Source organism: Lissotriton helveticus, chromosome 9, assembly GCF_964261635.1.
Source record: "Lissotriton helveticus chromosome 9, aLisHel1.1, whole genome shotgun sequence".
Lineage (NCBI taxonomy): Eukaryota > Metazoa > Chordata > Amphibia > Caudata > Salamandridae > Lissotriton > Lissotriton helveticus.
The window spans coordinates 766,221,199-766,509,556 of NC_136070.1; positions in this window are offsets into that span (position 1 = coordinate 766,221,199).

Sequence of the window (288,358 nt, forward strand, 5' to 3'; positions counted from 1 at the left end):
AAACGATGACCCTGGACCTGTCGAACTTTCTCCATATGGTCAGAAATGGTCATTTTTTAATGTTTTCTTTTATGACTATTAAATGTGAATTATCACTTTTGGACCTAAAATAAGTGTGTTTAGAGTCATTTTTCTGCTAGAAATTGGTCAAAATAGAAGCTTCTGAGTAGGCGGAAAAGTCTGTTAAAATGGCAATTTTGGTCACTGTGTGGCTTTAAAAATTGGTTATTTAACATGCGGCACAATCCATTTGACATTTTGCATCATTTTTTCAACATTTCAAAAAATATGTTTTTTTGATGAAAAACGATGACCCCGGACCTGTTGAACTTTCTCCACATAGTCAGAAATGGTCATTTTTTATTGTTTTCTTTTTTGACTGTAAACGACTATTAAATGTGAATTATCACTTTTGGAACTAAAATAAGTGGGTTTAGAGTCATTTTTCTGCCAGAAATTGGTTGAAATGGAAGCTTCTGAGTAGGAGGAAAAGTCTTTAAAAATGGCAATTTTGGTCACTGATGGGCGTTAAAAAGTAGTTATTCAACATCAGGCACAATCCTTTTGACATTTTGCACCATTTTTTCAACATTTGAAAAAACTATGTTTTTTGATGAAAAACGATGACCCCAGACCTGTCGAACTTTCTCCAGATGGTCAGAAATCGTTGTTTTTTTAATGTTTTCTCTTTTGACTGTAAATGACTATTAAATGTGAATTATCACTTTTGGAACTAAAATAAGTGGGTTTAGAGTCATTTTTCTGACAGAAATTGGTCGAAATAGAAGCTTCTGAGTAGGAGGAAAAGTGTGTAAAAATGGCAATTTTGGTCACTGCGGGGCTTTAAAAAGTGGTTATTCAACATCAGGCTCAATCCTTTTGACATTTTGCATCATTTTTTCAACATTTGAAAAAATAAGTTTTTTTGATGAAAAACGATGACCCCGGATCTGTCGAACTTTCTCCACATAGTCAGAAATGGTCATTTTTTATTGTTTTCTCTTTTGACTGTAAACGACTATTAAATGTGAATTATCACTTTTGGAACTAGAATAAGTGTGTTTAGAGTAATTTTTCTACGAGAAATTGGTCGAAATAGAAGCTTCTGAGTAGGAGGAAAAGTCTGTAAAAATGGCAATTTTGGTCACTTCGGGGCTTTAAAAAGCGGTTATTCAACATCAGGCACAATCCTTTTGACATTTTGCATCATTTTTTCAACATTTGAAAAAATAAGTTTTTTTGGTGAAAAACGATGACCCTGGACCTGTCGAACTTTCTCCACATAGTCAGAAATGGTCATTTTTTTTAATGTTTTCTCTTTTGACTGTAAATGACTATTAAATGTGAATTATCACTTTTGGAACTAAAATAAGTGGGTTTAGAGTCATTTTTCTTACAGAAATTTGTCGAAATAGAAGCTTCTGAGTAGGAGGAAAAGTCTGTTAAAATGGCAATTTTGGTCACTGTGTGGCTTTAAAAAGTGGTTATTCAACATCAGGCACAATCCTTTTGATATTTTACATCATTTTTTCAACATTTGAAAAAATACGTTTTTTAGATGAAAAACGATGACCCCGGACCTGTCGAACATTCTCCACATAGTCAGAAATGGTCATTTTTTATTGTTTTCTCTTTTGACTGTAAACGACTATTAAATGTGAATTATCACTTTTGGAACTAAAATAAGTAGGTTTAGAGTCATTTTTCTGACAGAAATTGGTCGAAATAGAAGTTTCTGAGTAGGAGGAAAAGCCTGTAAAAATGGCAATTTTGGGCACTGCGGGGCTTTAAAAAGTGGTTATTCAACATCAGGCACAATCCTTTTGACATTTTGCATCATTTTTTCAACATTTGAAAAAATAAGTTTTTTTGATGAAAAACGATGACCCCGTACCTGTCGAACATTCTCCACATAGTCAGAAATGGTCATTTTTTATTGTTTTCTCTTATGACTATTAACTATGAATTATCACTTTTGGAACTAAAATAAGAGTGTTTAGAGTCATTTTTCTGCCAGAAATTGGTTGAAATGGAAGCTTCTGAGTAGGAGGAAAAGTCTGTAAAAATGGCAATTTTGATCACTGCGGGGCGTTAAAAAGTAGTTATTCAACATCAGGCACAATCCTTTTGACATTTTGCACCATTTTTTCAACATTTGAAAAAACTACGTTTTTTGATGAAAAACGATTACCCCAGACCTGTCGAACTTTCTCCAGATGGTCAGAAATTGTTGTTTTTTTAATGTTTTCTCTTTTGACTGTAAATGACTATTAAATGTGAATTATCACTTTTGGAACTAAAATAAGTGGGTTTAGAGTCATTTTTCTGCCAGAAATTGGTTGAAATGGAAGCTTCTGAGTAGGAGGAAAAGTCTTTAAAAATGGCAATTTTGGTCACTGATGGGCGTTAAAAAGTAGTTATTCAACATCAGGCACAATCCTTTTGACATTTTGCACCATTTTTTCAACATTTGAAAAAACTATGTTTTTTGATGAAAAACGATGACCCCAGACCTGTCGAACTTTCTCCAGATGGTCAGAAATCGTTGTTTTTTTAATGTTTTCTCTTTTGACTGTAAATGACTATTAAATGTGAATTATCACTTTTGGAACTAAAATAAGTGGGTTTAGAGTCATTTTTCTGACAGAAATTGGTCGAAATAGAAGCTTCTGAGTAGGAGGAAAAGTGTGTAAAAATGGCAATTTTGGTCACTGCGGGGCTTTAAAAAGTGGTTATTCAACATCAGGCTCAATCCTTTTGACATTTTGCATCATTTTTTCAACATTTGAAAAAATAAGTTTTTTTGATGAAAAACGATGACCCCGGATCTGTCGAACTTTCTCCACATAGTCAGAAATGGTCATTTTTTATTGTTTTCTCTTTTGACTGTAAACGACTATTAAATGTGAATTATCACTTTTGGAACTAGAATAAGTGTGTTTAGAGTAATTTTTCTACGAGAAATTGGTCGAAATAGAAGCTTCTGAGTAGGAGGAAAAGTCTGTAAAAATGGCAATTTTGGTCACTTCGGGGCTTTAAAAAGCGGTTATTCAACATCAGGCACAATCCTTTTGACATTTTGCATCATTTTTTCAACATTTGAAAAAATAAGTTTTTTTGGTGAAAAACGATGACCCTGGACCTGTCGAACTTTCTCCATATGGTCAGAAATGGTAATTTTTTAATGTTTTCTCTTATGACTATTAAATGTGAATTATCACTTTTGGACCTAAAATAAGTGTGTTTAGAGTCATTTTTCTGCCAGAAATTGGTCGAAATAGAAGCTTCTGAGTAGGCGAAAAAGTCTGTTAAAATGGCAATTTTGGTCACTGTGTGGCTTTAAAAATTGGTTATTCAACATGAGGCACAATCCATTTGACAGTTTGCATCATTTTTTCAACATTTGAAAAAATAAGGTTTTTTGATGAAAAACGATGACCCCGGAACTGTCGAACTTTCTCCACATAGTCAGAAATGGTCATTTTTTATTGTTTTGTCTTTTGACTGTAAACGACTATTAAATGTGAATTATCACTTTTGGAACTAAAATAAGTGGGTTTAGAGTCATTTTTCTGACAGAAATCGGTCGAAATAGAAGCTTCTGAGTAGGAGGAAAAGTCTGTAAAAATGGCAATTTTGGTCACTGTGTGGCTTTAAAAAGTGGTTATTCAACATCAGGCACAATCCTTTTGATATTTTACATCATTTTTTCAACGTTTGAAAAAATAAGTTTTTTTGATGAAAAACGATGACCCCGGACCTGTCGAACATTCTCCACATAGTCAGAAATGGTCATTTTTTATTGTTTTCTCTTATGACTATTAACTATGAATTATCACTTTTGGACCTAAAATAAGTGTGTTTAGAGTCATTTTTCTGCCAGAAATTGGTCGAAATAGAAGCTTCTGAGTAGGCGGAAAAGTCTGTTAAAATGGCAATTTTGGTCACTGTGTGGCTTTAAAAATTGGTTATTCAACATGAGGCACAATCCATTTGACAGTTTGCATCATTTTTTCAACATTTGAAAAAATAAGGTTTTTTGATGAAAAACGATGACCCCGGAACTGTCGAACTTTCTCCACATAGTCAGAAATGGTCATTTTTTATTGTTTACTCTTTTGACTGTAAACGACTATTAAATGTGAATTATCACTTTTGGAACTAAAATAAGTGGGTTTAGAGTAATTTTTCTGACAGAAATCGGTCGAAATAGAAGCTTCTGAGTAGGAGGAAAAGTCTGTAAAAATGGCAATTTTGGTCACTGTGTGGCTTTAAAAAGTGGTTATTCAACATCAGGCACAATCCTTTTGATATTTTACATCATTTTTTCAACATTTGAAAAAATAAGTTTTTTTGATGAAAAACGATGACCCCGGACCTGTCGAACATTCTCCACATAGTCAGAAATGGTCATTTTTTATTGTTTTCTCTTTTGACTGTAAACGACTATTACATGTGAATTATCACTTTTGGAACTAAAATAAGTAGGTTTAGAGTCATTTTTCTGACAGAAATTGGTCGAAATAGAAGTTTCTGAGTAGGAGGAAAAGTCTGTAAAAATGGCAATTTTGGGCACTGCGGGGCTTTAAAAAGTGGTTATTCAACATCAGGCACAATCCTTTTGACATTTTGCATCATTTTTTCAACATTTGAAAAAATAAGTTTTTTTGATGAAAAACGATGACCCCGGACCTGTCAAACATTCTCCACATAGTCAGAAATGGTCATTTTTTATAGTTTTCACTTATGACTATTAACTATGAATTATCACTTTTGGACCTAAAATAAGTGTGTTTAGAGTCATTTTTCTGCCAGAAATTGGTCGAAATAGAAGCTTCTGAGTAGGAAGAAAAGTCTGTAAAAATGGCAATTTTGGTCACTGTGTGGCTTTAAAAATTGGTTATTCAACATGAGGCACAATCCTTTTGATATTTTACATCATTTTTTCAACATTTGAAAAAATAAGTTTTTTTGATGAAAAACGATGACCCCGGACCTGTCGAACATTCTCCACACAGTCAGAAATGGTCATTTTTTATTGTTTTCTCTTATGACTATTAACTATGAATTATCACTTTTGGAACTAAAATAAGAGTGTTTAGAGTCATTTTTCTGCCAGAAATTGGTTGAAATGGAAGCTTCTGAGTAGGAGGAAAAGTCTGTAAAAATGCAATTTTGATCACTGCGGGGCGTTAAAAAGTGGTTATTCAACATCAGGCACAATCCTTTTGACATTTTGCACCATTTTTTCAACATTTGAAAAAACTACGTTTTTTGATGAAAAACGATGACCCCAGACCTGTCGAACTTTCTCCAGATGGTCAGAAATCGTCGTTTTTTTAATGTTTTCTCCTTGACTGTAAATGACTATTAAATGTGAATTATCACTTTTGGAACTAAAATAAGTGGGTTTAGAGTCATTTTTCTGACAGAAATTGGTCGAAATAGAAGCTTCTGAGTAGGAGGAAAAGTGTGTAAAAATGGCAATTTTGGTCACTGCGGGGCTTTAAAAAGTGGTTATTCAACATCAGGCTCAATCCTTTTGACATTTTGCATCATATTTTCAACATTTGAAAAAATAAGTTTTTTGGGTGAAAAACGATGACCCTGGACCTGTCGAACTTTCTCCATATGGTCAGAAATGGTCATTTTTTAATGTTTTCTTTTATGACTATTAAATGTGAATTATCACTTTTGGACCTAAAATACGGGTGTTTAGAGTCATTTTTCTGCCAGAAATTAGTCAAAATAGAAGCTTCTGAGTAGGCGGAAAAGTCTGTTAAAATGGCAATTTTGGTCACTGTGTGGCTTTAAAAATTGGTTATTCAACATGCGGCACAATCCATTTGACATTTTGCATCATTTTTTCAACATTTGAAAAAATAAGTTTTTTTGATGAAAATCGATGACCCCGGACCTGTCGAACTTTCTCCACATAGTCAGAAATGGTCATTTTTTTTAATGTTTTCTCTTTTTACTGTAAATGACTATTAAATGTGAAATATCACTTTTGGAACTAAAATAAGTGGGTTTAGAGTCATTTTTCTTACAGAAATTTGTCGAAATAGAAGCTTCTGAGTAGGAGGAAAAGTCTGTTAAAATGGCAATTTTGGTCACTGTGTGGCTTTAAAAAGTGGTTATTCAACATCAGGCACAATCCTTTTGATATTTTACATCATTTTTTCAACATTTGAAAAAATACGTTTTTTGGGTGAAAAACGATGACCCTGGACCTGTCGAACTTTCTCCATATGGTCAGAAATGGTCATTTTTTAATGTTTTCTTTTATGACTATTAAATGTGAATTATCACTTTTGGGCCTAAAATAAGTGTGTTTAGAGTAATTTTTCTACGAGAAATTGGTCGAAATAGAAGCTTCTGAGTAGGAGGAAAAGTCTGTAAAAATGGCAATTTTGGTCACTTCGGGGCTTTAAAAAGCGGTTATTCAACATCAGGCACAATCCTTTTGACATTTTGCACCATTTTTTCAACATTTGAAAAAACTACGTTTTTTGATGAAAAACGATGACCCCAGACCTGTCGAACTTTCTCCAGATGGTCAGAAATCGTTGTTTTTTTAATGTTTTCTCTTTTGACTGTAAATGACTATTAAATGTGAATTATCACTTTTGGAACTAAAATAAGTGGGTTTAGAGTCATTTTTCTGACAGAAATTGGTCGAAATAGAAGCTTCTGAGTAGGAGGAAAAGTGTGTAAAAATGGCAATTTTGGTCACTGCGAGGCTTTAAAAAGTGGTTATTCAACATCAGGCTCAATCCTTTTGACATTTTGCATCATTTTTTCAACATTTGAAAAAATAAGTTTTTTGGGTGAAAAACGATGACCCTGGACCTGTCGAACTTTCTCCATATGGTCAGAAATGGTCATTTTTTAATGTTTTCTTTTATGACTATTAAATGTGAATTATCACTTTTGGACCTAAAATAAGGGTGTTTAGAGTCATTTTTCTGCCAGAAATTGGTCAAAATAGAAGCTTCTGAGTAGGCGGAAAAGTCTGTTAAAATGGCAATTTTGGTCACTGTGTGGCTTTAAAAATTGGTTATTCAACATGCGGCACAATCCATTTGACATTTTGCATCATTTTTTCAACATTTGAAAAAATAAGTTTTTTTGATGAAAATCGATGACCCCGGACCTGTCGAACTTTCTCCACATAGTCAGAAATGGTCATTTTTTTTAATGTTTTCTCTTTTTACTGTAAATGACTATTAAATGTGAAATATCACTTTTGGAACTAAAATAAGTGGGTTTAGAGTCATTTTTCTTACAGAAATTTGTCGAAATAGAAGTTTCTGAGTAGGAGGAAAAGTCTGTAAAAATGGCAATTTTGGGCACTGCGGGGCTTTAAAAAGTGGTTATTCAACATCAGGCACAATCCTTTTGACATTTTGCATCATTTTTTCAACATTTGAAAAAATACGTTTTTTTGATGAAAAACGATGACCCCGGACCTGTCGAACATTCTCCACATAGTCAGAAATGGTCATTTTTTATAGTTTTCACTTATGACTATTAACTATGAATTATCACTTTTGGACCTAAAATAAGTGTGTTTAGAGTCATTTTTCTGCCAGAAATTGGTCGAAATAGAAGCTTCTGAGTAGGAAGAAAAGTCTGTAAAAATGGCAATTTTGGTCACTGTGTGGCTTTAAAAATTGGTTATTCAACATCAGGCACAATCCTTTTGACATTTTGCATCATTTTTTCAACATTTGAAAAAATAAGTTTTTTTGGTGAAAAACGATGACCCTGGACCTGTCGAACTTTCTCCATATGGTCAGAAATGGTAATTTTTTAATGTTTTCTCTTATGACTATTAAATGTGAATTATCACTTTTGGACCTAAAATAAGGGTGTTTAGAGTCATTTTTCTGCCAGAAATTGGTCAAAATAGAAGCTTCTGAGTAGGCGGAAAAGTCTGTTAAAATGGCAATTTTGGTCACTGTGTGGCTTTAAAAATTGGTTATTCAACATGCGGCACAATCCATTTGACATTTTGCATCATTTTTTCAACATTTGAAAAAATAAGTTTTTTTGATGAAAATCGATGACCCCGGACCTGTCGAACTTTCTCCACATAGTCAGAAATGGTCATTTTTTTTAATGTTTTCTCTTTTTACTGTAAATGACTATTAAATGTGAAATATCACTTTTGGAACTAAAATAAGTGGGTTTAGAGTCATTTTTCTTACAGAAATTTGTCGAAATAGAAGTTTCTGAGTAGGAGGAAAAGTCTGTAAAAATGGCAATTTTGGGCACTGCGGGGCTTTAAAAAGTGGTTATTCAACATCAGGCACAATCCTTTTGACATTTTGCATCATTTTTTCAACATTTGAAAAAATACGTTTTTTTGATGAAAAACGATGACCCCGGACCTGTCGAACATTCTCCACATAGTCAGAAATGGTCATTTTTTATAGTTTTCACTTATGACTATTAACTATGAATTATCACTTTTGGACCTAAAATAAGTGTGTTTAGAGTCATTTTTCTGCCAGAAATTGGTCGAAATAGAAGCTTCTGAGTAGGAAGAAAAGTCTGTAAAAATGGCAATTTTGGTCACTGTGTGGCTTTAAAAATTGGTTATTCAACATGAGGCACAATCCTTTTGATATTTTACATCATTTTTTCAACGTTTGAAAAAATAAGTTTTTTTGATGAAAAACGATGACCCCGGACCTGTCGAACATTCTCCACACAGTCAGAAATGGTCATTTTTTATTGTTTTCTCTTATGACTATTAACTATGAATTATCACTTTTGGAACTAAAATAAGAGTGTTTAGAGTCATTTTTCTGCCAGAAATTGGTTGAAATGGAAGCTTCTGAGTAGGAGGAAAAGTCTGTAAAAATGCAATTTTGATCACTGCGGGGCGTTAAAAAGTGGTTATTCAACATCAGGCACAATCCTTTTGACATTTTGCACCATTTTTTCAACATTTGAAAAAACTACGTTTTTTGATGAAAAACGATGACCCCAGACCTGTCGAACTTTCTCCAGATGGTCAGAAATCGTCGTTTTTTTAATGTTTTCTCTTTGACTGTAAATGACTATTAAATGTGAATTATCACTTTTGGAACTAAAATAAGTGGGTTTAGAGTCATTTTTCTGACAGAAATTGGTCGAAATAGAAGCTTCTGAGTAGGAGGAAAAGTGTGTAAAAATGGCAATTTTGGTCACTGCGGGGCTTTAAAAAGTGGTTATTCAACATCAGGCTCAATCCTTTTGACATTTTGCATCATTTTTTCAACATTTGAAAAAATAAGTTTTTTGGGTGAAAAACGATGACCCTGGACCTGTCGAACTTTCTCCATATGGTCAGAAATGGTCATTTTTTAATGTTTTCTTTTATGACTATTAAATGTGAATTATCACTTTTGGACCTAAAATAAGGGTGTTTAGAGTCATTTTTCTGCCAGAAATTGGTCGAAATAGAAGCTTCTGAGTAGGAGGAAAAGTCTGTAAAAATGGCAATTTTGGTCACTTCGGGGCTTTAAAAAGCGGTTATTCAACATCAGGCACAATCCTTTTGACATTTTGCATCATTTTTTCAACATTTGAAAAAATAAGTTTTTTTGGTGAAAAACGATGACCCTGGACCTGTCGAACTTTCTCCATATGGTCAGAAATGGTAATTTTTTAATGTTTTCTCTTATGACTATTAAATGTGAATTATCACTTTTGGACCTAAAATAAGTGTGTTTAGAGTCATTTTTCTGCCAGAAATTGGTCGAAATAGAAGCTTCTGAGTAGGCGAAAAAGTCTGTTAAAATGGCAATTTTGGTCACTGTGTGGCTTTAAAAATTGGTTATTCAACATGAGGCACAATCCATTAGACATTTTGCATCATTTTTTCAACATTTGAAAAAATAAGGTTTTTTGATGAAAAACGATGACCCCGGAACTGTCGAACTTTCTCCACATAGTCAGAAATGGTCATTTTTTATTGTTTTGTCTTTTGACTGTAAACGACTATTAAATGTGAATTATCACTTTTGGAACTAAAATAAGTGGGTTTAGAGTCATTTTTCTGACAGAAATCGGTCGAAATAGAAGCTTCTGAGTAGGAGGAAAAGTCTGTAAAAATGGCAATTTTGGTCACTGTGTGGCTTTAAAAAGTGGTTATTCAACATCAGGCACAATCCTTTTGATATTTTACATCATTTTTTCAACGTTTGAAAAAATAAGTTTTTTTGATGAAAAACGATGACCCCGGACCTGTCGAACATTCTCCACATAGTCAGAAATGGTCATTTTTTATTGTTTTCTCTTATGACTATTAACTATGAATTATCACTTTTGGACCTAAAATAAGTGTGTTTAGAGTCATTTTTCTGCCAGAAATTGGTCGAAATAGAAGCTTCTGAGTAGGCGGAAAAGTCTGTTAAAATGGCAATTTTGGTCACTGTGTGGCTTTAAAAATTGGTTATTCAACATGAGGCACAATCCATTTGACAGTTTGCATCATTTTTTCAACATTTGAAAAAATAAGGTTTTTTGATGAAAAACGATGACCCCGGAAATGTCGAACTTTCTCCACATAGTCAGAAATGGTCATTTTTTATTGTTTACTCTTTTGACTGTAAACGACTATTAAATGTGAATTATCACTTTTGGAACTAAAATAAGTGGGTTTAGAGTAATTTTTCTGACAGAAATCGGTCGAAATAGAAGCTTCTGAGTAGGAGGAAAAGTCTGTAAAAATGGCAATTTTGGTCACTGTGTGGCTTTAAAAAGTGGTTATTCAACATCAGGCACAATCCTTTTGATATTTTACATCATTTTTTCAACGTTTTAAAAAATACGTTTTTTTGATGAAAAACGATGACCCCGGACCTGTCGAACATTCTCCACATAGTCAGAAATGGTCATTTTTTATTGTTTTCTCTTATGACTATTAACTATGAATTATCACTTTTGGAACTAAAATAAGAGTGTTTAGAGTCATTTTTCTGCCTGAAATTGGTTGAAATGGAAGCTTCTGAGTAGGAGGAAAAGTCTGTAAAAATGCAATTTTGATCACTGCGGGGCTTTAAAAAGTGGTTATTCAACATCAGGCACAATCCTTTTGACATTTTGCACCATTTCTTCAACATTTGAAAAAACTACGTTTTGTGATGAAAAACGATGACCCCAGACCTGTCGAACTTTCTCCAGATGGTCAGAAATCGACGTTTTTTTAATGTTTTCTCTTTTGACTGTAAATGACTATTAAATGTGAATTATCACTTTTGGAACTAGAATAAGTGTGTTTAGAGTCATTTTTCTACGAGAAATTGGTCGAAATAGAAGCTTCTGAGTAGGAGGAAAAGTCTGTTAAAATGGCAATTTTGGTCACTGTGTGGCTTTAAAAAGTGGTTATTCAACATCAGGCACAATCCTTTTGATATTTTACATCATTTTTTCAACATTTGAAAAAATAAGTTTTTTTGATGAAAAACGATGACCCCGGACCTGTCGAACATTCTCCACATAGTCAGAAATGGTCATTTTTTATTGTTTTCTCTTTTGACTGTAAACGACTATTACATGTGAATTATCACTTTTGGAACTAAAATAAGTAGGTTTAGAGTCATTTTTCTGACAGAAATTGGTCGAAATAGAAGTTTCTGAGTAGGAGGAAAAGTCTGTAAAAATGGCAATTTTGGTCACTTCGGGGCTTTAAAAAGCGGTTATTCAACATCAGGCACAATCCTTTTGACATTTTGCATCATTTTTTCAACATTTGAAAAAATACGTTTTTTGGGTGAAAAACGATGACCCCGGACCTGTCGAACATTCTCCACATAGTCAGAAATGGTCATTTTTTATTGTTTTCTCTTATGACTATTAACTATGAATTATCACTTTTGGACCTAAAATAAGTGTGTTTAGAGTCATTTTTCTGCCAGAAATTGGTCGAAATAGAAGCTTCTGAGTAGGCGGAAAAGTCTGTTAAAATGGCAATTTTGGTCACTGTGTGGCTTTAAAAATTGGTTATTCAACATGAGGCACAATCCATTTGACAGTTTGCATCATTTTTTCAACATTTGAAAAAATAAGGTTTTTTGATGAAAAACGATGACCCCGGAACTGTCGAACTTTCTCCACATAGTCAGAAATGGTCATTTTTTATTGTTTACTCTTTTGACTGTAAACGACTATTAAATGTGAATTATCACTTTTGGAACTAAAATAAGTGGGTTTAGAGTAATTTTTCTGACAGAAATCGGTCGAAATAGAAGCTTCTGAGTAGGAGGAAAAGTCTGTAAAAATGGCAATTTTGGTCACTGTGTGGCTTTAAAAAGTGGTTATTCAACATCAGGCACAATCCTTTTGATATTTTACATCATTTTTTCAACGTTTTAAAAAATACGTTTTTTTGATGAAAAACGATGACCCCGGACCTGTCGAACATTCTCCACATAGTCAGAAATTGTCATTTTTTATTGTTTTCTCTTATGACTATTAACTATGAATTATCACTTTTGGAACTAAAATAAGAGTGTTTAGAGTCATTTTTCTGCCTGAAATTGGTTGAAATGGAAGCTTCTGAGTAGGAGGAAAAGTCTGTAAAAATGCAATTTTGATCACTGCGGGGCTTTAAAAAGTGGTTATTCAACATCAGGCACAATCCTTTTGACATTTTGCACCATTTTTTCAACATTTGAAAAAACTACGTTTTGTGATGAAAAACGATGACCCCAGACCTGTCGAACTTTCTCCAGATGGTCAGAAATCGACGTTTTTTTAATGTTTTCTCTTTTGACTGTAAATGACTATTAAATGTGAATTATCACTTTTGGAACTAGAATAAGTGTGTTTAGAGTCATTTTTCTACGAGAAATTGGTCGAAATAGAAGCTTCTGAGTAGGAGGAAAAGTCTGTTAAAATGGCAATTTTGGTCACTGTGTGGCTTTAAAAAGTGGTTATTCAACATCAGGCACAATCCTTTTGATATTTTACATCATTTTTTCAACATTTGAAAAAATAAGTTTTTTTGATGAAAAACGATGACCCCGGACCTGTCGAACATTCTCCACATAGTCAGAAATGGTCATTTTTTATTGTTTTCTCTTTTGACTGTAAACGACTATTACATGTGAATTATCACTTTTGGAACTAAAATAAGTAGGTTTAGAGTCATTTTTCTGACAGAAATTGGTCGAAATAGAAGTTTCTGAGTAGGAGGAAAAGTCTGTAAAAATGGCAATTTTGGTCACTTCGGGGCTTTAAAAAGCGGTTATTCAACATCAGGCACAATCCTTTTGACATTTTGCATCATTTTTTCAACATTTGAAAAAATACGTTTTTTGGGTGAAAAACGATGACCCTGGACCTGTCGAACTTTCTCCATATGGTCAGAAATGGTCATTTTTTAATATTTTCTTTTATGACTATTAAATGTGAATTATCACTTTTGGACCTAAAATAAGTGTGTTTAGAGTAATTTTTCTACGAGAAATTGGTCGAAATAGAAGCTTCTGAGTAGGAGGAAAAGTCTGTAAAAATGGCAATTTTGGTCACTTCGGGGCTTTAAAAAGCGGTTATTCAACATCAGGCACAATCCTTTTGACATTTTGCACCATTTTTTCAACATTTGAAAAAACTACGTTTTTTGATGAAAAACGATGACCCCAGACCTGTCGAACTTTCTCCAGATGGTCAGAAATCGTTGTTTTTTTAATGTTTTCTCTTTTGACTGTAAATGACTATTAAATGTGAATTATCACTTTTGGAACTAAAATAAGTGGGTTTAGAGTCATTTTTCTGACAGAAATTGGTCGAAATAGAAGCTTCTGAGTAGGAGGAAAAGTGTGTAAAAATGGCAATTTTGGTCACTGCGAGGCTTTAAAAAGTGGTTATTCAACATCAGGCTCAATCCTTTTGACATTTTGCATCATTTTTTCAACATTTGAAAAAATAAGTTTTTTGGGTGAAAAACGATGACCCTGGACCTGTCGAACTTTCTCCATATGGTCAGAAATGGTCATTTTTTAATGTTTTCTTTTATGACTATTAAATGTGAATTATCACTTTTGGACCTAAAATAAGGGTGTTTAGAGTCATTTTTCTGCCAGAAATTGGTCAAAATAGAAGCTTCTGAGTAGGCGGAAAAGTCTGTTAAAATGGCAATTTTGGTCACTGTGTGGCTTTAAAAATTGGTTATTCAACATGCGGCACAATCCATTTGACATTTTGCATCATTTTTTCAACATTTGAAAAAATAAGTTTTTTTGATGAAAATCGATGACCCCGGACCTGTCGAACTTTCTCCACATAGTCAGAAATGGTCATTTTTTTTAATGTTTTCTCTTTTTACTGTAAATGACTATTAAATGTGAAATATCACTTTTGGAACTAAAATAAGTGGGTTTAGAGTCATTTTTCTTACAGAAATTTGTCGAAATAGAAGCTTCTGAGTAGGAGGAAAAGTCTGTTAAAATGGCAATTTTGGTCACTGTGTGGCTTTAAAAAGTGGTTATTCAACATCAGGCACAATCCTTTTGATATTTTACATCATTTTTTCAACATTTGAAAAAATAAGTTTTTTTGATGAAAAACGATGACCCCGGACCTGTCGAACATTCTCCACATAGTCAGAAATGGTCATTTTTTATTGTTTTCTCTTTTGACTGTAAACGACTATTACATGTGAATTATCCCTTTTGGAACTAAAATAAGTAGGTTTAGAGTCATTTTTCTGACAGAAATTGGTCGAAATAGAAGTTTCTGAGTAGGAGGAAAAGTCTGTAAAAATGGCAATTTTGGTCACTTCGGGGCTTTAAAAAGCGGTTATTCAACATCAGGCACAATCCTTTTGACATTTTGCATCATTTTTTCATCATTTGAAAAAATAAGTTTTTGGGGTGAAAAACGATGACCCTGGACCTGTCGAACTTTCTCCATATGGTCAGAAATGGTCATTTTTTAATGTTTTCTTTTATGACTATTAAATGTGAATTATCACTTTTGGACCTAAAATAAGGGTGTTTAGAGTCATTTTTCTGCCAGAAATTGGTTGAAATAGAAGTTTCTGAGTAGGCGGAAAAGTCTGTTACAATGGCAATTTTGGTCACTTCGGGGCTTTAAAAAGCGGTTATTCAACATCAGGCACAATCCTTTTGACATTTTGCATCATTTTTTCATCATTTGAAAAAATAAGTTTTTGGGGTGAAAAACGATGACCCTGGACCTGTCGAACTTTCTCCACATAGTCAGAAATGGTCATTTTTTTTAATGTTTTGTCTTTTGACTGTAAATGACTATTAAATGTGAATTATCACTTTTGGAACTAAAATAAATAGGTTTAGAGTCATTTTTCGGACAGAAATTGGTCGAAATAGAAGTTTCTGAGTAGGAGGAAAAGTCTGTAAAAATGGCAATTTTGGTCACTTCGGGGCTTTAAAAAGCGGTTATTCAACATCAGGCACAATCCTTTTGACATTTTGCATCATTTTTTCAACATTTGAAAAAATAAGTTTTTTGGGTGAAAAACGATGACCCTGGACCTGTCGAACTTTCTCCATATGGTCAGAAATGGTAATTTTTTTATGTTTTCTCTTATGACTATTGAATGTGAATTATCACTTTTGGACCTAAAATAAGTGTGTTTAGAGTCATTTTTCTGCCAGAAATTGGTTGAAATAGAAGTTTCTGAGTAGGCGGAAAAGTCTGTTACAATGGCAATTTTGGTCACTGTGTGGCTTTAAAAATTGGTTATTCAACATGAGGCACAATCCTTTTGATACTTTGCACCATTTTTTCAACATTTGAAAAAACTACGTTTTTTGATGAAAAACGATGACCCTAGTCCTGTCGAACATTCTCCACATAGTCAGAAATGGTCATTTTTTATTGTTTTCTCTTTTGACTGTAAACGACTATTACATGTGAATTATCACTTTTGGCACTAAAATAAGTCTGTTTAGAGTCATTTTTCTGCCAGAAATTGGTCAAAATAGAAGCTTCTGAGTAGGAGGAAAAGTCTGTTAAAATTGCAATTTTGGTCACTCTGTGGCTTTAAAAAGTGTTTATTCAACATGAGGCACAATCCTTTGATATTTTGCACCATTTTTTCAACATTTGAAAAAACTACGTTTTTTTATGAAAAACCGATGACCCCGGACCTGTCGAACTTTATCCAGATGGTCAGAAATGGTCATTTTTTTATGTTTTCTCTTTTGACTGTAAATGACTATTAAATGTGAATTATCACTTTTGGAACTAGAATTAGTGTGTTTAGAGTCATTTTTCTGACAGAAATTGGTCGAAATAGAAGCTTCTGAGTAGGAGGAAAAGTGTGTAAAAATGGCAATTTTGGTCACTGCGGGGCTTTAAAAAGTGGTTATTCAACATCAGGCTCAATCCTTTTGACATTTTGCATCATTTTTTCAACATTTGAAAAAATAAGTTTTTTTGATGAAAAACGATGACCCCGGACCTGTCGAACTTTCTCCACATATTCAGAAATGGTCATTTTTTATTGTTTTCTCTTTTGACTGTAAACGACTATTAAATGTGAATTATCACTTTTGGAACTAAAATAAGTGTGTTTAGAGTCATTTTTCTACCAGAAATTGGTCGAAATAGAAGCTTCTGAGTAGGCGGAAAAGTCTGTTAAAATGGCACTTTTGATCACTGTGTGGCTTTAAAAATTGGTTATTCAACATGAGGCACAATCCATTTGACATTTTGCATCATTTTTTCAACATTTGAAAAAATAAGTTTTTTGGTTGAAAAACGATGACCCCGGACCTGTCGAACATTCTCCACATAGTCAGAAATGGTCATTTTTTATTGTTTTCTCTTTTGACTGTAAACGACTATTAAATGTGAATTATTACTTTTGGAACTAGAATAAGTGTGTTTAAAGTCATTTTTCTACGAGAAATTGGTCGAAATAGAAGCTTCTGAGTAGGCGGAAAAGTCTGTTAAAATTGCAATTTTGGTCACTTCGGGGCTTTAAAAAGCGGTTATTCAACATCAGGCACAATCCTTTTGACATTTTGCATCATTTTTTCAACATTTGAAAAAATAAGTTTTTTTGATGAAAAACGATGACCCCGGACCTGTCGAACTTTCTCCACATAGTCAGAAATGGTCATTTTTTATTGTTTTCTCTTTTGACTGTAAACGACTATTAAATTTGAATTATCACTTTTGGAACTAAAATAAGTGTGTTTAGAGTCATTTTTCTGACAGAAATTGGTCGAAATATAAGTTTCTGAGTAGGAGGAAAAGTCTGTAAAAATGGCAATTTTGGTCACTGCGGGGCTTTAAAAAGTGGTTATTCAACATCAGGCACAATCCTTTTGACATTTTGCATCATTTTTTCAACATTTGAAAAAATAAGTTTTTTTGATGAAAAACGATGACCCCGGACCTGTCGAACTTTCTCCACATAGTCAGAAATGGTCATTTTTTATTGTTTTCTCTTTTGACTGTAAATGCCTATTAAATGTGAATTATCACTTTTGGAACTAGAATAAGTGTGTTTAGAGTCATTTTTCTGACAGAAATTGGTCGAAATATAAGTTTCTGAGTAGGAGGAAAAGTCTGTAAAAATGGCAATTTTGGTCACTGCGGGGCTTTAAAAAGTGGTTATTCAACATCAGGCACAATCCTTTTGACATTTTGCATCATTTTTTCAACATTTGAAAAAATAAGTTTTTGGGTTGAAAAACGATGACCCCGGACCTGTCGAACATTCTCCACATAGTCAGAAATGGTCATTTTTTATTGTTTTCTCTTTTGACTGTAAACGACTATTAAATGTGAATTATTACTTTTGGAACTAGAATAAGTGTGTTTAAAGTCATTTTTCTACGAGAAATTGGTCGAAATAGAAGCTTCTGAGTAGGAGGAAAAGTCTGTAAAAATTGCAATTTTGGTCACTTCGGGGCTTTAAAAAGCGGTTATTCAACATCAGGCACAATCCTTTTGACATTTTGCATCATTTTTTCATCATTTGAAAAAATAAGTTTTTGGGGTGAAAAACGATGACCCTGGACCTGTCGAACTTTCTCCATATGGTCAGAAATGGTCATTTTTTAATGTTTTCTTTTATGACTATTAAATGTGAATTATCACTTTTGGACCTAAAATAAGGGTGTTTAGAGTCATTTTTCTGCCAGAAATTGGTCAAAATAGAAGCTTCTGAGTAGGAGGAAAAGTCTGTAAAAATGGCAATTTTGGTCACTTCGGGGCTTTAAAAAGCGGTTATTCAACATCAGGCACAATCCTTTTGACATTTTGCATCATTTTTTCATCATTTGAAAAAATAAGTTTTTGGGGTGAAAAACGATGACCCTGGACCTGTCGAACTTTCTCCACATAGTCAGAAATGGTCATTTTTTTTAATGTTTTGTCTTTTGACTGTAAATGACTATTAAATGTGAATTATCACTTTTGGAACTAAAATAAATAGGTTTAGAGTCATTTTTCGGACAGAAATTGGTCGAAATAGAAGTTTCTGAGTAGGAGGAAAAGTCTGTAAAAATGGCAATTTTGGTCACTTCGGGGCTTTAAAAAGCGGTTATTCAACATCAGGCACAATCCTTTTGACATTTTGCATCATTTTTTCAACATTTGAAAAAATAAGTTTTTTGGGTGAAAAACGATGACCCTGGACCTGTCGAACTTTCTCCATATGGTCAGAAATGGTAATTTTTTTATGTTTTCTCTTATGACTATTGAATGTGAATTATCACTTTTGGACCTAAAATAAGTGTGTTTAGAGTCATTTTTCTGCCAGAAATTGGTTGAAATAGAAGTTTCTGAGTAGGCGGAAAAGTCTGTTAAAATGGCAATTTTGGTCACTGTGTGGCTTTAAAAATTGGTTATTCAACATGAGGCACAATCCTTTTGATACTTTGCACCATTTTTTCAACATTTGAAAAAACTACGTTTTTTGATGAAAAACGATGACCCTAGTCCTGTCGAACATTCTCCACATAGTCAGAAATGGTCATTTTTTATTGTTTTCTCTTTTGACTGTAAACGACTATTACATGTGAATTATCACTTTTGGCACTAAAATAAGTCTGTTTAGAGTAATTTTTCTGCCAGAAATTGGTCAAAATAGAAGCTTCTGAGTAGGAGGAAAAGTCTGTTAAAATTGCAATTTTGGTCACTCTGTGGCTTTAAAAAGTGTTTATTCAACATGAGGCACAATCCTTTGATATTTTGCACCATTTTTTCAACATTTGAAAAAACTACGTTTTTTTATGAAAAACCGATGACCCCGGACCTGTCGAACTTTATCCAGATGGTCAGAAATGGTCATTTTTTTATGTTTTCTCTTTTGACTGTAAATGACTATTAAATGTGAATTATCACTTTTGGAACTAGAATTAGTGTGTTTAGAGTCATTTTTCTGACAGAAATTGGTCGAAATAGAAGCTTCTGAGTAGGAGGAAAAGTGTGTAAAAATGGCAATTTTGGTCACTGCGGGGCTTTAAAAAGTGGTTATTCAACATCAGGCTCAATCCTTTTGACATTTTGCATCATTTTTTCAACATTTGAAAAAATAAGTTTTTTTGATGAAAAACGATGACCCCGGACCTGTCGAACTTTCTCCACATATTCAGAAATGGTCATTTTTTATTGTTTTCTCTTTTGACTGTAAACGACTATTAAATGTGAATTATTACTTTTGGAACTAGAATAAGTGTGTTTAAAGTCATTTTTCTACGAGAAATTGGTCGAAATAGAAGCTTCTGAGTAGGCGGAAAAGTCTGTTAAAATTGCAATTTTGGTCACTTCGGGGCTTTAAAAAGCGGTTATTCAACATCAGGCACAATCCTTTTGACATTTTGCATCATTTTTTCAACATTTGAAAAAATAAGTTTTTTTGATGAAAAACGATGACCCCGGACCTGTCGAACTTTCTCCACATAGTCAGAAATGGTCATTTTTTATTGTTTTCTCTTTTGACTGTAAACGACTATTAAATTTGAATTATCACTTTTGGAACTAAAATAAGTGTGTTTAGAGTCATTTTTCTGACAGAAATTGGTCGAAATATAAGTTTCTGAGTAGGAGGAAAAGTCTGTAAAAATGGCAATTTTGGTCACTGCGGGGCTTTAAAAAGTGGTTATTCAACATCAGGCACAATCCTTTTGACATTTTGCATCATTTTTTCAACATTTGAAAAAATAAGTTTTTTTGATGAAAAACGATGACCCCGGACCTGTCGAACTTTCTCCACATAGTCAGAAATGGTCATTTTTTATTGTTTTCTCTTTTGACTGTAAATGCCTACTAAATGTGAATTATCACTTTTGGAACTAGAATAAGTGTGTTTAGAGTCATTTTTCTGACAGAAATTGGTCGAAATATAAGTTTCTGAGTAGGAGGAAAAGTCTGTAAAAATGGCAATTTTGGTCACTGCGGGGCTTTAAAAAGTGGTTATTCAACATCAGGCACAATCCTTTTGACATTTTGCATCATTTTTTCAACATTTGAAAAAATAAGTTTTTGGGTTGAAAAACGATGACCCCGGACCTGTCGAACATTCTCCACATAGTCAGAAATGGTCATTTTTTATTGTTTTCTCTTTTGACTGTAAACGACTATTAAATGTGAATTATTACTTTTGGAACTAGAATAAGTGTGTTTAAAGTCATTTTTCTACGAGAAATTGGTCGAAATAGAAGCTTCTGAGTAGGAGGAAAAGTCTGTAAAAATTGCAATTTTGGTCACTTCGGGGCTTTAAAAAGCGGTTATTCAACATCAGGCACAATCCTTTTGACATTTTGCATCATTTTTTCATCATTTGAAAAAATAAGTTTTTGGGGTGAAAAACGATGACCCTGGACCTGTCGAACTTTCTCCATATGGTCAGAAATGGTCATTTTTTAATGTTTTCTTTTATGACTATTAAATGTGAATTATCACTTTTGGACCTAAAATAAGGGTGTTTAGAGTCATTTTTCTGCCAGAAATTGGTCAAAATAGAAGCTTCTGAGTAGGAGGAAAAGTCTGTAAAAATGGCAATTTTGGTCACTTCGGGGCTTTAAAAAGCGGTTATTCAACATCAGGCACAATCCTTTTGACATTTTGCATCATTTTTTCATCATTTGAAAAAATAAGTTTTTGGGGTGAAAAACGATGACCCTGGACCTGTCGAACTTTCTCCACATAGTCAGAAATGGTCATTTTTTTTAATGTTTTGTCTTTTGACTGTAAATGACTATTAAATGTGAATTATCACTTTTGGAACTAAAATAAATAGGTTTAGAGTCATTTTTCGGACAGAAATTGGTCGAAATAGAAGTTTCTGAGTAGGAGGAAAAGTCTGTAAAAATGGCAATTTTGGTCACTTCGGGGCTTTAAAAAGCGGTTATTCAACATCAGGCACAATCCTTTTGACATTTTGCATCATTTTTTCAACATTTGAAAAAATAAGTTTTTGGGGTGAAAAACGATGACCCTGGACCTGTCGAACTTTCTCCATATGGTCAGAAATGGTAATTTTTTTATGTTTTCTCTTATGACTATTGAATGTGAATTATCACTTTTGGACCTAAAATAAGTGTGTTTAGAGTCATTTTTCTGCCAGAAATTGGTTGAAATAGAAGTTTCTGAGTAGGCGGAAAAGTCTGTTAAAATGGCAATTTTGGTCACTGTGTGGCTTTAAAAATTGGTTATTCAACATGAGGCACAATCCTTTTGATACTTTGCACCATTTTTTCAACATTTGAAAAAACTACGTTTTTTGATGAAAAACGATGACCCTAGTCCTGTCGAACATTCTCCACATAGTCAGAAATGGTCATTTTTTATTGTTTTCTCTTTTGACTGTAAACGACTATTACATGTGAATTATCACTTTTGGCACTAAAATAAGTCTGTTTAGAGTCATTTTTCTGCCAGAAATTGGTCAAAATAGAAGCTTCTGAGTAGGAGGAAAAGTCTGTTAAAATTGCAATTTTGGTCACTCTGTGGCTTTAAAAAGTGTTTATTCAACATGAGGCACAATCCTTTGATATTTTGCACCATTTTTTCAACATTTGAAAAAACTACGTTTTTTTATGAAAAACCGATGACCCCGGACCTGTCGAACTTTATCCAGATGGTCAGAAATGGTCATTTTTTATTGTTTTCTCTTTTGACTGTAAATGACTATTAAATGTGAATTATCACTTTTGGAACTAGAATTAGTGTGTTTAGAGTCATTTTTCTGACAGAAATTGGTCGAAATAGAAGCTTCTGAGTAGGAGGAAAAGTGTGTAAAAATGGCAATTTTGGTCACTGCGGGGCTTTAAAAAGTGGTTATTCAACATCAGGCTCAATCTTTTTGACATTTTGCATCATTTTTTCAACATTTGAAAAAATAAGTTTTTTTGATGAAAAACGATGACCCCGGACCTGTCGAACTTTCTCCACATATTCAGAAATGGTCATTTTTTATTGTTTTCTCTTTTGACTGTAAACGACTATTAAATGTGAATTATCACTTTTGGAACTAAAATAAGTGTGTTTAGAGTCATTTTTCTACCAGAAATTGGTCGAAATAGAAGCTTCTGAGTAGGCGGAAAAGTCTGTTAAAATGGCACTTTTGATCACTGTGTGGCTTTAAAAATTGGTTATTCAACATGAGGCACAATCCATTTGACATTTTGCATCATTTTTTCAACATTTGAAAAAATAAGTTTTTTGGTTGAAAAACGATGACCCCGGACCTGTCGAACATTCTCCACATAGTCAGAAATGGTCATTTTTTATTGTTTTCTCTTTTGACTGTAAACGACTATTAAATGTGAATTATTACTTTTGGAACTAGAATAAGTGTGTTTAAAGTCATTTTTCTACGAGAAATTGGTCGAAATAGAAGCTTCTGAGTAGGCGGAAAAGTCTGTTAAAATTGCAATTTTGGTCACTTCGGGGCTTTAAAAAGCGGTTATTCAACATCAGGCACAATCCTTTTGACATTTTGCATCATTTTTTCAACATTTGAAAAAATAAGTTTTTTTGATGAAAAACGATGACCCCGGACCTGTCGAACTTTCTCCACATAGTCAGAAATGGTCATTTTTTATTGTTTTCTCTTTTGACTGTAAACGACTATTAAATTTGAATTATCACTTTTGGAACTAAAATAAGTGTGTTTAGAGTCATTTTTCTGACAGAAATTGGTCGAAATATAAGTTTCTGAGTAGGAGGAAAAGTCTGTAAAAATGGCAATTTTGGTCACTGCGGGGCTTTAAAAAGTGGTTATTCAACATCAGGCACAATCCTTTTGACATTTTGCATCATTTTTTCAACATTTGAAAAAATAAGTTTTTTTGATGAAAAACGATGACCCCGGACCTGTCGAACTTTCTCCACATAGTCAGAAATGGTCATTTTTTATTGTTTTCTCTTTTGACTGTAAATGCCTATTAAATGTGAATTATCACTTTTGGAACTAGAATAAGTGTGTTTAGAGTCATTTTTCTGACAGAAATTGGTCGAAATATAAGTTTCTGAGTAGGAGGAAAAGTCTGTAAAAATGGCAATTTTGGTCACTGCGGGGCTTTAAAAAGTGGTTATTCAACATCAGGCACAATCCTTTTGACATTTTGCATCATTTTTTCAACATTTGAAAAAATAAGTTTTTGGGTTGAAAAACGATGACCCCGGACCTGTCGAACATTCTCCACATAGTCAGAAATGGTCATTTTTTATTGTTTTCTCTTTTGACTGTAAACGACTATTAAATGTGAATTATTACTTTTGGAACTAGAATAAGTGTGTTTAAAGTCATTTTTCTACGAGAAATTGGTCGAAATAGAAGCTTCTGAGTAGGAGGAAAAGTCTGTAAAAATTGCAATTTTGGTCACTTCGGGGCTTTAAAAAGCGGTTATTCAACATCAGGCACAATCCTTTTGACATTTTGCATCATTTTTTCAACATTTGAAAAAAAACGTTTTTTGGGTGAAAAACGATGACCCCGGACATGTCGAACTTTCTCCACATAGTCAGAAATGGTCATTTTTTATTGTTTTCTCTTTTGACTGTAAACGACTATTAAATGTGAATTATCACTTTTGGAACTAAAATAAGTGTGTTTAGAGTCATTTTTCTGCCAGAAATTGGTCGAAATAGAAGCTTCTGAGTAGGCGGAAAAGTCTGTTAAAATGGCAATTTTGGTCACTGTGTGGCTTTAAAAATTGGTTATTCAACATGAGGCACAATCCATTTGACATTTTGCATAATTTTTTCAACATTTGAAAAAATAAGTTTTTTTGATGAAAAACGATGACCCTGGACCTGTCGAACTTTCTCCACATAGTCAGAAATGGTCATTTTTTATTGTTTTCTCTTTTGACTGTAAACGACTATTAAATTTGAATTATCACTTTTGGAACTAAAATAAGTGTGTTTAGAGTCATTTTTCTACCAGAAATTGGTCGAAATAGAAGCTTCTGAGTAGGCGGAAAAGTCTGTTAAAATGGCACTTTTGATCACTGTGTGGCTTTAAAAATTGGTTATTCAACATGAGGCACAATCCATTTGACATTTTGCATCATTTTTTCAACATTTGAAAAAATAAGTTTTTTTGATGAAAAACGATGACCCCGGACCTGTCGAACTTTCTCCACATAGTCAGAAATGGTCATTTTTTATTGTTTTCTCTTTTGACTGTAAACGACTATTAAATGTGAATTATCACTTTTGGAACTAAAATAAGTAGGTTTAGAGTCATTTTTCTGACAGAAATATAAGTTTCTGAGTAGGAGGAAAAGTCTGTAAAAATGGCAATTTTGGTCACTGCGGGGCTTTAAAAAGTGGTTATTCAACATCAGGCACAATCCTTTTGACATTTTTCATCATTTTTTCAACATTTGAAAAAATAAGTTTTTTTGATGAAAAACGATGACCCCGGACCTGTCGAACTTTCTCCACATAGTCAGAAATGGTCATTTTTTATTGTTTTCTCTTTTGACTGTAAATGACTATTAAATGTGAATTATCACTTTTGGAACTAGAATAAGTGTGTTTAGAGTCATTTTTCTGACAGAAATTGGTCGAAATATAAGTTTCTGAGTAGGAGGAAAAGTCTGTAAAAATGGCAATTTTGTTCACTGCGGGGCTTTAAAAAGTGGTTATTCAACATCAGGCTCAATCCTTTTGACATTTTGCATCATTTTTTCAACATTTGAAAAAATAAGTTTTTTTGATGAAAAACGATGACCCCGGACCTGTCGAACTTTCTCCACATATTCAGAAATGGTCATTTTTTATTGTTTTCTCTTTTGACTGTAAACGACTATTAAATGTGAATTATCACTTTTGGAACTAAAATAAGTGGGTTTAGAGTAATTTTTCTACGAGAAATTGGTCGAAATAGAAGCTTCTGAGTAGGCGGAAAAGTCTGTTAAAATGGCAATTTTGGTCACTGTGTGGCTTTAAAAATTGGTTATTCAACATGAGGCACAATCCATTTGACATTTTGCATCATTTTTTCAACATTTGAAAAAATAAGTTTTTTTGATGAAAAACGATGACCCCGAACCTGTCGAACTTTCTCCACATAGTCAGAAATGGTCATTTTTTATTGTTTTCTCTTTTGACTGTAAACGACTATTAAATTTGAATTATCACTTTTGGAACTAAAATAAGTGTGTTTAGAGTCATTTTTCTACCAGAAATTGGTCGAAATAGAAGCTTCTGAGTAGGCGGAAAAGTCTGTTAAAATGGCACTTTTGATCACTGTGTGGCTTTAAAAATTGGTTATTCAACATGAGGCACAATCCATTTGACATTTTGCATCATTTTTTCAACATTTGAAAAAATAAGTTTTTTGGTTGAAAAACGATGACCCCGGACCTGTCGAACATTCTCCACATAGTCAGAAATGGTCATTTTTTATTGTTTTCTCTTTTGACTGTAAACGACTATTAAATGTGAATTATTACTTTTGGAACTAGAATAAGTGTGTTTAAAGTCATTTTTCTACGAGAAATTGGTCGAAATAGAAGCTTCTGAGTAGGAGGAAAAGTCTGTAAAAATTGCAATTTTGGTCACTTCGGGGCTTTAAAAAGCGGTTATTCAACATCAGGCACAATCCTTTTGACATTTTGCATCATTTTTTCAACATTTGAAAAAAAACGTTTTTTGGTTGAAAAACGATGACCCCGGACATGTCGAACTTTCTCCACATAGTCAGAAATGGTCATTTTTTATTGTTTTCTCTTTTGACTGTAAACGACTATTAAATGTGAATTATCACTTTTGGAACTAAAATAAGTAGGTTTAGAGTCATTTTTCTGCCAGAAATTGGTCGAAATAGAAGCTTCTGAGTAGGCGGAAAAGTCTGTTAAAATGGCAATTTTGGTCACTGTGTGGCTTTAAAAATTGGTTATTCAACATGAGGCACAATCCATTTGACATTTTGCATCATTTTTTCAACATTTGAAAAAATACGTTTTTTTGATGAAAAACGATGACCCCGGACCTGTCGAACTTTCTCCACATAGTCAGAAATGGTCATTTTTTATTGTTTTCTCTTTTGACTGTAAACGACTATTAAATGTGAATTATCACTTTTGGAACTAAAATAAGTAGGTTTAGAGTCATTTTTCTGACAGAAATTGGTCGAAATATAAGTTTCTGAGTAGGAGGAAAAGTCTGTAAAAATGGCAATTTTGGTCACTGCGGGGCTTTAAAAAGTGGTTATTCAACATCAGGCACAATCCTTTTGACATTTTTCATCATTTTTTCAACATTTGAAAAAATAAGTTTTTTTGATGAAAAACGATGACCCCGGACCTGTCGAACTTTCTCCACATAGTCAGAAATGGTCATTTTTTATTGTTTTCTCTTTTGACTGTAAATGACTATTAAATGTGAATTATCACTTTTGGAACTAGAATAAGTGTGTTTAGAGTCATTTTTCTGACAGAAATTGGTCGAAATAGAAGCTTCTGAGTAGGCGGAAAAGTCTGTTAAAATGGCAATTTTGGTCACTGCGGGGCTTTAAAAAGTGGTTATTCAACATCAGGCTCAATCCTTTTGACATTTTGCATCATTTTTTCAACATTTGAAAAAATAAGTTTTTTTGATGAAAAACGATGACCCCGGACCTGTCGAACTTTCTCCACATATTCAGAAATGGTCATTTTTTATTGTTTTCTCTTTTGACTGTAAACGACTATTAAATGTGAATTATCACTTTTGGAACTAAAATAAGTGGGTTTAGAGTAATTTTTCTACGAGAAATTGGTCGAAATAGAAGCTTCTGAGTAGGCGGAAAAGTCTGTTAAAATGGCAATTTTGGTCACTGTGTGGCTTTAAAAATTGGTTATTCAACATGAGGCACAATCCATTTGACATTTTGCATCATTTTTTCAACATTTGAAAAAATAAGTTTTTTTGATGAAAAACGATGACCCCGAACCTGTCGAACTTTCTCCACATAGTCAGAAATGGTCATTTTTTATTGTTTTCTCTTTTGACTGTAAACGACTATTAAATTTGAATTATCACTTTTGGAACTAAAATAAGTGTGTTTAGAGTCATTTTTCTACCAGAAATTGGTCGAAATAGAAGCTTCTGAGTAGGCGGAAAAGTCTGTTAAAATGGCACTTTTGATCACTGTGTGGCTTTAAAAATTGGTTATTCAACATGAGGCACAATCCATTTGACATTTTGCATCATTTTTTCAACATTTGAAAAAATAAGTTTTTGGGTTGAAAAACGATGACCCCGGACCTGTCGAACATTCTCCACATAGTCAGAAATGGTCATTTTTTATTGTTTTCTCTTTTGACTGTAAACGACTATTAAATGTGAATTATTACTTTTGGAACTAGAATAAGTGTGTTTAAAGTCATTTTTCTACGAGAAATTGGTCGAAATAGAAGCTTCTGAGTAGGAGGAAAAGTCTGTAAAATTGCAATTTTGGTCACTTCGGGGCTTTAAAAAGCGGTTATTCAACATCAGGCACAATCCTTTTGACATTTTGCATCATTTTTTCAACATTTGAAAAAAAACGTTTTTTGGGTGAAAAACGATGACCCCGGACATGTCGAACTTTCTCCACATAGTCAGAAATGGTCATTTTTTATTGTTTTCTCTTTTGACTGTAAACGACTATTAAATGTGAATTATCACTTTTGGAACTAAAATAAGTAGGTTTAGAGTCATTTTTCTGCCAGAAATTGGCAGCTTCTGAGTAGGCGGAAAAGTCTGTTAAAATGGCAATTTTGGTCACTGTGTGGCTTTAAAAATTGGTTATTCAACATGAGGCACAATCCATTTGACATTTTGCATCATTTTTTCAACATTTGAAAAAATAAGTTTTTTTGATGAAAAACGATGACCCCGGACCTGTCGAACTTTCTCCACATAGTCAGAAATGGTCATTTTTTATTGTTTTCTCTTTTGACTGTAAACGACTATTAAATTTGAATTATCACTTTTGGAACTAAAATAAGTGTGTTTAGAGTCATTTTTCTGACAGAAATTGGTCGAAATATAAGTTTCTGAGTAGGAGGAAAAGTCTGTAAAAATGGCAATTTTGGTCACTGCGGGGCTTTAAAAAGTGGTTATTCAACATCAGGCACAATCCTTTTGACATTTTGCATCATTTTTTCAACATTTGAAAAAATAAGTTTTTTTGATGAAAAACGATGACCCCGGACCTGTCGAACTTTCTCCACATAGTCAGAAATGGTCATTTTTTATTGTTTTCTCTTTTGACTGTAAATGCCTATTAAATGTGAATTATCACTTTTGGAACTAGAATAAGTGTGTTTAGAGTCATTTTTCTGACAGAAATTTGTCGAAATATAAGTTTCTGAGTAGGAGGAAAAGTCTGTAAAAATGGCAATTTTGGTCACTGCGGGGCTTTAAAAAGTGGTTATTCAACATCAGGCACAATCCTTTTGACATTTTGCATCATTTTTTCAACATTTGAAAAAATAAGTTTTTTGGTTGAAAAACGATGACCCCGGACCTGTCGAACATTCTCCACATAGTCAGAAATGGTCATTTTTTATTGTTTTCTCTTTTGACTGTAAACGACTATTAAATGTGAATTATTACTTTTGGAACTAGAATAAGTGTGTTTAAAGTCATTTTTCTACGAGAAATTGGTCGAAATAGAAGCTTCTGAGTAGGAGGAAAAGTCTGTAAAAATTGCAATTTTGGTCACTTCGGGGCTTTAAAAAGCGGTTATTCAACATCAGGCACAATCCTTTTGACATTTTGCATCATTTTTTCAACATTTGAAAAAAAACGTTTTTTGGGTGAAAAACGATGACCCCGGACATGTCGAACTTTCTCCACATAGTCAGAAATGGTCATTTTTTATTGTTTTCTCTTTTGACTGTAAACGACTATTAAATGTGAATTATCACTTTTGGAACTAAAATAAGTAGGTTTAGAGTCATTTTTCTGCCAGAAATTGGTCGAAATAGAAGCTTCTGAGTAGGCGGAAAAGTCTGTTAAAATGGCAATTTTGGTCACTGTGTGGCTTTAAAAATTGGTTATTCAACATGAGGCACAATCCATTTGACATTTTGCATAATTTTTTCAACATTTGAAAAAATAAGTTTTTTTGATGAAAAACGATGACCCCGGACCTGTCGAACTTTCTCCACATAGTCAGAAATGGTCATTTTTTATTGTTTTCTCTTTTGACTGTAAACGACTATTAAATTTGAATTATCACTTTTGGAACTAAAATAAGTGTGTTTAGAGTCATTTTTCTACCAGAAATTGGTCGAAATAGAAGCTTCTGAGTAGGCGGAAAAGTCTGTTAAAATGGCACTTTTGATCACTGTGTGGCTTTAAAAATTGGTTATTCAACATGAGGCACAATCCATTTGACATTTTGCATCATTTTTTCAACATTTGAAAAAATATGTTTTTTTGATGAAAAACGATGACCCCGAACTTGTCGAACTTTCTCCACATAGTCAGAAATGGTCATTTTTTATTGTTTTCTCTTTTGACTGTAAACGACTATTAAATGTGAATTATTACTTTTGGAACTAGAATAAGTGTGTTTAGAGTCATTTTTCTGACAGAAATTGGTCGAAATAGAAGTTTCTGAGTAGGAGGAAAAGTCTGTAAAAATGGCAATTTTGGTCACTTCGGGGCTTTAAAAAGCGGTTATTCAACATCAGGCACAATCCTTTTGACATTTTGCATCATTTTTTCATCATTTGAAAAAATAAGTTTTTGGGGTGAAAAACGATGACCCTGGACCTGTCGAACTTTCTCCATATGGTCAGAAATGGTCATTTTTTAATGTTTTCTTTTATGACTATTAAATGTGAATTATCACTTTTGGACCTAAAATAAGGGTGTTTAGAGTCATTTTTCTGCCAGAAATTGGTCAAAATAGAAGCTTCTGAGTAGGAGGAAAAGTCTGTAAAAATGGCAATTTTGGTCACTTCGGGGCTTTAAAAAGCGGTTATTCAACATCAGGCACAATCCTTTTGACATTTTGCATCATTTTTTCATCATTTGAAAAAATAAGTTTTTGGGGTGAAAAACGATGACCCTGGACCTGTCGAACTTTCTCCACATAGTCAGAAATGGTCATTTTTTTTAATGTTTTGTCTTTTGACTGTAAATGACTATTAAATGTGAATTATCACTTTTGGAACTAAAATAAATAGGTTTAGAGTCATTTTTCGGACAGAAATTGGTCGAAATAGAAGTTTCTGAGTAGGAGGAAAAGTCTGTAAAAATGGCAATTTTGGTCACTTCGGGGCTTTAAAAAGCGGTTATTCAACATCAGGCACAATCCTTTTGACATTTTGCATCATTTTTTCAACATTTGAAAAAATAAGTTTTTTGGGTGAAAAACGATGACCCTGGACCTGTCGAACTTTCTCCATATGGTCAGAAATGGTAATTTTTTTATGTTTTCTCTTATGACTATTAAATGTGAATTATCACTTTTGGACCTAAAATAAGTGTGTTTAGAGTCATTTTTCTGCCAGAAATTGGTTGAAATAGAAGTTTCTGAGTAGGCGGAAAAGTCTGTTAAAATGGCAATTTTGGTCACTGTGTGGCTTTAAAAATTGGTTATTCAACATGAGGCACAATCCTTTTGATACTTTGCACCATTTTTTCAACATTTGAAAAAACTACGTTTTTTGATGAAAAACGATGACCCTAGTCCTGTCGAACATTCTCCACATAGTCAGAAATGGTCATTTTTTATTGTTTTCTCTTTTGACTGTAAACGACTATTACATGTGAATTATCACTTTTGGCACTAAAATAAGTCTGTTTAGAGTCATTTTTCTGCCAGAAATTGGTCAAAATAGAAGCTTCTGAGTAGGAGGAAAAGTCTGTTAAAATTGCAATTTTGGTCACTCTGTGGCTTTAAAAAGTGTTTATTCAACATGAGGCACAATCCTTTGATATTTTGCACCATTTTTTCAACATTTGAAAAAACTATGTTTTTTTATGAAAAACCGATGACCCCGGACCTGTCGAACTTTATCCAGATGGTCAGAAATGGTCATTTTTTTATGTTTTCTCTTTTGACTGTAAATGACTATTAAATGTGAATTATCACTTTTGGAACTAGAATTAGTGTGTTTAGAGTCATTTTTCTGACAGAAATTGGTCGAAATAGAAGCTTCTGAGTAGGAGGAAAAGTGTGTAAAAATGGCAATTTTGGTCACTGCGGGGCTTTAAAAAGTGGTTATTCAACATCAGGCTCAATCCTTTTGACATTTTGCATCATTTTTTCAACATTTGAAAAAATAAGTTTTTTTGATGAAAAACGATGACCCCGGACCTGTCGAACTTTCTCCACATATTCAGAAATGGTCATTTTTTATTGTTTTCTCTTTTGACTGTAAACGACTATTAAATGTGAATTATCACTTTTGGAACTAAAATAAGTGTGTTTAGAGTCATTTTTCTACCAGAAATTGGTCGAAATAGAAGCTTCTGAGTAGGCGGAAAAGTCTGTTAAAATGGCACTTTTGATCACTGTGTGGCTTTAAAAATTGGTTATTCAACATGAGGCACAATCCATTTGACATTTTGCATCATTTTTTCAACATTTGAAAAAATAAGTTTTTTGGTTGAAAAACGATGACCCCGGACCTGTCGAACATTCTCCACATAGTCAGAAATGGTCATTTTTTATTGTTTTCTCTTTTGACTGTAAACGACTATTAAATGTGAATTATTACTTTTGGAACTAGAATAAGTGTGTTTAAAGTCATTTTTCTACGAGAAATTGGTCGAAATAGAAGCTTCTGAGTAGGCGGAAAAGTCTGTTAAAATTGCAATTTTGGTCACTTCGGGGCTTTAAAAAGCGGTTATTCAACATCAGGCACAATCCTTTTGACATTTTGCATCATTTTTTCAACATTTGAAAAAATAAGTTTTTTTGATGAAAAACGATGACCCCGGACCTGTCGAACTTTCTCCACATAGTCAGAAATGGTCATTTTTTATTGTTTTCTCTTTTGACTGTAAATGCCTATTAAATGTGAATTATCACTTTTGGAACTAGAATAAGTGTGTTTAGAGTCATTTTTCTGACAGAAATTGGTCGAAATATAAGTTTCTGAGTAGGAGGAAAAGTCTGTAAAAATGGCAATTTTGGTCACTGCGGGGCTTTAAAAAGTGGTTATTCAACATGAGGCACAATCCATTTGACATTTTGCATCATTTTTTCAACATTTGAAAAAATAAGTTTTTTTGATGAAAAACGATGACCCCGGACCTGTCGAACTTTCTCCACATAGTCAGAAATGGTCATTTTTTATTGTTTTCTCTTTTGACTGTAAATGCCTATTAAATGTGAATTATCACTTTTGGAACTAGAATAAGTGTGTTTAGAGTCATTTTTCTGACAGAAATTGGTCGAAATATAAGCTTCTGAGTAGGCGGAAAAGTCTGTTAAAATGGCACTTTTGATCACTGTGTGGCTTTAAAAATTGGTTATTCAACATGAGGCACAATCCATTTGACATTTTGCATCATTTTTTCAACATTTGAAAAAATAAGTTTTTTGGTTGAAAAACGATGACCCCGGACCTGTCGAACATTCTCCACATAGTCAGAAATGGTCATTTTTTATTGTTTTCTCTTTTGACTGTAAACGACTATTAAATGTGAATTATTACTTTTGGAACTAGAATAAGTGTGTTTAAAGTCATTTTTCTACGAGAAATTGGTCGAAATAGAAGCTTCTGAGTAGGAGGAAAAGTCTGTAAAAATTGCAATTTTGGTCACTTCGGGGCTTTAAAAAGCGGTTATTCAACATCAGGCACAATCCTTTTGACATTTTGCATCATTTTTTCAACATTTGAAAAAAAACGTTTTTTGGGTGAAAAACGATGACCCCGGACATGTCGAACTTTCTCCACATAGTCAGAAATGGTCATTTTTTATTGTTTTCTCTTTTGACTGTAAACGACTATTAAATGTGAATTATCACTTTTGGAACTAAAATAAGTAGGTTTAGAGTCATTTTTCTGCCAGAAATTGGTCGAAATAGAAGCTTCTGAGTAGGCGGAAAAGTCTGTTAAAATGGCAATTTTGGTCACTGTGTGGCTTTAAAAATTGGTTATTCAACATGAGGCACAATCCATTTGACATTTTGCATAATTTTTTCAACATTTGAAAAAATAAGTTTTTTTGATGAAAAACGATGACCCCGGACCTGTCGAACTTTCTCCACATAGTCAGAAATGGTCATTTTTTATTGTTTTCTCTTTTGACTGTAAACGACTATTAAATTTGAATTATCACTTTTGGAACTAAAATAAGTGTGTTTAGAGTCATTTTTCTACCAGAAATTGGTCGAAATAGAAGCTTCTGAGTAGGCGGAAAAGTCTGTTAAAATGGCACTTTTGATCACTGTGTGGCTTTAAAAATTGGTTATTCAACATGAGGCACAATCCATTTGACATTTTGCATCATTTTTTCAACATTTGAAAAAATAAGTTTTTTTGATGAAAAACGATGACCCCGGACCTGTCGAACTTTCTCCACATAGTCAGAAATGGTCATTTTTTATTGTTTTCTCTTTTGACTGTAAACGACTATTAAATGTGAATTATCACTTTTGGAACTAAAATAAGTAGGTTTAGAGTCATTTTTCTGACAGAAATTGGTCGAAATATAAGTTTCTGAGTAGGAGGAAAAGTCTGTAAAAATGGCAATTTTGGTCACTGCGGGGCTTTAAAAAGTGGTTATTCAACATCAGGCACAATCCTTTTGACATTTTTCATCATTTTTTCAACATTTGAAAAAATAAGTTTTTTTGATGAAAAACGATGACCCCGGACCTGTCGAACTTTCTCCACATAGTCAGAAATGGTCATTTTTTATTGTTTTCTCTTTTGACTGTAAACGACTATTAAATGTGAATTATTACTTTTGGAACTAGAATAAGTGTGTTTAAAGTCATTTTTCTACGAGAAATTGGTCGAAATAGAAGCTTCTGAGTAGGAGGAAAAGTCTGTAAAAATTGCAATTTTGGTCACTTCGGGGCTTTAAAAAGCGGTTATTCAACATCAGGCACAATCCTTTTGACATTTTGCATCATTTTTTCAACATTTGAAAAAAAACGTTTTTTGGGTGAAAAACGATGACCCCGGACATGTCGAACTTTCTCCACATAGTCAGAAATAGTCATTTTTTATTGTTTTCTCTTTTGACTGTAAACGACTATTAAATGTGAATTATCACTTTTGGAACTAAAATAAGTAGGTTTAGAGTCATTTTTCTGCCAGAAATTGGTCGAAATAGAAGCTTCTGAGTAGGCGGAAAAGTCTGTTAAAATGGCAATTTTGGTCACTGTGTGGCTTTAAAAATTGGTTATTCAACATGAGGCACAATCCATTTGACATTTTGCATCATTTTTTCAACATTTGAAAAAATAAGTTTTTTTGATGAAAAACGATGACCCCGGACCTGTCGAACTTTCTCCACATAGTCAGAAATGGTCATTTTTTATTGTTTTCTCTTTTGACTGTAAACGACTATTAAATTTGAATTATCACTTTTGGAACTAAAATAAGTGTGTTTAGAGTCATTTTTCTGACAGAAATTGGTCGAAATATAAGTTTCTGAGTAGGAGGAAAAGTCTGTAAAAATGGCAATTTTGGTCACTGCGGGGCTTTAAAAAGTGGTTATTCAACATCAGACACAATCCTTTTGACATTTTGCATCATTTTTTCAACATTTGAAAAAATAAGTTTTTTTGATGAAAAACGATGACCCCGGACCTGTCGAACTTTCTCCACATAGTCAGAAATGGTCATTTTTTATTGTTTTCTCTTTTGACTGTAAACGACTATTAAATTTGAATTATCACTTTTGGAACTAAAATAAGTAGGTTTAGAGTCATTTTTCTGCCAGAAATTGGTCGAAATAGAAGCTTCTGAGTAGGCGGAAAAGTCTGTTAAAATGGCAATTTTGGTCACTGTGTGGCTTTAAAAATTGGTTATTCAACATGAGGCACAATCCATTTGACATTTTGCATAATTTTTTCAACATTTGAAAAAATAAGTTTTTTTGATGAAAAACGATGACCCCGGACCTGTCGAACTTTCTCCACATAGTCAGAAATGGTCATTTTTTATTGTTTTCTCTTTTGACTGTAAACGACTATTAAATTTGAATTATCACTTTTGGAACTAAAATAAGTGTGTTTAGAGTCATTTTTCTACCAGAAATTGGTCGAAATAGAAGCTTCTGAGTAGGCTGAAAAGTCTGTTAAAATGGCACTTTTGATCACTGTGTGGCTTTAAAAATTGGTTATTCAACATGAGGCACAATCCATTTGACATTTTGCATCATTTTTTCAACATTTGAAAAAAAACGTTTTTTGGGTGAAAAACGATGACCCCGGACATGTCGAACTTTCTCCACATAGTCAGAAATGGTCATTTTTTATTGTTTTCTCTTTTGACTGTAAACGACTATTAAATGTGAATTATCACTTTTGGAACTAAAATAAGTAGGTTTAGAGTCATTTTTCTGCCAGAAATTGGCAGCTTCTGAGTAGGCGGAAAAGTCTGTTAAAATGGCAATTTTGGTCACTGTGTGGCTTTAAAAATTGGTTATTCAACATGAGGCACAATCCATTTGACATTTTGCATCATTTTTTCAACATTTGAAAAAAAACGTTTTTTGGGTGAAAAACGATGACCCCGGACATGTCGAACTTTCTCCACATAGTCAGAAATGGTCATTTTTTATTGTTTTCTCTTTTGACTGTAAACGACTATTAAATGTGAATTATCACTTTTGGAACTAAAATAAGTAGGTTTAGAGTCATTTTTCTGCCAGAAATTGGTCGAAATAGAAGCTTCTGAGTAGGCGGAAAAGTCTGTTAAAATGGCAATTTTGGTCACTGTGTGGCTTTAAAAATTGGTTATTCAACATGAGGCACAATCCATTTGACATTTTGCATAATTTTTTCAACATTTGAAAAAATAAGTTTTTTTGATGAAAAACGATGACCCCGGACCTGTCGAACTTTCTCCACATAGTCAGAAATGGTCATTTTTTATTGTTTTCTCTTTTGACTGTAAACGACTATTAAATTTGAATTATCACTTTTGGAACTAAAATAAGTGTGTTTAGAGTCATTTTTCTACCAGAAATTGGTCGAAATAGAAGCTTCTGAGTAGGCGGAAAAGTCTGTTAAAATGGCACTTTTGATCACTGTGTGGCTTTAAAAATTGGTTATTCAACATGAGGCACAATCCATTTGACATTTTGCATCATTTTTTCAACATTTGAAAAAATAAGTTTTTTTGATGAAAAACGATGACCCCGGACCTGTCGAACTTTCTCCACATAGTCAGAAATGGTCATTTTTTATTGTTTTCTCTTTTGACTGTAAACGACTATTAAATGTGAATTATCACTTTTGGAACTAAAATACGTAGGTTTAGAGTCATTTTTCTGACAGAAATTGGTCGAAATATAAGTTTCTGAGTAGGAGGAAAAGTCTGTAAAAATGGCAATTTTGGTCACTGCGGGGCTTTAAAAAGTGGTTATTCAACATCAGGCACAATCCTTTTGACATTTTTCATCATTTTTTCAACATTTGAAAAAATAAGTTTTTTTGATGAAAAACGATGACCCCGGACCTGTCGAACTTTCTCCACATAGTCAGAAATGGTCATTTTTTATTGTTTTCTCTTTTGACTGTAAATGACTATTAAATTTGAATTATCACTTTTGGAACTAGAATAAGTGTGTTTAGAGTCATTTTTCTGACAGAAATTGGTCGAAATATAAGTTTCTGAGTAGGAGGAAAAGTCTGTAAAAATGGCAATTTTGGTCACTGCGGGGCTTTAAAAAGTGGTTATTCAACATCAGGCACAATCCTTTTGACATTTTGCATCATTTTTTCAACATTTGAAAAAATAAGTTTTTTGGGGAAAAAAACGATGACCCCGGACCTGTCGAACATTCTCCACATAGTCAGAAATGGTCATTTTTTATTGTTTTCTCTTATGACTATTAACTATGAATTATCACTTTTGGAACTAAAATAAGAGTGTTTAGAGTCATTTTTCTGCCAGAAATTGGTTGAAATGGAAGCTTCTGAGTAGGAGGAAAAGTCTGTAAAAATGGCAATTTTGATCACTGTGGGGCGTTAAAAAGTAGTTATTTAACATCAGGCACAATCCTTTTGACATTTTGCACCATTTTTTCAACATTTGAAAAAACTAGGTTTTTTGATGAAAAACGATGACCCCAGACCTGTCGAACTTTCTCCAGATGGTCAGAAATCGTTGTTTTTTTAATGTTTTCTCTTTTGACTGTAAATGACTATTAAATGTGAATTATCACGTTTGGAACTAAAATAAGTGGGTTTAGAGTCATTTTTCTGACAGAAATTGGTCGAAATAGATGCTTCTGAGTAGGAGGAAAAGTGTGTAAAAATGGCAATTTTGGTCACTGCGGCGCTTTAAAAAGTGGTTATTCAACATCAGGCTCAATCCTTTTGACATTTTGCATCATTTTTTCAACATTTGAAAAAATACGATTTTTGGGTGAAAAACGATGACCCTGGACCTTTCGAACTTTCTCCATATGGTAAGAAATGGTCATTTTTTAATATTTTCTTTTATGACTATTAAATGTGAATTATCACTTTTGGACCTAAAATAAGTGTGTTTAGAGTCATTTTTCTGCCAGAAATTGGTCAAAATAGAAGCTTCTGAGTAGGCGGAAAAGTCTGTTAAAATGGCAATTTTGGTCACTGTGTGGCTTTCAAAATTGGTTATTCAACATGCGGCACAATCCATTTGACATTTTGCATCATGTTTTCAACATTTCAAAAAATATGTTTTTTTGATGAAAAACGATGACCCCGGACCTGTCGAACTTTCTCCACATAGTCAGAAATGGTCATTTTTTATTGTTTTCTCTTTTGACTGTAAACGACTATTAAATGTGAATTATCACTTTTGGAACTAAAATAAGTGGGTTTAGAGTCATTTTTCTGACAGAAATTTGTCGAAATAGAAGCTTCTGAGTAGGAGGAAAAGTCTGTTAAAATGGCAATTTTGGTCACTGTGTGGCTTTAAAAAGTGGTTATTCAACATCAGGCACAATCCTTTTGACATTTTGCACCATTTTTTCAACATTTGAAAAAACTACGTTTTTTGATGAAAAACGATGACCCCAGACCTGTCGAACTTTCTCCAGATGGTCCGAAATCGTTGTTTTTTTTATGTTTTCTCTTTTGACTGTAAATGACTATTAAATGTGAATTATCACTTTTGGAACTAAAATAAGTGGGTTTAGAGTCATTTTTCTGACAGAAATTGGTCGAAATAGAAGCTTCTGAGTAGGAGGAAAAGTGTGTAAAAATGGCAATTTTGGTCACTGCGGGGCTTTAAAAAGTGGTTATTCAACATCAGGCTCAATCCTTTTGACATTTTGCATAATTTTTTCAACATTTGAAAAAATACGTTTTTTTGATGAAAAACGATGACCCCGGATGTGTCGAACCTCCTCCACATAGTCAGAAATGGTAATTTTTTATTGTTTTCTCTTTTGACTGTAAACGACTATTAAATGTGAATTATCACTTTTGGAACTAGAATAAGTGTGTTTAGAGTAATTTTTCTACGAGAAATTGGTCGAAATAGAAGCTTCTGAGTAGGAGGAAAAGTCTGTAAAAATAGCAATTTTGGTCACTTCGGGGCTTTAAAAAGCGGTTATTCAACATCAGGCACAATCCTTTTGACATTTTGCATCATTTTTTCAACATTTGAAAAAATAAGTTTTTTTGGTGAAAAACGATGACCCTGGACCTGTCGAACTTTCTCCATATGGTCAGAAATGGTAATTTTTTAATGTTTTCTCTTATGACTATTAAATGTGAATTATCACTTTTGGACCTAAAATAAGTGTGTTTAGAGTCATTTTTCTGCCAGAAATTGGTCGAAATAGAAGCTTCTGAGTAGGCGTAAAGTCTGTTAAAATGGCAATTTTGGTCACTGTGTGGCTTTAAAAATTGGTTATTCAACATGAGGCACAATCCATTTGACATTTTGCATCATTTTTTCAACATTTGAAGAAATAAGGTTTTTTGATGAAAAACGATGACCCCGGAACTGTCGAACTTTCTCCACATAGTCAGAAATGGTCATTTTTTATTGTTTTCTCTTTTGACTGTAAACGACTATTAAATGTGAATTATCACTTTTGGGACTAAAATAAGTGGGTTTAGAGTCATTTTTCTGACAGAAATCGGTCGAAATAGAAGCTTCTGAGTAGGAGGAAAAGTCTGTAAAAATTGCATTTTTGGTCACTGTGTGGCTTTAACCCCTTCAGTGCTAATGACAAGGGTAACTCGTCATGGAGTTTCCATTGATTTCAATGGAAATTCAATGGAAGCACAGAAATGTGCTTAGCATAATGTGGAAAAGTAAATTTTGCCATGTTGTATGTGCCTACGTGTTCCCCATGTTATGTTATATGTGCATGATCGATATGCATGTATTCCCCTATGATCGATTAAAGACGCAATTACAGTTGTGTCCATCTCTAGTATGCCAGTTTCCAGTCTTCGTGAATACAATGAATATCAGGCCTATGTAAAACTATGTTGCCACGTCTTACAGTGTGCACGTTAATTCATTGAAAAGTCCCCGTTTCTAGGCCTCAAAAGGGCCCGGACTCAGATTCAGCTCCTGTTTCCTGAACCCTCTCCGAGGAGCGATACAGCCCCCACCTCCATCCCTGACCCTTCGCTTACTTCTTGCCACGCAGTGCCCGGCTCGGCCTGGCTCTGCCTCCCAGTCTGCCAAGAGTATGTTATGATTCTAGTTATCAGTCCAGCCCTCCTTCTCAGCATTCCTAAGCTACTGAATCGCATCAATAGTTTCCGTCATGGTCTAGCCTTTATGTCTCCATGTAAGAGAAATACTGTATTATATTCATAGAATATTCCTCACACAAGCACTACATGTAGAATTATGCATGCACCAGTCTTAATGTCTGGTAGCCTTTACCCTGATAACTTTTGGATTCTATCAACATGTTCTCTAAACACCAGATACTAGATAGGCTTTAGGTACATGTCGCTCTGACACTCCAGACTTTCGTCTCCTCTTCTGGCACAGAAGTCATAGCCCCCAGTTCCTCCTGGTAACACGTCATTGCCAGTTTGCGCGCACCACTAGGTTAAAGGTCCCAGCTGCTCAGGTAGCCCCCTCCATGTTTCCGCCCCATTTATGACATATTCTGTTACGTTTGCATCACATGTCTATGTATACGCCCTGTACACGCCTTCTTGTTACATCATTTTGCCCTTATCTTTCGCGACTGCTACAAACTCCCCCTACTGCTATGCCTACTGTATTGAATACAATGTATTTTGTTTAACTATATATACTAATGTTCTGTTATTAAAAGTTGTGCGCACCATTCCCAGATCCTGCCCCGGCAGCTGCCGGGCCCTGCCATCCCATTCCCGTACAGGCTGTCCTGTTCCTGTCCTTTTATGCTTAATTAAAGCCTGTCAACTCCAGCTACCTCGAATCTTGACTCTTATTTATTGAGCTATCTGTTTATATTGTATCCAGTCAAAAATAGAACCGGTAATTAATTATTTATTTACCACATAATGGCGCCCGAATAGGGACTTGCCCTTTCCCCACGCGCCGGAGAAGCCACGCAGGCCCCCTGATCCTCTGCAGCCGTGACGGAACCATACCGTGCACGTGCAGATATTTCTGCTTCAAGTATCCCTCAGGCCCACGGAGGAGACGGAGGTTGCGGTCCAGCGTCCAGACGAGGCGGTGGAGGAACGCGGCGAGTCCCGACCAGAGCCCAAGCTGAGAGTCCAAGGTCCGAGGTATCCGGAGGCCCACCTGTAACTGAAGTCCGAAGTTCGTCCGTCCGTCGTCGTAGCAGTCCAGTCCAGTCCGAGGCCTTCCGTTCTTGCTGCCCGGTGAGTACCGTTGCTGGGGTAGTATCTAGACAGGGTCAATTAATTTGTCTCTGGTCCGTGGGTTTGGGTACACAGATCCAACACGAAGTGTCCACCTAGGTGGATGCGGGTCCTGACGTGTCTCTTTATGGGACCGGTAAGTTTCGTACTGTTTTAGCAGTGCATCTAGTCATTCTAGTAAGTTTCTGTTCCAGTAAGTTCTGTTCTCGAGTAATTCATGTGTTCTGTTCTCAGTATTCCAGGTAGTATTTTGTCCGAACTGTTATTTTAAATGTTATTTCATGTGTTTTCAATGTCGTGGTATGAGTGATTTGTTTCAGTTATTATTATTGTGTTTATCGTGTATTGTATTGTGTCTAGATTCCAGTCTAAGTCATGCCTCTGTTCTCAAAATTACGCCAGTTGAAAACTAGAAAAGGTCTGCTTGAGGAAGCAGTTCCTGTCCCGCCTAGGGACAGTCCAGGTCATTTTATGTATCATAAGCATGGCATAAGTGCCATATTATATCTAGATTTATGGGTGGAGTACACCAAGGAATTAGAAGAGAAATATAGATGGCCCGTATCAGGTACGTGGGATGCCGAGGGCATCATGCGAGTAGAAGAAGTATTATGGAAAAAGAAATCCAGACAGTCCCAGAAAGATGCCATCGAGTTATGGCGCAAAGAATCTCATAAAAGAACCGAAAAAGAAATCAGAAAGTCAGAATTAAGTAGGGAATCCTCAGAAAGAGCCCAAGAAAGGGAATTAATCGAAATAGGTGAACGAGTCAAAGCCGAACAGTCAGACAGACAGAGGAATGCCCTCATTAAGGGTATGTATCCTCTTCTTACCGAGGGCTTGCCGAAAGCAACCCCGGAACCACCATGTAATTTTCCGCCGCCATTAGTTCCGATTAAGCTACGTCACAAACCGACCGCAGCTGATATTTTTCTCTCGTCCTATTTGGACGACACAGTCCCAGAATATGCAAATCCTGTTCCGCCGGCTCCTGTAAATAATGTAATTTCTGTTCCTCCAGCCAACGGGGCACCTGTTATAGCACCTGTTACGGTACCCCCGGTCCAGCCTACAGTACAAGTACCCGCTATATCGGTCACTCTGCCAGCACGAAGAGTATCAGTCGATGATTCCAGTTTAGGGGCCGCGGGGGGAGGTCCTCCTCGTACCCCGCCGCCACACAAACGTGTAACGTTAGTCGAGTTACATGAACGTGCGTTACAGCGTACGCCCAAATATCAGTCCGTTGCAGATATCAGGCGAGCTCTTACCGAATGCCGTTATGATCCAGTCCCAGGCGATGATAATATGGTCATATATTCATTGCGTGTAAGACGGGTGACCGAGTATTTGGACACCCTACCGAATATGAAAGAAGATCTAGACAGAATATATCGTTTCATCCGTACAGGAGACGATCCAGAAAGTATTGGCGAAATCATGTCTCTAAGGAAAGCTGAGACTCAGCTCATGCTATTAAAGTTTCTAATTAATTGTTTAATAAGGGAACAAGATTATCAGACTAAAGATCCGACCGAAATGAAAGTCCTGACAAGGTGGAGTGATAATATAGCCCAGGGTAGACACAGATCACTAAGTTGTATAGAGAGTATGTACAAGAAAATTCGTAAAGAAATAATAAGGTTACACGTGCAACGCAAAACAGCACAAGTAAGCGAGAAGGAAAACGACTCTTCTACTGAAGAGGTAGACGACGAGAATCCTGCCAGAATAGCGTATGTAGGTAAAACTAGACTTCCAGACCGACATTCACGCCTAGAACACAAGAAAGTTTTTCATCCTCCAGCACCAGAACAAGATTCTCTAGAACAAGTATTTCAAGCTACCGATCACATTCTGAAATCACGAATCGGTTATAGTGAACTTAGTACCATGCATGAACAAGAACTAGGCCGATCAGCAGTCCGATGGATTACTGATTCTACCACTTTTCCAGACGAAATAGTGGCACAAATGTTTCTGAAACTGCCCCCAGCCGAGCAGCGACTGGTGGGTATGTATATGATCCAGCACCTCATTACACTGTATGAGGGTCAGCATTCTGATCCAGGTCCGTTACATGATGTTCTGAACGAGTTACTCCAGTATAAATGGAAAGGTTTAGGTACCGATTTAATTAGTGTCATTCTAGAACAGCGCCACAAATATAGAACATTTCTGAATCCGCATTTTGTTCACGTCTCACCTCCAGAAAGTAAACCATTCTACATGGATAGACAGAATCCGTTACGAGAAGTACATCCAGTTAGGACACCGGATGGTGAAATGCAACGAGTATTTGTTTACACCCCTATCACAAAGATGGAACTCTTAGAGATGAAGAAATTAATTCCCTGTCACGACAAAGATCCAGCAGGGTTCCATCGAGAATTAAAAGACATGCTCCGTATGGGAGAATACACGTATCCAGATATAATTAAAATGCTAAAGGTCCTGTTGCCCGCAGGGGTATATGAAAAACTCAAGGAAAAAGAATGGGAGGTGGGAGAGAAAAAGATTGATTGGACAGCTCTAGAAGCTGAAGATAAAATACGAGTACCAGGTACCGGTCTTGGGGACAAATGTAAAGAGTTGCCCGAGTTATTAATTCAGGTTTTGCCAAGGTTACTAGTCACGAAAAAGGAAGATTGGGATGCAATCTCAGCATGCAAACAGAAACAGGATGAAGATACTAGTGATTTTTATTCTAGATTCGAGAAATGTTTCATTATCAACAGTGGTTTGAAGACAGGTAGCGAGTCATACCCTCATCTTTTTGTTACTAAACTAGTCGAGAATTCAAGTCCACAAGTTAAAAATCGAGTTTTGAAAGTCGAAAGTACCTGGCAAGCTAGTACCCCGTCACAGATGTTACAGATGCTCCAGTATCACCAGAATAGAATCAGGGAAGAGCAAGAACACGAAAGGAGACGTATGAAAGACACGAAAGTGAAAGTACTAGTTGCACAATCCGTTCCACAAGACAGTCAGAAGAGGGGTCCGAATCAAGCCAGTCATCCTGCAGCTTCCGTTAAAGGGACCTGCAATTATTGTAAACAGCCAGGTCATTTTATAAACGAGTGTGCAGTTCTGAAACACAACATAGCCACTGGTAAGACTAAAGAAAGACCACGTCCGCCTAGACAAGAACAAGTTTCACAGACTTCTCAGTCACCACAGAATGCACAACAGACAGTTCCAGCACAGCAGCCTATAGCTGCAACACAGCATGTTACACAGCAGATGTACCAGTATGCCCAGTCCGAGTATCCAGAGTATCAACCGTATTCATGAAACAGCCTAGAGAGGGAGGTAGGCTTGCCTCTCATCGAGATACCTGTAGATCAAGAGGGTCCCTATGTGCATAGTCAAGTATTAGGGAAAGACAGAAAGTTTTTGATTGATACAGGGGCAAGTAGGACTACTATCAGTCATGACGAGGTTCCAGGGGCTCCGCTCTCAGGCTCTAGAAATGTTTCCCTTGGATTTTCAGGAAAGCCTATTGTAAACGAGATATCAAAGCCAGTTACTCTAGAAGTTGGTCCATTGTCCCGAACTACTGATTTGTTACTTACGAAATCATGTCCAGAAAATTTGTTAGGCATTAAAACATTGAAAGAATTAGGTGCAGTTATTTGCTGTTCCCCAGAAGGAATCCGTTTGTTTTTAAGAGACTTTAAAGGTCACTATGTATTACGTGATTTTGATCCAAGATTGTCCAACGTTCCGCAGCATTTATGGGCGCAAGGTCCAACTGATGTAGGTTTTATGCAAATCACACCCCATCGTGTGACTCTCAAGCAAGGTATAGTCTTGCCACGAATCAGACAGTACAGATTGCCACCTGAGGCTGTAGCAGCCTTATCCAAAATTATTGACGAGCTCATTGCTCAAGGAGTGGTTGTAGAAACTGACTCCAATGTATGTAATTCTCCTATCATTCCAGTCATGAAACGTACTGATCCAAATGCACCTCCAGTATATCGATTAGTGATTGACCTTCGAGAACTTAATAAATGTATTATACCCCAGTACCCAGTAGTCCCAGATATTTCATCCCTCTTGACAGCCATTGATTCTGAAGCTACGTTTTTTACTGTGATAGACCTCAAGAATGCATTTTTCAGTGTTCCCATTCATCCAGACAGCCAGTACCTTTTCGGTTTTTGTTTAAATGGAAGGAGCTATAAATTCACACGAGCTCCTCAAGGTTTCACAGAAAGTCCTAGCATTTATAGTCAAGCACTTAAAAGACAACTAGACAATATTCACATGCCAACAGACACTGCCCTGCTCCAGTATGTCGATGATCTACTGATCACAGCCCGTTCTGAACGTGACTGCGAACGTGCGTCACTTACAGTTCTGTATTTTCTGGCCGAGCAGGGGCATAAGGTGTCCCCTTCGAAGCTCCAGTTCTGTGTCCAGCAAGTGATCTACTTAGGCCACTTACTGTCCAAGTGGGGTAGGCAGTTGACACCAGACCGCATCCAGTTGATAGCGAGTCTTCCACAGCCCAAGACACAGAAGGAGGTACGTGCTTTTATTGGCCTCACTTCTTATTGCAGACAATGGATTCCTCAGTATGCATTTCTAGCTAAGCCACTGATACAGTTAACGACACAGGAGGCAGCCGTATCGACTGTCCTCCCTTGGACCCAGGAACATACACTTAGTTTTAATGAGTTAAAGAAAGCTTTATGCCAAGCACCTGTTCTAGCTACACCGAACTACAGTAAGCCTTTTACACTTTTCGTCACAGAACGTGATGGTACTGCATTATCTGTTCTCACACAAGATCAAGCAGGACAGTACAAGCCCTGTGCTTATTTTTCAAGCACGTTAGATCCAGTAGCCCAGGCTCTGCCTGCGTGCCTCAAGTCAGTTGCAGCCACAGCTCTAGCAATCAGACAAAGTGATTCCATAGTGTTAGGACACTCCCTGTCAGTACAAGTTCCACACTCCGTGGAAGTTCTTTTAAACCGAACACAGACTCAGCACTTGACAATCGCACATTTAACAGGTTATGAACTGACACTGTTCCAGCCACACATAGAAATCAGACGCTGCAACATTCTAAATCCTGCTACACTGTTACCGTCAGTTACCTCAAATCCTGCCACACATGACTGTGTGGAAGTTGTTAACACTATGACTAAGCCAAGACAAGACCTGACAGACATTGCATTACCTGATCCCGACCTGGGACAGAAGCATATCCAGTTCCAGATTACACAGCTGCGACCACTGCCAAGCAGTTGGTTCGTGAATTCTTCCCCCGTTATGGACTCCCTAGGGTCGTGTATTCTGATAACGGCCAGCCATTCTCATCTGAGTTAATGAAGCATGTTTCCCTTCTGTTAGGGTACCAGTGGAAGTTCCATTGTGTGCGCCATCCTGAAGCAGCCGGTCTCGTAGAGAGACATAATCAAACTCTGAAAATCCGTATTGCTAAGACATGTAAAGAGAAAGGTGTAGACTGGCTAGTTGCCCTGCCAGTTGCTTTATTCTTCATGAGGATGGTTGCACATTCCAGATCAGGTCTGTCCCCTTATGAGGTCGTATTCGGCCGCCCCCCAAATATGTGGGGTACACCTAGACCCCGCAGTATTACAGATGTTTCCAGTAATATGCTGACAGATTACCTAGCTTCCTTGATGTCTGCCCTACACTCTTGTCGTTCACAGGTTGCCGCTGCGTTTCCAGACAATACCGAAGTGAAACCACATGAGGTCATTCCAGGTGACCTAGTATTGGTCAGGAACTCTGATCGTTCAAGTCCGCTGGAGCCTCGCTGGAAGGAGCCGAGACTAGTCCTTCTGACCACCCGTACGGCCGTGAAGTTGGAAGGCCGCAAGGGTTGGGTCCATCTGTCGCATATCAAGAAATTTCATGGAGTCCGGAAAAAGACTTTTAATGACAATTCCAAAAACTGTTCCATTTCTAAAGACTGCCTGAAACCAGACTCTAAATCAGACATTAATCTCAATCCCGATTTGAAAGTTCCTCTGTTCGAGAAAACTCCGCAGCAGGAGTATAAGTTAAAACTCCGGTCTAGTAAAATAAGTCAGCCAGTTTAATTGTCTAAGTCCCCCTCGGGTGAAACGGTTAGACAGGTATCTGACATGTATGAGATAGTCCCCCATAGTGAGAGAGTTAGTCAAAACTCTATCCGATGTATCGTTTTTCTAAGTTTTATATTGTTTCTAAGTTTGATGGTTACCTGCACAAGTTATGCATTACATTTATGTTTTCCAAGTTCACATGTAAATAAGTTTCCTAATGCTACAGTAGAGCACACGTTTAGTGATCTGCCTCCTCACGAGTTATCTTATCGTCTTGCTATGCGCAACAATACATTCATTAGTATGTTACACTATTCACACCAGACCAGCAATGCTACTAATTGTTGGGTGTGTGGTCGACTCCCCCCTTTCCAGACACCGAAGGGAGTTCTGCCACTCTTTCCTTATCCTTTTTCACATAATGGTTCGTGTGGAGCATGGTCCATGTTAACGACATCTTCAAATGATATGTCCCTTCTAAATAGAACATGTTTTCCAGACAAGCAAGGTCTCTCCCATAGAACAGGGTTGGATCTAGAAAATGAAGTTTATAATTTGGGTAATTATTCTTCGAATTTTATGGTCCTGAATGTTCAGTCTGATACTACTCCAGACTTACCTGCTATTTCAGTACTACCAGTCAAAGGTGAATTATGTGTCAGAAATAATGGTTCCATACATGTATGACATAGTGATTGTACTACTACTGTCGAGTATAGTGACAGTGGGAAATCTATTTTCAAAGCCTCACGTCATTCTTATTTTGTTTGTGGTCAGACCGCATATGTTCGTCTGCCCCTCGATTGGGAGGGAACATGTTACATTGCCTTCCTACTGCCACCGGTTTTTCTAGCCCCACCAGATTATCACAGAAACACACATCTAGTACACGTCAGACCTAGAAGGGAGATCGAGTCCCCTATTGTTGATCAAACTGAAACTACGCGGGGATGCCCTTGGGTCACCAGGCGCTATACAAATCGCTAAAATAAAAAAAAAAATACTCTAGAACAATATCAAGACTTTAATAAAGGGTTCTTCTTCTTTATAGGCCCTGTCCAGAATAGTAAGTTAATCCGTAGGTTAACCAGAACCCTTGAAGCAGTAGTGAATGAGACTACTTCTGCTCTAGGTAACTTAACCGAAGAGCAATCTGCTATGAGATTTGTCGTGCTCCAAAATCGTCTCGTTCTTGACGTCATACTGGCCGATAGAGGAGGAGCATGTAGAGTCATCGGATCTAGTTGCTGCATTTTCATTCCTAATAACGCGCCGTCTGTTTATTCAGCTATAACCAGACTTCACAAAATTGCCCATCAGTTACACCAGAATCCAGGCACCTGGACATGGTCCGGTTGGCTCTGGAGTATTATATCTGCCTGGGGATGGAAAGTATTGTCATTTCTAGGTATTGCAGTAATGATCATATTCAGTTGCTGCCTCTGTATACAATGTGGCCCTGCGATTTGCGGCATTTGTGCTACCTCTTGTATTCCTAGTCCTAAGTCCCATTCCAAGACAATTCGAGACGAGCAAATGATGCTATATGAAATGATAGATGGTATCATGAATATTGATGTTTCCTGATGGAAACGTAGGGCACAAGGAGGGAATGTGGAAAAGTAAATTTTGCCATGTTGTATGTGCCTACGTGTTCCCCATGTTATGTTATATGTGCATGATCGATATGCATGTATTCCCCTATGATCGATTAAAGACGCAATTACAGTTGTGTCCATCTCTAGTATGCCAGTTTCCAGTCTTCGTGAATACAACGAATATCAGGCCTATGTAAAACTATGTTGCCACGTTTTACAGTGTGCACGTTAATTCATTGAAAAGTCCCCGTTTCTAGGCCTCAAAAGGGCCCGGACTCAGATTCAGCTCCTGTTTCCTGAACCCTCTCCGAGGAGCGATACAGCCCCCACCTCCATCCCTGACCCTTCGCTTACTTCTTGCCACGCAGTGCCCGGCTCGGCCTGGCTCTGCCTCCCAGTCTGCCAAGAGTATGTTATGATTCTAGTTATCAGTCCAGCCCTCCTTCTCAGCATTCCTAAGCTACTGAATCGCATCAATAGTTTCCGTCATGATCTAGCCTTTATGTCTCCATGTAAGAGAAATACTGTATTATATTCATAGAATATTCCTCACACAAGCACTACATGTAGAATTATGCATGCACCAGTCTTAATGTCTGGTAGCCTTTACCCTGATAACTTTTGGATTCTATCAACATGTTCTCTAAACACCAGATACTAGATAGGCTTTAGGTACATGTCGCTCTGACACTCCAGACTTTCGTCTCCTCTTCTGGCACAGAAGTCATAGCCCCCAGTTCCTCCTGGTAACACGTCATTGCCAGTTTGCGCGCACCACTAGGTTAAAGGTCCCAGCTGCTCAGGTAGCCCCCTCCATGTTTCCGCCCCATTTATGACATATTCTGTTACGTTTGCATCACATGTCTATGTATACGCCCTGTACACGCCTTCTTGTTACATCATTTTGCCCTTATCTTTCGCGACTGCTACAAACTCCGCCTACTGCTACGCCTACTGTATTGAATACAATGTATTTTGTTTAACTATATATACTAATGTTCTGTTATTAAAAGTTGTGCGCACCATTCCCAGATCCTGCCCCGGCAGCTGCCGGGCCCTGCCATCCCATTCCCGTACAGGCTGTCCTGTTCCTGTCCTTTTATGCTTAATTAAAGCCTGGCAACTCCAGCTACCTCGAATCTTGACTCTTATTTATTGAGCTATCTGTTTATATTGTATCCAGTCAAAAATAGAACCGGTAATTAATTATTTATTTACCACAATCCAAGTGGTTAAAAAGTGGTTATTCAACACCAGGCACAATCCTTTTGATATTTTACATCATTTTTTCAACGTTTGAAAAAATAAGTTTTTTTGATGAAAAACGATGACCCCGGACCTGTCGAACATTCTCCACATAGTCAGAAATGGTGATTTTTTATTGTTTTCTCTTATGACTATTAACTATGAATTATCACTTTTGGACCTAAAATAAGTGTGTTTAGAGTCATTTTTCTGCCAGAAATTGGTTGAAATAGAAGATTCTGAGTAGGCGGAAAAGTCTGTTAAAATGGCAATTTTGGTCACTGTGTGGCTTTAAAAATTGGTTATTCAACATGAGGCACAATCCATTTGACATTTTGCATCATTTTTTCAACATTTGAAAAAATAAGGTTTTTTGATGAAAAACGATGACCCCGGAACTGTCGAACTTTCTCCACATAGTCAGAAATAGTCATTTTTTATTGTTTTCTCTTTTGACTGTAAACGACTATTAAATGTGAATTATCACTTTTGGAACTAAAATAAGTGGGTTTAGAGTCATTTTTCTGACAGAAATCGGTCGAAATAGAAGCTTCTGAGTAGGAGGAAAAGTCTGTAAAAATGGCAATTTTGGTCACTGTGTGGCTTTAAAAAGTGGTTATTCAACATCAGGCACAATCCTTTTGATATTTTACATCATTTTTTCAACGTTTGAAAAAATAAGTTTTTTTGATGAAAAACGATGACCCTGGACCTGTCAAACTTTCTCCAGATGGTCAGAAATCGTTGTTTTTTTAATGTTTTCTCTTTTGACTGTAAATGACTATTAAATGTGAATTATCACTTTTGGAACTAGAATAAGTGTGTTTAGAGTAATTTTTCTGACAGAAATTGTCGAAATAGAAGCTTCTGAGTAGGAGGAAAAGTCTGTAAAAATGGCACTTTTGGTCACTTCGGGGCTTTAAAAAGCGGTTATTCAACATCAGGCACAATCCTTTTGACATTTTGCATCATTTTTTCAACATTTGAAAAGATAAGTTTTTTGGTGAAAAACGATGACCCTGGACCTGTCGAACTTTCTCCATATGGTCAGAAATGGTAATTTTGTAATGTTTTCTCTTATGACTATTAAATGTGAATTATCACTTTTGGACCTAAAATAAGTGTGTTTAGAGTCATTTTTCTGCCAGAAATTGGTCGAAATAGAAGCTTCTGAGTAGGCGAAAAGTCTGTTAAAATGGCAATTTGGTCACTGTGTGGCTTTAAAAATTGGTTATTCAACATGAGGCACAATCCATTTGACATTTTGCATCATTTTTTCAACATTTGAATAAATAAGGTTTTGTTGATGAAAAACGATGACCCCGGAACTGTCGAACTTTCTCCACATAGTCAGAAATGGTCATTTTTTATTGCTTTCTCTTTTGACTGTAAATGACTATTAAATGTGAATTATCACTTTTGGAACTAAAATAAGTGGGTTTAGAGTCATTTTTCTGACAGGAATCGGTCGAAATAGAAGCTTCTGAGTAGGAGGAAAAGTCTGTAAAAATGGCAATTTTGGTCACTGTGTGGCTTTAAAAAGTGGTTATTCAACATCAGGCACAATCCTTTTGATATTTTACATCAGTTTTTTCAACGTTTGAAAAAATACGTTTTTGATGAAAAACGATGACCCCGGACCTGTCGAACATTCTCCACATAGTCAGAAATGGTCATTTTTTATTGTTTTCTCTTATGACTATTAACTATGAATTATCACTTTTGACCTGAAATAAGTGTGTTTAGAGTCATTTTTCTGCCAGAAATTGGTCGAAATAGAAGCTTCTGAGTAGGCGGAAAAGTCTGTTAAAATGGCAATTTTGGTCACTGTGTGGCTTTAAAAATTGGTTATTCAACATGAGGCACAATCCATTTGACATTTTGCATCATTTTTTCAACATTTGAAAAAATAAGGTTTTTTGATGAAAAACGATGACCCCGGAACTGTCGAACTTTCTCCACATAGTCAGAAATGGTCATTTTTTATTGTTTTCTCTTATGACTATTAACTATGAATTATCACTTTTGGAACTAAAATAAGAGTGTTTAGAGTCATTTTTCTGCCTGAAATTGGTTGAAATGGAAGCTTCTGAGTAGGAGGAAAAGTCTGTAAAAATGCAATTTTGATCACTGCGTGGCGTTAAAAAGTGGTTATTCAACATCAGGCACAATCCTTTTGACATTTTGCACCATTTTTTCAACATTTGAAAAAACTACGTTTTTTGATGAAAAACGATGACCCCAGACCTGTCGAACTTTCTCCAGATGGTCAGAAATCGTCGTTTTTTAATGTTTCTCTTTTGACTGTAAATGACTATTAAATGTGAATTATCACTTTTGGAACTAAAATAAGTGGGTTTAGAGTCATTTTTCTGACAGAAATTGGTCGAAATAGAAGCTGCTGAGTAGGAGGAAAAGTGTGTAAAAATGGCAATTTTGGTCACTGCGGGGCTTTAAAAAGTGGTTATTCAACATCAGGCTCAATCCTTTTGACATTTTGCATCATTTTTTCAACATTTGAAAAAATAAGTTTTTTCATGAAAAACGATGACCCCGGATCTGTCGAACTTTCTCCACATAGTCAGAAATGGTCATTTTTTATTGTTTTCTCTTTTGACTGTAAACGACTATTAAATGTGAATTATCACTTTTGGAACTAGAATAAGTGTGTTTAGAGTCATTTTTCTACGAGAAATTGGTCGAAATAGAAGCTTCTGAGTAGGCGGAAAAGTCTGTTAAAATGGCAATTTTGGTCACTGTGTGGCTTTAAAAATTGGTTATTCAACATGCGGCACAAGCCATTTGACATTTTGCATCATTTTTTCAACATTTGAAAAAATAAGTTTTTTTGATGAAAATCGATGACCCCGGACCTGTCGAACTTTCTCCACATAGTCAGAAATGGTCATTTTTTTTAATGTTTTCTCTTTTTACTGTAAATGACTATTAAATGTGAATTATCACTTTTGGAACTAAAATAAGTGGGTTTAGAGTAATTTTTCTTACAGAAATTTGTCGAAATAGAAGCTTCTGAGTAGGAGGAAAAGTCTGTTAAAATGGCAATGTTGGTCACTGTGTGGCTTTAAAAAGTGGTTATTCAACATCAGGCACAATCCTTTTGATATTTTACATCATTTTTTCAACATTTGAAAAAATAAGTTTTTTTGATGAAAAACGATGACCCCGGACCTGTCGAACTTTCTCCACATAGTCAGAAATGGTCATTTTTTATTGTTTTCTCTTTTGACTGTATACGACTATTAAATGTGAATTATCACTTTTGGAACTAAAATAAGTGGGTTTAGAGTAATTTTTCTGACAGAAATTTGTCGAATAGAAGCTTCTGAGTAGGAAGAAAAGTCTGTAAAAATGGCAATTTTGGTCACTGTGTGGCTTTAAAAAGTGGTTATTCAACATCAGGCACAATCCTTTTGATATTTTACATCATTTTTTCAACGTTTGAAAAAATATGTTTTTTTGATGAAAAACGATGACCCCGGACCTGTCGAACATTCTCCACATAGTCAGAAATGGTCATTTTTTATTGTTTTCTCTTATGACTATTAACTATGAATTATCACTTTTGGAACTAAAATAAGAGTGTTTAGAGTCATTTTTCTGCCAGAAATTGGTTGAAATGGAAGCTTCTGAGTAGGAGGAAAAGTCTGTAAAAATGCAATTTTGATCACTGCGGGGCGTTAAAAAGTGGTTATTCAACATCAGCACAATCCTTTTGACATTTTGCACCATTTTTTCAACATTTGAAAAAACTACGTTTTTTGATGAAAAAAGATGACCCCAGACCTGTCGAACTTTCTCCAGATGGTCAGAAATTGTCGTTTTTTTAATGTTTTCTCTTTTGACTGTAAATGACTATTAAATGTGAATTATCACTTTTGGAACTAGAATAAGTGTGTTTAGAGTCATTTTTCTACGAGAAATTAGTCGAAATAGAAGCTTCTGAGTAGGAGGAAAAGTCTGTAAAAATGGCAATTTTGGTCACTTCGGGGCGTTAAAAAGCGGTTATTCAACATGAGGCACAATCCTTTTGACATTTTGCATCATTTTTTCAACATTTGAAAAAATAAGTTTTTTGGGTAAAAAACGATGACCCTGGACCTGTCGAACTTTCTCCATATGGTCAGAAATGGTCATTTTTTTAATGTTTTCTTTTATGACTATTAAATGTGAATTATCACTTTTGGACCTAAAATAAGTGTGTTAGAGTCATTTTTCTGCCAGAAATTGGTCAAAATAGAAGCTTCTGAGTAGGAGGAAAAGTCTGTTAAAATGGCAATTTTGGTCACTGTGTGGCTTTAAAAATTGGTTATTCAACATGCGGCACAATCCATTTGACATTTTGCATCATTTTTTCAACATTTGAAAAAATAAGTTTTTTTGATGAAAAACGATGACCCCGGACCTGTCGAACTTTCTCCACATAGTCAGAAATGGTCATTTTTTATTGTTTTCTCTTTTGACTGTAAACGACTATTAAATGTGAATTATCACTTTTGGAACTAGAATAAGTGTGTTTGGAGTAATTTTTCTACGAGAAATTGGTCGAAATAGAAGCTCTGAGTAGGAGGAAAAGTCTGTAAAAATGGCAATTTTGGTCACTTCGGGGCTTTAAAAAGCGGTTATTCAACATCAGGCACAATCCTTTTGACATTTTGCACAATTTTTTAAACATTTGAAAAAACTACGTTTTTTGATGAAAAACGATGACCCCAGACCTGTCGAACTTTCTCCAGATGGTCAGAAATCGTCGTTTTTTTAATGTTTTCTCTTTTGACTGTAAATGACTATTAAATGTGAATTATCACTTTTGGAACTAAAATAAGTGGGTTTAGAGTCATTTTTCTGACAGAAATTGGTCGAAATAGAAGCTTCTGAGTAGGAGGAAAAGTGTATAAAAATGGCAATTTTGGTCACTGCGGGGCTTTAAAAAGTGGTTATTCAACATCAGGCTCAATCCTTTTGACATTTTGCATAATTTTTTCAACATTTGAAAAAATAAGTTTTTTGATGAAAAACGATGACCGGATCTGTCGAACTTTCTCCACATAGTCAGAAATGGTCATTTTTTATTGTTTTCTCTTTTGACTGTAAACGACTATTAAATGTGAATTATCACTTTTGGAACTAGAATAAGTGTGTTTAGAGTCATTTTTCTACGAGAAATTGGTCGAAATAGAAGCTTCTGAGTAGGAGGAAAAGTCTGTAAAAATGGCAATTTTGGTCACTTCGGGGCTTTAAAAAGCGGTTATTCAACATCAGGCACAATCCTTTTGACATTTTGCATCATTTTTTCAACATTTGAAAAAATACGTTTTTTGGGTGAAAAACGATGACCCTGGACCTGTCGAACTTTCTCCATATGGTCAGAAATGGTCATTTTTTAATGTTTTCTTTTATGACTATTAAATGTGAATTATCACTTTTGGACCTAAAATAAGGGTGTTTAGAGTCATTTTTCTGCCAGAAATTGGTCAAAATAGAAGCTTCTGAGTGGGCGGAAAAGTCTGTAAAAATGGCAATTTTGGTCACTTCGGGGCTTTAAAAAGCGGTTATTCAACATCAGGCACAATCCTTTTGACATTTTGCACAATTTTTTAAACATTTGAAAAAACTACGTTTTTTGATGAAAAACGATGACCCCAGACCTGTCGAACTTTCTCCAGATGGTCAGAAATCGTCGTTTTTTTAATGTTTTCTCTTTTGACTGTAAATGACTATTAAATGTGAATTATCACTTTTCGAACTAAAATAAGTGGGTTTAGAGTCATTTTTCTGACAGAAATTGGTCGAAATAGAAGCTTCTGAGTAGGAGGAAAAGTGTGTAAAAATGGCAATTTTGGTCACTGCGGGGCTTTAAAAAGTGGTTATTCAACATCAGGCTCAATCCTTTTGACATTTTGCATCATTTTTTCAACATTTGAAAAAATAAGTTTTTTGATGAAAAACGATGACCCCGGATCTGTCGAACTTTCTCCACATAGTCAGAAATGGTCATTTTTTATTGTTTTCTCTTTTGACTGTAAACGACTATTAAATGTGAATTATCACTTTTGGAACTAGAATAAGTGTGTTTAGAGTCATTTTTCTACGAGAAATTGTTTGAAATAGAAGCTTCTGAGTAGGAGGAAAAGTCTGTAAAAATGGCAATTTTGGTCACTTCGGGGCTTTAAAAAGCGGTTATTCAACATCAGGCACAATCCTTTTGACATTTTGCATCATTTTTTCAACATTTGAAAAAATATGTTTTTTGTGTGAAAAACGATGACCCTGGACCTGTCGAACTTTCTCCATATGGTCAGAAATGGTCATTTTTTAATGTTTTCTTTTATGACTATTAAATGTGAATTATCACTTTTGGACCTAAAATAAGGGTGTTTAGAGTCATTTTTCTGCCAGAAATTAGTCAAAATAGAAGCTTCTGAGTGGGCGGAAAAGTCTGTTAAAATGGCAATTTTGGTCACTGTGTGGCTTTAAAAATTGGTTATTCAACATGCGGCACAATCCATTTGACATTTTGCATCATTTTTTCAACATTTGAAAAAATAAGTTTTTTTGATGAAAAACGATGACCCCGGACCTGTCGAACTTTCTCCACATAGTCAGAAATTGTCATTTTTTTAATGTTTTCTCTTTTTACTTAAATGACTATTAAATGTGAATTATCACTTTTGGAACTAAAATAAGTGGGTTTAGAGTCATTTTTCTTACAGAAATTTGTCGAAATAGAAGCTTCTGAGTAGGAGGAAAAGTCTGTTAAAATGGCAATTTTGGTCACTGTGTGGCTTTAAAAAGCGGTTATTCAACATCAGGCACAATCCTTTTGATATTTTACATAATTTTTTCAACATTTGAAAAAATAAGTTTTTTTGATGAAAAACGATGACCCCGGACCTGTCGATCATTCTCCACATAGTCAGAAATGGTCATTTTTTATTGTTTTCTCTTATGACTATTAACTATGAATTATCACTTTTGGACCTAAAATAAGTGTGTTTAGAGTCATTTTTCTGCCAGAAATTGGTCGAAATAGAAGCTTCTGAGTAGGAAGAAAAGTCTGTAAAAATGGCAATTTTGGTCACTGTGTGGCTTTAAAAATTGGTTATTCAACATGAGGCACAATCCTTTTGATATTTTACATCATTTTTTCAATGTTTGAAAAAATAAGTTTTTTTGATGAAAAACGATGACCCCGGACCTGTCGAACATTCTCCACATAGTCAGAAATGGTCATTTTTTATTGTTTTCTCTTATGACTATTAACTATGAATTATCACTTTTGGAACTAAAATAAGAGTGTTTAGAGTCATTTTTCTGCCAGAAATTGGTTGAAATGGAAGCTTCTGAGTAGGAGGAAAAGTCTGTAAAAATGCAATTTTGATCACTGCGGGGCGTTAAAAAGTGGTTATTCAACATCAGGCGCAATCCTTTTGACATTTTGCACCATTTTTTCAACATTTGAAAAAACTACGTTTTTTGATGAAAAACGATGACCCCAGACCTGTCGAACTTTCTCCAGATGGTCAGAAATCGTCGTTTTTTTAATGTTTTCTCTTTGACTGTAAATGACTATTAAATGTGAATTATCACTTTTGGAACTAAAATAAGTGGGTTTAGAGTCATTTTTCTTACAGAAATTGGTCGAAATAGAAGCTTCTGAGTAGGAGGAAAAGTGTGTAAAAATGGCAATTTTGGTCACTGCGGGGCTTTAAAAAGTGGTTATTCAACATCAGGCTCAATCCTTTTGACATTTTGCATCATTTTTTCAACATTTGAAAAAATAAGTTTTTTGGGTGAAAAACGATGACCCTGGACCTGTCGAACTTTCTCCATATGGTCAGAAATGGTAATTTTTTTATGTTTTCTTTTATGACTATTAAATGTGAATTATCACTTTTGGACCTAAAATAAGTGTGTTTAGAGTCATTTTTCTACGAGAAATTGGTCGAAATAGAAGCTTCTGAGTAGGAGGAAAAGTCTGTAAAAATGGCAATTTTGGTCACTTCGGGGCTTTAAAAAGCGGTTATTCAACATCAGGCACAATCCTTTTGACATTTTGCACCATTTTTCCAACATTTGAAAAAACTACGTTTTTTGATTAAAAACGATGACCCCAGACCTGTCGAACTTTCTCCAGATGGTCAGAAATCGTCGTTGTTTTAATGTTTTCTCTTTTGACTGTAAATGACTATTAAATGTGAATTATCACTTTTGGAACTAAAATAAGTGGGTTTACAGTCATTTTTCTGACAGAAATTGGTCGAAATAGAAGCTTCTGAGTAGGAGGAAAAGTGTGTAAAAATGGCAATTTTGGTCACTGCGGGGCTTTAAAAAGTGGTTATTCAACATCAGGCTCAATCCTTTTCACATTTTGCATCATTTTTTCAACATTTGAAAAAATAAGTTTTTTGATGAAAAACGATGACTCCGGATCTGTCGAACTTTCTCCACATAGTCAGAAATGGTCATTTTTTATTGTTTTCTCTTTTGACTGTAAACGACTATTAAATGTGAATTATCACTTTTGGAACTAGAATAAGTGTGTTTAGAGTCATTTTTCTACGAGAAATTGGTCGAAATAGAAGCTTCTGAGTAGGAGGAAAAGTCTGTAAAAATGGCAATTTTGGTCACTTCGGGGCTTTAAAAAGCGGTTATTGAACATCAGGCACAATCCTTTTGACATTTTGCATCATTTTTTCAACATTTGAAAAAATAAGTTTTTGGGGTGAAAAACGATGACCCTGGACCTGTCGAACTTTCTCCATATGGTCAGAAATGGTCATTTTTTAATGTTTTCTTTTATGACTATTAAATGTGAATTATCACTTTTGGACCTAAAATAAGGGTGTTTAGAGTCATTTTTCTGCCAGAAATAGGTCAAAATAGAAGCTTCTGAGTAGGCGAAAAAGTCTGTTAAAATGGCTATTTTGGTCACTGTGTGGCTTTAAAAATTGGTTATTCAACATGCGGCACAATCCATTTGACATTTTGCATCATTTTTTCAACATTTGAAAAAATAAGTTTTTTGATGAAAAACGATGACCCCGGACCTGTCGAACTTTCTCCACATAGTCAGAAATGGTCATTTTTTTTAATGTTTTGTCTTTTGACTGTAAATGACTATTAAATGTGAATTATCACTTTTGGAACTAAAATAAGTGGGTTTAGAGTCATTTTTCTTACAGAAATTTGTCGAAATAGAAGCTTCTGAGTAGGAGGAAAAGTCTGTTAAAATGGCAATTTTGGTCACTGTGTGGCTTTAAAAAGTGGTTATTCAACATCAGGCACAATCCTTTTGATATTTTACATCATTTTTTCAACATTTGAAAAAATAAGTTTTTTGATGAAAAACGATGACCCCGGACCTGTCGAACATTCTCCACATAGTCAGAAATGGTCATTTTTTATTGTTTTCTCTTTTGACTGTAAACGACTATTACATGTGAATTATCACTTTTGGAACTAAAATAAATAGGTTTAGAGTCATTTTTCTGACAGAAATTGGTCGAAATAGAAGTTTCTGAGTAGGAGGAAAAGTCTGTAAAAATGGCAATTTTGGGCACTGCGGGGCTTTAAAAAGTGGTTATTCAACATCAGGCACAATCCTTTTGACATTTTCCATCATTTTTTCAACATTTGAAAAAATAAGTTTTTTTGGTGAAAAACGATGACCCTGGACCTGTCGAACATTCTCCATATGGTCAGAAATGGTAATTTTTTTATGTTTTCTCTTATGACTATTAAATGTGAATTATCACTTTTGGACCTAAAATAAGTGTGTTTAGAGTCATTTTTCTGCCAGAAATTGGTTGAAATAGAAGCTTCTGAGTAGGCGGAAAAGTCTGTTAAAATGGCAATTTTGGTCACTGTGTGGCTTTAAAAATTGGTTATTCAACATGAGGCACAATCCTTTTGATATTTTGCACCATTTTTTCAACATTTGAAAAAACTACGTTTTTTGATGAAAAACGATGACCCTAGTCCTGTCGAACATTCTCCACATAGTCAGAAATGGTCATTTTTTATTGTTTTCTCTTTTGACTGTAAACGACTATTACATGTGAATTATCACTTTTGGAACTAAAATAAGTCTGTTTAGAGTCATTTTTCTGCCAGAAATTGGTCGAAATAGAAGCTTCTGAGTAGGAGGAAAAGTCTGTTAAAATTGCAATTTTGGTCACTGTGTGGCTTTAAAAAGTGTTTATTCAACATGAGGCACAATCCATTTGACATTTTGCATAATTTTTTCAACATTTGAAAAATAAGTTTTTTTGATGAAAAACGATGACCCCGGACCTGTCGAACTTTCTCCACATAGTCAGAAATGGTCATTTTTTATTGTTTTCTCTTTTGACTGTAAACGACTATTAAATGTGAATTATCACTTTTGGAACTAGAATAAGTGTGTTTAGAGTAATTTTTCTACGAGAAATTGGTCGAAATAGAAGCTTCTGAGTAGGAGGAAAAGTCTGTAAAAATAGCAATGTTGGTCACTTCGGGGCTTTAAAAAGCGGTTATTCAACATCAGGCACAATCCTTTTGACATTTTGCATCATTTTTTCAACATTTGAAAAAATAAGTTTTTTTGGTGAAAAACGATGACCCTGGACCTGTCGAACTTTCTCCATATGGTCAGAAATGGTAATTTTTTAATGTTTTCTCTTATGACTATTAAATGTGAATTATCACTTTTGGACCTAAAATAAGTGTGTTTAAAATCATTTTCTGCCAGAAATTGGTCGAAATAGAAGCTTCTGAGTAGGCGGAAAAGTCTGTTAAAATGGCAATTTTGGTCACTGTGTGGCTTTAAAAAGTGGTCGAACTTTCTCCACATAGTCAGAAATGGTAATTTTTTATTGTTTTCTCTTTTGACTGTAAACGACTTTTAAATGTGAATTATCACTTTTGGAACTAAAATAAGTCTGTTTAGAGTCATTTTTCTGCCAGAAATTGGTCGAAATAGAAGCTTCTGAGTAGGAGGAAAAGTCTGTTAAAATTGCAATTTTGGTCACTCTGTGGCTTTAAAAAGTGTTCATTCAACATGAGGCACAATCCTTTGATATTTTGCACCATTTTCTCAACATTTGAAAAAACTACGTTTTTTGATGAAAAACCGATGACCCCGGATCTGTCGAACTTTCTCCAGGTGGTCAGAAATGGTCATTTTTTAAATGTTTTCTCTTTTGACTGTAAATGACTATTAAATGTGAATTATCACTTTTGGAACTAGAATAAGTGTGTTTAGAGTCATTTTTCTGACAGAAATTGGTCGAAATAGAAGCTTCTGAGTAGGAGGAAAAGTGTGTAAAAATGGCAATTTTGGTCACTGCGGGGCTTTAAAAAGTGGTTATTCAACATCAGGCTCAATCCTTTTGACATTTTGCATAATTTTTTCACCATTTGAAAAAATAGGTTTTTTTGATGAAAAACGATGACCCCAGACCTGTCGAACTTTCTCCACATATTCAGAAATGGTCATTTTTTATTGTTTTCTCTTTTGACTGTAAACGACTATTAAATGTGAATTATCACTTTTGGAACTAAAATAAGTGGGTTTAGAGTCATTTTTCTGACAGAAATTGGTCGAAATAGAAGTTTCTGAGTAGGAGGAAAAGTCTGTAAAAATGGCAATTTTGGTTACTGCGCGACTTTAAAAAGTGGTTATTCAACATCAGGCACAATCCTTTTGACATTTTGCATCATTTTTTCAACATTTGAAAAAATAAGTTTTTTTGATGAAAAACGATGGCCCCGGACCTGTCGAACTTTCTCCACATAGTCAGAAATGGTAATTTTTTATTGTTTTCTCTTTTGACTGTAAACGACTATTAAATGTGAATTATTACTTTTGGAACTAGAATAAGTGTGTTTAAAGTCATTTTTCTACGAGAAATTGGTCGAAATAGAAGCTTCTGAGTAGGAGGAAAAGTCTGTAAAAATGGCAATTTTGGTCACTTCGAGGCTTTAAAAAGCGGTTATTCAACATCAGGCACAATCCTTTTGACATTTTGCATCATTTTTTCAACATTTGAAAAAATACGTTTTTGGGGTGAAAAACGATGACCCCGGACCTGTCGATCTTTCTCCACATAGTCAGAAATGGTCATTTTTTATTGTTTTCTCTTTTGACTGTAAACGACTATTAAATGTGAATTATCACTTTTGGAACTAAAATAAGTAGGTTTAGAGTCATTTTTCTGACAGAAATTGGTCGAAATAGAAGCTTCTGAGTAGGCGGAAAAGTCTGTTAAAATGGCAATTTTGGTCACTGTGTGGCTTTAAAAATTGGTTATTCAACATGAGGCACAATCCATTTGACATTTTGCATCATTTTTTCAACATTTGAAAAAATAAGTTTTTTTGATGAAAAACGATGACCCCGGACCTATCGAACTTTCTCCACATAGTCAGAAATGGTCATTTTTTATTGTTTTCTCTTTTGACTGTAAACGACTATTAAATTTGAATTATCACTTTTGGAACTAAAATAAGTGTGTTTAGAGTCATTTTTCTACCAGAAATTGGTCGAAATAGAAGCTTCTGAGTAGGCGGAAAAGTCTGTTAAAATGGCACTTTTGATCACTGTGTGGCTTTAAAAATTGGTTATTCAACATGAGGCACAATCCATTTGACATTTTGCATCATTTTTTCAACATTTGAAAAAATAAGTTTTTTTGATGAAAAACGATGACCCCGGACCTGTCGAACTTTCTCCACATAGTCAGAAATGGTCATTTTTTATTGTTTTCTCTTTTGACTATAAACGACAATTAAATGTGAATTATCACTTTTGGAACTAAAATAAGTGTGTTTAGAGTAATTTTTCTACCAGAAATTGGTCGAAATAGAAGCTTCTGAGTAGGAGGAAAAGTCTGTAAAAATGGCAATTTTGGTCACTTCGGGGCTTTAAATAGCGGTTATTCAACATCAGGCACAATCCTTTTGACATTTTGCATCATTTTTTCAACATTTGAAAAAATACGTTTTTTGGGTGAAAAACGATGACCCTGGACCTGTCGAACTTTCTCCATATGGTCAGAAATGGTCATTTTTTAATGTTTTCTTTTATGACTATTAAATGTGAATTATCACTTTTGGACCTAAAATAAGGGTGTTTAGAGTCATTTTTCTGCCAGAAATAGGTCAAAATAGAAGCTTCTGAGTAGGCGGAAAAGTCTGTTAAAATGGCTATTTTGGTCACTGTGTGGCTTTAAAAATTGGTTATTCAACATGCGGCACAATCCATTTGACATTTTGCATCATTTTTTCAACATTTGAAAAAATACGTTTTTTGATGAAAAACGATGACCCCGGACCTGTCGAACTTTCTCCACATAGTCAGAAATGGTCATTTTTTTTAATGTTTTGTCTTTTGACTGTAAATGACTATTAAATGTGAATTATCACTTTTGGAACTAAAATAAGTGGGTTTAGAGTCATTTTTCTTACAGAAATTTGTCGAAATAGAAGCTTCTGAGTAGGAGGAAAAGTCTGTTAAAATGGCAATTTTGGGCACTGCGGGGCTTTAAAAAGTGGTTATTCAACATCAGGCACAATCCTTTTGACATTTTCCATCATTTTTTCAACATTTGAAAAAATAAGTTTTTTTGGTGAAAAACGATGACCCTGGACCTGTCGAACATTCTCCATATGGTCAGAAATGGTAATTTTTTTATGTTTTCTCTTATGACTATTAAATGTGAATTATCACTTTTGGACCTAAAATAAGTGTGTTTAGAGTCATTTTTCTGCCAGAAATTGGTTGAAATAGAAGCTTCTGAGTAGGCGGAAAAGTCTGTTAAAATGGCAATTTTGGTCACTGTGTGGCTTTAAAAATTGGTTATTCAACATGAGGCACAATCCTTTTGATATTTTGCACCATTTTTTCAACATTTGAAAAAACTACGTTTTTTGATGAAAAACGATGACCCTAGTCCTGTCGAACATTCTCCACATAGTCAGAAATGGTCATTTTTTATTGTTTTCTCTTTTGACTGTAAACGACTATTACATGTGAATTATCACTTTTGGAACTAAAATAAGTCTGTTTAGAGTCATTTTTCTGCCAGAAATTGGTCGAAATAGAAGCTTCTGAGTAGGAGGAAAAGTCTGTTAAAATTGCAATTTTGGTCACTGTGTGGCTTTAAAAAGTGTTTATTCAACATGAGGCACAATCCATTTGACATTTTGCATAATTTTTTCAACATTTGAAAAATAAGTTTTTTTGATGAAAAACGATGACCCCGGACCTGTCGAACTTTCTCCACATAGTCAGAAATGGTCATTTTTTATTGTTTTCTCTTTTGACTGTAAACGACTATTAAATGTGAATTATCACTTTTGGAACTAGAATAAGTGTGTTTAGAGTAATTTTTCTACGAGAAATTGGTCGAAATAGAAGCTTCTGAGTAGGAGGAAAAGTCTGTAAAAATAGCAATGTTGGTCACTTTGGGGCTTTAAAAAGCGGTTATTCAACATCAGGCACAATCCTTTTGACATTTTGCATCATTTTTTCAACATTTGAAAAAATAAGTTTTTTGGGTGAAAAACGATGACCCTGGACCTGTCGAACTTTCTCCATATGGTCAGAAATGGTAATTTTTTAATGTTTTCTCTTATGACTATTAAATGTGAATTATCACTTTTGGAACTAAAATAAGTCTGTTTAGAGTCATTTTTCTGCCAGAAATTGGTCGAAATAGAAGCTTCTGAGTAGGAGGAAAAGTCTGTTAAAATTGCAATTTTGGTCACTGTGTGGCTTTAAAAAGTGTTTATTCAACATGAGGCACAATCCATTTGACATTTTGCATAATTTTTTCAACATTTGAAAAATAAGTTTTTTTGATGAAAAACGATGACCCCGGACCTGTCGAACTTTCTCCACATAGTCAGAAATGGTCATTTTTTATTGTTTTCTCTTTTGACTGTAAACGACTATTAAATGTGAATTATCACTTTTGGAACTAGAATAAGTGTGTTTAGAGTAATTTTTCTACGAGAAATTGGTCGAAATAGAAGCTTCTGAGTAGGAGGAAAAGTCTGTAAAAATAGCAATGTTGGTCACTTTGGGGCTTTAAAAAGCGGTTATTCAACATCAGGCACAATCCTTTTGACATTTTGCATCATTTTTTCAACATTTGAAAAAATAAGTTTTTTGGGTGAAAAACGATGACCCTGGACCTGTCGAACTTTCTCCATATGGTCAGAAATGGTAATTTTTTAATGTTTTCTCTTATGACTATTAAATGTGAATTATCACTTTTGGACCTAAAATAAGTGTGTTTAAAATCATTTTCTGCCAGAAATTGGTCGAAATAGAAGCTTCTGAGTAGGCGGAAAAGTCTGTTAAAATGGCAATTTTGGTCACTGTGTGGCTTTAAAAAGTGGTCGAACTTTCTCCACATAGTCAGAAATGGTAATTTTTTATTGTTTTCTCTTTTGACTGTAAACGACTTTTAAATGTGAATTATCACTTTTGGAACTAAAATAAGTCTGTTTAGAGTCATTTTTCTGCCAGAAATTGGTCGAAATAGAAGCTTCTGAGTAGGAGGAAAAGTCTGTTAAAATTGCAATTTTGGTCACTCTGTGGCTTTAAAAAGTGTTCATTCAACATGAGGCACAATCCTTTGATATTTTGTACCATTTTTTCAACATTTGAAAAAACTACGTTTTTTGATGAAAAACCGATGACCCCGGATCTGTCGAACTTTCTCCAGGTGGTCAGAAATGGTCATTTTTTAAATGTTTTCTCTTTTGACTGTAAATGACTATTAAATGTGAATTATCACTTTTGGAACTAGAATAAGTGTGTTTAGAGTCATTTTTCTGACAGAAATTGGTCGAAATAGAAGCTTCTGAGTAGGAGGAAAAGTGTGTAAAAATGGCAATTTTGGTCACTGCGGGGCTTTAAAAAGTGGTTATTCAACATCAGGGTCAATCCTTTTGACATTTTGCATAATTTTTTCACCATTTGAAAAAATAGGTTTTTTTGATGAAAAACGATGACCCCAGACCTGTCGAACTTTCTCCACATATTCAGAAATGGTCATTTTTTATTGTTTTCTCTTTTGACTGTAAACGACTATTAAATGTGAATTATCACTTTTGGAACTAAAATAAGTGGGTTTAGAGTCATTTTTCTGACAGAAATTGGTCGAAATAGAAGTTTCTGAGTAGGAGGAAAAGTCTGTAAAAATGGCAATTTTGGTTACTGGCGACTTTAAAAAGTGGTTATTCAACATCAGGCACAATCCTTTTGACATTTTGCATCATTTTTTCAACATTTGAAAAAATAAGTTTTTTTGATGAAAAACGATGGCCCCGGACCTGTCGAACTTTCTCCACATAGTCAGAAATGGTAATTTTTTATTGTTTTCTCTTTTGACTGTAAACGACTATTAAATGTGAATTATTACTTTTGGAACTAGAATAAGTGTGTTTAAAGTCATTTTTCTACGAGAAATTGGTCGAAATAGAAGCTTCTGAGTAGGAGGAAAAGTCTGTAAAAATGGCAATTTTGGTCACTTCGAGGCTTTAAAAAGCGGTTATTCAACATCAGGCACAATCCTTTTGACATTTTGCATCATTTTTTCAACATTTGAAAAAATACGTTTTTTGGGTGAAAAACGATGACCCCGGACCTGTCGAACTTTCTCCACATAGTCAGAAATTGTCATTTTTTATTGTTTTCTCTTTTGACTGTAAACGACTATTAAATGTGAATTATCACTTTTGGAACTAAAATAAGTAGGTTTAGAGTCATTTTTCTGCCAGAAATTGGTCGAAATAGAAGCTTCTGAGTAGGCGGAAAAGTCTGTTAAAATGGCAATTTTGGTCACTGTGTGGCTTTAAAAATTGGTTATTCAACATGAGGCACAATCCATTTGACATTTTGCATCATTTTTTCAACATTTGAAAAAATAAGTTTTTTTGATGAAAAACGATGACCCCGGACCTATCGAACTTTCTCCACATAGTCAGAAATGGTCATTTTTTATTGTTTTCTCTTTTGACTGTAAACGACTATTAAATTTGAATTATCACTTTTGGAACTAAAATAAGTGTGTTTAGAGTCATTTTTCTACCAGAAATTGGTCGAAATAGAAGCTTCTGAGTAGGCGGGAAAGTCTGTTAAAATGGCACTTTTGATCACTGTGTGGCTTTAAAAATTGGTTATTCAACATGAGGCACAATCCATTTGACATTTTGCATCATTTTTTCAACATTTGAAAAAATAAGTTTTTTTGATGAAAAACGATGACCCCGGACCTGTCGAACTTTCTCCACATAGTCAGAAATGGTCATTTTTTATTGTTTTCTCTTTTGACTATAAACGACAATTAAATGTGAATTATCACTTTTGGAACTAAAATAAGTGTGTTTAGAGTAATTTTTCTACCAGAAATTGGTCGAAATAGAAGCTTCTGAGTAGGAGGAAAAGTCTGTAAAAATGGCAATTTTGGTCACTTCGGGGCTTTAAAAAGCGGTTATTCAACATCAGGCACAATCCTTTTGACATTTGGCATCATTTTTTCAACATTTGAAAAAATACGTTTTTTTGATGAAAAACGATGACCCCGGACCTGTCGAACTTTCTCCACATAGTCAGAAATTGTCATTTTTTATTGTTTTCTCTTTTGACTGTAAATGACTATTAAATGTGAATTATCACTTTTGGAACTAAAATAAGTGGGTTTAGAGTCATTTTTCTGACAGAAATTCTACTCAGAAGCTTCTGAGTAGGAGGAAAAGTGTGTAAAAATGGCAATTTTGGTCACTGCGGGGCTTTAAAAAGTGGTTATTCAACATCAGGCTCAATCCTTTTGACATTTTGCATCATTTTTTCAACATTTGAAAAAATAAGTTTTTTGATGAAAAACGATGACCCCGGATCTGTCGAACTTTCTCCACATAGTCAGAAATGGTCATTTTTTATTGTTTTCTCTTTTGACTGTAAACGACTATTAAATGTGAATTATCACTTTTGGAACTAAAATAAGTAGGTTTAGAGTCATTTTTCTGCCAGAAATTGGTCGAAATAGAAGCTTCTGAGTAGGCGGAAAAGTCTGTTAAAATGGCAATTTTGGTCACTGTGTGGCTTTAAAAATAGGTTATTCAACATGAGGCACAATCCATTTGACATTTTGCATCATTTTTTCAACATTTGAAAAAATAAGTTTTTTTGATGAAAAACGATGACCCCGGACCTATCGAACTTTCTCCACATAGTCAGAAATGGTCATTTTTTATTGTTTTCTCTTTTGACTGTAAACGACTATTAAATTTGAATTATCACTTTTGGAACTAAAATAAGTGTGTTTAGAGTCATTTTTCTACCAGAAATTGGTCGAAATAGAAGCTTCTGAGTAGGCGGAAAAGTCTGTTAAAATGGCACTTTTGATCACTGTGTGGCTTTAAAAATTGGTTATTCAACATGAGGCACAATCCATTTGACATTTTGCATCATTTTTTCAACATTTGAAAAAATAAGTTTTTTTGATGAAAAACGATGACCCCGGACCTGTCGAACTTTCTCCACATAGTCAGAAATGGTCATTTTTTATTGTTTTCTCTTTTGACTATAAACGACAATTAAATGTGAATTATCACTTTTGGAACTAAAATAAGTGTGTTTAGAGTAATTTTTCTACCAGAAATTGGTCGAAATAGAAGCTTCTGAGTAGGAGGAAAAGTCTGTAAAAATGGCAATTTTGGTCACTTCGGGGCTTTAAAAAGCGGTTATTCAACATCAGGCACAATCCTTTTGACATTTGGCATCATTTTTTCAACATTTGAAAAAATACGTTTTTTTGATGAAAAACGATGACCCCGGACCTGTCGAACTTTCTCCACATAGTCAGAAATTGTCATTTTTTATTGTTTTCTCTTTTGACTGTAAATGACTATTAAATGTGAATTATCACTTTTGGAACTAAAATAAGTGGGTTTAGAGTCATTTTTCTGACAGAAATTCTACTCAGAAGCTTCTGAGTAGGAGGAAAAGTGTGTAAAAATGGCAATTTTGGTCACTGCGGGGCTTTAAAAAGTGGTTATTCAACATCAGGCTCAATCCTTTTGACATTTTGCATCATTTTTTCAACATTTGAAAAAATAAGTTTTTTGATGAAAAACGATGACCCCGGATCTGTCGAACTTTCTCCACATAGTCAGAAATGGTCATTTTTTATTGTTTTCTCTTTTGACTGTAAACGACTATTAAATGTGAATTATCACTTTTGGAACTAGAATAAGTGTGTTTAGAGTCATTTTTCTACGAGAAATTGGTCGAAATAGAAGCTTCTGAGTAGGAGGAAAAGTCTGTAAAAATGGCAATTTTGGTCACTGTGTGGCTTTAAAAATTGGTTATTCAACATGAGGCACAATCCATTTGACATTTTGCATCATTTTTTCAACATTTGAAAAAATAAGTTTTTTTGATGAAAAACGATGACCCCGGACCTGTCGAACTTTCTCCACATAGTCAGAAATGGTCATTTTTTATTGTTTTCTCTTTTGACTGTAAACGACTATTAAATGTGAATTATCACTTTTGGAACTAGAATAAGTGTGTTTAGAGTCATTTTTCTACGAGAAATTGGTCGAAATAGAAGCTTCTGAGTAGGAGGAAAAGTCTGTAAAAATGGCAATTTTGGTCACTTCGGGGCTTTAAAAAGCGGTTATTCAACATCAGGCACAATCCTTTTGACATTTTGCATCATTTTTTCAACATTTGAAAAAATACGTTTTTTGGGTGAAAAACGATGACCCTGGACCTGTCGAACTTTCTCCATATGGTCAGAAATGATCATTTTTTAATGTTTTCTTTTATGACTATTAAATGTGAATTATCACTTTTGGACCTAAAATAAGGGTGTTTAAAGTAATTTTTCTGCCAGAAATTGGTCGAAATAGAAGCTTCTGAGTAGGCGGAAAAGTCTGTTAAAATGGCAATTTTGGTCACTGTGTGGCTTTATAAATTGGTTATTCAACATGAGGCACAATCCATTTGACATTTTGCATCATTTTTTCAACATTTGAAAAAATAAGTTTTTTTGATGAAAAACGATGACCCCGGACCTGTCGAACTTTCTCCACATAGTCAGAAATGGTCATTTTTTATTGTTTTCTCTTTTGACTATAAACGACAATTAAATGTGAATTATCACTTTTGGAACTAAAATAAGTGTGTTTAGAGTAATTTTTCTACCAGAAATTGGTCGAAATAGAAGCTTCTGAGTAGGAGGAAAAGTCTGTAAAAATGGCAATTTTGGTCACTTCGGGGCTTTAAATAGCGGTTATTCAACATCAGGCACAATCCTTTTGACATTTTGCATCATTTTTTCAACATTTGAAAAAATACGTTTTTTGGGTGAAAAACGATGACCCTGGACCTGTCGAACTTTCTCCATATGGTCAGAAATGGTCATTTTTTTATGTTTTCTCTTATGACTTTAAACGACTATTAAATGTGAATTATCACTTTTGGAACTAAAATAAGTGGGTTTAGAGTAATTTTTCTGACAGAAATTGGTCGAAATAGAAGTTTCTGAGTAGGAGGAAAAGTCTGTAAAAATGGCAATTTTGGTTACTGCGCGACTTTAAAAAGTGGTTATTCAACATCAGGCACAATCCTTTTGACATTTTGCATCATTTTTTCAACATTTGAAAAAATAAGTTTCTTTGATGAAAAACGATGGCCCCGGACCTGTCGAACTTTCTCCACATAGTCAGAAATGGTAATTTTTTATTGTTTTCTCTTTTGACTGTAAACAACTATTAAATGTGAATTATTACTTTTGGAACTAGAATACGTGTGTTTAAAGTCATTTTTCTACGAGAAGCTTCTGAGTAGGAGGAAAAGTTAAATGAATTATTACTTTTGGAACTAGAATACGTGTGTTTAAAGTCATTTTTCTACGAGAAGCTTCTGAGTAGGAGGAAAAGTCTGTAAAAATGGCAATTTTGGTCACTTCGAGGCTTTAAAAAGCGGTTATTCAACATCAGGCACAATCCTTTTGACATTTTGCATCATTTTTTCAACATTTGAAAAAATACGTTTTTTGGGTGAAAAACGATGACCCCGGACCTGTCGAACTTTCTCCACATAGTCAGAAATTGTCATTTTTTATTGTTTTCTCTTTTGACTGTAAACGACTATTAAATGTGAATTATCACTTTTGGAACTAAAATAAGTAGGTTTCGAGTCATTTTTCTGCCAGAAATTGGTCGAAATAGAAGCTTCTGAGTAGGCGGAAAAGTCTGTTAAAATGGCAATTTTGGTCACTGTGTGGCTTTAAAAATTGGTTATTCAACATGAGGCACAATCCATTTGACATTTTGCATCATTTTTTCAACATTTGAAAAAATAAGTTTTTTTGATGAAAAACGATGACCCCGGACCTGTCGAACTTTCTCCACATAGTCAGAAATGGTCATTTTTTATTGTTTTCTCTTTTGACTGTAAACGACTATTAAATTTGAATGATCACTTTTGGAACTAAAATAAGTGTGTTTAGAGTCATTTTTCTACCAGAAATTGGTCAAAATAGAAGCTTCTGAGTAGGCGGAAAAGTCTGTTAAAATGGCACTTTTGATCACTGTGTGGCTTTAAAAATTGGTTATTCAACATGAGGCACAATCCATTTGACATTTTGCATCATTTTTTCAACATTTGAAAAAATAAGTTTTTTTGATGAAAAACGATGACCCCGGACCTGTCGAACTTTCTCCACATAGTCAGAAATGGTCATTTTTTATTGTTTTCTCTTTTGACTGTAAACGACTATTAAATGTGAATTATCACTTTTGGAACTAAAATAAGTAGGTTTAGAGTAATTTTTCTGACAGAAATTGGTCGAAATAGAAGCTTCTGAGTAGGAGGAAAAGTCTGTAAAAATGGCAATTTTGGTCACTTCGGGGCTTTAAAAAGCGGTTATTCAACATCAGGCACAATCCTTTTGACATTTTGCATCATTTTTTCAACATTTGAAAAAATAAGTTTTTTGGTTGAAAAACGATGACCCTGGACCTGTCGAACTTTCTCCATATGGTCAGAAATGGTCATTTTTTAATGTTTTCTTTTATGACTATTAAATGTGAATTATCACTTTTGGACCTAAAATAAGGGTGGTTAAATTAATTTTTCTGCCAGAAATTGGTCGAAATAGAAGCTTCTGAGTAGGAGTAAAAGTCTGTAAAAATGGCAATTTTGGTCACTTCGGGGCTTTAAAAAGCGGTTATTCAACATCAGGCACAATCCTTTTGACATTTTGCATCATTTTTTCAACATTTGAAAAAATAAGTTTTCGGGGTGAAAAACGATGACCCTGGACCTGTCGAACTTTCTCCATATGGTCAGAAATGGTCATTTTTTAATGTTTTCTTTTATGACTATTAAATGTGAATTATCACTTTTGGAACTAAAATAAGTGGGTTTAGAGTCATTTTTCTTACAGAAATTTGTCGAAATAGAAGCTTCTGAGTAGGAGGAAAAGTCTGTTAAAATGGCAATTTTGGTCACTGTGTGGCTTTAAAAAGTGGTTATTCAACATCAGGCACAATCCTTTTGATATTTTACATCATTTTTTCAACATTTGAAAAAATAAGTTTTTTGATGAAAAACGATGACCCCGGACCTGTCGAACATTCTCCACATAGTCAGAAATGGTCATTTTTTATTGTTTTCTCTTTTGACTGTAAACGACTATTACATGTGAATTATCACTTTTGGAACTAAAATAAATAGGTTTAGAGTCATTTTTCTGACAGAAATTGGTCGAAATAGAAGTTTCTGAGTAGGAGGAAAAGTCTGTAAAAATGGCAATTTTGGGCACTGCGGGGCTTTAAAAAGTGGTTATTCAACATCAGGCACAATCCTTTTGACATTTTGCATCATTTTTTCAACATTTGAAAAAATAAGTTTTTTTGGTGAAAAACGATGACCCTGGACCTGTCGAACATTCTCCATATGGTCAGAAATGGAATTTTTTTATGTTTTCTCTTATGACTATTAAATGTGAATTATCACTTTTGGACCTAAAATAAGTGTGTTTAGAGTCATTTTTCTGCCAGAAGTAGAAGCTTCTGAGTAGGCGGAAAAGTCTGTTAAAATGGCAATTTTGGTCACTGTGTGGCTTTAAAAATTGGTTATTCAACATGAGGCACAATCCTTTTGATATTTTGCACCATTTTTTCAACCTTTGAAAAAATAAGTTTTTTTGATGAAAAACGATGACCCCGGACCTGTCGAACTTTCTCCACATAGTCAGAAATGGTCATTTTTTATTGTTTTCTCTTTTGACTGTAAACGACTATTACATGTGAATTATCACTTTTGGAACTAAAATAAGTCTGTTTAGAGTCATTTTTCTGCCAGAAATTGGTCGAAATAGAAGCTTCTGAGTAGGAGGAAAAGTCTGTTAAAATTGCAATTTTGGTCACTGTGTGGCTTTAAAAAGTGTTTATTCAACATGAGGCACAATCCATTTGACATTTTGCATCATTTTTTCAACATTTGAAAAAATAAGTTTTTTTGATGAAAAACGATGACCCCGGACCTGTCGAACTTTCTCCACATAGTCAGAAATGGTCATTTTTTATTGTTTTCTCTTTTGACTGTAAACGACTATTAAATGTGAATTATCACTTTTGGAACTAGAATAAGTGTGTTTAGAGTAATTTTTCTACGAGAAATTGGTCGAAATAGAAGCTTCTGAGTAGGAGGAAAAGTCTGTATAAATAGCAATGTTGGTCACTTCGGGGCTTTAAAAAGCGGTTATTCAACATCAGGCACAATCCTTTTGACATTTTGCATCATTTTTTCAACATTTGAAAAAATAAGTTTTTTTGGTGAAAAACGATGACCCTGGACCTGTCGAACTTTCTCCATATGGTCAGAAATGGTAATTTTTTAATGTTTTCTCTTATTACTATTAAATGTGAATTATCACTTTTGGACCTAAAATAAGTGTGTTTAAAATCATTTTCTGCCAGAAATTCGTCGAAATAGAAGCTTCTGAGTAGGCGGAAAAGTCTGTTAAAATGGCAATTTTGGTCACTGTGTGGCCTTAAAAAGTGGTCGAACTTTCTCCACATAGTCAGAAATGGTAATTTTTTTATTGTTTTCTCTTTTGACTGTAAACGACTTTTAAATGTGAATTGTCACTTTTGGAACTAAAATAAGTCTGTTTAGAGTCATTTTTCTGCCAGAAATTGGTCGAAATAGAAGCTTCTGAGTAGGAGGAAAAGTGTGTAAAAATGGCAATTTTGGTCACTGCGGGGCTTTAAAAAGCGGTTATTCAACATCAGGCAAAATACTTTTGACATTTTGCATCATTTTTTCAACATTTGAAAAAATACGTTTTTTGGGTGAAAAACGATGACCCCGGACCTGTCGAACTTTCTCCACATAGTCAGAAATTGTCATTTTTTATTGTTTTCTCTTTTGACTGTAAACGACTATTAAATGTGAATTATCACTTTTGGAAGTAAAATAAGTAGGTTTAGAGTCATTTTTCTGCCAGAAATTGGTCGAAATAGAAGCTTCTGAGTAGGCGGAAAAGTCTGTTAAAATGGCAATTTTGGTCACTGTGTGGCTTTAAAAATTGGTTATTCAACATGAGGCACAATCCATTTGACATTTTGCATCATTTTTTCAACATTTGAAAAAATAAGTTTTTTTGATGAAAAACGATGACCCCGGACCTGTCGAACTTTCTCCACATAGTCAGAAATGGTCATTTTTTATTGTTTTCTCTTTTGACTGTAAACGACTATTAAATTTGAATTATCACTTTTGGAACTAAAATAAGTGTGTTTAGAGTCATTTTTCTACCAGAAATTGGTCGAAATAGAAGCTTCTGAGTAGGCGGAAAAGTCTGTTAAAATGGCACTTTTGATCACTGTGTGGCTTTAAAAATTGGTTATTCAACATGAGGCACAATCCATTTGACATTTTGCATCATTTTTTCAACATTTGAAAAAATACGTTTTTTTGATGAAAAACGATGACCCCGGACCTGTCGAACTTTCTCCACATAGTCAGAAATGGTCATTTTTTATTGTTTTCTCTTTTGACTGTAAACGACTATTAAATGTGAATTATCACTTTTGGAACTAAAATACGTAGGTTTAGAGTCATTTTTCTGACAGAAATTGGTCGAAATATAAGTTTCTGAGTAGGAGGAAAAGTCTGTAAAAATGGCAATTTTGGTCACTGCGGGGCTTTAAAAAGTGGTTATTCAACATCAGGCACGATCCTTTTGACATTTTGCATCATTTTTTCAACATTTGAAAAAATAAGTTTTTTTGATGAAAAACGATGACCCCGGACCTGTCGAACTTTCTCCACATAGTCAGAAATGGTCATTTTTTATTGTTTTCTCTTTTGACTGTAAATGACTATTAAATGTGAATTATCACTTTTGGAACTAGAATAAGTGTGTTTAGAGTCATTTTTCTACGAGAAATTGGTTGAAATAGAAGCTTCTGAGTAGGAGGAAAAGTCTGTAAAAATGGCAATTTTGGTCACTTCGGGGCTTTAAAAAGCGGTTATTCAACATCAGGCACACTCCTTTTGACATTTTGCATCATTTTTTCAACATTTGAAAAAATAAGTTTTTTGGGTGAAAAACGATGACCCTGGACCTGTCGAACTTTCTCCATATGGTCAGAAATGGTAATTTTTTAATGTTTTCTTTTATGACTATTAAATGTGAATTATCACTTTTGGACCTAAAATAAGGGTGTTTAAAGTAATTTTTCTGCCAGAAATTGGTCGAAATAGAAGCTTCTGAGTAGGCGGAAAAGTCTGTTAAAATGGCAATTTTGGTCACTGTGTGGCTTTATAAATTGGTTATTCAACATGAGGCACAATCCATTTGACATTTTGCATCATTTTTTCAACATTTGAAAAAATAAGTTTTTTTGATGAAAAACGATGACCCCGGACCTGTCGAACTTTCTCCACATAGTCAGAAATGGTCATTTTTTATTGTTTTCTCTTTTGACTATAAACGACAATTAAATGTGAATTATCACTTTTGGAACTAAAATAAGTATGTTTAGAGTCATTTTTCTACCAGAAATTGGTCGAAATAGAAGCTTCTGAGTAGGAGGAAAAGTCTGTAAAAATGGCAATTTTGGTCACTTCGGGGCTTTAAAAAGCGGTTATTCAACATCAGGCACAATCCTTTTGACATTTTGCATCATTTTTTCAACATTTGAAAAAATACGTTTTTTGGGTGAAAAACGATGACCCTGGACCTGTCGAACTTTCTCCATATGCTCAGAAATGGTCATTTTTTATGTTTTCTCTTATGACTATTAAATGTGAATTATCACTTTTGGACCTAAAATAAGTTTGTTTAGAGTCATTTTTCTGCCAGAAATTGGTCGAAATAGAAGCTTCTGAGTAGGCGGAAAAGTCTGATAAAATGGCAATTTTGGTCACTGTGTGGCTTTAAAAATTGGTTATTCAACATGAGGCACAATCCATTTGACATTTTGCATCATTTTTTCAACATTTGAAAAAATACGTTTTTTTGATGAAAAACGATGACCCCGGACCTGTCGAACTTTCTCCACATAGTCAGAAATGGTCATTTTTTATTGTTTTCTCTTTTGACTGTAAACGACTATTAAATGTGAATTATCACTTTTGGAACTAAAATAAGTAGGTTTAGAGTCATTTTTCTGACAGAAATTGGTCGAAATATAAGTTTCTGAGTAGGAGGAAAAGTCTGTAAAAATGGCAATTTTGGTCACTGCGGGGCTTTAAAAAGTGGTTATTCAACATCAGGCACAATCCTTTTGACATTTTGCATCATTTTTTCAACATTTGAAAAAATAAGTTTTTTTGATGAAAAACGATGACCCCGGACCTGTCGAACTTTCTCCACATAGTCAGAAATGGTCATTTTTTATTGTTTTCTCTTTTGACTGTAAATGACTATTAAATGTGAATTATCACTTTTGGAACTAGAATAAGTGTGTTTAGAGTCATTTTTCTACGAGAAATTGGTCGAAATAGAAGCTTCTGAGTAGGAGGAAAAGTCTGTAAAAATGGCAATTTTGGTCACTTCGGGGCTTTAAAAAGCGGTTATTCAACATCAGGCACAATCCTTTTGACATTTTGCATCATTTTTTCAACATTTGAAAAAATAAGTTTTTTGGGTGAAAAACGATGACCCTGGACCTGTCGAACTTTCTCCATATGGTCAGAAATGGTAATTTTTGAATGTTTTCTTTTATGACTATTAAATGTGAATTATCACTTTTGGACCTAAAATAAGGGTGTTTAAAGTAATTTTTCTGCCAGAAATTGGTCGAAATAGAAGCTTCTGAGTAGGCGGAAAAGTCTGTTAAAATGGCAATTTTGGTCACTGTGTGGCTTTATAAATTGGTTATTCAACATGAGGCACAATCCATTTGACATTTTGCATCATTTTTTCAACATTTGAAAAAATAAGTTTTTTTGATGAAAAACGATGACCCCGGACCTGTCGAACTTTCTCCACATAGTCAGAAATGGTCATTTTTTATTGTTTTCTCTTTTGACTATAAACGACAATTAAATGTGAATTATCACTTTTGGAACTAAAATAAGTATGTTTAGAGTAATTTTTCTACCAGAAATTGGTCGAAATAGAAGCTTCTGAGTAGGAGGAAAAGTCTGTAAAAATGGCAATTTTGGTCACTTCGGGGCTTTAAAAAGCGGTTATTCAACATCAGGCACAATCCTTTTGACATTTTGCATCATTTTTTCAACATTTGAAAAAATACGTTTTTTGGGTGAAAAACGATGACCCTGGACCTGTCGAACTTTCTCCATATGCTCAGAAATGGTCATTTTTTTATGTTTTCTCTTATGACTATTAAATGTGAATTATCACTTTTGGACCTAAAATAAGTTTGTTTAGAGTCATTTTTCTGCCAGAAATTGGTCGAAATAGAAGCTTCTGAGTAGGCGGAAAAGTCTGATAAAATGGCAATTTTGGTCACTGTGTGGCTTTAAAAATTGGTTATTCAACATGAGGCACAATCCATTTGACATTTTGCATCATTTTTTCAACATTTGAAAAAATAAGTTTTTTTGATGAAAAACGATGACCCCGGACCTGTCAAACTTTCTCCACATAGTCAGAAATTGTCATTTTTTATTGTTTTCTCTTTTGACTGTAAATGACTATTAAATGTGAATTATCACTTTTGGAACTAGAATAAGTGTGTTTAGAGTCATTTTTCTGCCAGAAATTGGTTGAAATGGAAGCTTCTGAGTAGGAGGAAAAGTCTGTAAAAATGCAATTTTGATCACTGCGGGGCGTTAAAAAGCGGTTATTCAACATCAGGCACAATCCTTTTGACATTTTGCATCATTTTTTCAACATTTGAAAAAATACGTTTTTTGGGTGAAAAAACGATGACCCTGGACCTGTCGAACTTTCTCCATATGGTCAGAAATGGTCATTTTTTAATGTTTTCTTTTATGACTATTAAATGTGAATTATCACTTTTGAAACTAAAATAAGTGTGTTTAGAGTCATTTTTCTACCAGAAATTGGTCGAAATAGAAGCTTCTGAGTAGGAGGAAAAGTCTGTAAAAATGGCAATTTTGGTCACTTCGGGGCTTTAAAAAGCGGTTATTCAACATCAGGCACAATCCTTTTGACATTTTGCATCATTTTTTCAACATTTGAAAAAATACGTTTTTTGGGTGAAAAACGATGACCCTGGACCTGTCGAACTTTCTCCATATGGTCAGAAATGGTCATTTTTTAATGTTTTCTCTTATGACTATTAAATGTGAATTATCACTTTTGGAACTAAAATAAGTGTGTTTAGAGTAATTTTTCTGCCAGAAATTGGTCAAAATAGAAGCTTCTGAGTAGGCGGAAAAGTCTGTTAAAATGGCAATTTTGATCACTGTGTGGCTTTAAAAATTGGTTATTCAACATGAGGCACAATCCATTTGACATTTTGCATCATTTTTTCAACATTTGAAAAAATAATTTTTTTTGATGAAAAACGATGACCCCGGACCTGTCGATCTTTCTCCACATAGTCAGAAATGGTCATTTTTTATTGTTTTCTCTTTTGACTGTAAATGACTATTAAATGTGAATTATCACTTTTGGAACTAGAATAAGTGTGTTTAGAGTCATTTTTCTACGAGAAATTGGTCGAAATAGAAGCTTCTGAGTAGGAGGAAAAGTCTGTAAAAATGGCAATTTTGGTCACTTCGGGGCTTTAAAAAGCGGTTATTCAACATCAGGCACAATCCTTTTGACATTGTGCATCATTTTTTCAACATTTGAAAAAATAAGTTTTTTGGGTGAAAAACGATGACCCTGGACCTGTCGAACTTTCTCCATATGGTCAGAAATGGTCATTTTTTAATGTTTTCTTTTATGACTATTAAATGTGAATTATCACTTTTGGACCTAAAATAGGGTGTTTAGAGTAATTTTTCTGCCAGAAATTGGTCAAAATAGAAGCTTCTGAGTAGGCGGAAAAGTCTGTTAAAATGGCAATTTTGATCACTGTGTGGCTTTAAAAATTGGTTATTCAACATGAGGCACAATCCATTTGACATTTTGCATCATTTTTTCAACATTTGAAAAAATAAGTTTTGTTGATGAAAAACGATGACCCCGGACCTGTCGATCTTTCTCCACATAGTCAGAAATGGTCATTTTTTATTGTTTTCTCTTTTGACTGTAAACGACTATTAAATGTGAATTATCACTTTTGGAACTAAAATAAGTAGGTTTAGAGTCATTTTTCTGACAGAAATTGGTCGAAATATAAGTTTCTGAGTAGGAGGAAAAGTCTGTAAAAATGGCAATTTTGGTCACTGCGGGGCTTTAAAAAGTGGTTATTCAACATCAGGCACAATCCTTTTGACATTTTGCATCATTTTTTCAACATTTGAAAAAATACGTTTTTTTGATGAAAAACGATGACCCCGGACCTGTCGAACTTTCTCCACATAGTCAGAAATGGTCATTTTTTAATGTTTTCTTTTATGACTATTAAATGTGAATTATCACTTTTGGACCTAAAATAAGGGTGTTTAGAGTAATTTTTCTGCCAGAAATTGGTCAAAATAGAAGCTTCTGAGTAGGCGGAAAAGTCTGTTAAAATGGCAATTTTGATCACTGTGTGGCTTTAAAAATTGGTTATTCAACATGAGGCACAATCCATTTGACATTTTGCATCATTTTTTCAACATTTGAAAAAATAAGTTTTTTTGATGAAAAACGATGACCCCGGACCTGTCGATCTTTCTCCACATAGTCAGAAATGGTCATTTTTTATTGTTTTCTCTTTTGACTGTAAACGACTATTAAATGTGAATTATCACTTTTGGAACTAAAATAAGTAGGTTTAGAGTCATTTTTCTGACAGAAATTGGTCGAAATATAAGTTTCTGAGTAGGAGGAAAAGTCTGTAAAAATGGCAATTTTGGTCACTGCGCGGCTTTAAAAAGTGGTTATTCAACATCAGGCACAATCCTTTTGACATTTTGCATCATTTTTTTAACATTTGAAAAAATACGTTTTTTTGATGAAAAACGATGACCCCGGACCTGTCGAACTTTCTCCACATTGTCAGAAATGGTCATTTTTTATTGTTTTCTCTTTTGACTGTAAATGACTATTAAATGTGAATTATCACTTTTGGAACTAGAATAAGTGTGTTTAGAGTCATTTTTCTACGAGAAATTGGTCGAAATAGAAGCTTCTGAGTAGGAGGAAAAGTCTGTAAAAATGGCAATTTTGGTCACTTCGGGGCTTTAAAAAGCGGTTATTCAACATCAGGCACAATCCTTTTGACATTTTGCATCATTTTTTCAACATTTGAAAAAATAAGTTTTTTGATGAAAAACGATGACCCCGGATCTGTCGAACTTTCTCCACATAGTCAGAAATGGTCATTTTTTTTAATGTTTTGTCTTTTGACTGTAAATGACTATTAAATGTGAATTATCACTTTTGGAACTAAAATAAGTAGGTTTAGAGTCATTTTTCTGACAGAAATTGGTCGAAATATAAGTTTCTGAGTTGGAGGAAAAGTCTGTAAAAATGGCAATTTTGGTCACTGCGGGGCTTTAAAAAGTGGTTATTCAACATCAGGCACAATCCTTTTGACATTTTGCATCATTTTTTCAACATTTGAAAAAATAAGTTTTTTTGATGAAAAACGATGACCCCGGACCTGTCGAACTTTTTCCACATAGTCAGAAATGGTCATTTTGTATTGTTTTCTCTTTTGACTGTAAACGACTATTAAATGTGAATTATCACTTTTGGAACTAAAATAAGTTTGTTTAGAGTCATTTTTCTACCAGAAATTGGTCGAAATAGAAGCTTCTGAGTAGGAGGAAAAGTCTGTAAAAATGGCAATTTTGGTCACTGTGTGGCTTTAAAAATTGGTTATTCAACATGAGGCACAATCCATTTGACATTTTGCATCATTTTTTCAACATTTGAAAAAATAAGTTTTTTTGATGAAAAACGATGACCCCGGACCTGTCGAACTTTCTCCACATAGTCAGAAATGGTCATTTTTTATTGTTTTCTCTTTTGACAGTAAACGACTATTAAATGTGAATTATCACTTTTGGAACTAGAATAAGTGTGTTTGGAGTAATTTTTCTTCGAGAAATTGGTCGAAATAGAAGCTTCTGAGTAGGAGGAAAAGTCTGTAAAAATGGCAATTTTGGTCACTTCGGGGCTTTAAAAAGCGGTTATTCAACATCAGGCACAATCCTTTTGACATTTTGCATCATTTTTTCAACATTTGAAAAAATACGTTTTTTGGGTGAAAAACGATGACCCTGGACCTGTCGAACTTTCTCCATATGGTCAGAAATGGTCATTTTTTAATGTTTTCTTTTATGACTATTAAATGTGAATTATCACTTTTGAAACTAAAATAAGTGTGTTTAGAGTCATTTTTCTACCAGAAATTGGTCGAAATAGAAGCTTCTGAGTAGGAGGAAAAGTCTGTAAAAATGGCAATTTTGGTCACTTCGGGGCTTTAAAAAGCGGTTATTCAACATCAGGCACAATCCTTTTGACATTTTGCATCATTTTTTCAACATTTGAAAAAATACGTTTTTTGGGTGAAAAACGATGACCCTGGACCTGTCGAACTTTCTCCATATGGTCAGAAATGGTCATTTTTTAATGTTTTCTCTTATGACTATTAAATGTGAATTATCACTTTTGGAACTAAAATAAGTGTGTTTAGAGTAATTTTTCTGCCAGAAATTGGTCAAAATAGAAGCTTCTGAGTAGGCGGAAAAGTCTGTTAAAATGGCAATTTTGATCACTGTGTGGCTTTAAAAATTGGTTATTCAACATGAGGCACAATCCATTTGACATTTTGCATCATTTTTTCAACATTTGAAAAAATAAATTTTTTTGATGAAAAACGATGACCCCGGACCTGTCGATCTTTCTCCACATAGTCAGAAATGGTCATTTTTTATTGTTTTCTCTTTTGACTGTAAACGACTATTAAATGTGAATTATCACTTTTGGAACTAAAATAAGTAGGTTTAGAGTCATTTTTCTGACAGAAATTGGTCGAAATATAAGTTTCTGAGTAGGAGGAAAAGTCTGTAAAAATGGCAATTTTGGTCACTGCGGGGCTTTAAAAAGTGGTTATTCAACATCAGGCACAATCCTTTTGACATTTTGCATCATTTTTTCAACATTTGAAAAAATACGTTTTTTTGATGAAAAACGATGACCCCGGACCTGTCGAACTTTCTCCACATAGTCAGAAATGGTCATTTTTTATTGTTTTCTCTTTTGACTGTAAATGACTATTAAATGTGAATTATCACTTTTGGAACTAGAATAAGTGTGTTTAGAGTCATTTTTCTACGAGAAATTGGTCGAAATAGAAGCTTCTGAGTAGGAGGAAAAGTCTGTAAAAATGGCAATTTTGTTCACTTCGGGGCTTTAAAAAGCGGTTATTCAACATCAGGCACAATCCTTTTGACATTGTGCATCATTTTTTCAACATTTGAAAAAATACGTTTTTTGGGTGAAAAACGATGACCCTGGACCTGTCGAACTTTCTCCATATGGTCAGAAATGGTCATTTTTTAATGTTTTCTTTTATGACTATTAAATGTGAATTATCACTTTTGGACCTAAAATAAGGGTGTTTAGAGTAATTTTTCTGCCAGAAATTGGTCAAAATAGAAGCTTCTGAGTAGGCGGAAAAGTCTGTTAAAATGGCAATTTTGATCACTGTGTGGCTTTAAAAATTGGTTATTCAACATGAGGCACAATCCATTTGACATTTTGCATCATTTTTTCAACATTTGAAAAAAAAAGTTTTTTTGATGAAAAACGATGACCCCGGACCTGTCGATCTTTCTCCACATAGTCAGAAATGGTCATTTTTTATTGTTTTCTCTTTTGACTGTAAACGACTATTAAATGTGAATTATCACTTTTGGAACTAAAATAAGTAGGTTTAGAGTCATTTTTCTGACAGAAATTGGTCGAAATATAAGTTTCTGAGTAGGAGGAAAAGTCTGTAAAAATGGCAATTTTGGTCACTGCGGGGCTTTAAAAAGTGGTTATTCAACATCAGGCACAATCCTTTTGACATTTTGCATCATTTTTTTAACATTTGAAAAAATAAGTTTTTTTGATGAAAAACGATGACCCCGGACCTGTCGAACTTTCTCCACATAGTCAGAAATGGTCATTTTTTATTGTTTTCTCTTTTGACTGTAAATGACTATTAAATGTGAATTATCACTTTTGGAACTAGAATAAGTGTGTTTAGAGTCATTTTTCTACGAGAAATTGGTCGAAATAGAAGCTTCTGAGTAGGAGGAAAAGTCTGTAAAAATGGCAATTTTGGTCACTTCGGGGCTTTAAAAAGCGGTTATTCAACATCAGACACAATCCTTTTGACATTTTGCATCATTTTTTCAACATTTGAAAAAATAAGTTTTTTGGGTGAAAAACGATGACCCTGGACCTGTCGAACTTTCTCCATATGGTCAGAAATGGTCATTTTTTAATGTTTTCTTTTATGACTATTAAATGTGAATTATCACTTTTGGACCTAAAATAAGGGTGTTTAGAGTAATTTTTCTGCCAGAAATTGGTCAAAATAGAAGCTTCTGAGTAGGCGGAAAAGTCTGTTAAAATGTCAATTTTGGTCACTGTGTGGCTTTAAAAATTGGTTATTCAACATGCGGCACAATCCATTTGACATTTTGCACCATTTTTTCAACATTTGAAAAAATACGTTTTTTTGATGAAAAACGATGACCCCGGTCCTGTCGAACATTCTCCACATAGTCAGAAATGGTCATTTTTTATTGTTCTCTCTTTTGACTGTAAACGACTATTACATGTGAATTATCACTTTTGGAACTAAAATAAGCCTGTTTAGAGTCATTTTTCTGCCAGAAATTGGTCGAAATAGAAGCTTCTGAGTAGGAGGAAAAGTCTGTTAAAATTGCAATTTTGGTCACTCTGTGGCTTTAAAAAGTGTTTATTCAACATGAGGCACAATCCTTTGATATTTTGCACCATTTTTTCAACATTTGAAAAAACTACGTTTTTTGATGAAAAACCAATGACCCCGGACCTGTCGAACTTTCTCCAGATGGTCAGAAATGGTCATTTTTTAAATGTTTTCTCTTTTGACTGTAAATGACTATTAAATGTGAATTATCACTTTTGGAACTAGAATAAGTGTGTTTAGAGTCATTTTTCTGACAGAAATTGGTCGAAATAGAAGCTTCTGAGTAGGAGGAAAAGTGTGTAAAAATGGCAATTTTGGTCACTGCGGGGCTTTAAAAAGTGGTTATTCAACATCAGGCTCAATCCTTTTGACATTTTGCATAATTTTTTAAACATTTGAAAAAATAAGTTTTTTTGATGAAAAACGATGACCCCGGACCTGTCGAACTTTCTCCACATATTCAGAAATGGTCATTTTTTATTGTTTTCTCTTTTGACTGTAAACGACTATTAAATGTGAATTATCACTTTTGGAACTAAAATAAGTGGGTTTAGAGTCATTTTTCTAACAGAAATTGGTCGAAATAGAAGTTTCTGAGTAGGAGGAAAAGTCTGTAAAAATTGCAATTTTGGTTACTGCGCGACTTTAAAAAGTGGTTATTCAACATCAGGCACAATCCTTTTGACATTTTGCATCATTTTTTCAACATTTGAAAAAATAAGTTTTTTTGATGAAAAACGATGGCCCCGGACCTGTCGAACTTTCTCCACATAGTCAGAAATGGTCATTTTTTATTGTTTTCTCTTTTGACTGTAAACGACTATTAAATGTGAATTATTACTTTTGGAACTAGAATAAGTGTGTTTAAAGTCATTTTTCTACGAGAAATTGGTCGAAAGAGAAGCTTCTGAGTAGGAGGAAAAGTCTGTAAAAATGGCAATTTTGGTCACTTCGGGGCTTTAAAAAGCGGTTATTCAACATCAGGCACAATCCTTTTGACATTTTGCATCATTTTTTCAACATTTGAAAAAATACGTTTTTTGGGTGAAAAACGATGACCCCGGACCTGTTGAACTTTCTCCACATAGTCAGAAATGGTCATTTTTTATTGTTTTCTCTTTTGACTGTAAACGACTATTAAATGTGAATTATCACTTTTGGAACTAAAATAAGTAGGTTTAGAGTCATTTTTCTGCCAGAAATTGGTCGAAATAGAAGCTTCTGAGTAGGCGGAAAAGTCTGTAAAAATGGCAATTTTGGTCACTGTGTGGCTTTAAAAATGGGTTATTCAACATGAGGCACAATCCATTTGACATTTTGCATCATTTTTTCAACATTTGAAAAAATAAGTTTTTTTGATGAAAAACGATGACCTCGGACCTGTCGAACTTTCTCCACATAGTCAGAAATTGTCATTTTTTATTGTTTTCTCTTTTGACTGTAAACGACTATTAAATTTGAATTATCACTTTTGGAACTAAAATAAGTGTGTTTAGAGTCATTTTTCTACCAGAAATTGGTCGAAATAGAAGCTTCTGAGTAGGCGGAAAAGTCTGTTAAAATGGCAATTTTGATCACTGTGTGGCTTTAAAAATTGGTTATTCAACATGAGGCACAATCCATTTGACATTTTGCATCATTTTTTCAACATTTGAAAAAATAAGTTTTTTTGATGAAAAACGATGACCCCGGACCTGTCGAACTTTCTCCACATAGTCAGAAATGGTCATTTTTTATTGTTTTCTCTTTTGACTGTAAACGACTATTAAATGTGAATTATCACTTTTGGAACTAGAATAAGTGTGTTTAGAGTCATTTTTCTACGAGAAATTGGTCGAAATAGAAGCTTCTGAGTAGGCGGAAAAGTCTGATAAAATGGCAATTTTGGTCACTGTGTGGCTTTAAAAATTGGTTATTCAACATGAGGCACAATCCATTTGACATTTTGCATCATTTTTTCAACATTTGAAAAAATAAGTTTTTTTGATGAAAAACGAAGACCCCGGACCTGTCGAACTTTCTCCACATAGTCAGAAATTGTCATTTTTTATTGTTTTCTCTTTTGACTGTAAATGACTATTAAATGTGAATTATCACTTTTGGAACTAGAATAAGTGTGTTTAGAGTCATTTTTCTACAAGAAATTGGTCGAAATAGAAGCTTCTGAGTAGGAGGAAAAGTCTGTAAAAATGGCAATTTTGGTCACTTCGGGGCTTTAAAAAGCGGTAATTCAACATGAGGCACAATCCTTTTGATATTTTACATCATTTTTTCAACGTTTGAAAAAATAAGTTTTTTTGATGAAAAACGATGACCCCGGACCTGTCGAACATTCTCCACATAGTCAGAAATGGTCATTTTTTATTGTTTTCTCTTATGACTATTAACTATGAATTATCACTTTTGGAACTAAAATAAGAGTGTTTAGAGTCATTTTTCAGCCAGAAATTGGTTGAAATGGAAGCTTCTGAGTAGGAGGAAAAGTCTGATAAAATGGCAATTTTGGTCACTGTGTGGCTTTAAAAATTGGTTATTCAACATGAGGCACAATCCATTTGACATTTTGCACCATTTTTTCAACATTTGAAAAAACTACGTTTTTTAATGAAAAACGATGACCCCAGACCTGTCGAACTTTCTCCAGATGGTCAGAAATCGTCGTTTTTTTAATGTTTTCTCTTTGACTGTAAATGACTATTAAATGTGAATTATCACTTTTGGACCTAAAATAAGGGTGTTTAGAGTCATTTTTCTGCCAGAAATTGGTCAAAATAGAAGCTTCTGAGTAGGCGGAAAAGTCTGTTAAAATGGCAATTTTGGTCACTGTGTGGCTTTAAAAATTGGTTATTCAACATGCGGCACAATCCATTTGACATTTTGCATCATTTTTTCAACATTTGAAAAAATAAGTTTTTTTTGATGAAAATCGATGACCCCGGACCTGTCGAACTTTCTCCACATAGTCAGAAATGGTCATTTTTTATTGTTTTCTCTTATGACTATTAACTATGAATTATCACTTTTGGAACTAAAATAAGAGTGTTTAGAGTCATTTTTCAGCCAGAAATTGGTCAAAATAGAAGCTTCTGAGTAGGCGGAAAAGTCTGTTAAAATGGCAATTTTGGTCACTGTGTGGCTTTAAAAATTGGTTATTCAACATGCGGCACAATCCATTTGACATTTTGCATCATTTTTTCAACATTTGAAAAAATAAGTTTTTTTTGATGAAAATCGATGACCCCGGACCTGTCGAACTTTCTCCACATATTCAGAAATGGTCATTTTTTATTGTTTTCTCTTTTGACTGTAAACGACTATTAAATGTGAATTATCACTTTTGGAACTAAAATAAGTGGGTTTAGAGTCATTTTTCTTACAGAAATTGGTCGAAATAGAAGTTTCTGAGTAGGAGGAAAAGTCTGTAAAAATTGCAATTTTGGTTACTGCGCGACTTTAAAAAGTGGTTATTCAACATCAGGCACAATCCTTTTGACATTTTGCATCATTTTTTCAACATTTGAAAAAATAAGTTTTTTTGATGAAAAACGATGGCCCCGGACCTGTCGAACTTTCTCCACATAGTCAGAAATGGTCATTTTTTATTGTTTTCTCTTTTGACTGTAAACGACTATTAAATGTGAATTATTACTTTTGGAACTAGAATAAGTGTGTTTAAAGTCATTTTTCTACGAGAAATTGGTCGAAAGAGAAGCTTCTGAGTAGGAGGAGAAGTCTGTAAAAATGGCAATTTTGGTCACTTCGGGGCTTTAAAAAGCGGTTATTCAACATCAGGCACAATCCTTTTGACATTTTGCATCATTTTTTCAACATTTGAAAAAATACGTTTTTTGGGTGAAAAACGATGACCCCGGACCTGTTGAACTTTCTCCACATAGTCAGAAATGGTCATTTTTTATTGTTTTCTCTTTTGACTGTAAACGACTATTAAATGTGAATTATCACTTTTGGAACTAAAATAAGTAGGTTTAGAGTCATTTTTCTGCCAGAAATTGGTCGAAATAGAAGCTTCTGAGTAGGCGGAAAAGTCTGTTAAAATGGCAATTTTGGTCACGGTGTGGCTTTAAAAATGGGTTATTCAACATGAGGCACAATCCATTTGACATTTTGCATCATTTTTTCAACATTTGAAAAAATAAGTTTTTTTGATGAAAAACGATGACCCCGGACCTGTCGAACTTTCTCCACATAGTCAGAAATGGTCATTTTTTATTGTTTTCTCTTTTGACTGTAAACGACTATTAAATTTGAATTATCACTTTTGGAACTAAAATAAGTGTGTTTAGAGTCATTTTTCTACCAGAAATTGGTCGAAATAGAAGCTTCTGAGTAGGCGGAAAAGTCTGTTAAAATGGCAATTTTGATCACTGTGTGGCTTTAAAAATTGGTTATTCAACATGAGGCACAATCCATTTGACATTTTGCATCATTTTTTCAACATTTGAAAAAATAAGTTTTTTTGATGAAAAACGATGACCCCGGACCTGTCGAACTTTCTCCACATAGTCAGAAATGGTCATTTTTTATTGTTTTCTCTTTTGACTGTAAACGACTATTAAATGTGAATTATCACTTTTGGAACTAGAATAAGTGTGTTTAGAGTCATTTTTCTACGAGAAATTGGTCGAAATAGAAGCTTCTGAGTAGGCGGAAAAGTCTGATAAAATGGCAATTTTGGTCACTGTGTGGCTTTAAAAATTGGTTATTCAACATGAGGCACAATCCATTTGACATTTTGCATCATTTTTTCAACATTTGAAAAAATACGTTTTTTTGATGAAAAACGAAGACCCCGGACCTGTCGAACTTTCTCCACATAGTCAGAAATTGTCATTTTTTATTGTTTTCTCTTTTGACTGTAAATGACTATTAAATGTGAATTATCACTTTTGGAACTAGAATAAGTGTGTTTAGAGTCATTTTTCTACAAGAAATTGGTCGAAATAGAAGCTTCTGAGTAGGAGGAAAAGTCTGTAAAAATGGCAATTTTGGTCACTTCGGGGCTTTAAAAAGCGGTTATTCAACATGAGGCACAATCCTTTTGATATTTTACATCATTTTTTCAACGTTTGAAAAAATAAGTTTTTTTGATGAAAAACGATGACCCCGGACCTGTCGAACATTCTCCACATAGTCAGAAATGGTCATTTTTTATTGTTTTCTCTTATGACTATTAACTATGAATTATCACTTTTGGAACTAAAATAAGAGTGTTTAGAGTCATTTTTCAGCCAGAAATTGGTTGAAATGGAAGCTTCTGAGTAGGAGGAAAAGTCTGATAAAATGGCAATTTTGGTCACTGTGTGGCTTTAAAAATTGGTTATTCAACATGAGGCACAATCCATTTGACATTTTGCACCATTTTTTCAACATTTGAAAAAACTACGTTTTTTAATGAAAAACGATGACCCCAGACCTGTCGAACTTTCTCCAGATGGTCAGAAATCGTCGTTTTTTTAATGTTTTCTCTTTGACTGTAAATGACTAATAAATGTGAATTATCACTTTTGGAACTAAAATAAGTCTGTTTAGAGTAATTTTTCTGCCAGAAATTGGTTGAAATAGAAGCTTCTGAGTAGGAGGAAAAGTCTGTTAAAATTGCAATTTTGGTCACTCTGTGGCTTTAAAAAGTGTTCATTCAACATGAGGCACAATCCTTTGATATTTTGCACCATTTTTTCAACATTTGAAAAAACTACGTTTTTTGATGAAAAACCGATGACCCCGGACCTGTCGAACTTTCTCCACATATTCAGAAATGGTCATTTTTTATTGTTTTCTCTTTTGACTGTAAACGACTATTAAATGTGAATTATCACTTTTGGAACTAAAATAAGTGGGTTTAGAGTCATTTTTCTGACAGAAATTGGTCGAAATAGAAGTTTCTGAGTAGGAGGAAAAGTCTGTAAAAATGGCAATTTTGGTTACTGCGCGACTTTAAAAAGTGGTTATTCAACATCAGGCACAATCCTTTTGACATTTTGCATCATTTTTTCAACATTTGAAAAAATAAGTTTTTTTGATGAAAAACGATGGCCCCGGACCTGTCGAACTTTCTCCACATAGTCAGAAATGGTCATTTTTTATTGTTTTCTCTTTTGACTGTAAACGACTATTAAATGTGAATTATTACTTTTGGAACTAGAATAAGTGTGTTTAAAGTCATTTTTCTACGAAAAATTGGTCGAAATAGAAGCTTCTGAGTAGGAGGAAAAGTCTGTAAAAATGGCAATTTTGGTCACTTCGGGGCTTTAAAAAGCGGTTATTCAACATCAGGCACAATCCTTTTGACATTTTGCATCATTTTTTTAACATTTGAAAAAATACGTTTTTTTGATGAAAAACGATGACCCCGGACCTGTCGAACTTTCTCCACATAGTCAGAAATGGTCATTTTTTATTGTTTTCTCTTTTGACTGTAAATGACTATTAAATGTGAATTATCACTTTTGGAACTAGAATAAGTGTGTTTAGAGTCATTTTTCTACGAGAAATTGGTCGAAATAGAAGCTTCTGAGTAGGAGGAAAAGTCTGTAAAAATGGCAATTTTGGTCACTTCGGGGCTTTAAAAAGCGGTTATTCAACATCAGGCACAATCCTTTTGACATTTTGCATCATTTTTTCAACATTTGAAAAAATACGTTTTTTGGGTGAAAAACGATGACCCCGGACCTGTTGAACTTTCTCCACATAGTCAGAAATGGTCATTTTTTATTGTTTTCTCTTTTGACTGTAAACGACTATTAAATGTGAATTATCACTTTTGGAACTAAAATAAGTAGGTTTAGAGTCATTTTTCTGCCAGAAATTGGTCGAAATAGAAGCTTCTGAGTAGGCGGAAAAGTCTGTTAAAATGGCAATTTTGGTCACGGTGTGGCTTTAAAAATGGGTTATTCAACATGAGGCACAATCCATTTGACATTTTGCATCATTTTTTCAACATTTGAAAAAATAAGTTTTTTTGATGAAAAACGATGACCCCGGACCTGTCGAACTTTCTCCACATAGTCAGAAATGGTCATTTTTTATTGTTTTCTCTTTTGACTGTAAACGACTATTAAATTTGAATTATCACTTTTGGAACTAAAATAAGTGTGTTTAGAGTCATTTTTCTACCAGAAATTGGTCGAAATAGAAGCTTCTGAGTAGGCGGAAAAGTCTGTTAAAATGGCAATTTTGATCACTGTGTGGCTTTAAAAATTGGTTATTCAACATGAGGCACAATCCATTTGACATTTTGCATCATTTTTTCAACATTTGAAAAAATAAGTTTTTTTGATGAAAAACGATGACCCCGGACCTGTCGAACTTTCTCCACATAGTCAGAAATGGTCATTTTTTATTGTTTTCTCTTTTGACTGTAAACGACTATTAAATGTGAATTATCACTTTTGGAACTAGAATAAGTGTGTTTAGAGTCATTTTTCTACGAGAAATTGGTCGAAATAGAAGCTTCTGAGTAGGCGGAAAAGTCTGATAAAATGGCAATTTTGGTCACTGTGTGGCTTTAAAAATTGGTTATTCAACATGAGGCACAATCCATTTGACATTTTGCATCATTTTTTCAACATTTGAAAAAATACGTTTTTTTGATGAAAAACGAAGACCCCGGACCTGTCGAACTTTCTCCACATAGTCAGAAATTGTCATTTTTTATTGTTTTCTCTTTTGACTGTAAATGACTATTAAATGTGAATTATCACTTTTGGAACTAGAATAAGTGTGTTTAGAGTCATTTTTCTACAAGAAATTGGTCGAAATAGAAGCTTCTGAGTAGGAGGAAAAGTCTGTAAAAATGGCAATTTTGGTCACTTCGGGGCTTTAAAAAGCGGTTATTCAACATGAGGCACAATCCTTTTGATATTTTACATCATTTTTTCAACGTTTGAAAAAATAAGTTTTTTTGATGAAAAACGATGACCCCGGACCTGTCGAACATTCTCCACATAGTCAGAAATGGTCATTTTTTATTGTTTTCTCTTATGACTATTAACTATGAATTATCACTTTTGGAACTAAAATAAGAGTGTTTAGAGTCATTTTTCAGCCAGAAATTGGTTGAAATGGAAGCTTCTGAGTAGGAGGAAAAGTCTGATAAAATGGCAATTTTGGTCACTGTGTGGCTTTAAAAATTGGTTATTCAACATGAGGCACAATCCATTTGACATTTTGCACCATTTTTTCAACATTTGAAAAAACTACGTTTTTTAATGAAAAACGATGACCCCAGACCTGTCGAACTTTCTCCAGATGGTCAGAAATCGTCGTTTTTTTAATGTTTTCTCTTTGACTGTAAATGACTAATAAATGTGAATTATCACTTTTGGAACTAAAATAAGTCTGTTTAGAGTAATTTTTCTGCCAGAAATTGGTTGAAATAGAAGCTTCTGAGTAGGAGGAAAAGTCTGTTAAAATTGCAATTTTGGTCACTCTGTGGCTTTAAAAAGTGTTCATTCAACATGAGGCACAATCCTTTGATATTTTGCACCATTTTTTCAACATTTGAAAAAACTACGTTTTTTGATGAAAAACCGATGACCCCGGACCTGTCGAACTTTCTCCACATATTCAGAAATTGTCATTTTTTATTGTTTTCTCTTTTGACTGTAAACGACTATTAAATGTGAATTATCACTTTTGGAACTAAAATAAGTGGGTTTAGAGTCATTTTTCTGACAGAAATTGGTCGAAATAGAAGTTTCTGAGTAGGAGGAAAAGTCTGTAAAAATGGCAATTTTGGTTACTGCGCGACTTTAAAAAGTGGTTATTCAACATCAGGCACAATCCTTTTGACATTTTGCATCATTTTTTCAACATTTGAAAAAATAAGTTTTTTTGATGAAAAACGATGGCCCCGGACCTGTCGAACTTTCTCCACATAGTCAGAAATGGTCATTTTTTATTGTTTTCTCTTTTGACTGTAAACGACTATTAAATGTGAATTATTACTTTTGGAACTAGAATAAGTGTGTTTAAAGTCATTTTTCTACGAAAAATTGGTCGAAATAGAAGCTTCTGAGTAGGAGGAAAAGTCTGTAAAAATGGCAATTTTGGTCACTTCGGGGCTTTAAAAAGCGGTTATTCAACATCAGGCACAATCCTTTTGACATTTTGCATCATTTTTTTAACATTTGAAAAAATACGTTTTTTTGATGAAAAACGATGACCCCGGACCTGTCGAACTTTCTCCACATAGTCAGAAATGGTCATTTTTTATTGTTTTCTCTTTTGACTGTAAATGACTATTAAATGTGAATTATCACTTTTGGAACTAGAATAAGTGTGTTTAGAGTCATTTTTCTACGAGAAATTGGTCGAAATAGAAGCTTCTGAGTAGGAGGAAAAGTCTGTAAAAATGGCAATTTTGGTCACTTCGGGGCTTTAAAAAGCGGTTATTCAACATCAGGCACAATCCTTTTGACATTTTGCATCATTTTTTCAACATTTGAAAAAATAAGTTTTTGGGGTGAAAAACGATGACCCTGGACCTGTCGAACTTTCTCCATATGGTCAGAAATGGTCATTTTTTATTGTTTTCTCTTTTGACTGTAAACGACTATTACATGTGAATTATCACTTTTGGAACTAAAATAAGCCTGTTTAGAGTCATTTTTCTGCCAGAAATTGGTCGAAATAGAAGCTTCTGAGTAGGAGGAAAAGTCTGTTAAAATTGCAATTTTGGTCACTCTGTGGCTTTAAAAAGTGTTTATTCAACATGAGGCACAATCCTTTGATATTTTGCACCATTTTTTCAACATTTGAAAAAACTACGTTTTTTGATGAAAAACCGATGACCCCGGACCTGTCGAACTTTCTCCAGATGGTCAGAAATGGTCATTTTTAAATGTTTTCTCTTTTGACTGTAAATGACTATTACATGTGAATTATCACTTTTGGAACTAGAATAAGTGTGTTTAGAGTCATTTTTCTGACAGAAATTGGTCGAAATAGAAGCTTCTGAGTAGGAGGAAAAGTGTGTAAAAATGGCAATTTTGGTCACTGCGGGGCTTTAAAAAGTGGTTATTCAACATCAGGCTCAATCCTTTTGACATTTTGCATAATTTTTTCAACATTTGAAAAAAAAAGTTTTTTTGATGAAAAACGATGACCCCGGACCTGTCGAACTTTCTCCACATATTCAGAAATGGTCATTTGTTATTGTTTTCTCTTTTGACTGTAAACGACTATTAAATGTGAATTATCACTTTTGGAACTAAAATAAGTGGGTTTAGAGTCATTTTTCTGACAGAAATTGGTCGAAATAGAAGTTTCTGAGTAGGAGGAAAAGTCTGTAAAAATTGCAATTTTGGTTACTGCGCAACTTTAAAAAGTGGTTATTCAACATCAGGCACAATCCTTTTGACATTTTGCATCATTTTTTCAACATTTGAAAAAATAAGTTTTTTTGATGAAAAACGATGGCCTCGGACCTGTCGAACTTTCTCCACATAGTCAGAAATGGTCATTTTTTATTGTTTTCTCTTTTGACTGTAAACGACTATTAAATGTGAATTATTACTTTTGGAACTAGAATAAGTGTGTTTAAAGTAATTTTTCTACGAGAAATTGGTCGAAAGAGAAGCTTCTGAGTAGGAGGAAAGGTCTGTAAAAATGGCAATTTTGGTCACTTCGGGGCTTTAAAAAGCGGTTATTCAACATCAGGCACAATCCATTTGACATTTTGCATCATTTTTTCAACATTTGAAAAAATAAGTTTTTTTGATGAAAAACGATGACCCCGGACCTGTCGAACTTTCTCCACATAGTCAGAAATGGTCATTTTTTATTGTTTTCTCTTTTGACTGTAAACGACTATTAAATTTGAATTATCACTTTTGGAACTAAAATAAGTGTGTTTAGAGTCATTTTTCTACCAGAAATTGGTCGAAATAGAAGCTTCTGAGTAGGCGGAAAAGTCTGTTAAAATGGCAATTTTGATCACTGTGTGGCTTTAAAAATTGGTTATTCAACATGAGGCACAATCCATTTGACATTTTGCATCATTTTTTCAACATTTGAAAAAATACGTTTTTTTGATGAAAAACAATGACCCCGGACCTGTCGAACTTTCTCCACATAGTCAGAAATGGTCATTTTTTATTGTTTTCTCTTTTGACTGTAAACGACTATTAAATGTGAATTATCACTTTTGGAACTAGAATAAGTGTGTTTAGAGTCATTTTTCTACGAGAAATTGGTCGAAATAGAAGCTTCTGAGTAGGAGGAAAAGTCTGTAAAAATGGCAATTTTGGTCACTTCGGGGCTTTAAAAAGCGGTTATTCAACATCAGGCACAATCCTTTTGACATTTTGCATCATTTTTTCAACATTTGAAAAAATAAGTTTTTTGGGTGAAAAACGATGACCCTGGACCTGTCGAACTTTCTCCATATGGTCAGAAATGGTCATTTTTTAATGTTTTCTTTTATGACTATTAAATGTGAATTATCACTTTTGGACCTAAAATAAGGGTGTTTAGAGTAATTTTTCTGCCAGAAATTGGTAAAAATAGAAGCTTCTGAGTAGGCGGAAAAGTCTGTTACAATGGCAATTTAGGTCACTGTGTGGCTTTAAAAATTGGTTATTCAACATGAGGCACAATCCATTTGACATTTTGCATCATTTTTTCAACATTTGAAAAAATAAGTTTTTTTGATGAAAAACGATGACCCCGGACCTGTCGAACTTTCTCCACATAGTCAGAAATGGTCATTTTTTATTGTTTTCTCTTTTGACTGTAAACGACTATTAAATGTGAATGATCACTTTTGGAACTAAAATAAGTGTGTTTAGAGTCATTTTTCTACCAGAAATTGGTCAAAATAGAAGCTTCTGAGTAGGCGGAAAAGTCTGTTAAAATGGCAATTTTGGTCACTGTGTGGCTTTAAAAAATTGGTTATTCAACATGAGGCACAATCCATTTGACATTTTGCATCATTTTTCAACATTTGAAAAAATAAGTTTTTTTGATGAAAAACGATGACCCCGGACCTGTCGAACTTTCTCCACATAGTCAGAAATGGTCATTTTTTATTGTTTTCTCTTTTGACTGTAAACGACTATTAAATGTGAATGATCACTTTTGGAACTAAAATAAGTAGGTTTAGAGTCATTTTTCTGACAGAAATTGGTTGAAATATAAGTTTCTGAGTAGGAGGAAAAGCCTGTAAAAATGGCAATTTTGGTCACTGCGGGGCTTTAAAAAGTGGTTATTCAACATCAGGCACAATCCTTTTGACATTTTGCATAATTTTTTCAACGTTTGAAAAAATAAGTTTTTTGGGTGAAAAACGATGACCCTAGACCTGTCGAACTTTCTCCATATGGTCAGAAATGGTCATTTTTTTATGTTTTCTCTTCTGACTATTAAATGTGAATTATCACTTTTGGATCTGCAATAAGTGTGTTTAGAGTCATTTTTCTGCCAGAAATTGGTTGAAATAAGCTTCTGAGTAGGCGGAAAAGTCTGTTAAAATAGCAATTTTGGTCACTGTGTGGCTTTAAAAATTGGTTATTCAACATGAGGCACAATCCTTTTGATATTTTGCACCATTTTTTCAACATTTGAAAAAATAAGTTTTTTTGATGAAAAACGATGACCCCGGAACTGTCGAACTTTCTCCACATAGTCAGAAATGGTAATTTTTTATTGTTTTCTCTTTTGACTGTAAACGACTATTAAATGTGAGTTATCACTTTTGGAACTAAAATAAGTGGGGGGTATATTATCAAGGGGTTTATCTCCGCTTTTTTGGCTTTAAAAGCCAAGAAAGCGGAGATAAAATTATCTCCCTATTACCAAGCTGTCGCTAACACCAGTTAGTGACAGCTAATAGGAGATAGCGACTATCTTGGGCCCCGCTTTGCATGTCAGTGATATTTATCACTAATGACATGCAAAATGGGCGTGCCAAGATGTTAGCGACTGGAAACAGTCGCTAACATCGCTATCTCCTATTACCAACTTTTGGAGATATTCGCGCTAAGCGCGAATATCTCCAAAAGCTAACACCTGCCCTGAGCAGTTCTTCACCATGTTATCCAATGGGAGGTGGATAACATGGCTAAGAGCATTTGCTCGATAATGCATGAATATCGCTGACTTTTCAGCGATATTCATGCATTGCGGCCGTTTTTTATCGCATTTGCGATAAACCTTGCTAATAGCAAGGTTTATCTGCGATAAAAATCGCCGATGTGCGGCGATAATTTTGTCTCTAAACAAGTTAGAGACAAAAATTATCGCTAGTTGTTGGTAATATACCCCTGGGTTTAGAGTCATTTTTCTGCCAGAAATTGGTCAAAATAGAAGCTTCTGAGTAGGAGGAAAAGTCTGTTAAAATGGCAATTTTGGTCACTGTGTGGCTTTAAAAATTGGTTATTCAACATGCGGCACAATCCATTTGACATTTTGCATCATTTTTTCAACATTTGAAAAAATAAGTTTTTTTGATGAAAAACGATGACCCCGGAACTGTCGAACTTTCTCCACATAGTCAGAAATGGTCATTTTTTATTGTTTTCTCTTTTGACTGTAAACGACTATTAAATGTGAATTATCACTTTTGGAACTAAAATAAGTGTGTTTACAGTAATTTTTCTACCAGAAATTGGTCGAAATAGAAGCTTCTGAGTAGGAGGAAAAGTCTGTTAAAATGGCAATTGTGGTCACTGTGTGGCTTTAAAAATTGGTTATTCAACATGAGGCACAATCCATTTGACATTTTGAATCATTTTTTCAACATTTGAAAAAATATGTTTTTTGGGTGAAAAACGATGACCCTGGACCTGTCGAACTTTCTCCATATGGTCAGAAATGGTCATTTTTTAATGTTTTCTTTTATGACTATTAAATGTGAATTATCACTTTTGGACCTAAAATAAGTTTGTTTAGAGTCATTTTTCTGCCAGAAATTGGTCGAAATAGAAGCTTCTGAGTAGGAGGAAAAGTCTGTTAAAATGGCAATTTTGGTCACTGTGTGGCTTTAAAAATTGGTTATTCAACATGAGGCACAATCCATTTGACATTTTGCATCATTTTTTCAACATTTGAAAAAATAAGTTTTTTTGATGAAAAATGATGACCCCGGACCTGTCGAACTTTCTCCACATAGTCAGAAATGCTCATTTTTTATTGTTTTCTCTTTTGACTGTAAATGACTATTAAATGTGAATTATCACTTTTGGAACTAGAATAAGTGTGTTTAGAGTCATTTTTTTACGAGAAATTGTTCGAAATAGAAGCTTCTGAGTAGGAGGAAAAGTCTGTAAAAATGGCAATTTTGGTCACTTCGGGGCTCTAAAAAGCGGTTATTCAACATCAGGCACAATCCTTTTGACATTTTGCATCATTTTTTCAACATTTGAAAAAATAAGTTTTTTGGGTGAAAAACGATGACCCTGGACCTGTCGAACTTTCTCCATATGGTCAGAAATGGTCATTTTTTAATGTTTTCTTTTATGACTATTAAATGTGAATTATCACTTTTGGACCTAAAATAAGGGTGTTTAGAGTAATTTTTCTGCCAGAAATTGGTCGAAATAGAAGCTTCTGAGTAGGCGGAAAAGTCTGTTAAAATGGCAATTTTGGTCACTGTGTGGCTTTAAAAATTGGTTATTCAACATGAGGCACAATCCATTTGACATTTTGCATCATTTTTTCAACATTTGAAAAAATAAGTTTTTTTGATGAAAAACGATGACCCCGGACCTGTCGAACTTTCTCCACATAGTCAGAAATGGTCATTTTTTATTGTTTTCTCTTTTGACTGTAAACGACTATTAAATGTGAATTATCACTTTTGGAACTAAAATAAGTGTGTTTAGAGTAATTTTTCTACCAGAAATTGGTCGAAATAGAAGCTTCTGAGTAGGAGGAAAAGTCTGTAAAAATGGCAATTTTGGTCACTTCGGGGCTTTAAAAAGCGGTTATTCAACATCAGGCACAATCCTTTTGACATTTTGCATCATTTTTTTAACATTTGAAAAAATATGTTTTTTGGGTGAAAAACGATGACCCTGGACCTGTCGAACTTTCTCCATATGGTCAGAAATGGTCATTTTTTAATGTTTTCTTTTATGACTATTAAATGTGAATTATCACTTTTGGACCTAAAATAAGTTTGTTTAGAGTCATTTTTCTGCCAGAAATTGGTCGAAATAGAAGCTTCTGAGTAGGAGGAAAAGTCTGTTAAAATGGCAATTTTGGTCACTGTGTGTCTTTAAAAATTGGTTATTCAACATGAGGCACAATCCATTTGACATTTTGCATCATTTTTTCAACGTTTGAAAAAATAAGTTTTTTTGATGAAAAATGATGACCCCGGACCTGTCGAACTTTCTCCACATAGTCAGAAATGCTCATTTTTTATTGTTTTCTCTTTTGACTGTAAATGACTATTAAATGTGAATTATCACTTTTGGAACTAGAATAAGTGTGTTTAGAGTCATTTTTTTACGAGAAATTGGTCGAAATAGAAGCTTCTGAGTAGGAGGAAAAGTCTGTAAAAATGGCAATTTTGGTCACTTCGGGGCTTTAAAAAGCGGTTATTCAACATCAGGCACAATCCTTTTGACATTTTGCATCATTTTTTCAACATTTGAAAAAATAAGTTTTTTGGGTGAAAAACGATGACCCTGGACCTGTCGAACTTTCTCCATATGGTCAGAAATGGTCATTTTTTAATGTTTTCTTTTATGACTATTAAATGTGAATTATCACTTTTGGACCTAAAATAAGGGTGTTTAGAGTCATTTTTCTGCCAGAAATTGGTCAAAATAGAAGCTTCTGAGTAGGCGGAAAAGTCTGTTACAATGGCAATTTAGGTCACTGTGTGGCTTTAAAAATTGGTTATTCAACATGAGGCACAATCCATTTGACATTTTGCATCATTTTTTCAACATTTGAAAAAATAAGTTTTTTTGATGAAAAACGATGACCCCGGACCTGTCGAACTTTCTCCACATAGTCAGAAATCGTCATTTTTTATTGTTTTCTCTTTTGACTGTAAACGACTATTAAATGTGAATGATCACTTTTGGAACTAAAATAAGTGTGTTTAGAGTCATTTTTCTACCAGAAATTGGTCAAAATAGAAGCTTCTGAGTAGGCGGAAAAGTCTGTTAAAATGGCAATTTTGGTCACTGTGTGGCTTTAAAAATTGGTTATTCAACATGAGGCACAATCCATTTGACATTTTGCATCATTTTTTCAACATTTGAAAAAATAAGTTTTTTTGATGAAAAACGATGACCCCGGACCTGTCGAACTTTCTCCACATAGTCAGAAATGGTCATTTTTTATTGTTTTCTCTTTTGACTGTAAACGACTATTAAATGTGAATGATCACTTTTGGAACTAAAATAAGTAGGTTTAGAGTCATTTTTCTGACAGAAATTGGTTGAAATATAAGTTTCTGAGTAGGAGGAAAAGCCTGTAAAAATGGCAATTTTGGTCACTGCGGGGCTTTAAAAAGTGGTTATTCAACATCAGGCACAATCCTTTTGACATTTTGCATATTTTTTCAACGTTTGAAAAAATAAGTTTTTTGGGTGAAAACGATGACCCTAGACCTGTCGAACTTTCTCCATATGGTCAGAAATGGTCATTTTTTTATGTTTTCTCTTCTGACTATTAAATGTGAATTATCACTTTTGGATCTGAAATAAGTGTGTTTAGAGTCATTTTTCTGCCAGAAATTGGTTATAGAAAGCTTCTGAGTAGGAGGAAAAGTCTGTTAAAATAGCAATTTTGGTCACTGTGTGGCTTTAAAAATTGGTTATTCAACATGAGGCACAATCCTTTTGATATTTTGCACCATTTTTTCAACATTTGAAAAAATAAGTTTTTTTGATGAAAAACGATGACCCCGGAACTGTCGAACTTTCTCCACATAGTCAGAAATGGTAATTTTTTATTGTTTTCTCTTTTGACTGTAAACGACTATTAAATGTGAGTTATCACTTTTGGAACTAAAATAAGTGGGTTTAGAGTCATTTTTCTGACAGAAATTGGTCGAAATAGAAGCTTCTGAGTAGGAGGAAAAGTCTGTAAAAATGGCAATTTTGGTCACTGTGTGGCTTTAAAAAGTGGTTATTCAACATCAGGCACAATCCTTTTGATATTTTACATCATTTTTTCAACATTTGAAAAAACTACGTTTTTTGATGAAAAACGATGACCCCAGACCTGTCGAACTTACTCCAGATGGTCAGAAATCGTCGTTTTTTTTATGTTTTCTCTTTTGACTGTAAATGACTATTAAATGTGAATTATCACTTTTGGAACTAAAATAAGTGGGTTTAGAGTCTTTTTTCTGACAGAAATTGGTCGAAATAGATACTTCTGAGTAGGGGGAAAAGTCTGTTAAAATGGCAATTTTGGTCACTGTGTGGCTTTAAAAAGTGGTTATTCAACTTCAGGCACAATCCTTTTGACATTTTGCATCATTTTTTCAACATTTGAAAAAATACATTTTTTTTGTGAAAAACGATGACCCTGGACCTGTTGAACTTTCTCCATATGGTCAGAAATGGTCATTTTTTAATGTTTTCTCTTATGACAATTAAATGTGAATTATCACTTTTGGATCTAAAATAAGTGTGTTTAGAGTCATTTTTCTGCCAGAAATTGGTCGAAATAGATGCTTCTGAGTAGGTGGAAAAGTCTGTAAAAATGGCAATTTTGGTCACTGCGGGGCTTTAAAAAGTGGTTATTCAACATGCGGCACAATCCATTTGACATTTTGCATCATTTTTTCAACATTTGAAAAAATAAGTTTTTTTGATGAAAAACGATGACCCCGGAACTGTCGAACTTTCTCCACATAGTCAGAAATGGTAATTTTTTATTGTTTTCTCTATTGACTGTAAACGACTATTAAATGTGAGTTATCACTTTTGGAACTAAAATAAGTGGGTTTAGAGTAATTTTTCTGACAGAAATTGGTCGAAATAGAAGCTTCTGAGTAGGAGGAAAAGTCTGTAAAAATGGCAATTTTGGTCACTGTGTGGCTTTAAAAAGTGGTTATTCAACATCAGGCACAATCCTTTTGATATTTTACATCATTTTTTCAACATTTGAAAAAATAAGTTTTTTTGATGAAAAACGATGACCCCAGACTTGTCGAACATTCTCCACATAGTCAGAAATGGTCATTTTTTATTGTTTTCTCTTATGACTATTAACTATGAATTATCACTTTTGGAACTAAAATAAGAGTGTTTAGAGTCATTTTTCTGCCAGAAATTGGTTGAAATAGAAGCTTCTGAGTAGGAGGAAAAGTCTGTAAAAATGCAATTTTGATCACTGCGGGGCGTTAAAAAGTGGTTATTCAACATCAGGCACAATCCTTTTGACATTTTGCACCATTTTTTCAACATTTGAAAAAACTACGTTTTTTGATGAAAAACGATGACCCCAGACCTGTCGAACTTACTCCAGATGGTCAGAAATCGTCGTTTTTTTAATGTTTTCTCTTTTGACTGTAAATGACTATTAAATGTGAATTATCACTTTTGGAACTAAAATAAGTGGGTTTAGAGTCTTTTTTCTGACAGAAATTGGTCGAAATAGATACTTCTGAGTAGGGGGAAAAGTCTGTTAAAATGGCAATTTTGGTCACTGTGTGGCTTTAAAAAGTGGTTATTCAACTTCAGGCACAATCCTTTTGACATTTTGCATCATTTTTTCAACATTTGAAAAAATACATTTTTTTTGTGAAAAACGATGACCCTGGACCTGTTGAACTTTCTCCATATGGTCAGAAATGGTCATTTTTTAATGTTTTCTCTTATGACAATTAAATGTGAATTATCACTTTTGGATCTAAAATAAGTGTGTTTAGAGTCATTTTTCTGCCAGAAATTGGTCGAAATAGATGCTTCTGAGTAGGTGGAAAAGTCTGTAAAAATGGCAATTTTGGTCAATGCGGGGCTTTAAAAAGTGGTTATTCAACATGCGGCACAATCCATTTGACATTTTGCATCATTTTTTCAACATTTGAAAAAATAAGTTTTTTTGATGAAAAACGATGACGCCGGAACTGTCGAACTTTCTCCACATAGTCAGAAATGGTAATTTTTTATTGTTTTCTCTATTGACTGTAAACAACTATTAAATGTGAGTTATCACTTTTGGAACTAAAATAAGTGGGTTTAGAGTCATTTTTCTGACAGAAATTGGTCGAAATAGAAGCTTCTGAGTAGGAGGAAAAGTCTGTAAAAATGGCAATTTTGGTCACTGTGTGGCTTTAAAAAGTGGTTATTCAACATCAGGCACAATCCTTTTGATATTTTACATCATTTTTTCAACATTTGAAAAAATAAGTTTTTTGGGTGAAAAACGATGACCCTGGACCTGTCGAACTTTCTCCATATGGTCAGAAATGGTAATTTTTTAATGTTTTCTTTTATGACTATTAAATGTGAATTATCACTTTTGGACCTAAAATAAGTGTGTTTAGAGTCATTTTTCTGCCAGAAATTGGTCAAAATAGAAGCTTCTGAGTAGGCGGAAAAGTCTGTTAAAATGGCAATTTTGGTCACTGTGTGGCTTTAAAAATTTGTTATTCAACATGAGGCACAATCCATTTGACATTTTGCATCATTTTTTCAACATTTGAAAAAAATAAGTTTTTTTGATGAAAATCGATGACCCCGGACCTGTCGAACTTTCTCCACATAGTCAGAAATGGTCATTTTTTATTGTTTTCTCTTTTGACTGTAAACGACTATTAAATGTGAATTATCACTTTTGGAACTAAAATAAGTGTGTTTAGAGTAATTTTTCTACCAGAAATTGGTCGAAATAGAAGCTTCTGAGTAGGAGGAAAAGTCTGTAAAAATGGCAATTTTGGTCACTTCGGGGCTTTAAAAAGCGGTTATTCAACATCAGGCACAATCCTTTTGACATTTTGCATCATTTTTTCAACATTTGAAAAAATATGTTTTTTGGGTGAAAAACGATGACCCTGGACCTGTCGAACTTTCTCCATATGGTCAGAAATGGTCATTTTTTAATGTTTTCTTTTATGACTATTAAATGTGAATTATCACTTTTGGACCTAAAATATGTTTGTTTAGAGTCATTTTTCTGCTAGAAATTGGTCGAAATAGAAGCTTCTGAGTAGGAGGAAAAGTCTGTTAAAATGGCAATTTTGGTCACTGTGTGGCTTTAAAAATTGGTTATTCAACATGAGGCACAATCCATTTGACATTTTGCATCATTTTTTCAACATTTGAAAAAATAAGTTTTTTTGATGAAAAACGATGACCCCGGACCTGTCGAACTTTCTCCACATAGTCAGAAATGGTCATTTTTTATTGTTTTCTCTTTTGACTGTAAATGACTATTAAATGTGAATTATCACTTTTGGAACTAGAATAAGTGTGTTTAGAGTCATTTTTCTACGAGAAATTGGTCGAAATAGAGGCTTCTGAGTAGGAGGAAAAGTCTGTAAAAATGGCAATTTTGGTCACTTCGGGGCTTTAAAAAGCGGTTATTCAACATCAGGCACAATCCTTTTGACATTTTGCATCATTTTTTCAACATTTGAAAAAATAAGTTTTTTGGGTGAAAAACGATGACCCTGGACCTGTCGAACTTTCTCCATATGGTCAGAAATGGTCATTTTTTTATGTTTTCTTTTATGACTATTAAATGTGAATTATCACTTTTGGACCTAAAATAAGGGTGTTTAGAGTAATTTTTCTGCCAGAAATTGGTCGAAATAGAAGCTTCTGAGTAGGCGGAAAAGTCTGTTAAAATGGCAATTTTGGTCACTGTGTGGCTTTAAAAATTGGTTATTCAACATGAGGCACAATCCATTTGACATTTTGCATCATTTTTTCAACATTTGAAAAAATAAGTTTTTTTGATGAAAAATGATGACCCCGGACCTGTCGAACTTTCTCCACATAGTCAGAAATGCTCATTTTTTATTGTTTTCTCTTTTGACTGTAAATGACTATTAAATGTGAATTATCACTTTTGGAACTAGAATAAGTGTGTTTAGAGTCATTTTTTTACGAGAAATTGGTCGAAATAGAAGCTTCTGAGTAGGAGGAAAAGTCTGTAAAAATGGCAATTTTGGTCACTTCGGGGCTTTAAAAAGCGGTTATTCAACATCAGGCACAATCCTTTTGACATTTTGCATCATTTTTTCAACATTTGAAAAAATACGTTTTTTGGGTGAAAAACGATGACCCTGGACCTGTCGAACTTTCTCCATATGGTCAGAAATGGTCATTTTTTAATGTTTTCTTTTATGACTATTAAATGTGAATTATCACTTTTGGACCTAAAATAAGGGTGTTTAGAGTAATTTTTCTGCCAGAAATTGGTAAAAATAGAAGCTTCTGAGTAGGCGGAAAAGTCTGTTACAATGGCAATTTAGGTCACTGTGTGGCTTTAAAAATTGGTTATTCAACATGAGGCACAATCCATTTGACATTTTGCATCATTTTTTCAACATTTGAAAAAATAAGTTTTTTTGATGAAAAACGATGACCCCGGACCTGTCGAACTTTCTCCACATAGTCAGAAATGGTCATTTTTTATTGTTTTCTCTTTTGACTGTAAACGACTATTAAATGTGAATGATCACTTTTGGAACTAAAATAAGTGTGTTTAGAGTCATTTTTCTACCAGAAATTGGTCAAAATAGAAGCTTCTGAGTAGGCGGAAAAGTCTGTTAAAATGGCAATTTTGGTCACTGTGTGGCTTTAAAAAATTGGTTATTCAACATGAGGCACAATCCATTTGACATTTTGCATCATTTTTCAACATTTGAAAAAATAAGTTTTTTTGATGAAAAACGATGACCCCGGACCTGTCGAACTTTCTCCACATAGTCAGAAATGGTCATTTTTTATTGTTTTCTCTTTTGACTGTAAACGACTATTAAATGTGAATGATCACTTTTGGAACTAAAATAAGTAGGTTTAGAGTCATTTTTCTGACAGAAATTGGTTGAAATATAAGTTTCTGAGTAGGAGGAAAAGCCTGTAAAAATGGCAATTTTGGTCACTGCGGGGCTTTAAAAAGTGGTTATTCAACATCAGGCACAATCCTTTTGACATTTTGCATAATTTTTTCAACGTTTGAAAAAATAAGTTTTTTGGGTGAAAAACGATGACCCTAGACCTGTCGAACTTTCTCCATATGGTCAGAAATGGTCATTTTTTTATGTTTTCTCTTCTGACTATTAAATGTGAATTATCACTTTTGGATCTGCAATAAGTGTGTTTAGAGTCATTTTTCTGCCAGAAATTGGTTGAAATAAGCTTCTGAGTAGGCGGAAAAGTCTGTTAAAATAGCAATTTTGGTCACTGTGTGGCTTTAAAAATTGGTTATTCAACATGAGGCACAATCCTTTTGATATTTTGCACCATTTTTTCAACATTTGAAAAAATAAGTTTTTTTGATGAAAAACGATGACCCCGGAACTGTCGAACTTTCTCCACATAGTCAGAAATGGTAATTTTTTATTGTTTTCTCTTTTGACTGTAAACGACTATTAAATGTGAGTTATCACTTTTGGAACTAAAATAAGTGGGGGGTATATTATCAAGGGGTTTATCTCCGCTTTTTTGGCTTTAAAAGCCAAGAAAGCGGAGATAAAATTATCTCCCTATTACCAAGCTGTCGCTAACACCAGTTAGTGACAGCTAATAGGAGATAGCGACTATCTTGGGCCCCGCTTTGCATGTCAGTGATATTTATCACTAATGACATGCAAAATGGGCGTGCCAAGATGTTAGCGACTGGAAACAGTCGCTAACATCGCTATCTCCTATTACCAACTTTTGGAGATATTCGCGCTAAGCGCGAATATCTCCAAAAGCTAACACCTGCCCTGAGCAGTTCTTCACCATGTTATCCAATGGGAGGTGGATAACATGGCTAAGAGCATTTGCTCGATAATGCATGAATATCGCTGACTTTTCAGCGATATTCATGCATTGCGGCCGTTTTTTATCGCATTTGCGATAAACCTTGCTAATAGCAAGGTTTATCTGCGATAAAAATCGCCGATGTGCGGCGATAATTTTGTCTCTAAACAAGTTAGAGACAAAAATTATCGCTAGTTGTTGGTAATATACCCCTGGGTTTAGAGTCATTTTTCTGCCAGAAATTGGTCAAAATAGAAGCTTCTGAGTAGGAGGAAAAGTCTGTTAAAATGGCAATTTTGGTCACTGTGTGGCTTTAAAAATTGGTTATTCAACATGCGGCACAATCCATTTGACATTTTGCATCATTTTTTCAACATTTGAAAAAATAAGTTTTTTTGATGAAAAACGATGACCCCGGAACTGTCGAACTTTCTCCACATAGTCAGAAATGGTCATTTTTTATTGTTTTCTCTTTTGACTGTAAACGACTATTAAATGTGAATTATCACTTTTGGAACTAAAATAAGTGTGTTTACAGTAATTTTTCTACCAGAAATTGGTCGAAATAGAAGCTTCTGAGTAGGAGGAAAAGTCTGTAAAAATGGCAATTTTGGTCACTTCGGGGCTTTAAAAAGCGGTTATTCAACATCAGGCACAATCCTTTTGACATTTTGCATCATTTTTTCAACATTTGAAAAAATATGTTTTTTGGGTGAAAAACGATGACCCTGGACCTGTCGAACTTTCTCCATATGGTCAGAAATGGTCATTTTTTAATGTTTTCTTTTATGACTATTAAATGTGAATTATCACTTTTGGACCTAAAATAAGTTTGTTTAGAGTCATTTTTCTGCCAGAAATTGGTCGAAATAGAAGCTTCTGAGTAGGAGGAAAAGTCTGTTAAAATGGCAATTTTGGTCACTTTGTGGCTTTAAAAATTGGTTATTCAACATGAGGCACAATCCATTTGACATTTTGCATCATTTTTTCAACATTTGAAAAAATAAGTTTTTTTGATGAAAAATGATGACCCCGGACCTGTCGAACTTTCTCCACATAGTCAGAAATGCTCATTTTTTATTGTTTTCTCTTTTGACTGTAAATGACTATTAAATGTGAATTATCACTTTTGGAACTAGAATAAGTGTGTTTAGAGTCATTTTTTTACGAGAAATTGGTCGAAATAGAAGCTTCTGAGTAGGAGGAAAAGTCTGTAAAAATGGCAATTTTGGTCACTTCGGGGCTTTAAAAAGCGGTTATTCAACATCAGGCACAATCCTTTTGACATTTTGCATCATTTTTTCAACATTTGAAAAAATAAGTTTTTTGGGTGAAAAACGATGACCCTGGACCTGTCGAACTTTCTCCATATGGTCAGAAATGGTCATTTTTTAATGTTTTCTTTTATGACTATTAAATGTGAATTATCACTTTTGGACCTAAAATAAGGGTGTTTAGAGTAATTTTTCTGCCAGAAATTGGTAAAAATAGAAGCTTCTGAGTAGGCGGAAAAGTCTGTTACAATGGCAATTTAGGTCACTGTGTGGCTTTAAAAATTGGTTATTCAACATGAGGCACAATCCATTTGACATTTTGCATCATTTTTTCAACATTTGAAAAAATAAGTTTTTTTGATGAAAAACGATGACCCCGGACCTGTCGAACTTTCTCCACATAGTCAGAAATGGTCATTTTTTATTGTTTTCTCTTTTGACTGTAAACGACTATTAAATGTGAATGATCACTTTTGGAACTAAAATAAGTGTGTTTAGAGTCATTTTTCTACCAGAAATTGGTCAAAATAGAAGCTTCTGAGTAGGCGGAAAAGTCTGTTAAAATGGCAATTTTGGTCACTGTGTGGCTTTAAAAAATTGGTTATTCAACATGAGGCACAATCCATTTGACATTTTGCATCATTTTTCAACATTTGAAAAAATAAGTTTTTTTGATGAAAAACGATGACCCCGGACCTGTCGAACTTTCTCCACATAGTCAGAAATGGTCATTTTTTATTGTTTTCTCTTTTGACTGTAAACGACTATTAAATGTGAATGATCACTTTTGGAACTAAAATAAGTAGGTTTAGAGTCATTTTTCTGACAGAAATTGGTTGAAATATAAGTTTCTGAGTAGGAGGAAAAGCCTGTAAAAATGGCAATTTTGGTCACTGCGGGGCTTTAAAAAGTGGTTATTCAACATCAGGCACAATCCTTTTGACATTTTGCATAATTTTTTCAACGTTTGAAAAAATAAGTTTTTTGGGTGAAAAACGATGACCCTAGACCTGTCGAACTTTCTCCATATGGTCAGAAATGGTCATTTTTTTATGTTTTCTCTTCTGACTATTAAATGTGAATTATCACTTTTGGATCTGCAATAAGTGTGTTTAGAGTCATTTTTCTGCCAGAAATTGGTTGAAATAAGCTTCTGAGTAGGCGGAAAAGTCTGTTAAAATAGCAATTTTGGTCACTGTGTGGCTTTAAAAATTGGTTATTCAACATGAGGCACAATCCTTTTGATATTTTGCACCATTTTTTCAACATTTGAAAAAATAAGTTTTTTTGATGAAAAACGATGACCCCGGAACTGTCGAACTTTCTCCACATAGTCAGAAATGGTAATTTTTTATTGTTTTCTCTTTTGACTGTAAACGACTATTAAATGTGAGTTATCACTTTTGGAACTAAAATAAGTGGGGGGTATATTATCAAGGGGTTTATCTCCGCTTTTTTGGCTTTAAAAGCCAAGAAAGCGGAGATAAAATTATCTCCCTATTACCAAGCTGTCGCTAACACCAGTTAGTGACAGCTAATAGGAGATAGCGACTATCTTGGGCCCCGCTTTGCATGTCAGTGATATTTATCACTAATGACATGCAAAATGGGCGTGCCAAGATGTTAGCGACTGGAAACAGTCGCTAACATCGCTATCTCCTATTACCAACTTTTGGAGATATTCGCGCTAAGCGCGAATATCTCCAAAAGCTAACACCTGCCCTGAGCAGTTCTTCACCATGTTATCCAATGGGAGGTGGATAACATGGCTAAGAGCATTTGCTCGATAATGCATGAATATCGCTGACTTTTCAGCGATATTCATGCATTGCGGCCGTTTTTTATCGCATTTGCGATAAACCTTGCTAATAGCAAGGTTTATCTGCGATAAAAATCGCCGATGTGCGGCGATAATTTTGTCTCTAAACAAGTTAGAGACAAAAATTATCGCTAGTTGTTGGTAATATACCCCTGGGTTTAGAGTCATTTTTCTGCCAGAAATTGGTCAAAATAGAAGCTTCTGAGTAGGAGGAAAAGTCTGTTAAAATGGCAATTTTGGTCACTGTGTGGCTTTAAAAATTGGTTATTCAACATGCGGCACAATCCATTTGACATTTTGCATCATTTTTTCAACATTTGAAAAAATAAGTTTTTTTGATGAAAAACGATGACCCCGGAACTGTCGAACTTTCTCCACATAGTCAGAAATGGTCATTTTTTATTGTTTTCTCTTTTGACTGTAAACGACTATTAAATGTGAATTATCACTTTTGAAACTAGAATAAGTGTGTTTAGAGTCATTTTTCTACGAGAAATTGGTCGAAATAGAAGCTTCTGAGTAGGAGGAAAAGTCTGTAAAAATAGCAATTTTGGTCACTTCGGGGCTTTAAAAAGTGGTTATTTAACATCAGGCACAATCCTTTTGACATTTTGCATCATTTTTTCAACATTTGAAAAAATAAGTTTTTTGGGTGAAAAACGATGACCCTGGACCTGTCGAACTTTCTCCATATGGTCAGAAATGGTAATTTTTTAATGTTTTCTCTTATGACTATTAAATGTGAATTATCACTTTTGGACCTGAAATAAGTGTGTTTAGAGTCATTTTTCTGCCAGAAATTGGTCGAAATAGAAGCTTCCGAGTAGGCGGAAAAGTCTGTTACAATGGCAATTTAGGTCACTGTGTGGCTTTAAAAATTGGTTATTCAACATGAGGCACAATCCATTTGACATTTTGCATCATTTTTTCAACATTTGAAAAAATATGTTTTTTTGATGAAAAACGATGACCCCGGACCTGTCGAACTTTCTCCACATAGTCAGAAATGGTCATTTTTTATTGTTTTCTCTTTTGACTGTAAACGACTATTAAATGTGAATGATCACTTTTGGAACTAAAATAAGTGTGTTTAGAGTCATTTTTCTACCAGAAATTGGTCAAAATAGAAGCTTCTGAGTAGGCGGAAAAGTCTGTTAAAATGGCAATTTTGGTCACTGTGTGGCTTTAAAAATTGGTTATTCAACATGCGGCACAATCCATTTGACATTTTGCATCATTTTTTCAACATTTGAAAAAATAAGTTTTTTTGATGAAAAACGATGACCCCGGACCTGTCGAACTTTCTCCACATAGTCAGAAATGGTCATTTTTTATTGTTTTCTCTTTTGACTGTAAACGACTATTAAATGTGAGTTATCACTTTTGGAACTAAAATAAGTGGGTTTAGAGTCATTTTTCTGACAGAAATTGGTCGAAATAGAAGCTTCTGAGTAGGAGGAAAAGTCTGTAAAAATGGCAATTTTGGTCACTGTGTGGCTTTAAAAAGTGGTTATTCAACATCAGGCACAATCCTTTTGATATTTTACATCATTTTTTCAACATTTGAAAAAATAATTTTTTTTGATGAAAAACGATGACCCCAGACCTGTCGAACATTCTCCACATAGTCAGAAATGGTAATTTTTTATTGTTTTCTCTTATGACTATTAACTATGAATTATCACTTTTGGAACTAAAATAAGAGTGTTTAGAGTCATTTTTCTGCCAGAAATTGGTTGAAATAGAAGCTTCTGAGTAGGAGGAAAAGTCTGTAAAAATGCAATTTTGATCACTGCGGGGCATTAAAAAGTGGTTATTCAACATCAGGCACAATCCTTTTGACATTTTGCACCATTTTTTCAACATTTGAAAAAACTACGTTTTTTGATGAAAACCGATGACCCCAGACCTGTCGAACTTTCTCCAGATGGTCAGAAATCGTCGTTTTTTTAATGTTTTCTCTTTTGACTGTAAATGACTATTAAATGTGAATTATCACTTTTGGAACTAAAATAAGTGGGTTTAGAGTAATTTTTCTGACAGAAATTGGTCTAAATAGAAGCTTCTGAGTAGGAGGAACAGTGTGTAAAAATGGCAATTTTGGTCACTGCGGGGCTTTAAAAAGTGGTTATTCAACATCAGGCTCAATCCTTTTGACATTTTGCATCATTTTTTCAACATTTGAAAAAATAAGTTTTTTGATGAAAAATGATGACCCCGGATCTGTCGAACTTTCTCCACATAGTCAGAAATGGTCATTTTTTATTGTTTTCTCTTTTGACTGTAAACGACTATTAAATGTGAATTATCACTTTTGGAACTAGAATAAGTGTGTTTAGAGTAATTTTTCTACGAGAAATTGGTCGAAATAGAAGCTTCTGAGTAGGAGGAAAAGTCTGTAAAAATAGCAATTTTGGTCCCTTCGGGGCTTTAAAAAGCGGTTATTCAACATCAGGCACAATCCTTTTGACATTTTGCATCATTTTTTCAACATTTGAAAAAATAAGTTTTTTTGGTGAAAAACGATGACCCTGGACCTGTCGAACTTTCTCCATATGGTCAGAAATGGTAATTTTTTAATGTTTTCTCTTATGACTATTAAATGTGAATTATCACTTTTGGACCTGAAATAAGTGTGTTTAGAGTCATTTTTCTGCCAGAAATTGGTCGAAATAGAAGCTTCTGAGTAGGCGGAAAAGTCTGTTACAATGGCAATTTTGGTCACTGTGTGGCTTTAAAAATTGGTTATTCAACATGAGGCACAATCCATTTGACATTTTGCATCATTTTTTCAACATTTGAAAAAATAAGTTTTTTTGATGAAAAACGATGACCCCGGACCTGTCGAACTTTCTCCACATAGTCAGAAATGGTCATTTTTTATTGTTTTCTCTTTTGACTGTAAACGACTATTAAATGTGAATGATCACTTTTGGAACTAAAATAGGTGTGTTTAGAGTCATTTTTCTACCAGAAATTGGTCAAAATAGAAGCTTCTGAGTAGGCGGAAAAGTCTGTTAAAATGGCAATTTTGGTCACTGTGTGGCTTTAAAAATTGGTTATTCAACATGAGGCACAATCCATTTGACATTTTGCATCATTTTTTCAACATTTGAAAAAATACGTTTTTTTGATGAAAAACGATGACCCCGGACCTGTCGAACTTTCTCCACATAGTCAGAAATGGTCATTTTTTATTGTTTTCTCTTTTGACTGTAAACGACTATTAAATGTGAATGATCACTTTTGGAACTAAATAAGTAGGTTTAGAGTCATTTTTCTGACAGAAATTGGTTGAAATAGAATTTTCTGAGTAGGAGGAAAAGTCTGTAAAAATGGCAATTTTGGTCACTGCGGGGCTTTAAAAAGTGGTTTTTCAACATCAGGCACAATCCTTTTGACATTTTGCATAATTTTTTCAACGTTTGAAAAAATAAGTTTTTTTCGGTGAAAAACGATGACCCTAGACCTGTCGAACTTTCTCCATATGGTCATAAATGGTTATTTTTTTTATGTTTTCTCTTCTGACTATTAAATGTGAATTATCACTTTTGGATCTGAAATAAGTGTGTTTAGAGTCATTTTTCTGTCAGAAGCTTCTGAGTAGGCGGAAAAGTCTGTTAAAATGGCAATTTTGGTCACTGTGTGGCTTTAAAAATTTGTTATTCAACATGAGGCACAATCCATTTGACATTTTGCATCATTTTTTCAACATTTGAAAAAATACGTTTTTTTGATGAAAAACGATGACCCCGGACCTGTCGAACTTTCTCCACATAGTCAGAAATGGTCATTTTTTATTGTTTTCTCTTTTGACTGTAAACGACTATTAAATGTGAATGATCACTTTTGGAACTAAATAAGTAGGTTTAGAGTCATTTTTCTGACAGAAATTGGTCGAAATATAAGTTTCTGAGTAGGAGGAAAAGTCTGTAAAAATGGCAATTTTGGTCACTGCGGGGCTTTAAAAAGTGGTTATTCAACATCAGGCACAATCCTTTTGACATTTTGCATCATTTTTTCAACATTTGAAAAAATAAGTTTTTTTGATGAAAAACGATGACCCCGGACCTGTCGAACTTTCTCCACATAGTCAGAAATGGTCATTTTTTATTGTTTTCTCTTTTGACTGTAAATGACTATTAAATGTGAATTATCACTTTTGGAACTAGAATAAGTGTGTTTAGAGTCATTTTTCTACGAGAAATTGGTCGAAATAGAGGCTTCTGAGTAGGAGGAAAAGTCTGTAAAAATGGCAATTTTGGTCACTTCGGGGCTTTAAAAAGCGGTTATTCAACATCAGGCACAATCCTTTTGACATTTTGCATCATTTTTTCAACATTTGAAAAAATAAGTTTTTTGGGTGAAAAACGATGACCCTGGACCTGTCGAACTTTCTCCATATGGTCAGAAATGGTCATTTTTTAATGTTTTCTTTTATGACTATTAAATGTGAATTATCACTTTTGGACCTAAAATAAGGGTGTTTAGAGTAATTTTTCTGCCAGAAATTGGTCGAAATAGAAGCTTCTGAGTAGGCGGAAAAGTCTGTTAAAATGGCAATTTTGGTCACTGTGTGGCTTTAAAAATTGGTTATTCAACATGAGGCACAATCCATTTGACATTTTGCATCATTTTTTCAACATTTGAAAAAATAAGGTTTTTTTTTATGAAAAACGATGACCCCGGACCTGTCGAACTTTCTCCACATAGTCAGAAATGGTCATTTTTTATTGTTTTCTCTTTTGACTGTAAACGACTATTAAATGTGAATTATCACTTTTGGAACTAAAATAAGTGTGTTTAGAGTAATTTTTCTACCAGAAATTGGTCGAAATAGAAGCTTCTGAGTAGGAGGAAAAGTCTGTAAAAATGGCAATTTTGGTCACTTCGGGGCTTTAAAAAGCGGTTATTCAACATCAGGCACAATCCTTTTGACATTTTGCATCATTTTTTCAACATTTGAAAAAATATGTTTTTTGGGTGAAAAACGATGACCCTGGACCTGTCGAACTTTCTCCATATGGTCAGAAATGGTCATTTTTTAATGTTTTCTTTTATGACTATTAAATGTGAATTATCACTTTTGGACCTAAAATAAGTTTGTTTAGAGTCATTTTTCTGCCAGAAATTGGTCGAAATAGAAGCTTCTGAGTAGGAGGAAAAGTCTGTTAAAATGGCAATTTTGGTCACTGTGTGGCTTTAAAAATTGGTTATTCAACATGAGGCACAATCCATTTGACATTTTGCATCATTTTTTCAACATTTGAGAAAATAAGTTTTTTTGATGAAAAACGATGCCCCCGGACCTGTCGAACTTTCTCCACATAGTCAGAAATGGTCATTTTTTATTGTTTTCTCTTTTGACTGTAAATGACTATTAAATGTGAATTATCACTTTTGTAACTAGAATAAGTGTGTTTAGAGTCATTTTTCTACGAGAAATTGGTCGAAATAGAGGCTTCTGAGTAGGAGGAAAAGTCTGTAAAAATGGCAATTTTGGTCACTTCGGGGCTTTAAAAAGCGGTTATTCAACATCAGGCACAATCCTTTTGACATTTTGCATCATTTTTTCAACATTTGAAAAAATAAGTTTTTTGGGTGAAAAACGATGACCCTGGACCTGTCGAACTTTCTCCATATGGTCAGAAATGGTCATTTTTTAATGTTTTCTTTTATGACTATTAAATGTGAATTATCACTTTTGGACCTAAAATAAGGGTGTTTAGAGTAATTTTTCTGCCAGAAATTGGTCGAAATAGAAGCTTCTGAGTAGGCGGAAAAGTCTGTTAAAATGGCAATTTTGGTCACTGTGTGGCTTTAAAAATTGGTTATTCAACATGAGGCACAATCCATTTGACATTTTGCATCATTTTTTCAACATTTGAAAAAATAAGTTTTTTTGATGAAAAACGATGACCCCGGACCTGTCGAACTTTCTCCACATAGTCAGAAATGGTCATTTTTTATTGTTTTCTCTTTTGACTGTAAACGACTATTAAATGTGAATTATCACTTTTGGAACTAAAATAAGTGTGTTTAGCGTAATTTTTCTACCAGAAATTGGTCGAAATAGAAGCTTCTGAGTAGGAGGAAAAGTCTGTAAAAATGGCAATTTTGGTCACTTCGGGGCTTTAAAAAGCGGTTATTCAACATCAGGCACAATCCTTTTGACATTTTGCATCATTTTTTCAACATTTGAAAAAATATGTTTTTTGGGTGAAAAACGATGACCCTGGACCTGTCGAACTTTCTCCATATGGTCAGAAATGGTCATTTTTTAATGTTTTCTTTTATGACTATTAAATGTGAATTATCACTTTTGGACCTAAAATAAGTTTGTTTAGAGTCATTTTTCAGCCAGAAATTGGTCGAAATAGAAGCTTCTGAGTAGGCGAAAAGTCTGTTAAAATGGCAATTTTGGTCACTGTGTGGCTTTAAAAATTGGTTATTCAACATGAGGCACAATCCATTTGACATTTTGCATCATTTTTTCAACATTTGAAAAAATAAGTTTTTTTGATGAAAAACGATGACCCCGGACCTGTCGAACTTTCTCCACATAGTCAGAAATGGTCATTTTTTATTGTTTTCTCTTTTGACTGTAAACGACTATTAAATGTGAATTATCACTTTTGGAACTAAAATAAGTGTGTTTAGCGTAATTTTTCTACCAGAAATTGGTCGAAATAGAAGCTTCTGAGTAGGAGGAAAAGTCTGTAAAAATGGCAATTTTGGTCACTTCGGGGCTTTAAAAAGCGGTTATTCAACATCAGGCACAATCCTTTTGACATTTTGCATCATTTTTTCAACATTTGAAAAAATATGTTTTTTGGGTGAAAAACGATGACCCTGGACCTGTCGAACTTTCTCCATATGGTCAGAAATGGTCATTTTTTAATGTTTTCTTTTATGACTATTAAATGTGAATTATCACTTTTGGACCTAAAATAAGTTTGTTTAGAGTCATTTTTCAGCCAGAAATTGGTCGAAATAGAAGCTTCTGAGTAGGCGGAAAAGTCTGTTAAAATGGCAATTTTGGTCACTGTGTGGCTTTAAAAATTGGTTATTCAACATGCGGCACAATCCATTTGACATTTTGCAGCATTTTTTCAACATTTGAAAAAATACGTTTTTTTGATGAAAAACGATGACCCTAGTCCTGTCGAACATTCTCCACATAGTCAGAAATGGTCATTTTTTATTCTTTTCTCTTTTGACTGTAAACGACTATTACATGTGAATTATCACTTTTGGAACTAAAATAAGTCTGTTTAGAGTAATTTTTCTGCCAGAAATTGGTCAAAATAGATGCTTCTGAGTAGGAGGAAAAGTCTGTTAAAATTGCAATTTTGGTCACTCTGTGGCTTTAAAAAGTGTTTATTCAACGTGAGGCACAATCCATTTGACATTTTGCATCATTTTTTCAACATTTGAAAAAATAAGTTTTTTTGATGAAAAACGTTGACCCCGGACCTGTCGAACTTTCTCCACATAGTCAGAAATGGTCATTTTTTATTGTTTTCTCTTTTGACTGTAAATGACTATTAAATGTGAATTATCACTTTTGGAACTAAAATAAGTGTGTTTAGAGTCATTTTTCTCCCAGAAATTGGTCGAAATAGAAGCTTCTGAGTAGGCGAAAAGTCTGTTAAAATGGCAATTTTGGTCACTGTGTGGCTTTAAAAATTGGTTATTCAACATGAGGCACAATCCATTTGACATTTTGCATCATTTTTTCAACATTTGAAAAAATAAGTTTTTTTGATGAAAAACGATGACCCCGGACCTGTCGAACTTTCTCCACATAGTCAGAAATGGTCATTTTTTATTGTTTTCTCTTTTGACTGTAAACGACTATTAAATGTGAATTATCACTTTTGGAACTAAAATAAGTAGGTTTAGAGTAATTTTTCTGACAGAAATTGGTCGAAATATAAGTTTCTGAGTAGGAGGAAAAGTCTGTAAAAATGGCAATTTTGGTCACTGCGGGGCTTTAAAAAGTGGTTATTCAACATCAGGCACAATCCTTTTGACATTTTGCATCATTTTTTCAACATTTGAAAAAATAAGTTTTTTTGATGAAAAACGATGAACCCGGACCTGTCGAACTTTCTCCACATAGTCAGAAATGGTCATTTTTTATTGTTTTCTCTTTTGACTGTAAATGACTATTAAATGTGAATTATCACTTTTGGAACTAGAATAAGTGTGTTCAGAGTCATTTTTCTACGAGAAATTGGTCGAAATAGAAGCTTCTGAGTAGGAGGAAAAGTCTGTAAAAATGGCAATTTTGGTCACTGCGGGGCTTTAAAAAGCGGTTATTCAACATCAGGCACAATCCTTTTGACATTTTGCATCATTTTTTCAACATTTGAAAAAATAAGTTTTTTGGGTGAAAAACGATGACCCTGGACCTGTCGAACTTTCTCCATATGGTCAGAAATGGTCATTTTTTAATGTTTTCTTTTATGACTATAAATGTGAATTATCACTTTTGGACCTAAAATAAGGGTGTTTAGAGTAATTTTTCTGCCAGAAATTGGTCGAAATAGAAGCTTCTGAGTAGGCAGAAAAGCCTGTTAAAATGGCAATTTTGGTCACTGTGTGGCTTTAAAAATTGATTATTCAACATGAGGCACATTTGACATTTTGCATCATTTTTTCAACATTTGAAAAAATAAGTTTTTTTGATGAAAAACGATGACCCCGGACCTGTCGAACTTTCTCCACATAGTCAGAAATGGTCATTTTTTATTGTTTTCTCTTTTGACTGTAAACGACTATTAAATGTGAATTATCACTTTTGGAACTAAAATAAGTGTGTTTAGAGTCATTTTTCTACGAGAAATTGGTCGAAATAGAAGCTTCTGAGTAGGAGGAAAAGTCTGTAAAAATGGCAATTTTGGTCACTTCGGGGCTTTAAAAAGCGGTTATTCAACATCAGGCACAATCCTTTTGACATTTTGCATCATTTTTTCAACATTTGAAAAAATAAGTTTTTTGGGTGAAAAACGATGACCCTGGACCTGTCGAACTTTCTCCATATGGTCAGAAATGGTCATTTTTTAATGTTTTCTTTTATGACTATTAAATGTGAATTATCACTTTTGGACCTAAAATAAGGGTGTTTAGAGTAATTTTTCTGCCAGAAATTGGTCAAAATAGAAGCTTCTGAGTAGGCGGAAAAGTCTGTTAAAATGGCAATTTTGGTCACTGTGTGGCTTTAAAAATTGGTTATTCAACATGCGGCACAATCCATTTGACATTTTGCACCATTTTTTCAACATTTGAAAAAATACGTTTTTTTGATGAAAAACGATTACCCTAGTCCTGTCGAACATTCTCCACATAGTCAGAAATGGTCATTTTTTATTGTTTTCTCTTTTGACTGTAAACGACTATTACATGTGAATTATCACTTTTGGAACTAAAATAAGTCTGTTTAGAGTCATTTTTCTGCCAGAAATTGGTCGAAATAGAAGCTTCTGAGTAGGAGGAAAAGTCTGTTAAAATTGCAATTTTGGTCACTCTGTGGCTTTAAAAAATGTTTATTCAACATGAGGCACAATCCATTTGACATTTTGCATCATTTTTTCAACATTTGAAAAAATAAGTTTTTTTGATGAAAAACGATGACCCCGGACCTGTCGAACTTTCTCCATATGGTCAGAAATGGTCATTTTTTAATGTTTTCTCTTATGACTATTAAATGTGAATTATCACTTTTGGACCTAAAATAAGTGTGTTTAGAGTCATTTTTCTGCCAGAAATTGGTCGAAATAGAAGCTTCTGAGTAGGCGGAAAAGTCTGTTAAAATGGCAATTTTGGTCACTGTGTGGCTTTAAAAATTGGTTATTCAACATGAGGCACAATCCATTTGACATTTTTCATCATTTTTTCAACATTTAAAAAAATAAGTTTTTTTGATGAAAAACAATGACCCCGGACCTGTCGAACTTTCTCCACATAGTCAGAAATGGTCATTTTTTATTGTTTTCTCTTTTGACTGTAAACGACTATTAAATGTGAATTATCACTTTTGGAACTAAAATAAGTAGGTTTAGAGTCATTTTTCTGATAGAAATTGGTCGAGATATAAGTTTCTGAGTAGGAGTAAAAGTCTGTAAAAATGGCAATTTTGGTCACTGCGGGGCTTTAAAAAGTGGTTATTCAACATCAGGCACAATCCTTTTGACATTTTGCATCATTTTTTCAACATTTAAAAAAATAAGTTTTTTTGATGAAAAACGATGACCCCGGACCTGTCGAACTTTCTCCACATAGTCAGAAATGGTCATTTTTTATTGTTTTCTCTTTTGACTGTAAATGACTATTAAATGTGAATTATCACTTTTGGAACTAGAATAAGTGTGTTTAGAGTCATTTTTCTACGAGAAATTGATCGAAATAGAAGCTTCTGAGTAGGAGGAAAAGTCTGTAAAAATGGCAATTTTGGTCACTTCGGGGCTTTAAAAGGCGGTTATTCAACATCAAGCACAATCCTTTTGACATTTTGCATCATTTTTTCAACATTTGAAAAAATAAGTTTTTTGGGTGAAAAACGATGACCCTGGACCTGTCGAACTTTCTCCATATGGTCAGAAATGGTCATTTTTTAATGTTTTCTTTTATGACTATTAAATGTGAATTTTCACTTTTGGACCTAAAATAAGCTTGTTTAGAGTCATTTTTCTGCCAGAAATTGGTCGAAATAGAAGCTTCTGAGTAGGCGGAAAAGTCTGTTAAAATGGCAATTTTGGTCACTGTGTGGCTTTAAAAATTGGTTATTCAACATGAGGCACAATCCATTTGACATTTTGCATCATTTTTTCAACATTTGAAAAAATAAGTTTTTTTGATGAAAAACGATGACCCCGGACCTGTCGAACTTTCTCCACATAGTCAGAAATGGTCATTTTTTATTGTTTTCTCTTTTGACTGTAAACGACTATTAAATGTGAATTATCACTTTTGGAACTAAAATAAGTAGGTTTAGAGTCATTTTTCTGACAGAAATTGGTCGAAATATAAGTTTCTGAGTAGGAGGAAAAGTCTGTAAAAATGGCAATTTTGGTCACTGCGGGGTTTTAAAAAGTGGTTATTCAACATCAGGCACAATCCTTTTGACATTTTGCATCATTTTTTCAACATTTGAAAAAATAAGTTTTTTGGGTGAAAAACGATGACCCTGGACCTGTCGAACTTCCTCCATATGGTCAGAAATGGTCATTTTTTAATGTTTTCTTTTATGACTATTAAATGTGAATTATCACTTTTGGACCTAAAATAAGGGTGTTTAGAGTAATTTTTCTGCCAGAAATTGGTCGAAATAGAAGCTTCTGAGTAGGCGGAAAAGTCTGTTAAAATGGCAATTTTGGTCACTGTGTGGCTTTAAAAATTGATTATTCAACATGAGGCGCAATCCATTTGACAATTTGCATCATTTTTTCAACATTTGAAAAAATAAGTTTTTTTGATGAAAAACGATGACCCCGGACCTGTCGAACTTTCTCCACATAGTCAGAAATGGTCATTTTTTATTGTTTTCTCTTTTGACTGTAAACGACTATTAAATGTGAATTATCACTTTTGGAACTAAAATAAGTGTGTTTAGAGTCATTTTTCTACGAGAAATTGGTCGAAATAGAAGCTTCTGAGTAGGAGGAAAAGTCTGTAAAAATGGCAATTTTGGTCACTTCGGGGCTTTAAAAAGCGGTTATTCAACATCAGGCACAATCCTTTTGACATTTTGCATCATTTTTTCAACATTTGAAAAAATAAGTTTTTTGGGTGAAAAACGATGACCCTGGACCTGTCGAACTTTCTCCATATGGTCAGAAATGGTCATTTTTTAATGTTTTCTTTTATGACAATTAAATGTGAATTATCACTTTTGGACCTAAAATAAGGGTGTTTAGAGTAATTTTTCTGCCAGAAATTGGTCAAAATAGAAGCTTCTGAGTAGGCGGAAAAGTCTGTTAAAATGGCAATTTTGGTCACTGTGTGGCTTTAAAAATTGGTTATTCAACATGCGGCACAATCCATTTGACATTTTGCACCATTTTTTCAAAATTGGAAAAAATACGTTTTTTTGATGAAAAACGATGACCCTAGTCCTGTCGAACATTCTTCACATAGTTAGAAATGGTCATTTTTTATTCTTTTCTCTTTTGACTGTAAACGACAATTACATGTGAATTATCACTTTTGGAACTAAAATAAGTCTGTTTAGAGTCATTTTTCTGCCAGAAATTGGTCGAGATATAAGTTTCTGAGTAGGAGTAAAAGTCTGTAAAAATGGCAATTTTGGTCACTGCGGGGCTTTAAAAAGTGGTTATTCAACATCAGGCACAATCCTTTTGACATTTTGCATCATTTTTTCAACATTTGAAAAAATAAGTTTTTTTGATGAAAAACGATGACCCCGGACCTGTCGAACTTTCTCCACATAGTCAGAAATGGTCATTTTGTATTGTTTTCTCTTTTGACTGTAAACGACTATTAAATGTGAATTATCACTTTTGGAACTAAAATAAGTGTGTTTAGAGTCATTTTTCTACCAGAAATTGGTCGAAATAGAAGCTTCTGAGTAGGAGGAAAAGTCTGTAAAAATGGCAATTTTGGTCACTTCGGGGCTTTAAAAAGCGGTTATTCAACATCAGGCACAATCCTTTTGACATTTTGCATCATTTTTTCAACATTTGAAAAAATAAGTTTTTTGGGTGAAAAACGATGACCCTGGACCTGTCGAACTTTCTCCATATGGTCAGAAATGGTCATTTTTTAATGTTTTCTCTTATGACTATTAAATGTGAATTATCACTTTTGGAACTAAAATAAGTAGGTTTAGAGTCATTTTTCTGACAGAAATTGGTCGAAATATAAGTTTCTGAGTAGGAGGAAAAGTCTGTAAAAATGGCAATTTTGGTCACTGCGGGGCTTTAAAAAGTGGTTATTCAACATCAGGCACAATCCTTTTGACATTTTGCATCATTTTTTCAACATTTGAAAAAATAAGTTTTTTGGGTGAAAAACGATGACCCTGGACCTGTCGAACTTTCTCCACATAGTCAGAAATGGTCATTTTTTATTGTTTTGTCTTTTGACTGTAAACGACTATTAAATGTGAATTATCACTTTTGGAACTAAAATAAGTGTGTTTAGAGTCATTTTTCTACGAGAAATTGGTCGAAATAGAAGCTTCTGAGTAGGAGGAAAAGTCTGTAAAAATGGCAATTTTGGTCACTTCGGGGCTTTAAAAAGCGGTTATTCAACATCAGGCACAATCCTTTTGACATTTTGCATCATTTTTTCAACATTTGAAAAAATAAGTTTTTTGGGTGAAAAACGATGACCCTGGACCTGTAGAACTTTCTCCATATGGTCAGAAATGGTCATTTTTTAATGTTTTCTTTTATGACTATTAAATGTGAATTATCACTTTTGGACCTAAAATAAGGGTGTTTAGAGTAATTTTTCTGCCAGAAATTGGTCAAAATAGAAGCTTCTGAGTAGGCGGAAAAGTCTGTTAAAATGGCAATTTTGGTCACTGTGTGGCTTTAAAAATTGGTTATTCAACATGCGGCACAATCCATTTGACATTTTGCACCATTTTTTCAACATTTGAAAAAATACGTTTTTTTGATGAAAAACGATGACCCTAGTCCTGTCGAACATTCTCCACATAGTCAGAAATGGTCATTTTTTATTGTTTTCTCTTTTGACTGTAAACGACTATTACATGTGAATTATCACTTTTGGAACTAAAATAAGTCTGTTTAGAGTCATTTTTCTGCCAGAAATTGGTCGAAATAGAAGCTTCTGAGTAGGAGGAAAAGTCTGTTAAAATTGCAATTTTGGTCACTCTGTGGCTTTAAAAAATGTTTATTCAACATGAGGCACAATCCATTTGACATTTTGCATCATTTTTTCAACATTTGAAAAAATAAGTTTTTTTGATGAAAAACGATGACCCCGGACCTGTCGAACTTTCTCCACATAGTCAGAAATGGTCATTTTTTATTGTTTTCTCTTTTGACTGTAAACGACTATTAAATGTGAATTATCACTTTTGGAACTAAAATAAGTAGGTTTAGAGTCATTTTTCTGACAGAAATTGGTCGAGATATAAGTTTCTGAGTAGGAGTAAAAGTCTGTAAAAATGGCAATTTTGGTCACTGCGGGGCTTTAAAAAGTGGTTATTCAACATCAGGCACAATCCTTTTGACATTTTGCATCATTTTTTCAACATTTCAAAAAATAAGTTTTTTTGATGAAAAACGATGACCCCGGACCTGTCGAACTTTCTCCACATAGTCAGAAATGGTCATTTTTTATTGTTTTCTCTTTTGACTGTAAATGACTATTAAATGTGAATTATCACTTTTGGAACTAGAATAAGTGTGTTTAGAGTCATTTTTCTACGAGAAATTGATCGAAATAGAAGCTTCTGAGTAGGAGGAAAAGTCTGTAAAAATGGCAATTTTGGTCACTTCGGGGCTTTAAAAGGCGGTTATTCAACATCAGGCACAATCCTTTTGACATTTTGCATCATTTTTTCAACATTTGAAAAAATAAGTTTTTTGGGTGAAAAACGATGACCCTGGACCTGTCGAACTTTCTCCATATGGTCAGAAATGGTCATTTTTTAATGTTTTCTTTTATGACTATTAAATGTGAATTTTCACTTTTGGACCTAAAATAATCTTGTTTAGAGTCATTTTTCTGCCAGAAATTGGTCGAAATAGAAGCTTCTGAGTAGGCGGAAAAGTCTGTTAAAATGGCAATTTTGGTCACTGTGTGGCTTTAAAAATTGGTTATTCAACATGAGGCACAATCCATTTGACATTTTGCATCATTTTTTCAACATTTGAAAAAATAAGTTTTTTTGATGAAAAACGATGACCCCGGACCTGTCGAACTTTCTCCACATAGTCAGAAATGGTCATTTTTTATTGTTTTCTCTTTTGACTGTAAACGACTATTAAATGTGAATTATCACTTTTGGAACTAAAATAAGTAGGTTTAGAGTAATTTTTCTGACAGAAATTGGTCGAAATATAAGTTTCTGAGTAGGAGGAAAAGTCTGTAAAAATGGCAATTTTGGTCACTGCGGGGTTTTAAAAAGTGGTTATTCAACATCAGGCACAATCCTTTTGACATTTTGCATCATTTTTTCAACATTTGAAAAAATAAGTTTTTTGGGTGAAAAACGATGACCCTGGACCTGTCGAACTTTCTCCATATGGTCAGAAATGGTCATTTTTTAATGTTTTCTTTTATGACTATTAAATGTGAATTATCACTTTTGGACCTAAAATAAGGGTGTTTAGAGTAATTTTTCTGCCAGAAATTGGTCGAAATAGAAGCTTCTGAGTAGGCGGAAAAGTCTGTTAAAATGGCAATTTTGGTCACTGTGTGGCTTTAAAAATTGATTATTCAACATGAGGCACAATCCATTTGACAATTTGCATCATTTTTTCAACATTTGAAAAAATAAGTTTTTTTGATGAAAAACGATGACCCCGGACCTGTCGAACTTTCTCCACATAGTCAGAAATGGTCATTTTTTATTGTTTTCTCTTTTGACTGTAAACGACTATTAAATGTGAATTATCACTTTTGGACCTAAAATAAGGGTGTTTAGAGTAATTTTTCTGCCAGAAATTGGTCAAAATAGAAGCTTCTGAGTAGGCGGAAAAGTCTGTTAAAATGGCAATTTTGGTCACTGTGTGGCTTTAAAAATTGGTTATTCAACATGCGGCACAATCCATTTGACATTTTGCACCATTTTTTCAACATTTGAAAAAATACGTTTTTTTGATGAAAAACGATGACCCCGGACCTGTCGAACTTTCTCCACATAGTCAGAAATGGTCATTTTTTATTGTTTTCTCTTTTGACTGTAAACGACTATTAAATGTGAATTATCACTTTTGGAACTAAAATAAGTGTGTTTAGAGTCATTTTTCTACCAGAAATTGGTCGAAATAGAAGCTTCTGAGTAGGAGGAAAAGTCTGTAAAAATGGCAATTTTGGTCACTTCGGGGCTTTAAAAAGCGGTTATTCAACATCAGGCACAATCCTTTTGACATTTTGCATCATTTTTTCAACATTTGAAAAAATAAGTTTTTTGGGTGAAAAACGATGACCCTGGACCTGTCGAACTTTCTCCATATGGTCAGAAATGGTCATTTTTTAATGTTTTCTCTTATGACTATTAAATGTGAATTATCACTTTTGGAACTAAAATAAGTAGGTTTAGAGTCATTTTTCTGACAGAAATTGGTCGAAATATAAGTTTCTGAGTAGGAGGAAAAGTCTGTAAAAATGGCAATTTTGGTCACTGCGGGGCTTTAAAAAGTGGTTATTCAACATCAGGCACAATCCTTTTGACATTTTGCATCATTTTTTCAACATTTGAAAAAATACGTTTTTTGGGTGAAAAACGATGACCCTGGACCTGTCGAACTTTCTCCACATAGTCAGAAATGGTCATTTTTTATTGTTTTGTCTTTTGACTGTAAACGACTATTAAATGTGAATTATCACTTTTGGAACTAAAATAAGTGTGTTTAGAGTCATTTTTCTACGAGAAATTGGTCGAAATAGAAGCTTCTGAGTAGGAGGAAAAGTCTGTAAAAATGGCAATTTTGGTCACTTCGGGGCTTTAAAAAGCGGTTATTCAACATCAGGCACAATCCTTTTGACATTTTGCATCATTTTTTCAACATTTGAAAAAATAAGTTTTTTGGGTGAAAAACGATGACCCTGGACCTGTAGAACTTTCTCCATATGGTCAGAAATGGTCATTTTTTAATGTTTTCTTTTATGACTATTAAATGTGAATTATCACTTTTGGACCTAAAATAAGGGTGTTTAGAGTAATTTTTCTGCCAGAAATTGGTCAAAATAGAAGCTTCTGAGTAGGCGGAAAAGTCTGTTAAAATGGCAATTTTGGTCACTGTGTGGCTTTAAAAATTGGTTATTCAACATGCGGCACAATCCATTTGACATTTTGCACCATTTTTTCAACATTTGAAAAAATACGTTTTTTTGATGAAAAACGATGACCCTAGTCCTGTCGAACATTCTCCACATAGTCAGAAATGGTCATTGTTTATTGTTTTCTCTTTTGACTGTAAACGACTATTACATGTGAATTATCACTTTTGGAACTAAAATAAGTCTGTTTAGAGTAATTTTTCTGCCAGAAATTGGTCGAAATAGAAGCTTCTGAGTAGGAGGAAAAGTCTGTTAAAATTGCAATTTTGGTCACTCTGTGGCTTTAAAAAATGTTTATTCAACATGAGGCACAATCCATTTGACATTTTGCATCCTTTTTTCAACATTTGAAAAAATAAGTTTTTTGGATGAAAAACGATGACCCCGGACCTGTCGAACTTTCTCCATATGGTCAGAAATGGTCATTTTTTTAATGTTTTCTCTTATGACTATTAAATGTGAATTATCACTTTTGGACCTAAAATAAGTTTGTTTAGAGTCATTTTTCTGCCAGAAATTGGTCGAAATAGAAGCTTCTGAGTAGGTGGAAAAGTCTGTTAAAATGGCAATTTTGGTCACTGTGTGGCTTTAAAAATTGGTTATTCAACATGAGGCACAATCCATTTGACATTTTGCATCATTTTTTCTACATTTGAAAAAAGAAGTTTTTTTGAGGAAAAACGATGACCCCGGACCTGTCGAACTTTCTCCACATAGTCAGAAATGGTCATTTTTTATTGTTTTCTCTTTTGACTGTAAACGACTATTAAATGTGAATTATCACTTTTGGAACTAAAATAAGTAGGTTTAGAGTCATTTTTCTGACAGAAATTGGTCGAGATATAAGTTTCTGAGTAGGAGTAAAAGTCTGTAAAAATGGCAATTTTGGTCACTGCGGGGCTTTAAAAAGTGGTTATTCAACATCAGGCACAATCCTTTTGACATTTTGCATCATTTTTTCAACATTTCAAAAAATAAGTTTTTTTGATGAAAAACGATGACCCTGGACCTGTCGAACTTTCTCCACATAGTCAGAAATGGTCATTTTTTTATTGTTTTCTCTTTTGACTGTAAATGACTATTAAATGTGAATTATCACTTTTGGAACTAGAATAAGTGTGTTTAGAGTCATTTTTCTACGAGAAATTGATCGAAATAGAAGCTTCTGAGTAGGAGGAAAAGTCTGTAAAAATGGCAATTTTGGTCACTTCGGGGCTTTAAAAGGCGGTTATTCAACATCAGGCACAATCCTTTTGACATTTTGCATCATTTTTTCAACATTTGAAAAAATAAGTTTTTTGGGTGAAAAACGATGACCCTGGACCTGTCGAACTTTCTCCATATGGTCAGAAATGGTCATTTTTTAATGTTTTCTTTTAGACTATTAAATGTGAATTATCACTTTTGGACCTAAAATAAGGGTGTTTAGAGTAGATAGATAGTTTAGAATAGAAGCTTCTGAGTAGGAGGAAAAGTCTGTAAAAATTGCAATTTTGGTCACTTCGGGGCTTTAAAAAGCGGTTATTCAACATCAGGCACAATCCTTTTGACATTTTGCATCATTTTTTCAACATTTGAAAAAATAAGTTTTTTGGGTGAAAAACGATGACCCTGGACCTGTCGAACTTTCTCCATATGGTCAGAAATGGTCATTTTTTAATGTTTTCTCTTATGACTATTAAATGTGAATTATCACTTTTGGACCTAAAATAAGTTTGTTTAGAGTCATTTTTCTGCCAGAAATTGGTCGAAATAGAAGCTTCTGAGTAGGCGGAAAAGTCTGTTAAAATGGCAATTTTGGTCACTGTGTGGCTTTAAAAATTGGTTATTCAACATGAGGCACAATCCATTGGACATTTTGCATCATTTTTTCAACATTTGAAAAAATAAGTTTTTTTGATGAAAAACGATGACCCCGGACATGTCGAACTTTCTCCACATAGTCAGAAATGGTCATTTTTTATTGTTTTCTCTTTTGACTGTAAACGACTATTAAATGTGAATTATCACTTTTGGAACTAAAATAAGTGTGTTTAGAGTCATTTTTCTACCAGAAATTGGTCGAAATAGAAGCTTCTGAGTAGGAGGAAAAGTCTGTAAAAATGGCAATTTTGGTCACTTCGGGGCTTTAAAAAGCGGTTATTCAACATCAGGCACAATCCTTTTGACATTTTGCATCATTTTTTCAACATTTGAAAAAATAAGTTTTTTGGGTGAAAAACGATGACCCTGGACCTGTCGAACTTTCTCCATATGGTCAGAAATGGTCATTTTTTAATGTTTTCTCTTATGACTATTAAATGTGAATTATCACTTTTGGAACTAAAATAAGTAGGTTTAGAGTCATTTTTCTGACAGAAATTGGTCGAAATATAAGTTTCTGAGTAGGAGGAAAAGTCTGTAAAAATGGCAATTTTGGTCACTGCGGGGCTTTAAAAAGTGGTTATTCAACATCAGGCACAATCCTTTTGACATTTTGCATCATTTTTTCAACATTTGAAAAAATACGTTTTTTGGGTGAAAAACGATGACCCTGGACCTGTCGAACTTTCTCCACATAGTCAGAAATGGTCATTTTTTATTGTTTTGTCTTTTGACTGTAAACGACTATTAAATGTGAATTATCACTTTTGGAACTAAAATAAGTGTGTTTAGAGTCATTTTTCTACGAGAAATTGGTCGAAATAGAAGCTTCTGAGTAGGAGGAAAAGTCTGTAAAAATGGCAATTTTGGTCACTTCGGGGCTTTAAAAAGCGGTTATTCAACATCAGGCACAATCCTTTTGACATTTTGCATCATTTTTTCAACATTTGAAAAAATAAGTTTTTTGGGTGAAAAACGATGACCCTGGACCTGTAGAACTTTCTCCATATGGTCAGAAATGGTCATTTTTTAATGTTTTCTTTTATGACTATTAAATGTGAATTATCACTTTTGGACCTAAAATAAGGGTGTTTAGAGTAATTTTTCTGCCAGAAATTGGTCAAAATAGAAGCTTCTGAGTAGGCGGAAAAGTCTGTTAAAATGGCAATTTTGGTCACTGTGTGGCTTTAAAAATTGGTTATTCAACATGCGGCACAATCCATTTGACATTTTGCACCATTTTTTCAACATTTGAAAAAATACGTTTTTTTGATGAAAAACGATGACCCTAGTCCTGTCGAACATTCTCCACATAGTCAGAAATGGTCATTGTTTATTGTTTTCTCTTTTGACTGTAAACGACTATTACATGTGAATTATCACTTTTGGAACTAAAATAAGTCTGTTTAGAGTAATTTTTCTGCCAGAAATTGGTCGAAATAGAAGCTTCTGAGTAGGAGGAAAAGTCTGTTAAAATTGCAATTTTGGTCACTCTGTGGCTTTAAAAAATGTTTATTCAACATGAGGCACAATCCATTTGACATTTTGCATCCTTTTTTCAACATTTGAAAAAATAAGTTTTTTGGATGAAAAACGATGACCCCGGACCTGTCGAACTTTCTCCATATGGTCAGAAATGGTCATTTTTTTAATGTTTTCTCTTATGACTATTAAATGTGAATTATCACTTTTGGACCTAAAATAAGTTTGTTTAGAGTCATTTTTCTGCCAGAAATTGGTCGAAATAGAAGCTTCTGAGTAGGTGGAAAAGTCTGTTAAAATGGCAATTTTGGTCACTGTGTGGCTTTAAAAATTGGTTATTCAACATGAGGCACAATCCATTTGACATTTTGCATCATTTTTTCTACATTTGAAAAAAGAAGTTTTTTTGAGGAAAAACGATGACCCCGGACCTGTCGAACTTTCTCCACATAGTCAGAAATGGTCATTTTTTATTGTTTTCTCTTTTGACTGTAAACGACTATTAAATGTGAATTATCACTTTTGGAACTAAAATAAGTAGGTTTAGAGTCATTTTTCTGACAGAAATTGGTCGAGATATAAGTTTCTGAGTAGGAGTAAAAGTCTGTAAAAATGGCAATTTTGGTCACTGCGGGGCTTTAAAAAGTGGTTATTCAACATCAGGCACAATCCTTTTGACATTTTGCATCATTTTTTCAACATTTCAAAAAATAAGTTTTTTTGATGAAAAACGATGACCCTGGACCTGTCGAACTTTCTCCACATAGTCAGAAATGGTCATTTTTTTATTGTTTTCTCTTTTGACTGTAAATGACTATTAAATGTGAATTATCACTTTTGGAACTAGAATAAGTGTGTTTAGAGTCATTTTTCTACGAGAAATTGATCGAAATAGAAGCTTCTGAGTAGGAGGAAAAGTCTGTAAAAATGGCAATTTTGGTCACTTCGGGGCTTTAAAAGGCGGTTATTCAACATCAGGCACAATCCTTTTGACATTTTGCATCATTTTTTCAACATTTGAAAAAATAAGTTTTTTGGGTGAAAAACGATGACCCTGGACCTGTCGAACTTTCTCCATATGGTCAGAAATGGTCATTTTTTAATGTTTTCTTTTAGACTATTAAATGTGAATTATCACTTTTGGACCTAAAATAAGGGTGTTTAGAGTAGATAGATAGTTTAGAATAGAAGCTTCTGAGTAGGAGGAAAAGTCTGTAAAAATTGCAATTTTGGTCACTTCGGGGCTTTAAAAAGCGGTTATTCAACATCAGGCACAATCCTTTTGACATTTTGCATCATTTTTTCAACATTTGAAAAAATAAGTTTTTTGGGTGAAAAACGATGACCCTGGACCTGTCGAACTTTCTCCATATGGTCAGAAATGGTCATTTTTTAATGTTTTCTCTTATGACTATTAAATGTGAATTATCACTTTTGGACCTAAAATAAGTTTGTTTAGAGTCATTTTTCTGCCAGAAATTGGTCGAAATAGAAGCTTCTGAGTAGGCGGAAAAGTCTGTTAAAATGGCAATTTTGGTCACTGTGTGGCTTTAAAAATTGGTTATTCAACATGAGGCACAATCCATTGGACATTTTGCATCATTTTTTCAACATTTGAAAAAATAAGTTTTTTTGATGAAAAACGATGACCCCGGACATGTCGAACTTTCTCCACATAGTCAGAAATGGTCATTTTTTATTGTTTTCTCTTTTGACTGTAAATGACTATTAAATGTGAATTATCACTTTTGGAACTAGAATAAGTGTGTTTAGAGTCATTTTTCTACGAGAAATTGGTCGAAATAGAAGCTTCTGAGTAGGAGGAAAAGTCTGTAAAAATGGCAATTTTGGTCACTTTGGGGCTTTAAAAAGCGGTTATTCAACATCAGGCACAATCCTTTTGACATTTTGCATCATTTTTTCAACATTTGAAAAAATAAGTTTTTTGGGTGAAAAACGATGACCCTGGACCTGTCGAACTTTCTCCATATGGTCAGAAATGGTCATTTTTTAATGTTTTCTTTTATGACTATTAAATGTGAATTATCACTTTTGGACCTAAAATAAGGGTGTTTAGAGTAATTTTTCTGCCAGAAATTGGTCGAAATAGAAGCTTCTGAGTAGGCGGAAAAGTCTGTTAAAATGGCAATTTTGGTCACTGTGTGGCTTTAAAAATTGGTTATTCAACATGAGGCACAATCCATTTGACATTTTGCATCATTTTTTCAACATTTGAAAAAATAAGTTTTTTTGATGAAAAACGATGACCCCGGACCTGTCGAACTTTCTCCACATAGTCAGAAATGGTCATTTTTTATTGTTTTCTCTTTTGACTGTAAATGACTATTAAATGTGAATTATCACTTTTGGAACTAAAATAAGTGTGTTTAGAGTCATTTTTCTACCAGAAATTGGTCGAAATAGAAGCTTCTGAGTAGGAGGAAAAGTCTGTAAAAATGGCAATTTTGGTCACTTCGGGGCTTTAAAAAGCGGTTATTCAACATCAGGCACAATCCTTTTGACATTTTGCATCATTTTTTCAACATTTGAAAAAATAAGTTTTTTTGATGAAAAACGATGACCCCGGACCTGTCGAACTTTCTCCACATAGTCAGAAATGGTCATTTTTTATTGTTTTCTCTTTTGACTGTAAACGACTATTAAATGTGAATTATCACTTTTGGAACTAGAATAAGTGTGTTTAGAGTCATTTTTCTATGAGAAATTGGTCGAAATAGAAGCTTCTGAGTAGGAGGAAAAGTCTGTAAAAATGGCAATTTTGGTCACTTCGGGGCTTTAAAAGGCGGTTATTCAACATCAGGCACAATCCTTTTGACATTTTGCATCATTTTTTCAACATTTGAAAAAAAACGTTTTTTGGGTGAAAAACGATGACCCTGGACCTGTCGAACTTTCTCCATATGGTCAGAAATGGTCATTTTTTAATGTTTTCTTTTATGACTATTAAATGTGAATTATCACTTTTGGACCTAAAATAAGGGTGTTTAGAGTAATTTTTCTGCCAGAAATTGGTCGAAATAGAAGCTTCTGAGTAGGCGGAAAAGTCTGTTAAAATGGCAATTTTGGTCACTGTGTGGCTTTAAAAATTGGTTATTCAACATGAGGCACAATCCATTTGACATTTTGCATCATTTTTTCAACATTTGAAAAAATTAGTTTTTTTGATGAAAAACGATGACCCCGGACCTGTCGAACTTTCTCCACATAGTCAGAAATGGTCATTTTTTATTGTTTTCTCTTTTGACTGTAAACGACTATTAAATGTGAATTATCACTTTTGGAACTAAAATAAGTGTGTTTAGAGTCATTTTTCTACCAGAAATTGGTCGAAATAGAAGCTTCTGAGTAGGAGGAAAAGTCTGTAAAAATGGCAATTTTGGTCACTTCGGGGCTTTAAAAAGCGGTTATTCAACATCAGGCACAATCCTTTTGACATTTTGCATCATTTTTTCAACATTTGAAAAAATAAGTTTTTTGGGTGAAAAACGATGACCCTGGACATGTCGAACTTTCTCCATATGGTCAGAAATGGTCATTTTTTTAATGTTTTCTCTTATGACTATTAAATGTGAATTATCACTTTTGGACCTAAAATAAGTTTGTTTAGAGTCATTTTTCTGCCAGAAATTGGTCGAAATAGAAGCTTCTGAGTAGGCGGAAAAGTCTGTTAAAATGGCAATTTTGGTCACTGTGTGGCTTTAAAAATTGGTTATTCAACATGAGGCACAATCCATTTGACATTTTGCATCATTTTTTCAACATTTGAAAAAATAAGTTTTTTTGATGAAAAACGATGACCCCGGACCTGTCGAACTTTCTCCACATAGTCAGAAATGGTCATTTTTTATTGTTTTCTCTTTTGACTGTAAATGACTATTAAATGTGAATTATCACTTTTGGAACTAGAATAAGTGTGTTTAGAGTCATTTTTCTACGAGAAATTGTTCGAAATAGAAGCTTCTGAGTAGGAGGAAAAGTCTGTAAAAATGGCAACTTTGGTCACTTTGGGGCTTTAAAAAGCAGTTATTCAACATCAGGCACAATCCTTTTGACATTTTGCATCATTTTTTCAACATTTGAAAAAATAAGTTTTTGGGGTGAAAAACGATGACCCTGGACCTGTCGAACTTTCTCCATATGGTCAGAAATGGTCATTTTTTAATGTTTTCTTTTATGACTATTAAATGTGAATTATCACTTTTGGACCTGAAATAAGGGTGTTTAGAGTAATTTTTCTGCCAGAAATTGGTCAAAATAGAAGCTTCTGAGTAGGCGGAAAAGTCTGTTAAAATGGCAATTTTGGTCACTGTGTGGCTTTAAAAATTGGTTATTCAACATGCGGCACAATCCATTTGACATTTTGCACCATTTTTTCAACATTTGAAAAAATACGTTTTTTTGATGAAAAACGATGACCCTAGTCCTGTCGAACATTCTCCACATAGTCAGAAATGGTCATTTTTTATTGTTTTCTCTTTTGACTGTAAACGACTATTACATGTGAATTATCACTTTTGGAACTAAAATAAGTCTGTTTAGAGTCATTTTTCTGCCAGAAATTTTTTGAAATAGAAGCTTCTGAGTAGGAGGAAAAGTTTGTTAAAATTGCAATTTTGGTCACTCTGTGGCTTTAAAAAGTGTTTATTCAACATGAGGCACAATCCTTTGATATTTTTCACCATTTTTTCAACATTTGAAAAAACTACGTTTTTTGATGAAAAACCGATGACCCCGGACCTGTCGAACTTTCTCCAGATGGTCAGAAATGGTCATTTTTTTAATGTTTTCTCTTTTGACTGTAAATGACTATTAAATGTGAATTATCACTTTTGGAACTAGAATAATGGAAAGGGGCGACCACTCGGTCCCCCCGAATGTATGGATGGGTGCCCCGAACCTCCCGGGAAACCTTTTTGGGCGGGGTGGGCGTAGCCCGGCTGGTATGCCCGAAGCGGCGTAGCCGGGGCGCGCCTTCCCCCGCCCAAGAGGGGTTGTCCTAGACACCTCAACGGAAGACGACCACGCCCCGTAGGCGTACCGGGGACGGGTACACGCCCTCCCGCAGAAGAATAAAGGAGCGGGAATCCAGAGGAGCGTCCTCTTGTTCCTCGGATCGGAAGGCTGCACCACTCGTTGCCCGTGAGCCCTCGACGGAACAAGCAGCAATTTTGAACTTGTTAATCTTGTTTTTCTCTTTCAGTTTCGAAGGCTCACAGATTTCAGGACCTCGTGGATCGACCAAGGGCGGAAGACTCGAAACCATGCCTAACAAGAAAGCAGGGAAGGGTTCCAAGACGGAGAGGGTGTTACGCCTGTTGTCGAACCGGATGGCTTGTATGGACGGAAAGCTCGGACAAGTCCAATCGCTCGGGATAGGTCTAGCGGAGGTGAAGAAGCAATTGGCCGCATTGAACGACCCAGGTCAGCCGAAAAAGGTAATAGGCCCGGCCTTGCCGGGAGTCGTCCCCGGGTTAAGAGGGAAGTGGGTCAAAGAAAGGGCGGTCTCGGGGGGGGTCCCGGTCCCAGAGGTACCCTCCATCGTCCCCCTCGTACCGGCTGGTAACCCGGTTCAGGAACCAGTTTTAGGCCAGCCTATCCCGGTGGTGATCACCTCGACCGAGGATGATGAAATGCCCCCAGAATTGGCCGCACAGTTGACGGCAGGGCTCAAGACAAAAGTCGGGGGCACAGTGACCCTTGGAGATCCGGCCGAGGAAGCCAGAGTATTAATAAAGCAGTTCTGGCAATCGAGAGATGTCGCAAAGGCGAGTGTTCCTCTTGTTCCCCCACAGGTGGCACCTGGAGTACCAGCAGCTGGTCAGGAAAAGACGGCGGCAGCAACGGCCGACCCGGGTAAGCTCGCATTGCCGATGGTGGGGGAGGGCTCAATACCCTCAAGGCGGGAAAAGGTTGCACAGCACATTCCCATGGCCACGAAAGAGTTAATATGGGGAGACAAGTATGTCAACATGTTTTCATTGTTAACTGACCATCGCGAGATGGAGTATGCTAAAACACAGAAAGATTTGTGGCACCCGAGTGTCTGGCGCGCCAAGATGGCCGAGTTCAGGGTGGACGAGACAGTGACGAACTGGGTTAAGGCCTTCTCTATCTTTACCGCAGTGATGGGGGAACGTAAACCCGAGGTTATGACTGATTTGATTTGCTATCAGAATCGCATTATGGATTTCTATTCAATGTATGAGGGGGAAGAATGGAAAGGCTATGACATGAAATTCCGTAAAGCAAAAGAATTTGATGCTTCTTTGTCTTGGGATTGTTTGGACTCGGTGTCATGGCACAAGCAGCTCCTGCCAGGGGCGACAGGTACGTCCTCGCCGGGCGGGAGCGGGTCCGGAGTGGTCCGCCAAAAGCCCGGGGTGCCCTTTCGAGCAGGCACAGGGGGGGCTACCAGCCCAGAGTTGGCGGGAATGGCGGAAAAGGGGGGGTCTGTTGGGGCTTCAATAGAGGCAACTGTAACAGACCACAGGGGACATGCAAGTTTAAGCATGTGTGTGCCGGCTGTGGGAATTCCTCACACCCGGAAAATGCATGTAGATCAAAAATTGGCGGGACGGGGGGTAAAGGCGGGTCTAAACAGGAGTGAGGTAGAGTTTTGTGACCGATTGCCTACACCCGTTGATCTCATGGTTATGATTCCTTGGTTAAACAAGTACCCTGATCATGTATCCGCTGGGGTGTTGAGGAAGGGATTCTTACATGGCTTCCACATCCCGGCGGGGGATTTTCGGGGGAACTCCTTTTGTAGAAACCAGTTATCGGTACAGCACAACCCAGGCGTGGCAGAAAAGAAAATAGCAAAAGAAGTCAGTTTAGGGCGAGTGGCTGGGCCCTTTCGTTGCCCGCCGGTGGCTGAGTTAATCTGTTCCCCGTTGGGGGTTGTCCCAAAGAAGGACCCAGGGGAGTTTAGACTCATACATAATCTTTCTGCACCTAAGGGTTCCTCGGTGAATGATGCCATTGACCCAGAAGTTTGTGCAGTACGATATGCATCGTTCGACGATGCCTTGGCCATGTTGAACCACCTAGGCCCTGGGGCGTTGATGGCAAAATGTGATATCGAATCAGCCTTCCGGTTGCTTCCGGTGCACCCGCAGGATCAGCGCCTGCTAGGTTTTGCATTTCAGGGGAGTTATTACATGGATAAATGCATGCCCATGGGTTGCTCCATTTCTTGTGCGTATTTTGAAATGTTTAGCTGTTTTTTAGAATGGGCATTCACCGAGGCTACAGGGCATAGACATGTTATGCATTATCTGGATGACTTCCTGTTTTTGGGGGCAGCCGGTGATACGAACTGCGCGCAGGCGCTGTATGATTTCTGCATCCTCATAAGTGAATTTGGAGTCCCATTGGCACCAGGTAAGACGGATGGACCATCTACTTCACTGGAGTTTCTGGGAATTGAACTCGATTCTGTGGAGGGGTGTTTCCGATTGCCAATGGACAAAGTGGTCAAGTTTCGGGCTTCCCTGATGCAATGCCTGAGTGGGGAGAAAGTGACCCTGCACCAGTTACAACAAACAGTGGGTCAGCTTAATTTTGCATTGAGGGTGATGCCTATGGCCCGCCCCTTTTCGTGCTCTATCGCGCAAGCTATGGTAGGTCTCAAAGAGGGTCACCACCGTACGAGACTGTCAGGGGAGGTTCGCCAGGATATGCGTATTTGGATGGCATTTCTGGCGGACTTCAACGGTCGAGTCGTGTGGAACTCCCCGCCTGAATCTTCAGATGAACTAGGTCTATGGACCGACTCAGCAGGGAGCGTGGGTTTTGGCGCCATCTTAGGTAATCGATGGTCGGCACAAACATGGCCAACGTGGTGGCACTCCAACGGTCTCACAAGTAACATTGGTTTCCTGGAGTTATTCCCCATCTGGGTTGCTCTGATGACATGGTCTGACGACTTCAGGGACCGCTCAGTGGTGTTTTGGTCTGATAATATGACTGTTGTCGAGTGCATTAACCAACAGGCAGCACGCTGCAAATTGATCTTGAGATTGTTGAAAGAAATTGTGCTGCTTTGCATGAAATTGAATGTACAGTTCAGGGCGAAACATGTGCCAGGTGTACTGAATCATGCGGCTGATGCACTCTCTCGTTCACATATGCAGGCATTCAGGGGTTATCTACCCACAGCGGACCTAGAGGCAGCACCATTCCCCGAAAAAATATGGCTAATCGGTGCCCCGGATTACAAGACCTCGTGGCAGCGAGTTTAGCCCCCAGGACAAGGAAAGCATACGAAGGAGCGTTTCGTTCCTATTGCACATATTTGGGTCCCACAGAGAGTCAGAACTGGGGTCAGGAGGAATCCTTCCTGGGGTACTTGGTAGCGCTGCACAGAGAGGGCCGATCAGCGGCAACGGCTAGTAGGCATAGGGCAGCCATTTCATTCATGGCCCAGGTAAACTGCATAAAAGACCCTACAGGTTCCGTTTGGTGAAAAAAGCCCTTCGCGGCTGGCAGCGCCTTGAGGGTCGCAAGCAAGATACGAGGCACCCGATTCGCTTAGACAGACTGTCTCTGCTTTTAGCAAAGCTGGATGAGACGTGTTCCTCCCATTTTGAAGCAGTTCTGTTCCGGGCAGCGTTCACATTGGCATTCCATGGGGCTATGAGGGTGAGGGAACTTGTCGCAAGGAACAAGAGAGATATGGAGGGAGGCTTGTGCAGGGATCACATCCAAATAAGGGGTGATTCGATGGTGATCATGATAGCCAGGTCCAAGACTGACCAGTGGGCTATGGGAAACAGTGTGGTCATACAGCGCAAGCGTGGGTCCCCCATCTGCCCGTTGAAGTGTGTGGAAGACTATTTGGTGCTAAGGGCGGCCGCATGGGGGGGAGCTTGCTCCGACACAAGGATGGCACTCCACTGACGAGATTTCAGTTTCAGAGGGTGCTAGCACTGTCAATCGCTGACGCGGGCATGGACCCGTGCGATTTTGGGACCCACTCCTTTAGGATAGGGGCTGCTACTGAGGCTACAGCCAGGGGTCAGAGTGCTGAGGAAGTGAAACAATTGGGCCGTTGGTCCTCGAATTGCTTCAAGAGGTATGTGCGATTGCACAAGTTGTGAGTGATCAATTGACATGCACTCACGTTTTCTGTCTTCGTTTACTTTACAGTTTCGCGAGCCTGCCACGCGGGGCGGAATTTGAGGTCGACCCAGCACCAGGAGACCAGCGGTCAGAGGCCACCGACTGGAGAGAGGATGGTATGGGTCGTGGGCCACTGATACGTGAGGCGCGCCGGCGACGTATTCAAGGAAGGTGACGCGATTCACGCACCTGGGGAATACGGGTTCAGAGTGTCCTTCCATGGGAAGGGTGGGCTCGTTTTTGACCACTTTGAATCATTTTTCGAGGGGCTTCTAGGGCGGTATAGGTCACCGCCGTCTGTAGTCATAGTACACCTGGGAGGCAACGACTTGGTGGCACTGGGTAGACGAGTGTTACTTGAACGAATTTTGTCAGCGGTCAGCTGGTTGGCTAAAAGAGTCCCGGGGTGTACGATTGCCTGGTCCCACATGATTCCTAGGAAGATGTGGCAGGGGGGCCTTTCGGTGTCAGGACTGAACCATTCAGTTAAACGGGTCAATAATAAAATAGGTAGATTGTTCTGTTCTGCGCAGTTGCATAACATTCCTCATGGGTGTATTTGGGGTGATCAAATGTATCTGAACGATGGGGTTCACCTGTCCAGGGAGGGGAATGACTTACTCATAGGAGACTTCGTAGCATGGCTAAGGGGTTTGAGGAAGCATGACCTTTAGGAGGATTTGGGGGGACCGGATAGTCGGTCAACTATCAGGTCTGTGGTGGTAAGGTCATGATCGGTGAGCAGTAATTTCAAGGTCCCTAGAGTGGGGCGCCACCCACAATGGATGGGAGCGCCCGGGGGAAGACGGCCATTGGTCCCTTCCACGGGGAGGCGGCACCCACTAAGGATGGGGCGCCTAGGGGGAGATGGCCATGGGCCCCTCCCAGCGGGGGAGGCGGTTAAATGCCCCTCCTACTAATTTCCCGGGGCCGGATATCCGCGACGGCGGATAGAGAGTGTGGGGATGGGGGGAGAGTCCACGCTGTCCTTCCTACAGAGACCTCATACGGGAACTCGGACGACCCTTAAGATGGCGTCGAGTAGAAAGGGGGCCCCCACCACGACAAGGGAAGTTACAGTTGGCAATGAGGGTACAGTCCTCTGCGCATGCGCCGCTCACACCGTGAGGGCGGGAGTCTGGTAGTAGGGATCTGACACCGGTTAAGACCTTGCCGTTGGCCCTTAATGCTAGGAGGTACAATTTGAGTTAGAGTGTATGCATTTTCAGGATGTTAGCAAAAAGTACATGACTGCATCGAAATGTAATAAATAACAAATTGTACATTATGCATAATGATGAAACTTTTATTTAATGTTTTATATTTTGTTTCATATTTTAATAAATACGGCCGGGAGGGTGACTCCCTCCCGCCTTCCAAAAGTTCAACTATTGTCCGACTTCCCATTCTTGGGGAAACGTGTTGGGAGGGGGTGGCGGGCATCCCGGCCATATGGAAAGGGGCGACCACTCGGTCCCCCCGAACGTATGGATGGGTGCCCCGAACCTCCCGGGAAACCATTTTGGGTGGGGTGGGCGTAGCCCGGCTGGTATGCCCGAAGCGGCGTAGCCGGGGCGCGCCTTCCCCCGCCCAAGAGGGGTTGTCCTAGACACCTCAACGGAAGACGGTACACGCCCTCCCGCAGAAGAATAAAGGAGCGGGAATCCAGAGGAGCGTCCTCTTGTTCCTCGGATCGGAAGGCTGCACCACTCGTTGCCCGTGAGCCCTCGACGGAACAAGCAGCAATTTTGACCCACCCACCAGCCCCTTATGGCAAATGTTTGGAGAAATAAAGTCTTGCAGAGAGATGGAAGTATAGGCCTTTTTTCCTTGGTAGAAAGAATGAAGGAATGTTGAGAATAAAGATTGACCTTTTGCAGAGATGTCTTCTTGCAGGAAAGAGCAATTGATGGCACAGTAGGATGATGTCGAGTTTTTCTTTTCTTAGTAGGTAAACAACTGTCGTATTTATTTGTCGGGCGGTAAGGTCATGATAGGTGAGCAGTAATTTCAAGGTCCCTAGAGTGGGGCGCCACCCACAATGGATGGGAGCGCCCGGGGGAAGACGGCCATTGGCCCCTTCCACGGGGAGGCGGCACCCACTAAGGATGGGGCGCCTAGGGGGAGATGGCCATGGGCCCCTCCCAGGGGGGGGCGGTTAAATGCCCCTCCTACTAATTTCCCGGGGCAGGATATCCGCGACGGCGGATAGAGAGTGTGGGGATGGGGGGAGAGTCCACGCTGTCCTTCCTACAGAGACCTCATACGGGAACTCGGACGACCCTTAAGATGGCGTCGAGTAGAAAGGGGGCCCCCACCACGACAAGGGAAGTTACAGTTGGCAATGAGGGTACAGTCCTCTGCGCATGCGCCGCTCACACCGTGAGGGCGGGAGTCTGGTAGTAGGGATCTGACACCGGTTAAGACCTTGCCCTTAATGCTAGGATGTACAATTTGAGTTAGAGTGTATGCATTTTCAGGATGTTAGCAAAAAGTACATGACTGCATCGAAATGTAATAAATGAAAAATTGTACATTATGCATAATGATGAAACTTTTATTTAATGTTTTAAATTTTGTTTCATATTTTAATAAATACGGCCGGGAGGGTGACTCCCTCCCGCCTTCCAAAAGTTCAACTATTGTCCGACTTCCCATTCTTGGGGAAACGTGTTGGGAGGGGGTGGCGGGCATCCCGGCCATAGTGTGTTTAGAGTCATTTTTCTGACAGAAATTGGTCGAAATAGAAGCTTCTGAGTATGAGGAAAAGTGTGTAAAAATGGCAATTTTGGTCACTGCGGGGCTTTAAAAAGTGGTTATTCAACATCAGGCTCAATTCTTTTGACATTTTGCATCATTATTTCAACATTTGAAAAAATATGTTTTTTTGATGAAAAACGATGACCCCGGACCTGTCGAACTTTCTCCACATAGTCAGAAATGGTCATTTTTTATTGTTTTCTCTTTTGACTGTAAACGACTATTAAATGTGAATTATCACTTTTGGAACTAAAATAAGTGTGTTTAGAGTCATTTTTCTGCCAGAAATTGGTCGAAATAGAAGCTTCTGAGTAGGCGGAAAAGTCTGTTAAAATGGCAATTTTGGTCACTGTGTGGCTTTAAAAATTGGTTATTCAACATGAGGCACAATCCATTTGACATTTTGCATCATTTTTTCAACATTTGAAAAAATAAGTTTTTTTGATGAAAAACGATGACCCCGGACCTGTCGAACTTTCTCCACATAGTCAGAAATGTTCATTTTTTATTGTTTTCTCTTTTGACTGTAAACGACTATTAAATGTGAATTATCACTTTTGGAACTAAAATAAGTGGGTTTAGAGTAATTTTTCTGACAGAAATTGGTCGAAATAGAAGTTTCTGAGTAGGAGGAAAAGTATGTAAAATGGCAATTTTGGTCACTGCGGGGCTTTAAAAAGTGGTTATTCAACATCAGGCACAATCCTTTTGACATTTTGCATCATTTTTTCAACATTTGAAAAAATAAGTTTTTTTGATGAAAAACGATAACCCCGGACCTGTCAAACTTTCTCCACATAGTCAGAAATGGTCATTTTTTATTGTTTTCTCTTTTGACTGTAAACGACTATTAAATGTGAATTATTACTTTTGGAACTAGAATAAGTGTGTTTAGAGTCATTTTTCTACGAGAAATTGGTCGAAATAGAAGCTTCTGAGTAGGAGAAAAAGTCTGTAAAAATGGCAATTATGGTCACTGCGGGGCTTTAAAAAGTGGGTATTCAACATCAGGCTCAATCCTTTTGACATTTTGCATCATTTTTTCAACATTTGAAAAAATACGGTTTTTGGGTGAAAAACGAGGACCCCGGACCTGTCGAACTTTCTCCACATAGTCAGAAATGGTCATTTTTTATTGTTTTCTCTTTCGACTGTAAACGACTATTAAATGTGAATTATTACTTTTGGAACTAGAATAAGTGTGTTTAGAGTCATTTTTCTACGAGAAATTGGTCGAAATAGAAGCTTCTGAGTAGGAGGAAAAGTCTGTAAAAATGGCAATTATGGTCACTTCGGGGCTTTAAAAAGCGGTTATTCAACATCAGGCACAACCCTTTTGATATTTTGCATCATTTTTTCAACATTTGAAAAAATACGTTTTTTGGGTGAAAAACGATGACCCTGGACCTGTCGAACTTTCTCCATATGGTCAGAAATGGTCATTTTTTAATGTTTTCTTTTATGACTATTAAATGTGAATTATCACTTTTGGACCTAAAATAAGGGTGTTTAGAGTCATTTTTCTGCCAGAAATTGGTCAAAATAGAAGCTTCTGAGTAGGCGGAAAAGTCTGTTAAAATGGCAATTTTGGTCACTGTGTGGCTTTAAAAATTGGTTATTCAACATGCGGCACAATCCATTTGACATTTTGCATCATTTTTACAATATTTGAAAAAATAAGTTTTTTTGATGAAAAAACGATGACCCCGGACCTGTCGAACTTTCTCCACATAGTCAGAAATGGTCATTTTTTATTGTTTTCTCTTTTGACTGTAAACGACTATTAAATGTGAATTATCACTTTTGGACCTAAAATAAGGGTGTTTAGAGTCATTTTTCTGCCAGAAATTGGTCAAAATAGAAGCTTCTGAGTTGGCGGAAAAGTCTGTTAAAATGGCAATTTTGGTCACTGTGTGGCTTTAAAAATTGGTTATTCAACATGCGGCACAATCCATTTGACATTTTGCATCATTTTTTCAACATTTGAAAAAATACGTTTTTTTGATGAAAAACGATGACGCCGGACCTGTCGAACTTTCTCCACATAGTCAGAAATGGTCATTTTTTTACTGTTTTCTCTTTTGACTGTAAATGACTATTAAATGTGAATTATCACTTTTGGAACTAAAATAAGTGAGTTTAGAGTCATTTTTCTTACAGAAATTTGTCGAAATAGAAGCTTCTGAGTAGGAGGAAAAGTCTGTTAAAATGGCAATTTTGGTCAAAGTGTGGCTTTAAAAAGTGGTTATTCAACATCAGGCACAATCCTTTTGATATTTTACATCATTTTTTCAACATTTGAAAAAATACGTTTTTTTGATGAAAAACGATGACCCCGGACCTGTCGAACATTCTCCACATAGTCAGAAATGGTCATTTTTTATTGTTTTCTCTTTTGACTGTAAACGACTATTACATGTGAATTATCACTTTTGGAACTAAAATGAGTCTGTTTAGAGTCATTTTTCTGCCAGAAATTGGTCGAAATAGAAGCTTCTGAGTAGGAGGAAAAGTCTGTTAAAATTGTAATTTTGGTCACTGTGTGGCTTTAAAAAGTGTTTATTCAACATGAGGCACAATCCTTTTGATATTTTGCACCATTTTTTCAACATTTAAAAAAACTACATTTTATGATGAAAAACGATGACCCCGGACCTGTCGAACTTTCTCCAGATGGTCAGAAATGGTCATTTTTTTAAATGTTTTCTCTTTTGACTGTAAATGACTATTAAATGTGAATTATCACTTTTGGAACTAAAATAAGTGGGTTTAGAGTCATTTTTCTGACAGAAATTGGTTGAAATAGAAGCTTCTGAGTAGGAGGAAAAGTCTGTAAAAATGGCAATTTTGGTCACTGCGGGGCTTTAAAAAGTGGTTATTCAACATCAGGCACAATCCTTTTGACATTTTGCATAATTTTTTCAACATTTGAAAAAATATGTTTTTTGGGTGAAAAAAGATGACCCTGGACCTGTCGAACTTTCTCCATATGGTCAGAAATAATCATTTTTTTATTGTTTTCTCTTATGACTATTAACTATGAATTATCACTTTTGGAACTAAAATAAGAGTGTTTAGAGTCATTTTTCTGCCAGAAATGGAAGAAGCTTCTGAGTAGGAGGAAAAGTCTGTAAAAATGGCAATTTTGATCACTGTGGGGCGTTAAAAAGTGGTTATTCAACATCAGGCACAATCCTTTTGACATTTTGCACAATTTTTTCAACATTTGAAAAAACTACGTTTTTTGATGAAAAACGATTACCCTGGACCTGTCGAACTTTCTCCATATGGTCAGAAATGGTCATTTTTTATTGTTTTCTCTTATGACTATTAACTATGAATTATCACTTTTGGAACTAAAATAAGAGTGTTTAGAGTCATTTTTCTGCCAGAAATTGGTTGAAATAGAAGCTTCTGAGTAGGAGGAAAAGTCTGTAAAAATGGCAATTTTGATCACTGTGGGGCGTTAAAAAGTGGTTATTCAACATCAGGCATAATCCTTTTGACATTTTGCACCATTTTTTCAACATTTGAAAAAATTACGGGGCATATTACCAAGCAATAGCGATAATTATCGCTATTGCTTGGTTAGAGACAAAATTTTACCGCTGAGCTGCGGCGATTTTTATCGCAGATAAACCTTGGTATTACCAAGGTTTATCGCAAATGTGATAGAAAACGGCCGCAATGCATGAATATCGCTGAAAAGTCAGCGATATTCATGCATTACCGAGCTAATGCTCTTAGCCATGTTATCCACCTCCCATTGGATAACATGGCTAAGAACTGCTAAGGGGCAGGTGTTAGCTTTTGGAGATATTCGCGCTTAGCGCGAATATCTCCAAAAGTTGGTAATAGGAGATAGCGATGTTAGCGACTGTTTCCAGTCGCTAACATCTTGGCACGCCCACTTTGCATGTCATTAGTGATAAATATCACTGACATGCAAAGTGGGGACCAAGATGGTCGCTATCTCCTACTAGCTGTCGCTAACTGGTGTTAGCGACAGCCAGGTAATAGGGAGATAATTTTATCTCCGCTTTTTGACTTTTAAAGCCAAAAAAGCGGAGATAAACCCCCTTGATAATATGCCCCTATGTTTTTTGATGAAAAACGATGACCCCAGACCTGTCGAACTTTCTCCAGATGGTCAGAAATCATCGTTTTTTTAATGTTTTCTCTTTTGACTGTAAATGACTATTAAATGTGAATTATCACTTTTGGAACTAAAATAAGTGGGTTTAGAGTCATTTTTCTGACAGAAATTGGTCGAAATAGAAGCTTCTGAGTAGGAGGAAAAGTGTGTAAAAATGGCAATTTTGGTCACTGTGTGGCTTTAAAAATTGGTTATTCAACATGAGGCACAATCCATTTGACATTTTGCATCATTTTTTCGACATTTGAAAAAATACGTTTTTTTGATGAAAAACGATGATCCCGGAACTGTCGAACTTTCTCCACATAGTCAGAAATGGTCATTTTTTATTGTTTTTTCTTTTGACTGTAAACAACTATTAAATGTGAATTATCACTTTTGGAACTAAAATAAGTGTGTTTAGAGTAATTTTTCTACCAGAAATTGGTCAAAATAGAAGCTTCTGAGTAGGAGGAAAAGTCTGTTAAAATGGCAATTTTGGTCACTGTGTGGCTTTAAAAAGTGGTTATTCAACATCAGGCACAATCCTTTTGATATTTTACATCATTTTTTCAACATTTGAAAAAATATGGTTTTTTGATGAAAAACGATGACCCCGGACCGGTCGAACATTCTCCACATAGTCAGAAATGGTCATTTTTTTAATGTTTTCTCTTTTGACTGTAAATGACTATTAAATGTGAATTATCACTTTTGGAACTAAAATAAGTGGGTTTAGAGTCATTTTTCTGCCAGAAATTGGATGAAATAGAAGCTTCTGAGTAGGCGGAAAAGTCTGTTAAAATGGCAATTTTGGTCACTGTGTGGCTTTAAAAATTGGTTATTCAACATGAGGCACAATCCATTTGACATTTTGCATCATTTTTTCAACATTTGAAAAAATAAGTTTTTTTGATGAAAAACGATGATCCCGGAACTGTCGAACTTTCTCCACATAGTCAGAAATGGTAATTTTTTATTGTTTTCTCTTTTGACTGTAAACAACTATTAAATGTGAATTATCACTTTTGGATCTGAAATAAGTGTGTTTAGATTCATTTTTCTGCCAGAAATTGGTTGAAATAGAAGCTTCTGAGTAGGCGGAAAAGTCTGTTAAAATGGCAATTTTGGTCACTGTGTGGCTTAAAAATTGGTTATTCAACATGAGGCACAATCCTTTGATATTTTGCACCATTTTTTCAACATTTGAAAAAACTACGTTTTTTGATGAAAAACCGATGACCCCGGACCTGTCGAACTTTCTCCAGATGGTCAGAAATGGTCATTTTTGTTAATCTTTTCTCTTTTGACTGTAATTGACTATTAAATATGAATTATCACTTTTGCAACTAGAATAAGTGTGTTTAGAGTCATTTTTCTGACAGAAATTGGTCGAAATAGAAGCTTCTGAGTAGGAGGAAAAGTGTGTAAAAATGGCAATTTTGGTCACTGCAGGGCTTTAAAAAGTGGTTATTCAACATCAGGCTCAATCCTTTTGACATTTTGCATCATTATTTCAACATTTGAAAAAATAAGTTTTTTTGATGAAAAACGATGACCCCGGACCTGTTGAACTTTCTCCACATAGTCAGAAATGGTCATTTTTTATTGTTTTCTCTTTTGACTGTAAACGACTATTAAATGTGAATTATCACTTTTGGAACTAAAATAAGTGGGTTTAGAGTCATTTTTCTGCCAGAAATTGGTCGAAATAGAAGCTTCTGAGTAGGCGGAAAAGTCTGTTAAAATGGCAATTTTGGTCACTGTGTGGCTTTAAAAATTGGTTATTCAACATGAGGCACAATCCATTTGACATTTTGCATCATTTTTTCAACATTTGAAAAAATAAGTTTTTTTGATGAAAAACGATGCCCCGGACCTGTCGAACTTTCTCCACATAGTCAGAAATGGTCATTTTTTATTGTTTTCTCTTTTGACTGTAAACGACTATTAAATGTGAATTATCACTTTTGGAACTAAAATAAGTAGGTTTAGAGTTTAGAGTTAAAAAGTGGTTATTCAACATCAGGCACAATCCTTTTGACATTTTGCACCATTTTTTCAACATTTGAAAAAATTACGGGGCATATTACCAAGAAATAGCGATAATTATTGCTATTGCTTGGTTAGAGACAAAATGTTACCGCTGAGCTGCGGCGATTTTTATCGCAGATAAACCTTGGTATTACCAAGGTTTATCGCAAATGTGATAGAAAACGGCCGCAATGCATGAATATCGCTGAAAAGTCAGCGATATTCATGCATTACCGAGCTAATGCTCTTAGCCATGTTATCCACCTCCCATTGGATAACATGGCTAAGAACTGCTAAGGGGCAGGTGTTAGCTTTTGGAGATATTCGCGCTTAGCGCGAATATCTCCAAAAGTTGGTAATAGGAGATAGCGATGTTAGCGACTGTTTCCAGTCGCTAACATCTTGGCACGCCCACTTTGCATGTCATTAGTGATAAATATCACTGACATGCAAAGTGGGGACCAAGATGGTCGCTATCTCCTACTAGCTGTCGCTAACTGGTGTTAGCGACAGCCAGGTAATAGGGAGATAATTTTATCTCCGCTTTTTGGCTTTTAAAGCCAAAAAAGCGGAGATAAACCCCCTTGATAATATGCCCCTACGTTTTTTGATGAAAAACGATGACCCCAGACCTGTCGAACTTTCTCCAGATGGTCAGAAATCGTCGTTTTTTTAATGTTTTCTCTTTTGACTGTAAATGACTATTAAATGTGAATTATCACTTTTGGAACTAAAATAAGTGGGTTTAGAGTCATTTTTCTGACAGAAATTGGTCGAAATAGAAGCTTCTGAGTAGGAGGAAAAGTGCGTAAAAATGGCAATTTTGGTCACTGCGGGGCTTTAAAAAGTGGTTATTCAACATGAGGCACAATCCATTTGACATTTTCCATCATTTTTTCAACATTTGAAAAAATAAGTTTTTTTGATGAAAAACGATGACCCTGGACCTGTCGAACTTTCTCCATATGGTCAGAAATGGTCATTTTTTAATTTTTTCTCTTATGACTATTAAATGTGAATTATCACTTTTGGACCTAAAATAAGTGTGTTTAGAGTCATTTTTATGCCAGAAATTGGTCGAAATAGAAGCTTCTGAGTAGGCGGAAAAGTCTGTTAAAATGGCAATTTTGGTCACTGTGTGGCTTTAAAAATTGGTTATTCAACATGAGGCACAATCCATTTGACATTTTGCATAATTTTTTCAACATTTGAAAAAATACGTTTTTTTGATGAAAAACGATGATCCCGGAACTGTCGAACATTCTCCACATAGTCAGAAATGGTCATTTTTTTTAATGTTTTCTCTTTTGACTGTAAATGACTATTAAATGTGAATTATCACTTTTGGAACTAAAATAGGTGGGTTTAGAGTCATTTTTCTGACAGAAATTGGTTGAAATAGTAGCTTCTGAGTAGGAGAAAAAGTCTGTAAAAATTGCAATTTTGGTCACTGCGGGGCGTTAAAAAGTGGTTATTCAACATCAGGCACAATCCTTTTGACATTTTGCACCATTTTTTCAACATTTGAAAAAACTACGTTTTTTGATGAAAAACGATGACCCTGGACCTGTCGAACTTTCTCCAGATGGTCAGAAATCGTCGTTTTTTGAATGTTTTATCTTTTGACTGTAAATGACTATTAAATGTGAATTATCACTTTTGGAACTAAAATGAGTGGGTTTAGAGTCATTTTTCTGACAGAAATTGGTCGAAATATAAGTTTCTGAGTAGGAGGAAAAGCCTGTAAAAATGGCAATTTTGGTCACTGCGGGGCTTTAAAAAGTGGTTATTCAACATCAGGCACAATCCTTTTGACATTTTGCATCATTTTTTCAACATTTGAAAAAATAAGTATTTTTGATGAAAAACGATGACCCCGGACCTGTCGAACTTTCTCCAGATGGTCAGAAATGGTCATTTTTTAATGTTTTCTCTTTTGACTGTAAATGACTATTAAATGTGAATTATCACTTTTGGAACTAGAATAAGTGTGTTTAGAGTCATTTTTCTGACAGAAATTGGTCGAAATAGAAGCTTCTGAGTAGGAGGAAAAGTCTGTAAAAATGGCAATTTTGGTCACTTCGGGGCTTTAAAAAGCGGTTATTCAACATCAGGCACAATCCATTTGACATTTTGCATCATTTTTTCAACATTTGAAAAAATAAGTTTTTTGGGTGAAAAACGATGACCCTGGACCTGTCGAACTTTCTCCATATGGTCAGAAATGGTCATTTTTTAATGTTTTCTCTTATGACTATTAAATGTGAATTATCACTTTTGGACCTAAAATAAGTGTGTTTAGAGTCATTTTTCTGCCAGAAATTGGTCGAAATAGAAGCTTCTGCGTAGGCGGAAAAGTCTGTTAAAATGGCAATTTTGGTCACTGTGTGGCTTTAAAAATTGGTTATTCAACATGAGGCACAATCCATTTGACATTTTGCATCATTTTTTCAACATTTGAAAAAATAAGTTTTTTTGATGAAAAACGATGACCCCGGATCTGTCGAACTTTCTCCACATAGTCAGAAATGGTCATTTTTTATTGTTTTCTCTTTTGACTGTAAACGACTATTAAATGTGAATTATCACTTTTGGAACTAAAATAAGTGTGTTTAGAGTCATTTTTCTACCAGAAATTGGTCGAAATAGAAGCTTCTGAGTAGGGGGAAAAGTCTGTTAAAATGGCAATTTTGGTCACTGTGTGGCTTTAAAAATTGGTTATTCAACATGAGGCACAATCCATTTGACATTTTGCATCATTTTTTCAACATTTGAAAAAATAAGTTTTTTTTAATGAAAAACGATGACCCCGGACCTGTCGAACTTTCTCCACATAGACAGAAATGGTCATTTTTTATTGTTTTCTCTTTTGACTGTAAACGACTATTAAATGTGAATTATCACTTTTGGACCTAAAATAAGTGTGTTTAGAGTCATTTTTATGCCAGAAATTGGTCGAAATAGAAGCTTCTGAGTAGGCGGAAAAGTCTGTTAAAATGGCAATTTTGGTCACTGCGGGGCTTTAAAAAGTGGTTATTCAACATCAGGCACAATCCTTTTGACATTTTGCATCATTTTTTCAACATTTGGAAAAATAAGTTTTTTGGGTGAAAAACGATGACCCTGGACCTGTCGAACTTTCTCCATATGGTCAGAAATGGTCATTTTTAATGTTTTCTCTTATGACTATTAACTATGAATTATCACTTTTGGAACTAAAATAAGAGTGTTTAGGGTCATTTTTTTCCCAGAAATTGGTCGAAATAGAAGCTTCTGTGTAGGAGGAAAAGTCTGTAAAAATGGCAATTTTGGTCACTGCGGGGCTTTAAAAAGTGGTTATTCAACATCAGGCACAATCCTTTTGACATTTTGCATCATTTTTTCAACATTTGAAAAAATAAGTTTTTTTGATGAAAAACGATGACCCCGGATCTGTCGAACTTTCTCCACATAGTCAGAAATGGTCATTTTTTATTGTTTTCTCTTTTGACTGTAAACGACTATTAAATGTGAATTATCACTTTTGGAACTAAAATAAGTGTGTTTAGAGTAATTTTTCTACCAGAAATTGGTCGAAATAGAAGCTTCTGAGTAGGGGGAAAAGTCTGTTAAAATGGCAATTTTGGTCACTGTGTGGCTTTAAAAATTGGTTATTCAACATGGGGCACAATCCATTTGACATTTTGCATCATTTTTTCAACATTTGAAAAAATAAGTTTTTTTAATGAAAAACGATGACCCCGGACCTGTCAAACTTTCTCCACATAGACAGAAATGGTCATTTTTTATTGTTTTCTCTTTTGACTGTAAACGACTATTAAATGTGAATTATCACTTTTGGACCTAAAATAAGTGTGTTTAGAGTAATTTTTATGCCAGAAATTGGTCGAAATAGAAGCTTCTGAGTAGGCGGAAAAGTCTGTTAAAATGGCAATTTTGGTTACTGCGGGGCTTTAAAAAGTGGTTATTCAACATCAGGCACAATCCTTTTGACATTTTGCATCATTTTTTCAACATTTGGAAAAATAAGTTTTTTGGGTGAAAAACGATGACCCTGGACCTGTCGAACTTTCTCCATATGGTCAGAAATGGTCATTTTTAATGTTTTCTCTTATGACAATTAACTATGAATTATCACTTTTGGAACTAAAATAGGAGTGTTTAGAGTCATTTTTCTGCCAGAAATTGGTCGAAATAAAAGCTGCTGAGTAGGAGGAAAAGTCTGTAAAAATGACAATTTTGGTCACTGTTTGGCTTTAAAAAGTGGTTATTCAACATCAGGCACAATCCTTTTGACATTTTGCATCATTTTTTCAACATTTGAAAAAATAAGTTTTTTTGGTGAAAAACGATGACCCTGGACCTGTCGAACTTTCTCCATATGGTCAGAAATTGTCATTTTTTATTGTTTTCTCTTTTGACTGTAAACGACTATTAAATGTGAATTATCACTTTTGGAACTAAAATAAGTGTGTTTAGAGTCATTTTTCTACCAGAAATTGGTCGAAATAGAAGCTTCTGAGTAGGAGGAAAAGTCTGTAAAAATGGCAATGTTGGTCACTGCGGGGCTTTAAAAAGTGGTTATTCAACATCAGGCACAATCCTTTTGACATTTTGCATAATTTTTTCAACATTTGAAAAAAGAAGTTTTTTTGATGAAAAACGATGACCCCGACCTGTCGAACTTTCTCCACATAGTCAGAAATGGTAATATTTTATTTATTGTTTTCTCTTTTGACTGTAAACGACTAATAAATTTGGATTATCACTTTTGGAACTAAAATAAGTGTGTTTAGAGTCATTTTTCTACCAGAAATTGGCCGAAATAGAAGCTTCTGAGTAGGAGGAAAAGTCTGTAAAATGGCAATTTTGGTCACTGCGGGGCTTTAAAAAGTGGTTATTCAACATCAGGCACAATCCTTTTGACATTTTGCATATTTTTTCAACATTTGAAAAAAGAAGTTTTTTTGATGAAAAACGATGACCCTGACCTGTCGAACTTTCTCCACATAGTCAGAAATGGTAATTTTTTATTGTTTTCTCTTTTGACTGTAAACGACTAATAAATTTGAATTATCACTTTTGGAACTAAAATAAGTGTGTTTAGAGTCATTTTTCTACCAGAAATTGGACGAAATAGAAGCTTCTGAGTAGGAGAAAAAGTCTGTAAAAATGGCAATTTTGGTCACTGCGGGGCTTTAAAAAGTGGTTATTCAACATCAGGCACAATCCTTTTGACATTTTGCATCATTTTTTCAACATTTGAAAAAATAAGTTTTTTTGATGAAAAACGATGACCCCGGATCTGTCGAACTTTCTCCACATAGTCAGAAATGGTCATTTTTTATTGTTTTCTCTTTTGACTGTAAACGACTATTAAATGTGAATTATCACTTTTGGAACTAAAATAAGTGTGTTTAGAGTAATTTTTCTACCAGAAATTGGTCGAAATAGAAGCTTCTGAGTAGGGGGAAAAGTCTGTTAAAATGGCAATTTTGGTCACTGTGTGGCTTTAAAAATTGGTTATTCAACATGAGGCACAATCCATTTGACATTTTGCATCATTTTTTCAACATTTGAAAAAATAAGTTTTTTTAATGAAAAACGATGACCCCGGACCTGTCGAACTTTCTCCACATAGACAGAAATGGTCATTTTTTATTGTTTTCTCTTTTGACTGTAAACGACTATTAAATGTGAATTATCACTTTTGGACCTAAAATAAGTGTGTTTAGAGTCATTTTTATGCCAGAAATTGGTCGAAATAGAAGCTTCTGAGTAGGCGGAAAAGTCTGTTAAAATGGCAATTTTGGTCACTGCGGGGCTTTAAAAAGTGGTTATTCAACATCAGGCACAATCCTTTTGACATTTTGCATCATTTTTTCAACATTTGGAAAAATAAGTTTTTGGGGTGAAAAACGATGACCCTGGACCTGTCGAACTTTCTCCATATGGTCAGAAATGGTCATTTTTAATGTTTTCTCTTATGACTATTAACTATGAATTATCACTTTTGGAACTAAAATAGGAGTGTTTAGAGTAATTTTTCTGCCAGAAATTGGTCGAAATAAAAGCTGCTGAGTAGGAGGAAAAGTCTGTAAAAATGGCAATTTTGGTCACTGTTTGGCTTTAAAAAGTGGTTATTCAACATCAGGCACAATCCTTTTGACATTTTGCATCATTTTTTCAACATTTGAAAAAATAAGTTTTTTTGGTGAAAAACGATGACCCTGGACCTGTCGAACTTTCTCCATATGGTCAGAAATTGTCATTTTTTATTGTTTTCTCTTTTGACTGTAAACGACTATTAAATGTGAATTATCACTTTTGGAACTAAAATAAGTGTGTTTAGAGTCATTTTTCTACCAGAAATTGGTCGAAATAGAAGCTTCTGAGTAGGAGGAAAAGTCTGTAAAAATGGCAATGTTGGTCACTGCGGGGCTTTAAAAAGTGGTTATTCAACATCAGGCACAATCCTTTTGACATTTTGCATAATTTTTTCAACATTTGAAAAAAGAAGTTTTTTTGATGAAAAACGATGACCCTGACCTGTCGAACTTTCTCCACATAGTCAGAAATGGTAATTTTTTATTGTTTTCTCTTTTGACTGTAAACGACTAATAAATTTGAATTATCACTTTTGGAACTAAAATAAGTGTGTTTAGAGTCATTTTTCTACCAGAAATTGGACGAAATAGAAGCTTCTGAGTAGGAGAAAAAGTCTGTAAAAATGGCAATTTTGGTCACTGCGGGGCTTTAAAAAGTGGTTATTCAACATCAGGCACAATCCTTTTGACATTTTGCATCATTTTTTCAACATTTGAAAAAAGAAGTTTTTTTAATGAAAAACGATGACCCCGACCTGTCAAACTTTCTCCACATAGTCAGAAATGGTAATTTTTTTATTGTTTTCTCTTTTGACTGTAAACGACTATTAAATGTGAATTATCACTTTTGGAACTAAAATAAGTGTGTTTAGAGTCATTTTTCTACCAGAAGCTTCTGAGTAGGAGGAAAAGTCTGTAAAAATGGCAATTTTGGTCACTGCGGGGCTTTAGAAAGTGGTTATTCAACATCAGGCACAATCCTTTTGACATTTTGCATCATTTTTTCAACATTTGAAAAAATACGTTTTTTGGGTGAAAAACGATGACCCTGGACTGTCGAACTTTCTCCATATGGTCAGAAATGGTCATGTTTTAATGTTTTCTCTTTTGACTGTAAATGACTATTAACTATGAATTATCACTTTTGGAACTAAAATAAGAGTGTTTAGAGTCATTTTTCTGCCAGAAGCTTCTGAGTAGGAGGAAAAGTCTGTATAAATGGCAATTTTGGTCACTGCGGGGCTTTAAAAGTGGTTATTCAACATCAGGCACAATCCTTTTGACATTTTGCATAATTTTTTCAACATTTGAAAAAATACGTTTTTTTGATGAAAAACGATGACCTGTCGAACTTTCTCCACATAGTCAGAAATGGTCATTTTGTATTGTTTTCTCTTTTGACTGTAAACAACTATTAAATGTGAATTATCACTTTTGGAACTAAAATAAGTGTGTTTAGAGTCATTTTTCTACCAGAAATTGGTCGAAATAGAAGCTTCCGAGTAGGAGGAAAAGTCTGTTAAAATGGCAATTTTGGTCACTGTGTGGCTTTAAAAAGTGGTTATTCAACATGAGGCACAATCCATTTGACATTTTGAATCTTTTTTTCAACATTTGAAAAAAAAATAATTGTTTATGAAAAACGATGACCACGGACCTGTCGAACTTTCTCCATATGGTCAGAAATTGTCATTTTTTAATGTTTTCTCTTATGACTATTAACTATGAATTATCACTTTTGGAACTAAAATAAGAGTGTTTAGTGTCATTTTTCTGCCAGAAATTGGTCGAAATAGAAGCTTCTGAGTAGGAGGAAAAGTCTGTAAAAATAGCAATTTTGGTCACTGCGGGGCTTTAAAAAGTGGTTATTCAACATCAGGCACAATCCTTTTGACATTTTGCATCATTTTTTCAAGAGTTGAAAAAATACGTTTTTTTGATGAAAAACGATGACCCCGGACCTGTCGAACTTTCTCCACATAGTCAGAAATGGTCATTTTTTATTGTTTTCTCTTTTGACTGTAAACGACTATTAAATGTGAAATATCACTTTTGTAACTAAAATAAGTGTGTTTGGAGTCATTTTTCTACCAGAAATTGGTCGAAATAGAAGCTTCTGAGTAGGAGGAAAAGTCTGTAAAAATAGCAATTTTGGTCACTGCGGGGCTTTAAAAAGTGGTTATTCAACATCAGGCACAATCCTTTTGACATTTTGCATCATTTTTTCAAGATTTAAAAAATTAGTTTTTTTAATGAAAAACGATGACCCCGGACATGTCGAACTTTCTCCAGATGGTCAGAAATTGTCATTTGTTAATGTTTTCTCTTTTGACTGTAAATGACTATTAAATGTGAATTATCACTTTTGGAACTAAAATAAGAGTGTTTAGTGTCATTTTTCTGCCAGAAATTGGTCGAAATAGAAGCTTCTGAGTAGGAGGAAAAGACTGTAAAAATGGCAATTTTGGTCACTGCGGGGCTTTAAAAAGTGGTTATTCAACATCAGGCACAATCCTTTTGACATTTTGCATCATTTTTTCAACATTTGGAAAAATAAGTTTTTTGGGTGAAAAACGATGACCCTGGACCTGTTGAACTTTCTCCATATGGTCAGAAATGGTCATTTTTAATGTTTTCTCTTATGACTATTAACTATGAATTATCACTTTTGGAACTAAAATAAGAGTGTTTAGGGTCATTTTTTTGCCAGAAATTGGTCGAAATAGAAGCTTCTGTGTAGGAGGAAAAGTCTGTAAAAATGGCAATTTTGGTCACTGCGGGGCTTTAAAAAGTGGTTATTCAACATCAGGCACAATCCTTTTGACATTTTGCATCATTTTTTCAACATTTGAAAAAATAAGTTTTTTTGATGAAAAACGATGACCCCGGACCTGTCGAACTTTCTCCAGATGGTCAGAAATCGTCATTTTTGTAATGTTTTCTCTTTTGACTGTAAATGACAATTAAATGTGAATTATCACTTTTGGAACTAAAATAAGAGTGTTTAGAGTAATGTTTCTGCCAGAAATTGGACGAAATAGAAGCTTCTGAGTAGGAGAAAAAGTCTGTAAAAATGGCAATTTTGGTCACTGCAGGGCTTTAAAAAGTGGTTATTCAACATCAGGCACAATCCTTTTGACATTTTGCATCATTTTTTCAACATTTGAAAAAATAAGTTTTTTTGATGAAAAACGATGACCCCGGATCTGTCGAACTTTCTCCACATAGTCAGAAATGGTCATTTTTTATTGTTTTCTCTTTTGACTGTAAACGACTATTAAATGTGAATTATCACTTTTGGAACTAAAATAAGTGTGTTTAGAGTCATTTTTATGCCAGAAATTGGTCGAAATAGAAGCTTCTGAGTAGGCGGAAAAGTCTGTTAAAATGGCAATTTTGGTCACTGCGGGGCTTTAAAAAGTGGTTATTCAACATCAGGCACAATCCTTTTGACATTTTGCATCATTTTTTCAACATTTGGAAAAATAAGTTTTTGGGGTGAAAAACGATGACCCTGGACCTGTCGAACTTTCTCCATATGGTCAGAAATGGTCATTTTTAATGTTTTCTCTTATGACTATTAACTATGAATTATCACTTTTGGAACTAAAATAGGAGTGTTTAGAGTCATTTTTCTGCCAGAAATTGGTCGAAATAAAAGCTGCTGAGTAGGAGGAAAAGTCTGTAAAAATGGCAATTTTGGTCACTGTTTGGCTTTAAAAAGTGGTTATTCAACATCAGGCACAATCCTTTTGACATTTTGCATCATTTTTTCAACATTTGAAAAAATAAGTTTTTTTGGTGAAAAACGATGACCCTGGACCTGTCGAACTTTCTCCATATGGTCAGAAATGGTCATTTTTAATGTTTTCTCTTATGACTATTAACTATGAATTATCACTTTTGGAACTAAAATAGGAGTGTTTAGAGTCATTTTTCTGCCAGAAATTGGTCGAAATAAAAGCTGCTGAGTAGGAGGAAAAGTCTGTAAAAATGGCAATTTTGGTCACTGTTTGGCTTTAAAAAGTGGTTATTCAACATCAGGCACAATCCTTTTGACATTTTGCATCATTTTTTCAACATTTGAAAAAATAAGTTTTTTTGGTGAAAAACGATGACCCTGGACCTGTCGAACTTTCTCCATATGGTCAGAAATGGTCATTTTTAATGTTTTCTCTTATGACTATTAACTATGAATTATCACTTTTGGAACTAAAATAGGAGTGTTTAGAGTCATTTTTCTGCCAGAAATTGGTCGAAATAAAAGCTTCTGAGTAGGCGGAAAAGTCTGTTAAAATGGCAATTTTGGTCACTGCGGGGCTTTAAAAAGTGGTTATTCAACATCAGGCACAATCCTTTTGACATTTTGCATCATTTTTTCAACATTTGGAAAAATAAGTTTTTGGGGTGAAAAACGATGACCCTGGACCTGTCGAACTTTCTCCATATGGTCAGAAATGGTCATTTTTAATGTTTTCTCTTATGACTATTAACTATGAATTATCACTTTTGGAACTAAAATAGGAGTGTTTAGAGTCATTTTTCTGCCAGAAATTGGTCGAAATAAAAGCTGCTGAGTAGGAGGAAAAGTCTGTAAAAATGGCAATTTTGGTCACTGTTTGGCTTTAAAAAGTGGTTATTCAACATCAGGCACAATCCTTTTGACATTTTGCATCATTTTTTCAACATTTGAAAAAATAAGTTTTTTTGGTGAAAAACGATGACCCTGGACCTGTCGAACTTTCTCCAGATGGTCAGAAATCGTCGTTTTTTTAATGTTTTCTCTTTTGACTGTAAATGACTATTAAATGTGAATTATCACTTTTGGAACTAAAATAAGTGGGTTTAGAGTCATTTTTCTGACAGAAATTGGTCGAAATAGAAGCTTCTGAGTAGGAGGAAAAGTGTGTAAAAATGGCAATTTTGGTCACTGCGGGGCTTTAAAAAGTGGTTATTCAACATGAGGCACAATCCATTTGACATTTTGCATCATTTTTTCAACATTTGAAAAAATAAGTTTTTTTGATGAAAAACGATGACCCTGGACCTGTCAAACTTTCTCCATATGGTCAGAAATGGTAATTTTTTAATGTTTTCTCTTATGACTATTAAATGTGAATTATCACTTTTGGACCTAAAATAAGTGTGTTTAGAGTCATTTTTATGCCAGAAATTGGTCGAAATAGAAGCTTCTGAGTAGGCGGAAAAGTCTGTTAAAATGGCAATTTTGGTCACTGCGGGGCTTTAAAAAGTGGTTATTCAACATCAGGCACAATCCTTTTGACATTTTGCATCATTTTTTCAACATTTGGAAAAAAACGTTTTTTGGGTGAAAAACGATGACCCTGGACCTGTTGAACTTTCTCCATATGGTCAGAAATTTTCATTTTTTATTGTTTTCTCTTTTGACTGTAAACGACTATTAAATGTGAATTATCACTTTTGGAACTAAAATAAGTGTGTTTAGAGTCATTTTTGTACCAGAAATTGGTCGAAATAGAAGCTTCTGAGTAGGAGGAAAAGTCTGTAAAAATGGCAATGTTGGTCACTGCGGGGCTTTAAAAAGTGGTTATTCAACATCAGGCACAATCCTTTTGACATTTTGCATAATTTTTTCAACATTTGAAAAAAGAAGTTTTTTTGATGAAAAACGATGACCCCGACCTGTCGAACTTTCTCCACATAGTCAGAAATGGTAATATTTTATTTATTGTTTTCTCTTTTGACTGTAAACGACTAATAAATTTGGATTATGACTTTTGGAACTAAAATAAGTGTGTTTAGAGTCATTTTTCTACCAGAAATTGGCCGAAATAGAAGCTTCTGAGTAGGAGGAAAAGTCTGTAAAATGGCAATTTTGGTCACTGCGGGGCTTTAAAAAGTGGTTATTCAACATCAGGCACAATCCTTTTGACATTTTGCATATTTTTTTCAACATTTGAAAAAAGAAGTTTTTTTGATGAAAAACGATGACCCCGACCTGTCGAACTTTCTCCACATAGTCAGAAATGGTAATTTTTTATTGTTTTCTCTTTTGACTGTAAACGACTAATAAATTTGAATTATCACTTTTGGAACTATAATAAGTGTGTTTAGAGTCATTTTTCTACCAGTAATTGGACGAAATAGAAGCTTCTGAGTAGGAGAAAAAGTCTGTAAAAATGGCAATTTTGGTCACTGCGGGGCTTTAAAAAGTGGTTATTCAACATCAGGCACAATCCTTTTGACATTTTGCATCATTTTTTCAACATTTGAAAAAAGAAGTTTTTTTGATGAAAAACGATGACCCCGACCTGTCAAACTTTCTCCACATAGTCAGAAATGGTAATTTTTTATTGTTTTCTCTTTTGACTGTAAACGACTATTAAATGTGAATTATCACTTTTGGAACTAAAATAAGTGTGTTTAGAGTAATTTTTCTACCAGAAATTGGTCGAAATAGAAGCTTCTGAGTAGGCGGAAAAGTCTGTTAAAATGGCAATTTTGGTCACTGCGGGGCTTTAAAAAGTGGTTATTCAACATCAGGCACAATCCTTTTGACGTTTTGCATCATTTTTTCAACATTTGGAAAAATAAGTTTTTTGGGTGAAAAACGATGACCCTGGACCTGTCGAACTTTCTCCATATGGTCAGAAATGGTCATTTTTAATGTTTTCTCTTATGACTATTAACTATGAATTATCACTTTTGGAACTAAAATAAGAGTGTTTAGGGTCATTTTTTTCCCAGAAATTGGTCGAAATAGAAGCTTCTGTGTAGGAGGAAAAGTCTGTAAAAATGGCAATTTTGGTCACTGCGGGGCTTTAAAAAGTGGTTATTCAACATCAGGCACAATCCTTTTGACATTTTGCATCATTTTTTCAACATTTGAAAAAATAAGTTTTTTTGATGAAAAACGATGACCCAGGACCTGTCGAACTTTCTCCACATAGTCAGAAACGGCCATTTTTTATTGTTTTCTTTTTTGACTGTAAACGACTATTAAATGTGAATTATCACGTTTGGAACTAAAATAAGTCTGTTTAGAGTCATTTTTCTTCCAGAAATTGGTCGTAATAGAAGCGTCTGAGTATGAGGAAAAGTCTGTTAAAATAGCAATTTTGGTCACTGTGTGGCTTTAAAAAGTGGTTATTCAACATGAGGCACAATCCTTTTCATATTTTGCACCATTTTTTCAACATTTGAAAAAACTACATTTTTTGATGAAAAACGATGACCCCGGACCTGTCGAACTTTCTCCAGATGGTCAGAAATCGTCATTTTTGTAATGTTTTCTCTTTTGACTGTAAATGACTATTAAATGTGAATTATCACTTTTGGAACTAAAATAAGAGTGTTTAGAGTAATGTTTCTGCCAGAAATTGGTCGAAATAGAAGCTTCTGAGTAGGAGGAAAAGTCTGTAAAAATGGCAATGTTGGTCACTGCGGGGCTTTAAAAAGTGGTTATTCAACATCAGGCACAATCCTTTTGACATTTTGCATCATTTTTTCAACATTTGAAAACATAAGTTTTTTTGATGAAAAACGATGACCACAGACCTGTTGAACTTTCTCCAGATGGTCAGAAATTGTCATTTATTAATGTTTTCTCTTTTGACTGTAAAGACCATTAACTATGAATTATCACTTTTGGAACTAAAATAGGAGTGTTTAGAGTCATTTTTCTGCCAGAAATTGGTCGAAATAAAAGCTGCTGAGTAGGAGGAAAAGTCTGTAAAAATGGCAATTTTGGTCACTGTTTGGCTTTAAAAAGTGGTTATTCAACATCAGGCACAATCCTTTTGACATTTTGCATCATTTTTTCAACATTTGAAAAAATAAGTTTTTTTGGTGAAAAACGATGACCCTGGACCTGTCGAACTTTCTCCAGATGGTCAGAAATCGTCGTTTTTTTAATGTTTTCTCTTTTGACTGTAAATGACTATTAAATGTGAATTATCACTTTTGGAACTAAAATAAGTGGGTTTAGAGTCATTTTTCTGACAGAAATTGGTCGAAATAGAAGCTTCTGAGTAGGAGGAAAAGTGTGTAAAAATGGCAATTTTGGTCACTGCGGGGCTTTAAAAAGTGGTTATTCAACATGAGGCACAATCCATTTGACATTTTGCATCATTTTTTCAACATTTGAAAAAATAAGTTTTTTTGATGAAAAACGATGACCCTGGACCTGTCAAACTTTCTCCATATGGTCAGAAATGGTCATTTTTTAATGTTTTCTCTTATGACTATTAAATGTGAATTATCACTTTTGGACCTAAAATAAGTGTGTTTAGAGTCATTTTTATGCCAGAAATTGGTCGAAATAGAAGCTTCTGAGTAGGCGGAAAAGTCTGTTAAAATGGCAATTTTGGTCACTGCGGGGCTTTAAAAAGTGGTTATTCAACATCAGGCACAATCCTTTTGACATTTTGCATCATTTTTTCAACATTTGGAAAAATACGTTTTTTGGGTGAAAAACGATGACCCTGGACCTGTTGAACTTTCTCCATATGGTCAGAAATGGTCATTTTTAATGTTTTCTCTTATGACTATTAACTATGAATTATCACTTTTGGAACTAAAATAAGAGTGTTTAGGGTCATTTTTTTGCCAGAAATTGGTCGAAATAGAAGCTTCTGTGTAGGAGGAAAAGTCTGTAAAAATGGCAATTTTGGTCACTGCGGGGCTTTAAAAAGTGGTTATTCAACATCAGGCACAATCCTTTTGACATTTTGCATCATTTTTTCAACATTTGAAAAAATAAGTTTTTTTGATGAAAAACGATGACCCCGGACCTGTCGAACTTTCTCCAGATGGTCAGAAATCGTCATTTTTGTAATGTTTTCTCTTTTGACTGTAAATGACAATTAAATGTGAATTATCACTTTTGGAACTAAAATAAGAGTGTTTAGAGTAATGTTTCTGCCAGAAATTGGTCTTCTGAGTAGGAGGAAAAGTCTGTAAAAATGGCAATTTTGGTCACTGCAGGGCTTTAAAAAGTGGTTATTCAACATCAGGCACAATCCTTTTGACATTTTGCATCATTTTTTCAACATTTGAAAAAATAAGTTTTTTTGATGAAAAACGATGACCACAGACCTGTTGAACTTTCTCCAGATGGTCAGAAATTGTCATTTATTAATGTTTTCTCTTTTGACTGTAAAGACCATTAACTATGAATTATCACTTTTGGAACTAAAATAGGAGTGTTTAGAGTCATTTTTCTGCCAGAAATTGGTCGAAATAAAAGCTGCTGAGTAGGAGGAAAAGTCTGTAAAAATGGCAATTTTGGTCACTGTTTAGCTTTAAAAAGTGGTTATTCAACATCAGGCACAATCCTTTTGACATTTTGAATCATTTTTTCAACATTTGAAAAAATAAGTTTTTTTGGTGAAAAACGATGACCCTGGACCTGTCGAACTTTCTCCATATGGTCAGAAATTGTCATTTTTTATTGTTTTCTCTTTTGACTGTAAACGACTATTAAATGTGAATTATCACTTTTGGAACTAAAATAAGTGTGTTTAGAGTCATTTTTGTACCAGAAATTGGTCGAAATAGAAGCTTCTGAGTAGGAGGAAAAGTCTGTAAAAATGGCAATGTTGGTCACTGCGGGGCTTTAAAAAGTGGTTATTCAACATCAGGCACAATCCTTTTGACATTTTGCATAATTTTTTCAACCTTTGAAAAAATAAGTTTTTTTGATGAAAAACGATGACCCCGACCTGTCGAACTTTCTCCACATAGTCAGAAATGGTAATATTTTATTTATTGTTTTCTCTTTTGACTGTAAACGACTAATACATTTGGATTATCACTTTTGGAACTAAAATAAGTGTGTTTAGAGTCATTTTTCTACCAGAAATTGGCCGAAATAGAAGCTTCTGAGTAGGAGGAAAAGTCTGTAAAATGGCAATTTTGGTCACTGCGGGGCTTTAAAAAGTGGTTATTCAACATCAGGCACAATCCTTTTGACATTTTGCATATTTTTTTCAACATTTGAAAAAAGAAGTTTTTTTGATGAAAAACGATGACCCCGACCTGTCGAACTTTCTCCACATAGTCAGAAATGGTAATTTTTTATTGTTTTCTCTTTTGACTGTAAACGACTAATAAATTTGAATTATCACTTTTGGAACTATAATAAGTGTGTTTAGAGTCATTTTTCTACCAGTAATTGGACGAAATAGAAGCTTCTGAGTAGGAGAAAAAGTCTGTAAAAATGGCAATTTTGGTCACTGCGGGGCTTTAAAAAGTGGTTATTCAACATCAGGCACAATCCTTTTGACATTTTGCATCATTTTTTCAACATTTGAAAAAAGAAGTTTTTTTGATGAAAAACGATGACCCCGACCTGTCAAACTTTCTCCACATAGTCAGAAATGGTAATTTTTTATTGTTTTCTCTTTTGACTGTAAACGACTATTAAATGTGAATTATCACTTTTGGAACTAAAATAAGTGTGTTTAGAGTCATTTTTCTACCAGAAATTGGTCGAAATAGAAGCTTCTAAGTAGGAGGAAAAGTCTGTAAAAATGGCAATTTTGGTCACTGCGGGGCTTTAAAAAGTGGTTATTCAACATCAGGCACAATCCTTTTGACATTTTGCATCATTTTTTCAACATTTGAAAAAATACGTTTTTTGGGTGAAAAACGATGACCCTGGACTGTCGAACTTTCTCCATATGGTCAGAAATGGTCATGTTTTAATGTTTTCTCTTTTGACTGTAAATGACTATTAACTATGAATTATCACTTTTGGAACTAAAATAAGAGTGTTTAGAGTCATTTTTCTGCCAGAAGCTTCTGAGTAGGAGGAAAAGTCTGTAAAAATAGCAATTTTGGTCACTGCGGGGCTTTAAAAAGTGGTTATTCAACATCAGGCACAATCCTTTTGACATTTTGCATCATTTTTTCAAGATTTCAAAAAATAAGTTTTTTTAATGAAAAACGATGACCCCGGACATGTCGAACTTTCTCCAGATGGTCAGAAATTGTCATTTTTTTATGTTTTCTCTTTTGACTGTAAATGACTATTAAATGTGAATTATCACTTTTGGAACTAAAATAAGAGTGTTTAGAGTCATTTTTCTACCAGAAAGTGGTCGAAATAGAAGCTTCTGAGTAGGAGGAAGTCTGTAAAAATGGCAATTTTGGTCACTGCGGGGCTTTAAAAGTGGTTATTCAACATCAGGCACAATCCTTTTGACATTTTGCATAATTTTTTCAACATTTGAAAAAATACGTTTTTTTGATGAAAAACGATGACCTGGCGAACTATCTCCACATAGTCAGAAATGGTCATTTTGTATTGTTTTCTCTTTTGACTGTAAACAACTATTAAATGTGAATTATCACTTTTGGAACTAAAATAAGTGTGTTTAGAGTCATTTTTCTACCAGAAATTGGTCGAAATAGAAGCTTCTGAGTAGGAGGAAAAGTCTGTTAAAATGGCAATTTTGGTCACTGTGTGGCTTTAAAAAGTGGTTATTCAACATGAGGCACAATCCATTTGACATTTTGAATCTTTTTTTCAACATTTGAAAAAAAAAAATTGTTTATGAAAAACGATGACCACGGACCTGTCGAACTTTCTCCAGATGGTCAGAAATTGTCATTTTTTAATGTTTTCTCTTATGACTATTAACTATGAATTATCACTTTTGGAACTAAAATAAGAGTGTTTAGTGTCATTTTTCTGCCAGAAATTGGTCGAAATAGAAGCTTCTGAGTAGGAGGAAAAGTCTATAAAAATGGCAATTTTGGTCACTGCGGGGCTTTAAAAAGTGGTTATTCAACATCAGGCACAATCCTTTTGACATTTTGCTTCATATTTTCAACAGTTGAAAAAATACTTTTTTTTGATGAAAAACGATGACCCCGGACCTGTCGAACTTTCTCCACATAGTCAGAAATGGTCATTTTTTATTGTTTTCTCTTTTGACTGTAAACGACTATTAAATGTGAAATATCACTTTTGGAACTAAAATAAGTGTGTTTAGAGTCATTTTTCTACCAGAAATTGGTCGAAATAGAAGCTTCTGAGTAGGAGGAAAAGTCTGTAAAAATGGCAATTTTGGTCACTGCGGGGCTTTAAAAAGTGGTTATTCAACATCAGGCACAATCCTTTTGACATTTTGCATCATTTTTTCAAGATTTGAAAAAAGAAGTTTTTTTGATGAAAAACGATGACCCAGACCTGTCGAACTTTCTCCACATAGTCAGAAATTGTCATTTTTTATTGTTTTCTCTTTTGACTGTAAACAACTATTAAATGTGAATTATCACTTTTGGAACTAAAATAAGTGTGTTTAGAGTAATTTTCCTACCAGAAACTGGTTGAAATAGAAGCTTCTGATTAGGAGGAAAAGTCTGTAAAAATGGCAATTGTGGTCACTGCGGGGCTTTAAAAAGTGGTTATTCAACATCAGGCACATTCCTTTTGACATTTTGCATCATTTTTTCAACATTTGAAAAAATACGTTTTTTTGATGAAAAACGATGACCTAGCGAACTTTCTTCACATAGTCAGAAATGGTCATTTTGTATTGTTTTCTCTTTTGACTGTAAACGACTATTAAATGTGAATTATCACTTTTGGAACTAAAATAAGTGTGTTTAGAGTCATTTTTCAACCAGAAATTGGTCGAAATAGAAGCTTCTGAGTAGGAGGAAAAGTCTGTTAAAATGGCAATTTTGGTTACTGTGTGGCTTTAAAAAGTGGTTATTCAACATGAGGCACAATCCATTTGACATTTTGAATCTTTTTTTCAACATTTGCAAAAAACATTTTTTTAATGAAAAACGATGACCTGTCGAACTTTCTCCAGATGGCCTGAAATGGTCGTTTTTTTAATGTTTTCTCTTGACTGTAAATGACTATTAAATGTGAATTATCACTTTTGGAACTAAAATAAGTGGGTTTAGAGTCATTTTTCTGACAGAAATTGGTCGAAATAGAAACTTCTGAGTAGGTGGAATAGTCTGTAAAAATGGCAATTTTGGTCACTGTGTGGCTTCAAAAAGTGGTTATTCAACATGAGGCACAATCCATTTGACATTTTGATTCATTTTTTCAACATTTGAAAAAATAATTTTTTTGATGAAAAACGATGACCACGAACCTGTCGAACTTTCTGCATATGGTCAGAAATGGTAATTTTTTAATGTTTTCTCTTATGACTATTAACTATGAATTATCACTTTTGGAACTAAAATAAGAGTGTTTAGAGTCATTTTTCTGCCAGAAATTGGTCGAAATAGAAGCTTCTGAGTACGTGGAAAAGTCTGTAAAAATGGCAATTTTGGTCACTGCGGGGCTTTAAAAAGTGGTTATTCAACATCAGGCACAATCCTTTTGACATTTGCATCATTTTTTCAACATTTGAAAAAAGAAGTTTTTTTGGTAAAAAACGATGACCCCTGGACCTGTCGAACTTACCCCATATGGTCAGAAATGGTCATGTTTTAATGTTTTCTCTTTTGACTGTAGATGACTATTAACTATGAATTATCACTTTTGGAACTAAAATAAGTGTGTTTAGAGTCATTTTTCTGCCAGAAATTGGTCTAAATAGAAGCTTCTGAGTAGGAGGAAAAGTCTGTAAAAATGGCAATTTTGGTCACTGCGGGGCTTTAAAAAGTGGTTATTCAACATCAGGCACAATCCTTTTGACATTTGCATCATTTTTTCAACATTTGAAAAAAGAAGTTTTTTTGGTAAAAAACGATGACCCCTGGACCTGTCGAACTTACCCCATATGGTCAGAAATGGTCATGTTTTAATGTTTTCTCTTTTGACTGTAGATGACTATTAACTATGAATTATCACTTTTGGAACTAAAATAAGTGTGTTTAGAGTCATTTTTCTGCCAGAAATTGGTCTAAATAGAAGCTTCTGAGTAGGAGGAAAAGTCTGTAAAAATGGCAATTTTGGTCACTGCGGGCCTTAAAAAGTGGTTATTCAACATCAGGCACAATCCTTTTGACATTTTGCATCATTTTTTCAAGATTTGAAAAAATAAGTTTTTTTAATGAAAAACGATGACCCCGGACATGTAGAACTTTCTCCAGATGGTCAGAAATTGTCATTTTTTAATGTTTTCTCTTTTGACTGTAAATGACTATTAAATGTGAATTATCACCTTTGGAACTAAAATAAGAGTGTTTAGAGTCATTTTTCTGCCAGAAATTGGTCGAAATAGAAACTTCTGAGTAGGTGGAATAGTCTGTAAAAATGGCAATTTTGGTCACTGTGTGGCTTCAAAAAGTGGTTATTCAACATGAGGCACAATCCATTTGACATTTTGATTCATTTTTTCAACATTTGAAAAAATAATTTTTTTGATGAAAAACGATGACCACGAACCTGTCGAACTTTCTGCCTATGGTCAGAAATGGTAATTTTTTAATGTTTTCTCTTATGACTATTAACTATGAATTATCACTTTTGGAACTAAAATAAGAGTGTTTAGAGTCATTTTTCTGCCAGAAGCTTCTGAGTAGGAGGAAAAGTCTGTAAAAATAGCAATTTTGGTCACTGCGGGGCTTTAAAAAGTGGTTATTCAACATCAGGCACAATCCTTTTGACATTTTGCATCATTTTTTCAAGATTTGAAAAAATAAGTTTTTTTAATGAAAAACGATGACCCCGGACATGTCGAACTTTCTCCAGATGGTCAGAAATTGTCATTTTTTTATGTTTTCTCTTTTGACTGTAAATGACTATTAAATGTGAATTATCACTTTTGGAACTAAAATAAGAGTGTTTAGAGTCATTTTTCTACCAGAAAGTGGTCGAAATAGAAGCTTCTGAGTAGGAGGAAGTCTGTAAAAATGGCAATTTTGGTCACTGCGGGGCTTTAAAAGTGGTTATTCAACATCAGGCACAATCCTTTTGACATTTTGCATAATTTTTTCAACATTTGAAAAAATACGTTTTTTTGATGAAAAACGATGACCTGGCGAACTATCTCCACATAGTCAGAAATGGTCATTTTGTATTGTTTTCTCTTTTGACTGTAAACAACTATTAAATGTGAATTATCACTTTTGGAACTAAAATAAGTGTGTTTAGAGTCATTTTTCTACCAGAAATTGGTCGAAATAGAAGCTTCTGAGTAGGAGGAAAAGTCTGTTAAAATGGCAATTTTGGTCACTGTGTGGCTTTAAAAAGTGGTTATTCAACATGAGGCACAATCCATTTGACATTTTGAATCTTTTTTTCAACATTTGAAAAAAAAAAATTGTTTATGAAAAACGATGACCACGGACCTGTCGAACTTTCTCCAGATGGTCAGAAATTGTCATTTTTTAATGTTTTCTCTTATGACTATTAACTATGAATTATCACTTTTGGAACTAAAATAAGAGTGTTTAGTGTCATTTTTCTGCCAGAAATTGGTCGAAATAGAAGCTTCTGAGTAGGAGGAAAAGTCTATAAAAATGGCAATTTTGGTCACTGCGGGGCTTTAAAAAGTGGTTATTCAACATCAGGCACAATCCTTTTGACATTTTGCTTCATATTTTCAACAGTTGAAAAAATACTTTTTTTTGATGAAAAACGATGACCCCGGACCTGTCGAACTTTCTCCACATAGTCAGAAATGGTCATTTTTTATTGTTTTCTCTTTTGACTGTAAACGACTATTAAATGTGAAATATCACTTTTGGAACTAAAATAAGTGTGTTTAGAGTCATTTTTCTACCAGAAATTGGTCGAAATAGAAGCTTCTGAGTAGGAGGAAAAGTCTGTAAAAATGGCAATTTTGGTCACTGCGGGGCTTTAAAAAGTGGTTATTCAACATCAGGCACAATCCTTTTGACATTTTGCATCATTTTTTCAAGATTTGAAAAAAGAAGTTTTTTTGATGAAAAACGATGACCCAGACCTGTCGAACTTTCTCCACATAGTCAGAAATTGTCATTTTTTATTGTTTTCTCTTTTGACTGTAAACAACTATTAAATGTGAATTATCACTTTTGGAACTAAAATAAGTGTGTTTAGAGTAATTTTCCTACCAGAAACTGGTTGAAATAGAAGCTTCTGATTAGGAGGAAAAGTCTGTAAAAATGGCAATTGTGGTCACTGCGGGGCTTTAAAAAGTGGTTATTCAACATCAGGCACATTCCTTTTGACATTTTGCATCATTTTTTCAACATTTGAAAAAATACGTTTTTTTGATGAAAAACGATGACCTAGCGAACTTTCTTCACATAGTCAGAAATGGTCATTTTGTATTGTTTTCTCTTTTGACTGTAAACGACTATTAAATGTGAATTATCACTTTTGGAACTAAAATAAGTGTGTTTAGAGTCATTTTTCAACCAGAAATTGGTCGAAATAGAAGCTTCTGAGTAGGAGGAAAAGTCTGTTAAAATGGCAATTTTGGTTACTGTGTGGCTTTAAAAAGTGGTTATTCAACATGAGGCACAATCCATTTGACATTTTGAATCTTTTTTTCAACATTTGCAAAAAACATTTTTTTAATGAAAAACGATGACCTGTCGAACTTTCTCCAGATGGCCTGAAATGGTCGTTTTTTTAATGTTTTCTCTTGACTGTAAATGACTATTAAAGGTGAATTATCACTTTTGGAACTAAAATAAGTGGGTTTAGAGTCATTTTTCTGACAGAAATTGGTCGAAATAGAAACTTCTGAGTAGGTGGAATAGTCTGTAAAAATGGCAATTTTGGTCACTGTGTGGCTTCAAAAAGTGGTTATTCAACATGAGGCACAATCCATTTGACATTTTGATTCATTTTTTCAACATTTGAAAAAATAATTTTTTTGATGAAAAACGATGACCACGAACCTGTCGAACTTTCTGCATATGGTCAGAAATGGTAATTTTTTAATGTTTTCTCTTATGACTATTAACTATGAATTATCACTTTTGGAACTAAAATAAGAGTGTTTAGAGTCATTTTTCTGCCAGAAATTGGTCGAAATAGAAGCTTCTGAGTACGTGGAAAAGTCTGTAAAAATGGCAATTTTGGTCACTGCGGGGCTTTAAAAAGTGGTTATTCAACATCAGGCACAATCCTTTTGACATTTGCATCATTTTTTCAACATTTGAAAAAAGAAGTTTTTTTGGTAAAAAACGATGACCCCTGGACCTGTCGAACTTACCCCATATGGTCAGAAATGGTCATGTTTTAATGTTTTCTCTTTTGACTGTAGATGACTATTAACTATGAATTATCACTTTTGGAACTAAAATAAGTGTGTTTAGAGTCATTTTTCTGCCAGAAATTGGTCTAAATAGAAGCTTCTGAGTAGGAGGAAAAGTCTGTAAAAATGGCAATTTTGGTCACTGCGGGGCTTTAAAAAGTGGTTATTCAACATCAGGCACAATCCTTTTGACATTTGCATCATTTTTTCAACATTTGAAAAAAGAAGTTTTTTTGGTAAAAAACGATGACCCCTGGACCTGTCGAACTTACCCCATATGGTCAGAAATGGTCATGTTTTAATGTTTTCTCTTTTGACTGTAGATGACTATTAACTATGAATTATCACTTTTGGAACTAAAATAAGTGTGTTTAGAGTCATTTTTCTGCCAGAAATTGGTCTAAATAGAAGCTTCTGAGTAGGAGGAAAAGTCTGTAAAAATAGCAATTTTGGTCACTGCGGGCCTTAAAAAGTGGTTATTCAACATCAGGCACAATCCTTTTGACATTTTGCATCATTTTTTCAAGATTTGAAAAAATAAGTTTTTTTAATGAAAAACGATGACCCCGGACATGTAGAACTTTCTCCAGATGGTCAGAAATTGTCATTTTTTAATGTTTTCTCTTTTGACTGTAAATGACTATTAAATGTGAATTATCACCTTTGGAACTAAAATAAGAGTGTTTAGAGTCATTTTTCTGCCAGAAATTGGTCGAAATAGAAACTTCTGAGTAGGTGGAATAGTCTGTAAAAATGGCAATTTTGGTCACTGTGTGGCTTCAAAAAGTGGTTATTCAACATGAGGCACAATCCATTTGACATTTTGATTCATTTTTTCAACATTTGAAAAAATAATTTTTTTGATGAAAAACGATGACCACGAACCTGTCGAACTTTCTGCATATGGTCAGAAATGGTAATTTTTTAATGTTTTCTCTTATGACTATTAACTATGAATTATCACTTTTGGAACTAAAATAAGAGTGTTTAGAGTCATTTTTCTGCCAGAAATTGGTCGAAATAGAAGCTTCTGAGTACGTGGAAAAGTCTGTAAAAATGGCAATTTTGGTCACTGCGGGGCTTTAAAAAGTGGTTATTCAACATCAGGCACAATCCTGTTGACATTTTTCATCATTTTTTCAACATTTGAAAAAATAAGTTTTTTGGGTGAAAAACGATGACCCCGACCTGTCGAACTTTCTCCTCATAGTCAGAAATGGTAATTTTTTATTGTTTTCTCTTTTGACTGTAAACGACTAATACATTTGAATTATCACTTTTGGAACTAAAATGAGTGTGTTTAGAGTCATTTTTCTACCAGAAATTGGTCGAAATAGAAGCTTCTGAGTAGGAGGAAAAGTCTGTAAAAATGGCAATTTTGGTCACTGCGGGGCTTTAAAAAGTGGTTATTCAACATCAGGCACAATCCTTTTGACATTTTGCACCATTTTTTCAACATTTGAAAAAAGAAGTTTTTTTGATGAAAAACGATGACCCCGACCTGTCGCACTTTCTCCACATAGTCAGAAATGGTAATTTTTTTATTGTTTTCTCTTTTGACTGTAAACGACTATTAAATGTGAATTAGCACTTTTGGAACTAAAATAAGTGTGTTTAGAGTCATTTTTCTACCAGAAATTGGTCGAAATAGAAACTTCTGAGTAGGAGGAAAAGTCTGTAAAAATGGCAATTTTGGTCACTGCGGGGCTTTAAAAAGTGGTTATTCAACATCAGGCACAATCCTTTTGACATTTGCATCATTTTTTCAACATTTGAAAAAAGAAGTTTTTTTGGTAAAAAACGATGACCCCTGGACCTGTCGAACTTTCCCCATATGGTCAGAAATGGTCATGTTTTAATGTTTTCTCTTTTGACTGTAGATGACTATTAACTATGAATTATCACTTTTGGAACTAAAATAAGTGTGTTTAGAGTCATTTTTCTGCCAGCAATTGGTCTAAATAGAAGCTTCTGAGTAGGAGGAAAAGTCTGTAAAAATGGCAATTTTGGTCACTGCGGGCCTTAAAAAGTGGTTATTCAACATCAGGCACAATCCTTTTGACATTTTGCATCATTTTTTCAAGATTTGAAAAAATAAGTTTTTTTAATGAAAAACGATGACCCCGGACATGTAGAACTTTCTCCAGATGGTCAGAAATTGTCATTTTTTAATGTTTTCTCTTTTGACTGTAAATGACTATTAAATGTGAATTATCACCTTTGGAACTAAAATAAGAGTGTTTAGAGTCATTTTTCTGCCAGAAATTGGTCGAAATAGAAGCTTCTGAGTAGGAGGAAAAGTCTGTAAAAATGGCAATTTTGGTCACTGCGGAGATTTAAAAGTGGTTATTCAACATCAGGCACAATCCTTTTGACATTTTGCATCATTTTTTCAACATTTGAAAAAATAAGTTTTTTGGGTGAAAACCGATTACCCTGGACCTGTCTAACTTTCTCCAGATGGTCAGAAATGGTCATTTTTTAAAAATGTTTTCTCTTTTGACTGTAAATGACTATTAAATGTGAATTATCTCTTTTGGAAGTAAAATAAGTGGGTTTAGAGTCATTTTTCTGACAGAAATTCGTCGAAATAGAAGCTTCTGAGTAGGAGGAGAAGTCTGTAAAAATGGCAATTTTGGTCACTGCGGGGCTTTAAAAAGTGGTTATTCAACATCAGGCACAATCCTTTTGACATTTTGCATCATTTTTTCATCATTTGAAAAAATACGTTTTTTTGGTGAAAAACGATGACCCTGGACCTGTCGAACTTTCTCCATATGGTCAGAAATGGTAATTTTTTTAATGTTTTCTCTTATGACTATTAAGTATGAATTATCACTTTTTGAACTAAAATAAGAGTGTTTAGAGTCATTTTTTTGCCAGAAATTGGTCGAAAAAGAAGCTTCTGAGTAGGATGAAAAGTCTGTAAAAATGGCAATGTTGGTCACTGCGGGGCTTTAAAAAGTGGTTATTCAACATCAGGCACAATCCTTTTGACATTTTGCATAATTTTTTCAACATTTGAAAAAAGAAGTTTTTTTGATGAAAAACGATGACCCCGACCTGTCGAACTTTCTCCACATAGTCAGAAATGGTAATATTTTATTTATTGTTTTCTCTTTTGACTGTAAACGACTAATAAATTTGGATTATCACTTTTGGAACTAAAATAAGTGTGTTTAGAGTCATTTTTCTACCAGAAATTGGCCGAAATAGAAGCTTCTGAGTAGGAGGAACAGTCTGTAAAATGGCAATTTTGGTCACTGCGGGGCTTTAAAAAGTGGTTATTCAACATCAGGCACAATCCTTTTGACATTTTGCATATTTTTTTCAACATTTGAAAAAAGAAGCTTTTTTGATGAAAAACGATGACCCCGACCTGTCGAACTTTCTCCACATAGTCAGAAATGGTAATTTTTTATTGTTTTCTCTTTTGACTGTAAACGACTAATAAATTTGAATTATCACTTTTGGAACTAAAATAAGTGTGTTTAGAGTCATTTTTCTACCAGTAATTGGACGAAATAGAAGCTTCTGAGTAGGAGAAAAAGTCTGTAAAAATGGCAATTTTGGTCACTGCGGGGCTTTAAAAAGTGGTTATTCAACATCAGGCACAATCCTTTTGACATTTTGCATCATTTTTTCAACATTTGAAAAAAGAAGTTTTTTTGATGAAAAAAGATGACCCCGACCTGTCAAACTTTCTCCACATAGTCAGAAATGGTAATTTTTTATTGTTTTCTCTTTTGACTGTAAACGACTATTAAAGTGAATTATCACTTTTGGAACTAAAATAAGTGTGTTTAGAGTCATTTTTCTACCAGAAATTGGTCGAAATAGAAGCTTCTGAGTAGGAGGAAAAGTCTGTAAAAATGGCAATTTTGGTCACTGCGGGGCTTTAAAAAGTGGTTATTCAACATCAGGCACAATCCTTTTGACATTTTGCATCATTTTTTCAACATTTGAAAAAATACGTTTTTTGGGTGAAAAACGATGACCCTGGACTGTCGAACTTTCTCCATATGGTCAGAAATGGTCATGTTTTAATGTTTTCTCTTTTGACTGTAAACAACTATTAAATGTGAATTATCACTTTTGGAACTAAAATAAGTGTGTTTAGAGTCATTTTTCTACCAGAAATTGGTCGAAATAGAAGCTTCTGAGTAGGAGGAAAAGTCTGTTAAAATGGCAATTTTGGTCACTGTGTGGCTTTAAAAAGTGGTTATTCAACATGAGGCACAATCCATTTGACATTTTGAATCTTTTTTTCAACATTTGAAAAAAAAAATTTGTTTATGAAAAACGATGACCACGGACCTGTCGAACTTTCTCCATATGGTCAGAAATGGTCATTTTTTAATGTTTTCTCTTATGACTATTAACTATGAATTATCACTTTTGGAACTAAAATAAGAGTGTTTAGTGTCATTTTTCTGCCAGAAATTGGTCGAAATAGAAGCTTCTGAGTAGGAGGAAAAGTCTATAAAAATGGCAATTTTGGTCACTGCGGGGCTTTAAAAAGTGGTTATTCAACATCAGGCACAATCCTTTTGACATTTTGCTTCATGTTTTCAACAGTTGAAAAAATAAGTTTTTTTAATGAAAAACGATGACCCCGGACATGTCGAACTTTCTCCAGATGGTCAGAAATTGTCATTTTTTAATGTTTTCTCTTTTGACTGTAAATGACTATTAAATGTGAATTATCACTTTTGGAACTAAAATAAGTGTGTTTAGAGTCATTTTTCTACCAGAAAGTGGTCGAAATAGAAGCTTCTGAGTAGGAGGAAAAGTCTGTAAAAATGGCAATTTTGGTCACTGCGGGGCTTTAAAAAGTGGTTATTCAACATCAGGCACAATCCTTTTGACATTTTGCATAATGTTTTTCAACAGTTGAAAAAATATGTTTTTTTGATGAAAAACGATGACCCCGGACCTGTCGAACTTTCTCCACATAGTCAGAAATGGTCATTTTTTATTGTTTTCTCTTTTGACTGTAAACGACTATTAAATGTGAAATATTACTTTTGGAACTAAAATAAGTGTGTTTAGAGTCATTTTTCAACCAGAAATTGGTTGAAATAGAAGCTTCTGAGTAGGAGGAAAAGTCTGTAAAAATGGCAATTTTGGTCACTGCGGGGCTTTAAAAAGTGGTTATTCAACATCAGGCACAATCCTTTTGACATTTTGCATCATTTTTTCAAGATTTGAAAAAATAAGTTTTTTTGATGAAAAACGATGACCCAGACCTGTCGAACTTTCTCCACATAGTCAGAAATTGTCATTTTTTATTGTTTTCTCTTTTGACTGTAAACAACTATTAAATGTGAATTATCACTTTTGGAACTAAAATAAGTGTGTTTAGAGTAATTTTCCTACCAGAAACTGGTAGAAGCTTCTGATTAGGAGGAAAAGTCTGTAAAAATGGCAATTTTGGTTACTGTGTGGCTTTAAAAAGTGGTTATTCAACATGAGGCACAATCCATTTGACATTTTGAATCTTTTTTTCAACATTTGCAAAAAACATTTTTTTTATGAAAAACGATGACCTAGCGAACTTTCTTCACATAGTCAGAAATGGTCATTTTGTATTGTTTTCTCTTTTGACTGTAAACGACTATTAAATGTGAATGATCACTTTTGGAACTAAAATAAGTGGGTTTAGAGTCATTTTTCTGACAGAAATTGGTCGAAATAGAAACTTCTCAGTAGGTGGAATAGTCTGTAAAAATGGCAATTTTGGTCACTGTGTGGCTTCAAAAAGTGGTTATTCAACATGAGGCACAATCCATTTGACATTTTGATTCATTTTTTCAACATTTGAAAAAATAATTTTTTTGATGAAAAACGATGACCACGAACCTGTCGAACTTTCTGCATATGGTCAGAAATGGTAATTTTTTAATGTTTTCTCTTATGACTATTAACTATGAATTATCACTTTTGGAACTAAAATAAGAGTGTTTAGAGTCATTTTTCTGCCAGAAATTGGTCGAAACAGAAGCTTCTGAGTACGTGGAAAAGTCTGTAAAAATGGCAATTTTGGTCACTGCGGGGCTTTAAAAAGTGGTTATTCAACATCAGGCACAATCCTGTTGACATTTTACATCATTTTTTCAACATTTGAAAAAATAAGTTTTTTGGGTGAAAAACGATGACCCCGACCTGTCGAACTTTCTCCTCATAGTCAGAAATGGTAATTTTTTATTGTTTTCTCTTTTGACTGTAAACGACTAATAAATTTGAATTATCACTTTTGGAACTAAAATGAGTGTGTTTAGAGTCATTTTTCTACCAGAAATTGGTCGAAATAGAAGCTTCTGAGTAGGAGGAAAAGTCTGTAAAAATGGCAATTTTGGTCACTGCGGGGCTTTAAAAAGTGGTTATTCAACATCAGGCACAATCCTTCTGACATTTTGCACCATTTTTTCAACATTTGAAAAAAGAAGTTTTTTTGATGAAAAACGATGACCCCGACCTGTCGCACTTTCTCCACATAGTCAGAAATGGTAATTTTTTTATTGTTTTCTCTTTTGACTGTAAACGACTATTAAATGTGAATTAGCACTTTTGGAACTAAAATAAGTGTGTTTAGATTCATTTTTCTACCAGAAATTGGTCGAAATAGAAACTTCTGAGTAGGAGGAAAAGTCTGTAAAAATGGCAATTTTGGTCACTGCGGGGCTTTAAAAAGTGGTTATTCAACATCAGGCACAATCCTTTTGACATTTGCATCATTTTTTCAACATTTGAAAAAATAAGTTTTTTTGGTAAAAAACGATGACCCTGGACTGTCGAACTTTCTCCATATGGTCAGAAATGGTCATGTTTTAATGTTTTCTCTTTTGACTGTAAATGACTATTAACTATGAATTATCACCTTTGGAACTAAAATAAGAGTGTTTAGAGTCATTTTTCTGCCAGAAATTGGTCGAAATAGAAGCTTCTGAGTAGGAGGAAAAGTCTGTAAAAATGGCAATTTTGGTCACTGCGGGGCTTTAAAAAGTGGTTATTCAACATCAGGCACAATCCTTTTGACATTTTGCATCAGTTTTTTCAACATTTGAAAAAATAAGTTTTTGGGGTGAAAAACGATGACCTCGGACCTGCCTAACTTTCTCCAGATGGTCAGAAATGGTCATTTTTTTAAAATGTTTTCTCTTTTGACTGTAAATGACTATTAAATGTGAATTATCACTTTTGGAACTAAAATAAGTGTGTTTAGAGTCATTTTTCTACCAGAAATTGGTAGAAATAGAAGCTTCTGAGTAGGAGGAAAAGTCTGTAAAAATGGTAATTTTGGTCACTGCGAGGCTTTAAAAAGTGGTTATTCAACATCAGGCACAATCCTGTTGACATTTTACATAATTTTTTCAACATTTGAAAAAATACGTTTTTTGGGTGAAAAACGATGACCCTGGACCTGTCGAACTTTCCCCATATGGTCAGAAATGGTCATGTTTTAATGTTTTCTCTTTTGACTGTAGATGACTATTAACTATGAATTATCACTTTTGGAACTAAAATAAGAGTGTTTAGAGTCATTTTTCTGCCAGAAATTGGTCTAAATAGAAGCTTCTGAGTAGGAGGAAAAGTCTGTAAAAATGGCAATTTTGGTCACTGCGGGGCTTTAAAAAGTGGTTATTCAACATCAGGCACAATCCTTTTGACATTTTGCATCATTTTTTCAAGATTTGAAAAAATAAGTTTTTTTGATGAAAAACGATGACCCAGACCTGTCGAACTTTCTCCACATAGTCAGAAATTGTCATTTTTTATTGTTTTCTCTTTTGACTGTAAACAACTATTAAATGTGAATTATCACTTTTGGAACTAAAATAAGTGTGTTTAGAGTAATTTTCCTACCAGAAACTGGTAGAAGCTTCTGATTAGGAGGAAAAGTCTGTAAAAATGGCAATTTTGGTTACTGTGTGGCTTTAAAAAGTGGTTATTCAACATGAGGCACAATCCATTTGACATTTTGAATCTTTTTTTCAACATTTGCAAAAAACATTTTTTTTATGAAAAACGATGACCTAGCGAACTTTCTTCACATAGTCAGAAATGGTCATTTTGTATTGTTTTCTCTTTTGACTGTAAACGACTATTAAATGTGAATGATCACTTTTGGAACTAAAATAAGTGGGTTTAGAGTCATTTTTCTGACAGAAATTGGTCGAAATAGAAACTTCTCAGTAGGTGGAATAGTCTGTAAAAATGGCAATTTTGGTCACTGTGTGGCTTCAAAAAGTGGTTATTCAACATGAGGCACAATCCATTTGACATTTTGATTCATTTTTTCAACATTTGAAAAAATAATTTTTTTGATGAAAAACGATGACCACGAACCTGTCGAACTTTCTGCATATGGTCAGAAATGGTAATTTTTTAATGTTTTCTCTTATGACTATTAACTATGAATTATCACTTTTGGAACTAAAATAAGAGTGTTTAGAGTCATTTTTCTGCCAGAAATTGGTCGAAACAGAAGCTTCTGAGTACGTGGAAAAGTCTGTAAAAATGGCAATTTTGGTCACTGCGGGGCTTTAAAAAGTGGTTATTCAACATCAGGCACAATCCTGTTGACATTTTACATCATTTTTTCAACATTTGAAAAAATAAGTTTTTTGGGTGAAAAACGATGACCCCGACCTGTCGAACTTTCTCCTCATAGTCAGAAATGGTAATTTTTTATTGTTTTCTCTTTTGACTGTAAACGACTAATAAATTTGAATTATCACTTTTGGAACTAAAAGGAGTGTGTTTAGAGTCATTTTTCTACCAGAAATTGGTCGAAATAGAAGCTTCTGAGTAGGAGGAAAAGTCTGTAAAAATGGCAATTTTGGTCACTGCGGGGCTTTAAAAAGTGGTTATTCAACATCAGGCACAATCCTTCTGACATTTTGCACCATTTTTTCAACATTTGAAAAAAGAAGTTTTTTTGATGAAAAACGATGACCCCGACCTGTCGCACTTTCTCCACATAGTCAGAAATGGTAATTTTTTTATTGTTTTCTCTTTTGACTGTAAACGACTATTAAATGTGAATTAGCACTTTTGGAACTAAAATAAGTGTGTTTAGAGTCATTTTTCTACCAGAAATTGGTCGAAATAGAAACTTCTGAGTAGGAGGAAAAGTCTGTAAAAATGGCAATTTTGGTCACTGCGGGGCTTTAAAAAGTGGTTATTCAACATCAGGCACAATCCTTTTGACATTTGCATCATTTTTTCAACATTTGAAAAAATAAGTTTTTTTGGTAAAAAACGATGACCCTGGACTGTCGAACTTTCTCCATATGGTCAGAAATGGTCATGTTTTAATGTTTTCTCTTTTGACTGTAAATGACTATTAACTATGAATTATCACCTTTGGAACTGAAATAAGAGTGTTTAGAGTCATTTTTCTGCCAGAAATTGGTCGAAATAGAAGCTTCTGAGTAGGAGGAAAAGTCTGTAAAAATGGCAATTTTGGTCACTGCGGGGCTTTAAAAAGTGGTTATTCAACATCAGGCACAATCCTTTTGACATTTTGCATCAGTTTTTTCAACATTTGAAAAAATAAGTTTTTGGGGTGAAAAACGATGACCCCGGACCTGCCTAACTTTCTCCAGATGGTCAGAAATGGTCATTTTTTTAAAAAGTTTTCTCTTTTGACTGTAAATGACTATTAAATGTGAATTATCACTTTTGGAACTAAAATAAGTGTGTTTAGAGTCATTTTTCTACCAGAAATTGGTAGAAATAGAAGCTTCTGAGTAGGAGGAAAAGTCTGTAAAAATGGTAATTTTGGTCACTGCGAGGCTTTAAAAAGTGGTTATTCAACATCAGGCACAATCCTGTTGACATTTTACATAATTTTTTCAACATTTGAAAAAATACGTTTTTTGGGTGAAAAACGATGACCCTGGACCTGTCGAACTTTCCCCATATGGTCAGAAATGGTCATGTTTTAATGTTTTCTCTTTTGACTGTAGATGACTATTAACTATGAATTATCACTTTTGGAACTAAAATAAGAGTGTTTAGAGTCATTTTTCTGCCAGAAATTGGTCTAAATAGAAGCTTCTGAGTAGGAGGAAAAGTCTGTAAAAATGGCAATTTTGGTCACTGCGGGGCTTTAAAAAGTGGTTATTCAACATCAGGCACAATCCTTTTGACATTTTGCATCATTTTTTCAACATTTGAAAAAATAAGTTTTTTTGGTGAAAACCGATTACCCTGGACCTGTCGAACTTTCTCCATATGGTCAGAAATTGTCATTTTTTATTGTTTTCTCATTTGACTGTAAACGACTATTAAATGTGAATTATCACTTTTGGAACTAAAATAAGTGTGTTTAGAGTCATTTTTCTACCAGAAATTGGTCGTAATAGAAGCTTCTGAGTAGGAGGAAAAGTCTGTAAAAATGGCAATTTTGGTCACTGCGGGGCTTTAAAAAGTGGTTATTCAACATCAGGCACAATCCTTTTGACATTTTGCATCATTTTTTCATCATTTGAAAAAATAAGTTTTTTTGGTGAAAAACGATGACCCTGGACCTGTCAAACTTTCTTCATATGGTCAGAAATGGTAATTTTTTAATGTTTTCTCTTATGACTATTAAGTATGAATTATCACTTTTTGAACTAAAATAAGAGTGTTTAGAGTCATTTTTTTGCCAGAAATTGGTCGAAATAGAAGCTTCTGAGTAGGAGAAGTCTGTAAAAATGGCAATTTTGGTCACTGCGGGGCTTTAAAAAATGGTTATTCAACATCAGGCACAATCCTTTTGACATTTTGCATCATTTTTTCAACATTTGAAAAAATAATTTTTTGGATGAAAAACGATGACCCCGGACCTGTTGAACTCTCTCCAGATGGCCAGAAATGGTCATTTTTTTAAATGTTTTCTCTTTTGACTGTAAATGACTATTAAATGTGAATTATCACTTTTGGAACTAAAATAAGTCTGTTTAGAGTAATTTTTCTGCCAGAAATTGGTCGAAATAGAAGCTTCTGAGTAGGAGGAAAAGTCTGTTAAAATGGCAATTTTGGTCACTGTGTGGCTTCAAAAAGTGGTTATTCAACATGAGGCACAATCCATTTGACATTTTGATTCATTTTTTCAACATTTGAAAAAATACGTATTTTTTTGTGAAAAACGATGACCCTGGACCTGTTGAACTTTCTCCATATGGCCAGAAATGGTCATTTTTTAAAATGTTTTCTCTTTTGACTGTAAATGACTATTAAATGTGAATTATCACTTTTGGAACTAAAATAAGTGGGTTTAGAGTCTTTTTTCTTACAGAAATTGGTCGAAAAAGATACTTCTGAGTAGGTGGAAAAGTCTGTTAAAATGGAAATGTTGGTCACTGTGTGGCTTTAAAAAGTGGTTATTCAACATCAGGCACAATCCTTTTGACATTTTGCATCATTTTTTCAACATTTGAAAAAATATGTTTTTTTGATGCAAAACGATGACCCCGGACCTGTCGAACATTCTCCACATAGTCAGAAATGGTCAGTTTTTTATTGTTTTCTCTTTTGACTGTAAACGACTATTACATGTGAATTATCACTTTTGGAACTAAAATAAGTCTGTTTAGAGTCATTTTTCTGCCAGAAATTGGTCGAAATAAAAGCTTCTGAGTAGGAGGAAAAGTCTGTAAAAATGGCAATTTTGGTCACTGCGGGGCTTTAAAAAGGGGTTATTCAACATCAGGCAGAATCCTTTTGACATTTTCCATCATTTTTTCAACATTTGAAAAAATAAGTTTGTTTTGTGAAAAATGATGACCCTGGACCTGTTGAACTTTCTCCATATGGTCAGAAATGGTAATTTTTTAATGTTTTCTCTTACGACTATTAACTATGTATGATCACTTTTGGAACTAAAATAAGTGTTTAGAGTCATTTTTCGGCCAGAAATTGGTCGAAATAGAAGCTTCTGTGTAGGAGGATAAGTCTGTAAAACTGGCAATTTTGGTCACTGCGGGGCTTTAAAAAGTGGTTATTCAACATCAGGCACAATCCTTTTGACATTTTGCATCATTTTTTCAACATTTGAAAAATAGGTTTTTTTGATGAAAAACGATGACCCCGGACCTGTCGAACTTTCTCCACATAGTCAGAAATGGTCATTTTGTATTGTTTTCTCTTTTGACTGTAAACGACTATTACATGTGAATTATCACTTTTGGAACTAAAATAAGTCTGTTTAGAGTCAATTTTCTACCAGAAATTGGTCGAAATAGAAACTTCTGAGTAGGAGGAAAAGTCTGTAAAAATGGCAATTTTGGTCACTGCGGGGCTTTAAAAAGTGGTTATTCAACATCAGGCACAATCCTTTTGGCATTCGCATCATTTTTTCTACATTTGAAAAAATAAGTTTTTTTGGTAAAAAACGATGACCCTGGACTGTCGAACTTTCTCCATATGGTCAGAAATGGTCATGTTTTAATGTTTTCTCTTTTGACTGTAAATGACTATTAACTATGAATTATCACTTTTGGAACTAAAATAAGAGTGTTTAGAGTCATTTTTCTGCCAGAAATTGGTCGAAATAGAAGCTTCTGAGTAGGAGGAAAAGTCTGTAAAAATGGCAATTTTGGTCACTGCGGGGCTTTAAAAAGTGGTTATTCAACATCAGGCACAATCCTTTTGACATTTTGCATCATTTTTTCAACATTTGAAAAAATAAGTTTTTTGGGTGAAAAACGATGAACCTGGACCTGTCGAGCTTTCTCCATATGGTCAGAAATTGTCATTTTTTATTGTTTTCTCTTTTGACTGTAAACGACTATTAAATGTGAATTATCACTTTTGGAACTAAAATAAGTGTGTTTAGAGTCATTTTTCTACCAGAAATTGGTCGAAATAGAAGCTTCTGAGTAGGAGGAAAAGTCTGTAAAAATGGCAATTTTGGTCACTGCGGGGCTTTAAAAGTGGTTATTCAACATCAGGCACAATCCTTTTGACATTTTGCATCATTTTTTCAACATTTGAAAAAATAAGTTTTTTTGGTGAAAACCGATTACCCTGGACCTGTCGAACTTTCTCCATATGGTCAGAAATTGTCATTTTTTATTGTGTTCTCATTTGACTGTAAACGACTATTAAATGTGAATTATCACTTTTGGAACTAAAATAAGTGTGTTTAGAGTAATTTTCCTACCAGAAATTGGTCGTAATAGAAGCTTCTGAGTAGGAGGAAAAGTTGTAAAAATGGCAATTTTGGTCACTGCGGGGCTTTAAAAAGTGGTTATTCAACATCACGCACAATCCTTTTGACATTTTGCATAATTTTTTCAACATTTGAAAAAATAAGTTTTTTTGATGAAAAACGATGACCCCGGACCTGTCTAACTTTCTCCAGATGGTCAGAAATGGTCATTTTTTTAAAATGTTTTCTCTTTTGACTGTAAATGACTATTAAATGTGAATTATCACTTTTGGAAGTAAAATAAGTGGGTTTAGAGTCATTTTGCTGACAGAAATTTGTCGAAATAGAAGCTTCTGAGTAGGAGGAGAAGTCTGTAAAAATGGCAATTTTGGTCACTGCGGGGCTTTAAAAAGTGGTTATTCAACATCAGGCACAATCCTTTTGACATTTTGCATCATTTTTTCATCATTTGAAAAAATACGTTTTTTTGGTGAAAAACGATGACACTGGACCTGTCGAACTTTCTCCATATGGTCAGAAATGGTAATTTTTTAATGTTTTCTCTTATGACTATTAAGTATGAATTATCACTTTTTGAACTAAAATAAGAGTGTTCAGAGTCATTTTTTTGCCAGAAATTGGTCGAAATAGCAGCTTCTGAGTAGGAGGAGAAGTCTGTAAAAATGGCAATTTTGGTCACTGCGGGGCTTTAAAAAGTGGTTATTCAACATCAGGCACAATCCTTTTGACATTTTCCATCATTTTTTTAACATTTGAAAAAATAAGTTTTTTTGATGCAAAACGATGACCCCGGACCTGTCGAACATTCTCCACATAGTCAGAAATGGTCATTTTTTATTGTTTTCTATTTTGTCTGTAAACGACTATTACATGTGAATTATCACTTTTGGAACTAAAATAAGTCTTCTTAGAGTAATTTTTTTGCCAGAAATTGGTCGAAATAGAAGCTTCTGAGTAGGAGGAGAAGTCTGTAAAAATGGCAATTTTGGTCACTGCGGGGCTTTAAAAAGTGGTTATTCAACATCAGGCACAATCCTTTTGACATTTTCCATCATTTTTTCAACATTTGAAAAAATAAGTTTTTTTGATGCAAAACGATGACCCCGGACCTGTCGAACATTCTCCACATAGTCAGAAATGGTCAGTTTTTTATTGTTTTCTATTTTGTCTGTAAACGACTATTACATGTGAATTATCACTTTTGGAACTAAAATAAGTGGGTTTAGAGTCTTTTTTCTGACAGAAATTGGTCGAAATAGATGCTTCTGAGTAGGAGGAAAAGTCTGTTAAAATGGCAATTTTGGTCACTGTGTGGCTTTAAAAAGTGGTTATTCAACATCAGGCACAATCCTTTTGAAATTTTTCATCATTTTTTCAACATTTGAAAAAATATGTTTTTTTGATGCAAAACGATGACCCCGACCTGTCGAACATTCTCCACATAGTCAGAAATGGTCAGTTTTTTATTATTTTCTCTTGTGACCGTAAACGACTATTAAATGTGAATTATCACTTTTGGAACTAAAATAAGTGTGTTTAGAGCCTTTTTCTACCAGAAATTGGTCGACATAGAAGCTTCAGAGTAGGAGGAAAAGTCTGTAAAAATGGCAATTTTGGTCACTGCGGGGCTTTAAAAAGTGGTTATTCAACATCAGGCAGAATCCTTTTGACATTTTCCATCATTTTTTCAACATTTGAAAAAATAAGTTTGTTTTGTGAAAAATGATGACCCTGGACCTGTTGAACTTTCTCCATATGGTCAGAAATGGTCATTTTTTTATGTTTTCTCTTACGACTATTAACTATGAATTATTACTTTTGGAACTAAAATAAGTGTTTAGAGTCATTTTTCGGCCAGAAATTGGTCGAAATAGAAGCTTCTGTGTAGGAGGAAAAGTCTGTAAAAATGGCAATTTTGGTCACTGCGGGGCTTTAAAAAGTGGTTATTCAACATCAGCCACAATCCTTTTGACATTTTGCATCATTTTTTCAACATTTGAAAAAATACGTTTTTTTGAAGAAAAAAAATGACCCCGGACCCAGCGAACTCTCTCCAGATGGCCAGAAATGGTCATTTTTTAAAAAGTTTTCTCTTTTGACTGTAAATGACTATTAAATGTGAATTATCACTTTTGGAACTAAAATAAGTCTGTTTAGAGTAATTTTTCTGCCAGAAATTGGTCGAAATAGAAGCTTCTGAGTAGGAGGAAAAGTCTGTTAAAATGGCAATTTTGGTCACTGTGTGGCTTCAAAAAGTGGTTATTCAACATGAGGCACAATCCATTTGACATTTTGATTCATTTTTTCAACATTTGAAAAAAAAATTTTTTTTATGAAAAACGATGACCCCGGACCTGTCGAACTTTCTCCAGATGGTCAGAAATGGTCATTTTTTCATGTTTTCTCTTTTGACTGTAAATGACTATTAAATGTGAATTATCACTTTTGAAACTAAAATAAGTGGGTTTAGAGTCATTTTACTGACAGAAATTGGTCGAAATAGAAGCTTCTGAGTAGGAGGAAAAGTCTGTAAAAATGGCAATTTTGGTCACTGCGGGCTTTAAAAAGTGGTTATTCAACATCAGGCACAATCCTTTTGACATTTTCCATCATTTTTTCAACATTTGAAAAAATAAGTCTTTTTTTGTGAAAAACGATGACCCTGGACCTGTTGAACTTTCTCCATATGGCCAGAAATGGTCATTTTTTAAAATGTTTTCTCTTTTGACTGTAAATGACTATTAAATATGAATTATCACTTTTGGAACTAAAATAAGTCGGTTTAGAGTATTTTTTCTTACAGAAATTGGTCGAAAAAGATACTTGTGAGTAGGGGGAAAAGTCTGTTAAAATGGCAATTTTGGTCACTGTGTGGCTTTAAAAAGTGGTTATTCAACATCAGGCACAATCCTTTTGACATTTTGCATCATTTTTTCAACATTTGAAAAAATACGTTTTTTTGATGCAAAACGATGACCCCGGACCTGTCGAACATTCTCCACATAGTCAGAAATGGTCAGTTTTTTATTGTTTTCTCTTTTGACTGTAAACGACTATTACATGTGAATTATCACTTTTGGAACTAAAATAAGTCTTCTTAGAGTCATTTTTCTGCCAGAAATTGGTCGAAATAAAAGCTTCTGAGTAGGAGATAAAGTCTGTAAAAATGGCAATTTTGGTCACTGCGGGGCTTTAAAAAGTGGTTATTCAACATCAGGCAGAATCCTTTTGACATTTTCCATAATTTTTTCAACATTTGAAAAAATAAGTTTGTTTTGTGAAAAATGATGACCCTGGACCTGTTGAACTTTCTCCATATGGTCAGAAATGGTCATTTTTTAATGTTTTCTCTTACGACTATTAACTATGTATGATCACTTTTGGAACTAAAATAAGTGTTTAGAGTCATTTTTCGGCCAGAAATTGGTCGAAATAGAAGCTTCTGTGTAGGAGGATAAGTCTGTAAAAATGGCAATTTTGGTCACTGCGGGGCTTTAAAAAGTGGTTATTCAGCATCAGGCACAATCCTTTTGACATTTTGCATCATTTTTTCAACATTTGAAAAATAGTTTTTTTTTATGAAAAACGATGACCCCGGACCTGTCGAACTTTCTCCACATAGTCAGAAATGGTCATTTTGTATTGTTTTCTCTTTTGACTGTAAACGACTATTACATGTGAATTATCACTTTTGGAACTAAAATAAGTCTGTTTAGAGTCATTTTTCTGCCAGAAATTGGTCAAAATAGAAGCTTCTGAGTAGGAGGAAAAGTCTGTTAAAATGGCAATGTTGGTCACTGTGTGGCTTCAAAAAGTGGTTATTCAACATGAGGCACAATCCATTTGACATTATGATTCATTTTTTCAACATTTGAAAAAATAATTTTTTTGATGAAAAACGATGACCCCGGATTTGTCGAACTTTCTCCATGTGGTCAGAAATGGTCATTTTTTTCATGTTTTCTCTTTTGACTGTAAATGACTATTAAATGTGAATTATCACTTTTGAAACTAAAATAAGTGGGTTTAGAGTCATTTTTCCGACAGAAATTGGTCGAAATAGAAGCTTCTGAGTAGGAGGAAAAGTCTGTAAAAATGGCAATTTTGGTCACTGTGGGGCTTTAAAAAGTGGTTATTCAACTTCAGGCACAATCCTTTTGACATTTTCCATCATTTTTTCAACATTTGAAAAAATACGTTTTTTGTGTGAAAAACGATGACCCTGTACCTGTTGAACTTTCTCCATATGGTCAGAAATGGTCATTTTTTTAATGTTTTCTCTTTTGACTATTAAATGTGAATTATCACTTTTGGATCTAAAATAAGTGTGTTTAGAGTCATTTTTCTACCAGAAATTGGTCGAAATAGAAGCTTCTGAGTAGGAGGAAAAGTCTGTAAAAATGGCAATTTTGGTAACTGTGGGGCTTTAAAAAGTGGTTATTTAACTTCAGGCACAATGCTTTTGACATTTTGCATCATTTTTTCAACATTTTAAAAAATACGTTTTTTTGAAGAAAAACGATGACCCCGGACCTGGCGAACTTTCTCCACATAGTCAGAAATGGTCATTTTGTATTGTTTTCTCTTTTGACTGTAAACAACTATTAAATGTGAATTATCACTTTTGGAACTAAAATAAGTCTGTTTAGAGTCATTTTTCTGCCAGAAATTGGTCGAAATAGAAGCTTCTGAGTAGGAGGAAAAGTCTGTTAAAATGGCAATTTTGGTCACTGCGGGCTTTAAAAAGTGCTTATTCAACATCAGGCACAATCCTTTTGACATTTTGCATCATTTTTTCAACATTTGAAAAAATACGTTTTTTTGGTGAAAAACGATGACCCTGGACCTGTCGAACTTTCTCCATATGGTCAGAAATGGTAATTTTTTAATGTTTTCTCTTATGACTATTAAGTATGAATTATCACTTTTGGAACTAAAATAAGTGTTTAGAGTCATTTTTCTGCCAGAAATTGGTCGAAATAGAAGCTTCTGAGTAGGAGGAAAAGTCTGTAAAAATGGCAATTTTGGTCACTGCGGGGCTTTAAAAAGTGGTTATTCAACATCAGGCACAATCCTTTTGACATTTTCATTAATTTTTTCAACATTTGAAAAAATTATTTTTTTGATGAAAAACGATGACCCCGGACCTGTCGAACTTTCTCCACATAGTAAGAAATGGTCAGTTTTTTATTGTTTTCTATTTTGTCTGTAAACGACTATTACATGTGAATTATCACTTTTGGAACTAAAATAAGTGGGTTTAGAGTCTTTTTTCTGGCAGAAATTGGTCGAAATAGATGCTTCTGAGTAGGAGGAAAAGTCTGTTAAAATGGCAATTTTGGTCACTGTGTGGCTTTAAAAAGTGGTTATTCAACATCAGGCACAATCCTTTTGACATTTTGCATCATTTTTTCAACATTTGAAAAAATAAGTTTTTTTGATGCAAAACGATGACCCCGGACCTGTCGAACATTCTCCACATAGTCAGAAATGGTTAGTTTTTTATTATTTTCTCTTGTGACTGTAAACGACTATTAAATGTGAATTATCACTTTTGGAACTAAAATAAGTGTGTTTAGAGCCTTTTTCTACCAGAAATTGGTCGAAATAGAAGCTTCAGAGTAGGAGGAAAAGTCTGTAAAAATGGCAATTTTGGTCACTGTGGGCTTTAAAAAGTGGTTATTCAACATCAGGCACAATCCTTTTGACATTTTCCATCATTTTTTCAACATTTGAAAAAATACGTCTTTTTTTGTGAAAAACGATGACCCTGGACCCGTTGAACTTTCTCCATATGGTCAGAAATGGTCATTTTTTAATGTTTTCTCTTATGACTATTAACTATGAATTATCACTTTTGGAACTAAAATAAGTGTTTAGAGTCATTTTTCTGCCAGAAGCTTCTGAGTAGGAGGAAAAGTCTGTAAAAATGGCAATTTTGGTCACTGCGGGGCTTTAAAAAGTGGGTATTCAACATCAGGCACAATCCTTTTGACATTTTGATTCATTTTTTTCAACATTTGAAAAAATACGTTTTTTTGATGCAAAACGATGACCCCGGACCTGTCGAACATTCTCCACATAGTCAGAAATGGTCAGTTTTTTATTGTTTTCTCTTTTGACTGTAAACGACTATTACATGTGAATTATCACTTTTGGAACTAAAATAAGTCTTCTTAGAGTCATTTTTCTGTCAGAAATTGGTCGAAATAAAAGCTTCTGAGTAGGAGGAAAAGTCTGTAAAAATGGCAATTTTGGTCACTGCGGGGCTTTAAAAAGTGGTTATTCAACATCAGGCAGAATCCTTTTGACATTTTCCATCATTTTTTCAACATTTGAAAAAATAAGTTTGTTTTGTGAAAAATGATGACCCTGGACCTGTTGAACTTTCTCCATATGGTCAGAAATGGTCATTTTTTAATGTTTTCTCTTACGACAATTAACTATGAATTATCACTTTTGGAACTAAAATAAGTGTTTAGAGTCATTTTTCGGCCAGAAATTGGTCGAAATAGAAGCTTCTGTGTAGGAGGATAAGTCTGTAAAAATGGCAATTTTGGTCACTGTGGGGCTTTAAAAAGTGGTTATTCAACATCAGGCACAATCCTTTTGACATTTTGCATCATTTTTTCAACATTTGAAAAATAGGTTTTTTTGATGAAAAACAATGACCCCGGACCTGTCGAACTTTCTCCACATAGTCAGAAATGGTCATTTTGTATTGTTTTCTATTTTGACTGTAAACGACTATTAAATGTGAATTATCACTTTTGGAACTAAAATAAGTCTGTTTAGAGTCATTTTTCCGCCAGAAATTGGTCGAAATAGAAGCTTCTGAGTAGGAGGAAAAGTCTGTAAAAATGGCAATTTTGGTCACTGCGGGGCTTTAAAAAGTGGTTATTCAACATCAGGCACAATCCTTTTGACATTTTGCATCATTTTTTCATCATTTGAAAAAATAAGTTTTTTTGGTGAAAAACGATGACCCTGGACCTGTCAAACTTTCTCCATATGGTCAGAAATGGTAATTTTTTAATGTTTTCTCTTATGACTATTAAGTATGAATTATCACTTTTTGAACTAAAATAAGAGTGTTTAGAGTCATTTTTTTGCCAGAAATTGGTCGAAATAGAAGCTTCTGAGTAGGAGAAGTCTGTAAAAATGGCAATTTTGGTCACTGCGGGGCTTTAAAAAATGGTTATTCAACATCAGGCACAATCCTTTTGACATTTTGCATCATTTTTTCAACATTTGAAAAAATAATTTTTGGGATGAAAAATGATGACCCCGGACCTGTTGAACTCTCTCCAGATGGCCAGAAATGGTCATTTTTTAAAATGTTTTCTCTTTTGACTGTAAATGACTATTAAATGTGAATTATCACTTTTGGAACTAAAATAAGTCTGTTTAGAGTAATTTTTCTGCCAGAAATTGGTCGAAATAGAAGCTTCTGAGTAGGAGGAAAAGTCTGTTAAAATGGCAATTTTGGTCACTGTGTGGCTTCAAAAAGTGGTTATTCAACATGAGGCACAATCCATTTGACATTTTGATTCATTTTTTCAACATTTGAAAAAATACGTATTTTTTTGTGAAAAACGATGACCCTGGACCTGTTGAACTTTCTCAATATGGCCAGAAATGGTCATTTTTTAAAATGTTTTCTCTTTTGACTGTAAATGACTATTAAATGTGAATTATCACTTTTGGAACTAAAATAAGTGGGTTTAGAGTCTTTTTTCTGACAGAAATTGGTCGAAAAAGATACTTCTGAGTAGGGGGAAAAGTCTGTTAAAATGGAAATTTTGGTCACTGCGGGGCTTTAAAAAGTGGTTATTCAACATCAGGCACAATCCTTTTGACATTTTGCATCATTTTTTCAACATTTGAAAAAATAAGTTTTTTGGGTGAAAAACGATGAACCTGGACCTGTCGAGCTTTCTCCATATGGTCAGAAATTGTCATTTTTTATTGTTTTCTCTTTTGACTGTAAACGACTATTAAATGTGAATTATCACTTTTGGAACTAAAATAAGTGTGTTTAGAGTCATTTTTCTACCAGAAATTGGTCGAAATAGAAGCTTCTGAGTAGGAGGAAAAGTCTGTAAAAATGGCAATTTTGGTCACTGCGGGGCTTTAAAAAGTGGTTATTCAACATCAGGCACAATCCTTTTGACATTTTGCATCATTTTTTCAACATTTGAAAAAATATGTTTTTTTGATGCAAAACGATGACCCCGGACCTGTCTAACATTCCCCATATGGTCAGAAATGGTCATGTTTTAATGTTTTCTCTTTTGACTGTAGATGACTATTAACTATGAATTATCACTTTTGGAACTAAAATAAGAGTGTTTAGAGTCATTTTTCTGCCAGAAATTGGTCTAAATAGAAGCTTCTGAGTAGGAGGAAAAGTCTGTAAAAATGGCAATTTTGGTCACTGCGGGGCTTTAAAAAGTGGTTATTCAACATCAGGCACAATCCTGTTGACATTTTACATAATTTTTTCAACATTTGAAAAAATACGTTTTTTGGGTGAAAAACGATGACCCTGGACCTGTCGAACTTTCCCCATATGGTCAGAAATGGTCATGTTTTAATGTTTTCTCTTTTGACTGTAGATGACTATTAACTATGAATTATCACTTTTGGAACTAAAATAAGAGTGTTTAGAGTCATTTTTCTGCCAGAAATTGGTCTAAATAGAAGCTTCTGAGTAGGAGGAAAAGTCTGTAAAAATGGCAATTTTGGTCACTGCGGGCCTTTAAAAAGTGGTTATTCAACATCAGGCACAATCCTTTTGACATTTTGCATCATTTTTTCAACATTTGAAAAAATAAGTTTTTTTGGTGAAAACCGATTACCCTGGACCTGTCGAACTTTCTCCATATGGTCAGAAATTGTCATTTTTTATTGTTTTCTCATTTGACTGTAAACGACTATTAAATGTGAATTATCACTTTTGGAACTAAAATAAGTGTGTTTAGAGTCATTTTTCTACCAGAAATTGGTCGTAATAGAAGCTTCTGAGTAGGAGGAAAAGTCTGTAAAAATGGCAATTTTGGTCACTGCGGGGCTTTAAAAAGTGGTTATTCAACATCAGGCACAATCCTTTTGACATTTTGCATCATTTTTTCAACATTTGAAAAAATAAGTTTTTTTGGTGAAAAACGATGACCCTGGACCTGTCAAACTTTCTCCATATGGTCAGAAATGGTAATTTTGTAATGTTTTCTCTTATGACTATTAAGTATGAATTATCACTTTTTGAACTAAAATAAGAGTGTTTAGAGTCATTTTTTTGCCAGAAATTGGTCGAAATAGAAGCTTCTGAGTAGGAGGAAAAGTCTGTTAAAATGGCAATTTTGGTCACTGTGTGGCTTCAAAAAGTGGTTATTCAACATGAGGCACAATCCATTTGACATTTTGATTCATTTTTTCAACATTTGAAAAAATACGTATTTTTTTGTGAAAAACGATGACCCTGGACCTGTTGAACTTTCTCCATATGGCCAGAAATGGTCATTTTTTAAAATGTTTTCTCTTTTGACTGTAAATGACTATTAAATGTGAATTATCACTTTTGGAACTAAAATAAGTGGGTTTAGAGTCTTTTTTCTTACAGAAATTGGTCGAAAAAGATACTTCTGAGTAGGGGGAAAAGTCTGTTAAAATGGAAATTTTGGTCACTGTGTGGCTTTAAAAAGTGGTTATTCAACATCAGGCACAATCCTTTTGACATTTTGCATCATTTTTTCAACATTTGAAAAAATATGTTTTTTTGATGCAAAACGATGACCCCGGACCTGTCTAACATTCTCCACATAGTCAGAAATGGTCAGTTTTTTATTGTTTTCTCTTTTGACTGTAAACGACTATTACATGTGAATTATCACTTTTGGAACTAAAATAAGTCTTCTTAGAGTAATTTTTCTGCCAGAAATTGGTCGAAATAAAAGCTTCTGAGTAGGAGGAAAAGTCTGTAAAAATGGCAATTTTGGTCACTGCGGGGCTTTAAAAAGGGGTTATTCAACATCAGGCAGAATCCTTTTGACATTTTCCATCATTTTTTCAACATTTGAAAAAATAAGTTTGTTTTGTGAAAAATGATGACCCTGGACCTGTTGAACTTTCTCCATATGGTCAGAAATGGTAATTTTTTAATGTTTTCTCTTACGACTATTAACTATGTATGATCACTTTTGGAACTAAAATAAGTGTTTAGAGTCATTTTTCGGCCAGAAATTGGTCGAAATAGAAGCTTCTGTGTAGGAGGATAAGTCTGTAAAAATGGCAATTTTGGTCACTGCGGGGCTTTAAAAAGTGGTTATTCAACATCAGGCACAATCCTTTTGACATTTTGCATCATTTTTTCAACATTTGAAAAAATAGGTTTTTTTGATGAAAAACGATGACCCCGGACCTGTCGAACTTTCTCCACATAGTCAGAAATGGTCATTTTGTATTGTTTTCTCTTTTGACTGTAAACGACTATTAACTATGAATTATCACTTTTGGAACTAAAATAAGAGTGTTTAGAGTCATTTTTCTGCCAGAAATTGGTCGAAATAGAAGCTTCTGAGTAGGAGGAAAAGTCTGTAAAAATGGCAATTTTGGTCACTGCGGGGCTTTAAAAAGTGGTTATTCAACATCAGGCACAATCCTTTTGACATTTTGCATCATTTTTTCAACATTTGAAAAAATAAGTTTTTTGGGTGAAAAACGATGAACCTGGACCTGTCGAGCTTTCTCCATATGGTCAGAAATTGTCATTTTTTATTGTTTTCTCTTTTGACTGTAAACGACTATTAAATGTGAATTATCACTTTTGGAACTAAAATAAGTGTGTTTAGAGTCATTTTTCTACCAGAAATTGGTCGAAATAGAAGCTTCTGAGTAGGAGGAAAAGTCTGTAAAAATGGCAATTTTGGTCACTGCGGGGCTTTAAAAGTGGTTATTCAACATCAGGCACAATCCTTTTGACATTTTGCATCATTTTATCAACATTTGAAAAAATAAGTTTTTTTGGTGAAAACCGATTACCCTGGACCTGTCGAACTTTCTCCATATGGTCAGAAATTGTCATTTTTTATTGTGTTCTCATTTGACTGTAAACGACTATTAAATGTGAATTATCACTTTTGGAACTAAAATAAGTGTGTTTAGAGTAATTTTCCTACCAGAAATTGGTCGTAATAGAAGCTTCTGAGTAGGAGGAAAAGTTGTAAAAATGGCAATTTTGGTCACTGCGGGGCTTTAAAAAGTGGTTATTCAACATCACGCACAATCCTTTTGACATTTTGCATAATTTTTTCAACATTTGAAAAAAGACGTTTTTTTGATGAAAAACGATGACCCCGGACCTGTCTAACTTTCTCCAGATGGTCAGAAATGGTCATTTTTTTTAAATGTTTTCTCTTTTGACTGTAAATGACTATTAAATGTGAATTATCACTTTTGGAAGTAAAATAAGTGGGTTTAGAGTCATTTTGCTGACAGAAATTTGTCGAAATAGAAGCTTCTGAGTAGGAGGAGAAGTCTGTAAAAATGGCAATTTTGGTCACTGCGGGGCTTTAAAAAGTGGTTATTCAACATCAGGCACAATCCTTTTGACATTTTGCATCATTTTTTCATCATTTGAAAAAATACGTTTTTTTGGTGAAAAACGATGACCCTGGACCTGTCGAACTTTCTCCATATGGTCAGAAATGGTAATTTTTTAATGTTTTCTCTTATGACTATTAAGTATGAATTATCACTTTTTGAACTAAAATAAGAGTGTTCAGAGTCATTTTTTTGCCAGAAATTGGTCGAAATAGCAGCTTCTGAGTAGGAGGAGAAGTCTGTAAAAATGGCAATTTTGGTCACTGCGGGGCTTTAAAAAGTGGTTATTCAACATCAGGCACAATCCTTTTGACATTTTCCATCATTTTTTTAACATTTGAAAAAATAAGTTTTTTTGATGCAAAACGATGACCCCGGACCTGTCGAACATTCTCCACATAGTCAGAAATGGTCATTTTTTATTGTTTTCTATTTTGTCTGTAAACGACTATTACATGTGAATTATCACTTTTGGAACTAAAATAAGTCTTCTTAGAGTCATTTTTTTGCCAGAAATTGGTCGAAATAGAAGCTTCTGAGTAGGAGGAGAAGTCTGTAAAAATGGCAATTTTGGTCACTGCGGGGCTTTAAAAAGTGGTTATTCAACATCAGGCACAATCCTTTTGACATTTTCCATCATTTTTTCAACATTTGAAAAAATAAGTTTTTTTGATGCAAAACGATGACCCCGGACCTGTCGAACATTCTCCACATAGTCAGAAATGGTCAGTTTTTTATTGTTTTCTATTTTGTCTGTAAACGACTATTACATGTGAATTATCACTTTTGGAACTAAAATAAGTGGGTTTAGAGTCTTTTTTCTGACAGAAATTGGTCGAAATAGATGCTTCTGAGTAGGAGGAAAAGTCTGTTAAAATGGCAATTTTGGTCACTGTGTGGCTTTAAAAAGTGGTTATTCAACATCAGGCACAATCCTTTTGAAATTTTGCATCATTTTTTCAACATTTGAAAAAATACGTTTTTTTGATGCAAAACGATGACCCCGACCTGTCGAACATTCTCCACATAGTCAGAAATGGTCAGTTTTTTATTATTTTCTCTTGTGACCGTAAACGACTATTAAATGTGAATTATCACTTTTGGAACTAAAATAAGTGTGTTTAGAGCCTTTTTCTACCAGAAATTGGTCGACATAGAAGCTTCAGAGTAGGAGGAAAAGTCTGTAAAAATGGCAATTTTGGTCACTGCGGGGCTTTAAAAAGTGGTTATTCAACATCAGGCAGAACCCTTTTGACATTTTCCATCATTTTTTCAACATTTGAAAAAATAAGTTTGTTTTGTGAAAAATGATGACCCTGGACCTGTTGAACTTTCTCCATATGGTCAGAAATGGTCATTTTTTTATGTTTTCTCTTACGACTATTAACTATGAATTATTACTTTTGGAACTAAAATAAGTGTTTAGAGTCATTTTTCGGCCAGAAATTGGTCGAAATAGAAGCTTCTGTGTAGGAGGAAAAGTCTGTAAAAATGGCGATTTTGGTCACTGCGGGGCTTTAAAAAGTGGTTATTCAACATCAGCCACAATCCTTTTGACATTTTGCATCATTTTTTCAACATTTGAAAAAATACGTTTTTTTGAAGAAAAAAAATGACCCCGGACCTGGCGAACTCTCTCCAGATGGCCAGAAATGGTCATTTTTTAAAAAGTTTTCTCTTTTGACTGTAAATGACTATTAAATGTGAATTATCACTTTTGGAACTAAAATAAGTCTGTTTAGAGTAATTTTTCTGCCAGAAATTGGTCGAAATAGAAGCTTCTGAGTAGGAGGAAAAGTCTGTTAAAATGGCAATTTTGGTCACTGTGTGGCTTCAAAAAGTGGTTATTCAACATGAGGCACAATCCATTTGACATTTTGATTCATTTTTTCAACATTTGAAAAAAAAAATTTTTTTATGAAAAACGATGACCCCGGACCTGTCGAACGTTCTCCAGATGGTCAGAAATGGTCATTTTTTCATGTTTTCTCTTTTGACTGTAAATGACTATTAAATGTGAATTATCACTTTTGAAACTAAAATAAGTGGGTTTAGAGTCATTTTTCTGACAGAAATTGGTCGAAATAGAAGCTTCTGAGTAGGAGGAAAAGTCTGTAAAAATGGCAATTTTGGTCACTGCGGGCTTTAAAAAGTGGTTATTCAACATCAGGCACAATCCTTTTGACATTTTGCATCATTTTTTCAACATTTGAAAAATAGGTTTTTTTTATGAAAAACGATGACCCCGGACCTGTCGAACTTTCTCCACATAGTCAGAAATGGTCATTTTGTATTGTTTTCTCTTTTGACTGTAAACGACTATTACATGTGAATTATCACTTTTGGAACTAAAATAAGTCTGTTTAGAGTCATTTTTCTGCCAGAAATTGGTCAAAATAGAAGCTTCTGAGTAGGAGGAAAAGTCTGTTAAAATGGCAATGTTGGTCACTGTGTGGCTTCAAAAAGTGGTTATTCAACATGAGGCACAATCCATTTGACATTTTGATTCATTTTTTCAACATTTGAAAAAATAATTTTTTTGATGAAAAACGATGACCCCGGATTTGTCGAACTTTCTCCATGTGGTCAGAAATGGTCATTTTTTTCATGTTTTCTCTTTTGACTGTAAATGACTATTAAATGTGAATTATCACTTTTGAAACTAAAATAAGTGGGTTTAGAGTCATTTTTCCGACAGAAATTGGTCGAAATAGAAGCTTCTGAGTAGGAGGAAAAGTCTGTAAAAATGGCAATTTTGGTCACTGTGGGGCTTTAAAAAGTGGTTATTCAACTTCAGGCACAATCCTTTTGACATTTTCCATCATTTTTTCAACATTTGAAAAAATAAGTTTTTTGTGTGAAAAACGATGACCCTGTACCTGTTGAACTTTCTTCATATGGTCAGAAATGGTCATTTTTTTAATGTTTTCTCTTTTGACTATTAAATGTGAATTATCACTTTTGGATCTAAAATAAGTGTGTTTAGAGTCATTTTTCTACCAGAAATTGGTCGAAATAGAAGCTTCTGAGTAGGAGGAAAAGTCTGTAAAAATGGCAATTTTGGTAACTGTGGGGCTTTAAAAAGTGGTTATTTAACTTCAGGCACAATGCTTTTGACATTTTGCATCATTTTTTCAACATTTTAAAAAATACGTTTTTTTGAAGAAAAACGATGACCCCGGACCTGGCGAACTTTCTCCACATAGTCAGAAATGGTCATTTTGTATTGTTTTCTCTTTTGACTGTAAACAACTATTAAATGTGAATTATCACTTTTGGAACTAAAATAAGTCTGTTTAGAGTCATTTTTCTGCCAGAAATTGGTCGAAATAGAAGCTTCTGAGTAGGAGGAAAAGTCTGTTAAAATGGCAATTTTGGTCACTGCGGGCTTTAAAAAGTGGTTATTCAACATCAGGCACAATCCTTTTGACATTTTGCATCATTTTTTCAACATTTGAAAAAATACGTTTTTTTGGTGAAAAACGATGACCCTGGACCTGTCGAACTTTCTCCATATGGTCAGAAATGGTAATTTTTTAATGTTTTCTCTTATGACTATTAAGTATGAATTATCACTTTTGGAACTAAAATAAGTGTTTAGAGTCATTTTTCTGCCAGAAATTGGTCGAAATAGAAGCTTCTGAGTAGGAGGAAAAGTCTGTAAAAATGGCAATTTTGGTCACTGCGGGGCTTTAAAAAGTGGTTATTCAACATCAGGCACAATCCTTTTGACATTTTCATTAATTTTTTCAACATTTGAAAAAATTATTTTTTTGATGAAAAACGATGACCCCGGACCTGTCGAACTTTCTCCACATAGTAAGAAATGGTCAGTTTTTTATTGTTTTCTATTTTGTCTGTAAACGACTATTACATGTGAATTATCACTTTTGGAACTAAAATAAGTGGGTTTAGAGTCTTTTTTCTGGCAGAAATTGGTCGAAATAGATGCTTCTGAGTAGGAGGAAAAGTCTGTTAAAATGGCAATTTTGGTCACTGTGTGGCTTTAAAAAGTGGTTATTCAACATCAGGCACAATCCTTTTGACATTTTGCATCATTTTTTCAACATTTGAAAAAATAAGTTTTTTTGATGCAAAACGATGACCCCGGACCTGTCGAACATTCTCCACATAGTCAGAAATGGTTAGTTTTTTATTATTTTCTCTTGTGACTGTAAACGACTATTAAATGTGAATTATCACTTTTGGAACTAAAATAAGTGTGTTTAGAGCCTTTTTCTACCAGAAATTGGTCGAAATAGAAGCTTCAGAGTAGGAGGAAAAGTCTGTAAAAATGGCAATTTTGGTCACTGTGGGCTTTAAAAAGTGGTTATTCAACATCAGGCACAATCCTTTTGACATTTTCCATCATTTTTTCAACATTTGAAAAAATACGTCTTTTTTTGTGAAAAACGATGACCCTGGACCCGTTGAACTTTCTCCATATGGTCAGAAATGGTCATTTTTTAATGTTTTCTCTTATGACTATTAACTATGAATTATTACTTTTGGAACTAAAATAAGTGTTTAGAGTCATTTTTCTGCCAGAAGCTTCTGAGTAGGAGGAAAAGTCTGTAAAAATGGCAATTTTGGTCACTGCGGGGCTTTAAAAAGTGGGTATTCAACATCAGGCACAATCCTTTTGACATTTTGATTCATTTTTTTCAACATTTGAAAAAATACGTTTTTTTGATGCAAAACGATGACCCCGGACCTGTCGAACATTCTCCACATAGTCAGAAATTGTCAGTTTTTTATTGTTTTCTCTTTTGACTGTAAACGACTATTACATGTGAATTATCACTTTTGGAACTAAAATAAGTCTTCTTAGAGTCATTTTTCTGTCAGAAATTGGTCGAAATAAAAGCTTCTGAGTAGGAGGAAAAGTCTGTAAAAATGGCAATTTTGGTCACTGCGGGGCTTTAAAAAGTGGTTATTCAACATCAGGCAGAATCCTTTTGACATTTTCCATCATTTTTTCAACATTTGAAAAAATAAGTTTGTTTTGTGAAAAATGATGACCCTGGACCTGTTGAACTTTCTCCATATGGTCAGAAATGGTCATTTTTTAATGTTTTCTCTTACGACAATTAACTATGAATTATCACTTTTGGAACTAAAATAAGTGTTTAGAGTCATTTTTCGGCCAGAAATTGGTCGAAATAGAAGCTTCTGTGTAGGAGGATAAGTCTGTAAAAATGGCAATTTTGGTCACTGCGGGGCTTTAAAAAGTGGTTATTCAACATCAGGCACAATCCTTTTGACATTTTGCATCATTTTTTCAACATTTGAAAAATAGGTTTTTTTGATGAAAAACGATGACCCCGGACCTGTCGAACTTTCTCCACATAGTCAGAAATGGTCATTTTGTATTGTTTTCTATTTTGACTGTAAACGACTATTAAATGTGAATTATCACTTTTGGAACTAAAATAAGTCTGTTTAGAGTCATTTTTCCGCCAGAAATTGGTCGAAATAGAAGCTTCTGAGTAGGAGGAAAAGTCTGTAAAAATGGCAATTTTGGTCACTGCGGGGCTTTAAAAAGTGGTTATTCAACATCAGGCACAATCCTTTTGACATTTTCATTAATTTTTTCAACATTTGAAAAAATTATTTTTTTGATGAAAAACGATGACCCCGGACCTGTCGAACTTTCTCCACATAGTAAGAAATGGTCAGTTTTTTATTGTTTTCTATTTTGTCTGTAAACGACTATTACATGTGAATTATCACTTTTGGAACTAAAATAAGTGGGTTTAGAGTCTTTTTTCTGGCAGAAATTGGTCGAAATAGATGCTTCTGAGTAGGAGGAAAAGTCTGTTAAAATGGCAATTTTGGTCACTGTGTGGCTTTAAAAAGTGGTTATTCAACATCAGGCACAATCCTTTTGACATTTTGCATCATTTTTTCAACATTTGAAAAAATAAGTTTTTTTGATGCAAAACGATGACCCCGGACCTGTCGAACATTCTCCACATAGTCAGAAATGGTTAGTTTTTTATTATTTTCTCTTGTGACTGTAAACGACTATTAAATGTGAATTATCACTTTTGGAACTAAAATAAGTGTGTTTAGAGCCTTTTTCTACCAGAAATTGGTCGAAATAGAAGCTTCAGAGTAGGAGGAAAAGTCTGTAAAAATGGCAATTTTGGTCACTGTGGGCTTTAAAAAGTGGTTATTCAACATCAGGCACAATCCTTTTGACATTTTCCATCATTTTTTCAACATTTGAAAAAATACGTCTTTTTTTGTGAAAATCGATGACCCTGGACCCGTTGAACTTTCTCCATATGGTCAGAAATGGTCAATTTTTAATGTTTTCTCTTATGACTATTAACTATGAATTATCACTTTTGGAACTAAAATAAGTGTTTAGAGTCATTTTTCTGCCAGAAGCTTCTGAGTAGGAGGAAAAGTCTGTAAAAATGGCAATTTTGGTCACTGCGGGGCTTTAAAAAGTGGGTATTCAACATCAGGCACAATCCTTTTGACATTTTGATTCATTTTTTTCAACATTTGAAAAAATACGTTTTTTTGGTGAAAAACGATGACCCTGGACCTGTCGAACTTTCTCCATATGGTCAGAAACGGTAATTTTTTAATGTTTTCTCTTATGACTATTAACTACGAATTATCACTTTTGGAACTAAAATAAGTGGGTTTAGAGTCTTTTTTCTGACAGAAATTGGTCGAAATAGATGCTTCTGAGTAGGAGGAAAAGTCTGTTAAAATGGCAATTTTGGTCACTGCGGGGCTTTAAAAAGTGGTTATTCAACATCAGGCAGAATCCTTTTGACATTTTCCATCATTTTTTCAACATTTGAAAAAATAAGTTTGTTTTGTGAAAAATGATGACCCTGGACCTGTTGAACTTTCTCCATATGGTCAGAAATGGTCATTTTTTTATGTTTTCTCTTACGACTATTAACTATGAATTATTACTTTTGGAACTAAAATAAGTGTTTAGAGTCATTTTTCGGCCAGAAATTGGTCGAAATAGAAGCTTCTGTGTAGGAGGAAAAGTCTGTAAAAATGGCAATTTTGGTCACTGCGGGGCTTTAAAAAGTGGTTATTCAACATCAGCCACAATCCTTTTGACATTTTGCATCATTTTTTCAACATTTGAAAAAATACGTTTTTTTGAAGAAAAAAAATGACCCCGGACCTGGCGAACTCTCTCCAGATGGCCAGAAATGGTCATTTTTTAAAAAGTTTTCTCTTTTGACTGTAAATGACTATTAAATGTGAATTATCACTTTTGGAACTAAAATAAGTCTGTTTAGAGTAATTTTTCTGCCAGAAATAGAAGCTTCTGAGTAGGAGGAAAAGTCTGTTAAAATGGCAATTTTGGTCACTGTGTGGCTTCAAAAAGTGGTTATTCAACATGAGGCACAATCCATTTGACATTTTGATTCATTTTTTCAACATTTGAAAAAAAAAATTTTTTGTATGAAAAACGATGACCCCGGACCTGTCGAACTTTCTCCAGATGGTCAGAAATGGTCATTTTTTCATGTTTTCTCTTTTGACTGTAAATGACTATTAAATGTGAATTATCACTTTTGAAACTAAAATAAGTGGGTTTAGAGTCATTTTTCTGACAGAAATTGGTCGAAATAGAAGCTTCTGAGTAGGAGGAAAAGTCTGTAAAAATGGCAATTTTGGTCACTGCGGGCTTTAAAAAGTGGTTATTCAACATCAGGCACAATCCTTTTGACATTTTCCATCATTTTTTCAACATTTGAAAAAATACGTATTTTTTTGTGAAAAACGATGACCCCACTGGACCTGTTGAACTTTCTCCATATGGCCAGAAATGGTCATTTTTTAAAATGTTTTCTCTTTTGACTGTAAATGACTATTAAATGTGAATTATCACTTTTGGAACTAAAATAAGTCGGTTTAGAGTATTTTTTCTTACAGAAATTGGTCGAAAAAGATACTTGTGAGTAGGGGGAAAAGTCTGTTAAAATGGCAATTTTGGTCACTGTGTGGCTTTAAAAAGTGGTTATTCAACATCAGGCACAATCCTTTTGACATTTTGCATCATTTTTTCAACATTTGAAAAAATACGTTTTTTTGATGCAAAACGATGACCCCGGACCTGTCGAACATTCTCCACATAGTCAGAAATGGTCAGTTTTTTTATTGTTTTCTCTTTTGACTGTAAACGACTATTACATGTGAATTATCACTTTTGGAACTAAAATAAGTCTTCTTAGAGTCATTTTTCTGCCAGAAATTGGTCGAAATAAAAGCTTCTGAGTAGGAGATAAAGTCTGTAAAAATGGCAATTTTGGTCACTGCGGGGCTTTAAAAAGTGGTTATTCAACATCAGGCAGAATCCTTTTGACATTTTCCATAATTTTTTCAACATTTGAAAAAATAAGTTTGTTTTGTGAAAAATGATGACCCTGGACCTGTTGAACTTTCTCCATATGGTCAGAAATGGTCATTTTTTAATGTTTTCTCTTACGACTATTAACTATGTATGATCACTTTTGGAACTAAAATAAGTGTTTAGAGTCATTTTTCGGCCAGAAATTGGTCGAAATAGAAGCTTCTGTGTAGGAGGATAAGTCTGTAAAAATGGCAATTTTGGTTACTGCGGGGCTTTAAAAAGTGGTTATTCAGCATCAGGCACAATCCTTTTGACATTTTGCATCATTTTTTCAACATTTGAAAAATAGGTTTTTTTTATGAAAAACGATGACCCCGGACCTGTCGAACTTTCTCGACATAGTCAGAAATGGTCATTTTGTATTGTTTTCTCTTTTGACTGTAAACGACTATTACATGTGAATTATCACTTTTGGAACTAAAATAAGTCTGTTTAGAGTCATTTTTCTGCCAGAAATTGGTCAAAATAGAAGCTTCTGAGTAGGAGGAAAAGTCTGTTAAAATGGCAATGTTGGTCACTGTGTGGCTTCAAAAAGTGGTTATTCAACATGAGGCACAATCCATTTGACATTTTGATTCATTTTTTCAACATTTGAAAAAATAATTTTTTTGATGAAAAACGATGACCCCGGATTTGTCGAACTTTCTCCATATGGTCAGAAATGGTCATTTTTTTCATGTTTTCTCTTTTGACTGTAAATGACTATTAAATGTGAATTATCACTTTTGAAACTAAAATAAGTGGGTTTAGAGTCATTTTTCTGACAGAAATTGGTCGAAATAGAAGCTTCTGAGTAGGAGGAAAAGTCTGTAAAAATGGCAATTTTGGTAACTGTGGGTCTTTAAAAAGTGGTTATTCAACTTCAGGCACAATGCTTTTGACATTTTGCATCATTTTTTCAACATTTTAAAAAATACGTTTTTTTGAAGAAAACCGATGACCCCGGACCTGGCGAACTTTCTCCACATAGTCAGAAATGGTCATTTTGTATTGTTTTCTCTTTTGACTGTAAACAACTATTAAATGTGAATTATCACTTTTGGAACTAAAATAAGTCTGTTTAGAGTCATTTTTCTGCCAGAAATTGGTCGAAATAGAAGCTTCTGAGTAGGAGGAAAAGTCTGTTAAAATGGCAATTTTGGTCACTGCGGGCTTTAAAAAGTGGTTATTCAACATCAGGCACAATCCTTTTGACATTTTGCATCATTTTTTCAACATTTGAAAAAATACGTTTTTTTGGTGAAAAACGATGACCCTGGACCTGTCGAACTTTCTCCATATGGTCAGAAATGGTAATTTTTTAATGTTTTCTCTTATGACTATTAAGTATGAATTATCACTTTTTGAACTAAAATAAGAGTGTTTAGAGTCATTTTTTTGCCAGAAATTGGTCGAAATAGAAGCTTCTGAGTAGGAGGAGAAGTCTGTAAAAATGGCAATTTTGGTCACTGCGGGGCTTTCAAAAGTGGTTATTCAACATCAGGCACAATCCTTTTGACATTTTCCATCATTTTTTTAACATTTGAAAAAATTTGTTTTTTTTGTGAAAAACGATGACCCTGGACCTGTTGAACTTTCTCCATATGGTCAGAAATGGTCATTTTTTAATGTTTTCTCTTATGACTATTAACTATGAATTATCACTTTTGGAACTAAAATAAGTGTTTAGAGTCATTTTTCTGCCAGAAATTGGTCGAAATAGAAGCTTCTGAGTAGGAGGAAAAGTCTGTAAAAATGGCATTTTTGGTCACTGCGGGGCTTTAAAAAGTGGTTATTCAACATCAGGCACAATCCTTTTGACATTTTCATTAATTTTTTCAACATTTGAAAAAATTATTTTTTTGATGAAAAACGATGACCCCGGACCTGTCGAACATTCTCCACATAGTCAGAAATGGTTAGTTTTTTATTATTTTCTCTTGTGACTGTAAACGACTATTAAATGTGAATTATCACTTTTGGAACTAAAATAAGTGTGTTTAGAGCCTTTTTCTACCAGAAATTGGTCGAAATAGAAGCTTCAGAGTAGGAGGAAAAGTCTGTAAAAATGGCAATTTTGGTCACTGTGGGCTTTAAAAAGTGGTTATTCAACATCAGGCACAATCCTTTTGACATTTTCCATCATTTTTTCAACATTTGAAAAAATACGTCTTTTTTTGTGAAAAACGATGACCCTGGACCCGTTGAACTTTCTCCATATGGTCAGAAATGGTCATTTTTTAATGTTTTCTCTTATGACTATTAACTATGAATTATCACTTTTGGAACTAAAATAAGTGTTTAGAGTCATTTTTCTGCCAGAAGCTTCTGAGTAGGAGGAAAAGTCTGTAAAAATGGCAATTTTGGTCACTGCGGGGCTTTAAAAAGTGGGTATTCAACATCAGGCACAATCCTTTTGACATTTTGATTCATTTTTTTCAACATTTGAAAAAATACGTTTTTTTGATGCAAAACGATGACCCCGGACCTGTCGAACATTCTCCACATAGTCAGAAATGGTCAGTTTTTTATTGTTTTCTCTTTTGACTGTAAACGACTATTACATGTGAATTATCACTTTTGGAACTAAAATAAGTCTTCTTAGAGTCATTTTTCTGTCAGAAATTGGTCGAAATAAAAGCTTCTGAGTAGGAGGAAAAGTCTGTAAAAATGGCAATTTTGGTCACTGCGGGGCTTTAAAAAGTGGTTATTCAACATCAGGCAGAATCCTTTTGACATTTTCCATCATTTTTTCAACATTTGAAAAAATAAGTTTGTTTTGTGAAAAATGATGACCCTGGACCTGTTGAACTTTCTCCATATGGTCAGAAATGGTCATTTTTTAATGTTTTCTCTTACGACAATTAACTATGAATTATCACTTTTGGAACTAAAATAAGTGTTTAGAGTCATTTTTCGGCCGGAAATTGGTCGAAATAGAAGCTTCTGAGTAGGCAGAAAAGTCTGTTAAAATGGCTATTTTGGTCACTGTGTGGCTTTAAAAATTGGTTATTCAACATGAGGTACAATCCATTTGACATTTTGAATCATTTTTTCAACATTTGAAAAAATAATTTTTTTGATGAAAAACGATGACCCCGGACCTGTCGAACTTTCTCCAGATGGTCAGAAATGGTCATGTTTTAATGTTTTCTCTTTTGACTGTAAATGACTATTAACTATGAATTATCGCTTTTGGAACTAAAATAAGAGTGTTTAGAGTCATTTTTCTGCCAGAAATTGGTTGAAATAGAAGCTTCTGAGTAGGAGGATAAGTCTGTAAAAATGGCAATTTTGATCACTGCGGGGCTTTAAAAAGTGGTTATTCAACATCAGGCACAATCCTTTTGACATTTTGCATTATTTTTTCAACATTTGAAAAATACGTTTTTTTGAGGAAAAACGATGACCCCGGACCTGTTGAACTTTATCCACATAGTCAGAAATGGTCATTTTGTATTGTTTTCTCTTTTGACTGTAAACGACTATTAAATGTGAATTATCACTTTTGGAACTAAAATAAGTCTGTTTAGAGTCATTTTTCTGCCAGAAATTGGTCGAAATAGAAGCTTCTGAGTAGGAGGAAAAGTCTGTTACAATGGCAATTTTGGTCACTGTGTGGCTTCAAAAAGTGGTTATTCAACATGAGGCACAATCCATTTGACATTTTGATTCATTTTTTCAACATTTGAAAAAATAATTTTTTTAATGAAAAACGATGACCCCGGACCTGTCGAACTTTCTCCAGATGGTCAGAAATGGTCATGTTTTAATGTTTTCTCTTTTGACTGTAAATGACTATTAAATGTGAATTATCACGTTTGAAACTAAAATAAGTGGGTTTAGAGTCATTTTTCTGACAGACATTGGTCGAAATAGAAGCTTCAAAGTAGGAGGAAAAGTCTGTAAAAATGGCAATTTTGGTCACTGCGGGCTTTAAAAAGTGGTTATTCAACATCAGGCACAATCCTTTTGACATTTTCCATCTTTTTTTCAACATTTGAAAAAATACGTCTTTTTTTGTGAAAAACGATGACCCTGGACCTGTTGAACTTTCTCCATATGGTCAGAAATGGTCATTTTTTAATGTTTTCTCTTACGACAATTAACTATGAATTATCACTTTTGGAACTAAAATAAGTGTTTAGAGTCATTTTTCGGCCGGAAATTGGTCGAAATAGAAGCTTCTGAGTAGGCAGAAAAGTCTGTTAAAATGGCTATTTTGGTCACTGTGTGGCTTTAAAAATTGGTTATTCAACATGAGGTACAATCCATTTGACATTTTGAATCATTTTTTCAACATTTGAAAAAATAATTTTTTTGATGAAAAACGATGACCCCGGACCTGTCGAACTTTCTCCAGATGGTCAGAAATGGTCATGTTTTAATGTTTTCTCTTTTGACTGTAAATGACTATTAACTATGAATTATCGCTTTTGGAACTAAAATAAGAGTGTTTAGAGTCATTTTTCTGCCAGAAATTGGTTGAAATAGAAGCTTCTGAGTAGGAGGATAAGTCTGTAAAAATGGCAATTTTGATCACTGCGGGGCTTTAAAAAGTGGTTATTCAACATCAGGCACAATCCTTTTGACATTTTGCATTATTTTTTCAACATTTGAAAAATACGTTTTTTTGAGGAAAAACGATGACCCCGGACCTGTTGAACTTTATCCACATAGTCAGAAATGGTCATTTTGTATTGTTTTCTCTTTTGACTGTAAACGACTATTAAATGTGAATTATCACTTTTGGAACTAAAATAAGTCTGTTTAGAGTCATTTTTCTGCCAGAAATTGGTCGAAATAGAAGCTTCTGAGTAGGAGGAAAAGTCTGTTACAATGGCAATTTTGGTCACTGTGTGGCTTCAAAAAGTGGTTATTCAACATGAGGCACAATCCATTTGACATTTTGATTCATTTTTTCAACATTTGAAAAAATAATTTTTTTAATGAAAAACGATGACCCCGGACCTGTCGAACTTTCTCCAGATGGTCAGAAATGGTCATGTTTTAATGTTTTCTCTTTTGACTGTAAATGACTATTAAATGTGAATTATCACGTTTGAAACTAAAATAAGTGGGTTTAGAGTCATTTTTCTGACAGACATTGGTCGAAATAGAAGCTTCAAAGTAGGAGGAAAAGTCTGTAAAAATGGCAATTTTGGTCACTGCGGGCTTTAAAAAGTGGTTATTCAACATCAGGCACAATCCTTTTGACATTTTCATTCATTTTTTCAACATTTGAAAAAATACGTCTTTTTTTGATGAAAAACGATGACCCCGGACCTGTTGAACTCTCTCCAGATGGCCAGAAATGGTCATTTTTTTAAATGTTTTCTCTTTTGACTGTAAATGACTATTAAATGTGAATTATCACTTTGGGAACTAAAATAAGTGGGTTTAGAGTCTTTTTTCTGACAGAAATTGGTCGAAATAGATACTTCTGAGTAGGAGGAAAAGTCTGTTAAAATGGCAATTTTGGTCACTGTGTGGCTTTAAAAAGTGGTTATTCAACATCAGGCACAATCCTTTTGACATTTTGCATCATTTTTTCAACATTTGAAAAAATAAGTTTTTTTGATGCAAAACGATGACCCCGGACCTGTCGAACATTCTCCACATAGTCAGAAATGGTCAGTTTTTTATTATTTTCTCTTGTGACTGTAAACGACTATTACATGTGAATTATCACTTTTGGAACTAAAATAAGTCTTCTTAGAGTCATTTTTCTGCCAGAAATTGGTCGAAATAGAAGCTTCTGAGTAGGAGGAAAAGTCTGTTACAATGGCAATTTTGGTCACTGTGTGGCTTCAAAAAGTGGTTATTCAACATGAGGCACAATCCATTTGACATTTTGATTCATTTTTTCAACATTTGAAAAAATAATTTTTTTGATGAAAAACGATGACCCCGGACCTGTCGAACTTTCTCCACATAGTAAGAAATGGTCAGTTTTTTATTGTTTTCTATTTTGTCTGTAAACGACTATTACATGTGAATTATCACTTTTGGAACTAAAATAAGTGGGTTTAGAGTCTTTTTTCTGACAGAAATTGGTCGAAATAGATGCTTCTGAGTAGGAGGAAAAGTCTGTTAAAATGGCAATTTTGGTCACTGTGTGGCTTTAAAAAGTGGTTATTCAACATCAGGCACAATCCTTTTGACATTTTGCATCATTTTTTCAACATTTGAAAAAAGAAGTTTTTTTGATGCAAAACGATGACCCCGGACCTGTCGAACATTCTCCACATAGTCAGAAATGGTCAGTTTTGTATTATTTTCTCTTGTGACTGTAAACGACTATTACATGTGAATTATCACTTTTGGAACTAAAATAAGTCTTCTTAGAGTCATTTTTCTGCCAGAAATTGGTCGAAATAGAAGCTTTTGAGTAGGAGGAAAAGTCTGTTACAATGGCAATTTTGGTCACTGTGTGGCTTCAAAAAGTGGTTATTCAACATGAGGCACAATCCATTTGACATTTTGATTCATTTTTTCAACATTTGAAAAAATAATTTTTTTGATGAAAAACGATGACCCCGGACCTGTCGAACTTTCTCCAGATGGTCAGAAATGGTCATGTTTTAATGTTTTCTCTTTTGACTGTAAATGACTATTAAATGTGAATTATCACGTTTGAAACTATAATAAGTGGGTTTAGAGTCATTTTTCTGACAGAAATTGGTCGAAATAGAAGCTTCTGAGTAGGAGGAAAAGTCTGTAAAAATGGCAATTTTGGTCACTGTGGGGCTTTAAAAAGTGGTTATTCAACTTCAGGCACAATCCTTTTGACATTTTCCATCATTTTTTCAATATTTCAAAAAATAACTTTTTTTGATGAAAAACGATGACCCCGGACCTGTCGAACTTTCTCCACATTGTCAGAAATTGTCATTTTTTTATTGTTTTCTCTTTTGACTGTAAACGACTATTAAATGTGAATTATCACTTTTGGAACTAAAATAAGTGTGTTTAGAGTCATTTTTCTACCAGAAATTGGTCGAAATAGAAGCTTCAAAGTAGGAGGAAAAGTCTGTAAAAATGGCAATTTTGGTCACTGCGGGCTTTAAAAAGTGGTTATTCAACATCAGGCACAATCCTTTTGACATTTTCCATCATTTTTTCAACATTTGAAAAAATACGTCTTTTTTTGTGAAAAACGATGACCCTGGACCTGTTGAACTTTCTCCATATGGTCAGAAATGGTCATTTTTTAATGTTTTCTCTTATGACTATTAACTATGAATTATCACTTTTGGAACTAAAATAAGTGTTTAGAGTCATTTTTCTGCCAGAAATTGGTCGAAATAGAAGCTTCTGAGTAGGAGGAAAAGTCTGTAAAAATGGCAATCTTGGTCACTGCGGGGCTTTAAAAAGTGGGTATTCAACATCAGGCACAATCCTTTTGACATTTTGATTCATTTTTTTCAACATTTGAAAAAATAATTTTTTTGATGAAAAACGATGACCCCGGACCTGTTGAACTCTCTCCAGATGGCCAGAAATGGTCATTTTTTTAAAATGTTTTCTCTTTTGACTGTAAATGACTATTAAATGTGAATTATCACTTTTGGAACTAAAATAAGTGGGTTTAGAGTCTTTTTTCTGACAGAAATTGGTCGAAATATATACTTCTGAGTAGGGGGAAAAGTCTGTTAAAATGGCAATTTTGGTCACTGTGTGGCTTTAAAAAGTGGTTATTCAACATCAGGCACAATCCTTTTGACATTTTGCATAATTTTTTCAACATTTGAAAAAATACGTTTTTTTGATGCAAAACGATGACCCCGGACCTGTCGAACATTCTCCACATAGTCAGAAATGGTCAGTTTTTATTGTTTTCTCTTTTGACTGTAAACGACTATTACATGTGAATTATCACTTTTGGAACTAAAATAAGTCTTCTTAGAGTCATTTTTCTGCCAGAAATTGGTCGAAATAGAAGCTTCTGAGTAGGAGGAAAAGTCTGTAAAAATGGCAATTTTGGTCACTGAGGGGCTTTAAAAAGTGGTTATTCAACATCAGGCAGAATCCTTTTGACATTTTCCATCATTTTTTCAACATTTGAAAAAATAAGTTTGTTTTGTGAAAAATGATGACCCTGGACCTGTTGAACTTTCTCCATATGGTCAGAAATGGTCATTTTTTAATGTTTTCTCTTACGACTATTAAATGTGAATTATCACTTTTGGATCTAAAATAAGTGTGTTTAGAGTCATTTTTCTGCCAGAAATTGGTCGAAATAGATGCTTCTGAGTAGGTGGAAAAGTCTGTAAAAATGGCAATTTTGGTCACTGCGGGGCTTTAAAAAGTGATTATTCAACATCAGGCACAATCCTTTTGACATTTTGCATCATTTTTTTAATATTTGAAAAAAGAAGTTTTTTTGATGAAAAACGATGACCCCGGACCTGTCAAACTTTCTCCACATAGTCAGAAATGGTCATTTTGTATTGTTTTCTCTTATTACTGTAAACGACTATTAAATGTGAATTATCACTTTTGGAACTAAAATAAGTCTGTTTAGAGTCATTTTTCTGCCAGAAATTGGTCGAAATAGAAGCTTCTGAGTAGGAGGAAAAGTCTGTTAAAATGGCAATTTTGGTCACTGTGTGGCTTTAAAAAGTGTTTAATCAACATGAGGCACAATCCTTTTGATATTTTGCACCATTTTTGCAACATTTGAAAAAATACGTTTTTTGGGTGAAAAACGATGACCCTGGACCTGTCGAACTTTCTCCATATGGTCAGAAACGGTAATTTTTTAATGTTTTCTCTTATGACTATTAACTACGAATTATCACTTTTTGAACTAAAATAAGAGTGTTTAGAGTAATTTTTTTGCCAGAAATTGATCGAAATAGAAGCTTCTGAGTAGGAGGAAAAGTCTGTAAAAATGGCAATTTTGGTCACTGAGGGGCTTTAAAAAGTGGTTATTCAACATCAGGCACAATCCTTTTGACATTTTCCATCATTTTTTCAACATTTGAAAAAATACGTTTTTTTTGTGAAAAACGATGACCCTGGACCTGTTGAACTTTCTCCATATGGTCAGAAATGGTCATTTTTTAATGTTTTCTCTTATGACTATTAACTATGAATTATCACCTTTGGAACTAAAATAAGTGTTTAGAGTCATTTTTCTGCCAGAAATTGGTCGAAATAGAAGCTTCTGAGTAGGAGGAAAAGTCTGTAAAAATGGCAATTTTGGTCACTGCGGGGCTTTAGAAAGTGGTTATTCAACATCAGGCACAATCCTTTTGACATTTTCATTCATTTTTTCAACTTTTGAAAAAATAATTTTTTTGATGAAAAACGATGACCCCGGACCTGTCGAACATTCTCCACATAGTCAGAAATGGTCAGTTTTTTATTGTTTTCTCTTTTGACTGTAAACGACTATTACATGTGAATTATCACTTTTGGAACTAAAATAAGTCTTCTTAGAGTCATTTTTCTGCCAGAAATTGGTCGAAATAGAAGCTTCTGAGTAGGAGGAAAAGTCTGTTAAAATTGCAATTTTGGTCACTGTGTGGCTTTAAAAAGTGTTTATTCAACATGAGGCACAATCCTTTTGATATTTTGCACCATTTTTTCAACATTTGAAAAAACTACGTTTTTTGATGAAAAACGATGACCCCGGACCTGTCGAACTTTCTCCAGATGGTCAGAAATGGTCATTTTTTATAATGTTTTCTCTTTTGACTGTAAATGACTATTAAATGTGAATTATCACTTTTGGAAGTAAAATAAGTGGGTTTAGAGTCATTTTTCTGAAAGAAATTCGTCGAAATAGAAGCTTCTGAGCAGGAGGAGAAGTCTGTAAAAATGGAAATTTTGGTCACTGCGGGGCTTTAAAAAGTGGTTATTCAACATCAGGCAGGATCCTTTTGACATTTTCCATCATTTTTTCAACATTTGAAAAAAGAAGTTTGTTTTGTGAAAAATTATGACCCTGGGCCTGTTTAACTTTCTCCATATGGTCAGAAATGGTCATTTTTTAATGTTTTCTCTTACGACTATTAACTATGAATTATCACTTTTGGAACTAAAATAAGTGTTTAGAGTCATTTTTCGGCCAGAAATTGGTCGAAATAGAAGCTTCTGAGTAGGCGGAAAAGTCTGTTAAAATGGCTATTTTGGTCACTGTGTGGCTTTAAAAATTGGTTATTCAACATCAGGCACAATCCTTTTGACATTTTGATTCATTTTTTTCAACATTTGAAAAAATATTTTTTTTGATGAAAAACGATGACCCCGGACCTGTTGAACTCTCTCCAGATGGCCAGAAATGGTCATTTTTTAAAATGTTTTCTCTTTTGACTGTAAATGACTATTAAATGTGAATTATCACTTTTGGAACTAAAATAAGTGGGTTTAGAGTCTTTTTTCTGACAGAAATTGGTCGAAATAGATACTTCTGAGTAGGGGGAAAAGTCTGTTAAAATGGCAATTTTGGTCACTGTGTGGCTTTAAAAAGTGGTTATTCAACTTCAGGCACAATCCTTTTGACATTTTCCATCATTTTTTCAACATTTGAAAAAATAAATTTTTTTTGTGAAAAACGATGACCCTGGACCTGTTGAACTTTCTCCATATGGTCAGAAATGGTCATTTTTTAATGTTTTCTCTTATGACTATTAAATGTGAAGTATCACTTTTGGATCTAAAATAAGTGTGTTTAGAGTCATTTTTCTGCCAGAAATTGGTCGAAATAGATGCTTCTGAGTAGGTGGAAAAGTCTGTAAAAATGGCAATTTTGGTCACTGCGGGGCTTTAAAAAGTGGTTATTCAACATCAGGCACAATCCTTTTGAAATTTTGCATCATTTTTTTAATATTTGAAAAAAGAAGTTTTTTTGATGAAAAACGATGACCCCGGACCTGTCAAACTTTCTCCACATAGTCAGAAATGGTCATTTTGTATTGTTTTCTCTTATTACTGTAAACGACTATTAAATGTGAATTATCACTTTTGGAACTAAAATAAGTCTGTTTAGAGTCATTTTTCTGCCAGAAATTGGTCGAAATAGAAGCTTCTGAGTAGGAGGAAAAGTCTGTTAAAATGGCAATTTTGGTCACTGTGTGGCTTTAAAAAGTGGTTATTCAACATCAGGCACAATCCTTTTGACATTTTGCATCATTTTTTCAACATTTGAAAAAATAATTTTTTTGATGAAAAACGATGACCCCGGACCTGTCGAACATTCTCCACATAGTCAGAAATGGTCAGTTTTGAATTGTTTCCTCTTTTGACTGTAAACGACTATTACATGTGAATTATCACTTTTGGAACTAAAATAAGTCTTCTTAGAGTCATTTTTCTGCCAGAAACCATTTTTTCAACATTTGAAAAAACTACGTTTTTTGATGAAAAACGATGACCCCGGACCTGTCGAACTTTCTCCAGATGGTCAGAAATAGTCATTTTTTATAATGTTTTCTCTTTTGACTGTAAATGACTATTAAATGTGAATTATCACTTTTGGAAGTAAAATAAGTGGGTTTAGAGTCATTTTTCTGAAAGAAATTCGTCGAAATAGAAGCTTCTGAGCAGGAGGAGAAGTCTGTAAAAATGGAAATTTTGGTCACTGCGGGGCTTTAAAAAGTGGTTATTCAACATCAGGCAGGATCCTTTTGACATTTTCCATCATTTTTTCAACATTTGAAAAAATAAGTTTGTTTTGTGAAAAATGATGACCCTGGGCCTGTTTAACTTTCTCCATATGGTCAGAAATGGTCATTTTTTAATGTTTTCTCTTATGACTATTAACTATGAATTATCACCTTTGGAACTAAAATAAGTGTTTAGAGTCATTTTTCTGCCAGAAATTGGTCGAAATAGAAGCTTCTGAGTAGGAGGAAAAGTCTGTAAAAATGGCAATTTTGGTCACTGCGGGGCTTTAGAAAGTGGTTATTCAACATCAGGCACAATCCTTTTGACATTTTCATTCATTTTTTCAACTTTTGAAAAAATAATTTTTTTGATGAAAAACGATGACCCCGGACCTGTCGAACATTCTCCACATAGTCAGAAATGGTCAGTTTTTTATTGTTTTCTCTTTTGACTGTAAACGACTATTACATGTGAATTATCACTTTTGGAACTAAAATAAGTCTTCTTAGAGTCATTTTTCTGCCAGAAATTGGTCGAAATAGAAGCTTCTGAGTAGGAGGAAAAGTCTGTTAAAATTGCAATTTTGGTCACTGTGTGGCTTTAAAAGGTGTTTATTCAACATGAGGCACAATCCTTTTGATATTTTGCACCATTTTTTCAACATTTGAAAAAACTACGTTTTTTGATGAAAAACGATGACACCGGACCTGTCGAACTTCCTCCAGATGGTCAGAAATGGTAATTTTTTATAATGTTTTCTCTTTTGACTGTAAATGACTATTAAATGTGAATTATCACTTTTGGAAGTAAAATAAGTGGGTTTAGAGTCATTTTTCTGAAAGAAATTCGTCGAAATAGAAGCTTCTGAGCAGGAGGAGAAGTCTGTAAAAATGCAAATTTTGGTCACTGCGGGGCTTTAAAAAGTGGTTATTCAACATCAGGCAGGATCCTTTTGACATTTTCCATCATTTTTTCAACATTTGAAAAAAGAAGTTTGTTTTGTGAAAAATGATGACCCTGGGCCTGTTTAACTTTCTCCATATGGTCAGAAATGGTCATTTTTTAATGTTTTCTCTTACGACTATTAACTATGAATTATCACTTTTGGAACTAAAATAAGTGTTTAGAGTCATTTTTCGGCCAGAAATTGGTCGAAATAGAAGCTTCTGAGTAGGCGGAAAAGTCTGTTAAAATGGCTATTTTGGTCACTGTGTGGCTTTAAAAATTGGTTATTCAACATCAGGCACAATCCTTTTGACATTTTGATTCATTTTTTTCAACATTTGAAAAAATATTTTTTTTGATGAAAAACGATGACCCCGGACCTGTTGAACTCTCTCCAGATGGCCAGAAATGGTCATTTTTTAAAATGTTTTCTCTTTTGACTGTAAATGACTATTAAATGTGAATTATCACTTTTGGAACTAAAATAAGTGGGTTTAGAGTCTTTTTTCTGACAGAAATTGGTCGAAATAGATACTTCTGAGTAGGGGGAAAAGTCTGTTAAAATGGCAATTTTGGTCACTGTGTGGCTTTAAAAAGTGGTTATTCAACTTCAGGCACAATCCTTTTGACATTTTCCATCATTTTTTCAACATTTGAAAAAATACATTTTTTTTGTGAAAAACGATGACCCTGGACCTGTTGAACTTTCTCCATATGGTCAGAAATGGTCATTTTTTAATGTTTTCTCTTATGACTATTAAATGTGAATTATCACTTTTGGATCTAAAATAAGTGTGTTTAGAGTCATTTTTCTGCCAGAAATTGGTCGAAATAGATGCTTCTGAGTAGGTGGAAAAGTCTGTAAAAATGGCAATTTTGGTCACTGCGGGGCTTTAAAAAGTGGTTATTCAACATCAGGCACAATCCTTTTGACATTTTGCATCATTTTTTTAATATTTGAAAAAAGAAGTTTTTTTGATGAAAAACGATGACCCCGGACCTGTCAAACTTTCTCCACATAGTCAGAAATGGTCATTTTGTATTGTTTTCTCTTATTACTGTAAACGACTATTAAATGTGAATTATCACTTTTGGAACTAAAATAAGTCTGTTTAGAGTCATTTTTCTGCCAGAAATTGGTCGAAATAGAAGCTTCTGAGTAGGAGGAAAAGTCTGTTAAAATGGCAATTTTGGTCACTGTGTGGCTTTAAAAAGTGGTTATTCAACATCAGGCACAATCCTTTTGACATTTTGCATCATTTTTTCAACATTTGAAAAAATAATTTTTTTGATGAAAAACGATGACCCCGGACCTGTCGAACATTCTCCACATAGTCAGAAATGGTCAGTTTTGAATTGTTTCCTCTTTTGACTGTAAACGACTATTACATGTGAATTATCACTTTTGGAACTAAAATAAGTCTTCTTAGAGTCATTTTTCTGCCAGAAATTGGTCGAAATAGAAGCTTCTGAGTAGGAGGAAAAGTCTGTTAAAATTGCAATTTTGGTCACTGTGTGGCTTTAAAAAGTGTTTATTCAACATGAGGCACAATCCTTTTGATATTTTGCACCATTTTTTCAACATTTGAAAAAACTACGTTTTTTGATGAAAAACGATGACCCCGGACCTGTCGAACTTTCTCCAGATGGTCAGAAATAGTCATTTTTTATAATGTTTTCTCTTTTGACTGTAAATGACTATTAAATGTGAATTATCACTTTTGGAAGTAAAATAAGTGGGTTTAGAGTCATTTTTCTGAAAGAAATTCGTCGAAATAGAAGCTTCTGAGCAGGAGGAGAAGTCTGTAAAAATGGAAATTTTGGTCACTGCGGGGCTTTAAAAAGTGGTTATTCAACATCAGGCAGGATCCTTTTGACATTTTCCATCATTTTTTCAACATTTGAAAAAATAAGTTTGTTTTGTGAAAAATGATGACCCTGGGCCTGTTTAACTTTCTCCATAGGGTCAGAAATGGTCATTTTTTAATGTTTTCTCTTACGACTATTAACTATGAATTATCACTTTTGGAACTAAAATAAGTGTTTAGAATTTGAAAAAATAATTTTTTTGATGAAAAATGATGACCCCGGACCTGTCGAACTTTCTCCAGATGGTCAGAAATGGTCATGTTTTAATGTTTTATCTTTTGACTGTAAATGACTATTAACTATGAATTATCGCTTTTGGAACTAAAATAAGAGTGTTTAGAGTCATTTTTCTGCCAGAAATTGGTTCTGAGTAGGAGGATAAGTCTGTAAAAATGGCAATTTTGGTCACTGCGGGGCTTTAAAAAGTGTTTATTCAACATCAGGCACAATCCTTTTGACATTTTGCATCATTTTTTCAACATTTGAAAAAATACGTTTTTTTGGTGAAAAACGATGACCCTGGACCTGTCGAACTTTCTCCATATGGTCAGAAACGGTAATTTTTTAATGTTTTCTCTTATGACTATTAACTACGAATTATCACTTTTTGAACTAAAATAAGAGTGTTTAGAGTAATTTTTTTGCCAGAAATTGATCGAAATAGAAGCTTCTGAGTAGGAGGAAAAGTCTGTAAAAATGGCAATTTTGGTCACTGCGGGGCTTTAAAAAGTGGTTATTCAACATCAGGCAGGATCCTTTTGACATTTTCCATCATTTTTTCAACATTTGAAAAAAGAAGTTTGTTTTGTGAAAAATGATGACCCTGGGCCTGTTTAACTTTCTCCATATGGTCAGAAATGGTCATTTTTTAATGTTTTCTCTTACGACTATTAACTATGAATTATCACTTTTGGAACTAAAATAAGTGTTTAGAGTCATTTTTCGGCCAGAAATTGGTCGAAATAGAAGCTTCTGAGTAGGCGGAAAAGTCTGTTAAAATGGCTATTTTGGTCACTGTGTGGCTTTAAAAATTGGTTATTCAACATCAGGCACAATCCTTTTGACATTTTGATTCATTTTTTTCAACATTTGAAAAAATATTTTTTTTGATGAAAAACGATGACCCCGGACCTGTTGAACTCTCTCCAGATGGCCAGAAATGGTCATTTTTTAAAATGTTTTCTCTTTTGACTGTAAATGACTATTAAATGTGAATTATCACTTTTGGAACTAAAATAAGTGGGTTTAGAGTCTTTTTTCTGACAGAAATTGGTCGAAATAGATACTTCTGAGTAGGGGGAAAAGTCTGTTAAAATGGCAATTTTGGTCACTGTGTGGCTTTAAAAAGTGGTTATTCAACTTCAGGCACAATCCTTTTGACATTTTCCATCATTTTTTCAACATTTGAAAAAATACATTTTTTTTGTGAAAAACGATGACCCTGGACCTGTTGAACTTTCTCCATATGGTCAGAAATGGTCATTTTTTAATGTTTTCTCTTATGACTATTAAATGTGAATTATCACTTTTGGATTTAAAATAAGTGTGTTTAGAGTCATTTTTCTGCCAGAAATTGGTCGAAATAGATGCTTCTGAGTAGGTGGAAAAGTCTGTAAAAATGGCAATTTTGGTCACTGCGGGGCTTTAAAAAGTGGTTATTCAACATCAGGCACAATCCTTTTGACATTTTGCATCATTTTTTTAATATTTGAAAAAAGAAGTTTTTTTGATGAAAAACGATGACCCCGGACCTGTCAAACTTTCTCCACATAGTCAGAAATGGTCATTTTGTATTGTTTTCTCTTATTACCGTAAACGACTATTAAATGTGAATTATCACTTTTGGAACTAAAATAAGTCTGTTTAGAGTCATTTTTCTGCCAGAAATTGGTCGAAATAGAAGCTTCTGAGTAGGAGGAAAAGTCTGTTAAAATGGCAATTTTGGTCACTGTGTGGCTTTAAAAAGTGGTTATTCAACATCAGGCACAATCCTTTTGACATTTTGCATCATTTTTTCAACATTTGAAAAAATAATTTTTTTGATGAAAAACGATGACCCCGGACCTGTCGAACATTCTCCACATAGTCAGAAATGGTCAGTTTTGAATTGTTTCCTCTTTTGACTGTAAACGACTATTACATGTGAATTATCACTTTTGGAACTAAAATAAGTCTTCTTAGAGTCATTTTTCTGCCAGAAATTGGTCGAAATAGAAGCTTCTGAGTAGGAGGAAAAGTCTGTTAAAATTGCAATTTTGGTCACTGTGTGGCTTTAAAAAGTGTTTATTCAACATGAGGCACAATCCTTTTGATATTTTGCACCATTTTTTCAACATTTGAAAAAACTACGTTTTTTGATGAAAAACGATGACCCCGGACCTGTCGAACTTTCTCCAGATGGTCAGAAATGGTCATGTTTTAATGTTTTATCTTTTGACTGTAAATGACTATTAACTATGAATTATCGCTTTTGGAACTAAAATAAGAGTGTTTAGAGTCATTTTTCTGCCAGAAATTGGTTGAAATAGAAGCTTCTGAGTAGGAGGATAAGTCTGTAAAAATGGCAATTTTGGTCACTGCGGGGCTTTAAAAAGTGGTTATTCAACATCAGGCACAATCCTTTTGACATTTTCATTCATTTTTTCAACTTTTGAAAAAATAATTTTTTTGATGAAAAACGATGACCCCGGACCTTTCGAACATTTTCCACATAGTCAGAAATGGTCAGTTTTTATAATGTTTTCTCTTTTGACTGTAAATGACTATTAAATGTGAATTATCACTTTTGGAAGTAAAATAAGTGGGTTTAGAGTCATTTTTCTGACAGAAATTCGTCGAAATAGAAGCTTCTGAGTAGGAGGAGAAGTCTGTTAAAATTGCAATTTTGGTCACTGTGTGGCTTTAAAAAGTGTTTAATCAACATGAGGCACAATCCTTTTGATATTTTGCACCATTTTTGCAACATTTGAAAAAACTACTTTTTTTGATGAAAAACGATGACCCCGCCCCTGTCTAACTTTCTCCAGATGGTCAGAAATGGTCATTTTTTTTAATGTTTTCTCTTTTGACTGTAAATGACTATTAAATGTGAATTTTCACTTTTGAAAGTAAAATAAGTGGGTTTAGAGTCATTTTTCTGACAGAAATTCGTCGAAATAGAAGCTTCTGAGTAGGAGGAGAAGTCTGTAAAAATGGCAATTTTGGTCACTGCGGGGCTTTAAAAAGTGGTTATTCAACATCAGGCACAATCCTTTTGACATTTTCCATCATTTTTTCAACATTTGAAAAAATACGTTTTTTTTGTGAAAAACGATGACCCTGGACCTGTTGAACTTTCTCCATATGGTCAGAAATGGTCATTTTTTTATGTTTTCTCTTATGACTATTAACTATGAATTATCACTTTTTGAACTAAAATAAGAGTGTTTAGAGTAATTTTTTTGCCAGAAATTGATCGAAATAGAAGCTTCTGAGTAGGAGGAAAAGTCTGTAAAAATGGCAATTTTGGTCACTGCGGGGCTTTAAAAAGTGGTTATTCAACATCAGGCACAATCCTTTTGACATTTTCCATCATTTTTTCAACATTTGAAAAAATACGTTTTTTTTGTGAAAAACGATGACCCTGGACCTGTTGAACTTTCTCCATATGGTCAGAAATGGTCATTTTTTTATGTTTTCTCTTATGACTATTAACTATGAATTATCACCTTTGGAACTAAAATAAGTGTTTAGAGTCATTTTTCTGCCAGAAATTGGTCGAAATAGAAGCTTCTGAGTAGGAGGAAAAGTCTGTAAAAATGGCAATTTTGGTCACTGCGGGGCTTTAAAAAGTGGTTATTCAACATCAGGCACAATCCTTTTGACATTTTCATTCATTTTTTCAACTTTTGAAAAAATAATTTTTTTGATGAAAAACGATGACCCCGGACCTGTCGAACATTCTCCACATAGTCAGAAATGGTCAGTGTTTATAATGTTTTCTCTTTTGACTGTAAATGACTATTAAATGTGAATTATCACTTTTGGAAGTAAAATAAGTGGGTTTAGAGTCATTTTTCTGAAAGAAATTCGTCGAAATAGAAGCTTCTGAGCAGGAGGAGAAGTCTGTAAAAATGGAAATTTTGGTCACTGCGGGGCTTTAAAAAGTGGTTATTCAACATCAGGCAGGATCCTTTTGACATTTTCCATCATTTTTTCAACATTTGAAAAAATAAGTTTGTTTTGTGAAAAATGATGACCCTGGGCCTGTTTAACTTTCTCCATATGGTCAGAAATGGTCATTTTTTAATGTTTTCTCTTACGACTATTAACTATGAATTATCACTTTTGGAACTAAAATAAGTGTTTAGAGTCATTTTTCGGCCAGAAATTGGTCGAAATAGAAGCTTCTGAGTAGGCGGAAAAGTCTGTTAAAATGGCTATTTTGGTCACTGTGTGGCTTTAAAAATTGGTTATTCAACATCAGGCACAATCCTTTTGACATTTTGATTCATTTTTTTCAACATTTGAAAAAATATTTTTTTTGATGAAAAACGATGACCCCGGACCTGTTGAACTCTCTCCAGATGGCCAGAAATGGTCATTTTTTAAAATGTTTTCTCTTTTGACTGTAAATGACTATTAAATGTGAATTATCACTTTTGGAACTAAAATAAGTGTGTTTAGAGTCATTTTTCTGCCAGAAATTGGTCGAAATAGATGCTTCTGAGTAGGTGGAAAAGTCTGTAAAAATGGCAATTTTGGTCACTGCGGGGCTTTAAAAAGTGATTATTCAACATCAGGCACAATCCTTTTGACATTTTGCATCATTTTTTTAATATTTGAAAAAAGAAGTTTTTTTGATGAAAAACGATGACCCCGGACCTGTCGAACATTCTCCACATAGTCAGAAATGGTCAGTTTTGAATTGTTTCCTCTTTTGACTGTAAACGACTATTACATGTGAATTATCACTTTTGGAACTAAAATAAGTCTTCTTAGAGTCATTTTTCTGCCAGAAATTGGTCGAAATAGAAGCTTCTGAGTAGGAGGAAAAGTCTGTTAAAATTGCAATTTTGGTCACTGTGTGGCTTTAAAAAGTGTTTATTCAACATGAGGCACAATCCTTTTGATATTTTGCACCATTTTTTCAACATTTGAAAAAACTACGTTTTTTGATGAAAAACGATGACCCCGGAACTGTCGAACTTTCTCCAGATGGTCAGAAATGGTCATTTTTTATAATGTTTTCTCTTTTGACTGTAAATGACTATTAAATGTGAATTATCACTTTTGGAACTAAAATAAGTCTTCTTAGAGTCATTTTTCTGCCAGAAATTGGTCGAAATAGAAGCTTCTGAGTAGGAGGATAAGTCTGTAAAAATGGCAATTTTGGTCACTGCGGGGCTTTAAAAAGTGGTTATTCAACATCAGGCACAATCCTTTTGACATTTTGCATCATTTTTTCAACATTTGAAAAATACATTTTTTTGATGAAAAACGATGGACCTGTCGAACTTTCTCCACATAGTCAGAAATGGTCATTTTGTATTGTTTTCTCTTTTGACTGTAAACGACTATTAAATGTGAATTATCACTTTTGGAACTAAAATAAGTCTGTTTGAGTCATTTTTCTGCCAGAAATTGGTCGAAATAGAAGCTTCTGAGTAGGAGGAAAAGTCTGTTACAATGGCAATTTTGGTCACTGTGTGGCTTCAAAAAGTGGTTATTCAACATGAGGCACAATCCATTTGACATTTTGATTCATTTTTTCAACATTTGAAAAAATAATTGTTTTGATGAAAAACGATGACCCTGGACCTGTCGAACTTTCTCCAGATGGTCAGAAATGGTCATTTTTTTCATGTTTTCTCTTTTGACTGTAAATGACTATTAAATGTGAATTATCACTTTTGAAACTAAAATAAGTGGGTTTAGAGTCATTTTTCTGACAGAAATTGGTCGAAATAGAAGCTTCTGAGTAGGAGGAAAAGTCTGTTAAAATGGCTATTTTGGTCACTGTGTGGCTTTAAAAATTGGTTATTTACATGAGGCACAATCCATTTGACATTTTGAATCATTTTTTCAACATTTGAAAAAATAATTTTTTTGATGAAAAACGATGACCCCGGACCTGTCGAACTTTCTCCAAATGGTCAGAAATGGTCAATTTTTTTTAATGTTTTCTCTTTTGACTGTAAATGACTATTAAATGTGAATTATCACTTTTGGAAGTAAAATAAGTGGGTTTAGAGTCATTTTTCTGAAAGAAATTCGTCGAAATAGAAGTTTCTGATTAGGAGGAGAAGTCTGTAAAAATGGCAATTTTGGTCACTGCGGGGCTTTAAAAAGTGGTTATTCAACATCAGGCACAATCCTTTTGACATTTTGCATCATTTTTTCAACATTTGAAAAAATACGTTTTTTTGGTGAAAAACGATGACCCTGGACCTGTCAAACTTTCTCCATATGGTCAGAAATGGTAATTTTTTAATGTTTTCTCTTATGACTATTAACTATGAATTATCACTTTTTGAACTTAAATAAGAACGTTTAGAGGCTTTTTTTTGCCAGAAATTGGTCGAAATAGAAGCTTCTGAGTAGGAGGAAAAGTCTCTAAAAATGGCAATTTTGGTCACTGCGGCTTTAAAAAGTGGTTATTCAACATCAGGTACAATCCTTTTGACATTTTGCATCATTTTTTCAATATTTGAAAAAAGACGTTTTTTTGATGAAAAACGATGACCCCGGACCTGTCGAACTTTCTCCACATAGTCAGAAATGGTCATTTTGTATTGTTTTCTCTTATTACTGTAAACGACTATTAAATGTGAATTATCACTTTTGGAACTAAAATAAGTCTGTTTAGAGTCATTTTTCTGCCAGAAATTGGTCGAAATAGAAGCTTCTGGGTAGGAGGAAAAGTCTGTTAAAATGGCAATTTTGGTCACTGTGTGGCTTTAAAAAGTGGTTATTCAACATCAGGCACAATCCTTTTGACATTTTGCATCATTTTTTCAACATTTGAAAAAATAAGTTTTTTTGATGCAAAACGATGACCCCGGACCTGTCGAACATTCTCCACATAGTCAGAAATGGTCAGTTTTGAATTGTTTCCTCTTTTGACTGTAAACGACTATTACATGTGAATTATCACTTTTGGAACTAAAATAAGTCTGTTTAGAGTCATTTTTCTGCCAGAAATTGGTCGAAATAGAAGCTTCTGAGTAGGAGGAAAAGTCTGTTAAAATTGCAATTTTGGTCACTGCGGGGCTTTAAAAAGTGGTTATTCAACATCAGGCACAATCCTTTTGACATTTTCATTCATTTTTTCAACTTTTGAAAAAATAATTTTTTTGATGAAAAACGATGACCCCGGACCTGTCGAACATTCTCCACATAGTCAGAAATGGTCAGTTTTTATAATGTTTTCTCTTTTGACTGTAAATGACTATTAAATGTGAATTATCACTTTTGGAAGTAAAATAAGTGGGTTTAGAGTCCTTTTTCTGAAAGAAATTCGTCGAAATAGAAGCTTCTGAGCAGGAGGAGAAGTCTGTAAAAATGGAAATTTTGGTCACTGCGGGGCTTTAAAAAGTGGTTATTCAACATCAGGCAGGATCCTTTTGACATTTTCCATCATTTTTTCAACATTTAAAAAAATAAGTTTGTTTTGTGAAAAATGATGACCCTGGGCCTGTTTAACTTTCTCCATATGGTCAGAAATGGTCATTTTTTAAAATGTTTTCTCTTTTGACTGTAAATGACTATTAAATGTGAATTATCACTTTTGGAACTAAAATAAGTGTTTAGAGTCATTTTTCGGCCAGAAATCGGTCGAAATAGAAGCTTCTGAGTAGGCGGAAAAGTCTGTTAAAATGGCTATTTTGGTCACTGTGTGGCTTTAAAAATTGGTTATTCAACATCAGGCACAATCCTTTTGACATTTTGATTCATTTTTTTCAACATTTGAAAAAATATTTTTTTTGATGAAAAACGATGACCCCGGACCTGTTGAACTCTCTCCAGATGGCCAGAAATGGTCATTTTTGAAAAAATGTTTTCTCTTTTGACTGTAAATGACTATTAAATGTGAATTATCACTTTTGGAACTAAAATAAGTGTGTTTAGAGTCATTTTTCTGCCAGAAATTGGTCGAAATAGATGCTTCTGAGTAGGTGGAAAAGTCTGTAAAAATGGCAATTTTGGTCACTGCGGGGCTTTAAAAAGTGGTTATTCAACATCAGGCACAATCCTTTTGACATTTTGCATCATTTTTTTAATATTTGAAAAAAGAAGTTTTTTTGATGAAAAACGATGACCCCGGACCTGTCAAACTTTCTCCACATAGTCAGAAATGATCATTTTGTATTGTTTTCTCTTATTACTGTAAACGACTATTAAATGTGAATTATCACTTTTGGAACTAAAATAAGTCTGTTTAGAGTCATTTTTCTGCCAGAAATTGGTCGAAATAGAAGCTTCTGAGTAGGAGGAAAAGTCTGTTAAAATGGCAATTTTGGTCACTGTGTGGCTTTAAAAAGTGGTTATTCAACATCAGGCACAATCCTTTTGACATTTTGCATCATTTTTTCAACATTTGAAAAAATAATTTTTTTGATGAAAAACGATGATCCCGGACCTGTCGAACTTTCTCCACATAGTCAGAAATGGTCAGTTTTGAATTGTTTCCTCTTTTGACTGTAAACGACTATTACATGTGAATTATCACTTTTGGAACTAAAATAAGTCTTCTTAGAGTCATTTTTCTGCCAGAAATTGGTCGAAATAGAAGCTTCTGAGTAGGAGGAAAAGTCTGTTAAAATTGCAATTTTGGTCACTGTGTGGCTTTAAAAAGTGTTTATTCAACATGAGGCACAATCCTTTTGATATTTTGCACCATTTTTTCAACATTTGAAAAAACTACGTTTTTTGATGAAAAACGATGACCCCGGACCTGTCGAACTTTCTCCAGATGGTCAGAAATGGTCATTTTTTATAATGTTTTCTCTTTTGACTGTAAATGACTATTAAATGTGAATTATCACTTTTGGAAGTAAAATAAGTGGGTTTAGAGTCATTTTTCTGAAAGAAATTCGTCGAAATAGAAGCTTCTGAGCAGGAGGAGAAGTCTGTAAAAATGGAAATTTTGGTCACTGCGGGGCTTTAAAAAGTGGTTATTCAACATCAGGCAGGATCCTTTTGACATTTTCCATCATTTTTTCAACATTTGAAAAAATAAGTTTGTTTTGTGAAAAATGATGACCCTGGGACTGTTTAAGTTTCTCCATATGGTCAGAAATGGTCATTTTTTAATGTTTTCTCTTACGACTATTAACTATGAATTATTACTTTTGGAACTAAAATAAGTGTTTAGAATTTGAAAAAATAATTTTTTTGATGAAAAACGATGACCCCGGACCTGTCGAACTTTCTCCAGATGGTCAGAAATGGTCATTTTTTTCATGTTTTCTCTTTTGACTGTAAATGACTATTAAATGTGAATTATCACTTTTGAAACTAAAATAAGTGGGTTTAGAGTCATTTTTCTGACAGAAATTGGTCGAAATAGAAGCTTCTGAGTAGGAGGAAAAGTCTGTAAAAATGGCAATTTTGGTCACTGGGGGGCTTTAAAAAGTGGTTATTCAACACCAGGCACAATCCTTTTGACATTTTCCATCATTTTTTCAACATTTGAAAAAATAATTTTTTTTTGTGAACAACGATGACCCTGGACCTGTTGAACTTTCTACATATGGTCAGAAATTGACATTTTTTAATGTTTTCTCTTATGACTATTAACTATGAATTATCACTTTTGGAACTAAAATAAGTGTTTAGAGTCATTTTTCTGCCAGAAATTGGTTGAAATAGAAGCTTCTGAGTAGGAGGAAAAGTCTGTTAAAATGGCTATTTTGGTCACTGTGTGGCTTTAAAAATTGGTTATTTACATGAGGCACAATCCATTTGACATTTTGAATCATTTTTTCAACATTTGAAAAAATAATTTTTTTGATGAAAAACGATGACCCCGGACCTGTCGAACTTTCTCCAAATGGTCAGAAATGGTCAATTTTTTTTAATGTTTTCTCTTTTGACTGTAAATGACTATTAAATGTGAATTATCACTTTTGGAAGTAAAATAAGTGGGTTTAGAGTCCTTTTTCTGAAAGAAATTCGTCGAAATAGAAGCTTCTGAGCAATCAATCAATCAATCAATCAATGACACTTGTAAAGCGCGCTACATACCCGTAGGGTCTCAAGGCGCTGGGGGGGGGGGGGTGCCGCTACTGCTCAAACAGCCAGGTCTTCAGCTTCTTCCTGAAGGAGAGGTGGTCTTGGGTCAGGCGCAGGTCGGTCGGCAGGGAGTTCCAGGTCTTGGCAGCCAGGTAGGAGAAGGACCTTCCTCCTGTAGTCGCTCTTCGGATGCGGGGGACGGCGGCGAGGGCGTGGTTGGCTGATCGGAGGTGGCGTTTGGGAGCGTAGAAGTTGACTCGGCTGTTGAGGTAGCTCGGGCCTTGGTCGTGTAGGGCTTTGTGTGCGTGGGTGAGGAGGCGGAAGGTGATTCTTTTGTTGACGGGGAGCCAGTGAAGGTCTCTCAGATGTCCGGAGATGTGATTGGTTCGTGGGATGTCGAGGATGAGTCTGGCTGAGGCGTTCTGGATCCGCTGGAGTCCCTTCTGGAGCTTGGCGGTGGTACCGGCGTAGAGGGCGTTGCCGTAGTCCAGTCGGCTGGTGACGAGGGCCTGGGTGACGATCTTCCTGGTCTCGGTGGGGATCCACCAGAAGATCTTCCGTAGCATGCGTAGGATGTTGAAGCACGCCGAGGAGACGTTGTTGACTTGCCTGGTCATGGAGAGGGAGGAGTCCAGGATGAAGCCCAGGTTGCGTGCATGGTCTGTCGGTTTGGGTGCGGTGCCCAGGGCGGGAGGCCACCAGGAGTCGTCCCAGGCGGAGGGTGAGGGGCCCAGGATGAGGACTTCCGTCTTGTCCGAGTTCAGTTTCAGGCGGCTGGTCGTCATCCACTCGGCTACCTCTTTCATCCCTTCGTGCAGGTTGGCTCTGGCGGCGGTGGGGTCGTTGGTCAGGGAGAGGATCAGCTGGGTGTCGTCGGCGTAGGAGATTATGCTGAGGTTGTGTTTGCGTACGATGGCCGCGAGGGGGCTCATGTAGACGTTGAAGAGGGTGGGGCTCAGAGATGATCCTTGAGGGACGCCACAGATGACTTCGGAGGCCTCTGACTTGTACGGTGGTAGGCGGACTCTCTGTGTTCTTCCGTCGAGGAAGGAGATGATCCATTCCAGCGCCTTGTCCTGGATTCCGATGTGGCTGAGGCGCCGTACTAGGGTGCGGTGGCAGACCGTGTCGAATGCCGCGGAGAGGTCTAGGAGGATGAGGGCCGCTGTTTCTCCATTGTCCATCAGGGCGCGGATGTCATCGGTGGCGGCGATGAGGGCGGTCTCGGTGCTGTGATTGGCTCGGAAGCCGGACTGTGAGGGGTCGAGGGATCCGTTCGTCTCGAGGAAGGCGGCCATCTGCTTGTTGACGGTCTTCTCGATGACTTTGGCTGGAAACGGGAGGAGTGAGATGGGGCGGTAGTTCTTGAGGTCGGTGGGGTCCGCTGTTGGTTTCTTGAGTAGAGCGCTGAGTTCGGTGTGTTTCCAGCTCTCAGGGAAGATGGTGGTGTCGAAGGATGTGTTGATGATGTCTCGCAGGTGGGGTGCGATGACAGCGTCGGCCTTGTTGAAGACGTGGTGCGGGCAGGGGTCGGTCGGTGATCCGGAGTGGATGGAGTTCATCGTGCGGATGGTGTCTTCGGTGCTGATCGGGGTCCAGGCGTGGAGGGTGGTGGTGGGGGGTGGTTGTTCGGTCATGGTGTGCGTTGGTTGGTTGTTGAAGCTGTTGTGTATGTCCGCGATCTTGTTGTGGAAGTATGAAGCCAGGGAGTTGCAGAGGTCTTGCGATGGGGTGATGTCGTTGTTTCCTGCGCTGGGGTTGGAAAGCTCTTTCACGATGTTGAAGAGTTCCTTGCAGTTGTGTGCGTTGTTGTCCAACCTGTCCTTGAATGCTGTTTTCTTGGCGGCGCGGATCAGCTGGTGGTGTTTCTGAGTGGCCAGCTTGAAGGAGGTCCTGTTGTCCGGTGTCGGTTCCCTTCTCCAGACTTTCTCGAGGGCTCGGCAGTTCTTCTTGGAGCTCTTGAGTTCGTCGGTGAACCATGGAGCCTTCTTGCTGCCGGGTCTGCCAGGCGGGGTCCTCAGAGGGGCGAGTTCGTCCGCGCAGTTGCTGATCCACTTTGTGAGGTTGTCAGCGGCCTGGCTGGGGTCCGCTGTGCTGGCAGGAGGGTGCTGGCTCAGGGAGGTGGCGAGTTGGTCTGCTGTGATCTTGCTCCAGCTTCTGCGGGCGGCCTGTTGCTGGTGGTGGTGGGTCGTCGTTCTCTTGAAGGTGAAGTGGACGCATCTGTGGTCCGTCCATTGAAGCTCTGTGGCGTGGCTGAAGTCGATGTCTGTGCTGGAAGCGAAGACTGCGTCGAGTGTGTGTCCGGCGAGGTGGGTGGGGGTGGACACCAGTTGCTTCAGTCCCAGGTTGGCGAGGTTGTCGAGCAGGGTGCTGGTGTTGTGGTCGTTGTTGTTCTCCAGATGGAAGTTGAGGTCTCCCAGGAGGATGTAGTCGGCGGAGGGGAGGGCATGCGGGCTGACGAAGTCGGCGATGTCCTCGCTGAATTGGGTGCGTGGTCCGGGGGGTCGGTAGATCAGGGTGCCTCTGAGGGTGGTGTTCGGGTTGGTGTGGATCTGGAAATGCAGGTGTTCGGCGCTGGTCAGGGTGTTGTCGGTGCTGGTCGTGAGACGGATGGTGTTCCTGTGGATGATGGCGATGCCTCCTCCCATCTGGTTGGCGTTTCGGTCCCTCCGGACGATCTTGTAGCCCTCTGGGATAGCGATGGCGATGTCGGGAGCTGAAGAGGCGTTCATCCAGGTCTCCGTGAGGAAGGCAACGTCAGGGGCTGTGGCGTCTAGAAGGTTCCAGAGTTCGATGGCGTGTCTGTGGACGGAGCGGGTGTTGAGCAGGATGCACTTGAGGTGGGTGCTGCTGGCGTTAGACTTAGCGGGTGCTGGTGCGAGGCTGGTCCGGATGCAGGAGAACTTGCAGGCGTGGCAGCTGAAAGGTCCGTTGGTGCGTCGTGGTGTGGCTTGGTGGCAATCTGGGAGTCGGCCGGTGTTGAGTGCGGTGAGGGTGGCGGCGGAGTACGTCAGGCGGGTCGGTCGGGGTCCTCGGGGACCAGGGGTCCTGGTGCTGGTCGCGATCCGGTCGCGGACGGGCGCAGACGGGCTTACCTTTGGCGCGCCTTCGGCGCACAATCGGCGCGCCCGCTGCGCGTGACCGCTGCGCGTTCGCACGGTCGCCATTTAAGGCCAAGTGCGCGGGTGGGCGGAGCAGCTGGGAGGCGGGAGCGGGGAGGGAACAGAAGAGAAAGGGGCGGGGCTAATGGCGGTGGCGGGAAGCGGGAGCGGGGAGGGAGAGCGGAGGGCGGCGAGGTAGGCGGGCAATCAGGAAGGAGACAGGCACAATGCACAATGGGGGTCAAAACACTAAGAGGCGATGGCACAGAAAAATACAGGCAACAATTCTGGTCAAAACGGGTGAAAACAGTTAAGCTGACGATCTGACGGCACACAAAGAAACAAGCACAATTGTCGGGCAAAAACGGGTGAAAACAGTTAAGCTGACGATCTTACGGCACACAAAGAAACAAGCACAAATGTCGGGCAAAAGCGGGAGAAAACAGTTAAGCTGACGATCTTACGGCACACAAAGAAACAAGCACAAATGTCGGGCAAAAACGGGAGAAAACCAACGGGGATCGCTCAAGGCGGCAGCGAGGCCGGCGCTGAGGCAGAGGCAGGCACTGGGGGCACACGCAGCAGCTGGTGGCCGTGCGGCGCGGGGGTGTCCCACAAGTGGGTCACACTCACCTGCGTCGCACGGTCGCCATTTAAGGCCAAGTGCGCGGGTGGGCGGAGCAGCTGGGAGGCGGGAGCGGGGAGGGAACAGAAGAGAAAGGGGCGGGGCTAATGGCGGTGGCGGGAAGCGGGAGCGGGGAGGGAGAGCGGAGGGCGGTGAGGTAGGCGGGCAATCAGGAAGGAGACAGGCACAATGCACAATGGGGGTCAAAACACTAAGAGGCGACGGCACAGAAAAATACAGGCAACAATTCTGGTCAAAACGGGTGAAAACAGTTAAGCTGACGATCTTACGGCACACAAAGAAACAAGCACAAATGTCGGGCAAAAACGGGTGAAAACAGTTAAGCTGACGATCTTACGGCACACAAAGAAACAAGCACAAATGTCGGGCAAAAGCGGGAGAAAACAGTTAAGCTGACGATCTTACGGCACACAAAGAAACAAGCACAAATGTCGGGCAAAAACGGGAGAAAACCAACGGGGATCGCTCAAGGCGGCAGCGAGGCCGGCGCTGAGGCAGAGGCAGGCACTGGGGGCACACGCAGCAGCTGGTGGCCGTGCGGCGCGGGGGTGTCCCACAGGAGGAGAAGTATGTAAAAATGGAAATGGGCTTTAAAAAGTGGTTATTCAACATCAGGCAGGATCCTTTTGACATTTTCCATCATTTTTTCAACATTTGAAAAAATAAGTTTGTTTTGTGAAAAATGATGACCCTGGGCCTGTTTAACTTTCTCCATATGGTCAGAAATGGTCATTTTTTAATGTTTTCTCTTACGACTATTAACTATGAATTATCACTTTTGGAACTAAAATAAGTGTTTAGAGTCATTTTTCGGCCAGAAATTGGTCGAAATAGAAGCTTCTGAGTAGGCGGAAAAGTCTGTTAAAATGGCTATTTTGGTCACTGTGTGGCTTTAAAAATTGGTTATTCAACATCAGGCACAATCCTTTTGACATTTTGATTCATTTTTTTCAACATTTGAAAAAATATTTTTTTTGATGAAAAACGATGACCCCGGACCTGTTGAACTCTCTCCAGATGGCCAGAAATGGTCATTTTTTAAAATGTTTTCTCTTTTGACTGTAAATGACTATTAAATGTGAATTATCACTTTTGGAACTAAAATAAGTGTGTTTAGAGTCATTTTTCTGCCAGAAATTGGTCGAAATAGATGCTTCTGAGTAGGTGGAAAAGTCTGTAAAAATGGCAATTTTGGTCACTGCGGGGCTTTAAAAAGTGGTTATTCAACATCAGGCACAATCCTTTTGACATTTTGCATCATTTTTTTAATATTTGAAAAAATAAGTTTTTTTGATGAAAAACGATGACCCCGGACCTGTCAAACTTTCTCCACATAGTCAGAAATGGTCATTTTGTATTGTTTTCTCTTATTACTGTAAACGACTATTAAATGTGAATTATCACTTTTGGAACTAAAATAAGTCTGTTTAGAGTCATTTTTCTGCCAGAAATTGGTCGAAATAGAAGCTTCTGAGTAGGAGGAAAAGTCTGTTAAAATGGCAATTTTGGTCACTGTGTGGCTTTAAAAAGTGGTTATTCAACATCAGGCACAATCCTTTTGACATTTTGCATCATTTTTTCAACATTTGAAAAAATAATTTTTTTGATGAAAAACGATGACCCCGGACCTGTCGAACATTCTCCACATAGTCAGAAATGGTCAGTTTTGAATTGTTTCCTCTTTTGACTGTAAACGACTATTACATGTGAATTATCACTTTTGGAACTAAAATAAGTCTTCTTAGAGTCATTTTTCTGCCAGAAATTGGTCGAAATAGAAGCTTCTGAGTAGGAGGAAAAGTCTGTTAAAATTGCAATTTTGGTCACTGTGTGGCTTTAAAAAGTGTTTATTCAACATGAGGCACAATCCTTTTGATATTTTGCACCATTTTTTCAACATTTGAAAAAACTACGTTTTTTGATGAAAAACGATGACCCCGGACCTGTCGAACTTTCTCCAGATGGTCAGAAATGGTCATTTTTTATAATGTTTTCTCTTTTGACTGTAAATGACTATTAAATGTGAATTATCACTTTTGGAAGTAAAATAAGTGGGTTTAGAGTCATTTTTCTGAAAGAAATTCGTCGAAATAGAAGCTTCTGAGCAGGAGGAGAAGTCTGTAAAAATGGAAATGTTGGTCACTGCGGGGCTTTAAAAAGTGGTTATTCAACATCAGGCAGGATCCTTTTGACATTTTCCATTATTTTTTCAACATTTGAAAAAATAAGTTTGTTTTGTGAAAAATGATGACCCTGGGCCTGTTTAACTTTCTCCATATGGTCAGAAATGGTCATTTTTTAATGTTTTCTCTTACGACTATTAACTATGAATTATCACTTTTGGAACTAAAATAAGTGTTTAGAATTTGAAAAAATAATTTTTTTGATGAAAAACGATGACCCCGGACCTGTCGAACTTTCTCCAGATGGTCAGAAATGGTCATGTTTTAATGTTTTATCTTTTGACTGTAAATGACTATTAACTATGAATTATCGCTTTTGGAACTAAAATAAGAGTGTTTAGAGTCATTTTTCTGCCAGAAGCTTCTGAGTAGGAGGATAAGTCTGTAAAAATGGCAATTTTGGTCACTGCGGGGCTTTAAAAAGTGGTTATTCAACATCAGGCACAATCCTTTTGACATTTTGCATCATTTTTTCAACATTTGAAAAATACATTTTTTTGATGAAAAACGATGGACCTGTCGAACTTTCTCCACATAGTCAGAAATGGTCATTTTGTATTGTTTTCTCTTTTGACTGTAAACGACTATTAAATGTGAATTATCACTTTTGGAACTAAAATAAGTCTTTTTGAGTCATTTTTCTGCCAGAAATTGGTCGAAATAGAAGCTTCTGAGTAGGAGGAAAAGTCTGTTACAATGGCAATTTTGGTCACTGTGTGGCTTCAAAAAGTGGTTATTCAACATGAGGCACAATCCATTTGACATTTTCATTCATTTTTTCAACATTTGAAAAAATAATTTTTTTGATGAAAAACGATGACCCCGGACCTGTCGAACTTTCTCCAGATGGTCAGAAATGGTCAATTTTTTCATGTTTTCTCTTTTGACTGTAAATGACTATTAAATGTGAATTTTGCATCATTTTTTCAACATTTGAAAAAATAAGTTTTTTTGATGCAAAACGATGACCCCGGACCTGTCGAACATTCTCCACATAGTCAGAAATGGTCAGTTTTGAATTGTTTCCTCTTTTGACTGTAAACGACTATTACATGTGAATTATCACTTTTGGAACTAAAATAAGTCTGTTTAGAGTCATTTTTCTGCCAGAAATTGGTCGAAATAGAAGCTTCTGAGTAGGAGGAAAAGTCTGTTAAAATTGCAATTTTGGTCACTGCGGGGCTTTAAAAAGTGGTTATTCAACATCAGGCACAATCCTTTTGACATTTTCATTCATTTTTTCAATATTTGAAAAAAGAAGTTTTTTTGATGAAAAACGATGACCCTGGACCTGTTGAACTTTCTCCATATGGTCAGAAATGGTAATTTTTTATTGTTTTCTCTTTTGACTGTAAACGACTATTGATTGTGAATTATCACTTTTGGAACTAAAATAAGTGTGTTTAGAGTCATTTTTCTACCAGAAATTGGTCGAAATAGAAGCTTCTGTGTAGGAGGAAAAGTCTTTAAAAATGGCAATTTTGGTCTCTGCGGGGCTTTAAAAAGTGGTTATTCATCATCAGGCACAATCCTTTTGACATTTTGCATCATTTTTTCAACATTTGAAAAAATACGTTTTTTTGAAGAAAAACGATCACCCCGGACCTGGCGAACTTTCTCCACATAGTCAGAAATGGTCATTTTGTATTGTTTTCTCTTTTGACTGTAAACGACTATTAAATGTGAATTATCACTTTTGGAACTAAAATAAGTCTTTTTGAGTCATTTTTCTGCCAGAAATTGGTCGAAATAGAAGCTTCTGAGTAGGAGGAAAAGTCTGTTACAATGGCAATTTTGGTCACTGTGTGGCTTCAAAAAGTGGTTATTCAACATGAGGCACAATCCATTTGACATTTTCATTCATTTTTTCAACATTTGAAAAAATAATTATTTTGATGAAAAACGATGACCCCGGACCTGTCGAACTTTCTCCAGATGGTCAGAAATGGTCAATTTTTTCATGTTTTCTCTTTTGACTGTAAATGACTATTAAATGTGAATTTTGCATCATTTTTTCAACATTTGAAAAAATAAGTTTTTTTGATGCAAAACGATGACCCCGCACCTGTCGAACATTCTCCACATAGTCAGAAATGGTCAGTTTTGAATTGTTTCCTCTTTTGACTGTAAACGACTATTACATGTGAATTATCACTTTTGGAACTAAAATAAGTCTGTTTAGAGTCATTTTTCTGCCAGAAATTGGTCGAAATAGAAGCTTCTGAGTAGGAGGAAAAGTCTGTTAAAATTGCAATTTTGGTCACTGCGGGGCTTTAAAAAGTGGTTATTCAACATCAGGCACAATCCTTTTGACATTTTCATTCATTTTTTCAATATTTGAAAAAAGAAGTTTTTTTGATGAAAAACGATGACCCTGGACCTGTTGAACTTTCTCCATATGGTCAGAAATGGTAATTTTTTATTGTTTTCTCTTTTGACTGTAAACGACTATTGATTGTGAATTATCACTTTTGGAACTAAAATAAGTGTGTTTAGAGTCATTTTTCTACCAGAAATTGGTCGAAATAGAAGCTTCTGTGTAGGAGGAAAAGTCTTTAAAAATGGCAATTTTGGTCTCTGCGGGGCTTTAAAAAGTGGTTATTCATCATCAGGCACAATCCTTTTGACATTTTGCATCATTTTTTCAACATTTGAAAAAATACGTTTTTTTGAAGAAAAACGATCACCCCGGACCTGGCGAACTTTCTCCACATAGTCAGAAATGGTCATTTTGTATTGTTTTCTCTTTTGACTGTAAACGACTATTAAATGTGAATTATCACTTTTGGAACTAAAATAAGTCTGTTTAGAGCTGAGGTCTTCAATCTGTGGGGCGCGACCCCCAGGGGGGTCGTGGAGTCCTGGGAAGGGGGTCGCAGATTCTGCCAGAGTGCAGTTCCTGGCGTCGGGCTGATCGAGGGTGCTCAAGGCGGAGGCCGCCTAATTCACACCGAGGTGTGAAAAACATCAAAGCCTTGTTAACAAGTAAAGGTCTTTTAAAGACCTGTGATAGTACTCTGGTGTGCCTTTGTGTGTGTCCAAGCTGTTTCAGCCAGGCTGACATACAGGAGCTGGGGGGGAGGAGAGGAGGCTGTAGCCCTTTGAGTTCAATAGACTTAGCTGTGGGCTTATTTTTACTTTAAACGTTTTATATAGCGCTAGTTTAACCCGTAGGTATCAGAGCGCTTTACAAATACACAATAAACAGCAGAAGGACAGCAGAAGGACATTACAATCATATCATTGGTTCAAGTCCCACGAGCCCTCATACCTGGCGCCTGTGCAGGAGAAATGTGGCTGAGAGTCTGTTCTTCATGGTGAGATGTTTTCACAGCCGGCTGCCACCCCCCCCACACGCAGGGAGGCACATAGATGCCCTCCCATGAGAGAGGAAGATGAAGCAGAGAGATACTGACCCCCCCATGAGAGAGGCACAGACAAGGTGGGTGAATGAATGATGGGTGGATGGATGGATGAAAGGGTGGACGGATGAAGGATGTATGGATGGATGGATGAAAGGGTGGATGGCTGTATGGATGGACGGATGGAAGGAAGGATGAAAGGGTGGACGGATGAAGGATGTATGGATGGATGGATGAAAGGGTGGATGGCTGTATGGATGGACGGATGGAAGGAAGGATGAAAGGGTCGACGGATGTGTGAAAAGGTGGGTGGATGAATGATGAGTGGATGGATGTAAAGATGAAAGGGTGGATGGATGGATGAAGGATGGATGGATGTGTGAAAAGGTGGGTCGATGGAGGATGGATGGATGAAAGGGTGGATGGAAGGATGAAAGGGTAGATGGATGAGGGATGGATGTATGGATGGATAAAAGGTTGCATGGATGAATGATGGATGGATTTGTGAAAAGGTGGGTGGATGAGTGATGGGTGGATGGATGGATGTAAGGGTGGAAGGATGAAAGTGTGGATGGATGGATGAAGGATGGATGTATGGATGGATAAAAGGTTGCATGGATGAATGATGGATGCATGGATGGATGTGTGAAAAGGTGGGGGATGAATGATGGATGGGTGGGTGGATGGATGGATGGATGAAAGGGTGGGTGGATGAAGGATGGATGTATAGATGAAAGGGTGGATGGATATATGGATGGAATAATGAAAGGGTGGATGGATGAAGGATGGATATATGGATGGATGGATGGATGGATGGATGGATAAAAGGTTGCATGGATGAATGATGGATGGATGTGTGAAAAAGGTGGGTGGAAGAATGATGGGTGGATGGATGGACGGGTGGATAGGTAAAGGATGGATGTATAGATGGAAGGATGAAAAGGTGGATGGATGAAGGATGTATGGATGGATAAAAGGTTGCATGGATGAATGATGGATGGATGGATGTGTGAAAAGGTGGGGGATGAATGATGGATGGGTGGATGGATGGATGGATGAAAGGGTGGATGGATGAAGGATGGATGTATGGATGAAAGGGTGGATGGATGAAGGATGGATATATGGATGTATGGATGGATACAAGGTTGCATGGATGAATGATGGATGGATTTGTGAAAAGGTGGGTGGATGAGTGATGGGTGAATGGATGGATGTAAGGGTGGAAGGATGAAAGTGTGGATGGATGGATGAAGGATGGATGTATGGATGGATAAAAGGTTGCATGGATGAATGATGGATGCATGGATGGATGTGTGAAAAGGTGGGGGATGAATGATGGATGGGTGGGTGGATGGATGGATGAAAGGGTGGGTGGATGAAGGATGGATGTATGGATGAAAGGGTGGATGGATATATGGATGGAATAATGAAAGGGAGGATGGATGAAGGATGGATGGATGGAAGGATGAAAGGGTGGATGGATGAAGGATGGATGTATGGGTGGATGGATAAAAGGTTGCATGGACGAATGATGGATGGATGTGTGAAAAGGTGGGTGGAAGAATGATGGATGGATGGACGGGTGGATAGGTAAAGGATGGATGTATGGATGGAAGGATGAAAGGGTGGATGGATGATGGATGTATGGATGGATAAAAGGTTGCATGGATGAATGATGGATGGATGGATGGATGTGTGAAAAGGTGGGTGTGTGGATGGACAGGTGGATAGGTAAAGGATGGATGTATGGATGGAAGGATGAAAGGGTGGATGGATGGATGAAGGATGGATGGATGTGTGGAAGTGTGGGTGGATGAATGATGGATGGATGGATGTGACAGGTGCATTTATGGTTGTCGATAGTTGTTTATGATGAGGAGTACCAGTTTCTAGAATCTTTTGTCGGAAGGGGGTCCTTACGCCTAAAAAGGTTTTACAAGGGGGTCTCGGCATCAAAAAGTTTGAAGACCTCTGGTTTAGAGTCATTTTTCTGCCAGAAATTGGTCGAAATAGAAGCTTCTGAGGAGGAAAAGTCTGTTAAAATTGCAATTTTGGTCACTGTGTGGCTTTAAAAGTGTTTATTCAACATGAGGCACAATCCTTTTGATATTTTGCACCATTTTTTCAACATTTGAAAAAAATACGTTTTTTGATGAAAAACGATGACCCCGGACCTGTCTAACTTTCTCCAGATGGTCAGAAATGGTCATTTTTTTAATGTGTTCTCTTTTGACTGTAAATGACTATTAAATGTGAATTATCACTTTTGGAAGTAAAATAAGTGGGTTTAGAGTCATTTTTCTGACAGAAATTTGTCGAAATAGAAGCTTCTGAGTAGGAGGAGAAGTCTGTAAAAATGGCAATTTTGGACACTGCGGGGCTTTAAAAAGTGGTTATTCAACATCAGGCACAATCCTTTTGACATTTTGCATCATTTTTTCAACATTTGAAAAAATACGTTTTTTTGGTGAAAAACGATGACCCAGGACCTGTCGAACTTTCTCCATATGGTCAGAAATGGTAATATTTTTAATGTTTTCTCTTATGACTATTAACTATGAATTATCACTTTTTGAACTAAAATAAGAGTGTTTAGAGTCATTTTTTTGCCAGAAATTGGTCGAAATAGAAGCTTCTCAGTAGGAGGAGAAGTCTGTAAAAATTGCAATTTTGGTCACTGCGGGGATTTAAAAAGTGGTTATTCAACATCAGGCACAATCCTTTTGACATTTTCCATCATTTTTTTAACATTTGAAAAAATATGTTTTTTTTGTGAAAAACGATGACCCTGGACCTGTTGAACTTTCTCCATATGGTCAGAAATGGTCATTTTTTAATGTTTTCTCTTATGACTATTAACTATGAATTGTCACTTTTGGAACTAAAATAAGAGTTTAGAGTAATTTTTCTGCCAGAAATTGGTCGAAATAGAAGCTTCTGAGTAGGAGGAAAAGTCTGTAAAAATGGTAGTTTTGGTCACTGCGGCGCTTTAAAAAGTGGTTATTCAACATCAGGCACAATCCTTTTGACATTTTCATTAATTTTTTCAACATTTGAAAAAATAATTTTTTTGATGAAAAACGATGACCCCGGACCTGTCGAACTTTCTCCACATAGTAAGAAATGGTCAGTTTTTTATTGTTTTCTATTTTGTCTGTAAACGACTATTACATGTGAATTATCACTTTTGGAACTAAAATAAGTGGGTTTAGAGTCTTTTTTCTGACAGAAATTGGTCGAAATAGATGCTTCTGAGTAGGAGGAAAAGTCTGTTAAAATGGCAATTTTGGTCACTGTGTGGCTTTAAAAAGTGGTTATTCAACATCAGGCACAATTCTTTTGACATTTTGCATCATTTTTTCAACATTTGAAAAAATAAGTTTTTTTGATGCAAAACGATGACCCGGACCTGTCGAACATTCTCCACATAGTCAGAAATGGTCAGTTTTTTATTATTTTCTCTTGTGACTGTAAACGACTATTACATGTGAATTATCACTTTTGGAACTAAAATAAGTCTTCTTAGAGTCATTTTTCTGCCAGAAATTGGTCGAAATAGAAGCTTCTGAGTAGGAGGAAAAGTCTGTTAAAATTGCAATTTTGGTCACTGTGTGGCTTTAAAAAGTGTTTATTCAACATGAGGCACAATCCTTTTGATATTTTGCACCATTTTTTCAACATTTGAAAAAACTACGTTTTTTGATGAAAAACGATGACCCCGGACCTGTCGAACTTTCTCCAGATGGTCAGAAATGGTCATTTTTTATAATGTTTTCTCTTTTGACTGTAAATGACTATTAAATGTGAATTATCACTTTTGGAAGTAAAATAAGTGGGTTTAGAGTCATTTTTCTGAAAGAAATTCGTCGAAATAGAAGCTTCTGAGCAGGAGGAGAAGTCTGTAAAAATGGAAATGTTGGTCACTGCGGGGCTTTAAAAAGTGGTTATTCAACATCAGGCAGAATCCTTTTGACATTTTCCATCATTTTTTCAACATTTGAAAAAATAAGTAAGCAGATATCATGCATATCTTTTCAGACTGCCCTATATTAAAACCATTTTTTGTATCCATAGAAATTTTTCTAGCACATATCACAAAATGCGATGTGAAAATATCAAGAGAGATGATTATTTTTGGTTTGTCAAATATGATGAAGTGTTCTCAGGGTATCAAGAAAATAGATATATTATATTCATGGCTATGGCTGTAGCTCGCCTTTGTATATCATCAATGTGGTTAAAGACTGAAGCGCCGACATATGAAATGTGGCGAGCTAAATTTTATAATAGTTTTTTATTTAGAATTTAATTTATATCGCATTAAATCAATTGTGAAAAAGCGTAGAGGGTACAAACTTTGGAAGACTATGATAGATTATTTAGATCACTAGTGACTATTATTCCTACTATCAAATGAGAATCTGTTTAGCTGCTATTTATTTTATGTTAAAATTACTTTTACTGCTTATATGTTTATGTATGCATGCTGAAAATGTATAACACAACATGTCGTTTGGGATACGATATAATCTCTTGGTATGTTTATTTTCTGGTATATATGGCTTTGAACTGAATTAATAAAAATAAAAAAATGAAAAAATAAGTTTGTTTTGTGAAAAATGATGACCCTGGACCTGTTGAACTTTCTCCATATGGTCAGAAATGGTCATTTTTTAAATGTTTTCTCTTACGACTATTACCTATGAATTATCACTTTTGGAACTAAAATAAGTGTTTAGAGTCATTTTTCGGCCAGAAATTGGTCGAAATAGAAGCTTCTGAGTAGGCAGAAAAGTCTGTTAAAATGGCTATTTTGGTCACTGTGTGGCTTTAAATATTGGTTATTCAACATGAGGTACAATCAATTTGACATTTTGAATCATTTTTTCAACATTTGAAAAAATAATTTTTTTGATGAAAAACGATGACCCCGGACCTGTCGAACTTTCTCCAGATGGTCAGAAATGGTCATGTTTTAATGTTTTCTCTTTTGACTGTCAATGACTATTAACTATGAATTATCGCTTTTGGAACTAAAATAAGAGTGTATAGAGTCATTTTTCTGCCAGAAATTGGTTGAAATAGAAGCTTCTGAGTAGGAGGATAAGTCTGTAAAAATGGCAATTTTGGTCACTGCGGGGCTTTAAAAAGTGGTTATTCAACATCAGGCACAATCCTTTTGACATTTTGCATTATTTTTTCAACATTTGAAAAATACGTTTTTTTGATGAAAAACGATGACCCTGGACCTGTTGAACTTTCTCCATATGGTCAGAAATGGTCATTTTTTAATGTTTTCTCTTTTGACTGTAAAGGACTATTAAATAAGAATTATCACTTTTGGAACTAAAATAAGAGTGTGTAGAGTCATTTTTCTGCTAGAAATTGGCTGAACTAGAGGTTTCTGAGTAGGAGGAAAAGTCTGAAAAATGGCAATTTTGGTCACTGTGTGGCTTTAAAAAGTGGTGATTCAACATAAGGCACAATCCTTTTGAAATTTTGAATCATTTTTTCAACATTTGAAAAAATATTTTTTTTGATGAAAAACGATGACCCCGGACCTGTTGAACTCTCTCCAGATGGCCAGAAATGGTCATTTTTTAAAATGTTTTCTCTTTTGACTGTAAATGACTATTAAATGTGAATTATCACTTTTGGAACTAAAATAAGTGGGTTTAGAGTCTTTTTTCTGACAGAAATTGGTCGAAATAGATACTTCTGAGTAGGGGGAAAAGTCTGTTAAAATGGCAATTTTGGTCACTGTGTGGCTTTAAAAAGTGGTTATTCAACATCAGGCACAATCCTTTTTACATTTTGCATCATTTTTTCAACATTTGAAAAAACTACGTTTTTTGATGAAAAACGATGACCCCGGACCTGTCTAACTTTCTCCAGATGGTCAGAAATGGTCATTCTTTTTATGTTTTCTCTTTTGACTGTAAATGACTATTAAATGTGAATTATCACTTTTGAAAGTAAAATAAGTGGGTTTAGAGTCATTTTTAGGACAGAAATTCGTCGAAATAGAAGCTTCTGAGTAGGAGGAGAAGTCTGTAAAAATGGCAATTTTGGTCACTGCAGGGCTTTAAAAAGTGGTTATTCAACATCACGCACAATCCTTTTGACATTTTGCATCATTTTTTCAACATTTGAAAAAATATGTTTTTTTGGTGAAAAACGATGACCGAACGATGTCGAACTTTCTCCATATGGTCCGAAATGGTAATTTTTTAATGTTTTCTCTTATGACTATTAACTATGAATTATCAATTTTTGAAAATAAGAGTGTTTAGAGTCATTTTTTTGCCAGAAATTGGTCGAAATAAAAGCTTCTGAGTAGGAGGAAAAGTCTGTAAAAATGGCAATTTTGGTCACTGCGGGGCTTTAAAAAGTGGTTATTCAACATCAGGCAGAATCCTTTTGACATTTTCCATCATTTTTTCAACATTTGAAAAAATAAGTTTGTTTTGTGAAAAATGATGACCCTGGGCCTGTTTAACTTTCTCCATATGGTCAGAAATGGTCATTTTTTAATGTTTTCTCTTACGACTATTAACTATGAATTATCACTTTTGGAACTAAAATAAGTGTTTAGAGTCATTTTTCGGCCAGAAATTGGTTGAAATAGAAGCTTCTGAGTAGGCGGAAAAGTCTGTTAAAATGGCTATTTTGGTCACTGTGTGGCTTTAAAAATTGGTTATTCAACATGAGGCAAAATCCATTTGACATTTTGAATCATTTTTTCAACATTTGAAAAAATAATTTTTTTGATGAAAAACGATGACCCCGGACCTGTCGAACTTTCTCCAGATGGTCAGAAATGGTCATGTTTTAATGTTTTCTCTTTTGACTGTAAATGACTATTAACTATGAATTATCGCTTTTGGAACTAAAATAAGAGTGTTTAGAGTCATTTTTCTGCCAGAAATTGGTCCTTCTGAGTAGGAGGATAAGTCTGTAAAAATGGCAATTTTGGTCACTGCGGGGCTTTAAAAAGTGGTTATTCAACATCAGGCACAATCCTTTTGACATTTTGCATCATTTTTTCAACATTTGAAAAATACATTTTTTTGATGAAAAACGATGACCCCGGACCTGTCGAACTTTCTCAACATAGTCAGAAATGGTCATTTTGTATTGTTTTCTCTTTTGACTGTAAACGACTATTAAATGTGAATTATCACTTTTGGAACTAAAATAAGTCTGTTTGAGTCATTTTTCTGCCAGAAATTGGTCGAAATAGAATCTTCTGAGTAGGAGGAAAAGTCTGTTACAATGGCAATTTTGGTTACTGTGTGGCTTCAAAAAGTGGTTATTCAACATGAGGCACAATCCATTTGACATTTTGATTCATTTTTTCAACATTTGAAAAAATAATTTTTTTGATGAAAAACGATGACCCCGGACCTGTCGAACTTTCTCCAGATGGTCAGAAATGGTCATTTTTTTCATGTTTTCTCTTTTGACTGTAAATGACTATTAAATGTGAATTATCACTTTTGAAACTAAAATAAGTGGGTTTAGAGTCATTTTTCTGCCAGAAATTGGTCGAAATAGAAGCTTCTGAGTAGGTGGAAAAGTCTGTAAAAAAATGGCAATTTTGGTCACTGCGGGGCTTTAAAAAGTGGTTATTCAACATCAGGCACAATCCTTTTGACATTTTCCATCATTTTTTCAACATTTGAAAAAATAAGTTTTTTTGGTGAAAAATGATGACCCTGGACCTGTCGAACTTTCTCCATATGGTCAGAAATGGTAATTTTTTAATGTTTTCTCTTATGACTATTAACTATGAATTATCACTTTTTGAACTAAAATAAGAATGTTTAGAGGCTTTTTTTTGCCAGAAATTGGTCGAAATAGAAGCTTCTGAGTAGGAGGAAAAGTCTCTAAAAATGGCAATTTTGGTCACTGCGGGGCTTTCAAAAGTGGTTATTCAACATCAGGCACAATCCTTTTGACATTTTGAATCATTTTTTCAACATTTGAAAAAATAATTTTTTTGATGAAAAACGATGACCCCGGACCTGTCGAACTTTCTCCACATAGTCAGAAATGGTCATGTTTTAATGTTTTCTCTTTTGACTGTAAATGACTATTAAATAAGAATTATCACTTTTGGAACTAAAATAAGAGTGTTTAGAGTCATTTTTCTGCTAGAAATTGGCCGAAATAGAAGCGTCTGAGTAGGAGGAAAAGTCTGTAAAAATGGCAATTTTGGTAACTGTGGGGCTTTAAAAAGTGGTTATTCAACATGAGGCAAAATTCTTTTGATATTTTGCATCATTTTTTCAACATTTGGTAAAATAATTTTTTTGTTGAAAAACGATGACCCCGGACCTGTCGAACTTTCTCCAGATGGTCAGAAATGGTCATTTTTTTCATGTTTTCTCTTTTGACTGTAAATGACTATTAAATGTGAATCATCACTTTTGAAACTAAAATAAGTGGGTTTAGAGTCATTTTTCTGACAGAAATTGGTCGAAATAGAAGCTTCTGAGTAGGAGGAAAAGTCTGTAAAAATGGCAATTTTGGTCACTGTGGGGCTTTAAAAAGTGGTTATTCAACTTCAGGCACAATCCTTTTGACATTTTCCATCATTTTTTCAACATTTGAAAAAATACATTTTTTTTGTGAAAAACGAGGACCCTGGACCTGTTGAACTTTCTCCATATGGTCAGAAATGGTCATTTTTTAATGTTTTCTCTTATGACTATTAAATGTGAATTCTCACTTTTGGATCTAAAATAAGTGTGTTTAGAGTCATTTTTCTGCCAGAAATTGGTCGAAATAGATGCTTCTGAGTAGGTGGAAAAGTCTGTAAAAATGGCAATTTTGGTCACTGTGGGGCTTTAAAAAGTGGTTATTCAACTTCAGGCACAATCCTTTTGACATTTTCCATCATTTTTTCAACATTTGAAAAAATACATTTTTTTTGTGAAAAACGAGGACCCTGGACCTGTTGAACTTTCTCCATATGGTCAGAAATGGTCATTTTTTAATGTTTTCTCTTATGACTATTAAATGTGAATTATCACTTTTGGATCTAAAATAAGTCTGTTTAGAGTCATTTTTCGGCCAGAAATTGGTTGAAATAGAAGCTTCTGAGTAGGCGGAAAAGTCTGTTAAAATGGCTATTTTGGTCACTGTGTGGCTTTAAAAATTGGTTATTCAACATGAGGCAAAATCCATTTGACATTTTGAATCATTTTTTCAACATTTGAAAAAATAATTTTTTTGATGAAAAACGATGACCCCGGACCTGTCGAACTTTCTCCAGATGGTCAGAAATGGTCATGTTTTAATGTTTTCTCTTTTGACTGTAAATGACTATTAACTATGAATTATCGCTTTTGGAACTAAAATAAGAGTGTTTAGAGTCATTTTTCTGCCAGAAATTGGTCCTTCTGAGTAGGAGGATAAGTCTGTAAAAATGGCAATTTTGGTCACTGCGGGGCTTTAAAAAGTGGTTATTCAACATCAGGCACAATCCTTTTGACATTTTGCATCATTTTTTCAACATTTGAAAAATACATTTTTTTGATGAAAAACGATGACCCCGGACCTGTCGAACTTTCTCAACATAGTCAGAAATGGTCATTTTGTATTGTTTTCTCTTTTGACTGTAAACGACTATTAAATGTGAATTATCACTTTTGGAACTAAAATAAGTCTGTTTGAGTAATTTTTCTGCCAGAAATTGGTCGAAATAGAATCTTCTGAGTAGGAGGAAAAGTCTGTTACAATGGCAATTTTGGTTACTGTGTGGCTTCAAAAAGTGGTTATTCAACATGAGGCACAATCCATTTGACATTTTGATTCATTTTTTCAACATTTGAAAAAATAATTTTTTTGATGAAAAACGATGACCCTGGACCTGTCGAACTTTCTCCATATGGTCAGAAATGGTAATTTTTTAATGTTTTCTCTTATGACTATTAACTATGAATTATCACTTTTTGAACTAAAATAAGAATGTTTAGAGGCTTTTTTTTGCCAGAAATTGGTCGAAATAGAAGCTTCTGAGTAGGAGGAAAAGTCTCTAAAAATGGCAATTTTGGTCACTGCGGGGCTTTAAAAAGTGGTTATTCAACATCAGGCACAATCCTTTTGACATTTTGAATCATTTTTTCAACATTTGAAAAAATAATTTTTTTGATGAAAAACGATGACCCCGGACCTGTCGAACTTTCTCCACATAGTCAGAAATGGTCATGTTTTAATGTTTTCTCTTTTGACTGTAAATGACTATTAAATAAGAATTATCACTTTTGGAACTAAAATAAGAGTGTTTAGAGTCATTTTTCTGCTAGAAATTGGCCGAAATAGAAGCTTCTGAGTAGGAGGAAAAGTCTGTAAAAATGGCAATTTTGGTAACTGTGGGGCTTTAAAAAGTGGTTATTCAACATGAGGCAAAATTCTTTTGATATTTTGCATCATTTTTTCAACATTTGGTAAAATAATTTTTTTGTTGAAAAACGATGACCCCGGACCTGTCGAACTTTCTCCAGATGGTCAGAAATGGTCATTTTTTTCATGTTTTCTCTTTTGACTGTAAATGACTATTAAATGTGAATCATCACTTTTGAAACTAAAATAAGTGGGTTTAGAGTCATTTTTCTGACAGAAATTGGTCGAAATAGAAGCTTCTGAGTAGGAGGAAAAGTCTGTAAAAATGGCAATTTTGGTGACTGTGGGGCTTTAAAAAGTGGTTATTCAACTTCAGGCACAATCTTTTTGACATTTTCCATCATTTTTTCAACATTTGAAAAAAAACATTTTTTTTGTGAAAAACGAGGACCCTGGACCTGTTGAACTTTCTCCATATGGTCAGAAATGGTCATTTTTTAATGTTTTGTCTTATGACTATTAAATGTGAATTATCACTTTTGGATCTAAAATAAGTGTGTTTAGAGTCATTTTTCTGCCAGAAATTGGTCGAAATAGATGCTTCTGAGTAGGTGGAAAAGTCTGTAAAAATGGCAATTTTGGTCACTGCGGGGCTTTAAAAAGTGGTTATTCAACATCAGGCACAATCCTTTTGACATTTTGCATCATTTTTTTAATATTTGAAAAAAGAAGTTTTTTTGATGAAAAACGATGACCCCGGACCTGTCAAACTTTCTCCACATAGTCAGAAATGGTCATTTTGTATTGTTTTCTCTTATTACTGTAAACGACTATTAAATGTGAATTATCACTTTTGGAACTAAAATAAGTCTGTTTAGAGTCATTTTTCTGCCAGAAATTGGTCGAAATAGAAGCTTCTGAGTAGGAGGAAAAGTCTGTTAAAATGGCAATTTTGGTCACTGTGTGGCTTTAAAATGTGGTTATTCAACATCAGGCACAATCCTTTTGACATTTTGCATCATTTTTTCAACATTTGAAAAAATAAGTTTTTTTGATGCAAAACGATGACCCCGGACCTGTCGAATATTCTCCACATAGTCAGAAATGGTCAGTTTTGAATTGTTTCCTCTTTTGACTGTAAACGACTATTACATGTGAATTATCACTTTTGGAACTAAAATAAGTCTGTTTAGAGTCATTTTTCTGCCAGAAATTGGTCGAAATAGAAGCTTCTGAGTAGGAGGAAAAGTCTGTTAAAATTGCAATTTTGGTCACTGTGTGGCTTTAAAAAGTGTTTATTCAACATGAGGCACAATCCTTTTGATATTTTGCACCATTTTTTCAACATTTGAAAAAACTACTTTTTTTGATGAAAAACGATGACCCCGGACCTGTCTAACTTTCTCCAGATGGTCAGAAATGGTCATTTTTTTAAATGTTTTCTCTTTTGACTGTAAATGACTATTAAATGTGAATTATCACTTTTGAAAGTAAAATAAGTGGGTTTAGAGTCATTTTTCTGACAGAAATTGGTCGAAATAGAAGCTTCTGAGTAGGAGGAAAAGTCTGTTAAAATTGCAATTTTGGTCACTGTGTGGCTTTAAAAAGTGTTTATTCAACATGAGGCACAATCCTTTTGATATTTTGCACCATTTTTTCAACATTTGAAAAAACTACTTTTTTTGGTGAAAAACGATGACCCTGGACCTGTCGAACTTTCTCCATATAGTCAGAAAAGGTAATTTTTTAATGTTTTCTCTTATGACTATTAACTATGAATTATCACCTTTGGAAGTAAAATAAGTGGGTTTAGAGTCATTTTTCTGAAAGAAATTCGTCGAAATAGAAGCTTCTGAGTAGGAGGAGAAGTCTGTAAAAATGGCAATTTTGGTCACTGCGGGGCTTTAAAAAGTGGTTATTCAACATCAGGCACAATCCTTTTGACATTTTGCATCATTTTTTCAACATTTGAAAAAATACGTTTTTTTGGTGAAAATCGATGACCCTGGACCTATCAAAATTTCTCCATATGGTCAGAAATGCTAATTTTGTAATGTTTTCTCCTATGACTATTAACTATGAATTATCACTTTTTGAACTAAAATAAGAATGTTTAGAGGCTTTTTTTTGCCAGAAATTGGTCGAAATAGAAGCTTCTGAGTAGGAGGAAAAGTCTCTAAAAATGGCAATTTTGGTCACTGCGGCTTTAAAAAGTGGTTATTCAACATCAGGCACAATCCTTTTGACATTTTCCATCATTTTTTCAACATTTGAAAAAATAAGTTTGTTTTGTGAAAAACGATGACCCTGGACCTGTTGAACTTTCTCCATATGGTCAGAAATGGTCATTATTTAATGTTTTCTCTTATGACTATTAAATGTGAATTATCACTTTTGGATCTAAAATAAGTGTGTTTAGAGTCATTTTTCTGCCAGAAATTGGTCGAAATAGAAGCTTCTGAGTAGGTGGAAAAGTCTGTAAAAATGGCAATTTTGGTCACTGCGGGGCTTTAAAAAGTGGTTATTCAACATCAGGCACAATCCTTTTGACATTTTGCATCATTTTTTCAATATTTGAAAAAAGAAGTTTTTTTGATGAAAAACGATGACCCCGGACCTGTCGAACTTTCTCCACATAGTCAGAAATGGTCATTTTGTATTGTTTTCTCTTATTACTGTAAACAACTATTAAATGTGAATTATCACTTTTGGAACTAAAATAAGTCTGTTTAGAGTCATTTTTCTGCCAGAAATTGGTCGAAATAGAAGCTTCTGAGTAGGAGGAAAAGTCTGTTAAAATGGCAATTTTGGTCACTGTGTGGCTTTAAAAAGTGGTTATTCAACATCAGGCACAATCCTTTTGACATTTTGCATCATTTTTTCAACATTTGAAAAAATAAGTTTTTTTGATGCAAAACGATGACCCCGGACCTGTCGAACATTCTCCACATAGTCAGAAATGGTCAGTTTTGAATTGTTTCCTCTTTTGACTGTAAACGACTATTACATGTGAATTATCACTTTTGGAACTAAAATAAGTCTGTTTAGAGTCATTTTTCTGCCAGAAATTGGTCGAAATAGAAGCTTCTGAGTAGGAGGAAAAGTCTGTTAAAATTGCAATTTTGGTCACTGTGTGGCTTTAAAAAGTGTTTATTCAACATGAGGCACAATCCTTTTGATATTTTGCATCATTTTTTCAACATTTGAAATAAATACTTTTTTTGATGAAAAACGATGACCCCGGACCTGTCTTACTTTCTCCAGATGGTCAGAAATTGTCATTTTTTAAAATGTTTTCTCTTTTGACTGTAAATGACTATTAAATGTGAATTATCACTTTTGAAAGTAAAATAAGTGGGTTTAGAGTCATTTTTCTGACAGAAATTCGTCGAAATAGAAGCTTCTGAGTAGGGGGAGAAGTCTGTAAAAATGGCAATTTTGGTCACTGCGGGGCTTTAAAAAGTGGTTATTCAACATCAGGCACAATCCTTTTGACATTTTGCATCATTTTTTCAACATTTGAAAAAATACGTTTTTTTGGTGAAAAACGATGACCCTGGACCTGTCGAACTTTCTCCATATGGTCAGAAAAGGTAATTTTTTAATGTTTTCTCTTATGACTATTAACTACGAATTATCACTTTTTGAACTAAAATATGAGTGTTTAGAGTCATTTTTTTGCCAGAAATTGGTCGAAATAGAAGCTTCTGAGTAGGAGGAAAAGTCTGTAAAAATGGCAATTTTGGTCACTGCGGGGCTTTAAAAAGTGGTTATTCAACATCAGGCACAATCCTTTTGACATTTTCCATCATTTTTTCAACATTTGAAAAAATACTTTTTTTTGTGAAAAACGATGACACTGGACCTGTTGAACTTTCTCCATATGGTCAGAAATGGTCATTTTTTAATGTTTTCTCTTATGACTATTACCTATGAATTATCACTTTTGGAACTAAAATAAGTGTTTAGAGTCATTTTTCTGCCAGAAATTGGTCGAAATAGAAGCTTCTGAGTAGGAGGAAAAGTCTGTAAAAATGGCAATTTTGGTCACTGCCAGGCTTTAAAAAGTGGTTATTCAACATCAGGCACAATCCTTTTGACATTTTCATTCATTTTTTCAACATTTGAAAAAATAATATTTTTGATGAAAAACGATGACCCCGGACCTGTCGAACATTCTCCACATAGTCAGAAATGGTCAGTTTTTTATTGTTTTCTCTTTTGACTGTAAACGACTATTACATGTGAATTATCACTTTTGGAACTAAAATAAGTCTTTTAGAGTCATTTTTCTGCCAGAAATTGGTCGAAATAGAAGCTTCTGAGTAGGAGGAAAAGTCTGTTAAAATTGCAATTTTGGTCACTGTGTGGCTTTAAAAAGTGTTTATTCAACATGAGGCACAATCCTTTTGATATTTTGCACCATTTTTTCAACATTTGAAAAAACTACGTTTTTTGATGAAAAACGATGACCCCGGACCTGTCGAACTTTCTCCAGATGGTCAGAAATGGTCATTTTTTATAATGTTTTCTCTTTTGACTGTAAATGACTATTAAATGTGAATTATCACTTTTGGAAGTAAAATAAGTGGGTTTAGAGTCATTTTTCTGAAAGAAATTCGTCGAAATAGAAGCTTCTGAGCAGGAGGAGAAGTCTGTAAAAATGGAAATTTTGGTCACTGGGGGCTTTAAAAAGTGGTTATTCAACATCAGGCAGGATCCTTTTGAAATTTTCCATCATTTTGTCAACATTTGAAAAAATAAGTTTGTTTTGTGAAAAATGATGACCCTGGGCCTGTTTAACTTTCTCCATATGGTCAGAAATGGTCATTTTTTAATGTTTTCTCTTACGACTATTAACTATGAATTATCACTTTTGGAACTAAAATAAGTGTTTAGAGTCATTTTTCGGCCAGAAATTGGTCGAAATAGAAGCTTCTGAGTAGGCGGAAAAGTCTGTTAAAATGGCTATTTTGGTCACTGTGTGGCTTTAAAAATTGGTTATTCAACATGAGGCACAATCCATTTGACATTTTGAATCATTTTTTCAACATTTGAAAAAATAATTTTTTTGATGAAAAACGATGACCCCGGACCTGTCGAACTTTCTCCAAATGGTCAGAAATGGTCAATTTTTTTTACTGTTTTCTCTTTTGACTGTAAATGACTATTAAATGTGAATTATCACTTTTGGAAGTAAAATAAGTGGGTTTAGAGTCATTTTTCTGAAAGAAATTCGTCGAAATAGAAGCTTCTGAGTAGGAGGAGAAGTCTGTAAAAATGGCAATTTTGGTCACTGCGGGGCTTTAAAAAGTGGTTATTCAACATAAGGCACAATCCTTTTGACATTTTGCATCATTTTTTCAACATTTGAAAAAATACGTTTTTTGGTGAAAAACGATGACCCTGGACCTGTCAAACTTTCTCCATATGGTCAGAAATGCTAATTTTTTAATGTTTTCTCTTATGACTATTAACTATGAATTATCACTTTTTGAACTAAAATAAGAATGTTTAGAGGCTTTTTTTTGACAGAAATTGGTCGAAATAGAAGCTTCTGAGTAGGAGGAAAAGTCTCTAAAAATGGCAATTTTGGTCACTGCGGCTTTAAAAAGTGGTTATTCAACATCAGGCACAATCCTTTTGACATTTTGCATCATTTTTTCAACATTTGAAAAAATAAGTTTTTTTGATGCAAAACGATCACCCCGGACCTGTCGAACATTCTCCACATAGTCAGAAATGGTCAGTTTTGAATTGTTTCCTCTTTTGACTGTAAACGACTATTACATGTGAATTATCACTTTTGGAACTAAAATAAGTCTGTTTAGAGTCATTTTTCTGCCAGAAATTGGTCGAAATAGAAGCTTCTGAGTAGGAGGAAAAGTCTGTTAAAATTGCAATTTTGGTCACTGTGTGGCTTTAAAAAGTGTTTATTCAACATGAGGCACAATCCTTTTGATTTTTTGCACCATTTTTTCAACATTTGAAAAAACTACTTTTTTTGATGAAAAACGATGACCCCGGACCTGTCTTACTTTCTCCAGATGGTCAGAAATTGTCATTTTTTTTAATGTTTTCTCTTTTGACTGTAAATGACTATTAAATGTGAATTATCACTTTTGAAAGTAAAATAAGTGGGTTTAGAGTCATTTTTCTGACAGAAATTCGTCGAAATAGAAGCTTCTGAGTAGGAGGAGAAGTCTGTAAAAATGGCAATTTTGGTCACTGCGGGGCTTTAAAAAGTGGTTATTCAACATCAGGCACAATCCTTTTGACATTTTGCATCATTTTTTCAACATTTGAAAAAATACGTTTTTTTGGTGAAAAACAATGACCCTGGACCTGTCGAACTTTCTCCATATGGTCAGAAAAGGTAATTTTTTAATGTTTTCTCTTATGACTATTAACTACGAATTATCACTTTTTGAACTAAAATAAGAGTGTTTAGAGTCATTTTTTTTGCCAGAAATTGGTCGAAATAGAAGCTTCTGAGTAGGAGGAAAAGTCTGTGAAAATGGCAATTTTGGTCACTGCGGGGCTTTAAAAAGTGGTTATTCAACATCAGGCACAATCCTTTTGACATTTTTCCATCATTTTTTCAACATTTGAAAAAATACGTTTTTTTTGTGAAAAACGATGACCCTGGACCTGTTGAACTTTCTCCATATGGTCAGAAATGGTCATTTTTTAATGTTTTCTCTTATGACTATTAACTATGAATTATCACTTTTGGAACTAAAATAAGTGTTTAGAGTCATTTTTCTGCCAGAAATTGGTCGAAATAGAAGCTTCTGAGTAGGTGGAAAAGTCTGTAAAAATGGCAATTTTGGTCACTGCGGGGCTTTAAAAAGTGGTTATTCAACATCAGGCACAATCCTTTTGACATTTTCCATCATTTTTTCAACATTTGAAAAAATAAGTTTTTTTGGTGAAAAATGATGACCCTGGACCTGTCGAACTTTCTCCAGATGGTCTGAAATGGTAATTTTTTTAATGTTTTCTCTTTTGACTGTAAATTAATATTAAATGTGAATTATCACTTTTGGAACTAAAATAAGTGGGGTTAGAGTCATTTTTCTGACAGAAATTGGTCGAAATAGAAGCTTCTGAGTAGGAGGAAAAGTCTGTAAAAATGGCAATTTTGGTCACTGCGGGGCTTTAAAAAGTGGTTATTCAACATCAGGCACAATCCTTTTGACATTTTCCATCATTTTTTCAACATTTGAAAAAATACGTTTTTTTTGTGAACAACGATGACCCTGGACCTGTTGATCTTTCTACATATGGTCAGAAATGGACATTTTTTAATGTTTTCTCTTATGACTATTAACTATGAATTATCACTTTAGGAACTAAAATAAGTGTTTAGAGTCATTTTTCTGCCAGAAATTGGTCGAAATAGAAGCTTCTGAGTAGGAGGAAAAGTCTGATAAAATGGCTATTTTGGTCACTGTGTGGCTTTAAAAATTGGTTATTTACATGAGGCACAATCCATTTGACATTTTGAATCATTTTTTCAACATTTGAAAAAATAATTTTTTTGATGAAAAACGATGACTCCGGACCTGTCGAACTTTCTCCAGATGGTCAGAAATGGTCATTTTTTTTAATGTTTTCTCTTTTGACTGTAAATGACTATTAAATGTGAATTAACACTTTTGGAAGTAAAATAAGTAGGTTTAGAGTCATTTTTCTGAAAGAAATTCGTCGAAATAGAAGCTTCTGAGTAGGAGGAGAAGTCTGTAAAAATGGCAATTTTGGTCACTGCGGGGCTTTAAAAAGTGGTTATTCAACATCAGGCACAATCCTTTTGACATTTTCCATCATTTTTTCAACATTTGAAAAAATAAGTTTGTTTTGTGAAAAACGATGACCCTGGACCTGTTGATCTTTCTACATATGGTCAGAAATGGACATTTTTTAATGTTTTCTCTTATGACTATTAACTATGAATTATCACTTTAGGAACTAAAATAAGTGTTTAGAGTCATTTTTCTGCCAGAAATTGGTCGAAATAGAAGCTTCTGAGTAGGAGGAAAAGTCTGATAAAATGGCTATTTTGGTCACTGTGTGGCTTTAAAAATTGGTTATTTACATGAGGCACAATCCATTTGACATTTTGAATCATTTTTTCAACATTTGAAAAAATAATTTTTTTGATGAAAAACGATGACTCCGGACCTGTCGAACTTTCTCCAGATGGTCAGAAATGGTCATTTTTTTTAATGTTTTCTCTTTTGACTGTAAATGACTATTAAATGTGAATTAACACTTTTGGAAGTAAAATAAGTAGGTTTAGAGTCATTTTTCTGAAAGAAATTCGTCGAAATAGAAGCTTCTGAGTAGGAGGAGAAGTCTGTAAAAATGGCAATTTTGGTCACTGCGGGGCTTTAAAAAGTGGTTATTCAACATCAGGCACAATCCTTTTGACATTTTCCATCATTTTTTCAACATTTGAAAAAATAAGTTTGTTTTGTGAAAAACGATGACCCTGGACCTGTTGAACTTTCTCCATATGGTCAGAAATTGTCATTTTTTAATGTTTTCTCTTACGACTATTAACTATGAATTATCACTTTTGGAACTAAAATAAGTGTTTAGAGTCATTTTTCTGCCAGAAATTGGTCGAAATAGAAGCTTCTGAGTAGGCGGAAAAGTCTGTTAAAATGGCTATTTTGGTCACTGTGTGGCTTTAAAGATTGGTTATTCAACCTGAGGCACAATCCATTTGACATTTTGAATCATTTTTTCAACATTTGAAAAAATAATTTTTTTGATGAAAAACGATGACCCCGGACCTGTCGAACTTTCTCCACATAGTCAGAAATGGTCAGTTTTTTATTGTTTTCTCTTTTGACTGTAAACGACTATTACATGTGAATTATCACTTTTGGAACTAAAATAAGTCTTCTTAGAGTGATTTTTCTGCCAGAAATTGGTCGAAATAGAACCTTCTGAGTAGGAGGAAAAGTCTGTTAAAATTGCAATTTTGGTCACTGTGTGGCTTTAAAAAGTGTTTATTCAACATGAGGTACAATCCTTTTGATATTTTGCACCATTTTTTCAACATTTGAAAAAACTACGTTTTTTGATGAAAAACGATGACCCCGGACCTGTCGAACTTTCTCCAGATGGTCAGAAAAGGTCATTTTTTATAATGTTTTCTCTTTTGACTGTAAATGACTATTAAATGTGAATTATCACTTTTGGAAGTAAAATAAGTGGGTTTAGAGTCATTTTTCTGAAAGAAATTCGTCAAAATAGAAGCTTCTGAGCAGGAGGAGAAGTCTGTAAAAATGGCAATTTTGGTCACTGCGGGGCTTTAAAAAGTGGTTATTCAACATCAGGCACAATCCTTTTGACATTTTCGATCATTTTTTCAACATTTGAAAAAATAAGTTTTTTTGGTGAAAAATGATGACCCTGGACCTGTCGAACTTTCTCCAGATGGTCTGAAATGGTCATTTTTTTAATGTTTTCTCTTTTGACTGTAAATGAATAATAAATGTGAATTATCACTTTTGGAACTAAAATAAGTGGGGTTAGAGTCATTTTTTTTGCCAGAAATTGGTCGAAATAAAAGCTTCTGAGTAGGAGGAAAAGTCTGTAAAAATGGCAATTTTGGTCACTGCGGGGCTTTAAAAAGTGGTTATTCAACATCAGGCAGAATCCTTTTGACATTTTCCATCATTTTTTCAACATTTGAAAAAATAAGTTTGTTTTGTGAAAAATGATGACCCTGGGCCTGTTTAACTTTCTCTATATGGTCAGAAATGGTCATTTTTTAATGTTTTCTCTTACGACTATTAACTATGAATTATCACTTTTGGAACTAAAATAAGTGTTTAGAGTCATTTTTCGGCCAGAAATTGGTCGAAATAGAAGCTTCTGAGTAGGAGGAAAAGTCTGTTACAATGGCAATTTTGGTCACTGTGTGGCTTCAAAAAGTGGTTATTCAACATGAGGCACAATCCATTTGACATTTTGATTCATTTTTTCAACATTTGAAAAAATAAGTTTTTTTTGTGAAAAACGATGACCCTGGACCTGTTGAACTTTCTCCATATGGTCAGAATAGTCATTTTTTAATGTTTGCTCTTATGACTATTAAATGTGAATTATCACTTTTGGATCTAAAATAAGTGTGTTTAGAGTCATTTTTCTGCCAGAAATTGGTCGAAATAGAAGCTTCTGAGTAGGTGGAAAAGTCTGTAAAAATGGCAATTTTGGTCACTGCGGGGCTTTAAAAAGTGGTTATTCAACATCAGGCACAATCCTTTTGACATTTTCCATCATTTTTTCAACATTTGAAAAAATAAGTTTTTTTGGTGAAAAATGACCCTGGACCTGTCGAACTTTCTCCAGATGGTCTGAAATGGTCATTTTTTTTAATGTTTTCTCTTTTGACTGTAAATGAATATTAAATGTGAATTATCACTTTTGGAACTAAAATAAGTGGGGTTAGAGTCATTTTTCTGACAGAAATTGGTCGAAATAGAAGCTTCTGAGTAGGAGGAAAAGTCTGTAAAAATGGCAATGTTGGTCACTGCAGGGCTTTAACCCCTTCCACACTCATGACGAGCTGGGCTCGTCATGCAGTAGCCTCCTGCTACACTGATGACGAGCCCAGCTCGTCATGTTGTGTGGGATTGACGATTTCTCAGCACAGCAGGGGAATATGCTGAGCAGCCATGGGGTTAAAAAGTGGTTATTCAACATCAGGCACAATCCTTTTGACATTTTCCATCATTTTTTCAACATTTGAAAAAATTATTTTTTGATGAAAAACGATGACCCCGGAACTGTCGAACTTTCTCCAGATGGTCAGAAATGGTCATTTTTTTAATGTTTTCTCTTTTGACTGTAAATGACTATTAAATGTGAATTATCACTTTTGGAAGTAAAATAAGTGGGTTTAGAGTCATTTTTCTGAAAAAAATTCGTCGAAATAGTAGCTTCTGAGTAGGAGGAGAAGTCTGTAAAAATGGCAATGTTGGTCACTGCGGGGCTTTAAAAAGTGGTTATTCAACATCAGGCACAATCCTTTTGACACTTTGCATCATTTTTTCAACATTTGAAAAAATACGTTTTTTTGGTGAAAAACGATGACCCTGGACCTGTCGAACTTTCTCCATATGGTCAGAAATGGTAATTTTTTAATGTTTTCTCTTATGACTATTAACTATGAAGTATCACTTTTTGATCTAAAATAAGAATGTTTAGAGGCTTTTTTGCCAGAAATTGGTCGAAATAGAAGCTTCTGAGTAGGAGGAAAAGTCTCTAAAAATGGCAATTTTGGTCACTGCGGGGCTTTAAAAAGTGGTTATTCAACATCAGGCACAATCCTTTTGACATTTTCCATCATTTTTTCAACATTTGAAAAAATAAGTTTTTTTGGTGAAAAATGATGACCCTGGACCTGTCGAACTTTCTCCAGATGGTCAGAAATTGTCATTTTTTTAATGTTTTCTCTTTTGACTGTAAATAAATATTAAATGTGAATTATCACTTTTGGAACTAAAATAAGTGGGGTTAGAGTCATTTTTCTGACAGAAATTGGTCGAAATAGAAGCTTCTGAGTAGGAGGAAAAGTCTGTAAAAATGGCAATTTTGGTCACTGCGGGGCTTTAAAAAGTGGTTATTCAACATCAGGCACAATCCTTTTGACATTTTCCATCATTTTTTCAACATTTGAAAAAATACGTTTTTTTTGTGAACAACGATGACCCTGGACCTGTTGAACTTTCTACATATGGTCAGAAATGGACATTTTTTAATGTTTTCTCTTATGACTATTAACTATGAATTATCACTTTTGGAACTAAAATAAGTGTTTAGAGTAATTTTTCTGCCAGAAATTGGTCGAAATAGAAGCTCTGAGTAGGAGGAAAAGTCTGTTAAAATGGCAATTTTGGTCACTGTGTGGCTTTAAAAATTGGTTATTTACATGAGGCACAATCCATTTGACATTTTGAATCATTTTTTCAACATTTGAAAAAATGTTTTTGATGAAAAACGATGACCCCGGACCTGTCGAACTTTCTCCAGATGGTCAGAAATGGTCATTTTTTTTAATGTTTTCTCTTTCGACTGTAAATGACTATTAAATGTGAATTATCACTTTTGGAAGTAAAATAAGTGGGTTTAGAGTCATTTTTCTGAAAGAAATTCGTCGAAATAGAAGCTTCTGAGTAGGAGGAGAAGTCTGTAAAAATGGCAATTTTGGTCACTGCGGGGCTTTAAAAAGTGGTTATTCAACATCAGGCACAATCCTTTTGACATTTTGCATAATTTTTTCAACATTTGAAAAAATACATTTTTTTGGTGCAAAACGATGACCCTGGACCTGTCGAACTTTCTCCATATGGTCAAAAATGGTAATTTTTTAATGTTTTCTCTTACGACTATTAACTATGAATTATCACTTTTGGAACTAAAATAAGTGTTTAGAGTCATTTTTCTGCCAGAAATTGGTCGAAATAGAAGCTTCTGAGTAGGCGGAAAAGTCTGTTAAAATGGCTATTTTGGTCACTGTGTGGTTTAAAAATTGGTTATTCAACATGAGGCACAATTCATTTGACATTTTGAATCATTTTTTCAACATTTGAAAAAATAATTTTTTTGATGAAAAACGATGACCCCGGACTTGTCGAACTTTCTCCACATAGTCAGAAATGGTCATGTTTTAAGGTTTTCTCTTTTGACTGTAAATGACTATTAACTATGAATTATCACTTTTGGAACTAAAATAAGAGTGTTTAGAGTCATTTTTCTGCCAGAAATTGGTTGAAATAGAAGCTTCTGAGTAGGAGGAAAAGTCTGTAAAAATGGCAATTTTGGTCACTGCGGGGCGTTAAAAAGTGGTTATTCAACATCAGGCACAATCCTTTTGACATTTTGCATCATTTTTTCAACATTTGAAAAAATAATTTTTTTTGATGAAAAACGATGACCCCGGGCCTGTCGAACTTTCTCCAGATGGTCAGAAATGGTCATTTTTTTCATGTTTTCTCTTTTGACTGTAAATGACTATTAAATGTGAATCATCACTTTTGAAACTAAAATAGTGGGTTTAGAGTAATTTTTCAGACAGAAATTGATCGAAATAGAAGCTTCTGAGTAGGAGGAAAAGTCTGTAGAAATGGCAATTTTGGTCACTGTGGGGCTTTAAAAAGTGGTTATTCAACTTCAGGCACAATCCTTTTGACATTTTCCATCATTTTTTCAACATTTGAAAAAATACATTTTTTTTGTGAAAAACGATGACCCTGGACCTGTTGAACTTTCTCCATATGGTCAGAAATGGTCATTTTTTAATGTTTTCTCTTATGACTATTAAATGTGAATTATCACTTTTGGATCTAAAATAAGTGTGTTTAGAGTCATTTTTCTGCCAGAAATTGGTCGAAATAGAAGCTTCTGAGTAGGTGAAAAAGTCTGTAAAAATGGCAATTTTGGTCACTGCGGGGCTTTAAAAAGTGGTTATTCAACATCAGGCACAATCCTTTTGACATTTTGCATCATTTTTTTAATATTTGAAAAAATAAGTTTTTTTGATGAAAAACGATGACCCTGGACCTGTCGAACTTTCTCCACATAGTCAGAAATGGTCATTTTTTATTGTTTTCTCTTTTGACTGTAAACGACTATTAAATGTGAATTATCACTTTTGGAACTAAAATAAGTGTGTTTAGAGTCATTTTTCTACCAGAAATTGGTCGAAATAGAAGCTTCTGAGTAGGAGGAAAAGTCTGTAAAAATGGCAATTTTGGTCACTGCGGGGCTTTAAAAAGTGGTTATTCAACATCAGGCACAATCCTTTTGACATTTTGCATAATTTTTTCAACATTTGAAAAAAGAATTTTTTTGATGAAAAACGATGAACCCGGACCTGGCGAACTTTCTCAACATAGTCAGAAATGGGTCATTTTGTATTGTTTTCTCTTTTGACTGTAAACGACTATTAAATGTGAATTATCACTTTTGGAACTAAAATAAGTCTGTTTAGAGTAATTTTCCTTTTTTTTATGTAAGGGTATATACCCAGGCAGACTTACAGTACAAGAAACTGGCTATTTAGAAAAACATATTATATAAACATTAATAATGAAATTAGTGCAATGGACTGAAATGATATCAACAAGGATAATTTTAATTCCAATAAAAAAGCGAATAAATACATAAAGCTTTGTATACACAATATGCACAATAAAAACTATTGATTCCTTGTGTGACCTTTCTTTTAACACATCTTATGAAGTCATAGCAATTTGATAAAAAAGTCTTATTCCTTATTTTTAAATCTCTGGTTATGGAGAATAGGGCTGTGTGTGTCAACGCGTTTCGACAAAGTCTTTTGTCTTCATCAGGACAAATGAATTTTCAGCCACTTTTTCTAGACAAAATAAAACAATATTTTTAGATGACATCAAATTAACAGTGCATTGCCTCTTTTTATACTTTAAAAAAATAGAATATCTTTCATTCAATAAAAAAAAATGTTTTCCCCTTCTTTAGCCAGACTTGTATTTTCATACGAACTTTTCGAATAAAAAGAGTTGGAAAACGTACATCTCTCATAACTCATGATGTAAATAATCCGCAATATATCTCCCTATTCAAGATAACAAAACATTACTAAACATACATACATGCAAATGTTAAGTTGAAATTGGCTTAACATTTTGGCGATTTTGTGTGAACAGGATATCTATATCCGTAAACGAAAAATTTGTACTGGTTTAAAAGAAGGCACTTTAGTTTTAATCCCTATTCGGTTTACCTAGAATTTAATACGTTCTTTTTATGTTGACCGGCCTATATTTTAAATAAGGTTTCACTAGCAAACTGTACTTTAAACTAGGAAGGGCTCATTTTCTGGAAAAAGGTTTCAGCGAGACATTTTATGCAAGAGACAAAGATTATTTAAAGTAAAATCGACCTGATTTTCTACTGTTTGTTCTTTCTGAATCCAGGGGTCAGGAGAAGATACATTTTAAAATTAAAAAAAACTACAAGAGACCTTCCTTAATTCATTATTACATAACTTGTATTTCTTATTTTTCTTACCTAAGACAAATTTTGAATTTTTTTTTTGTTCAGAGTTGATGAAGGGAGTAAGGCACCTTTTCTTTTTATATCTGGAGTAGGTATGTGATATCTGTTTTTAAAGGAAAGAATTACGATTTGTTATTTTCTATAATGACTTAAAAACGTTTCTTAAAAACGTTTATGAATTCTCCTCTCTTGTAATTCGCAATTCTATAGGTGCATCTTCTTACCTGTTTAAATAGTGTTCACTGCTTCCATCTTACTTCTACCTGCATCTATTTCTCATCAGCTTTTTTTTAAAAAGGGGGGAACATCAAGCGTTCTCCGTCATTCTCGTCCACACAATGCGTTGTGATCGCTAAAGCTGGTTGTCTGTTTAATTAGAGAAAATATATAAATTGGTACCAATTGATATTTTAAGGCTATATAAGTCTGAAGTTGCTTCTCTTTTTTGTTATTTAGCCTTATCAGATGATGATTTCCAAAGAAGCGGGGGAGGAGAACAGCACTGTCGGAAGATGAATCGTATCGAAATCAGGTGTAAACAGGCTTTTTCTGCAACTTGCCTCCGTTGTAAATATATAGTCTCTGGTCAGTTCTAAAATACAAAATTGAACTATGTTGTCGATAGCAGTTCTTTTTCAGGAGATTATGTACTTTTCTTGGTTCAAAGCTTAAGTTTGTTTACCTAGATATTGCTTGCTGAAGAGATCTGGATTACTACCGACTTTTCGCGCTTTTTTTTCCCCTTCCTCTCTCCACTTTCGTGATTAAGATGGTGCTGTTCAAATCGAATGTCCGTTTTAAGGTACAACGACCGCTAGACATAATAAGGATACGAGGAAACAAAACTGTGTTTAGAATAGGGCTTTAAAGCAAATGGAGGAAGGCTTCACAGAGTTCAGTTTAAGTAATGCGGAGTTCGTACGGAGTGTCGTCGGACTCTTACCGTTGCAATGTTCAAGGAGCTCGAAACGTGTCTGCTTCCCTCAGTGGGTTGTGTAGAAAAGGAGAATTACGCGGAGTCCTTTTTCTACTACTATTTATCTCTTGAATAAACTCCACCCATATTTAAAGCGATATTCTTGCTTAAGTGGTTACGGGTTGGGTATCTGTCTCTTAAATAGACTCCGCCCATATTCAGAGCGGTATTTTGCTTAAACAGTTACGGATTAGGTATCAGGATCGTTATTTTAATTTATACAAAGCAGATCTTCAAATAGTGGCAATTTGTCATTATATTATCGTTACCAGAGCTCTATTCATGCAACAAGTCATGATTAACTCGGTGTTGGTGCTATATTATTGCATTTTCCCAGGGTAGATCTTGGTTCAACCCGTGGGTAAATGTCCCAAGGGTGAAGATCCAAAAAACCTCTCTTTTTTTGCGTATCTCGTCACCTCCTTGGTTTTTCTGTAAATGAATCTTCTCCAGGATGCGCCATTTTAGTTCTTCTGGTGTAGTGTAGTTCCTATTTTCCCAATAGGCTCTGCGCATTGGAATAGTACCTACAGCAGTAAAGGCCTAGGCCAGACGTTAACTAGGTCTACTACTGTCGATACTAGACTTAATTTTTGGGTTTGCCAGCTAAGCTCAGAGTTCGCTAGAAACTTTCTCGAATGTTCAAGGAAGGATTAACTTCCCTGATTAGACAAGAAGGGATTTAGTTTCTGACAACCATAGAACATGACAACTTTGCTCTCCCCTAATCAAGAGTCAATCTCGAGAGTCGTGTGAGCACAAGGCAATTATTTTACTCAGTCAGTACGTGCATTCTTAGTCTCATCAGATTGTAGAGAAAAGGAAGAGACGGGCGTGTTCAATAAAAAGGTGTTATTTATTGATCAGTCTCTTTTCTCATACATGAGAAATGGATCGATATTATTGCAATACTTATAGTTAAGTAAAGTGCATACATTAGAAGCAATAGTATAAAATAATACTGTAAAAACATTGATATGGTTTCTGAGCCATATGATGTTTAAAATGATTAAAATATATTTACATACACATATACATTTGACTAAACGTACTCAACTGGTGTTTCTAAATACGCCTACCCCGTGTACCTGACCTAAGTCTAATGCGTGGGCGGGAATAGAAAGTTACAGTTTAAGTTAAGTTAGTTTTTGCCAAGTGAATAACTAAAGAATTCTCTGTGAGGGGTTATTCAGTTCTGTACCTGGAATTTAGGATGAATGAGGAATGGTATCTCTTTCTCTGCTCTCGATATTCCAGGCTGGCTGCGAGGGCTGCCCGAAAGCGCCGGTGCTGGGTCTCTCGGCTTGAGATAGCAGCGCGTCTCTCAGCGCGTCAGGAAGGCGGGGCTGCGCCAGCGGGGTCTGCTTCTGCTCTCGGCTTCGGCAAGTATGGCTGCTCCGTCTTGTCACCACGCGTGTGTTTGCATAGGGCAAGGTCGGCAATATTTATACCTTAAAGGTGCCGAGATTGACGTAAGGATGGACATAGGTACGTCAATAAAGATGTCATACGACTTGCTCGTTAGCACATTCTTTTGCAAAAGTTCTCTGTGAAATCAAAACAATGGCCGCACGGATTGTCCAGGTTGTCATAGGTTTGATTTGTTATGAGAACGTCGTATGCCTTATCAGGGGCTGGAGGAATGTCGCTTGTCTAATTAGATCTCAAGCGTTATGACCTAATCAGATAACACGTTCCTGTGCCGTAGTGTGACTGCGTCAGATAACGGTATCTGCATCATGGGGGTTTTCTTGCCTCATGGGCTGACTGTTAGTTAACTTGATAGTTAGTTTAACCAGAATAGGGTCAGGAATAGGGGGACTGATTCAGAACCTATAGAAATACACGACACCCACTCCACGCTAACTATGGTCATATCTACTAATCTATGCATAGTATAACATAGTACAACATACTATAGAGTATAGTGTACACCTTACCACCCCAAAATACATAAATGCATTTCGAAATTTTCAAATATACTGAAAAATTGCAGTCATATATATTGTATGCACTTAAGCTATGAATTAAATGCAAAAGTAAACACGCATTTTTATGCATTATTGCTTATTGGTATATGAGAAATACACATGAAATGGCTCTTAATATGGCTATACAGAAAGGAAGTTCGAGACCATTTCATCACATAATAAAATATTTGTGAACATACCAGCGGGCAGCTAAAGTCTATATAAAGTATCTAAAAATAGAAATCTTAGTTCTCTAGGAATAGTTTCTTACTTTAAGCAGAAGATCAGTGTCCCGGGAAAAATATAGGAAGAAAAATATTTTAGGGGCTTGCTGAAAAAATTGCTGTCCGTGAACTGGATTGTAATTGTTCATGTGACTTTATTTTTAAAGTTGAAGGCCGAATTCAGGGAACGCCGTGTGCGAGTTTACTCAAAAGTCTCTATTTCTGTTCCGGAGAGAACATCATATCATTCAGGCTTTCGAAAAAACTGTCAACAGCTTCATGGGAAAGTTCCACTAAGTCGGAAATAGGGGTAACCATGCATTCGTGCGCATGATTGTCTCCATTGACATTCTGATTCGCATCACTGACAGAAGGTCGTACCTGTTCGATGCTGCTTTCATCTTGAACTTCACTACTCTTCAATCGTAGTGGTGAAGATTCCAGGAATGCCGTCATCAGGATTGGCAGCCTTTGAGGGCAGCACAAAGCGTGAACCTTGGTAGGAACCAACAGTGTATCTGCATCCACTGGCGCATCCGATTGTAGCGTCAGACAGGTGTCTAACACGCATTCTTCTTCGCATAGCAGACACCTTAGTACAGGTAAAACACACCTTTGCCACATTGGTCGAAATGATAGAAACCAAGTCATGTTCAGGTCTCTAAGCCGGGAGAGTCCCAGGATTTTTGATATCCGGTCCCGGTATCCAATGGCTAGGATCGTATCTTCCATTGTCGCGAGAGTTTGATCTGTGACATGGGTTGCCATAACGAAAAATAAGGACTAGGAATAGGATTCCTGCAATTAGTCCCAGGATCAGGGGAAGTCCGCCAAAAATCGAATGGACGAAATCTGGAAAAATACCCAGTATGGCTTTGAATGGTGTTAATGCCATCGAAAATACTGTCTTAAATACCTTTGAGACCCCAGTGGTATCAGAAATATTTAAGATTTCGCTCAGGATTTCCGCGAAATGTACGGGGGAATTAGTTGATAATAATGTATGTATCTCTGCAGTCGTCCTTGCGACTTGTAGATCATATGTTTCTTTTGATGACGTGAGCCTTGTAGGCGTCTGAAGAAGCACTGTTTTCATTCTGCTTAAAGTGTCTATTCGAATAGAAGTTATTTTCAAACTGGGCCATGCCCTTGCCTCCCTGTCTGGAAAGGAGCTGGGGAATAAAGAGCGTCCACAGCACTTGACCTTCGCCGTTGTAGTTACTAGATAAGGAGTCCCGGGCATAAGACTGCAACATCTGCGGTCTACAATAAGAATGTAACTCCCATTATAGAGTCTTTGAAAGAATGGTTCTATTTCAGTTGCAGGTGCGCCTTGCTGGTGACATGAAAGGTTGTATGAATTCCCTTCACAGGCTCCATGCAAACTAATTCCGTTACACAGAAGCGTGCCGCTTAGTGACATAGCACAATTGTTGCCACTAAGAAACACTTTCTGTCCTTTATTACTGATACATGCATGTGAATAGGGCAGGTTCCAAGTTGTTTTAAGGTACCCCTTTCCCAATTTCTCGTACATGCCAGCCTGTATATATTTTTGGCAGTATTGAAACCTGAAGGTTGAGATTGGAATATTTATGATTCCGTGGATTATCCATTCACTGACAGGTCGTTCTGACATTGTCATTGGTAATCTTTCTAGTTTTTCAATGCTCAAGATTGTATAATCAGCACCCTTTTGCGCCATACCGATTTGTCTATCAGTAAGGTTAAAGATTTGGAATAGTGACGTTGTGTTGATTAAACGCCAAGGCACATAGCCTGAACGCAGATTTTGTAACGTCCAGCCAAGCTGTACAATAGAACGCAATTGTGACTGACCATGTTGTAATAACAGTAAGTCTTGCGATAATATATCGATTGCTGAAGACACAATGCTGTCCAATGAAAAAATTCTGGAGGACAGAGTCATTAACCCATTGTCCACTACAGAAAGTGATTTTTCCAAATTGATCCGGTCAATTTCCCGTATTCTTTCTGCTGTTTCAATTTGAGTAACCTTCCAGGCCTCATTGTATGCTGCATATACAGAGGCTGCTATGAAACGCTTTTGACGCTGTTTGCGTGGTCCCAGTATGAAATCACGCAAGTCAGCACCATCAGTAAGTAAAGTTAGGTGTTGCTTAATTTCAGGCAGTGTGGAAGTCTGTAGCCATTTGAAGGCATAATTTGCCCACACTGTAGGTTGTTATTATCCCTGGGTGATGTCTTTGGGGATATCTAGGGTCTGGCCTGGTCATTTTGAAACCCTGTGTTTTATTCAGGAATCTATCTTGACAGTTATTTGTATCTGTGGGCCAGATCAACCATTTTTTCCAATCAGGATGTGTTCTGTTTTGGTTAAGTATATGGTTTACGTCTATCTCTTCATCTGTATCAGAGCTATTGCTAAACATTGTTGGCTTTGGAATAGACGGTTTAATTAAATCTTTGATTTTGGCTAAGCCAAGACAGGTGGTTTGTTGAACAGTGTCATTTAAAAATATCATTTGTTCTGGGATCATGCAGGCTCTAAACAAAGCTTCTAAACCCTGTACTTGCCATTCTTTTGTACCCCAAACACTTTTCAAATCAACATTTTTGTCCCAATAATCAAATCCAAAAGTATTCATTTGTTCAAAGAATGAGTCTGAATATATCAATTTTGTGTTGGTTATCATGGTTTTCATCCCTGTCTTGTTTGACAATTTAAAATAAAATGTTTCAGCATTACTTGTGTTAAAACCTGAAAAATATGAATATGTGTCATAAACAGTTCTAGAGCTTCCTTTTGGAGGTGTAGCACAATGTTCCCATTGATTATAATTTAAAACATTTCTAGGTTGTGCCGATTTATGCAAAAAATGGTTACCATAATGGTTATAGCAATACATACTATCATAATTTGTAGAACCTTGCAAATAATCATGTTTTGTAAATTTAGCAGACATTACTAAATCAGACATCATATTGTTAATGCTTTCGAAGTCCCAATCATCAGCAAATGAGTTTGGTTTTGCAAAGTCACTCAAAGAGATCTTGATTTGGTGTGGATATTTCAGGATTTCGACCGGACCATAAATTTCATAGTCAGTGTTGTCCCAGGCTACCCCACCAGGTATCGGATTGGCTGTGAAGTTGGCTGAAGAAAGTTCTGGAGAAAGTTCTCTTTTCTCGACGTGTGAAGATGTGTGTGGTTTGAGGACCAAGTTGATGTTCTGACTTGCTGTGTCCATTTTAGCATATTTTCCCTCAATGAAGCGTCCCAAAGTAAATACCATGATGAGCCAAAGTATGAGGATAAATGCACCAAAACCCACCCAAAATTCAATCCATGGAGAAATCAGATATGTTTCTTTCAGTTGTTTCAAAAGTTCCTTCGCTTTGTCTTTAAAGGATTTTGATGATGGCTGTGTCTTTGATTCACTGAAGCCGTCAGAGGAATCATCGAAGTTGATGAAGTAACCAGATGCAGTTCTGTCAATTGTTCCAATTGGTTCAGGATTTTTGTTTTTTGCATTTTCACTTGGTACTTCAGTATAGATTGGTGTGTCTCTGCTAAATGTCTTTATTTGGGTTTTCAGAGGTCTGAGTTCTATTGCATTGTTTCATAGTCCTTGTTGTTCTTCTGTAGGCGTTTCGAATGTGATGAGCCTCTTTGTTAGGACCTCTGTACTGGTAGCAAACCTTGGTGTTCTGCTACTTATTGGGAGTCCACTTGGCCTACTGTTTGTTATCGGCCACATGTTGTGGTTTTACCAGGTCGATGGATACAACTCGGTTCTCCTTTTTACCAGCAAGTGGCGGTAGTACAACTGATCTTGTCCCGTTGACAGACAAGACAGGAACTGCTTTTCTGTAAGAAGGCCCAAATTCCTTCTTTACCGCGATCTTCTCCCTGACTAGATCCCCGACTTTTGGAATCCAGACAGGTCTTGCTGGGACAGGTGGTGATTCTTCAGTGGTCGTTGGCTGTTGTTTCAACTGTATGTTGCTCAGGTCTTTTCTTGTTTTGTTTAAGTCCTGCAAAATAGCCAAACGGTCTTTGACATCAAAGGTTTTTTCTATTACCACTGAAGTCTGACTATCAAGGTCAGAGATCAACATCCTAGTTCCGAATAATAATTCGTACGGACTGAATCCCTTCAGAGAATTTCTTGGCAAGTTATTTAGACTACGTTGGACACTTATTAGATGTTTGACCCACCCAGCTCCCGAACCTAATACCTTTGCCGTTATAGATTGCTTTATGTCACGGTTTTTTCTTTCAACAATTCCGTTCCCCTCAGGGTGAAATGGACAAGAGTACCGCAATTGCACGCCCATGCTGACCATGGCCTCCTTATAAGCCCGAGAGCTAAAAGCAGGACCATTGTCCGAATGCAGAATGCCAATTGCGTATGTGCCGATGAAGACCCGCAAATCTTTTATAACAGTTCTGGCGTCAGCCGTTCGCTGGGGCCACATCCATATAAATCTCGTGCATGAGTCCACTGCGACCAAGATATATTTATAGTTACCATCCCTTTGTAAGGGACCGCAGTGGTCTAGATAAACACAGGCTAATGGTTTATCCGAGATTAGAAGGGGCGTCTGCGCTGGACGTCTCACCGTTGATACTTTCATTTTTTGACATATTTCACATGCTAGAACATAGTTCCTTGTTTGTCTTCTCATTTGTGGCCACCAGTATCTCTGTTTTAATAATGATACTGTGGCTGAGACGCCAGCATGAATAGAAGCAAGCCCTTCGTGTGCCGCTATTATTAGTCCTAACCTATGTTCCATGTTTGGAATTGCCCTATCCCCCACTCCAGGGATTCGAGCAAAAGGAACATTGTTTGCATCAGTTATGTATGAGTATTTTACTGGAAAGCCTCTAGGGAGTGGTTCTATCGAATCCTTTTCTGAAGCGCTGACAGCTTGTAATATTTCACTGTCTATTTTTGTTTTTGACCGGGTGACGGCAGCTACGGAAGCCGTTTGCACAGCTGCTTTCGCGGCCTCATCAGCCAATGAATTCCCTGCAACGTGAACGCCATCACGTTGATGACTCAGTGTATGTATCACGTGAGTCTTTGGTAGTTCTTTTTGTAAAAGAGCTACTTGTTCCCAGAGCATTTTATGCTTGATTGTGCCACCCTTTGCATCCTTGAAACCGTTCTGAAGCCAGATCTGCAAGTATTCATTATAAGACTGAACGCAATAATACGAATCGCACACTATAAGTGTGGGGAATTCTCGATCAGTATTTTCAAGCGCCATCTTGAATGCTAGTAGTTCAGCTCGCTGAGCTGTGCAATCTCCTAGAGATTGTGTTTTAGTGAGGGTTGGTTTAAATTTCCCTTCGTGCCAACGACCTTTAACAATCGCGCACGCAGCACTGTAAGCTTGTTTACCCCCTACTGCGGGTTGTGCTGATCCGTCTGTATATATTATACAGCCGTATTGGTCTAGAGGCAGAATTTCGGTCGGCGGAGGACATTCAAATTCATATTGGAGAAATTCTTGTGTTTTTAAGTAAGGATCAAATTCGTACACCACGTCTGTTGCAGCAAGAGAGTTAGCCCATTGTATCCATCTCGGATGGAGTGCTTTAGCATTTGGAATGCTTGCCTTTGTTACCGCCTCTAGGGCTGGTATCGGTGTCACGATTATTATTCGTTTACCTTGTGCCAGGGCTCAATCTTTTGCTATAGCTGTCTGTGTCGCTGTAAGAATTTTTTCCGTTGGGCTAAATTTCATTTCAGCCTTAGTGTACAAGTGTGATTTGAATGCAATTGGTACCTTTTCTCCCTCATTAGAGGTCAGGTACGTGAATCCGCATCTCCCTGGGATGACTCGGATCACAAGGTTGCGTGTGTTATCACGTGTTTCTAATTTTGTTTTAATTAGCATGTCTGTTTGTAAGGATCTCAAAATTTCTGTGTGTGTTTGAGTCCAATTGGATCTTTTAAAGTCTGGTTTAATTAGATCATAAAGGGGTTTGACCCTTTCTGCGTAATTTGCAATGTATGTTCTTCCGAAATTTAGGAAGCCTAGAATTGACTGTAGGTTTTTTTGTGTTTTAGGAGCTTGAATTACGGCACATTTCTCTAGGAAATTGTCTGCCAGGCTTTTGCCTTCACTTGATAACTCATATCCTAAGAATAGGACTGTCAGATGGGCAATTCTGGACTTTTTGAAGTTGAATTTGTAACCCTCTGCAGCGAACCCAAGTATTATGGTGTTCACTCTTTTCAAGTGAGTCTCCAAGTCATCATCTGTTAAGTAAATGTCATCGACATAAGATAATGCTTCATCATCATATAGTTGTAGTAATTCTGTTACTCTCGCTGAGAATACCCCCGGGCTGTTCTTGTACCCCTGGGCTAACCGACAGAATTGTTTTTGAGTGCCATTTACTGAGAATGCAGTTAAAGATCTGCTCTCTGGTGCTATGTTTTGACAAAAGAATCCATTGGAGATGTCCTAGGTTGTTTTGTATTTTTTGCGCACTATGTTATTCATTAGTGCAGCACTGTGTGAGTTTTGCACTGCAAAGGTTTTGCAACATGTGTTAAGGTGTCGGTAATCCAAAACTAGACGATATGAATTGTCTGGTTTGGAGACCGGAAACAAAGGATTGTTCATTTGTGAGGTGCAAGTTTCAATCACCCCCTGGTATTCTAGCTGATCTAGTATTTCATTTACTTGTTTTTTAGCTTCTTGCTTAATTGGGTACTGCCTTTGTGCAGTTGGTTGTGATTTTAACTGGATTTTGTGAGGAGGAGAATCCTCATCCCATCCTACATGATTTTTATATAAAGCAGGTGCTAAGGCCACTGCCCACTTTCTAGCAAGTGTGTATTTTTTATGAATCGGTATTTGATTCGAGAAGGCAGGCATAATTACTTCTTCGCCATGAGGGCACTCCCTGACAAACTCTGGTGGCCAGTCTTTTTCAGCTAGAAGGATGTCATAACCCTTTGAGAGGTTATCCCAAAATAGTCCCCTTATTTTCCTAGTCTTATCTCCCTCTATACGTAATGTTATCTCGTATATCTTGTGGGGCTTGCTAACTCTGGTGTCTGCAGTTTCCACTTGAAGGTATTCATTTGTGTCCACTGTCTCCAGATGATTCATAAGGACTTTGCGAGCTATGCTCACCTCTGCTGCGCTGTCTAGCATTGTCTGAGCCCACTCTCCGTTTTTCAGTTGTGTCCTCAGTATTCTCGGCATTGTTAACTACCTTGATACTGGCTACCTTCTTTTTTGGAAATTGTAATTTCTTTTTTAGCTGAGCAGGTTCCTTGTCTTTGGACTTGGCGTGCTCTTCTGATCGTCCTCTTCTTTCCGATTTCTGCGAGGAATTCTGAAAAGATTGAGGGGGACGTGTATCAATGTCTTGATATCTATCAGGTTTTTTAATATTATCCCTATTTCTAAGGTTATATCTATTCCCCGAGGGGTCACTCTGCGGTGACCTCTGTCTTTGGTTTGGAGATTTCTCTCTTCGCCTCGGAGACCTTCCTCTAGACTGGAATTTCTTTTCTTTAGGATTGGATTGTTTGTTTCCATCCCAGTTCTTTTTTGGTGAATTATTATTATTAAAAAATATTTTTTCTGGACTTGTAGTCAGTTGCGGTTTTACTGGTATTCCACCTAAACTATCTCTGCCTAGTTCTTCATAGGATTTTTCTATGATTCTGGCTATTTCAGCTGGTTGGTCTGCTATATCTGTCTCTTTTAACCTCTGGCGGATCGCCACGTTTGCTGCTTCACCTTTTATGTTGGCTAGTAATATAGCCGAGACCTGCTTGAAGTCTTTTAGTAATTTCATACCAAGAGTTAAAGCAGGTTCTGGACCGTATTCATCTTGAATTTGTTTTAGCACATCTGGTATTACCGAAATGGATGGAACACCGTGTGTTTTTGTGTAGATGGAAGCAAAGACTGTACCCCAAGTGTCACAGTCCTCAATGTGTGGTGCGATTCCCATTGGGAGACATATAGTCAGAATCCTGTGTTTTTCCAGCGGGGTGGTGTCAGGAAACATCGCCTCTATTTGGGTGATTTTCTGTGCCAACCAGAATGGTATTTGTTCCCGTTTAGCTGGAACTTTACCTAGGCAGGATTGGATGTTCTGTGGTGTGATTTTATTTGTGTTCCCCTGTTGAGGGGTCAGCTGTGGAAGTTTAATCGCTGGCTGAATTGTTGAAGTCCGCATTACATACTGAACTAATTGTCTATGAATTTTTAGTAGTTGTTTTAGCTGTATTAACAGCTCTGCTGCAGGCATTCTATCGATGTCTGGATGTGGTGTGTATCCGGCTAAGACCGGCCACGTTGCTCCTGGTCTTCCTAAAGGACCGAGCCTTGTAATGTGATTGTTATGTTTTAGGGCGCCATCAAATAAGAGCAAATGCTCTTGGAATTTGAGTGGTACTTCCACCTCCTCGAAAGGAGTGTACGTTTCAGGAGGTTCCTCTACTTTGTAATAGTGGAAGTACTTTGTTACAGCATTTGCTGCGGGAAAATGTATCCATGAATAGTATACCTCTGTCTGCCGATATTCGTATGCCTCGATTACGAATATGACTGTGCCACCTCTAGGTGTCAGTCCATTTTCTATAAGTTTTAAGGTTATAGATCTCCTTTTAATGACCGGAATGAGTGTTATATTCGGGTCTGCTGCTTGCATGGTAGCCTCAGCATCTGCGAGTTCAGTTGCTAATCTAACTGCCTCTCTTTCATCATCACTCTCTGCCATTTTACAGACAGGATGGTATTATGTTTGTTTGCAGATCAGGTTTCTTTATGGAACAAAGATTAGATGTACAATATTTTGGAACTGTTTATCCTTCAACGTTGACTATACCAAGAACCATACATAGGAGTTCCCTCCTGCGAGGTTTTGGAGGATATAACCTTTCACCCACTCCAGACGTCTTTGGAGTATTTGGGAAAAGGGGTCTGAGTGAGAAAGCACGACTGAGTTACTCTAAATGTCTTACGTTAGTTTTATCGCCCTTTCCAAACGCGTTGGGCGCCATGTAGTGTAGTTCCTATTTTCCCAATAGGCTCTGCGCATTGGAATAGTACCTACAGCAGTAAAGGCCTAGGCCAGACGTTAACTAGGTCTACTACTGTCGATACTAGACTTAATTTTTGGGTTTGCCAGCTAAGCTCAGAGTTCGCTAGAAACTTTCTCGAATGTTCAAGGAAGGATTAACTTCCCTGATTAGACAAGAAGGGATTTAGTTTCTGACAACCATAGAACATGACAACTTTGCTCTCCCCTAATCAAGAGTCAATCTCGAGAGTCGTGTGAGCACAAGGCAATTATTTTACTCAGTCAGTACGTGCATTCTTAGTCTCATCAGATTGTAGAGAAAAGGAAGAGACGGGCGTGTTCAATAAAAAGGTGTTATTTATTGATCAGTCTCTTTTCTCATACATGAGAAATGGATCGATATTATTGCAATACTTATAGTTAAGTAAAGTGCATACATTAGAAGCAATAGTATAAAATAATACTGTAAAAACATTGATATGGTTTCTGAGCCATATGATGTTTAAAATGATTAAAATATATTTACATACACATATACATTTGACTAAACGTACTCAATAGGTGTTTCTAAATACGCCTACCCCGTGTACCTGACCTAAGTCTAATGCGTGGGCGGGAATAGAAAGTTACAGTTTAAGTTAAGTTTGTTTTTGCCAAGTGAATAACTAAAGAATTCTCTGTGAGGGGTTATTCAGTTCTGTACCTGGAATTTAGGATGAATGAGGAATGGTATCTCTTTCTCTGCTCTCGATATTCCAGGCTGCCTGCGAGGGCTGCCCGAAAGCGCCGGTGCTGGGTCTCTCGGCTTGAGATAGCAGCGCGTCTCTCAGCGCGTCAGGAAGGCGGGGCTGCGCCAGCGGGGTCTGCTTCTGCTCTCGGCTTCGGCAAGTATGGCTGCTCCGTCTTGTCACCACGCGTGTGTTTGCATAGGGCAAGGTCGGCAATATTTATACCTTAAAGGTGCCGAGATTGACGTAAGGATGGACATAGGTACGTCAATAAAGATGTCATACGACTTGCTCGTTAGCACATTCTTTTGCAAAAGTTCTCTGTGAAATCAAAACAATGGCCGCACGGATTGTCCAGGTTGTCATAGGTTTGATTTGTTATGAGAACGTCGTATGCCTTATCAGGGGCTGGAGGAATGTCGCTTGTCTAATTAGATCTCAAGCGTTATGACCTAATCAGATAACACGTTCCTGTGCCGTAGTGTGACTGCGTCAGATAACGGTATCTGCATCATGGGGGTTTTCTTGCCTCATGGGCTGACTGTTAGTTAACTTGATAGTTAGTTTAACCAGAATAGGGTCAGGAATAGGGGGACTGATTCAGAACCTATAGAAATACACGACACTGGTCTGTGTTTATATTCCATAAAATGGTTTACCAGTGGGGCTGAAATCTTCTGTGTTTTAATAGCTGACCTATGCTCGGTCAGCCTGGTTTTTATCATGCGGGATGTCTCACCCACATATCCTAAGTTGCAGGGGCATGTAATCAAATAAATAACATTCTTTGTATTACAAGTCCAGAAATCTTTTGCTTGAATCATTGTCTTATTAAACTGCATTTTTTCACCGGTTATGATGGTGTCACAAGATTGACACGATCCACAGCGTGAAGTGCCTTTGATTGCATTTGTCCCATCAATAGATTTCTGGATAAAAGGAATGCTTCCTGTGTTGCCCTTATGGCGAGAATGAACTATTTGGTCCTTTAGGTTTTTATTTCGCCTGTGGGCAAACATAGGTTTTGGTAATTTTTGTTGATTATCTAAGGCATTTAAAAGATGCCAATTTGAGTTTATTATTTGTCTAACTGTAGAATCCATAGTTGAATGTTTAGTTATACATACTAATTTAGGGTCAACTTTTTGCTTTTGAGAATATAGCAGGGTATCCCGATCGTAGAAGCGGGCTCTCTTGTATGCCCCTCTAACTAGACGATGTGGCTATCCCCTTTGAATAAATTTTGACTTCATAATCTCTGCTTGGGTGTCAAAGTCTTTTATGTTAGTACAGTTCCGCCTTACTCTCAAAAATTGAGAGTAGGGGATACTGTCTTTCTGACATCGTGGATGATAACTTTTAAAATGTAGAAGGGTATTCCGAGCAGTGGGCTTCGTGTACAGATCCACTTCAAGGGCACCATCTTTGTTCTTTATGTTTATATCTAAAAATTCAACTTTGGATTTATTGATATGTGCAGTAAAACGTAAGTTTTCATCTGTCAAATTTAACCACAGAAGGAACTCCTTCAGAGTCTGTTCCCCATCAGTCCACACAAAAAAGATATCGTCTATGTATCGATACCAATGGGAAACAGACTCGAAGAATGGTGCCACCTCATTGAAAATAAATTTACTTTCGAACAGGATCATATAGATATTAGCTATTGAAGGGGCCATCGAGGCCCCCATGCTTACGCCTTTGATTTGTAGAAATAAGTCTTCACCAAATTCGAAAAAGTTTTCTTTTAGGACTAAGGTCAAGCAGTCTTTAATGAATGGCTTAGAACAGGGGATCTTATGTAAATCGATGAACCACATTGTGGCCTCAATCGCTTCTGCCTGGGGTATGTTACTATACAGCGACTCAATATCGAGGGTCACTAAGATGTCATTACCTTCATTATATGCTAAATTTTCTACCTTCGCAATTATGTCACCAGTATCTTTCACATAAGATTGCGATAGAGAAATGTAAGGGCGTAAAATTTGATCCAAGTATTTCGAGAGGGCTTCCAGAGGTGTTCCGATCGTAGAAACAATTGGTCGATATGGTGGATTTTTCTGGTCCTTATGGATCTTGGGTAGTCCATATATGCAAGATACCTTTCTGTCTGATTTGTTTAAGAATTCAAATTCTTTTTTACTTATTATTCCTTCGTTTGCCGCTTTTGTGGTTAATCTATTTATAGTTTTCACTATTCTTTCTGTTGGGTTAGTTTTAATTTTCCTATAGAAAGTAGGATCACTTAACATTTTGATCATGTTGTCCTCGTATGTGGTACAGTCCACTAGGACTATTCCTCCATCTTTATCGCTACTCTTAATTACGATTGTATCATTGTTCTTTAACTTTTCAAGGGAATCATGTTCCTCCTTTGAGATGTTGTACCTGGGTTTTGGAATAAATCTAAGGGCCTGATCTAACCGTTTAAGGACAACCTTTTCAAAAACAGCCACTTCAGGACCTACTTGTTGTAGAGAAGGAGTGAAAGTGGATGGTAGAGCTACGATGTTATTGCTTATATTGTCTAGATCCATAGGGTCGTTTTGTTGAAAGAACTTCTTTAACCTAATTTTTCTCAAGAAAGAATGGATATCACGGTAAAGTTCAAAAATATTTACTTTTGCATGTGGGACGAAGGATAGGCCCTTAGTTAGAAGAGACAGATCTGGGGGTTCAAGAGTGTAGGAGGATAGATTAAATATTGGGATTACATCCCGTTCCTCCAATATTGTTTGTTTCTCGTCTGTAGGTATTGTTGAGGTTCCTGGGCATATTGGTTGGTTTGATAGTTGCCTCTTGTATGGTTCTGAAACCTGACTTTCTGACGGCCTCCTCTCCCCCCCTGGTGGCCTAAAAAAGGTTGACGACTATTTCTTTGGCCATTTCTAGGGTTAAAGGGTCTATCATCCTGATATCCCGTATTATTCTCTCCCTCTGAATCTGGGTCTGAGGCTGAGGAATTGGAGAAGTTGTTAATTCTATGTTGAAAGGTATGAGTATTTGTTCCAGGTTGGAAATCAGCCTTAAAAAAACCTTCTACAATATATGGATATGTTTTCGCCACAGAATAGAATCTTTTATCTTTCACAAATTTATCTTCCTTTCTTTTTTTTAAATAATCAGAAAATGATAATAAGTCTTTTTTTATTGTTTCTAATTGTTTCTCTGCCTCTTCTAAGGTTGTAGCATATAATGAAGGTAATGACATCTTAGTGACCCTCGATATTGAGTCGCTGTATAGTAACATACCCCAGGCAGAAGCGATTGAGGCCACAATGTGGTTCATCGATTTACATAAGATCCCCTGTTCTAAGCCATTCATTAAAGACTGCTTGACCTTAGTCCTAAAAGAAAACTTTTTCAAATTTGGTGAAGACTTATTTCTACAAATCAAAGGCGTAAGCATGGGGGCCTCGATGGCCCCTTCAATAGCTAATATCTATATGATCCTGTTCGAAAGTAAATTTATTTTCAATGAGGTGGCACCATTCTTCGAGTCTGTTTCCCATTGGTATCGATACATAGACGATATCTTTTTTGTGTGGACTGATGGGGAACAGACTCTGAAGGAGTTCCTTCTGTGGTTAAATTTGACAGATGAAAACTTACGTTTTACTGCACATATCAATAAATCCAAAGTTGAATTTTTAGATATAAACATAAAGAACAAAGATGGTGCCCTTGAAGTGGATCTGTACACGAAGCCCACTGCTCGGAATACCCTTCTACATTTTAAAAGTTATCATCCACGATGTCAGAAAGACAGTATCCCCTTCTCTCAATTTTTGAGAGTAAGGCGGAACTGTACTAACATAAAAGACTTTGACACCCAAGCAGAGATTATGAAGTCAAAATGTATTCAAAGGGGATACCCACATCGTCTAGTTAGAGGGGCATACAAGAGAGCCCGCTTCTACGATCGGGATACCCTGCTATATTCTCAAAAGCAAAAAGTTGACCCTAAATTAGTATGTATAACTAAACATTCAACTATGGATTCTACAGTTAGACAAATAATAAACTCAAATTGGCATCTTTTAAATGCCTTAGATAATCAACAAAAATTACCAAAACCTATGTTTGCCCACAGGCGAAATAAAAACCTAAAGGACCAAATAGTTCATTCTCGCCATAAGGGCAACACAGGAAGCATTCCTTTTATCCAGAAATCTATTGATGGGACAAATGCAATCAAAGGCACTTCACGCTGTGGATCGTGTCAATCTTGTGACACCATCATAACCGGTGAAAAAAATGCAGTTTAATAAGACAATGATTCAAGCAAAAGATTTCTGGACTTGTAATACAAAGAATGTTATTTATTTGATTACATGCCCCTGCAACTTAGGATATGTGGGTGAGACATACCGCATGATAAAAACCAGGCTAACCGAGCATAGGTCAGCTATTAAAACACAGAAGATTTCAGCCCCACTGGTAAACCATTTTATGGAATATATACACAGACCAGAAGAACTAAAATGGGGCATCCTGGAGAAGATTCATTTACAGAAAAACCAAGGAGGTGACGAGATACGCAAAAAAAGAGAGGTTTTTTGGATCTTCACCCTTGGGACATTTACCCACGGGTTGAACCAAGATCTACCCTGGGAAAATGCAATAATATAGCACCAACACCGAGTTAATCATGACTTGTTGCATAAATAGAGCTCTGGTAACGATAATATAATGACAAATTGCCACTATTTGAAGATCTGCTTTGTATAAATTAAAATAACGATACTGATACCTAATCCGTAACTGTTTAAGCAAAATACCGCTCTGAATATGGGCGGAGTCTATTTAAGAGACAGATACCCAACCCGTAACCACTTAAGCAAGAATATCGCTTTAAATATGGGTGGAGTTTATTCAAGAGATAAATAGTAGTAGAAAAAGGACTCCGCGTAATTCTCCTTTTCTACACAACCCACTGAGGGAAGCAGACACGTTTCGAGCTCCTTGAACATTGCAACGGTAAGAGTCCGACGAAACTCCGTACGAACTCCGCATTACTTAAACTGAACTCTGTGAAGCCTTCCTCCATTTGCTTTAAAGCCCTATTCTAAACACAGTTTTGTTTCCTCGTATCCTTATTATATCTAGCGGTCGTTGTACCTTAAAACGGACATTCAATTTGAACAGCACCATCTTAATCACGAAAGTGGAGAGAGGAAGGGGAAAAAAAAGCACGAAAAGTCGGTAGTAATCCAGATCTCTTCAGCAAGCAATATCTAGGTAAACAAACTTAAGCTTTGAACCGAGAAAAGTACATAATCTCCTGAAAAAGAACTGCTATCGACAACATAGTTCAATTTTGTATTTTAGAACTGACCAGAGACTATATATTTACAACGGAGGCAAGTTCCAGAAAAAGCCCGTTTACACCTGATTTTGATACGATTTATCATCCGACAGTGCTGTTCTCCTCCCCCGCTTCTTTGGAAATCATCATCTGATAAGGGTAAATAACAAAAAAGAGAAGCAACTTCAGACTTTTATAGCCTTAAAATATCAATTGGTACCAATTTATATAATTTCTCTAATTAAACAGACGACCAGCTTTAGCGATCACAACGCATTGTGTGGATGAGAATGACGGAGAACGCTTGATGTTCCCCCCTTTTTAAAAAAAAAGCTGATGAGAAATAGATGCAGGTAGAAGTAAGATGGAAGCAGTGAACACTATTTAAACAGGTAAGAAGATGCACCTATAGAATTGCGAATTACAAGAGAGGAGAATTCATAAACGTTTTTAAGAAACGTTTTTAAGTCATTATAGAAAATAACAAATCGTAATTCTTTCCTTTAAAAACAGATATCACATACCTACTCCAGATATAAAAAGAAAAGGTGCCTTACTCCCTTCATCAACTCTGAACAAAAATTTTTTTCAAAATTTGTCTTAGGTAAGAAAAATAAGAAATAAAAGTTATGTAATAATGAATTAGGAAGGTCTCTTGTAGTTTTTTTTATTTTAAAATGTATCTTCTCCTGACCCCTGGATTCAGAAAGAACAAACAGTAGAAAATCAGGTCGATTTTACTTTAAATAATCTTTGTCTCTTGCATAAAATGTCTTGCTGAAACCTTTTTCCAGAAAATGAGTCCTTCCTAGTTTAAAGTACAGTTTGCTAGTGAAACCTTATTTAAAATATAGGCCGGTCAACATAAAAAGAACTTATTAAATACTAGGTAAACCGAATAGAGATTAAAACTAAAGTGCCTTCTTTTAAACCAGTACAAATTTTTCGTTTACGGATATAGATATCCTGTTCACACAAAATCGCCAAAATGTTACGCCAATTTTAACTTAACATTTGCATGTATGTATGTTTAGTAATGTTTTGTTATCTTGAATAGGGAGATATATTGCGGATTATTTACATCATGAGTTATGAGATATGTACGTTTTCCAACTCTTTTTATTCGAAAAGTTCGTATGAAAATACAAGTCTGGCTAAAGAAGGGGACATTTTTCTTTTTTTATTGAATGAAAGATATTCTATTTTTTTAAAGTATAAAAAGAGGCAATGCACTGTTAATTTGATGTCATCTAAAAATATTGTTTTATTTTGTCTAGAAAAAGTGGCTGAAAATTCATTTGTCCTGATGAAGACAAAAGATTTTGTCGAAACGCGTTGACACACACAGCCCTATTCTCCATAACCAGAGATTTAAAAATAAGGAATAAGACTTTTTTATCAAATTGCTATGACTTCATAAGATGTGTTAAAAGAAAGGTCACACAAGGAATCAATAGTTTTTATTGTGCATATTGTGTATACAAAGCTTTATGTATTTATTCGCTTTTTTATTGGAATTAAAATTATCCTTGTTGATATCATTTCAGTCCATTGCACTAATTTCATTATTAATGTTTATATAATATGTTTTTCTAAATAGCCAGTTTCTTGTACTGTAAGTCTGCCTGGGTATATACCCTTACATAAACATTGTTTTCCCTGACCCAGGAGTCTTATCCCTATCAGGGGGTCCTTGATACCTACAAAATAGAGTCATTTTTCTGCCAGAAATTGGTCCAAATAGAAGCTTCTGAGTAGGAGGAAAAGTCTGTTAAAATGGTAATTTTGGTCACTGTGTGGCTTTAAAAATTGGTTATTCAAAATAAGGCACAATCCATTTGACAGTTTGAATCATTTTTTCAACATCTGAAAAAACTAAGTTTTTGATGAAAAACGATGACCCTGGACCTGTTGAACTCTCTCCAGATGGCCAGAAATTGTCATTTTTTTAATGTTTTCTCTTTTGACTGTAAATGACTATTAAATGTGAATTATCACTTTTGGGACTAAAATAAGTGGGTTTAGAGTCTTTTTTCTGACAGAAATTGGTCGAAATAGATGCTTCTGAGTAGGAGGAAAAGTCTGTAAAAATGGCAATTTTGGTCACTGCGGGGCTTTAAAAAGTGATTATTCAACATCAGGCACAATCCTTTTGACATTTTCCATCATTTTTTCAACATTTGAAAAAATAAGTTTGTTTTGTGAAAAACGATGACCCTGGACCTTTTGAACTTTCTCCATATGGTCAGAAATGGTCATTTTTTAATGTTTTCTCTTACGACTATTAACTATGAATTATCACTTTTGGAACTAAAATAAGTGTTTAGAGTCATTTTTCTGCCAGAAATTGGTCGAAATAGAAGCTTCTGAGTAGGTGGAAAAGTCTGTAAAAATGGCAATTTTGGTCAATGCGCGGTGTTAAAAAGTGGTTATTCAACATCAGGACAAATCCTTTTGACATTTTGCAGCATTTTTTCAACATTTGAAAAAATAAGTTTTTTTGGTGTAAAATGATGACCCTGGACCTGTCGAACTTTCTCCACATAGTCAGAAATGGTCATTTTTTATTGTTTTCTCTTTTGACTCTGCTGACTCTGTGAAACCCTTGCTGCCACTTGTCCTGACGCATACCTGCATCCCTGTGACCACCGGAACTCGGGTGCTTGCCCTCCCGCCTCCCGCTGCCCGACTCCTCTGACACCTGGAGTCCGCTAGCCGAGTGGAGCGCGGTCGGAGGGGGGATAAACTACACTACCCAGCATCCCGAGCGGCGCACGCCGCGTCATCTGCGCGCCAGGAGGCGCTGAAATAGCGCGTCACCCCGGTCGAGGGGGGGAATCTTTGCTGACTCTGTGAAAGCCTTGCTGCCACTTGTCCTGATGCCTACCTGCATCCCTGGGACCACCGGAACTCGGGTGCTTGCCCTCCCGCCTCCCGCTGCCCGACTCCTCTGACACCTGGAGTCCGGTAGCCGAGTGGAGCGCGGTCGGAGGGGGGATAAACTACACTACCCAGCATCCCGAGCGGCGCACGCCGCGTCATCTGCGTGCCACGAGGCGCTGAAATAGCGCGTCACCCCCGTCTCGCGGGACGCCGGGCGAAGGGCGGGCCCGTTCTAGCCCGTTACAGACCGGGTAAGACTGGACTGGGCCACCCCATTGACATTTATCTGCCCGTTTTACAGACTTCCTATCGTAGCACCTGTTATATATTACGTTTATTTAGTCTCATTTGTTATATTTTAAATCTCTGTGTATCTTCTTCCTTATTGCTTTATAATTATGTCGCCCAGAAAGACCAGAAGTACTAAAACTTCCCATGCAGCCCAAATTATTGGCCCGATTGATCATTTAATCGCACGAGCCAACGATGCGATTAACCAGGGAGCTCTCATCTTGGAAAGGCGGGTCTCTCAGGACCTGGCCGCAGCCAAACGTTCCTCACTGGGACTATTGGCGACAGCTAGGACTCCCACGCGTACATCTATTCAAAGAGCATCCCTGGATACCCACACAGTTCCTGGCATTGTGGACTTATCTGTGACCATTGGCCTGTCATCTACCCAGATCTCTCAGCCCCCATCTCCTCAAACTCGTCAATCCCTTGAGAGAACCCGGACCCTCTTCTCCAATGTCAGTGGGGAGGACCCCTTTAATAGGTGTCTCAGGGAGGGTGCAATATCTAAGAAAAAACGTGGATCAAAATCGAATAAGACCATCCCCCTGATTACTGTCCCCCTACCTCTGACAGACCCACAGAGTCATTCGACCACTCAGCTGCCATCTTCAAACCCTGACACAAGTCAACCCATACTATTTCAGCATGAGGCCCATGTTTACACCTCTGATATCACCAACCTTTCGACAAGTTTACCCAACACTCTGCTTAACGACAACGAAAATAGAGGGTACGCTCTTTCCAACCACGACCCTCAAATGTTGCATAGCATAGAAGCACTATTTAAGTCTTACATGCAACCCATTATATCATCATTGGGGAAACTGGAAACAGCTTTAGACGTTCTAACTAAAGAACTTAAATCCTGTAATACTTCACTTCCCACCTCTTTGAAGGTTCAGACCTCAATTCCTAAACCCAAATCTAATTCCAATCCCACTTCTACCAACACCGGGCCAACATTGCCTTGCCTTGTTCCCAAACCCATATCTGTTTCAACTGCAGCACAACAGAACCCACCAAGCTCGGTTGCCCAGCCACCGAAACCAACAACAGCCGCAAAAAGGGGTCCAGCAATTCCTTCGGCTTTAGACTCCACGCCGGCCGCTGCCCCAACCCGTGCAGTATCCCATGTACCAAACATACCCAAAACTCCAGCATCCAAGAACGCCGCTTATAACACCAAGCGGAAAGTTAGTTATTCCCACCATCTCCCACCGGACGCCTCCCCGTTCGTTGTCATCATGACGGGGGTCCCTGAGTTGAATCCTAACGCTGATGAACCAGGTTGGTCCTTAAAAAGCAAAGTGCTACATTGGTTGTCCGCCAACAGGCCCCCCCCCATCTCCAACAATAGACTGACTACTGTCCGTAGGGTTCCGTGGGTTGGTAACGAGCCAAAAACCATTCCTGGGGATTGTATTATTATAAACTTTGAAGATCCCCAAGCAGTCGAACATATTTGTTCCTGGGGGTCGCATCCAACCCAAGACGGAATAGGAACAAAACGTTTATCATTCTTTTACCCCCCCGCAAAACGCTTCATGTCAGGCCCAGACTGGAACTGGACCCAGGTAGGAAAGTGGAATAGGAGACCTGATTGGTTGGACTGGTCAGGTCAGGGGGCTAGGGAAGCTGGGTCATCCTTTGGCTGGCGAGGAGTCCCTACGCATAACAGATATGATTGTCTGGAGATGGTGGATTGAGCACCATCTGTTAACATCCGTCATAATGCGTACTCCTCTCCTCCCAGTGCGTTGTCACCTCCATCCCCTAAATCTGTCCGATTTCACATCCTCCCCCCCAGTCCCCAGAAATCGCCCATCAATGTTGCCATCTCCATCCCAGTAGACCTGCCTATCCAACCAAGTCCTGTAAATCAATCTCCCACAATTCC